The sequence below is a fragment of the Thermobia domestica genome, chromosome 11, assembly GCF_964235325.1.
Source record: "Thermobia domestica chromosome 11, izTheDome1.hap1.1, whole genome shotgun sequence".
Classification (NCBI taxonomy): domain Eukaryota; kingdom Metazoa; phylum Arthropoda; class Insecta; order Zygentoma; family Lepismatidae; genus Thermobia; species Thermobia domestica.
The window spans coordinates 226135405-226401563 of NC_137464.1; the positions used below are offsets into that span (position 1 = coordinate 226135405).

At 36.1% G+C, this 266159-nt stretch overlaps 4 protein-coding genes and 1 long non-coding RNA gene across 8 annotated transcripts; 2 read left to right on the forward strand and 3 right to left on the reverse strand.

The window, feature by feature from the left end:
- Positions 1-496: 496 nt before the first annotated feature.
- On the reverse strand, positions 497-51795 carry LOC145664776 (uncharacterized). The gene is made up of 8 exons (XM_081731731.1): positions 51172-51795; positions 38621-38877; positions 35186-36033; positions 31003-31215; positions 28064-28317; positions 22578-22864; positions 14867-15133; positions 497-729 (listed from the first exon to the last, which is right to left on the reverse strand). Exons 2-8 carry the CDS (start codon positions 38814-38816, stop codon positions 512-514), a joined length of 2283 nt encoding a protein of 760 aa, XP_081587857.1. The 5' UTR covers positions 38817-38877; positions 51172-51795; the 3' UTR covers positions 497-511.
- Positions 51796-64448: 12653 nt separating this feature from the next.
- LOC145664777 (uncharacterized) lies at positions 64449-95345 on the forward strand. 2 transcript variants are annotated; one of them, XM_081731732.1, is made up of 5 exons: positions 64449-64605; positions 67221-67404; positions 76316-76538; positions 87959-88307; positions 94783-95345. In XM_081731732.1, exons 1-5 carry the CDS (start codon positions 64545-64547, stop codon positions 94923-94925), a joined length of 960 nt encoding a protein of 319 aa, XP_081587858.1. In that variant the 5' UTR covers positions 64449-64544; the 3' UTR covers positions 94926-95345. The 2 variants fall into 2 exon arrangements, with proteins under 2 accessions (XP_081587858.1, XP_081587859.1); XM_081731733.1 differs by lacking the exon at positions 64449-64605 and adding an exon at positions 64613-64744.
- A 9028-nt stretch (positions 95346-104373) lies between these two features.
- LOC145664778 (uncharacterized) lies at positions 104374-160186 on the reverse strand. 2 transcript variants are annotated; one of them, XR_014127517.1, is made up of 8 exons: positions 159719-160186; positions 141342-141494; positions 135012-135964; positions 129257-129431; positions 123975-124067; positions 118815-119001; positions 105272-114461; positions 104374-105239 (listed from the first exon to the last, which is right to left on the reverse strand). XR_014127517.1 is itself a non-coding variant. In XM_081731734.1 (7 exons), the coding sequence occupies exons 1-7, from the start codon at positions 159878-159880 to the stop codon at positions 114022-114024; spliced, it is 2163 nt and encodes a 720-aa protein (XP_081587860.1). In that variant the 5' UTR covers positions 159881-160186; the 3' UTR covers positions 104374-114021. The 2 variants fall into 2 exon arrangements, 1 of the variants encoding a protein (XP_081587860.1); XM_081731734.1 differs by having other exon boundaries at positions 104374-114461.
- A 310-nt stretch (positions 160187-160496) lies between these two features.
- On the forward strand, positions 160497-166829 carry LOC145663759 (uncharacterized). The gene is made up of 3 exons (XR_014127265.1): positions 160497-160652; positions 164353-164492; positions 166621-166829. It is a non-coding gene; the product is annotated as an uncharacterized LOC145663759 (long non-coding RNA).
- An 18648-nt stretch (positions 166830-185477) lies between these two features.
- On the reverse strand, positions 185478-228559 carry LOC145663758 (uncharacterized). 2 transcript variants are annotated; one of them, XM_081729846.1, is made up of 5 exons: positions 228454-228559; positions 224448-224508; positions 216336-216528; positions 192187-192258; positions 185478-185658 (listed from the first exon to the last, which is right to left on the reverse strand). In XM_081729846.1, exons 2-5 carry the CDS (start codon positions 224476-224478, stop codon positions 185508-185510), a joined length of 447 nt encoding a protein of 148 aa, XP_081585972.1. In that variant the 5' UTR covers positions 224479-224508; positions 228454-228559; the 3' UTR covers positions 185478-185507. The 2 variants fall into 2 exon arrangements, with proteins under 2 accessions (XP_081585972.1, XP_081585973.1); XM_081729847.1 differs by lacking the exon at positions 228454-228559 and adding an exon at positions 228350-228445.
- Between the last annotated feature and the right edge of the window lie 37600 nt (positions 228560-266159).

Here is a 266159-nt window from a genome sequence, read left to right on the forward strand (position 1 = left end):
CTGCAGTTTTATCACTCAGGAACCAGATATACTTTTAAGAAAAAGTCTTGCATAGGAAATGGAAGAATGCGAAACTTAACTCAGGAACCCCCGCCTATCCACGTGCTCACAAGATGCGACTCCCCCCTCAACGGTAGATTTTTTGTACTTTTTTCTCAAACTAGTGAGGAAAAATTTGTATTTTCCTATTGACCTCATAACTAATTTCCTGTCTTTTCCTAACAAACCATGAAATTTCTGACATTTCCTGCCAATGGGCACCCTGAACCGATATTAAAAATTTAACGTATTACGATGTTTGTTAGATGATCCATGCATAGTCAAGAACTCGACTTCAATGATACTTATTTCTACTTCTATAAAGTAGTTGCTATTTCATAATTCAAGAAGATTCCTTTATAATTCTTTCATAATTCATTCTGCCGCATCCTATACATACAAAGATGCATCTATATGACATTTACTGACAAAAAGAAATGTATCGAGAGACAATTATCGATTTGCCACGCTTTTAGAATGGAAAAGAAATAAAAATCGAAGGCCACTTTTCGAAACGTTTATTCCTGTTCTTTAATGTCATGCTACCAACATTTCTTTTGAACGGTTTTTTCTTGCGACGTATATTTTGGAGTCTGGCACGTAGAATCAACTTCAGTTGCGTGCGAACTTCTGGAAACTTTCTCTCGATATCATCCAAATCTCTTTTCTCTGTGAAAAACTGCCATCCTTCTGAAATGACAATGAAAACAATTATCACTTAACAAAAATGTAAACTGTCTCACTATCTTTGAACGCGTGCAATTTATAACACTATATGGTACAGTCCGCAGTAAGAAACTTGCAACATGAGCATGTAAGTTTATTGCGAAACGACGAAGTCTTTTGCTCCAAAATAAGACTGCGGTGGAGGACGCCGAGGTTTCTCCTGGCGTGATTCGTGCCACTTAGACGTTATATTGATTCCCTGCTCTGTTAGGCGTAGTTTCACAATAAACTTACATCCTCATGTTGCAGGTTTTCTGCTGCGGACTGTACAACTATTTTAGACTTCCAATTTTCAAGTTACTGAAGGGGATCAACACTACAACTACTATTCCCACATTTTTCTAAAGAAATCAACATGCTCTCAATATTTTAAATGTTATTCATCGTATTTGACATAACATCATGTTCAATGTCAGCCATATTTGTTTACTATTAAACCAAAACTACTGAGCAGCAAGATAGTGCCTTTACAGCCAATGAGAAAGAGGCTTGCATTCTAGTTAAGTCGATGAGGGATAGGTCCTAGTTCCACCCTGAAATGTAACGATGCATGATTTTACAAATTTCAGATAGAAAATTAGATCAGGATCGGCACATCCCACTGCAAAGCAGCTCAAATCATAGATAATAGATGTTGCCAGCCTTCATATAATGCATGAAAATCAATTTCTGTGGAGGAGTGGGATAAGCCATTCATTTCTTGTTTGTCGCATTTCGGTTTTCTCTTGATCTAGTGTGAAAAGTACGTTTTACCTTGCCCTCGATACCGCTGCGAATATCTTGTGATCAAAAAGTTTTCCAAATCACTTTTGAGAATATCCTCATACTTATCTATGGATAACTGATTGACAAACTTTGCTTATTTAATATCATGCTTCGTATTTTTATTGTATTTATTTCATAATAATCAAATTATAGACGCTGTTCAACCTTTCCCTTTGATTCTTCTTCCCAAGTAACAAGGTTACTGGAATGTGGCGACAGCGTAGTCGCACCTTATTCTCCAAAATATACCTGTCATATGTGAAAACAGAACATTCACTTCCCATATTACTAATACTAGATTCCTCACCGTAAAAAAATTATTAGGAGTAAACGTATGTAATGCTGTGCAAAATTCCAGTACTATACGGTCATTTTCAGATCCTGATTTTCTAGCGCGAAAAAAGTTGTGTCTTAGCATCTTATGTGCACAGCTTGTTCAATATTTGCTGGCTAGAAACAAGGTATAGCAGTATTGCTAGTAACTTTATTCAACTACATGTAATTGTTATTCGGAATGCAGAAGTTGCTATATCATTCTGCCTTTTTTTTTTTTTTAACTGTGCAACATTAAGAACAGTGTCTGTACGTGGATGGTGTCAAGTGTAAAATTTGAGATATCTTTTAATAGTAACTGAATTGCATACTATCTTTATAATTATTTAGCACTAAATACTGTTCTAGGATGCAATACATATTTCATTATAACTAACGATTTCTGAAAAGCCCAAGATAAATGAAATGAAATTGAGTTTTACGTCTCGCGGTTATGCCGGTTAGGCTAAAGGAGACGGTGATTATGAGTAATGAGTGAAATGGTGGAATGAAGAAAGTGGAAGAAAACGGGAGAACCCCGAGAAAACCCACGCACACGGTGTTTGTCCACCACAAAATTCACTTGGCGGGGGCTGGGATCGAACCCGGGACCCCGAGCACCGGAGGTGAACGCTCTACCACTGAGCCACCGCGGCCCCTGAAAGGCCCAAGATAAGTCACGATAAAGTAAACACTTTCTGATCTCATTTTCTGTACATTTGTACAGAGTTCAGTGTGAATAGTATGCATATTGTTTCTCTATATTGAATTAATTAAAACAAGCAATAAAGAAATATGGACTTTTTTTTTAACCTGAAAAACATTAATTGGGCATTTTATGGATTAAGCATTCGCGATAATTATCAATTAAAAGCTACAGTGTCAGAAATTTTAGTTTTCCGGCCACCACTAGCACTCACTTCTAACTTGCAAAAAATATACAAGGTGCAGACAAAAGATGTACGATGAATTAATCGAAGAAATGGGAAATGATTCTCTCCTCATACTTCATAAACAATGAAAACAGACCGAATATATTCATGGAAGAAGTATTAAAGGTCTATACCAAATCAATTACACAAATGAACCGCGCTGAATATATCGTTTACTTGAATATTACCTAATGATCGTATCATTCAATAATTGTTGATAGTTCTTCTATTATAAGAGACAGATAAGATCGCAAAAATCTACAATATCATTAGCGTTTGCAGATGATATGGCGCTTGTTGCGGAATCTGAAGAGAAAATCAATAGGATGTTAGAAAATTTGAGGAAGAGCTGTGAAGAATATAGGATGAAAATAAATGTTAAAAAGACAAAAGCGACGATGACTGGAACGAAGAAGTCAGTGTCAAATATAGAAGTAGGAGGGGAGAAAATAGAACAAGTGAATAGTTTCTAACACTTGGGCAGTATTATTAGTGATGATACGAAGTGTGAACGTGAAATAAAAACAAGGGTAGAAATGGCGAAAGAAGCTTTTAGGACGAAGAAAAGTCTAGTTTGTGAATCTTGAATAAAGAGTTGAGAAAAAGAATCATAAAATGCTTCGTGTGGAGTATTGTGCTCTATAGGTCAGAAACATGAATATTACACAAAAATGATGAAAAACGACTGGAAGCTTTCGAAACGTGGGTGTGGAGAAGAACAGAGAGAATCAGCTGGGTCGAGCGTAAAACGAATGAGAGAGAGTTAGAAATGGTGAGGGAAGAAAGAAGATTTTTAGATATTATTAAAAGGAAGAGAAACTAGCTGGAACATTGGCTAAGAAGGAACTGGGTGAAAGCAAATAAGTCAGGACACTGAAGGGCAAAAACCATAATGCTTCCACCATAACATGTTATACATCAATAGAAAGAGAATGAAGTGTAGTTACTTGTTTTGCAGAATTTGTTGTGAAATTGTAGTCTATTGTAAAGTAATAAGCTTCTTTGTAACAGAAAGTGCTTTAATGTGCTGTTTTGAAATGGACGGCAAGTGCATTGTTTAGTTTTTTTTTCCACTGAGCATGTGTGCAATACTTTCACTATTCTTCATAGAAATGTCATCTATGGGATGTTACCTTCGAGGCCAAAATGGAAATTATCAGCTCTATGTGGGTAGGTATCGCTAGTAGCAGCGAAAACGAGAAGACCCGTGTTGTTATGTTACGTACGTCACGGAAAAGGTGGTTAAGTTTATCCTGTACAATAAAAAGCGAGTGGATAACTGTCATTCGTTAAATTATTCAAATAGATTATGCCTTCTAACAGTAGGAATTTACAGCAAACTTTTGTAACATCTGGTTAACCAATAAAGTGCGTGACCAACGAACTAAATGCGTGACGTACGTAACATAACGGTATTTGTTACGTACGTCACGGCGAATAATAATATCTACTGCATATCCAGTATCGTCTTACTATATGTAATGTAATGTAAATCAATTTACATCGATGGTAAAAGTGGATCTGAAAAGGTGGGAGGGCGGTAGGTAGCGGCAAGACGCCACGCCGTTCCCTTTGCATATCTTTGCTCATTGTATTTTTTTAGAAACGGGGGGACGCCGTACATATTTTATCGAGGTGGGAGGGGGCGTTCCCCCACACTTTTACCCCTGTTTACATCCAAGGTCTGTTATGTGAACCAAAAGATCCTGAGGAACTGATTGAAGTTTATCAATGGAAGAGAGGTACCCTAGAAACTGTTCATTGTGACTTTCAATCATATGTGACAGAAATGTAGAAACAGTTACTAGTGTATCGGCGTCACACATACAACGTAAGAAGACAAAATTGGGAACTGAGCACCTTCAAACAAGAAATGAAAAGGGTCTCCATGTGAATTAAGTGGTTCTGCAGACAGACTTCGCAGAAAATTACGCAATTAAGCATCAAAGTTATGGCGGACCATTGATCAAACGCAGCGATCCTACTGTCACCATTTACACCGCAGTAGCATACTTCAACAATGAAAAGCGAAGTAATGGACTTATATCTGACACGATAAGCCATGATACTTTCGAAGTAGCCATCTTCAATGATTTAACCATCAATAACCTTTTGCTGAATGTCCATTAAGAAAAGCCACTTATGAACAGACGAAGCGAGCCAACATTTTCAGAACCGGAAATCCATGTCCTATCTAATGCTGTTAAATGAAATTATACCAAAAGACTGGAACGAAAGTATCACGGAAAGGGAGCACATGATGAAGTTGAAGCAAAGGTGAAAAGAGTAGTTGGTTCCGAGTTTGTCAAGGAAAAACAGTAGTGAAAGACGCTAATGATTTCCATTTCATCGCTGTCAAAAATATCCAGCAAATTGAATGCCTTTTTATATCGCATCAAGACATAGCCAAGTACGACCTTCCGTTTGTTACACACTTCACAGCAACTAAAAGAAATCAAGTCCGCAAGATACGTTGTTCTTATTGAAAGGGTAGTTGCTGTGATATATGAGAACACAAGTGCCAATCCTGAAAAACTCATACCAATTGCACATTGCCAGGTGAACAGTTGCTCAGCAGCAGTGGGAGTGACATATGTTCAGATCCAGATGAATCTCAAGGAAAATATTTCGCAAAGTATTAGTGACAAATTGCTTCCCTCCTAAAATGTTGACATCGAGATCGGAAGTTATCTTCCAGTGACGTATGCAGTCGGGCGGACACAAAACACACGTGGGACACATAACTACTGTCGAAAGTGATGGAATGTACCGAGTAAAATACATGTGTAAAAGTGACCAGGGCAAAGACACATTCTTTTTTTTTTTTTTTTTTTTTTCATTTACGTGTAGACGACTATGATCTGGGGAACGAAATCACATCCAGAAAGTTCTTCCAAAACCCCGTGAGAAACGAGGTCGCTTCACTTTTGCCCACGAGCACCTGAAAGATTTGAACATTACTAATTAGTACAGTGGTTCTCAAACTTGTTACCGCGACCAACATTAAATATTAAAAAGTACTTTCTGGCCCACCTACTTTTATGGTGTTACTTCAAACCAATTAAATTTTGTAAATCATATTTCTAATTTTTTCATATAAAGGTAACACAGAGCTAACACTATTTTCAACGCAATGCCCTACCCTGTGACAGATTTTGACTTAGCTATTATCTTTCTATCTTAATCCAGCATCTCTACTGAAATGAAATCTTTTAGTTTTACGTCCCACGTTTACGCCGGTTAGGCTAAAGGAGACGGTGATGATGAGTGATGAATGAAGGGGTGGAATGAAGAAAGTGGGAGGAAACGGGAGAACCCCAAGGAAACCCACGCACACGGTGTTTGTCTACCACAAAGTTCACTTGGCGGGGGGCTGGGATCGAACCCGTGACCCTAAGCACCAGAGGTGAACGCTCTACCACTGAGCCACCGCGGCCCCCTACATCTCTACTGACTGTACAGCAGGGCAGGGTTCTGAGTAACCACTTACTCTTCACCCCATTAACAAACGCTTTCAATTTTCATTTCCTGAACGGCGCTTACTTTACAACATATTTTTATCCATCAAAATAAAATTTTCACAATTAAAAGAAAAAACTCGCGACCCACACTTTGAGAAACACTGAATTAGTAAAATGACACACTGTATGTTTGTAAGCACATTTTTCTATTTTTCGTACTATGTTGAATTTTGTAATCTGCCACTTACACACGACTGTGCGTTATCATCAATAAATGTCAGTAACTTATATTGGTTTACATTTCTTGTATGGCTTTCCAATCGATCTCTATTCGCATTCTCTAAAGTATTTTTGCCTTATATTCTCAATATTTCAATAAGTTTTACGACTTTCAGTTCAGAGTCTTCACTCCTCCACAATTATTTTTTCTTGTCAAAGTGCACGCTGTTACGTACGTCACGAAACATGTGCGTACGTCACGCTAATTGCGATCTTTTTGCTAAAATACCGATGCATCGAAAACCTCGGTTCCAATGCAGAAATAACACAATTGTAGTCAATTATAAACGTAATTTTCTTCGAGCATACACATGCAAAAGCAGAGCAGAATTTACCGTTTTCTTCTCGATGTCTGACTTTCATGTCCATTTCACTGTGCGTAGGTCACGACGTTTTACATATTCATGCAATTTTTATTGGTAATTGATAGATGATGTATTTTATACCAATTTAATGCTGAATTTTCCATCTTTCTAATAAAAAAAGAAGTAAAGGAATATCTTCATTATGAAGGCCGCTACACTCGAAGAAAGTAAGAAAAGGAAGTCAACATGTTACGTACGTCACATTGCTTTCACCCAACTGTATCAAGGAGGACATGCTAGAGGGTATGGTGGCCTAAAAGAGACGGAGGGGTCGAAAGAGACTACAATTAATGGACGATATCAAAACAGAATAATCGTATGTGAAGACGAAGAGGTTAGCGGAAGACCGTGCAGCACGGAAGTTTCTCAGCTGCAGTAAGTGACCTGCCAATAATGGCAGAATAAATATGATGAAGATGATTAGGGTTTAATGAAAAGAAAAAATGTCCAAAGATGGGACATACGAATCTATAGATCTCACTGAGTAGAACAAAATAATATGAGCCTGTATAAAAACTCATGCGTAGTTTTCGAGAAAATTAAGAAAAGCTTAATTATTTTGTAAACTTAAAAACTGATGTTGAACCAGAACCAGGCCACTTATTACGAGCCTGACTTACTAAAAATAATACACAATTTACCATTTTTCTTTTACTTGTTTATTCTTAAGTGAAAGAAGATAATGAAATGCAAGTCACCACAATCATAGAGAATGTTATTCTACAACAGAAAATATGAACCTGAAGAATGTTCAGTGTTGCCATCCACAGAAAATAGTGTTGCCAGAAAAAAACGCTCCTAAAATCTAAGTTAAGACCGCGACTAGAGGAACGATCTCAACTGCATTTGGTTACGTATCATGTTGTTTTGGTTTCTCGTGCACTACTTTTTAAACAACAACATTATTTAATTTTAATAACTGTATATTAAAACTATTCTGTTTATTACAAACTAAATAGAACCATTATTTAAAATGTAATTCACAGGATACCAAAACATAATACGTAATCAAATGCAGTTGAGTTCGTTCTTCTAGTCACTGTCTGAACTTAAGATTTCGGGGAAATGTTATTCTGGCAACACTAATTTCTATGGATGGCAACACTGAAAAATCTTCAGGTTCATATTTTCTGTTGTAGAATAACATTCTCTATGATTGTGGTAACTTGCATTTCATTATCTCCTTTCTCTTATGAATAAACAAGCAAAAGAAAAATGGTAAATTTCGTATTATTTTTAATAAGGCAGACTTAAGGTGAAACAGATACTGAAGTATGCCTTTATAAAGCTTTTTATTGTGACATTAGCATGACGACAGTACGTAGTATGCTTAATGAGATATAACCCAAAGTTATTAACTTTTAAGGTTTAACTTCTGTTTAACTAAACTGTTATCCAAAGATAAGACATAAATCAACTTCAAGCTGAACAACATGACACACTTAAGGGTAAATTCTGATGCGCAGTTCCCAAGAAAATTAACGAAAACTAAATTTTCTGCTAAAATGTACCATTGTTCATTGCCAATAACGACTAACAATTCTGCTGGAACAGACTTTATATATTTATGTAGTGTATACGAGGGGCAGTCAAAAAGTTCCCAGAATTCTGTGGTAGCTCTTTATTGCCACAATATAAGCACACATTTACTTAATTGCCTTCAAAGCTGGCTCCTTCGGAACACACACACACACTTGTTCCACTGCTGCTGCGATTGGTGGAAACACCGACGAAAGGCCTCTTTAGTATCTTCCGAAGTTCAGCCGTCGTGTTAGTTTTGATCTCTTCTACGTTGGCGAAACGAAAAAGGTCAATTTTTTAGCTTTGGAAAGAGCCAAATATCCGATGGTGCTAAACTGCTTTTTAAGATCATCAAACTCTCTAAATCAGATTTTCCCCAATTTGCACATGAACTTGATGTTCGCGCGTTTCGATTTCTGAAATTGCGCCGACTGATCATTTACAACGATATTGTATGTCTATGCGATAAATTACTTCCATTTTTCTTGTAGTTATTTTGGACAACGGTGCTTAAAAGTGCACAACTGTTTTGATAAGAAGAAGAAATGTAGAATATATGTTGATTTTATATTGATAATCAGTGAATGTGAGTTGTTAAAAAGAAAATAGCTATTTTGCTTCGTTGCTATGACAACATAATAATAATTTTCATAAAAAGTTTTGAGAATAAAAAGTTAATGGAGTTCTGCATTTGATATGTCTAATTCTCAATGCATGCAATCAGTAGTTTTTATAATTACAGGTAAATAAAATTTATGAGCCTTATGCAGAGTCGTTCTAACTTGTGATTAGTGCCGTACTAACATACGTTTCCTGCAGTAGTCAGGCTTTTAGTATGAAAGTTAATCATACGTCAAAATGGCTCTGCATAAGGCCCAAGGTATTTAGCCGTGTTGACTTATATTGCAATTCGGACTGTGAGCTGAATGTAACGTGTAAAATATAAGAAGTTAATCGTTACACATTACACACACTTCCGTTTAGCTACACTACTCGCACACTTCCTGCAATGAAATGTTTACACTTGCTGTATCGTACAAGATTCATTGTGATCATATCAGAAATGCCAAAACTACAGCAGCATTCCGGGAACTTTTTGACCGCCCCTCACATGTGAAGAAAATATACATTATAAACTATCAGATCGTGTCTTCTAACAGTGACATACGCATACTCCTAGCAGTGACACAATACAAACTCCTAACAATTATGAACATACCACGTACGTATACAAGAGACACTATTGAGGATTCGAAAACATGAAATTCATTCATTATTTCATCATATTTTGCTCAGCTCTTTCAATATATATTTACTTATTCCACTATTTTCAAGGGCTTTGAAAATGAAAAATAAATCCTAGAATTTTTCGTAATTTTCAAGAAGTGAGGACAAAATAATCACCTATTGTTATCTTCACATTTTGAAGCTTATTTCAGGTTTAAATTTCGGCTATATAAAGTAACATTTGTTACTGGTAAATATTGTAACTAGCCTAAAATGTGCTTAAAGCTTTAAATTATGATACAAAGTTCAAATCATGTCGTGTGACAAATGGTGTCATGCATCAATTGACCAAGCGCCAAAACATGGCTCTGAGACATTGAAGGAAATACACAATGTTACCATTACGATCCAGTTCTTGGCGCTTAGTCTGATAGCTTTTCCTGAACGTTTAAGCAAATAGTAGGGTTTCAAAACATTTCTTTTTACATTATTTACATTGTCTCCTATTCATTGATGTAAAAATCTCGAAAATCGAAAAATGGCGCTTGGTCAATTGATGCATAGTACCGTCCAATTACAAATCCCAAAAGTGTTAATGCTCGTAACGTAATCATTATCCCCATTTTTAAGAGCGGAAAACAGAGATCAAATAATTGCCTTTAAACTTTTATCAAAAGCGGTCACAATAGAAAAATGATTGTAAATTTGTGTGATGGTGACTTAGTAACCATTAACTTAATACTAGGGTCACTTGAAGTGGATTGACCCTTTGCTATTTTATATGTTAACAACGAAAAGTGATAAATTTAAGGCAGTTAATAATCACTGCACTGTAGCCAGCAAAATATCTCCATAGTCTTCTGACCAGTAAGTTCAGAACAAGAGGACCAATTTGAGTAACCCTTATCTGAAGTAGAGAGAATATAAATCACTGCATACGATTGAAAACTGTCCAAATTGATCAACCCATCCCAAAACATACGAAGCGAAATGAAATCTTTAGTTTCGTGTCTACTGGTTATATAATAGAACAAACGGATAACTGCAAGTGAATGTTAATGGAAAAATTAGTTCAATTAAAGAAGTGGGAGGACACGGGAGAACTTCGAGAAAACCCATGGACATGACGTCGTCCACCAAACCTTCACAATCTACCATCGAAACAGAGAGTGCCAGTGATTATTTTACTATTAAGCCTACCTGCAGTCCTGAAGTTACTGACAAGAGAACATATAGCGGAAGGCATGTACTTCTGCTGATGACTGTACAATATTCAACTGACATCATAAAATAATTATTCCATATAAGATCAACACAAGATTTCCACTACGCCTTCGTTATGTGCACTTAGGATAACAACAATCTCCCTTTATTGAATAACCGCGATCACGCAATCAAACACAATGGTTGGAAGTATTAAATGTCGAATATCGGCCACCCAGATTGAATATATTTTTACAGCGTAGTGTGTAAAATATCTTCATTTCGCACTTCTAAACTACGTTATGCATATGCATTACAAGTCTTACAGAATTACTCTATCCGTCCGTCTATCCACCGATATCAGCACAAAAAGTGTAACACAACATTTTCTTGGGATATAGTATACATGAAGCTGCATCAGTTCCCGAAGGAGCAGGACGCTCATACTTTTAGGGATTATTCATTGAGTATGTACGAACTTACAAAGGGGTAACAAAGCGACTTTTATTTACTTATCAACTGATACGAAAATAAAAAAGAACGTACCTGTACTTTATATCTGCATGTGTAGTGCCCTTGTACTTATCTATGACTGTGTGTGTGTGGGGGGGGGGATTTAACGTATATCGCATGTCTTGTGCACATGGATACTTCTTACTATTGCACTACGTAGAAAATTTATGGTATTTCATGTAGAAGTGGTAATAGAACACAGAAGAAACGCAGATCAAGGGGTTCTCATGTATACTATTACCTTTTCTTGATACAGATTCAGCATCCTAAGATAGGTCCTATCTCCGTCCTTAGATTTAATTTTCCGGTTTAAGTATTCTATTGCCATAAAGCAAAATCGATAAAAGAAAGGGGGAAATCTTTATGTGAACTGATATAAAATTTCTAGTTTTACATCCTACATTATGCTCATTATGCTAAAACAGATGAATGATTACTGAAAGCGATTGATTAGAAAATAACTGGTGGAATGATAACGTGGAAGGAAACGGAAAAATGAAATGAAATCTTTGAGTTTTACGTCCCGCGGTTATGCCAATGGAGACGGTGATGATGAGTGATGAATGAAATGGTGGAATGAAGAGTGGGAGGAAACGGGAGAACCCCGAGAAAACCCACACACACTGTGTTTGTCCACCATAAAGTTCACTTGGCGGGGGCTGGGAAGGAAGGAAACGGAAGAGCCTCGAGAAAACCTAACAGATCGACTCATTTAGCCTAAGATCTAACCCGGGATCCCTCGTACCAGAGGTGAAAGCTGTATCAATGAGTCACCTTGTTTACGAGGAATGTTCCGAAAGTAAGTTTCGTCATTTTTTCACAAGGAAACTATTGCCAAATACAAATACATCATGAATTATATACCTTGCAATACTTTTCGACATAGTCGCCACTGACATTGATACATTTGTCGTAGCATGCAATCAATTTGAAGAAACCACTCTGGTAACACGCGGTGCCCTGCGATGAAAGGAATTGTCACACAACCTACTCCACCCCAGCATTGTTTTCGAGGTGACGTCCCTCGCACCTTTCAATGCAGGAAACAGGTGAAGTTCGATACCCTGGTAATGTTGTTTTCATTCATGGATATGGAGGGACGCCCACTTGGACTTTCATCCACCACACCCTGCCTTCTTTTACTGAATATGCAACACTAGCGACCAACCATTTAAAGAGATGACCTCTTCACCATACACGGTCTGTAGGTGTTCGTGGATGACGCACACACTATTCCCTAGTGCTCATTCATACCGGATAACATCACGCACTTCCATTGGCCACCACGTTGTCACTACACATCTGTCTGCCATCGTGATTTGTACTCAAATAACCTCGGACACGCCGGTCGGCTGCTACTCTCTCTTCTTCGCGCTCTGTGCATGTATCATTCCACCCCCATTGACACTCCTTTCGTCGCTGAACCAGCAACGGATGTGGTTTCTTATGGCGACTGTTTGTTTCACCTAGTGTACTATCTTCTTCTTCAAAACAAATGACGAAACTTACTTTCGGAACGATCCTGGTATGTCCCAACAATAGATTCAGTTTCCGCCCTTATCTCTGTGTCCAAAATGAAAACGAATTTAGTAATTTTAGTTTCAATATTGGATCCCTCAAGTTTCGAAGGCTACCTGGTTTAACAATGTTTCACTTCTTTTCTCTACACGCACTTACGAAGCCTACTTATTTCTGTGTTCAAGCTGATGACTTTCGACCGGAACACTGACTGAGACACTTACACATTTATATGCAGATCATATAATGAGGTAACGGAAGATTTTTAACGTTCACCATTTACGGATGGTAATAAAATTTTATATACTAAAATGATGAGATTATTATTTTAAGCCCATTCCGATCCAATTTTTCAACCACCCGCAAATATCCCGGCAGTAATTTATTTTGGATGAGAAGAAGTTGGCAGATTAATTAAGCAAATATGAACTCACTCACCTGATGCTATTATTATCTAAGGTTACATAAAGTAATCCAAATCTTTTTGTTTACAACTTTGTAATATCATTATCACTTAAATATATTTTCCTTGCTACATCCAAAACAGCTAATTTAACGCACTTCCAAGTATTTACGTCAAAGCAAATAGCAAAGCGGAGGAAGAAAGAGAATACAATCTACATTATGTGTTGGCTAGAATCTGTACCACGTAAGAAAACACATCTGGTGAAAGAACAAACGAAAACAAGTAGTGTCAGACGCCTTTCAACAGCAAAGTAAAAAAAAAAAAGTAAGAAAAGGTTTGATAAAGGATCGGAAGTTTATTTAGGTTGGTTACACAAATTTCCTTGCCTTTTTACACCTGTGGTTACGACTGTCACCAAAATAAATGAAGGGCTCGGGAGGAAATCATGATAAGTGACAACCGCAAGTTTAATGATACTGAAAGTTTGTATATATATATATATATATATATATATATATATATATATATATATATATATATATATATATATATATATATATATATATATAAAACTCTCAATTTAACAATTTAATTTTTAATAGGAAATATAATTCCTATAGATGTTTACTATTATAATAAAACTGCATTTTATGAGATATATTTTTTCCTGGCAGCGCGGCAAACTATCCAACTCAAAAATAGCACAATTATCACTTACCATGTTTTCCTTCCGAGCTCTTTAAATATTAGGTTTGCAATATGAACTTGCAGTTTCGAAAGCAAACAAAGTACAATTTTTATTTTCATTTGATGTGTAACGACATTTTATTATTATTATTATTATTATTATTATTATTATTATTATTATTATTATTATTATTATTATTATTATTATTATTATTAAATAAGAATTTGATTTCTTGGCCTACTCCGGACGCTGAAAAAGTCTTATTGCATAAACTGATTTCAAAATTTTAATTACGGTATGCCACAACATAAAACATAGAATTTTTTTTATTAAAAACTAGGTAAATAAATCAAAATTTTCAAAACTTGGGCTTTCGAGAGAATTTCAAAATTTTTACTTGACAAGAAAAATTGTCCAAAGTCTATACACAAAGGGCTTATTAATACTAATAAAAAATGTACGATTACCTTTGGGCCTACACTCACTGGTTCCAAAGCCTGGAAAATTTGACGAATAATGTCAAATTCAAGAAGAATGTTGAAGAAATGTCTGCTATTACACATTAGTTACAGCCACTTCAAAATGTATATAAAGCGAAATAAAAAATAAAAAGCTTATCCAGCACTCAGTCTCATCAGAAAATTAATAAAAGTAATTTTTAACATTAATTTCACGCTTTCATCTTTTTACTTTTATTTATTTATTAGATTCGTTACCATGCCAGCAAGTTCCCAACAAATAGCCAACGCGATATGACAAACACGAAAATCCTGGTAGTGTCTGATCGAGATGCAAACCTGGTATCTTTGGTTTATTTATTTGTTTATTGATTAGTTAGCATACTTTGTCCGATATAGTTTTCCTTGCTGGAATACGTGGAAGTTTAACTTTAGTGTATTCTCCAAACTTACCTTTGAAACGCTCATCTTCTTGTTTGAAGAAAAAGGGTTCGTGAGTCCAGCTTTCATTTATATTATTTTGTTCTGTCTCCTTTTCATTTATATTACTTTCTTCTGTCTCCATAGATGGTTGTTGTTCTTTCAATCTGTTCTTTTTGTTGTTACTCGAGTCCTCGTCTTCCGTGTCGCTTGAATCGTATTTAAATGGATTTTTTAGCCAATCGGTGTTCTGTTTCTTCAACGCTTTTGTTTCGTAAGTTCCATCCGAATCCTCTTTTTCTGCAAAGGTAAAAAAGAATTAATAAAATTTATTGTATCAGAAACCATACATTGAAGACACATCTAAGTGAAAGTTCTGTCCTTACAGTTTTCTTTAAAACAAAATGAAATCTTATGCCTGTCCCACGATTTGCCTGTTAGGCTAGGGGAGATGACGATTAAAGCAACTGAATGATGATGGAAGCTTACTTCGTTGGGATCGAACCAGGGACCCCATGCATCAGAGATAAGCGCTCTACCACTGAGCCAACGTGCCCTCTACCTTTAAGACAAAGAAAAGTTTCACTCACTAATACCAAAATTTCACGAGGCTGTAACTATCGATAGTAAAAGAGTAAGAAAATTCATATTTGAAAATAAGCTGTTCACGACCATAATCTTCAAACATAAAGTTACAATATAATTATAATCAGAAATATTTCCACTCACCCGTCGTAATCACTGATTGCAATTTTGTACTGTGCTGTAATTATTATCTATAATTTTGACACTTTTACTGGTTCTTTACATTACTGTAATTAACAGATTTGTTTTTGTCCTTTTACCCTTGATATTAATGGGTGCGAAACACCATCGAAATGGATACCTGAGGCTTCTATCTGCTTTCAATGTATCGGTATACATACAATATTTTATCTTGATGTTCAGTTAATTCTAAAATACAAAAGCTACTCTTACTATACAGAAGAGACAGAGAAGCGTTATGCTAAAGCGATTATTGTATGGATGTGGAAGTTGCTCGCTGATGTGCATAGAAAGTTTTCAAAAATAAGATTTTGCAGGAAAATATTTGGCACGAAAAGACACTAATAAACAAGTAAATTTAAGGAACTGCGCAGAGTTCCCTATTACGTCGACAGGACAGCATTATTAATCTTCACATGTACAACCAGTAATCCATGCTAATGCTCGTAGTGCATATAAAAACAAAGAACATTTTACCGAGCTGATGATACTGCGTTACGTAAGACAGAGACGGACAAATTATAATGCATTGCGGCCAGGATAAGAGAACTATATTTTGGGGCCATTTTTCAATTTCCTTGCCTCCATGAGAAGATGGTTCGCTAAATGTGCGTAAGTTATACATTTTCTACATTTTTATTTTACTCAGTGTATTCTGTTTCTTGTTCCATGTCTGTATGCCAATTACAGCCTGAACGAAGAACAATATTAGTAAAACAAAACTGATCAAAGTACCAAATGTATATTAATAATACTTGTGTAACAGTTTCGGCAAAGTAACATCATCTTTATCATAATAGCATAACGTGTCTGATGTTTTCAGACACGTTATGCTATTATGATGAAGGTGATGTTACTTTGCCGAAACTGTTATACAAGTATTATTAATATACATTTGGTACTTTGGTTAGTTTTGTTTAGTAATATTGTGAATATTTTCAAAGTTATAACAAATATGATACATGAATTAACAACAATTGAAAATAGCTCCCTTGCAGAATTGACTTGGTAACCAAAAGGTCATGAAAATATTTAACTTTTAAAAGAAGAATTTGAAGGTTAAGTCTTGATTGAGGTTTATGATAGCCACCTACATTCTTCCTGTTATGCATGGTATTAAAAAAAATAGTCAACATTACCATTATACGTATTCTGCCATTATTGGAAGGTCACTTGTCGCACCTGAGAAGCTTCCATGCTCCACGGTCTTCAGCTAACCTCTTCGTCTTCGCGTACGATTTTTCTATTTTGATACAAACACCGTATGCGTGGGTTTTCTCGGGGTTCTCCCGTTTTCTCCCACTTTCTTCATTCCACCATTTCATTCATTTCTCATTATCACCGTCACCTTTAGCCTAACCGGCATAACCGTAGGACGTAAAACTCAAAGATTTCATTTCATTTCTATTTTGATACAGTCCATCAATTGTAGCCTTCTTTGTCCCTCCCTCACTTTCCTGCCACCATACCCTCTAGCACGAGCCTCATGATACAGTTCTTTCTCAGCCAATGTTCCAACCAGTTTATCTTTCTGTTTTCAATTACATCGAAAAGCGTTCTTTTCTCCTCCACCATTTCTAACACCCTCTCTTTCAATTCCCGCTCGACCCAACAAAGTCTCTCCATTCTTCTCCACATCGACATTTCAAAAGACAGCCTTATATTACCGCTTTTGCGTAGTGTCCATGTTTCTAATTCGTACAGTACAATACTCTATACGAAGCATTTTATGAGTCTTTTTCTCAACTATTTATTCAAGGATTCCCAAAAATACTTTTATTCCTCCTAAATGCTTCTTTCGTCATTGCTAACTATCCTTTCTTTTATTTCACGTTCGCACTTCATACCTTCACTAATAATACTACCCAACTATCGAAAAACAGTCACTTGTTCTATTTTATCCCCTCCTACCTTTAGGTTTGACACTGACTGCTTTGTTACCATCACCATGGCTTTATTTTATTTATTTATTTAACAATCACCAGATACAGCTCACAGCTCATTTTATACTGGATATCCAACAACAACAACAATGGAAAGGATTTGGGAAGGTATAAGCCAGGGCCTGTTTAGTAGGTACCATCCCGGCATTTGCCTGGTAGGACTGAGGAAAATCCTGGAAAACCCCAGTCAGGATGGTCGGTAGCGGGAATCGAACCTGCGACCTCCCAAGTGCGAAGTCAACGCTCTACCACTTAAGCTACTTCGCTCGGCTTTTGTCTATCATCAATTATTTTCATCACACATTGTTTCGCTTTTATTCCCGGGCCGCCATTTGTCCTTACTAACTTAAGACATTGGCGATAATACTTGTGGATAGCCTATACAGTATACGAACTGACTAGAAAGAAAAAAGAAATCGAAGAGTGTAAATATTCAAATTTTCTTGTATCGTTAAAAAAGAAAAAACGCACAATTTATTAATTAATCATGCTTAAATGAACACAAAGACAGAAACTTAAATGATTCATATAATGGTAAACAGGACAGAAATTCCAGTATACAATTCAGATTTAAGTAAACTCCGACTTTCTCTCAGATTTTTGATGAATCCTATCATAGGAAACATTCGGCGACTACTGCGTTCCAGTCACCCATGATGATTAAATTGTCCTAGTCTTCAACTTTCATCAATACTACTTCTATTTGCTCATAGGTTTCTTCTACTTCCTCATCTGTGTAGCTTGATGTGGCCATATGTACTTGGATTATCGTCATATTTCTCGGTTCGGTTGCTATCTTCAACATTTTTATCCTTTCATTGTATTTCCAACTGCCTATAACTTTCTGTCTTATCCTGCTGTACCGTTTACAGCTCCTGAGTAGATCATTCTGAAGTCTCCACTCTACATGTCTCCTTCATCAGGCCATCTAACTTCGCTGATTCTCAAGATATCTATCTTTATGCGTTCCATTTCTTTCTTCAGGTTTTCCAGTTTTTCCCACTGTATCAGCGATCGCACATTCTAGGTTTCTATCCTGCAGGGCTTTCGTTTGATGATGAGCGAGGAGGCTCTGCTGTGTTTCCCTCCACTGCCGGGGACGACCCTCTGTGAAACAGTAGTGTCGTATTCCCTAATATTACATTCTCTTATTTCTCTTTCATGTTGTTTTCTAGGGACTGAATAAAGTGGTGGTGTCCCAGGTCCTTGCACCTCGCAGTGAAATAGCCATAGAGGACATCCTCCCTGTCCCTGCTTGTTTTTGTCCACATCTGAGCCTTGCCGATGTCAATCATCTTCAGCCTCAGTGTGGTAATGGTAGAGTTGCTGCCCACTACCATAATATCTCTCTTCGTCTGACTTCTAGCCCTAAAGACCTGTTCGGCATGGAAAGCCCTCTGATAGCGAAGCTATATCCGGCATAGCTCTTGGGATCATTAAAGTACGCCCTCCCCCCCCCCCTTCCCCGCGGCAAGGTGGAGTTGGTTGAATTTAGCGTCCCTTTTCTGCACCCTTTTCTTTTTAAAAATCTCGGTGTCTTCTTCTAGCCCTACAATGTTTTTCCATACCCCCTCATTTTCCTCCCCACTTTCACCTTTCCCAGAGACCACAGATGCTTTAACGATATCCCTTTTACTATAACCATTCTCATACCGTTGTTCTTTAAAGATTTCCACATTCTCTTCTACATTTTTGTTACAAATTTTAGTAATTCTTTCTAACATACTTCTTATGAAATTAACTTTTGTGCTTCTATCTACATTACTTTTCTTATTACAATAAATACCAGCATTACATTCTTTTTGATACCATTGAGTCTTAATGCTCTTCTCTTCCTTACTCATTGGAGAAGAACTGTGTATATATACTTGAGTAGTTTTTGTATCACTCAGTGTACGTCTGATGAGGATCTTGACTAGACCGAAACGTTACATGTAAGTGTTGTTTATATTAAATAAGTGCAGTCTTGTTCAGCAGTGTGTTTATTTTTCTAGGTTTAGTATCTTCATCGTTTCAAGTACTAGGGGCACTGAGAAAGAAAGCAGCTGCGACTTTCGAAAATATTTTCGCTGGTAAATATGTATTTTGGCATTGTAAAGTTACGCATGTCACATTATAAGTATAGGTCCTTTTATTGTCTAGTTTCTACGCCTAGTAAATCGTCTTTTCTTTTCGTTTCGTTTGTGTATTTACGAATTCAACAAATACAGGATTCACCAAAAAAAGAATAAAAAGTAAGAATTTTGAAATCCTATTCGGGCAACACCGACCGACACTGTGAGATTGAACTGTGACAATTGTATGTAGTAGTATCGTGTGAGGCAAATTAGCATGGCTAGATGCACAATTCATCAACGTATAGACATTATTCGAATTTATCATCAAACTGAGTGTTCAACTTGACAGATACTTCGCAGAATATGTGGTCAACATAATCGACATACTGAACGACGTTCGATTCACCGATTTGGGAAGATGAAAATCTGCATTCGATTTATGAACTATCCTTCCATCGTCAGAAAGTGCTACTGGTGTGGTCGGCGGAGAATGAATATGGCAATTACATTACTGTCAATGGCGAGCGATAATGCACCTTTTGTATCGTCAACTGGCAAATCATGATATAAATTATATATATATATTTAACAAAACGGTGCAACTTGCCACACAGCTCACCAGATTCTTGAGTCATTGCACAAAATGTTCCTCGGAAGGGTTCTGTCGAGAAATGCTAATGTGAACTGGCCATACATATCATGTGATCTCTTCTACATAGATGCTTCAGAGAGATCCTACCAGCTGGAAACTAGCTTACGTGACCCCAATATATATATCACGACTTAAAGAACAAGTATCCTCCTATAGGCCAATATCTCTTCTTTCTTTAATATCTATTATCTGCGAAAAAATAATATCAAAGACAGGATTCTCAAATTCACGTCGCCTTACATTCACACTTCTCAGTACGGCTTTTTACCTAAAAGGTCAAGTTTTACACACGTAAGTACTCTTCTTTCCTGTGCAATTCAATGTATAAATAACAATAATCAATTAGATGTCATTTATTTTGATCTCTCCAAGGCCTTTGATTCTGTCAATCACATTCTTCTTCTCCACAAGCTTTTCAATAGGTTTAACGTACATGGTAAATTTCTCTCTTTAATAACCAGCTATCTGAAGGGCCGTAAACAGAAAGTTATTCTTTCAGGGCGACTTCTAACCCCCAACCTTGATCTAGGGGGTGCCTCAGAGAAGTGTACTAGGGCCCCTGCTATTTGTACTGTATATGGACGATCTCTACTCTCACTTACCAGCTAATCCTAGTGGCCTTTTACTTTTTGCTGACGATTGCAGAGAAATATAATGTTTTCATGACACAATTGCTCTACAGGACGACATAAATTATCTTGTAGACTGGTGTGAAATGTGACAATTGAAACTTAACAGGAAGAAATGTGACAGTATTACAATTACTCTGAAAAAGTGTCCTGTTCCCTACAAATACCATCTGCCAGTCATAATGATCTTGGTGTCATCTTTGATTCGAAACTCTCGTTCTCTGACCACATCTCCTCAATAGTTAAGAAATCAATGCGTATGCTGGGGCTTCTTTACCGATTCACTGAACTATAAGCACTGTGGCATCATTAACAACATTTTATAAAACTCTAATAGCACCCAAGATCGAATACTGCTCTCCCATATGGGCCATGGCCGCACTTACACATCCCTCTAGACTTGAGTCTGTTCTCAAATTCTTTATTGCAATAGTACGTTTTCGTGTTCCCGCACTTCGAATATTACCCAAGGAGGAAATTTTGGGATATCTTAATATCCAAACGCCAGAAGTACGCAGAAATAACTCTGATTTGAAGTTTCTTCATACGATAGTTAATGGGAACCTAAGATCAGAAACCCTAATTCAACAACTATCCTTACGTGTCCCTTCCCGCAAAACCCGGAATGCCCATCTATTCCATCTTGCACGCCCTAGGTTGACAATTATGCAGAGGTATCTTTTTCACCGAGTACCGAACTATTATAATAATCTAATTAGTGAGGTGGACATTTTTTTCGAGCTATCCAGTGTCTGAAAGAGCGATAAAACGCATGCTAGCCAAATAATATTACTTGTGCACTCTTTGTTGATATTATTTACGTTACTGTTGTTGTTATTTATTTTTATTGCTTTTATCCTTTTTCTTTTTTTTTCTTTTTTTTCTGCTTGTTAACATTTTCCTATATAAAATGGCACATTTATGCTGTATCTAGGAATTTGTTCAATAAATATAAATATATAAATTATTTTCTACTGGTTTACTTCAAGTCTCAGGTCTGTGAGAATAGGTCGGGAACAATTCATGAACTGAAAGGGAATAATGAATGTATCATTGTAAATTTACCCTACAATGTGTAAAAACGTAAAAATGGTGCAAATTAAACTTCAAAATTCATTCCACCACCAAAGCATAAGACATTTTAACTGCATTATCTTCGAAACGTAATGCCATTGACTGCTATTCGCAATAACAACAAGAAAATTAGGAAAACCAAAAATGGATCAAAAGATTGCGATCTTGGCCAATTAGTTTTTGGATCAGGGGCCACAAAATTCTTGAACGGCTCCTAAATCTAGTTTCCGTATTTTCTATGGAATAAGCACATCATATTGAGTTAAGTGATAGTTTGGGTTTGGCTATATTATATGTAGTTCTCCAGATATAAGGCCTACAAGAAAATTTTGATTGAGATATACTGGATCTTTTGATCCAAATAATAATAATATTAATAATAAATATTTAGTTATCACTAGTAATTTTCACTCTCTCATTTTAAAATTCTGTTGTTCTTCTTGGTTAACCCTATACGTACCAGTATTATGTGTCAAAATAGAGCAAAATTAAAAAAAAAAACTTCCATAGAAAATAGATTATAAAGGATGATGTAAATTATTATAATAAGAAAAAATAATTACAACCTAGGAATACAAAACCAAATAAAATTGATGGAGAAATGACAACAGTAACCATTAATACCTTCTTCCGCTGTACCAAACATCTTCAACAAGCTGAATCCTTCTGTAGTTTCACCTTCCGCTTTGTTCTTCATAGTGGATAACAAGTCTTCAGATACATCATAAAAACGCTCTCGGGTAGCTGTCGGCGTTCGAGTTTCCTCCACATGACTTTCTTCTTCTGACTTCTTTCGCTTTTTCTCCTTTTTCAATGGTTTTTCAACTGATGATTGCTCAGTAGTCTCTGGCTTAATTTCATATTTTGCATGCTCTGGTATTGATGGATCAAATCTTAACATTGGTGGTGCTCTACAAATGCAAAAGGACAAAATATAAAAGCTGTTATTTTTACTCAAAATATCAGTTTATTAGAAAAGTACTTACCTTATTTTCCCGGTGTACTATTTCTGAATCAAACTGTTAAGATTTTCGATGAACTGTGCTACTCTTTCAGCATAGAAAAAGAAAGAAGGAAACGCTGACGTAATTACGGTAGTATGAAGTTAATTTATGAAATGAAAATGAAATAAAATCTTTGAGTTTCATGTCCCACGATTACGCCGTGTGGGCTAAAGGAGACGGTGATGATGAAAAATGTATGCAATGGTGGAATAAATAAAATAGGAGGAAGCGGGAGAACCCCGGAAAACACACACATAGTGTGCTTGTTCACTGCAAAGTCCACTTGGCCCTGCTGGGATCGAACAACGGACCCCACACACCAAAGGTGAACGCTCTACAACAACCATTGCGGCCTCTAAGTTAATTTATGTTTAAAATCGTATTAAAAAGTAGAAAAGAGGGAAGAGGTATACTCATTACTGAACGTTTAAAAAAAAAAAATATGTGTACCTATCTCAGAGTTTATAGCATTTCTTTTACAGTAAAAATGTGTCTTTTGTGCTATATTCCAAGAGTAGATTGCTTACATTAATATGAGTACCTTTTTCTATTACATATTTTTTTTAATACACCAATAATTGACGCATATTTTAACCGTGTGTACATGTTTAGACGTTTTACAAAAGGAAAAGCTTATATCCATTTTATACTATACATTAATACCATTTAGTATGGTTCTCCAGATTCAATTCAAATTCGCACTAGTTTAAAGCCAAGATAAGTAGTATGTTAGTCAATCAGAGAGCACTGCTGTACTATAAAACAAGATAAAAGGAGAAGTTTCATGTTTGATATCTTAATTTGTTGTTCCATGTAGCAAAATAAATATTGCATGTGTTTACTTAATGTCGGCCATTAAACAAACACTTAATTGTCGGTCTGAGTTCAACAGTTCCTTCACTCGCGTCACACTGTCAGCTGTTGTGGTTATGGATGGCCGTCCGGCGCAGTCATCGTCGTCGACCCCTTCCCGGCCTTCCAAAAAGGCCTTGTGCCACCGAAACACTTGCCGATCTGACGGGGCACGTTCTTTGTAAGCAGTCTTGATCACACTAACAGTTTCCGTAGCGGTCTTGCCAAGTTTCACACAAAACTTGATCGCAAATCTTCGCTCTAACGAGCGCTGCACTTTTACTTGCACAAGATCAAGAAACAACCCTCACAGACAGGCCTGTCCTCATTCTCCGGATGCTCGGAGTACACTGAGCGAGGGAGCGCTGCTTAGCTGGATCCCCCACTACTAGCTTCAGCCGATTAGACCGCGCTCCGACGTACAGTCGCGTCACAATAAATTCACTGTCATTAATTTCAGGACAGACCTTGTATATCCCACACTTGTACGGGAATTTTGTAATTCTATTATTTGCAATAGATGCCTGTATTGATTACATTGACCAACTTCGTTAGTAGAGTCAATCCGTTAACATTTTAAAGGGTAATGGAGATTTCAACGATGGCTATCTATATCCTATATCTAGGGCCGGCCCTAGGCTATTTGCCGCCCCGTCCGTTAATATTTTAAAGGGTAATGGAGATTTCAACGATGGCTATCTATATCCTATATCTAGGGCCGGCCCTAGGTAATTTGCCGCCCCGTCCGTTAATATTTTAAAGGGTAATGGAGATTTCAACGATGGCTATCTATATCCCATATCTAGGTCCGGCCCTAGGCAATTTGCCGCTCCGTGCAATGGTATCATTTGCCCCTCTCCTCTTTCGCTAGAAAGAACAAATCTTAAAAGCCACGAATTTAAGTATGCTATCCTATCAACAAACAACAAAGGAGAAAGAAAGTGTACTTGCACTCAAAAAAGTTTAAGCACTAAAAAAAAAAAGATGAACTTGTTTGTGACAGAAACAAGACTAGTTCTCATATCAAAACTGTGAGAACTAACTAAATGGAACAGGTGTTTACTACTGTTCGAGAAGTGAGTTCTTGTATTTAATAACAATCAAGCAATTCATGGTGGGATTTGTTTGACCATTTGCTTTAACACTGTCCATGTTAACTAAGGCGACCTAAACATGAATTATGAAGGTAGTATTCAAATAGAAGGTCAGCTTAATAAATTTGACTACAATCATCATGAAGTCTGTTTCAACAAGAAATATTTATTTTACATAATATAGTTATGACAGATTTTGCCACCTTCTGCAAATGCACGTTTTGCGCATATTGTAGAGCCGGCCCTGCCTCTATCCCATATACGTAAGCGGATTTTTTCAATAGATAGCTGAAACGATTATCTAGGCCGAGTTCATTGGAGTCAATTCGTTAACATCTTCGAATAACGGTAATTTTAACGGTGCATATGCATATCCAATACATGGAATTATTTTGCGTGATCCTCTTTACAGTCTCTACAGATCCTCAAAGGGTTAATCGATCTGAAGTGGTCCCAAGATTTCGAAAATGGTTGCTCGAATATCTCTAAAAATTAAAAATTGAGTGTGATGAACTTTGTGTATGAGAAGACCAATAATACCATTCACGTTGTCTATGTACAAGTGTTCATGAATGGTGGCCATCTGTGTTGTCGATGGTGTGCCATTTTTTTGCATTTGCAAGCGTTTACGAAAACTACAGTTGCTCAGGACGCACGAATCAGACGAACACCAAACAAACACGAATGTTTAGAAGAGAGACTGAGGTACACGGAGAATATATACTCTTGCTTCTAAATAAATATGCAGGGTTGCAAACCAATACATGAAATCACTAGAAAAAAATACAGAAAATTACACTTTTAAAGGGGCTGTAATTTGGAACGGCATAAAGTGGGGGGTTCATAAGTTTTGTGCTGAACATTATTGCATATAAAGTGTCTGCAGAAACATCCACACCTATAATACTACTGGCACCCTAGATTTATTGGGGTCCGAAAAGTTGAAGTTTGTGATTTTGATACCATGTTTGTGGCGTAATATCTCAGGAGGGTAAGTGCTAAAAATTGCTGCTTAGGACACAAAGTAATTCTGTATGTGAATAAACTATTGGAAAAAAAAATACTGATATTACATGGAGAAAAAAGTGAGGACAAAGTAAAAACGCGAAGAAAGCAGGTGCGTGACGATGGTCATAGCCTGGAAAAATTAAATGTTTGGTATATTTCATGCTAGATCTCAAAAACTACGTATGATTCAGTAATTAGGTCCGCTTTTATTTGTGTTCAGTTGTGCGAAAGCTTGCGAGTGGCCTTTGTTAAGTCTTTCTAGCTCCATGATCATTGCCACGTCTGTCTGGTAAGGGGGGTTAGCTCGCTCTTGCACCCACGACACCCATCGTCAAACTGGACCGCGGTATTAAGACACAATGTATCAGCAAAGTATCACTGAAATCTAATTCCAGTTACGGAAGTTAATGTGTTCACAAGATTGCGTTACACCTATCTATCCTATCCTACCGAAAATGGCGTATTTGTGGAAAACATTTAAAATGATTGTTTTCCCTTCTCTTCTACAGCATTACAGCAATAACTTTTAGTAGGTGTATTTACAACAAGTTCTCGCAATTACACGATTTAAGAAGTGTTGGAAACTTCAGATGTTTTTCCATATCTCCGGAATGGTTTGAGATATCAAAGTGCTGTACACGGCAAAACAATTTACACATCTATTACAAATCATACAAGTAACTAGTAGATATGATACTTATCTCAGCATTTTTTCGAAATAAAGGCTTTCAAAAAATAAATAAATAAATAAAATAAAATAAAACAATAAAATAAAAGTTTCAAGCCCGGTTGACTTCGTCCCTATTCATTCAAAACAAGTCTTACCATGACCATTGTATCTAACAGTAAAGTACTTTTGATGTGCATTATCCAGTGCATCTCCGGTACGCTGTATTTGCGTTAGAGGCTTCCGAACTTTGGATGTTTGTGATACTATAACATCCTTAGTTTGCAACACTGAATAATAATAATGAAAGTGACATTTTAAGTTTACGTTTGACACATTGATTTGAAATATGTAATAATCTGACGTAGGCCATTTAAAAAATATAACTTTATATTGGGTTGGCAACACTGTTTGTTGGGTCTTTTTGTTTAATACATACAAAGATACCCTCCCCCCCCCCCCTTATATATCCCTCGTGCAAAAGCTTCGCTTTTCTCTCTTTTGGTTCGTCCGTTATAGTGGATAATCAAGATAAATGTCCAACCTGTAGACGTGGCAATGATCATGGAGCTAGAAAGACTTAACAAAGGCCACTCGCAAGCTTTTGCACAACTGAACACAAACAAAAGCGGACCTAATTGCTGAACTATGCGTAGTTTTTGAGATCTAGCATGAAACATTCCAAAACATTTAAACTTTTCAGGCTACGACCATTGTCACGCGCGTGCCTTCTTCGCGTGTTCACCTAGTCCTCACTTTTTCCGCCATGTATTATGTCATGATTTTTTTTTTTTTTTCAATAGTTAATTTACATACAAAATTACTTTGTGTCCTAAGCAGCAATTTTTACCGCTTTGCCCTCCTGAGATATTACGACTCAAATATGGTATCAAAATTAAAAACTTCAACTTTCGGATTCCCCTAAATCTACGATGCCAATAGTATCATAGGTTTAGATATTTCTGCAGACTCTTTACACGCAATAGTATTCAGCACAAAATTTATGAACCCCCCCCCCCCCCACTTTATGCCATTCCAAAATACAGCCCCTTCAAAAGTGTAATTTTCTGTACTTTTTCTACTGATTTCATGTATTGGTTTGCAACCCTGCATATTTATTTAGAAGCAAGAGTATATGTTCTCCGTGTTCTCAGTCTCTCTTCTAAACATTCGTTTTTGTTTGGTGTTCGTCTGATACGTACGTCCTGAGCAACTGTAGTTTTCGTAAACGCTTGCAAAAAAAAAAAAAAAACCTTCGACAACATAGATGGCTGCCATTCAGGAACACTTGTACATACGACAACGTGAATAATGTTATTGACCTTCTCCTACACACGGTTCATCACACTCAATTTTTTATAATTTTCGGAGATGGTCGAACAACCACCTCTGGACCACTTCGTATAGATTGACCCTCAAGTATTTTTTCTGTTTAATTTGCTAAATTATTGCCAGAAAAAAAGAAAGAGTAAATATAATAATTACCTGTTTTTTGTTGGTTTCTCCCGCTGCAACGGTGTTGTTAATTCTTGGCCTAAAATATTCTGCAAAATGTCTAACTGCATTTTCTTCTCTTCCTCAATCCCTGCTGGCTGTGAAACAGGTTCACTACTCGTTCGTTTGCGATCATGCTTCTGATGATTATCATTATCATCATCATCATTATCATCACTTTCCATGAATCGTTCATCCAAGAGGAACCGCTTATCACTTGCATAACGAGATTGGAGTTCTAACAGCTGAAAACAAGTACGATTCATTTTCCATCATGCTTACCCACGTTTAACATAAAATGAAATAAATAAAAAATGTTAACAATGTACATAAATATTAACACCTCCATACAGTTACAGAAAATGTTTACATTTCTTTTTTCTTTTCTTTTTTGTTTGTTCCTTTTGATTGCACAGTGGTCCAGACACCCTCGAAACCTGGCCAAAACCTCAAAATTCGAATTATGAGAAATATGAAAGACCTTAGGAATTTAATAAGGAAAGACGTAAGCTATGCAGAAATAGGTAGGTTTTCGAGCAGCTAGTAAAGAGTTTGGCCTACAGTTAGTACTAATGTGTAAGATTAAAGTCGTGTATCCACCCCGGTAGCGAACGCGAAGTTCATGATGTGAAAACAAAATAATATTTCGTTGTTAGGCGTCAATAATGATTATGCAGAACACCGTTAAACGTTCGTCGTTCATGACACATAAGTAGAATTCTAATATGCCAGTCAATATGTGGATAAATTCATGTACCAGTCAATATGTGGATAAATAAAATTAGATCGAAAACGAAAATTGATATACTAGATATTGAATTTCATGTAGTTTCATTTTGAGTCCAGTTCTATGGTGTGCTGGATGGATAGTAGATGTTATCTGTTAAAAAGTAAAAAATAAACGAGTATTACCCGTTTTCGCCCGATCTGATTTGAAAGGCGAGTATGAGTAGGGTAATATTAGGCGAGTAGTATTTAGGCTAATGACTGTTCTCCCTTGTCATTATAGAAATGTCATATGAAACAACACGAAGGAGGCTTCTACAAGTCCTGCAGAATGTAGAAGGAAACAAAGAGAGCAAAAGGCAACACCTGGTTAGTTTCCTTGACAAAGAAATGTCCACCGAATTGACTAGTACACGCAACAATTCGAATCTGGAGACTGCTTGTGTGGATTGCTTTAAATCGTGCTACTTGTTGTGTCATAATGGACAAATCAGGAGTGTTGTTGCGCGATTGTAATTTAAAGGTGTTATGCATGACATGCACCAATTGATATAACCTTTTGAGACTCTATCCATCACGACTCTGGAACTTACTAAAGGAATAATTAACACTTCTGACCATAGTATTTACACTTATTTATTAAAGTATAGCGTAACAGTTTCGACAACTTAACGTTAACTTCATCAGACACTAATTCCGATGAAGATAGTGTCTGATGATGATAACGTTAAGTTGTCGAAACCGTTACACTGTATTTTAGTTTTAATAAATAAGTGTATATGCTATGGTCAGAAGTGTAAATTATAAGTTCATGACTAGCTTTCAGGAAAAAAAATCTACTTTGTAAAAACATGCTGTATGAGAAACGTGGCATTCACGGAGGTGGAACTGATATTGAAATATACTCTTATCAAGATATCAATTATAACACTAGCACAACAACAATACCCAGAACGGTTAGTGAGGTATAGCTTAAAACTATAATTAACGCATACATTTTAATTTCTATTACACTAAAGTACTGTCCAAAGATCACATATCCTGTGCATGTCAGTTGTTAGATCACATCAAACTGAATAAAGTAATATGCTTGTGGGTAAATTCTCATGCGTAGTTTTCGAAAAAAAAAAAATCATTTTTTGGGTGCTAAAAGTATCTCCTGCGTTACCAATAATAACTGACAGTTTTTATTTTGCTGAAGAAACTGTTATTTATGTATTGTATATATATAGCAAATTATAGTAACAAATTGTATATATATTGTATGTGTATAGTCTTTGAGTAATCTACTCAGAATTTCTGGATTATTTCTCACTTAGGCACGCACAGCGTTGGTACTGACATTAATACCGTCTAAGTTAATATCACCATTTCGAAATCTGCCTAACTACTATTTCACTGTTCTAAGAGCACGAATACAGTCCAAATACTGGTCTGAATATCTTTCGTTTCCGTTCCAAAACACGTTTAGTACAACGCGTTTAGAAATTTTTCTGGGCCTTCCCTTGAATTCATTATTATGCACATCCCGTGGATCTTAGCATATTATGTAGAACTAACATGTAGATATATCTTTCCAAATTTGAAATGTAATTCATCTTGACTTGCATATATGAGTAAGGTAGTTTATAACAAATAGAACAAGAGAACTCGTGGGGACTTCAGTGACTGTAATAGATTCATTATTAGTTAACAGGTTTATAATATTGTTACGCAATATGTGCTACTAATGATGTTAATAACAATATTAATTGTGCAGTGCTAACGTCTTACTATAGTCCGCGTCACCCGAATTGGCGTGTGGCATCAGCCAATAAGCTTGCAGTGCGCTGTTACTAAACCTTCAGGAAGGAATCTAATCATTCATAATTTATTTTTTTTTTTTTTTTTTTTTTTTTTTTGTATTTGTGGACAATTATGAATGATTAGATTCCTTCCTGAAGGTTTAGTAACAGCGCACTGCGAGCTTATTGGCTGATGCCACACGCCAATTTGGGTGACGAGGACTATAATACAGTAATATATTAGTACTGTGACGTTAGTCTTACAATTTTGTCAAGAAAAATGTGTCAGATGGTTTGTGTATTTCATTCTATGCAAGAAGTCTAACGTAACATGCCAGACTTTGATTCAAAAATACCAAAAACAGTCACATTACATAAGTAAAATATACTAACAAAAACGTAAATGCAATCTTTACTTACCTTCTGTCCTTTCTTCCCTTCAAACTGATCTTTTATCCTAAAATCATTTTCGGAAGCCTCATCACTTAATTCGTCTTCAAATAACGGCTTTCTATGTTTTTTGCTAACCGTACTTTCTGGTTCATCCACCTCAGCAATCTTAGAATGATTATCTGCATCATCATCATTCCAATCAAAAATTATCTTCTTATTTTTAGCAGTTTTGTTGGTGTCCTACAAAAACAAGCAATTTTTGCCGTTGTCAATCAAAGATAACCGGACTAGAATTAGAAACGATGGTAACTTACAAATGTATACAGTAACTAGCAGAAAGCCCAATTTTCGAGCGCGAAGAATAAAGGTTTCAGTAAATGTAAATGATGTATGTAGAACTTGACCCCTTTTTCTCCTTTCAAAACCGAATTTTCGAAAACGATGAAAGGAGTGTTCAGTTATTTTTAATCAAGTGTTTGTAAGCAGAATTTTATCTCCCTAACTTCAGGTATTTAGGAAACACACTATTCTTGAAGAAAAAAAAAAGGGGGGGACGTAGGATACGTATTTAAAAAAAAAAAATCTTTTCTTGTTCCTTGCTTCTGTGAGGAAAGAAGTATTGTGTCTAAATTTCACGTTTCTAGCAATAGTAGTATGACCTGGAGCTGATGAGTAAATCAGGTTTACTCTTCTATATATTAGTATAGATTTTATCATTACTGAAATGACAACTTCTGTGCAAGATATATATATGTACGTATACACAAACACACACAACAATAATAATCATAATAATTCTCAGCACTAAAAAGGAGGAAAATGAAAAGAGTATGAATAGTAAGATAGAGTTCATGATGTTATCGCTCACGAAGGACTACGGTTGGATTCAAACCTTTCAGTTTAGTAGTGTGTGGTCAACATGATCTAGATCGAAGTTTACTACTTTCACAATTCAAGCAGCAGTGAAAATTTACCCTCATCGGGAATCCAGATATAAGGGAACATTAAGTGCGAGTACAGACAAAAAAAAAAAAAAAAAAAAAAAAAAAAAAAAAAAAAAAAAAAAAAAAAACCTGCACACGCAACAGAAGATAAATAACAATTCGTTACCTCGTTACGTTTTCACTTTTACTGAACTTTCAGGTAATAAATTTCAAGTCGTCAAATACATTGAACACATGTGTGTCTTTTCAGTGAGGTGTCAGTGAGGTGTAAAAGTAAAGAAGACATGTCCCTTTGGGAGTAACTTTTAGGAATGGAAGCTAAATAGTAAAATACTTAACTTCACAAACTCAACGAATAATTCCTTATTGCAAAATAAGAATCTTTTGGTTTATTATTATTATTTTGGTATTTACCCTTGATGTGAAGCATAAATATTATTTATCACATCTTTTCCCATAACTTCATTGAACAACGCACAAAATGCGACTTCCTTGCCCTGTGTTAATAATCCAATTGGTCTTCTACTAAGGACAATTACTAGCAGGTGCAAGACATGACAGCTCAATGGTAGTGTGCTCACCTCTAGTTCGATTCCAGCCTACGGCAGACATGGTGTCCGTGGTTTTTGTCGGAGTTCTCCAGTTTCCTTCCATGTTCAGATTGCACAATTTCACTCATAATTATTGATTTTCATTAATCATTTATCCCCTTTAGCTTACATGTCATAACTTACTTATGAAAAACTATATATTCAAGCTCACTTCAACTACCGAATAAATAAACAGAGTAACTTTTGGAATAATAGTTATAGTTCCTCTAACAAGAGAACTTTTAAGCGAGTCCCACTATCTGAACTTCACAATGTTCTCAATGTACTCAATTTTTAATATTATTCACGGAACTTAGATTTCATTTCGCTGTTTACCTTAATATCGTTTCTTAAGTCGTTTCTCAACAACCAACTCGGGACACAAAATCGGCTCGCGACAATAGAAAATAAAATATATGTTTCGCGTTAAATCAGAAACTATGTGTTAAAATTATGAAGAAGTTCAGAAAGTTGATTTGTATCCATATGATGATTTTTACGTGCGTTACAATTCGGTTGGCAGTGTTGCCAACTTGGTAGAACTTTTACTTGTTTCCAAATGACACTACGTGGATTTTATTTAATATTTGGTATTCATTAATGATTGTGAACATCACATGAAGCACAATTTTCTTCACATCACCACAGTTTTCGAAAACACATGTATTTCATTAAAAGATTTTACCTCGTGCATTATTGATAGTGTAGTTTGCAACATTAAGTATGAATTTCACTTTATGTTTACCATCATTAGTAAAACCAAAATGTCGAATAAAAACTACGTTTGTATAAGTTGTCATATTATTATTATTATTATTATTAATAATAATAATAATATATATATATATATATATATATATATATATATATATATAATTATTGCAGAACCTCTCGTAACTCGACGCATTATGTTTGAACTTGTTCAAGAAGTTCTGTTGCAGCCACTAAACAGTTTGTTACGTGAATCGGTGTCGTGAATATCGTCCTTGCGTTCTCTGGAACCATGTGAATTGTTTTTACTGGTAAAATGACATTGTAGTGCACTAGTTACAGTGTTTGTGTGAATAACAATGGAGAAGTCCTATTACAGTAAGGACTTTATTAAATGTGTAAATGACAACTTACACAAACGTAGTTTTTATTCGACATTTTGGTAATTTTACTAATGATGGTAAACAAAGTGAAATTCACACTCAATGTTACAAACTACACTATCAATAACACACGAGATAAAACCTTTTAATGAAATACATGTAAGTTTTCGAAAACTGTGGTGATGTGGGAAAAATTGTGCTTCATGTGATGTTCACAATCATTAATGAATACCAAATATCAAATAAAATCCACGTAGTGTCATTTGGAAACAAAAGTTCTACCAAGTTGGCAACACTGCCAACCGAATTGCAACGCACGTAAAAATCATCATATAGATACAAATTAACTTTTTGAACTTCATCATAACTTTAACATATAGTTTCTGATTTAACGCGAAATACATTTTTTATTTTCTATTGTCGCGAGCCGATTTTGTGTCCCGAGTTGGAAACTCTATAACTCGAAAACGAAGCGGAATTCGACTCATGTTTATAGGAACTTTTCTACTTGATTTGATGCCAGGATTCATCTCTCCAAATTTTCATACTCCCTTTCAATTCGCCTCGTGTACAGAACCTAAATGCCCATAGGAAATATAGGAAATATTTACATTTTAAGTACAAAAATCGAAATTTCAATAATTAATTGCGAATGTTAGAGGCCGCAGCCACATGAACGGTTAACGGATATTAAATACTTAGGTACTTCTCCAATAGGAAATTTTCAGCTTTTCATCATACTATAACGTGGGTGTAACAATCAGAAACGTAAGTCCTTTACATTTTCAAGAAACCTTATGGAGTAGATTTCGATGCTAGAAGCAGATATTGGTCGTGACAAATATTGATATTGGTCGTGACAGAAAAAAAAAATGTTAGAAATTAGAAAAATCTCACCAAAGTTGGCAATATTGCGAGTGAATTGCGCGATTCCTATTGGACCAACAGACGAATTCTGGCCCTCCACCGAAACATACAACTTTATACTCTTCCTGCTATTGCGATTATGTTACTAAGTACACTCGTTTCTCTACAACAGAACTTTTAATTTGACATGTTTTTCAGTTTTTCGAACAATCTGAGAGGAGGGCAGCCATTTTGGAAGGCTGTATATCGAAGGAAGAATTTTTTCAGCAAGAAAAAATATGGTTCTCATAATATTGCATGTAGATCCCATATGAAAAAAATAAATGAAATCTGAGACAGTTGTGTGGACCACCCTGGACGATTTAAAATGGAATCACTCATTAAAATATATTACCCTATGTCGGTACAAAATGCATTAAAATATATTACCCTATGTCGGTACAAAATGCATTAAAATACACTACCCTCTGTCGGTACAAACTGCATTAAAATATATTACCCTCTGTCGGTACAAAATACTTTAAAATATATTACCCTATGTCGGTACAAAATGCATTAAAATACACTACCCTCTGTCGGTACAAACTGCATTAAAATATATTACCCTATGTCGGTACAAACTGCATTAAAATATATTACCCTATGTCGGTACAAAATGCATTAAAATATATTACCCTATGTCGGTACAAAATGCATTAAAATATATCGTACATACCAAAGACGACAGTGCCGATTTAATAACAGCATGCTTCTCTTCTAAAGCTCGTCTTCTCTCCTCTAATGATTTTAAACGTTTCTCTTCACCTTTCTTATTATTGTCAAACAATCTATCATCATTCTCCACTAATAAAGACTTTCTCTTTACTTCTTTTTCGCCAAACTTGCCTTCATGCTCTTTTAAGTCCAGCAATCTATCGTTTTTTCGTGTTAACAACGAATTTCTATTCACCTTTTCTAGTCTCGAGTTAGCTTTCGAATCTTCCCTATTTTCCGAGAAGAAATTACGGTTCATACGCACTGAAGAATCTTTCCATACGTCACTAAACGATTCAAACTTTCGAAGTAAAGAGTGTTCAATATCTCTCACAGCAGAATTGACACTATAATCACTATGAAAGCTATGCGCCTCCGTTTGCGTTTCCCTTTTCCCCCTTGGAGAAAAGTCTGACGTATCAACTTTAGTTTTGTTTTCACTTAACATCCTCAATCTCTTTTGTATTCGACTTTCACCCTCCTCTGAATCTGAAACGAAGCTTACAGTTCCCTTGTACTTATCTTGATTGTTAACTTTATCGTCTTCATCATCATCATCACTACTTTCATACTTTTTCTTGGAAGTATTCCTCTTATTGTTAAAATGCAATTTGTCATTGTTTTGAACCAATGAAGTAGCACTACGATCACTGATCCTTGTACTATCATGTTGTATTGTTGACGTGTCATGTTGTTTGGTTTCATTTAAACTTTGCCTTTCCTTCTGAAGCCTAAACAAGAAACTTTCCTTAGCAATTTCTAACTTCACTTGGTGACCCTTCCAACTCTTGGTAGGTACTGTATCTAAGCCTGAAAGATTGAAAAAAAATAATAATAATAAATAAAAAAATTATCTTTACACTCACTCAATGTTATATTTTCAATCAAATCTGTCAATACATTTTTACCATAAAAAATTAAGAAAGTCTACGATAAAACAACTACAAAGGTTAGTTGTTTGGACAAAAGTCTTAATTATATTAACAACACAGCGCCAGGGTTGTTGCTTTTTTTTTTAAAAAAAAGAAGCCTTAGAACCAATGAAAAATAGCCTGAAATCTTCCATCTTTACGCCCACGGTTATTTCCTGTATGCTAAGACGGATGATTAAAGAAAGAGAGTGACTAAAAAAAGGAACTGAGGATGTAAAAAGAAATGCGAAAAGCAAAGGATAAAATGTTATCTACGAACCACTAACTGACACGCCTAGGATCGAACCAAAAACTCCTCGCAACAGAGGTCAGTGCTCATCTACTAAGGCACCATGCTCTGTTTTCGAGCCAGTACTCGAAACTTTTAGTATACTTTAATTTAAATAATTAAGTATCATTTGTGCATACGTATTTTCTCAGAAGTTACAAAAATGTTCAAATTTGCACAAAATGAATCACTATTGAAATTAGGCTCACTGTCTAATAAAATGTTTCAGGTAAAATGTGCTTGTTTCGACCAAAAGTAGCAGAAACAAGCTGGCAAATTACAACGACGACAAACACTTCCACCAAATCAAAAGGGAATTTCTTTGAATGGGATGTAATTAACTAAACTTGGTCTGAAAGAGAAATATTGATAACAACCAATATATAGAATACATCTGAACTAGTATTGTGAAACTTGACGATATCTTGATAGTATTACTTTACGAAGTACACTGAATTCTGGATATTTCTCCCATTCTAATTGGACATAGAAGATTGCACACAAAAAAGCTTCTTTGGGCGAAAACCAAACTGGTTTAATGGGTAAAAACAACTGACGTGTAATCTGCAGGGTATATTCATTATGACACTTTTTGCTGGCTGTAAACTCATATTTTGTTCTAAAAGTGTACCCCATTGATCAGAAATTACAAGCGACTCTGGATTGTATAGCAAAGCTTAAGCTAAAATTTGTATTTTCATGAGGAATAATGCCTTAGATAACACTGAAAATTCAATATTCGTTAACATTTCCTGGAACTGACACTGATTTCTGTAGTGTTGCCACTCACGCTTATTATACCTTTGTTGCATACAAACCTTATCACGATATCTCTAGAAATTTTGAGAAAACACAAACCTTCCACAGTACCATCATTAAAAAGGTGTATATTTCAATTGATGAACCATTCGTCAGCTATGTATAGAACTGTAATTACTTTTCAAGTATCAATACGTACAAAACAATGCAGAAATAACAAAGAAAAAAAATTAATGGATGCCGAATTGGCAAAGAACCGAACTTTGATCCGTTATATACACATATATTGCAAGAATACGTTCCATAATGCAGTTTTATAAAACGCTGTTTTCATTACGTACCTCACATATTTATTGGCAACAGATTTTTCCACTTATTTCACTCATTCGTCCCATTTAGCCTACAGGGCTAGGTGATCACTGCTTCAAACATTACAGTACTTTTGATTGTGAGTTTTGGTTATTGGTATATGTTCTTATTCAAATTAAATTAAAACTTAAGTTAACGTCCAGCATCCATATCCTGTACGCTATAAAACGATGGACAATTTCTTTCCTTTAATTAAAAAAAAAAAAAAAAAAAGGTAAAATGAGAATGTGGGAAGAAACGTGCGAGAAACCTAACCAACACGACACTGTTGACCACAAACTCACATTGCTACGCCCTTAAGCAATAGCGGTTATAAAAGCGGGATTCGGAGGAAGTGTTGTAAAAGACATTGTACTAACAGAATGCTTTAACCGTGCAACCACATGAACCAAAACCGTGCGCATCAGTCATAAGGCTAAGAAAGATCCCAAAGTACAACTTACTCAAAGCGTAAAAGGTTCGTAGTTCGAAGCAAAACGCAACGTAAACAATCTGACTAATACAAGATTACGAATTCTGGATATACTATTGTGCTGCCAAAATGTCTTGAGCCGTGGCAAAAATGCGAACTAAAGCTCACACCCTCACACACCCACACGTTGAGCCAATAAGGGTTCAGCTGTTGCTAAGCGAGAGAAAGGGAGTGGAATTCCGTCAGCCGATAGCAGCGCTTGCAACGGAAGTTTAGGGATCAAGTCAATGTGGTATATCTTTACACAAGTTTGTTTTTAATATATTTACTTTGAGATCTTTAATTTTGTTTTACTTATTTTACGACCTTTTCAAATGTTTCCAAGGCAGTCTTGTAACACCTTCTTCTAGTTAAGAACAAGATACAAGAAATTCAGACGTCTTATCATTCAAAGTACATTGAACTCTGCTGGGTGCATGCATTTACCCGAAATATTTAGGCATCAGTATTATCCTTTTTTTTAAAAAAATACTGTCTACATTTACTTTATTTTTCTTTAAATAGCTTAAGTTTGCAAAATTAAGCAAGAACTTGAAATAATAAATAAAAAACTTGAAACTTAAAAACAGAAATGAATAAAATAAAGCATAAACTTACAATCCCTTAATTTCTTCTTATCTGTCTCCACGTCAATAAAAGCGAAAGTTGACACAACTTGTCCCTCATTATCTTTCCGTTGCCTCAGATCTACTCCTCTCACCTGCCCATACTTGCCTAGTTTCTTCCGAATATCCTTTTCGGTTATTTCAGAAGGCAGATTACCAAAAAATAAACGAGTGCTTTCCAATTTCATTTTAAGGCCGCTACAACCAAACTATATTACTTTATCAGTTCTCTGTCACTCTTTATTGCACCTGAAAATAAAAAGAAACCGATTAATATCATTTCATAGCGTAACTCATATTAATGCAAAACCACACTCAGGAATTCTGATATAACCAATTGAATTCAAGTCGCTGTTCGGGCGGCCATTTATTTATAACCGTCCTGAGTTCGTGGTCCATGTTCGGGCTGTCATTTATTTGTAACCAGTCTCAAGTTCGTGGTCCATGTTCGGGCAGCTATTTATTTATAACCATCTAGAGGTCGTGGTCCATGTTCGGGCGAACATTTATTTGTAACCGCCTGTAGTTCTGATCTGATCGCTGTCCTCGGCTCGTGGTATTACCAATAAGTATACTCCTGATACTTTAACTTACCTGGACAGGACGACGAAGACCTCTCCAAGAAAGGTTACAAATTGTTTCCCAAAAAGCTCGTCGGTCTCAATAATGAGATGAGCATTAGGCGCCGAGAGGTTCGGGTGTCTCGTCTCGAAAACCTCACGGACGATCAGACGGTCATCCAGACCATAACGCACACAAATATCACTCATACAAACAACGAAAACACTCTGGATTAATTGACACTATACTTATTTATTAGAACACTATTTTGAAAAAAAAAATAACGAAGAGAAATGAATACAACACTGGACACTAATAAATTTTGCCGCTGAAATTACGTTTTGCCCTATTCAGGAAATATAGCCCTTTCTATGTATATATGATTATAATTTAGGTATCACTATAAATACTTTGCTCACACCATTAACACACTTGGGGGATTCGCACTGGGGAAAAGTTGTCTGGATCGTCCCACGATGAACCCAATTGTTACGCTGAACAGTCCTGCAGCGTAAAAGTAAATCTTGAGTAAATAAACGAAAAGAAGGTCTTCACAGTTGAATTCTGATATTGGAGGGCGCGAATATAACTTTTGAAACGCACAAGGTCTGAGGACCTGGGATTTCACTGATTGGGGCTAGCCGTAAGTAATCGTCCTTCATCGGCTAAATAGCTTGTGCCCCTTAACACAACTTATGTTTGAAGTTCAACGCGAGATGCGTGGTTGCATCTTCCAGACCTGGAGTCAAACTCCCTGAGCGTCCAAGCTCAAGCTACGGATTGCAATGGTCAACAGAAAAGTGTTGGCAGTTCATTTCAAAAATTACTCAGTTAACTCACCTGTATGCACATACAAACAGAATATAGAAAACAATTTCTGTTAATTTTAGTCAACTGCCTATAATGCACTAGACACGGCGATAACACTGGCGTGAGAAAGTACAGATAACGGGCTGGAATACAACGCAGTTGGTGCCACTTTGGTTACTGAAACATCTGGTCAGTCCGTATTTCTCCAATCTATTATAATGTTTCCATAAGCGATTAAAGAAAACACTTAATTCAGTTCCCATTGACTATAGAATATATACTATGCATATAATGAGTCAGGGAGAAACACTGAAATGGTTAGTCACTAACTGAAAGGTTCTCAGCAAAATCAATGTTTTAAATATATATATGAAAAAACGATGAAAGACTTCTTTGTCCAATTGTGTGGGAAAGAAGCAATTCCCACCAAAGAAAGAACTTATATGCGTTGCAGAATAAAGTACAAATCGAAAATAATAATCACTGTCTTCACGAAATATACAGGGCGTCCACAAAAAAATACTTCTATAACCTGGTGGCGGTTATAGATTGGTGTCCGAAAGTGGAACGACCTGTCAAGTGCACACGTAGACAGGTTGAGAACCCTTGGCCGTCTGACGAAGTATGAATAAAATTAGGTTTTTCACCTGAAAATTTAAAATAAGTTAGTTGGCAACACTGTCATATGGTGTGAGACTTACGTGCATAAACGATGAATGGTTTTTCACCTGAAAAAAGGCTATTTAAAATAGTTAAATAACTTGTCCACTCACTACAACATGATGAGGTTCCTGCATGAGCAATGTCCAATCCAAATGTTCCATGAAGTAATAAGATCCTCTTGAACAATTGGTGCAGTTGGGTTTCCTTATCTTCCGTTACTTCACATGTTGAAACCATGCTGTCTTCCTGTGTGAGTATCCTCCATGATTCTCCAACGATGAGTTGATGAGGGGAGAAGGGGTGATTTTTTTTTTTTTTTGTTTTTAACACTGGTGTGAGAAACGAAGTACGGTTACAACACCTGTATGATAATTTTTTTTTTTTTTTTTTTTTTTTTTTTAAGTTCGCAGAAAGCGTTTATAGGGCTATTAATTTTTTTTTTTTTTTTTTTTTTTTAAACACAAATACTTTTCGTAAAATGTTTAAGTGTTCCGTTTCGATCACTTTATTTGATATAATATGAAGTAAATACGTTATAGGGCTATTTAAATGCTTCTTTTTTTTTTAACACTAATAAATTCTTTTCGTAAAATGTTTAAGTGTTCCGTTTCGATCACTTCATTTGTATAATATGAGATAAATATACACACACGATAACTATTCATGAAAACATCGACTTGAAGAATTATAAAATATCTGAATAAAAATTAGTAAATATACTGATATCTGTATTTAAAATATCAAAATGTGAATGAATAAGCAAATAGCAAAACTAAAAGGTACTAAAATATTAAAATTATTGTTAAAGTTTCGATATCACTATAATATATTTGAAATTATTGAAAAAGTAAAATGAATGAAAATGTAAACACATGATAGATTGACAATATGTAAACAAAATAAGATTTTCACCTGTATGTCCCTTTTTTTTTTTTTTTTTTTTTTTTTTTTTTAACTGTGCCTCGTGTTGTTTGGCAGAAAAGAACGAAAAATCGTTTTTCAAAATAAAAAGAAATAAACTTAAGTGTCAAAATTGACGTTCATAGTAATTCCAAGAAATAAGCATGATTCTGCATATCAAAGAAAAGATCGTGACTTCGTTGACATGTATGAAGAAAATTCGGCACGCCATAAGATCAAATGCCATCTGCTCGTCGTGAAAATCGAGACTTTAATTCAGTAATGCTCAATACAACAAATGGTTTCATTCTGAAACAAAGTTATTATTAGCTTAGGCCTAGAATAATGGTCGTTGTTCACTTCCATAAACGTAAACATTGTAGGGTTACCAAAATAGATGGGTATTATCTGCAAAAAATTTATTAATTAAAATGTTGAAAACTATCCAATATTGATCCAAGTTTTTCGAAGGTCTAAGTCAAGGAAGTTGACTCACTAGTCCAAACATTCCTGAAAATAAATGGTCATTACGCCATGAATTGACCAAAACCATAGGTGGGAAAAATGTGTAATACTACACGTACTTACACACAAAATATGCCATCGACACCTGCGAGGCAAGACTAGAAACGTGGAACGGCCTGCAACCATAGGCACTTACAAAATGTTTCTATACATAACTGAAATATCAACACTAATATTCAGTAAAATACACGTATGTTCCCTGGAACATAACGTACATCATCCACCTGGAAAAAGATGTGTAAACACACAAAATACAAATGCTCTCCTAGCATCGTAAAATATGTCTCTAAAAGACAAAATACATGAGACCGGTGAAAAGAAAAACATGGGATACAAACAAGAGTATAGTCAACGACATTACAACTTTCTGGTCAATCTAAAACATTCAATTAAATTCCCTACAAAACAGTTATGTCACTCCATGACAGTTAAACTTTCTTAGGCATCTTCGCTACAAAATATTTAAAATGGTCTTATTAACGCATTAAAATTCAGTCATCGAGCATACAAAATAATTGACAAATTAATTTTCATAAAACGTTATGGCTTCATGCTGTTGGAAAGAAAGAAAATAAGTTTAATTTTCGGGATCTATATCGAATTCGAATAGTTTCTAGGACATACTAGAACTAAAATACAATTTTCTCAAAATTAACATGAAAAATAAACATTACAACTCATTAGCATACAAGTACACAATATAGTTACGATTCATAAACGTTAAAATATTCGCTGAAATGTTACTAGACAATAACATACACTAAAAAAAATCTAACCTAAGAATACACATGGTTAGTTACGGGTACCATAAAGGAAGAAGGGAAATGAAAACTATATTTTGCGATTGATGGCGAAAATACAGTTAGCTATGGAATATCCAATGGATTAGCCACATCCATTTTTGCAACAGATCTGCAATTCCAGGAAAAATTGCCTCCCTAAAAAAAATATTTATATTTATCCCCATAAAATATCCTACCCGAAGAAGTTTCCCTACGGTCGTTCAGTGGTCTAGAGAAGACGAAAAAAAAATGTTAATTAGAAATTACAAGAAAATATAGAAGTTAAACATATTTCCGCATATATATTAATATGAGGGGAAAAACGACCGTTCACCATCAGAATATCTGTTCATATAGTTCCTTCTACAATAAAAAGATTACTGCTTTCGTTCGGAGAATTATACTATTCACACGACATTCCTGCACACCCTATTAGCTAACAAGGAAATGTCTGTTATCACTTGTTTAAGGCTTAGCCTACTTTCCGTTCTAAACTTTTCTCTTCGAACAAAATATATCATGTCACATCCTGGAAATTCAAATAAGTCAAAATCGGGTAAATGACGTAAATGAGGTTCAATAAAATTACAGTAAACAGTTCAAAATGAAAACTAAAATCTAAGATTAACACTGAAAAATAAATTTAACATTGATTATAAGTGAAAAGTTTCATATTCTACGCATGAGATTACATTGTAAGTTTCATTTACAAATACAGAAATATATACATAACTAACAACTAAAAATTTTCTCATTCTGGGCATCTCGATACATTTTTTTTTTTTTTTAAAAAAAAGAAAATCAAACATTAATTCTAAATAACATGTAATAACATATTTAAGAATTTCGAAAGTGGGAAGGGATCCTAAAAAGGGATTTAAAATTTAAAACATTTAATAAAAATATGTTATAAGGCCAAAATATCTTCCCACTGGCTGAAGGTACGGATATCTCGCCAAGATATCAAACCGTTTTTGGATAAGTACGGTCCCTCTACGTATGTGATACGTTAATTATTTACTAAAAGATCCAAATTCAAACATCTGAAATGAAAACAAGAAAAAAAAATAATGACATTAAACTAATAATAAGTCAATGATAAAGTTTGCAACACTCATACACAGCTGACTGAGGTGTGAACTGCTACACGGAGCAAAGACAGAAAAAGAAAAGAATGAATCAGCTGTATACCGTCCGTCATTCATAACCATAAGCACAGGTGGTCGAGAATGCAGCGACTATCTTATCAAAATAAAGAAAGAAAAACGTGTTATCTGCTCATTGCCGAACAGTTAAAAGCTGGAAGCAAAAAGGAGTTTTAAAAGAAATGCGTAATTCTTCTTTTCGTATCCAGGTGTTCTATCAAAAACTAAAAGCAAAAAGAAAGAAAAATGAATACATATTTATCGCTTAGAAATGCGTCGCTTTTCTGAAAGAAAAATTTGTATCAACACACAAAGTCTTGGTTGCCCCTCTTTTTTTTTTTTTTTTTTTTTTCTTCTTTTCCTATGATTACTGTTTCTGCCTTGGTAACTGCAGTCTGTTCGTTTATTTCTACGATGGTTACCTCTATGTACAAAAATACTGTTAATGTTCTCACTCAAGTTGCGTTTCCAATCTCGTTTGTGATAACTCATATTTCGTGGCCGTGATTTACGACTCCTTCTGTTTCTGTTACTACCTTTTCGAGTGCGGTCTTGGTTCTGATTCCCTTTAAATTTCGTATTGTTTACGATCTGAACTTGGTATCTTTGTTTATTACAATAACTGTAACTTCGTTTACGCTTTTTCTCTCTGTAGTTTGTGGTAGTTTGTTTTGTGCGCTTACGACCTCTGTCGTCTACAATCATATGTTCGTGGATTTCACTACTTCTGATACTACAAGTGGTGTTGCTAGATACTGAATGAATAAAATCATTGTCAGATTTCTTACGAGGTTGGTTTAGACTACCTGTCTCTGGTTGGAGTTCAGATTCCTGCGTTTCCTTTTCGTTAGGAGTATTAGTTTCTAGCTCAGATTTCAATTCCAATATTTTGTTTTCACTAGGAATATCAGTCACTAACTGAGGCTCAAATTCCGGTGTTTCGTATCCAGTAGGAACATCTGACTGTAACTGGGGTTCACATTCCGGTATTTTGTTTTCAGTATTTACTATTTGCTGACTATTTTCACGAAACACGTCCCGTAAAGCGTCTATCTTTTGACCTAATCCACTCTTTGACTCAACGAGATTCTCTTTCAAGCGAGCACAATTCTCTTTAAACTCAACTTTACTTTCCTTTATGTATCTCTCAATTTTTTCATTATTTTTATCTAGTTTTCGTTCTAACCTAGCAAAATTCTCTTTCATTTCTTTCCTATATTCCTCGAAAAGTGAATTCATCCTAGTTATAATATCTACTTCCTGGTGTGCCATCTTGGACAAGAATATACTTAAAACATATGATTAGGATAAAATATACTATCACAAAACAATATGATTAGAATCACCTGAAAGAGATTTTTTTTTTTTTCGGATTCCCGGTACTAAGCTGAAAGAGAAATGATATATTAAAATATTAATCTTATATGTATATTCGAGCACCAACGGACTCGATTCGGGTCGGTAGTTCGGGCGTCATTTATTTGTAACCGCCAGGAGTTCAAGTCGCTGTTCGGGCGTCATTTATTTGTAACCAACTTGAGGTCGAGTCGCTGTTCGGGCGGCCATTTATTTATAACCAATTGAATTCAAGTCGCTGTTCGGGCGGCCATTTATTTATAACCGTCCTGAGTTCGTGGTCCATGTTCGGGCTGTCATTTATTTGTAACCAGTCTCAAGTTCGTGGTCCATGTTCGGGCAGCTATTTATTTATAACCATCTAGAGGTCGTGGTCCATGTTCGGGCGAACATTTATTTGTAACCGCCTGTAGTTCTGATCTGATCGCTGTCCTCGGCTCGTGGTATTACCAATAAGTATACTCCTGATACTTTAACTTACCTGGACAGGACGACGAAGACCTCTCCAAGAAAGGTTACAAATTGTTTCCCAAAAAGCTCGTCGGTCTCAATAATGAGATGAGCATTAGGCGCCGAGAGGTTCGGGTGTCTCGTCTCGAAAACCTCACGGACGATCAGACGGTCATCCAGACCATAACGCACACAAATATCACTCATACAAACAACGAAAACACTCTGGATTAATTGACACTATACTTATTTATTAGAACACTATTTTGAAAAAAAAAATAACGAAGAGAAATGAATACAACACTGGACACTAATAAATTTTGCCGCTGAAATTACGTTTTGCCCTATTCAGGAAATATAGCCCTTTCTATGTATATATGATTATAATTTAGGTATCACTATAAATACTTTGCTCACACCATTAACACACTTGGGGGATTCGCACTGGGGAAAAGTTGTCTGGATCGTCCCACGATGAACCCAATTGTTACGCTGAACAGTCCTGCAGCGTAAAAGTAAATCTTGAGTAAATAAACGAAAAGAAGGTCTTCACAGTTGAATTCTGATATTGGAGGGCGCGAATATAACTTTTGAAACGCACAAGGTCTGAGGACCTGGGATTTCACTGATTGGGGCTAGCCGTAAGTAATCGTCCTTCATCGGCTAAATAGCTTGTGCCCCTTAACACAACTTATGTTTGAAGTTCAACGCGAGATGCGTGGTTGCATCTTCCAGACCTGGAGTCAAACTCCCTGAGCGTCCAAGCTCAAGCTACGGATTGCAATGGTCAACAGAAAAGTGTTGGCAGTTCATTTCAAAAATTACTCAGTTAACTCACCTGTATGCACATACAAACAGAATATAGAAAACAATTTCTGTTAATTTTAGTCAACTGCCTATAATGCACTAGACACGGCGATAACACTGGCGTGAGAAAGTACAGATAACGGGCTGGAATACAACGCAGTTGGTGCCACTTTGGTTACTGAAACATCTGGTCAGTCCGTATTTCTCCAATCTATTATAATGTTTCCATAAGCGATTAAAGAAAACACTTAATTCAGTTCCCATTGACTATAGAATATATACTATGCATATAATGAGTCAGGGAGAAACACTGAAATGGTTAGTCACTAACTGAAAGGTTCTCAGCAAAATCAATGTTTTAAATATATATATGAAAAAACGATGAAAGACTTCTTTGTCCAATTGTGTGGGAAAGAAGCAATTCCCACCAAAGAAAGAACTTATATGCGTTGCAGAATAAAGTACAAATCGAAAATAATAATCACTGTCTTCACGAAATATACAGGGCGTCCACAAAAAAATACTTCTATAACCTGGTGGCGGTTATACTGACTATCATTCCACTTACATATTCCTGTACCTAGGTAATTTCAGAATTTTCATTAAACTACCAAGCTTTCGATTCTACCCTGGAGTCTTGCTCACGGAGGTTAAAAACAGGAAGAAGAAGAACAGAAACATCAAGGAATAAAAATAGAAGGGACTTACCAAGGGAAGAGTTGTGTTGTATGGAAACACGTTGTCAAGTACGTCAGTAATCTCCACGTGACCATAATGCAAACCAAAATATGGCGGATTACTCTGCATCATCGTCACCTGAAGATTATTTACTTGACAACATGTTTCCATACAATATATCTCTTCCCTTCCTGTTTTTAACCTCCGTGGCCAAGACTCCAGGGGAGAGTCAAAAGCTTGAAAGTTTAATGAAAATTTAGGAATTACAGGAATTTGTAAGTACAATTATAACATATTAATCAATATTTTATGTAAACGAACAAGGAGTATCTTTAAACAGGTTGGGTAAAGTTCTTTATGGAGAAAACAAACAAACAAAAAAATCATTTTCACAGCAGGTGACCCCACGAACCATACATCAAAAGGTACGAAACTGGTAATATCACCTAACTAGCCAGACAAAAATCTCAGTTACATAAATAAATAAATAAACATATATACAGGGTAGCCCAACAGTAGGTATACACCCCTGCATTAATCAAGTATAACATTCTAGTTCATAGGTTTATTTGCTTCAGCTCTTCCGAGCTTAACATATGAGTAAAAAGACATTAAGAACAAATGATAAAGAAACTAAGTCTATTTGATGGATAACAATAAGAAATGATATAAAATGCAATGAGCTGATCAGTATGGTACTGTACATCTACTTTTGGGCCACCCTATATATATATATATACAAATATATTTTAAGAAATTATACCACTTATTTTTTTTATAACTACCAAGTAGGGAAATTGACAGACACCTAATGACATCGTAGATGAATTTCGAGACCAAACACAGCATATTCAACAGGAATGTTTATGAAATAGTTGCACTACTACTATAATCACAGACACTGAAGTCTACTAGTAAAATGTACAAATCATTACAATGATGAATACCGGTATAATAAGCCGTCGATGAAGGTGTAGGTTCTCATTGAAAGTTTTGGCATCAAAAAATATTTTCGCATTAGTAAGTATATTTTAATTGTCTTATACTTACTTTGTAAATGTATTAAATCAGTCTCTAACTAAACATTATTTTAACGTGTTCAATATTTATGAACAATATGAACGAAGTATTTGCACACGATTGCCTTGATGCAGTCAAAAGGTCTAAAATCATCAGTAAATATGTTTTGTTGGTGTTGCCAGGTGGCGGATCAGAAAAGAAGAATAACAAAAGACAAAATCATTAAGCTTCGAAATTTTATGATGTTTTTTTTTTTTTTTTATTTTAGAAATACACATTCAAACTGAGTTTAATTTTAAAATTGAATTAATATTTCAAATCTACATTCATTATTGTTCAAATAACATAGAAATGAAAGCTATATGATAGTGAGCGAAAGCCACTCCCAGATGAAAATCCTGCCAACTAAACCTTTTCTCACAAAACTACATGTTCTCGATTACTTATTTAATATTTGTTGGTGTATGTGTCTAAAGTGTCAAATATCTAAAGGTCGGTTACATATATATATGCCTGCCTTGACTCAGTTAAGACATCATTCGTGCTTTTTAGTTGCCATATAGCACAAGTTTTGTTCGTGCTTAATCCACTGTAGTCGTTGTCATACCGGTACATCCACACACTGTTTATTGTCAGCCCTCGTGAAAACAATCTGCACCTATTAATGGAGTTCTTCCTTTAAAAAAAAAACACTTTCTAAGGCAGTAAGAGGGGTTAACTGCTGTATCGGCGGACCAATTTTAGATAATTTCCCAGATGAATTGGAGAATTTATACTTATTAGGAAGAGTGAGCGAAAGTTAGCTAACAGGAATAGTTGAAATTAAGAAAACACTTGTTATTGTTAGTTGTTTTTGATGATACAAGCGGCACTATATGTGCAAGGGGAAGGACTATTTAGCGACGGTACATTTGTTATGATTCATGGGAAAGGCAATGTGGAAATGGTGCGTAAATGACAAGTGTGGAAACGAATTGAGATTGCAACAAACAAAAGGAACACCTAACCAAATCTAATCTGGTACATTTTGATACTTTTTTGAATGGCATTTAATATTTGCCCCAAGCTGTTCAACACATAAGCCGTGCATAGTAAAGTGTTTTCCTACTATCCTCATTTATGCGCATACCCACCACCGCTGACGCGCCTACTTCCTACGGAGGCACACCCTCGCTAACGTTTGAGCGTCCATGCTGTGGTCCTGCGCTCACTGGATTGGACAGCATTCGTGTCTTTTAGTGGTCACCTAACGCAAGTTGATTCGTGTTTTACGCACTCACGTTAGACAAGATTCGTGCCTTTTAGTGGTCACCTATCGCAAGTTGATTCGTGTTTTATGCACCAATTTTTATGCCATACGTCCACACTGTATTTCAAACAATAATCACTACCAAGTGAGCCAAAGTCACAACCTAGTACATTGGGGAAAGAAACTAAATAATATTCCTTTTTGTTTTCTTTCTATTTTCGTGTGATCCGGCGATACAGCAGTAATGTCCAGCAGGAGTACATGTAATACTGAAAGACATTCATTTTTCATGGATGTAAATATTCCTCCATCGAATGGTTAGCACTCAGGAAAGAAGTATTTTCGTATGCATTTTGAAACTTGAACTCCTAGGAACATCTTTGTTACGAGACTGCACCCAAAAACACTCCTGAAATACAAAACCGATGGACGATATCATTTACGAATTTTTAGTAGCAATTTTGAAGCTATATCTCCTATCGCAGTGAGAAGGTAAGGATGAATTGTTTTAGTAATTTCTAAGTAGTACATAATTTCCAATACTTACCAGTTTGAAGCAACTAATTTTGCGCAGCAATATTATATAGACGCATACGGATATACGGAATGATAAAAGAAGCATGTAAATCAGAAATATTTGTGATTAAAAGTGAAAGCCTCAAATTAGACAGGGGGGATATTATTTCGTAATGGGGGGCCAGCTTTTTCACCTATTTTTTACGATATTCTCTTCAGACTTGGTCATTTTATGGTTTCATAGTTAAATTAGGTAACCAATATTTAATTCACACTGTATTGCCGAGTAAGCGTAGCGGGTTAGAGCCCCGCAGGGCACGTTTTCTGTATTCATTACAAATAGTATACTTTCTTTTCCCACATAAGTCACCTCCACTTAACTTTACGGTTTGCACCAGTTCTCTACGATATTTTCTTGTGTAACCGAACATTGGAACAAGAATACCAACTAACTTCTAGTGTAAATCATCATGTTTTTTTAAAAATAATTTTAGCACCCATCTTGAATGTGTTACCAGCAAGAGCTATTGTAGGTAAGTTATATGAAAGAAAGAACAGATTAATAATACAACGTTGAAGACACGTTCATGTAAGCCTTATCCGGGGCGCTATCTACGGTAGTTTATCCGTGTAAAACTAATACAAGTGCTATTGGTACTCTAGCATTGGCAAAACTAGTACTCTCGCATATACCCACCGTCGTTGCCACGCCTGTTCCAATCGGCACTCACGTTTGGACCAACCAGCTTTTTCCTGCCCAGACTCGGCTAGATAGCATTTGTACGGTACATTTAGTGGCCACGTAGCGTTTTACAAAGTACTAATATGCCACCTATCCGGACCGTGTATCTATGTGCGAATAATCGTAAAAGATGTGTAATTTTTCAACAATTATTTCTGATGGCCTCCTAGAACACCATTTATGCTAAGCGGGGTAATGTAATGTCGCATAGTGTACTCATTTGGAGATCAAAAGAAAATTAGTGGACAACCACACCAGCGTTGTAAAGTATTACCTGTTGTAAAGTATTACCTATTGTAAATCATCACCAATAATGACTAAAATAACTTAATTACACACCTCGTTTTATAAGACAGAATTTAAGAATGTGCAAATTAATTTCTGTCCCTCCATCCTTGTTACACGTTCTTCGATATTCCTTGTAATCAGCGCCAACATACAAGTAATCCCAAAAATTCTACAAATGCTGCACAGCACATGGATGGGCGAGAAACTTCATCAAGATACAGCCTTGGGCTAGAAACACCTGACAGTTACAAGTTTATAATATAAATGAATAAAAGCGTTTTACATGTTAAAGTGGTAAAAGCATATAAAGGATAAGATATGTTACAACCTCCCATGCCGTAACACGAAAATGGTATTGAATTGAATATGTTAACTTAAAACATGTGTTCTCTCTCTCTCTCTCTCAATGTTTTGATGCTCCACGAACTCGTCAACTGAGCAATCCAGTAAACAAAAAGGCGATCTATACTTGTAGAGATGATCACTGCATGTTGAACGCTATGTCGAAGACACTAAATGCAACAAGCTGTTATGAATAATAAGAACACTGCACTGTTGTTCACTTTGACAACATTACAAGTCGTAGTTGTTCACTATGTAATATTGTAGCAGATGATAAAGAACGAGGTGGTTTTTGTTAGCTAGTAAGAAAGACAGTGTTACGGGACTAGTGAAGTAAACAGAATGAATGACTATTGGGTATCGGACGCTAACCTGGCGTTAGAGAGCACTGAAAGGTCAAGTGGTAAATAGACCCTTCATTTTCTCCACAATAACACAAACGTGAGGAACACTGCTGCTGTTTATATTGTTGAATGAGAGTCTGAGTAGTATGAAGACGAAGGCGAGATTACAAAAAATGATGTTTTCTTGTCCAATTATGAGGGGTCTCCCATTTTCTCGTGGTGGCAATCGGTTCTATTTGCCAGTAATAAATCCCTGGTCCTGATCGTTATTGTTGTTGGTAGGTTCGCCATTCGGTTTGCTGTTTCTGTAGCAGCATATCGGAGAAAGAAGATGCTGGAAGCCGGAGATCAATCGGTGTGCCATGTTGGTTTGCATATATGCTCAGCATATCACTGACTTCGATCCCGGGAATGTCGCAGTGTGATGGCGTATGAATTAACGTAACCACTTGATGATTGTTGTTTAATATTCGAAGCTGTTGACGAATATTGATGTGTAACCATGTATTGGCAGATGTCCATGGGGTTCTACATATTCTTTTAACGCACTAATGCTATCACTACAAATGCCTACGATAGGTAGTTTCCATTGTAGGGCGACTTTCAATGCCGTGCGAATTGCCCAGGTTTCTGCTTAATAAATTGATGTATTCGGTGGAATTGTGTGAGTTTCTGCATACTTAAATGCTGGTAAATAAATTCCTGCTCCAAAAACAGATCCATGTTCAGTATGCTGTTTAGAAGCTTCCCTGTAAATTAAAATGGTATTTGAGTGATGAGATTAAATGTAGTGTTCCCAGAGATGGCGCACTATCTGAGGCTGATTGGAGCGAAGACGTTTGAAACAGACCAAAGGTTGCTCTTGTGTAGGAGAATGTAGAAGAGTTACATATTGTGCAGTATAACATGGTAGTTTTGATTGAGCCAGTTTTGAATACTAACGAATGCTCGATAAATCCAAGGTAGCTGTTTATAATATGAGAGTCGGGTATGGAGGTTGCTATTGTATAGGAATTGTAATTTCGATAATAATAGGGAGGAAGTGCAGCATATGCGTTGAAGGAGGAATTTTTTAGCCACAAAATATGTTTTCACTGGGAAAGGAATTATTCCAGCTTCTTCTAAAAGTGCTGAGGAAGGTGCCGTCTTTGGTTGTCGGAATATAATTCGCTGTGTTGTGGCTTGAAGACGGATGTGTTGTTCGCTGATCCGTTTGGGTAGTGGAGAGAGTAATATTCCTCCATCATGAAGTTTTGCATCCACACATTGAGTACTGACCTGTTGCAGGAAGGGTATACCTCTTCCCCCACCCCTTGTGGCTGATACAGGACAGCAACTTGAAATAAGGTTGAGCTTTAAGTGCTATTGTTTTGAGATGATGCTTCCAATTTAGTTTAGAATCGAGATGAAAACCAAGATATTGTAAAGTGGGTGTAACTGGTAAAGGGATGTTATTTACCGTGAGATGGATTGGAGGTTGAAAACGTTTTCGGGTGAAGAGAGTGCAAAAACGGGTGAAGAGAGTGTAGTTGAAAACGTTTTCGCCCAGTTGACTGACATGCCGTTTTCAGAGGTCCAGGAATGAAGTTCTAGGAGAGCGTCGTGCAAAATGCGTAGCCCTACTACTATGTTAGAAGTTATAACGTATAACAACATGTCATCACAGTATTGTTGAATACGAACCAGTTTTCTAAGTCGTTGATGAAGAGAGAGTGTGTATATGTTAAATAGAGTTGGACAGAGACTAGAGCCTTGAGGAATTCCCAAGGATGTTGAACGGTAAGAAGAATATCTGTAATGGTATTTGATGTAGAGGTGACGCTGTACCAACCAATTATGAGTATTGCGGAGAAAAGGAGTAGGAAGTTGGAGTTGTGCCATATCAGTGATGAGGCGATCGAGAATGATGGAGTAATGTGCATGTTCCAGATCCAGTTTAACAGCAATCAAATACTGACGATGTTGAAATGTGTTCCATATATGGAGAAGAAGAGCAGCAACCGAGTCCAAAAATGACATACCATTTCGGAAACAGGGAAGATTGAAAAATATTCCAAGTGCCAGTTCAATTTAGAGAGGATGATCTTCTCAAAAAAATTCACTACGCATGAAATAAGTGTAATCGGACGATAGCTCTGAGCCAACCCGATAGGATTGTGTGGTTTTAAGTATAGGGACTACCACTAAGCCTTTCTTTGAAGGTGGAAAGTGTCCTGTTCTCCATATCTGAGAGTAGATTTGAAGAAATATGGATCGACCATATGGAGATAGGTCGTACAAGTGTTGATATTTAATCTGATCTCTCCCAAGAGCTGTGGATCGCCGAGCACTTATCATCAAGGTCAGTTCTTGGATGGTGATATTCTTGTAGGTTGGTGAAACACACTCCGGATCGAGAAGAGGTTGGATGATTCGTCTGTCATTCAGTGGTTCAGGAGGCGTGAGAAGGCGATGAAATTCGTCAATTCAAGGCGGCAGACTTTCAGTTTGTAATGCTCGTGGAGGAGACCCTGTAATTTGGTTCCGTATAAATTTCCAGATAGAAGACGAAGTAGCCTGTGGGTGGAGCATGACACAAAATTGTTGCCAGTGTTGTTTGAGACATTGCTGGATGTATCGTTTATACATCGCCTGGGACTGGCGATAAAGTACATATGTTTGTTGACTTTTCTGTTTAAAAAACGCCCTTTGCTTCTGTTTACTATCATTGAGGAGTTGCTGGCAACGCCTGTTCCACCAAGGAAAATGGGAACGGGATGCTTGAATTCGAGTCTGGCCAGGAATTTGAAAAGGAGAGGTGGAGGCTTCTGAGGATGCTGCTTCTATAATATGTATGAAATAAGAGGTATTAGTGGGAGTGTCTTGTGAAGAAAAATACCGGAAAAGTTCGTCGGTCGCACTCTGGTATGTTGTACGATTGTATGATCGAGGAATGCGAGAAGCGTTTGGGTCAGATGACGAGAGGTAAGTCTTGGGCGTTCTCGGAAAAGTAACTGTTTAAGTGTAGTTATGATAGGAAAATGATCGCTGATACACTGCAACCATGGTTTGCATACAGAGCAGAACTGAGGATGGTGATGTCAGGCGCACTGGGATAACCATTGAGGTTTGGGAGGCGAGTAGCAGTCCCATCATTTGCAATGAGGTGAGTTGTATGGTCCATTGCAGCGAGAAGGTTCCGGGCAGCTTCGTTGGTGTAACGATTGCCCCATTTTACACTTTTACAGTTCGGATCTCCCCCCAATAACACAGGGACCTTGGATTGAAGTGAATAATTGTTGCCAGTAATTCGTTGTAGGAGGGCTGTCTGGTGGGGCGTAGATGTTGATAAAAGTGAGTCCAGCACTTCGAGAACTTGTATTTTTGTTGAACCGGTTGGTGAAAGTGTTGAGATGACACGAGCCGGTAAAGAGGTGCGGATACCCAAGGCGTTCCCATCGTAGCGGTCATACCAAGGACGGTGATAAACTCGGTATCCAGGAATTCTTAAGTTGTCTTCAAGAAGAGTCCAGGTTTCTTGTAGCAGTATGATAGCCGGAGTAAAGAAGCGGCATAGTTGCGATGAAAACACCTCCTTGCCACGAAAATGTTGGATATTTCACTGAAGTATTTTTATCTGCTGCAACTGAGTCATTCTTGTATATGTTCCAGAAAGCGAATAATTCGTAGTAGTAGCGCCTGTAAATCTAATGCGGTGAGTGGCTGGGTGTCAGACTGAAGTTTGGGAGTTAACTGATGCAATTCCTGTAGTAGTTCCTGTTTCTTGACATGACTAGTATCAAGTTCTTTGTTCCAGACTGTCTTAGAAGAGCCGGTATACAAGTTATCTCCTCTGAACGTGCGAGTCCGTCTAACCGGAGAGGATCCTGGAGAACCCATTAATGCACGTTCTTCTGAGGAAGAGTAATTAGTCGAGGTTGGAATAAACGAAGGTTTCTGTGGAGCCGATTGAATAGAATCATGTCCAGTTAAGCGTCGTCGTTTTGGAGGTATAACGTGGGGATGTTCATCGTGAATCTCTATTTCTTTACGAGATGGAGGTCGTTGGGGTTTGGGAGAGAAAGAAAGCTTGTTCACTTTTGTGGAAGAGGAAGTAATAGGATGGCGCTCGGGCGTGAGCTGCTGAGGTAGTGCAAGGAGTAGGGAGTAGAAATTAGAGGTAGGTACAGCCGAGTAACTATTAGGAGATGAGCGCTGCAAAGGAGGCAATCGTTTTTGCGCTTCTTTATAAGATAATTTTTCGAATACCATGAGTTGATTAATTCGCTCATGTCGTTTCCGGACCGAGCAGGTGTGTTCAGTGGCTGCGTGAGGTCCGTGACAATTGATGCAGCGAAGTGGCTTGATGCAATTGTCAGTATCATGTGAATCTCCGCATTTAGCAAATATTGATTGTTTGGAGCGGCACCCAGCTTTTCGGTGTCCCAGGCGGAAACAACCTCCTGGTACTGTTTGACTGAGAGGATATACGTTGCTATTCGGAATTTCGCATAGTAGAGCGTGCATTCCTCTGGCAAATTTTGAGAGGCGAAAGTAAGTACCACTGTGGTGGTGGGGCTGAACTCATTATTTTGCCGGCAATGAATGCGGTGGATATGCGTTATTTCTGCCCTACTTTTTAGATCTGTTTTGAGTTCGGCATCCGTTATGTCTGTATCCACCCCTGTGATCAATGGAATGGGTGGCGTAGGTTGGAATGTATGCTTTGCATCCGTTTTCTCGTAGAATTGGGTTAGTCAGAAAGTCATTAGCTTGCTTTCCGGTATAAAAAGCACTTTAATAAGATTTCGTCCCGTAGGTTGAAAAGATTTAATTCCTGGAACCTTATTGTGAAATAGTAGTCTACCAAGACTGAATGGGTGTTTTCGCCCAATATTTGGATTGGTATTACAAGGATCAGGTGTCACATGCACCACGAAATCAGGAAAATGATGGTCGTGGTAAAGATTCACCGGTGGTATAGTTTCAATGGTAACCTCTGGCGCTATAGGGATTGCAGAATCAGCAAATGTATTGTCTATGGGAGGGTCCGTGACCATGTAATGTGCAGGAGAAGGGTCTCCTCCCGATTCTTCAGCCATGATTAACACTTCCCTACATCATGTAAAGCGTAATATGAAATATATGAATCACTGTCACAAGTAAAACAAATTAAGGAAACACGTCATTTAATAGCACTCAACACTTCACTCGCGATTATGTAATCACTCAAGTACACAGTGCCACGCGTGAAACCGAACTAGTATTATTTCCTCCAAAGCATGTGTTATACGCAATGCTGCCAGATCCAAATATCAAAAAGTAGCAAGGTTGTGCTCTAAAAGAAGCGTATTTGAACTATTTGTAGCCCAAACATAAAAATGAATTTTGCAGTTATACACTTTCACTAATCACATACATCGAGTTACTAGAAACACCTGCAATTGGAAATACTTCAGATGTCTTTGTTGACAACAGCCAGGCGGCGAAGACAGTTTTAGACTTGACGGTGGTGTGTAACGGCGAACTACATACTACATTAGAAGCAGTAGAACTGGAGTGTGCAATAGACTGGGTAGACGGTGGTACTATATAATGGACAACCTTTCAGATTTTCAAGGAGACGTGATTGCTTAAGTCGGTTTTGTAGGTTCGTAAATACACTTACAACGTTTGTAGTATGATTCCTCACTTCTTTAATTCATTACTAAACTTTATCTGGGACAGTGGCGGCTAATGTTAGTGTTGCAGCGTTGCGCAACGACCAAAGTGAAATAAAATGAAATCTTTGTTTTACGTCCCACGATTATGCCGGTTAGGCTAAAGGAGACGGTGATGATGAGAGATGAGTGAAAAGGTGGAATGAAGAAAGTGGGAGGAAACGGGAGAACCCCGAGAAAACCCACGAGCACGGTGTTTGTCCACCACAAAGTCCACGCGGCGCGAGCTGGGATCGAACCAGGGACCCCAAGCACCGGAGGTGAACGCTCTACCACTGAGCCACCGCGCCCCCAACGACCAAAGTATTTCAAGAAAAAAAATATTATTAGCAATAGTAGTAAAGAACAGAAAAAATACTTTCTAATACTCGCATATATAATTTAAATAACATATTTTTTACTTCTGTAACTGTCCGTTCCGTTAATCCATTTTAAAAGGCGAAAAATAATCAGTCACAGAGTCTCTAATTTACATTGTGTTGCAGCGAGCATGCAACGACCAGATTCCTTCAGCGCGGGAATTGGGGCAAATGTTAAGTCTCCTTTCCCCTATCTCAGAAGTTAAAGGGACTGGTCGTTGCAGTGCTTCTGCAACACAGCACGGTTTCCAGTGAACGAGAAGCTTTTCGCGCTAAATAAGATTTCTAAATTTTATTTCGCTAGCAGTTAACAAATGGAATTTGTTTTTTTTTTTTTGCATTCATATTTTTATATTACGGTACTAATACTGAAGCAAATCAATATAATGACAATTAAAAAAAGTGATAGCAGAATTACAAAATAAAAAAGAAAATATATAGTAGAGTAGAAATCAAATGAAAGTAGATCCGCATTTACAAGTTAATTCTTAGCTTATATAGATATTGAAAAATTCTTCTACAGTAATTTGTGAACCAAATATTACTAAGTCAATATGCAGAATCCCCCCCCCCCTCTGTGGATAGTATTTAAGTATATACATATTTCTTTTATAAAATAAGTATATTTTATACTCTTGATAGAACTGTATGGTTGGGAACGCCACATTGAATTTGGGGCTAGTTAGCAATGTTCAGAGGCGTAGCCACGAGGGGGGTCCACCGGGTCCGGACCTCCCCAAAATTTCGAAACTCGACTATCGTTTGTAGACTTTCTTAACGAACTATACTTGTTTAACAGAGAAATGATTGATGTAAGCTAAATATTTTATTTTACGCCTCATCATGTACTCTTTCTTTTCTTATAGAAATAATCGTTCTATCATTTTTTCTAAAAATATAGGTGACAATAATTAAGAATTACTTATCTTTTCGGGTACAGTAAAAGACAGGTTCGTTATTACGTAGACGTATTGGACCTTCCTCAAATACATTGGACCCCTCCCAGCTAACATGCTGTTCCTATATCTGGCGGGTTTCAAGGTTGCTTTCCAGAACGTTGATAAACATTGTTTCGCCTCATGTGGAAGTATATTTTCATCGTGCATTGCGTAACAACCAAGACGGATGATTTGGAATGTAGTTCGTTTTTCTTTTACGCACAAGTGTGTGTGTGTGTGTATGTGTGTTGATATATGAATAGAGTTGTTAACTCTGTAAAATAAAAAGAACCGACACTTCCTCAAAATTCTCCGTGATAGGTCTCAGCGTGAAGTATCTCTGTTCGGACCTATCCATGGAAAGGAAATGTACTATCGTGAACCAAAGTGCATTAACACATATATTCTGTATGTCCTTAGAACATTCACTAATAACCTTAGTAGATACATTGTGCTATACATGAGAAACTGAAATTGATCAATCGGCATTGATCAATTTATTGTATTTACCAGTAACTACCATTCCTTTAAAATTATCGAAACAGATGAACAAAAGTATAATAATCTTTACGTGACAATTTTGGATTTGGAAAATGAAATTCACTCTTTAAACATATAGTCTCTACTTCAACTATAGAAAATTGCTTTAAGAAGTCCTTTTCCACTCTTAATAAATGTATAAAATTCCTTGAAAGTAAATTTATATGAAATGTATAAAATTCCTGATACAGTCCCTGTCATCTCTCTAAAATTTTCTAAACAGGTGAACAAAATATATTAATCGTTGATACATGGTGAAAGGTAACAGTTTTGAGTTTACAGAATGACAGCTACTTTTCAATATCTATACTTCGAACTAGATACAAATTTTAAAAAACGGTTATAAAGGGGCTGGTGAGAAGTTTGTACCCGTCGCCGTCTTTAATCAAAATAACATCAATTTTTCCGGCCAGGCCTATGAAAAGCCGGTCAGTTTACAGCCCTATGTATGAATATGTGACATTTGCAATTCATATACTAGTATCCCTTTTGTATCAGCTGTTTTGGTTATTAGTTATTAGACTTAATTTTATTGTGTGTGCTTTAATTCTGAACATAACCTACAAATTCTGAATGAATTGCATATCATGACTTCTGTAAATACCTTACAAAAAAAATCCCAGCTTTCAACTGAGGAAAAAGTTAGAATTAAGGCTTAGACAAAACAAGCAAAGTGCAACTCAGGAGAGTGTTCGAAAAAAAAAAAAACGGTTTAAGTTTACAGGACGCCTTATGGCAGTAATGTTGTATGCACTAGGTACATTTCCACAATTTATTTGAAATTTTCCTAGATAAATTGTGAATAAAGAGTGTTCAATGTACATTTTTTATAACATTAATCTCTGCTACGAACTCTCTTCAGTCTACACTGAAGAGAAATTCGGATCACTGTCAGGGACTGAGTTTGCTAGAATGAATTGTTCACAAAAATCTAGAAAAAATATTTAGTGAATCTACAAAGCTTCTGCAATTAATATTAACTGTACCTATGGCGTCAGTAAAACAAGAAAAGTTCTTTTTCACATCAAAAAGAATTGACACTTTCAAGAAATTGAATGTCCCAAGAAAGGTTATCAGCATTGGTTATGCTTTCCATCGAAAAAGACCTGACAATAAGAATACTAAAGTTCAACCAGCATGTATTAGGTAGATTTGTTCCAAACAAAGAGAGAAGAGTGAACTTACTAATTAAATAAGGCGATTAATCGGATTAAATGTTCTGCATTTTTTTTATTTTTAAAACAGATTTTTATTTAATTTAACATGTCACATAGCATTTGCATTTAAATTTATGCTGATTAGTCAATGAGTCCACTTTATATTTTCTGTCTCCGATCGTTCGTACTGCAACACCCGAAACCACAAACAACCGGCCGCCACTGATCTGGGAACCGAGAATTTTGGAAGTTTTTATTGTAGTTCCACTTCCTCATTATGCTATATGGATAATACAGCAACACAATTAATTTTGCGATGTTCATGTATTTACACAGCTCCGTAAATTGAGACATCAACACGGTCAGTGATACTGCAACAAAACAAACTCAACGAAAGTCTAGTGTTATCAAATCTGTGGCCTTATCAGAGCCGCTCTGCTGCCTGATTAGTGACGTTCTAAAGAGTTGGACTAACGTGTGTTCCTTGCAGTAATCAAGTGTTAGTACGACGCAAATCATACTTCAAAACGACTCTGTATAAGGCCCCGGGATATTAAAAAGTACTATCGTACTAGTTTTCACTATTGTTCGTTGTGAATATTCAGCAAACACAAATTTTATTGTAATATATAAAACTAATAATTTTGATTTCATAAATGGAAATAAGAAAGTAGCGTATTCTTAAAAGTTATAAGCTTCAGATAATTAAAAGTAGCGTGTCACCCAATTTGAAATTTTGGTAGCGAGTGCACTTAAAAAGACGCCCAATCCGCTACTAGTAGCCCATTCCGCGAACACTGGCTGTCGGTAACACTTCATTCTTTCTTTTTATCAGTATGGTCATTCAATAAAAATATTTCGTACTAATCTATGCAGATAAAAAGCACTAGGTCTGGGGAAAAAGTACTAAAAATTTTATCTTCTCCAGTTGCACCCTCTTTGTGATTTTACGATATTAATATCTTATTACAATGTTTCCAGCAGCTCCCCTCCCCTGTAGGTGGGGAAGTGACCCCCACATTCTTGAAAGTATCCCTACTTTAAATTTTTACAGTCAAAATTCTAAACAAACCGTGCAAACCACTTACACCTTTCTCAAGTTTGACTTTATATCCCAAACTAAAAATCCTGGCATATGCCGCGATCCATAAAGAAGCACTTGGTACATCTCCCACTTCCCGATCCCTATGAATTATCATGGGAGAAACAAGTGACCACTGCTAGAATTCCTTCTCGTTGGAGTTGTAGGAGACGACCGGACGGCACCTATATGTCTAGGATTGCCATATGTCCGTATTTTGTACGGACTGTTTGTATTTTTCGGTCCATATCGTACAAAGCGTGAAATAGGAAAATTTCCGTATTTGACAGGCTGGTAACCAGCCCAAAAATGTAGGGGAGCCGGTAGAAGTTAGGGGGCCCGATCCAAACATATTATAGTTCATCACTAGAGACACGATTGTTTTGGTGACACACGAAAACGCGAAATGTATCAGTTTTGTATGAAAATGTGTACCTAAAATATATTTTTTCACTATTTGTTAAACCATATAACGCTCGCGATTAAACGCGAAATTCTGTCGAATTGGCGAAATTTGCAACAAGTCTCGCTTTTCCACGAAATTTACGCAAAAGTGACAATTTTTCGACGGTTGTACGATTTATTCATTACCATTATTTGGCAATTGCTAGCAGCGTGGTGAAAATTCCCATTTTTGAGAAAGTAGATCACCATAATTTTTGAAATTTTACATGCAGTTACAAAATGAGATCCAAACGGTATCTATTGATGAAGTGGATAATGTGAAAAGAGTGTTGCAGGGTATGTTAGATGCAGGGGGAAAAGTGGATCTGAAAAAGTAGGGGACGAATGATGACACGTCGTCCCCCGTGCCTATCTTTGCCCATTGTATTTTAGGAAGTGGAAGTACGCCATAGATATTTTGTGGAAGTGGAGGAGCGACGTCCTCCAGCGACTTCCTCACTTTCACCCCTCGTTAGATCAGCATTCAGAAATCGCTGGAAAGTGTCTCCAACTAATGTACATATCAGTTTCGAATGTTGATGTGGAGAGGGCTCTCTCTTCTTACAATGACATACTTACGAAAAAAAAAGAACAAATTTAACACCAGAAAACACTGAAACAATGCTTAAGTGATATTTGCATAAAGAAACTGTGAACACTGAAGTTATTTTTTTTTAAAATTAATGTTTTCTGTATGTGTTTATTTTTTTTCTTTAAATGATACTTTTATTCAATGACGATGCTTAGTGTTATTTTTAAAAAAAACCTCAAATATTGTTTAATATCGTCATGCATAAGCTCATGTTATGATGATTGATGAGTGGAAATTAAGGTGAAACAACATGCAATTAATTGTAGTTTCCAGGGAAAATGTTCTTAGATTGAATTTTTATTCACCGATTTTATCCTGCTTTACGCATATTTTTATAACGAAATTACGAATTCTTATTTACCACAAAATCGTGTCTCTATAGTCATTGCAAGCCTACCGCGAAAAGTTTAGGGGGTCGGTAAAAATTTAGGGAGGCCTGCTCCCTAGATCCTCCTTGGACATGGACCTGATTTGACAGCTTTGAGAGTTTCCCGAAAATTTCTGAGTCAGGAATCACTAACATTTCGGGCGAAAATAATTGTGTTTTATCATATAACTTATATTTAAGTTACTATTAATAGAGTAGATTATTTTTTAAAAGTGTCTCATTTTTCCATTCCAGGGTTCTTTTGGTTGGATTGAATATAGGTAATTTAATGGCGTGATTTATTACATTTGTGTTAATAAAAAAAGATAATAAAACATGTTAGTTTCCAATAACATTTTAGGTATTACAGTAAACAATTGTGGGATGACCTAAAAAAGGCGATTTTTAAGTAAGAAATTTCAAAATATTTGTTCTGAGTTTGGACACCGTATCGTGATTTTAAAGCTTGTCTGTATTTTGGATCAAAAAAATTATGGCAACCCTACATATGTCCGACTTCTGTTCTTGTAAATACAAATGTTAAAAAGAAAGTTCAGAGAAATTTTCGTACATTGTTAGATTTACATGAGATTTCTTTTACTCTTTTTTTTTTTCTTTCAGTCACCTCCCTTACGGGAGATTTATAAAGGAAGTCCCAGCCATTAGGGCCTTGTGGACTATGTCACTATATTTGTTTTAATTATAATTTTTTTCAAATAAGTAAATGTACTAAAATGGCACTAGCCAAGATGGCCGAATTTGTCTGTTTTAAATAAAATTGTTTATCACACTATTAATGTAATAATACAGAAGGATAAGCGGCGCATGAACATATTGAAAATGCATATAATATATTAAAATTGTAACAAATAATAAAATTGTCCAAAGCAATGAATTGTAAAGAGTTAAAATTGAATAAAAAATCAGAGCAAAGCTCTCCAATACATAGTGTTTACAGCGCCATCCCCTCCTTTACTCTCCCAAATGTATTTATGATTAAAAAAAAAAAGAGAAGGAGAAAAATACTATTAGATTTGTTACTAAACGTACTAGAACACTAAAATATTATAAAGGGTACTAGATCTAGTACGAATGTACTGTTGGTAGTCACACTGCTTTTTCTTTCAAATATAACAGCAATACTATTTTGCAACTGATTGTATTTCCTGTCATAATTTGAAAATAATGATCACTAACCAGAATCTTAAAACAGTGCATTTTTTCTTTACAGTTCTCATACGAATAATCATGCACACATTCACTTTTGATTAAAAAAAAAAAAAAGTGTTTTCAGAAAATATATAATATTAAGACTTGTAATAAGAATCACTCTCAACTTAAAGCAGCACTGAAGCATTAGTCTGGAGTCATATTGGGCCTAATGGAGAATCGTTTTGAAGTACGGTTAGCGTAATACTAAGGAATGACTACTGCAGGAAACATATGTTAGTTGCACTCTTTAGTATTAATCTAATCACATTAGAGAAGGACCCTGCATAAGGCTAATCATATCTTAAATGGTTTAGTGTTGATTATTGGAGAATTAAGAAGAAGAAGAAAAATGGAAGGCAAGAAAAGTGACATAGTTAAGGACAGGCAAAATTCAAGGAAACGCAATAAAGGTAGGGTCTAACGAACGAAAGCAAATACAGTCCTTTAATAGCCGATGTTTCGAATACATGAACTCGATATTGAGAAATTTACGGGACAAATTCTCATACAGATACTTGAGGGTCAGTGGCGGCTCATGAGGGAAGTCAGGTAGTGCAAAGATGCATGTTTTTTTTTTTTTTATCTCGTTCAGGTTAAATTCAAGCATGCCATTCCGGCTGCTTGATGAAAAGTGTGGTCAATGTTCCGTTAAGGGGGTTCAGTATCTTTGACACCACTTCTTCTATTGATTTTCGTTTGATTACATAATATAACGTTGTATTAGGTTAGCTTAAGAAGGCCCAGTGTAGTTTTGGACCCCCTTAACGGAACATGGACCAAAAGTGTTAATTCTTTCGCAGATTCCCTTCTTATTGTCCTCCAAAATATTTACGCTGGGCGACACAACAATATCTCACTAAGCATAGATTAAATTCAGCGGGACCACCAGAAGTAATACCGGTACAAAGTTTGTACACTCTGCAGAAATATTCCGCTGGTGGCTTATAGTATCTAATACAGTCATCTTTCATCTGTACTCACACACTGTAACCGTAGTAGGGCACATGTAATAATTTTACACTAATAAACCAACATTTGTAAAATAAAGTACAGCCTTATTACTTATTCTTTAATTTTGCCGCCCGCTAAAATTTGTTCCTTATAAACATGTCTAGTACTTAATTTTACCTGTAAATTTTCCAAGCCTGGCTAGTACCTTTTAAGCTATGGTAAAATTCATGCAAATTTACATTACCCGTCAAATTAGAAAAAGAGATTTGTCTCACTTATTAGAAAAAAGAAATGTATTCCCTAAGACATTCTCTACCCTTATTGCCTTAGCGTTTGCCCAAATAGTTCCGTACAGATTGATGATATGCGTGCAAACTGATGTAACCTCTTATAATTACACACGTCTGGATGGATGCCATAAAAGCTATTGTGCAAAATCATTAATTAACCTGTGATAGGTGCGTACTAAAAATCACGATGGTATCTAATCGAGGCAAGTTCATAGCATGAGGGCCCGCCTGGGAATGCATCCATTGTGAAGGCGCGTCGGCGACGGAGGGTGTGCACATACACAGATAGTAAGATCGTGTGCAGATCTTTATATCGCATCGTATATAGGATAGAACACTTGTGATGGTTTCACACTACTAACTCTATAGTTGTAAACATGGAATACCTGTTTCCTACACTGTACAGAAACACTCAGCCACGAAATAAGTATGTTACACAGTCGTCTTTAAAACACACTTCCTAGTTTTAACTGTAGTATAGCACTTATAATGGTCTGATACTTGTAAACATAAAATACTGCTTCTTTTTTAACGTTGTGGAGAAATAATCCGCCAATGGAAATTAATGTTTTAGTTCACTTTCATATGTCTCACTCATTTTAACCGTAAAATTGTAATTTTTATGACTCTGTATTTTTTATCTGCGCCGTTAAAACTAAATTCTGTCGCTATGAGCTAAGAAAGCTTATCTTATATACTATTACATGTATACTGTTTTCTGAAGGTGTATGATACGTTTTAGGTACATGCTAATAATATTTCATTAAAGTAGCATAAAATATTGTGCTTCACTTTTTGTGCTATAAAAGATTCTCAAAGAAATTTTGGACGATTGTTTTCCTGGCCAGAATCAATTGCGTAAGCATTGATAATATGCGCGTACCATTGTGTAAAGTAGTTTGGTATGTGCAAACAAATTCAAAGACAAAATTACATAGCAGTTTTTACAGATAAAGAATTCATAACTTAATCACAATTGTGTTTTAAAATATCCAAAGTTTTCTTTCACTGTCCTTTGTAAGTTAGTTTGAAGAGTAATGAACTTAAAAGTACAATCACGGACGAAATTCTAATAAATTAGATTAACGTAGTCCGTGACAGAAAGTAGGAATGCTTTCAAAATTTTAGCTGGAAACCTAATTCAGGCCCGTATCCACGGGGAGTCTGGGAGAGGCGGCCACGTAAAATTTTCACGATAGGCTTGCAAATGAACTATAATATAGTGATAAACTCAGCCCCCGTAACTTCTACCGGGCTCCCCTACATTTTTGGGCTGGCTACTGGCCTGACCCAATCGGATAAACACATAGGGGCAAATGGATTTCGCAGAAGTAGGAATATAAAGTAAAAGCTGAATCTAGTTGGCTAAGGACAGGAATGAGTGAAAAACTTTTATGGGTGCAGCAGTCAAGCTTCAAACGGCATTGAATAATAATAATAATAATAATATAGCAATAAGGATGGAGAATGTCTTCGGGAATACATTTCTTTTTTCTAAAAAGAGAGATAAATTTCTTTTTCTAATATGACGGGTAATGTAAATTTGCATGAGTTTTACCATAGTTTAAAGGATACTATTCAAATTTGAAAAATTTACAGGTAAAATTAAGTTCTTTGGAAAGACATGTTTCTAAGGAGCAAGTTTTAGGAGTCAGCAGAATTAAAGAGTTATTATTATTGTTATTATTATTATTATTATTATTATTATTATTTAGTTTAGATATGCATCCGTCGTATAAATTTGTAATTATGTTTTAATGTTATCTTTTTTTTTTTTTTTTTAGTTTTTACAGGTCCAAAACATAGCAAAATGGAAAAGGCGCTGGAGTACTTGAAGAATCGTGAGATTAAGTTGACGATGAAGAAAGATCGTTTAAAAGAAGATATTGCCCAGTTGGAGAAACTGCTGCGAGATTCTGATTTTGAAAATACTTTTAAAACGCCTGCCCACTTAATCCCATCATTAAGGTAAAGTTCTAATTACTTAAGAAAAATATTGCCAAGTGCTACAATGAGAATCATATTTAACTATAGAAGAAAGAACTCACCGTATGCATCCATTAACTGAAATATTTTTAGCAGATGGTTTCAGAGGCTCTTTGCTTCCTTCCTCAGTGCTGTAAAAAGAGACGCTGTTAGATGTATTACATTCTGAGTAGAAACGTGGCGAGAAAATGCAAAGGGAAGGTGATCATTCCTACTACGGTGGAAAAATATCACGATTTTTTTAAACAATAATTTTTGTTGATTATTTTGATTTAAATAGATTTTTTAAAATTTAAATCAAATTTTTCTCCTCGTATAATACAAGTCGCAGACAAGAAAAAACATTAGGAATTAGTATTAAATGTTAATTATACCATTTAAGTGAAAGTATTGGGGTGAATTTTAAGTTAATCCTCAATCATTAACCTATTTCAATCTCAATGTTCCTTAAGCATTAAGAAAAAAAGTACGGCAACGTTTATCAACATGACACTTGGAATAGTTAACGATTTAAAAACCCTATGTTACAAAGAGAAGAAAGCAGGATTCCCCTTTTACCCATTCAAAACGTGATTTTTTCCTAATTATCCTCTACATGAAACACTCCTTTTCATACTGCTCTGTACATACGTTTGAGCCTCGTTGTATTATGATTATTATCTTCCATAATCGAAATAACAGAAGAAAAACTTGATTTCATTTATCTTCACTTTAAGTTAAGTTATTTCGGAATTTGGTTTAAATCAATGATTTTTATTTAAAAAAAAAATCAAGTGATTTAAATCAGTCCACCTTTTTTTTTTCTTTCTTCCAACTTTCTGTGCGTTGTATGAAACGTACATCATAAACTCAAATCATTTGTCAGAGGGCGTTTGAAGATTTTTATCGAAAGTATTTCAGTTAACCGATGCATAAGGTGAGTTATTTCTTTTGTTACCCAATTATTTATTTCATAGGTATTGTGTATCAGTAGAGAGAGAAGAATGGTAGAATGACAAGAAAACTAATTCCCAGCATTCGAACCCAGGTCGCCTGGTAGCCAGATGATCTCTTTACCAATTAAACTCCAGCGATATGGCTAGTTTGTGTGTGTGAGAGAAAGTAGGTTAGTTTCTTCCTTCATGTAATTGTTTTGAGTTGGACGTCCCACTATTATGCGCCGAGGATAAACGGTAGACGGTGAAGGTGGAATGAAGAAAATGGAAAGAAACGGGAGAAAACCCACGCATCTGGTGTTTGTCCATGCCCACTTGGCACGAGCTGGGATCGAACTAGGGATTTCACGCACCGGAGCTGAGCGCTATATCAGTAAGCCACCGCGGCTTCCAATAATGTAATTGTGCTGTCTTCTACCTATTGCAGTATAGAATCGCTAATCTATATTATAAAATTGAAAGCGACTATGTTTGTGATTCTTAATCTGTTGAACAGCCCGACCGATCTCGATCAAATTTTTGTGGTAGATGCGGGTTTTTTGCCTGGGAGTGTTTTTTAGCTATTCACTTTGACGGTAGAACTTACGGAGGGGACAGGAAGGGGAGATAGAAAAAATAAATAAAACTGAACAACTGTTTGATCCACCAGACCGATCTCCATCAAATTTTCAACATAGATGAGGTTCGAGACTGGGATACACTTTATCATTTCACTTTGACGGAACAACGTAGGGTTAAAAAAGGAGGGGGATATATATATATATAAAAGTCAATATAAATAAAAATAGGTTTGTGAATTAATAACTCGTGTATCACCCGACCGATCTTGGCCAAATTTTCCACATAGATGAGGTTCGCACCTGGGGTGGCTTTTATCGTATCATTTGACGGTAGAACTTCGGGGAGGGGAGCGGAGGGGAGATACGTAAAACCTAATAACTCTTGAACAACCCGACCAATCTCAATCAAATTTTCAACATACATGAGATTGAAGACTGAAAAGGTTTTAATATTTTCTCTTTGACGGTAGAACCTAGGGCCGGATGAGGGGAGGGAAATATATCTAAAAATAAATAAAGCTTAATAACTTGAAACACCCAACCGGTCTCGATTAAATTTTCATCATAGATGATGTTCATGCCTGGGAGATTTTTATCATTTTACTTTGACGGCAACTTAGGGGAGGGAGGAAGACGTAAGTAAAAAAAAAAAAAGTAAAAATGAAAGTGACTCTCTTTGTGACTCAGTTACTCTTGAACCAACCGACCGGTCTCAATCAAATTTTCCACATAGATGAGGTTCGGTCCTGGGATGGATTTGTCACATCACTTTGATGGTAGAACTTAGGGGAGGGGAGGGGGAGATATATAAAAATAAATAAAACTTAACTCTTGAACCACATGACCGATCTCGATCAAGTTTTCGGCATAGATGAGGTTCGGGCCTGTGATGGGTTTTATTATTTTACTTTGACGGTGCAACGTAAGGAAGGGGGAGGAGGGAGATATATATACAGTGTGGTACAAAAGTAGGTATAGAGTACCTTACTGATCAGCTCATTGCCTTTTATATCATTTCTTATTGTTATCCTTCAGGTAGTTTCTTTATTATTTGTTCTTAATGTGTTTTTACTCGGAAGAGCTGAAGCAAATAAACCCATAAACTAGAATGTTATACTTGATCTATGTAGGGGTGTATACCTACTTTTGGGCCATCCTGTATCTAAAAAATAAAAATGAAAGTAACTGTCTTTCTGACTTCATCACTCTTTAACCACCTGACCGATCTCGATGACATTTTCATAATAGATGAGGTTCAGAACTGAGATGGTTTTGTCATATCACTTTGACGGTGCAACTTAGGGGTGGAAGGAGGGGGAGGAACATTTACAAATGATCGAAAATGACCGATATTAGTGTCGAATCTATAGTTTTCGAGGTTGCTGAGATGCACAGTGACACTTCTGATGCTGATTTAATCCAAATTCAGCACCGCAACTTGGGGGAGGGGAGGAAGGAGATCAGGGTTTGCCCAAGTGGGCCCAGCCCGAAAAAAACCCACCGGGTTTTTTCGGGTTGGACCCACCTGAAAAAAACCACCTTAAAACCCACCTGGGTTTTTGAGCTTTTTGTTAATATATTATTGATACAACCAAGGTGATCACATTGAAAGTGATTTTTATCAGATTTTGGACTTTCCTTGGGCGAATTGAATGCTTTCTCGTTAAGGTATACAACATTCAACATAAGACCTTTATAAAGTTCTTAATGCACTGAATGAATAAAAAAGCCTTACCTTAGCTTGAGATAATTAAGTAACAAATTAATGTATGGATTATGCTTATAGCCTGTTTGAAGGGAAAAAATGCAGTTTTATATTTTAGAAAATACTTTCCGTGAATAGTGTGCTTGCCAACTCGGCGACGCCTAGGGACGTTGTCCCTCATACGTTTGACGCGTTTAAAGCCATAGATGCCGGTACTACCAGTAAACATGTAGTGCATTAGTAAAACTATTAGTATTATTACCTCTGATGGTAACACAAGTACTCTTCAGTAAAATTTAGTTTTCCAACAACAGTAGTTTAGTGCAGTTATTTGTAGGTACTCTTCAAATAAGCATTCTGTAGAATCAACACCAACAAAAGCGTAAAAATTCGTCAAATTTAAGAAACTCGATGCTCAGAGTTCCGAACTACGTACCGCTTACTATTTCAAATGCTGAATTCGAACTTTCGTACTAGTGGAAGTTTCGATGTACAGTAAAGGGATGAGGAAAAAAAAACACGTCCCGAAAGAAGTTTTCGGGAAATTCCCCCAATTGAACGCACAAAGCATCGGAACTGAATAATTCAACAATAAAACTATTTCATTTAAGACATTCTGAAACATCCTAACTATATATAAAACTACATGAGCTGACATAAATTATTGAGCACTTCCTGTAGGGCCACAATAATTAAATTTGGCATGATTATAGCATTCCAGGACTAACCGACAGGAAAGTAGCCAAAAGTGAATATTTTTAATTTTTTTAGGGGTCTGAAGGGTGATGAAGAAATTCCCTTGTTATTTAAATGGGCCTTTTTTGGACCTATAATCTCATGTTTTAGGTACTTGGAATAAAAATTTGAAATTCGGTATGCTTGTACGTTTTCTTAGCAGTATCTAAGTAAATCAGTAAAAATTTTTAAAAAATCCAACTTTAGAGTGGTTTTATAGGGAACTGAAAAAACTTTCCCATGTTATTTATATGAAACACCTTTTATACCCCCAAATTATTGAGCACTTCCTGTAGGGCTACAATGGTTAAATTTGACATCATTGTAGCTTTTCGGGACAAACCCACAGGAAAATTGCCAAAAGTAAATATTTTTAATTTTTAGAGGGGGTCTAAAGATTGGATGAATTTCCCCATGTTATTTAAATGGGCTTTTTTAAAACTTATAATCTCATGTTTTAGGTACTTAGAATTGGAATAAAATCTTCAAATTCGGTATGCTTGTACGTTTTCGTAAGCGTTACCTAAGTGAAACATCAGAAATAAAAATTTCCAACCGTAGAGTGGTTTTATGGGGAACTGAAAAATCTTTCCCATGTTATTTGTATGGGACGTCTTCTACACCCCAAAATGTTTAGGCCCTTCCGGCATGATTAGAATGATGAAATTTGGCATGATTATACAATTCCAGGACTAACCGAAAGGAAAATAGCCAAAAGTGAATATTTTTAATATTTTTAGGGATCTAAAGGGTGATGAAGAAATTCCCTTGTTATTTAAATGGGCGTTTTCTTGGGATACAAAATCTTATCTTTTAAATAGTTGAAATGATAGAATTGTGGGTTCAAGAGATGCGAGGCCGTAGGCCGAGCAAAGACAGTGTGTGTGTGTGTGGGGTGGGGGCGATGCCCCCGGGTGGTCAGATTCAGGAAATATGAAGAGCAAGTTCACGAAATTCACTGTTGATGCAAAGTGCGATAGATAAGAAATGCGAGGCCGTAGGCCGAGCAAACTCGGAGGACTGGGGGGAAGAGCCCCCAGCTGGCCAAAAGCTAGTTTATTTTATAAAATATGAATTATATCTTTGTTAATGATCTTAAATTAATTTTCTGAAAAGATCCCTCTTGCAACAAGTGCTCGGGAAATTCCCGTAATTTAACGCACAAGGTATCGAAAGTGAACTTCAACAATAAAAACCATTTATTTTACGCTGTTAAATTAATATATTTGGTCTTCATATTTGGCAAACGTCACTGACGCTTCTGGGATGATACAATCTGCATTTGTTCGTTCGTCTGCTTGTGCCACACATACTACAGGGAATCACTTCCTGTCTTTTAAGTGTAAATTTTCAGAGTACAAGCACGAGACACACTAAATTTCCTGCATAGATTTTGGCGGCATACCAACGTAAAATTTCAAAATGGTGACAATTTTTTTTTAAAAAAATAGCAGGTATGCACGCTACAAAGCGCAATTTTCGGTCTTTTAAGTCTAAATTTTTAGAGTAGAAGCACGAGATACTCTAAATAAGCTGTATATATTTAGGCGATGATCCAACGTAAAATTTCAAAATGGCGGCCATTTTTTCAAAACAGCAGTGAATAGAAAATTGTTGCAAGTTGTGACAATGATAATCTTGAAATATAAATCACATTTTAACACTTTTACCCCAAAGACATTGAAATATTTTGATAAAACCCAATTAAACCCGAAAAAACCCAATAAAACCCGAAAATACCCGAAAAACCCATATGGGCCCAGGTGGGTTGGGCTTTTTCAGAAAAACCCGGGTTTTTTCAAACCCTGAAGGAGATACATATATAGAAATGATTGAAAATAACCAATATCGGTGTAGAATCCATGGTTTTCGGGGTCGCTGAGATGGACAGTGATGCTTTCGATCCCGTTTACATTCAAATTCGGCTCCGCAGCTTGGGGAGGGAAGAAGGAAGTACATTAAACATAAAAAATGACCCATATTAATGTCGAATACATAGTTTTCGGGGTCGCTGATTTGAACGGTGACACTTCTAATGCCGTGCCCCACAACATGGAGGAGGGAGAGGGGGAATATATACAGTGTGTTAATGAGCTAAACTGAGAAACTGTAAGAGGTAATTCCTCACATCAAAATAAGAGAAAAAGTTCAAATTCATATTTACCTATAGCTAAAAGTGTATAGTTTCAGAGCTATGGCTGTCCAAAATCGCGAAAAAGCTAAATTTCAATAGGCCCTATTTCGAATTCCAGAAAATGTAAATGGTGGTTCTTATCAGCGTAAAGGAAGCCATGTGTACTCAACCCAAAAATAAGGTATAAACGGTATTCCCTACAGGTTATAATTCTCAGATATATATTTTCAATAGAGTTTTCAGATATACCATAATTTCAAGAAGGGTCCAAAGTAGGGATGAGGTATACGTTGACAACAATGGACTCCAATTCTTCGGAGGAAAGGCGGAAGTGTTAGGAACAGGCAGCTCCATGTTTCTTTGTGTTCGGAATAACGTGTGATGATATGTATTTCGTCACGGTATATTTCACGTTTTCTTTACTTATAAGCGTGAAAGAAACCATCGCACCATGCTTTTTCCCGAATACGAGAGACCGTGCTGCTGACGATCCTTATCACTTCCGACATCACGCCAAAGGATTCCGTGTTTCCTGCTATCAAGGCTTATCGCGTGCCTGCTTTGGACCAATCATAATGTCAGAGCATATCTCAAAATTCGGTTGATGGCATGTCTGGGAATTTCACTCTGCAGGGAATAATCTGTACACCCATTGAACACGAATGAAATATGCATTTTTGGATTGCGTATGCGTGACTTGTTTTACGCTGGTAAGGACAATCACCCACACTCTCTCGAATTAGAAATAGGACCTCTCGAAATTTGGCTTTTTCGCGATTTTGACAGCCCTAGCTCTGAAACTATGTACTTTTCGCCATAGGTCCATATGAACTTTTTCTCTTATTTTCATGTGAGGAATCAGCTCTTAAAGTTTGTTGGTATAGTTCGTTAATACCCTGTATATAAAAATGGTCGAAAATGACCAATATTAGTGTCTAATCCACAGTTTTTGGGGTCGCTGAGGTGAACAGTTACACTCTTCCGATCCTGTTTAAAACCAAATTCAGCCCCGCAGCTTGAGGGGTATATATATATATATATATTTATATATAGGGTGTTTCAAACAAACACGGACAACGTTTGGAATGTGATTCCTGACACTAAGATAAGACAAAAGGTATAGACCAACTTGGGTGCACAAATGCTTCCTTTCGGAGTTATGGGCTGCCAAAAACATGAAAAAATGAACTTTAAAGGTCCATAGCTCCAAAACTATAGGACCTACCATAGTCGGGTCAAGACTTTACTTAGGAATTAATATGCGTGCTATCCAAAAATATATGTTTCAGAATCCTAAGTACTCACGCAACAATTTTTATAGAGGGAGTTTGGCTACGGGCATCTAGTTTGAAGTACTATAGTATCTACCAGGTCCGGGTCTTCTGATGACAGATACGTAATTTAGAATGCATATCCGCAATCTAGATAATACTTAAAACGACCTTTCCCTTTATAGAATAAAGAAAGGTTCTTTTCTGTCCGTAATCAGGATTTATAGAGATCGGATGTGGAAGTTTTCAGATTAGATACTTGTTTTAAACATGAAATTAGCGAACTTAACGTATTTGCGTGAATATAGGCCGCACCTAAACTTTTGACACGAGATTATAGAAAAAGTGAATCTCAAATATAGGCTGCACTACTAAATTTACGATAAAGTTGTGTGTTGCAGCTTTAGATGCGTGTCTCAGTCATCCATTCAAACCTAATGTAAGACAATTCTATAGAAATTACATCATGAACAAAGCAACTTCGACGCCAGGAGGCAGTTTGCAACTTGCATCTGTGTCAGCAGTGCACTGTTGGATTTTGGCTGCTTAGCGTCAATATTGGAAGAACTTGTCATGAAAAGTTTCAAAATAATTGGAATTTCCAATAATCTTGATGGAACTAAGAATGACTTCTTTGTGATAGTGACACTGAGCAGCGTTCTGGATCGTCTAGCGAGGGTGAAGAGTCAAACGTTGGTGATGCTGAGATGATGGGAAGCGATTGTGCTTGATTTGGGTGGGTACAAACAAGCGGACGCAGTTTTGCTAAACAAAGTTGTTTTTCTGTTTTCAAGAACAGGTTCTGTGTATATATAAATATACCGTATATATATTGTATATACTGTATAACAAAGATACGTATTCCTGTTAATGAAAGTAGTAATTTTTGCGAACAAGGTAAGTTTTTGTGCTATTTTCTTAAGTCTTTGATGATTTACAAAAGTAACTGTAGTAACTTATAATGATATTAATTTCAACCCAGAAGATATGTGTACATATCATTTTGAAATTGACGATTTATTATCTGAGATGAAAAATCTCGCTTATGGGCTGCAAACTGATTTTTCAAGCCAAAATGTAAGGAAAAGGTGCGGGCTATGTTCGCGCAAATACGGTATGTAGTTCGGATTCCACGTTAAGCTGTAGGTCCATATGTTATATAGCCTTGGTGCTGAATGGGGCACTAAACTGCAATTAACAAACCCATGAGATAAGCAATCTAGTATCTTCGTATACTATTTCATCTTTTTCCTTAAACATAAGGTATGTTTCGGGGTGATTACTTAAAGGTACGATAGTCTGGTTTAGGATATCTGATAAATAATGTCGCGTCAATTCAGTAATAGGCGTGCATTGGCTCTTGGCATTTGAATGAGGATTTATACAAATAAAGTGAAACTCCTTTTACGAGGAATTGAGATAACTCATATGCCACTTACCATTGTTTGTGAGGTCTATCATCGTTATTGCTAATAAATGATTTAAGCACTAGCACTATGTTGAATGCCCAATGTGATGTAGAATGATATCTGAATATCTTATTTTTTTTTTAGTGAAATTCCTACAGAAGATGTGCCGTTGGAAGAAAACATAGAAATCTTAAAGAGGAAGATACAGTCGTCCCAAGAAATCAATGGCATTAAATTTACCACTTGCGGGAAGGATATCGTGTCTACAGAGGAAGAGATGAAGAATGGAGTTTGCGTGGAGCATTACAAGGCGTCAGGAAAAATTGGCTCGTTAGATTTCGATATTAAATTCAAAATAATTACAAAGGTCAGTATATTAACTCTATTTTTCTTTATGAAAGACACTTAAATGAGGTTGCGAAGATGTCTTGAAAATATTTTGGGAGATAATTGTTATAATAAGTGGCCCCGCATAGCGTAGTCGCTAACACTCTCGTCTTTGGTGCGAGCTACCCTGGGTTCGATTTCCATTGCGGATATTCGGTCGAAAAAGTATAAAAGCTTTTTCCGGCCAGCCATCCTGAGTGAGATTTTTCCTGGATTTTCTTCATTCACACCAGGGAAATGTCGGAATGGTACCTAACATGTAGGTCCCAGGCCGCTTCCTTCTTTCCCTTTCCTCGGATAGAGTGATCGCCTAGAGACGTCATTCTTCATAAGTTACTGGCTAACGTGGCCATAGATGCCGAAAGCCCAGAAATCTAATTTATAATTCTTACAATAAAGGAAAGGGGAAAAAAAAAGTTGTAGCAAACTGGTACAGAAGTTTCGTTTAAAATCTAGAAGCAATTCTAACTGTTGACATATTTTTATAAAGCTGTATTAATGGTGCTGCAGTTACACATCAAAAGAATTCCAGACATTCAAGTCATGGCAAATAATTTGATGGATTTGCTGAACTAAGCTATTCCCAAAGGCAGGGGAAACTATCGTTCCTTCTTCCGTAAAACTAGGGGGCGGGGCTGCGGTGGCTCAATGGTTGAGCGTTCACCTCTGGTGCATGGGGTCCTTGGTTCGATCTCAGCTTGCATTAAATGAGCTTTGTGATAGACAAACACCGTGTGCGTGGATTTTCTCGGGGTTCTTCCATTTCCTCCCACTTTCTTCATTTTACCATTTCATTCATTACTCAGAATCATCATCATCTTTAGCCTAGCCAGCATAACCGTGGGACGTGAAACTTAAAGATTAAAGATTTCATTTAATTTCATTTCTTCCGTAAGACTATTCTTATGTTCAAAATTAGTTTTCACAGTGCTTATTGATAAAATACTAACTGAAATGGCTCTTATTTGCACGGGGAGGATAGATGTATGGAAGTATATGAGCCCCTACCCTTGTAGGATACGCGTTTCTATGAAAAGTATAATGACAAAAATCAGTGGTCACCCCAGCCCTTCTCACTTCCATGCCGATGGGGCCTGAACTCTGATTTAAACCCATCGGGAGTGTGTCAATATTAATTTCTGCGACCCCGAAAACTATGGATTGAACATTAATATCGGTTGTTTTTGATTATTTTTACATGTCGCCACAGAATAACAACGGGGGGGGGGGGGGGGCACGGTGGCTCAGTGGTAGAGCGCTTACCTCTGGTGCGTGGGGTTCCTGGTTCCATCCCCGGCCAAGTAAGTTGGTGGTGGACAACATCGTGCTCGTGGGTTTTCTCGGGGTATTCCCATTTTCTCCCATCGTCTTATTACACTAATTCTTCCACAATAATTTACTTACTTTAATCATCGTCTCGCGAGGAATAGAAAGAAAAAAAAAAACACAGCTGATCGATGATTTGAGAAATAGAAGAAAATAAGTTAAAAGAGGAAGCTGAAGATTGAGAAACGTGGAAGAAACATTTTCAAGCCCAAATCTTAAAAAATAAAATAAAATAAAAGTCCAGGACCTGCAGAAAGACAGAATATTTAATAATAATCATCATCATCGTCTCGCTTAGCCTACATGCATATTTGTGGGACGTTAAACTCAAAGATTTCATTTCATTTCAAAGAATAACAGTGGTAAGAGATAGCCGCAAGCTGTGTTCTGCAATCGATTCAGCTCCTTAAGGGAACTTATCATCAGCACCTACAACATTCTACCAAAACCGGAAGTGGTTGAATTTACTAGTACTTCCAATGTCAATATTGATTTCCATGGAGCAAAAACAGTAAGAGAAAGCGACAAGTGGTTTTTGCAGTTGACTCACCGTTGCAAAAATATATATTTCAGCTCCTATTTTAGCGAACAAAACCATTAATATATATATATATATATATATATATATATATATATATATATATATATATATATGACAAGTGTTTTTTTTTTGTTTTTTTGTTTTTGTTTTTTCAGTCAACTCAACATCTCAAGATATCATCATCACCCGCAAAACTGTACCAAAACCTGAAGTAGTTAAAAGTCACTAGTACATCCGGTTTAAATATTGATTTCCATAAGGCAGCAACGGTAATACATATTGAGAAGCGGTTTCATGCAATTGATTCAGCTTCTCAAGAATAGATTCCATGTCCTCGATTAACTCTCTATTCAAACCGAAAGCAATAGAAATAAACCATTTCCGGTTTCAACGCTTATCGTCTTAGAGCAAAAAGGGTCACAGATAGCGGCAAGTAGTTTTTTTTTTCTTTCTTTTTCGATCGAGTCAGCGTCTCAAGAGAACATATCATCACCATTCGCAACACTACCGGAAGTGGTTGAAATTTACTAGTACTTCCGGTTTCGATACTTATTTCAGTAGAGCAAAAACTTTTTAAAGACAGATTTAGTGTCCAAGAATGAGTTATCTCTTCTTTTATCTATCTGTTCAAACCGGAAGTGATGAAAATCTATGACTTCCGGTTCAACACTGATCGCATAATGGAGATAGATAGCGAGAGTGTGTTTATACGAATTCAGTACGGCAAGAATGTGTTTCGCCTTTGATTTTATTCTTCTGTTGCAAGCGGAAGCAGTAGACGTCAATTAGCACTTTGTGTTTCAATATTAATATCCATAGAGCAAAAACACTTAAGAGATAACGAATAATGGCTTTTTAATATGGATTCAGAATCTGAGGAATAAATACTACTTCCGATGTTATTTCTCTAGTGCAACCACAAATTATAGATTTACTACTTCAAGTTTGAGTATTAATTCGCATAGTTCGGAAGCCTACTGTAGTTTCACATTGCGAAAGGAAATTCATTTGCTTATATATACAGGGTGTTTCAAAACAACACCGAGAACGTTTGGGAGGTGATTCCTGACACAAAGATAAGACAAACAGTATAGACCAACCTGGGTGCGCAAATGCTTCGTTTCGGAGTTATAGACTGCCGAAAACATAAAAAAGTCAACTTTAAACGTCCATAGCTCCAAAACTATGGAACATACCGTAGTCAGGTCAAGACTCCACTTAGGAACTAATATGTGCTCTATCCAAAAATCCACGTTTCAGAATCCTAAGGTACTCACGCGACATTTTTTATATAGTGAGTTTGGCTACGGCATATAATTTGAAGTAGTCACCAACTACCTCTATAAAAATTGTTGCGGAAGTACCACAGAGTATATATACACGCTGCTGATCTCATGGTCTCATTACACACACGCTGCTTACCTCTAATATTCTGAAAGCAAAATATATAGATCATGCTGTTATAGATGGTTTGTAGCAAATATAATAGCTTCAGCTGCACTAATGTTTCTGTTATACAACTGATAGTTCGAAATAATAGGTGTGACTGGCTGTTATCGAAGATCACCTGAGTTGTTTGTCCTCGTGAAACGATGATCCCCGCGACACATGTTGAACTCATTTTAATCCATGTAAATATACCAGTGCACCCTTAATTTACTAGTTGTGATCATGCAGCAAGTTAGCTTCTTCGGTAGTTACTTGTTCTCATTCTTTAGGAAAAGATGTTAATTCTATAAAGACGGAAAAACAAAGTGATCTTTCTAGAGTGACGCTTTGTATAATGCTAAGAAAGTACTAAAAATAATTGATATAGAATTCTTCTGTTTTTAAATAGTTATCTTCTCGACTTGGTGTGGAAGATTTCGATCTCCAGTGAGGATTTACATTGTTCGGATGTCACACTTAAATGTGGGATTATGCCTCATGGAATCTAAGTGTTGCTAAGAACTAGCATTGATAGACCCACGAGCTACGAGGAGCTTGTACGAGAATTTTATTAAATACAAAAAATTTCAACAGTTTTCTTCAAATTTCAGCTTTGTTTTTCCCTCAGAGTGAATCAATAGTTCAGAATTCAATAAAGGAGCCACGGAGGGTCAGTGGTAGAGCGTTCACCTCTGGTGCATAGGGTCTCTGGTTCGATCCCAGCTCGCGCCAAGTGTACTTTGTGATGATCAAACACCGTGTGGGTGTTTTTTTCTCGTGGTTCTCCCGTTTCCTCCCACTTTCTTCATTCCACTATTTTCATTCATTTCTCGTCATCACCGTCTGCTCTAGCCGGCCTAACTGTGGGACGTAAAACTCAAAGATTTCATTTCATTTTCAAAATTCAATTGAAGTGTATACATGTAATATATTTTGCATTTGCATTTCGTTCTTAATAAACAAGTTCCCCGATCAATATTTCAAAGGTTTCTGGCAATATATAATTTGCATAATGAACTAATAATTAGAGCAACCGGCATTATGCTTTAATTATTTCTAATTATGCTGTATTTTAAATTTGTTATTAACATAAACAATGGAACGCAAATATTATTCTAAATATAATATTTTCTGTATATTTATTAATAATGTTTTATAAGTAATAGTTTCTTTCATTTTAAAAAACTGAAATCAAATACTGATTATCAATATCATATTTTCTACGTTTGTATGTGTATGTGACAATAATGTGTAAATTTGTAAGATAGTAAGTATAAAATTGTGCTAGCAAACTGTGATAATAATAAAACAGTGCTGAAGAATGCCGGTCTACTTATCTATGCCCCTCTCTCTGTATCTGCACCACCTTCAAGGGATTGATTAATTGAAGTTTTTAGCTGAACCTCGATTTTCTTCTGTCAGTCACGACATTTTAGAATTCAAAATCCAGTTAAGCGTAGACAAGGTTCTCTCAACTGAAACAGAATGAATTGCTCTGATTCAAAGAGTGTACTGATCGTGAAATCATTAAACTTTACGTACAGTAATGTGATTTTAATTGTTGTTCTGTTCCTCACAGTACTGCAGTTACTTTTATAAATTCTGAAGTTTGAGATTTCAATATATGCATGTAAATATAATAATACTCTGTAAAATACTCATTGTTGACTCTTTTCATGTTGTTGAAAATAATTCTAATTCTTGGTTATAATAATTAGACGGACAATTAAACAGGTAATTAATTTTCCAAGAATTATGCTCTATTTTACATTAACTGTTGCTCTCAAACCTTTGGCCCTCTGTACATTATAATTTAAAATAGTGCTTCAGTAAAAGATTTTTACTTAGTAATAAACAGCAAAACATGTTCAATATCATCATTATCTATTTCCAAATAAGTTGGAATAATACAGTGAAAGTTGCAATTAAATCATCATACAATGTTCTTTCTTTACACTTCACACTTTTATAGGTATATTTACATTCTATAGTGCAGATTAGCTTGTCTATATCACCAATTACAGTGAAAAAGAGTACACTTGACAGACACTTGATTCAGAGTATGTGTCATTTCGAAGAATATACAAGATATGATCGAAAAGTACGGTGAATGTAGTTGCACAGCGCCATCTATCGATGTTGTATCTAGTAAACTGGTAGCCTAAATCTTTGGTGCAGTCAGTGTTGAGTTTGTCGAGTTTAAACGAGTTGTGACATGTTAGTTGGCTTCCAGAGGCAGAAGAGTGAGGACGTGTTAAGAGTGTATGTCGCGCGCCAACATTAACTTTTGTTTTAGGTTGCAAAAAAAAAGTGCCAAAGAAGCTCTTGATAATGACGGAGTTATTCAGACCTAAAATTAAAAACGAGTGTCAAAAAATATTTTTTTCAAGTTTGCTTTAATATATATATATATATATATATATCAAACATGACAACATATACAGATACTGCAACTAATTGTGTATAATTTGCAGGTAATTTACTTTATTTTGGGACAAAAGCGACAGTTTTACCTCTATTCTGTGGGAAATTATACGCGTTTAAAAATTCTATTGGAAATTTCACGGGCAGCCATGTTGATGACGTCATAACTTGATCTACTGGAACGCCAGTTTGGCCTCCCTTCTATTGTTTGTGTATATGACCCAAAGAATGAATCTGCAGTGGTGGCCAAACTTTTACATTCACGGTAACTCTCACTTCATACCTAGTATCTCTGTTGCAATTGGGAAAAGAGAAACACACTAAAAATGCGTAATATACAACTAAAATATTCAGTATTTCTGGAAGGACTAAAAAACTGATTCAGAGGTAGAATTTTATTTGGGCAGTCACATTTGGGCTTTCTTTACTTCTTTACAGATGTCAGAAAATCAAAATTCAGTAATTACCACAATTCAAAACAAGTAAGATCAGTTAACAAATGAAATTCTTTCCTAGTACATTCAGAACTGATGCTGAATAGTTCAAAAATAGTATAGCACCTGTACTTTTCTTTGCTGTTATATCAGAAATGCCTAAAATTCATTTAGAAATCAATTACACAAGAAGTATGTGTGTATCAAATATTATATTCTGTACTAATCCTAAGTACTGGTATACTTTGCAGCAGCCATTTCTTAAACATATTATTTTATATATATTTCGACGAATACAGGATCATATACTGAATTTATACGTAATTCAGCTATTCAATAAACACTCAATGCGTCCACAATCACATGGAAATCAGATATATCTTCGTTACAACGAAGAAATCAATTATTTATTTTCGTTGTTTAAATAAATATTTCTACATAAATAAAATAAACATAGTTCACCATCACTGCGAAGACAATGTATTGCTGCTACTCAGAAATCGAACTGTAAAGAAATAATACGCTGTTTAGTAATTATCAAAAGAAGGTGCCGAACGAGAAGGAAATTTCACTAGGTTCTCGTAGAGAATTACTATTCACTATTAACTTACGGCTTTTCAGATAATCTAGAATATGAATTTGTATTTCAAATATAACGGCACGAAATATTTTATCTAGAGGTGCACTTTTCTGCAAAATTCGTTAATGGTAAATTTTGACATTTCCAATACCATTTTGTTTCATTTACATATTTCAGATCAAATTATGTAACTAATGACACAAATTGCGTTATAGCATTCACTATTTTAAACATATTGTTAACCATTTAAAGAATTTCAAATTGAACAGATACTCGATATTGACCATGAAAAGTGGCAGGTTGTGGAACTACTTTTGCTGTTCATGAGAATAATTGAAGAACTGAAAAAAAAAAAAAAAAAAACCTGTAAATCCAATAGATGTGTTTAAATTCGGTAATGTATTCCAAACTGTATAATAATTGTGAAATATAGTTGAAACGGTAATCAAACTATTTTCATTATGGATTTGGTCATTGGTTTAGAGTGTGAAAACTTACCTTCCAACAAGAAATTCCAGCCACTATATTTATGTTTTTTTATTATTATTATTATTTCTTGAACAAATAGCCAAATAACTTTAAAAAATAAACAAATAAATAAATAAATAAGAATAACTGTCAAAGAATCACCGAGAACTTATTCCCTTATTTTAGACAGTGGATAGTTAAGTGGCTGAATATATATATATATAACACTGAATTTTTGCGTTACTCCTACAAACTTAACGTCTTTATTCACCTAATATCGTCCAAGCAGCACGTAATCCTACACAAAAATTGCTCCCTCTCGCTCGTTAGAGGTGGTTACATGTATAAACAGGGCAACGTACACTTAAACATTAAACATATGGGATTTGGGAAAGAAAAAAACACGTTCGATTTTGCTAAGCTAATTTAACTGTCATAAATGAAAACGATTGAAACGCAGTAGAAATACTTTTTCTGAAACTTAGCCAACGACTTGACTTACTACAATTTGGCAAATTAAATCTATATAGTGTTTAACTAAATTATATTTCTACTCCTTTCACTTTGCGTAGGTATAACATGCCATCTTGACGTGATCGCAACCATAAACTACTATTATTTCAACTAACACTCAACTAAATATTAAAGAAATTTTGTTAGTAACCGAACTAAATGTAAGGGTAATTACAAATTCTTATAGTGTGTGTGTGTTTCTTTAAACAACTATTTGACATAAATTTATAGCAATAATTTATAATGAAAATATTTTAAAAATTGAAAAATTATGAGTTTTAAAAGCACTTACCTTTAGTGCGTCATGAGAACGTAACATTAGAAAACATATGAACTGAATTGATGTGCTTGTGAGTAACTATAGTAACAACAACTACCGAAACATTTGCAGGTAAATGCTATAGGGTACGTGATTCAAATAAGAAGTCTTAATCTTCTGTCTCGAAATTTTGTGATTCACTTATACTGTTTCAGTGTGTTCTGACAGTTTCTTTCTTGACGTTGAAAATTGTGAAAGCATCTCCTTCCCGTGAAACTATCCTGAAGAAGAAAATAAAAACTCCACTCAAACTATATAACTTTTTTTCTTCTTTTCGGAAAGAATTGCGTTGTATAGTTAATAATGTTTATTATTAATCTTAGATTAATTAGACTTGCCATTGTACCTCAGAGATTTTTATTTTTAATTTATTATATCGATCAGCGTTGTGATCTTGATCACGTTAATCTGCTTCACTGGTTACTTGATCTCATCATATTAGTTTATAATTATTTTGATATTATGTACTCTAAAATAAATGTAAGAACAAGATGTTCTGAAAACGAAACAAAACAAAACAGTGATTTTCAGTACTTTTTTAACAATATTCATAACTTAAAAGGATGCGGTTGTCATTTTGTAGTGAATATTTGAATATCCATACTTTAAATCCTTCGTATTTTGATTTGAATTAATAACTATTCCAATAAAAAAAATCCTTTATAACGACTGGAAAACACTTGGTGTTTACGTAACTAACGTTAAGAACAGTGTTAAACGTATACAAGTTGTGTACATCCAAAGGCTTTAAAGTGTGTACATTCAAATATCTGTTGGAAAATGACTACCACGTTTTTCTAAGTTGTGAAAATTATTAAGAAAGTGTTAAAAGTGATACGCGTTCTTACGTCGTTCATTTTATAGAGTGAGTTGATCAGGTATCCAATGAAAAAGATGGACTTGATGGCAATGAAGATCACAACGCTGATTGAAATGATATATGAACAAAGAGAAATTTCTGAGGTATTCTGGTAGGCCTGATGTACTTAATTACATTTACCGTATAGCTTTAAGCAGTGAATATTAGTCTTAGATGTTCAACCTTCCTGTAAATAAAATAGTAGCGAAAATCTAGATAACTGTTGATAAATAAAACAGGTTTCTTAGAAAACGTAGTATCAGTTCTTTGCACAAATTAAATGATAACCACTAAATTTAAATAAAAGAAGATATAAATGTAATATAAACGTACTTGTCGATATAACTAAATATATTAAATAACATGTTTCATGTGTCTGTGTTTGTCATCAGATTTTCGCATAAAAAGGAGTCACCTAGAAATTGTCATCAGATTTTCGCATAGAAAGGAGTCACCTAGAAATTGTCATCAGATTTTCGCATAGAAAGGAGTCACCTAGAAATTGTCATTAGATTTTTATATAGAAAGGAGTCACCTAGAGATTGTCACCAGATTTTCATAGAGAAAGGAGTCACCAAGAGGTTGTCACCAGATTTTCACATAGAAAGGAGTCACATAGAGATTGTCATCAGATTTTTACATAGAAAGGAATCATCTAGAGATTGTCATCAGATTTTCACGTAGAAAGGAATCACCTAGAGATTGTCATCAGGTTTTTACATAGAAAGGAGTCACCTAGAGACTGTCACGAGATTTTTTTTTACATAGAAAGGAGTCACCTAGAGATTGTCACCAGATTTTTACATAGAAAGGAGTTACCTAGAGCACTAAATTTTGTATACAGATAGATCTTCAGTAGATCCAATCGAATATAAAGCCGTTTCCGTTTATCGATTTTTGACTCGAAAAGGAGTTGAGAGGGTTACGCTTTATGTAGTTGAAAAAAGTATAAAGCATTTAATAAGCGTCTCAAATTAGACAACCCACATTATGCTACTGTGTTCAGTCCGTGCGAAGAACTGGCACTTCTGCTACTATATATAATTACATCAACTACGTTCTTTTCACAGATGTAATACCCAGGGGTTTGGACGCTGGCACTTCACAATATTTACTGGAGGAGGCTTCGGCGGAGAGTATGGAGAGGAACAGCCTGTCAAATCGCGTTGGAGACTTTCCCAAGACCTTTAATGGTACGGGAAAACAAGGAGCTAGAGTCTGTTTTAATAATCCAAAGTCATAGGAATCCATGAGCGATGCTTCCGGGAACTTGACAGAAACACCCAAGAGTGACACCATCTTGATACCCAATTTGGCCTGTTTCTGTGTGTAGTAGCCAGTGAAGACGGGACAGTGTGGCTGGAAGCCTTATCTATATAGATAGAGGCTTTCCACCTCTGGTCGAGGGTGGGTCGCATAGAGGAGGGGCACAACATGCTCTCTGAAGTAGGCCGCATTGATCCTCACTTTAAATGGCACCCGCACAAGAGGAAGTGCATCTCGACTGCACTACTCGGCCGCCACCATGAAACCGCGTGGTAAGTTCTTGTATTGGCAGACCCACTGTGATATGGTCACACTGCCCTTGCTTCGTTAGAAAACAGCCTATGCCTTATGGTTGTTGTTCAGGTAGAGACACCGTTCCTCCAGGGTGAAACCCACTTCTACTTATCACCTGCGAGGTATCGTTCATACAGTTTCTTGGCGTTGGTGAACTTTTTCTAAATGTGCCGATCTGTCAGAGCATGTCCACGGGGTTCGTGTCGCACCTGCAGTCCCAGGGTACGGTGAATGACAATATGGTCAATGTTGATAGAGATGTTGTGTTGCCTGACTACGTTGTGTTGGAGAAGGGATGTTGTCCATCACTTCACAGCGAATAGCACGCACTGTGCCAGCGAGGCACGTGTTCACATATCAGACGGTGGCTTTACTCATGTCCAAACCAAGCTCCTTGCTGTCTTTAGCTATCGCTGACAGTTCCACTACGCTTTGGAAAGTCCACACATGTAGTCCTTCCAGTAATCCGTGAGCTGCACATACCTGTACCGATTGCACTCTCCTGCTTACTGTTCGTTCGCCAGGCCTCGCCTCACCTCACACATAACCCAAGAGATTCAGCCCTGCATGCACTTGACTCATGATAATAAATTTGTTTCATCAGCCTTCTGTAGTGATAAAGATTATTAACTGTACAACACACGTTTTTCCAAAAAGAAAGAAAATAATAGTATAGTTTTAGCGGTGTGAGGTTATCTGTTATTTTTTAAGGATAATTTCACAGTAAGGATTCAACTTACAAATGCCCGAATTTAACATTTTTTAGACATTATTGAAGAAAGTGTTAGAGAGCACTGAAACAATGTGTGTAAATCACAAAAAATTTGAGATACATGGTAAGGCTGTTTCTAATTACCGAAACAGTTCAAAAATTAACTTCTCGTGACGCAACCAAGGTAGCTGCTTAATCGTATTTGGTATAAACTATAATATCTGTTATAATTTCAGGGTACTGAGAAGGAAGTTTCCCTTCAAGATTTTCATTTGAAGGATATGTATTATGTTGAGGATCTGAAACGTTTTGTACAAATATGTAAGGAAAGTGATGATGTACAGTTGTTATTTCGAGGCTTACGTGAGTATTCGCTCATTCTAGACGAGCGAAAGAAACTGTCTCGAATAATACTAGATGACTACGGTGCCTGTATGTTCATGCATCCCACATCGGATGGCGCAGAAGTCATCGAAGCATTTAATACCCAGGTGAAGAAGTATTTCACTGCCACCTGGAACATACAATATGAACCAGTCTATCATAGGATCATAAGCGTGTTTGTCTTCAAGATATCAAAGCATGGTAAGTAGACAAATTAAATTATTGTTGATGTGTCCCTGCGGCTCCGTTTTGGGAATCTATTTTAATCTTATTGGAAGATTGTACCATAAAGACACTCAAATGTTACCAGTCTGGTATTGGCTATTACCATTATTATCGATCAGAGAGAAGATAAAAAAAATCAAGTTTTAGTTTTGAGAATAGACTTTTAATGTATGCATTCGACTAACATGATGATGTTCGTATATTCTGTTTTAAACATAATGTTAAAGTTTACACATGGACATAATTCTCTCTCTCTCATTAACCTAGCCTTTATGAATAGATGAGTTTGAACCTGGAAATGGTTCCTTCCTAGTTTTCTTGGTTGGATGATTATTGTAACGGATCGTTTCTACCGATCCGTTTACAGAATAATGTGTCATGAATTAATTTCTTAATTATCATTTTTATTTCAGCTTTTCAATGTTGGCTGATTTAATTTTACTTGTTATTTGCCGACATTATATCAATCTGTACGTGTTTGTTAATTATCTTATGTTTATGTACAATGAAGTTCATATTCCATTTTGTTTATTAAGTCTCTCGTGATATGCGATGGTATTCTTTATCTGCACGTAAAATGCTATAAATTGATTTTCTGGGAGATTTAAATAATCTTTGAAAGTTTTATAACTAAGATGAAAAAATGTAGAGTGATATACATTGTGTCGTCAACGCCAAATTACATTGGAGTTAATTTTGTTTATTTTTGGTATAAGGAATCTATCAAGATAATGTATCTGTAAAATAACTGTCTTCTGGAATCCTAAAGGTAACATTTGTTGTATCAAAAGTGTATCGGATGTAAATTTATTTTGCTGTCATTAAACCAAGCAAGTTGCCCATTAATATGTATTGCATGACATGAGTCCTGAAGATAGCTTCACCATCTGATTTTCTTGCTTTAATATCTTGAATTTGAGCAAAATATGAATTGGTCATACATAATATTTAGCCTGCAATTTTGATTAGTAAATGGAACTGGAATTTAACTAGTACAAATATAGATGCATGTGTATATTCTACGATATTTATTATAAATGCTTTTAAGATATTTTTATTGCTACGATATTGCTTATCACGAAGTCTACATGTTATTATTTAATGGTATATTGAGTTACTACTGCGACGATTAATGGAAGTAGTTATTTCACCGTCCATTTATGAAATTTTCTCAAATGTCTAAGTAAAGGGTAATAATTGCAGAGCTGGGTAACATGGTTTACAACTCTAGAAATAATATATGCATTTGTAATGCATCGTTAATTGCATCAATTTCCAGGTCTCATTGAGTATTTTAAGCATGCTCTGTACAGTATATATAAATTGCTTGCGATAAATGGGTAATGAAGCTGTATCTACACCTGGAGATATAAGTTGTTCTTTTATTTGTATTTAGGACAACTTACCTATTTTTTCAGTATACATCAGATTTACAATCTACATCCGACTATTCACCTTCTTCCGAGGGTCATACCATCGTAGTTCCGAGCTTGCAATCTCGATACAGTCCTGAATTTAAAGGAATTTCGTTTTGTCAAAAGTAGAACAGGACAGAATAACTAAATTAGTTACACCTTTCAGCTTTCGTCTACATGAGAAAGGGAAGGGTGTACCACATTATAATCTAGTTTGATTGACGCACTATTTGCCCACTTGAACTTGGTCGAGTATTAAGTTAAAGCTCTATTGTTCGTGACAGCATACAATTGTGTCAGAAATTCGTTCTTTGGTAGATGGCTGGAGTACTGGCTAATCGCGACTATCAATCAGTTTCAAAGAAAAGAAGAAAAACAGTTTTTGTACTACAGGAAGTAGCTCATGTGGTACCAAAGTAAACGTGGAAAAGTACTAATTGCTGTAGCCTTACGAAATGTTTTTTTTAAACATTCAGTTTGCTGGAAACTGTAGTATTGAGAGAGAATTTGTCCATGCGCGTTATATAATAGAAAGTAACAGTTGTTCCTCACATAATTGATGCGTAAACAAAATCACATATACGCGTGTTGACATAAATTATACAACAGAAAACAAATTTTTATATGACATTCTCAAACTACGAAATATGTTTACCGCCTTAACCAGATATGATGGTAAGAGGCTAGAAAGTACGCGCCTTTGGCGTAGGAGACCCGGGTTCGATTCCCGGCGTGAGCTCATGTAGTTCGGATTCCACGTTAATGAGTAGATCCACGTCTCATATAGCCTTGCTGCTGAACGGAACGTTAAACTCAAAAAATCAGATCAGAGGCTAGAAAAAATAAAATAAAAATAGAATTTGAGGTGAATAATCTCTGAAATTGACTTATTAAATTTATCTCAACCTGGTTCCTCTTCATTATTAGAGGAAACAAAAATTCGATCGCTAGACTCGGGAGAAATTTCTCTGATACTCTAGCACTGAGACTGCAATAATGTGCACAGTTTTCTGTGTTGTTGATTCCTCCCGTGTTCAGAATTAACCAGGCAGTTTTTTGATGTACATATAATCAAGATTAAAGTTAGAATAAACGAAAAATTGGTTAGTTACCTATATATATCCTCCCGTGGGAAAACAAAATATTCTCCAGTCGTATCAGAACAACAAGCTAATTCCGTCTTCAGGTGAGCTCCTCCGTGGCTAAGCGGTTAGCGTATGCCCCTTTGGGATGGGAGACCCGGGGTCGATTCCCGGCGGGAGCCCATGTGGTTCGGATTCTACGTTAATCAATAGGTCCACGTCTCATATAGCCTCGCTGCTGAACGGGACGTTAAACTCAACTCAACTCCGTCTTAAGTGGTAAGGTAACAAGGGTAAAACGGATAAGAGAAATATGGTATGGAAATAGGAATACATACCACCGAATGAATGTAACGTAAAAGACGGGTACTAAAAACAACCACCTGAGCACAGTGGAAGAAAGAGAATTGAGTTTAGAAGAAGCGCGGTATCTATGCTACGTCACGTACCAGATACAAAATATACATCAGAGACATATAGCCAGAATTTATCTTCCACTGTGCTTTGCTCGTTGTTTTTAGTACCCGTCTTTTGCGTTACATTCAATTGGTAGTATGTATTCGTGTTCTCATACCATATTTCTCTCATCCATTTTTATTATTGTTGCCGTACCATTGAAGACGGAACTACTTGTTCTCTTACGACTGGAGAATATTTACTTTTATCATGGAAGGATATATTGGTAAAAATGAAATGAAATCTCTTAAGTTTTACGTCCCACAGTTATACCGGCCAGGCTAAAGGAGACGGTGATGATGAGAAATGAATGAAATGGTGGAATGAAGAAAGTGGAAGGAAATGGGAGAACCCCGAGGAAACCCGCGCACACGGTGTTGATCCACCAGAAAGCTCACTTGATGCGAGCTGCGATCGAACCAAGGATCCCATGCATGAGAGATGAACGCTCTACCACTGAGCCACCGCGGAACGACAATATATTGGTAAGTAACAATTTTTTGTTAATTCGAATCACCCTGTCATGCGTCTACATAATTTTAAAGCTAGAATGTTTACAGTACAGTACGGTACAGTACAGTAGGAAGTCGAAAATTCGAAGTAACTGGGACCACAAGTAGTTCGGATTTTCAAAAATGACCAAGAAAATGCCATTTAGGCTTAAATATACTGTACGGTATGCTCTTTTATCGATACAGTAGTTATACAGTACATACAGTAATTACAATACTGTACGTAAGCCTACTTACATTTAATGTTTCTGAAGGGCCTACTCGTACACTAAATTACACTGTTCCTGTAACTCATACTTAAAACTTAACTTGTATAGGCGTAAGGGAAAATAAAAGTAAAAATATGTATGACAAACAATTACATATGAATGAGCTTTTGTAAAAACACTGACTTCACACAACACCGACGGACAACCCTATTGTTTGTTTATCGCTAACGCTAAGACAAAATGTGAAAAGCTTCTAGGGACCGCGTTCGGATTTTAGTCGTCCTACTGTATTTTAAAATCACTTATGCGCATGATACCATTTAAAAGCTTATTTCATTCTGAAGAGAATAACGTATCAGCCATGATACTCGGATGAATAGTACTGAAGCAGTATCTACTAACTGGAATTCAACATTTTCCTCAAAAAATGCAAGAATCTTCGGAAATATATATATATATATATAAAATATTGATTTTGGAATTTGCTTTCTTACAATATCTTGTACGATTGAAAGATCTTTGTAACATGCGGTAATCGTACTATACCTCACATATTCCACCAGATACGCAAGAAGAATTCAAGAGTTTCCCGATCTTCTCCTATTTGCAATTATTTTTCATTGTTATATGTGTAATTATCCAGGTGTAGTAGTTGAGAAAATAGACGTAGATCTTTGGTAATTTTATTTTTTTAAGTAAAGCTTCTGTAGTGTCTTTGATTCAAATTGTGGTATTACGTAAAGAAAAAGTGCATTTGTAGTTATCATAAGAGGAGATTTTGTCTCTTCTATAATTCAACTCTTATTCGTTTATATGTGTGTAATTATCCAAATGTAGTGTTGAGAAATCATTTTTTAAGTAAAGCATTTTCGATGTGTAATTAACTGACACAATGTAGAAAAATCATTTTATTACTAATATGTACTACAAAAACAAAGGGAACGTAGTCGCATTGGTTTTTGTCCCAGATTACAGTTGAACACCGTTACAGCGAATTTGATGGAGCGCGAACTAAATTCGTTATGGATAATTCCCAAACACTTTTTTTTTCAATGAATTTTGTTCTGGAGATCTCCTTTTGATAAATACACATTTAAAGCCAGTTGTGAAAGTAGGGGTATACTGAGAAACGCGATTGAAAGAAACTAATCATGATAACATTAAAAGTTATTTCAATCCAGGTTCTGAAGTTGGGTTTTTCGGGATTTATTGTGGGTTTTACCCCTTTTTTGGGGAAAATTCCAACCACCCTGTATAGAGCTGAACGAAGAACGAATAAATTCTCATACATAATTTTTCGAGCAAATAAAAAAAAATTGCTAAAAAGTATGTCATTTGTTAATAATAGTTACAGTTTTTGTTATGCTAGGTTTTTTTTTTTTTTTTTAATTATTATTTATATACAAAGGCCTTTAGGAAAGTTTTACAATACGGCCTTATTTCTTACACTTTTTCAAAGTACTTTCCACCAAACATTACACACTTTTCCATTCTTCAAAACCAGTCGTCGAAGAAACTCTACCATCTTCCCGCAGAGATTTGGGCACACTCATCGTTTCAAGCCCTTAGTAAGGCGTTATTGCTTGTAAAACGCCTTCCTTTCTGTCTGGTCTTCACATGGGAGAACAGCGCGAAGTCACAGAGAGCGAGATCTGAACTGTACGGAGGGTGCTCTAACAGTTTTAGTCCAGTGCTGGCAAAAATACTCTGAGCAAGCTTTTGAACGGTGTGCTGGATCGTTATCGTGGCGAAGAAACCATATGTTTATCCTTGAGTTTGGGCGCAACTGTTTGAGAGCTGTAAGAACTTTAGGCAGACATTTCTCGGTATACCACTTTCCTGTGACTGTCTTCTGTGTTTCTAAGACAACTCGCTCAACAGTTCCTTGCACACTAAAAAATACCGCCACCATTCTCTTCTTCACTGATGTGGACTTTCGAACGGCCACGGGGGTCTCCTCATCTTCGAACACCCAAACTTTTTTTTGAGCCTTGGTCGGGACGTTATAGTAATAGAACCAAGTTTCGTCACCTGTCACAATACTGTTCACAGGAGAAAATTTTTATTTTTAAATTTTTTCAACATTTCACGGCACCATGGAACACGGTGTGCCTGCCATCTGCTCGTCGGTCAAGTCATGTGGTACCCAAAGGTTACAAAGCTTTCTAACTCGAAGGTGATCGCGGATCTAATACGAACTGTTGGTGCATTAATGACCAAGCATACCTCTATTTGATGGTATGTAACGCGTCTATCTGTCTCAAGCATTTTCCTTACTGCAGCAATGCTTTGTTCAAGCTCAGATGAAGATGGCCGACCTGACCTTGGAGCGCCCTCAAGGCTGAAATTTCCCTTTTTGAAACTGGGTACCACCTAAATATCGTTGTACGATTAGGACAATCCTTTCCAAACACAGGAGCCATTCCTTCTAAACACCGATCAGCGCTTAAACCACGTGCAAAATTGTAGCGCAAAATTGCCCAGTATTCAGTTTTTGACCACGACATCTTCACCTCATTTCACTAACACAGCTGAAAATCAACTGGCACTGAAACAATGACTAGAGCTTCTATAGTGCAGGTTTGGACATGTCTAAACACGCACTAAGTTGCAAACTCATGTGATGATCTGTTCTCTTCTATTGCAAAACTTTCCTAGTGCTCTTTGTACTCTATATGTACCGAAATACATTGTTAACTAGTAGATTAAATTTATTGTTGTTTGTTTTTTGCTAACGTTCGTAGTATTTCTAATTCTTCTTGCTATATTTTGTACAGGTCGAGCTTTCTATGAGAGCAAGAAGAGTTTATTTGAGCCTTTGTTCCTAGGAAACGGTGGACCTGTTGTTCCTTTGTGGAGGACATTGGCAGAGGCTGTAAAAAATGAATCAGTGATGGATCATATTGTTCGAGATGAGTAATGGCATGTATTTCAAGAAATATTTCAACTTCCACATACATACGAACTTTGAAAGAAACAAAATACTTGTAATAAACAGAACTTAAGCAGTGGTAAAAAATGATTTATTCAGAGGAACGAACCTTTTTTTATTTTTTTTTTATACTGGAATAATTGAATGTGTTGTGTCAGTACGAATTGCAGTGGAAGGCGTTGAATATCAATGTATAATTATTATATGAAACTATTAATAAAGAACTTTTTCCGCGTGTTTGATATGGATAATATTGGAACTAGAACTGAAGTAAAGTGATCCGATGTCGTAAGGTTCCTGATATTTCAGTTTACGTAACGTGTAAACCACAATTAGCTGATGGTGTGATGCGTATGTACCTGTAACTCGAAATAAAATACTTTGTTTTTTTAAGAATTGCATTTATTATTATAAGACTTTTATTTCTGGACCCGTTGCTATCACATTTTCAGTCACACCGAAGTACAGTAACTTCATCTTAAGGAAACATTTAGTTTTCAATAAGAAATATGGTAATGCTTCCTTTGTTGAACTGTTGAGTTGAGTTTGAGTTTTATCGTCCCTTTAAGCAGCGGGGCTATATGAGACGGGACCCACTGATTAACGTGGAATCCGAACCACATGAGCTCCCCCCGGGAATCGAACCCGGATCTTCCACGCCGAAGGCACGTACGCCAACGAGGGTGTTGCATATTAATGACCTTTAGTTATAGTTGTGTAAGATGCCAACTTGGTATGTAGTTGTTAGACTTCTTCAGAGTGTTTAGATATATTTCACTTGTATAATAAAGCAACATTTCCTTAAGTTTTTTTTTTTAAACTTCATTGTTTTAACTTTTTCTATGCTCCTCAAAATATTTTTTTTTTTTTTTTAGTAGTCCTGATTTAGATCGTGAGCACGTGAGGTTCTTTTCTTCTTGTTTTTATTTTTATGTTAGATTTTTTTTAAATTGATTCCAGTTGATATCAAGAATTGAATAGTAAGCTTTATAGATGTCCAGGTGCATATCCCTGAATTATATACAATTGTTTCATTAGGTTGTCTCTTTTTGATATAATTCGCATTCAAACAGTAAATATTTGATGATACCAATTCCTTTATCACACCAGCAGTAATACATTTCCTTTTTGAACAGATAATGTTGAAAATATTGCTGTATTTGATGTCATATATTTTGATAAAGTTGATTTTGAAGTTAACCAAATTTACAGAATATTTTCATGCATAGCAAGGGAGACGGTAGTTTATGAATATATTGATAGTTAGCAGCGAATATGCGAAATTAACAATGCTTAATTAAATGTCAAATCACATGTGGATCTGGGAATGTGTGTAGCGTGTATACGTTCATAGAAGAGCAATACCTCTATGAAAGTGATATGATACCAAATAAAGTGATTCTAAATGAAAACGAAAACTTCAATTTTACATCTCACTTAATCACGTGTAGGCAGTGATAATGAAAATAAATGAAAAGGTGGAGTGAAGAATGTGGGAGGAAACCAAAAAAACTCATACACACAGCGTTCGTTCACTACAAAGCCCACCTGCCGCAAACGCCCCACCATTGAGCCACCGCGGCCTATAAAGCACTTGTATTCAAACTGTAGTAAGTGTTACTGAACTATACAAAAAGTAGAATGCTATTACACACTATAAGGAAACCAGGAAGACATCAAACAACACAGAATTCGAAGTACTTACTGAAATTGAAAAAATAAAAAATCTACTTGGGGCGTTCAGAAATGATTGACACTACAATTAATTTGTTTTCACAGGAACCATTTATTGAACAAACGATTACAGTTTATTTTAGAGGTATTCTCCGGCAATGTCTATGCACCTTTGGCACCGTTCTGGAAGCTTCCTTATTTGTGTAGCAAACCATTCTTTGGGGGTCTCTCTCTGCCACTGGCGGACAAATGCGTGGAGTTCATCATTTGTGTTGAACTTTTTACCTCTCATGCCCTCTTTCATTGTGTCGAATAAAGCATAGTCGCTAGGAACCAGATCCGGCGAATATGGAGGATGCGGCAGTACACTAAACCCTAATTCATGCACTGTGGCAATTGTCTGGCTACTGACATGTGGCCGTGCATTGTCGTGTTGAAGAAGAACGCCACGGCCCCATTTTCCTTGTCGGCGTTGTTGGATGCGTCGGCGGAGTATGTGCAGTAGCTCGCACTATCGATGGACGTATTGGGAGGAAGTCATTCCATCAGCAGTATCCCTTCCTGATCCCAGAAAACGGTCGCCATTTGTTTCCGCACGAATAATCCCATCCGTGCCTTCTTGGGAAGAGGGCTTTCAGTATGCAGTAGTGCCTCCATTCCATGGACTGGCGTTTCTTTTCTGGAGCCTCGTAGAGGAACCAAGTTTCGTCGACGGTGACCAAACGCTCAAAGAACTCGGTCGGATTTTCACTGCACTGTTGCATCAACTACTGGCAAATCTCCACACGCTTTTGTTTCTGTGCAACGGTGAGATCATGAGGCACCCATTGTGCACACTCTCTGTGCAGCTCCAAATCCTTATGAATGATAGTGTAGAGGGAACCCCGAGCCCCGTTATAGACCTGTTTCTTTCTCTAGTTCACCAAACGTGATTCTCCTGTGCTCCATTATCAAATCATTCACTCGCGCAGCATTGCTTGGTCTGCGAGCAGTTGCAGGACGCCCAATGCTTTGGTTTTTTGCAGCACTGTCTTTGCCTCCTTTGAATTCGGATACCCAACGAAACACGGATCTGCGACTTGGTGCTGTGTCCCCATATACGGCTAATAATATTTTGTGGATGTCTGAAGTATTCACTCCTTCCCTTCAGAGAAACCACACTGTCCACCGTTCCCCATGTGTGTCTGCTTCCATGCTGTCTTTTCGCTGTCCACCAGCGTCCTGGCAAGTTGAAACAACTGCTCCTATAATGTGCTACCTACGGAAAGAAACAAAACCATTTAGTGGGGTTTGATAGTACTATAGTCTATCTTAATGCATACATCAACAAACATTTCCAACTGCTATTTGGCACCAGTTATAGGGGGAAGTGCCAATCATTATTGAAGGAACTGAATATATATTGACGTATAGGGTGCATTATATTTTTGGACTTAATGAAAAAAAAAAAAAGTGTTACATGTGAGGAAATATGGTCACTGGATTTCAAGTTAGAAGTATCAGCGATTGGACTAAAATAAACGATCAATAAGAGAGTGGCGATACAAACAGGTAATTCAGTTCCAACATCATATACAAGCTGGACAAAAACAATAATATATTTGGCATAGAAATGTCTCCACTGCAAGTATCACAAATATCCCATGTGGTTTTTACGTATCACTCCTGGGCATGCTATTCAATATTACCATTTAATAGATATTGTACAATTTGTTGAGAAGGGACCATTAAATTCCTTTCGGGCTATAGTTTAGGAACATGGTTCGTAATTCCTGTACGTTTACCATGGCAACGAATAAGGTGTGTGTTTGAACATAAAATTTAATATAAACGCGAAATAGAAAAACGTACGCAAAAGGCTAATACTCACCACAAACAATACACCACTCCTCTGGAAAATACTTTCGGAGAACATTATCTCCATATTCAGCCTAATCACAAATCGAAAGGGATTTAAAACAAGAAAAAATGTGGATGAGTAAAAAAAAAAGTTAGAAAGGATTTAAAACAAAGATTTACGTTTTGCATATTGTAAGTTCTTTTTAACCATTTTTACCCATCCACATTTCTTCCCACGTTTTAAATCCCTGCCAATCAATAGTTCTACACTAACAAGATCTTTTAATATCTCGGCATTCCGAATATATTCATAAAGAATATATAGATCATAATTTGATTAATTAAGGCTAACAAACCTAGTTTATCGTTTTTCTTCTGTAGTATTTGAATTTTTTTTTTTTTTTTTTTTAATTTCTTCTTTTAAAGCTTAAAGTTTTAACACCTTAATTTTCTTATTTCTGAATCTGTCTTGATTCTTTCAGATGTTTTCATATCTTCTGTGGGAATCTATATAATTAAATAATAATTTATATTATAAAATTGAAAATGACTATATTTGTGACTCTTAATCTCTTGAACAACTCGATCAATTTTTAACATAGATGAGGTTCGGGCCTGGGATGGTTTTCATTTCACTTTGACGGTGTAACGTAGAAGAAGGCGAGGGGGAAGATATTTAAAAATTATTGAAAATGACCGATATTAGTGTCAAATCCAGTTTTCGAGGTCACTGAGATGAACAGTGATAGTTCCGATGCCGTTTAAATCGATATCACTAAAAACAAAAACAGCATATTTCACGGGTACCAAACACATGAGATAAGGAGTTGGGCATTTAAATTTTAATATTAACCCAACGATGTGGGTAATCAATGCCAGTAAATAATAATAAAATAAAAATAAAACCTCCCTGACTTTTATGAAATACAGGGTAGTCCAAAAGTGAGTATACACCCCTGCATTGATCAAGTATAACATTCTAGCTTACAGGCTTATTTTCTTCGGCTGTTTCGAGCTTAAGATATAAGTAAAAAGACATTAAGAGCAAACAATAAAGAAACTGAGTCTACCTGATGGATAACAATAAGAAATGATATAAAAAACAATAAGCTGATCAGTACGGGACTCTGGGCCACCCTGTATACCAATCTTCTCTGACTTCTTTTTTAAGGTTAGTGTGAATTCTGTGTAGCTCATCCCTCTCAAATATAGCTAGAACATTATATAATGTGCTAGACTCGTATCCCCGTTATTTCTTCCAAATGATCCATTCATTTGTACACATTTATTCATTTCACAAACCATCGAATATGGAATCAAAACAGAAAAAATAAATAACCAATATATATTTTTAAGAAAAAAACTCAAAAGTTTTATTTATGAAGTGAAGCAATAAAAAAATATATAAATATGAACCAGTCATGCCGAGTCCAACAATATGAATTAACTACAACACAAAATACAGAGAAAAATTAAGTAGTAATTTGTTCATTTTGGAGACTTGATAAAACAAGCACACAATTAAAAAAAAATACCAATTCGAGTGTCACAGACAGATCAGGTCACAAAACAACTTAAGATAAACTGTTAATATCATTATGCTATGATTTTTTAAAGAAAATCACAAGTTCTGCACACAATTAAATATACTGAAATCAAAGTACTTAAAAATTCTTTTTTTAATATTATTATTATTACGAATGACTACGTATTTTGCAACATCTTATCTTGCAGACCAAATTCGTCTATAAATAATAAATAATCTACGGGAAAAAAAAGTTCCACAACAAAAAAAGGACATCAAATATCAATAGTGACACTAATCTAAATGTCAAGTAGCAGTAAATATTTTCTTACTATTTACAATATATTAAAAAATCTTCATATAAAAAGTAACTACGTGGCATTCCAATATTAACACACTCTAATTATTATGGCCGTCTACAAACATGTAACTCCTTGAAATACAAACACAAAAATAAGAGATTATTAAAAAGTATACTTCCCATAAATTGTTAGTACTAATAATACTCTATCAACGATGAGCAACATTCCCTTATTTATTTAAGTCCAATATTGTACGTTCGAAAGAAACGATAATAAATAATATGTTAATAAACCATGTACAGAAAGTAAATGCAAATTCCGATAACTGTAATTTCCTTTTACTCCCAATAAAAAAAAATGTATAGTATAAACTATGTTACAGGAGTCGAAGAGCAACAAAGGTCATAATCACAATAAAGTAAAATCTTACCTTAATAAAAACTTTTGAACAACAGCATGTTACTAGTCGATATATTTCGTACAAAGATCAATGTGTCTGAGGAAGGCTGTTACATAGCCGAAACTGTAACACAGATATATATATATATATAATCTTATATATATACACAGTGGCGTATTTAAGGGGGTGGCTTCCGGGCTTAAGCCCCTCCCGAAATCTTACTTAGTATAGTAAAGTAAATGAAATATCTTGCAGAATTTTCACATTTCCAGGCAAAGCCCCCCCCGAAAGTTAGCAAAGCCCCTCCCGAAACAAAATCGTAAATACGCCACTGTATATATATATATATATATATATATATATATATATATACTGCTTTGGTCAGTTGGAGTTTTATTACAAAGATCAATTTTTAACTTCGCAATACGCGGTAAATACATTGTATATCCATTCAATAAAAGAACTATCTAGATATTAAAAACTTATAGAAACGTAAATTTTAGCAAGAACATATAGTACGTTTTTCCATACGATGAGTGGCTGAATATTTACAGCATGGTTTTAAACCGAGGTAAGTTTCTGATAAAGAACTGTGGTAGCGAAGCCGGTAAGGCGTGTTTCCCGTTGGGCAGCCCTGGTTCGGTTCCCGATGGAAGCAGGAAATATTTGTCGTTCTAATGCAACTCTGAGATTCATTCGGCCCCTTTTAAAACGGGTACGTGCGAAAGTAAAGGGGCTAGAGTGTAACAAGTACTTCATCTCCGCAAAGTCAAGAATGAGGAGAGCCTTTACTTTCATTTTGGACCTTCCGAACGCGGATGGGTGGGAGATCTTTACTAAATTCCTAATAATTCCTCTGTATTCTAGCTAATAACGTATAATTTAAATTTCCTTTTTTTTTTTTTTTTTATTAATCGATGCTAAGGACACTTGATTTTTGTTCGAAATATATCAAATGTCAGTGTTTCGGTTCTTTTATTATTATTTTTGTTGTTGCTGTTCATAAGCAGAGGTTTTGAAACTACAGGAACACCAGTTTTTTCCTATTTCAGCTTTATATTTACAGTCAATTCCGTACCTGGCCACTTCGTAAGTACAGACCGAATAACGTCAAATGTATAGTTTTGCGTTTATTGTGGGGCACATGAAACAGAACCACAACTGTTTCCAATACAAGAGGTTTATCAAATAATACAGAACAATACTTATTCGCACCTATAAAAGATATAGTGGAAGAAAATAGGTTGTTCTATTAATATATGGGTTATCCACGCGTAATAGTAGTTGTGATTAATTCATGAAGCTTCAATGGCTGAGCACCGACTTTAAGAAATAAAACATGGTGCAGCCTGGATAGCGTAGTGGTTAGCGCATCGGCATCGTAAACTGGAAACTTGAGTTCAATCCTCACCCCAGTCACTTTTTCCTACACGGAAGTTCAGACGGGAGACCCGGGTTCGATTCCCGGCGGGAGCTCATGTGGTTTGGATTCCATGTTAATTAGTAGGTCCAAGTCTGATATAGCCTCGCTGCTAAAAGGGACGTTAAACTCAAAATCATAGAAAGCTCTGACAAGCGTATACTTCTGTGTTTGGAGCACCAAACAGGATGAATATGGGTGATCATTTTTCAAAGAATACATGAACAAAAATAATTTTTAAAAAATCCCGCTGTTGTTGGACAATCTCTTCAGCATCACGCTTTATATGCTAACGGAATCAGTCTTACCGGTAATCTAGTATCAAACAGCAAATTTGTTAACTAGATGGCTGAAACGCAACAGTCACAAGTTAGTTTTAAAGTCACAGAAATCCATCAACACAGAATTACGTTGTTATAGCACAATCAAATTTCGCATTAAAACTTCACTCACGAATATGTACTGTCAATTACTCTCCGAAAATCGTCATAAAACACAGATTTTTTAAAAAGTAAAATATCATTAAAAAATCTTTGAATTAAAATTGATGATACAGTGGTGCCCATTTTCCCTTTGTCCATGACGCAGCCTCAAAAATTTACCATGATATTTCCCCCAAAATTGTTTCCTACTTTTAAGCTTATTCAATGGTTCTAAGATTCGATACCTTGGATCCCACCATTCATTAAAATGTGCTATTGTTTACGTCCTTTTCATGATTCTCTAAGTGGTTTGAACTGATTTCTTTTCGATCCCCTAAAATTTGAAACACGCAAAGTGCGTTACCCTTTTTCCCTAGTAGACACCCCTGACAAATGATCAAATCATTCATAGAATGATAGAACAAAATAAATGTCTGTGAGCCTGTAAATCAAAGTAAATTGTGTTACCAATCAACAGAAAATCGAACCTTTAAAAGATCTCATACACAGCATACTTAATTGCTGTGAAAATTAAAAAAATTTTTACATACAAAAAGATACATAACACTGGAAATATCATACCATTCCTGAAGAAATATTCAAGAATAACTTTAAAATAATAGGTAGAATTGAGTTTCCTTCTTTTGTATACCCACATAATAACATAATACGATGAAACCAAGATTACTGAATACAAAATTACTAATACAAGATGTGATCAAAAAGTACGGTGAATGTAGTTACACAGTGCCATCTATCGATGTTGTATTCATTTCAACTAGTAAGCCCGGTAGCCTAAACATTTAGTACAGTCAGTGTCGAGTTTGAACGAGTTGTGACATGTTAGTTGGCTTCTACAGGAAGAAGAGTGAGGACGTGTTAAGTGTGTCTGTCGCGCGCGAATATTGTTTTCTTCTAAGTTGCAAAACAGTGCCAAAGAAGCTCACGAAATGTCAAAATCAGTGTATGGCGACGAAGCGGTGGCATTGAAGACTGTTTATAAATTGGTATGAGTGATTCGAAAGCGGTAAGGAGTCGGTTGAGAACGAGCAACGATCGAGACATCGTCTGACGTCAAAAACAGATGAAAACGTGTAAAAAGTCGCACAAATGACTTGTTCGAACATGCGAATGACTATTCAAGAATTTTCCGAAGAACTAAACATCTCGTATGTGTCCGTGGAAAGCATTTTAACCACTAATTAAATGGGAAAATGGCTTTTTCACCACGAAACGCGCCTCGCTTTTTTTTTTGGCTGAAAAAGTACTCCTGTCTGTATATGTTCACTGTGCTCTCCAGGTATAGCCATTCGACTTCTGGTTATTCCCAAAAATTTAAACGGTGCTTAAGAAAAAACGTTTTGACAGCATTTCTGGCATTGCGAGGGCCACGATAGAGCAGCTGGACGCTCTTCCAATAGAAGCCTTCCAGAAATGCTTCCAGTCATGGATTCAACGTTAGGATAAATGCATTGCTACCCAAGGACATTGAAGAAGATTAAATCAAATTCCATGTAAGCTTTGTTTCTAATAAAATTATTCATCCTTTCTTTTTTCTTTTTTTTTTTTAATCACATCTTGTATTACATTTTCTACTGAACCGAAAGAATTTCTGACCACAAACAAGAAACTTTAAGAACAGAAAAATTTAAGAACACAGATGATTCAAATGTTAATACTGTTTCACATAATAAATTGTTTTACTAAAATCACTAACCTTACTATTAAAAAAAATGATAAATAAATACTAGTCTTTTACAATTCACTGGTAAAATTAGTGTCTTAAAATTACAATTTATTAAAAAGGCAGCATTGCTCATCGCCGGTCTCTTCAGTTCCTAGCTGGATTGACTATTCTTTTTTTTTTAAACTCTCAATGAGAACAAAATACTGTTACTGAAGCTCTAATCTAAATACTGCGACATATTTTGTATACTTCCCAGTATGTTTACATGATTTGTATGTTATTAAAAAAAAATATTTTATTATGCAGACACTGGGGTGCTTTTAGCACAAGTTTTTTTTTTTAAATTACACATGAAAAAAACACAAAATATTCACTGAATTTATGACTAATACTCTTATTTAATATTGTCGTTAAATACAACACAGTTTTAAAAATAAAGTCTGATCAATACATATTGTTTCAGGAACAAACTGGACCTTCATCCCTGATTTTTGCTATCAACTATTATCTTTGTAACACAAAACGATAGGACTTATTTGCATTTTCCATTTTGTTTTTCAATACAAAATCACCACAAAACTTATATAAATACAAAATATGCTTAATTTAAGTACCTCCTTTTATTGTAATATACAAACAGAGCGCCTATTTTATTCTGCTTTCTTTGAAGTCGAGACACATGTTTAAAGTGACAATAAAGGAACACATACACACACCTGGATGAACCCTCGGTTTTTCTACTTTTTCGCTAAGTTAAACTCGCTGCATCATCATGAGTTACGCGTTACTGCAAATTTAATAAGATGTGAAATGAGTAAAAATACACGATTATTCGTAAATTTATGAGAAAAAAAAAAAAAAAAATCCAATGGATCATGATACTCCTTAAGTGGGTTGAGAAATATCCATTTTTTTAAGTCCGCTCGATTGTTGTGCTGTGCCACTAGGAGGTAGCATCAGTAGCACCAAATAATAGCCTAAATGTTATTTTGTTTCGAAATACGCAAAAAATTCTGCGTATTTCGGATTTTACCTTCGACAACCGCAAAAATTTCCGGATTTTACCTCCTGTGATTTGGTCTTGTGTAAGTTTTTGAGCTACACTACTATGTTACTCTACTCCCCGCCAATCTTTAGGATTTTTGCAACTATATCACTGAGTACTACTGTAGCTCTGCGGCAACTATGATTTGCTGACATCCGTGTAGGACGAAATGAGAGATGTTAGACTGCTCATTCTAACTTCGGAATTATGTACATGTTAAATAAAAATAAAATTTGACTACAGCAAGTATTTAATATTACTAATCTATGAGTTACTGTCTCAGCAGTAACCACTGTTTTCTTCAGAAACAGTTTTAATAATATTAGACCAGATAGCAAGGCAATGCCGAAACTGTTAACACAGATTAGCATAATAACCGTTTTTCTCCCTCTCTTTTTAATGCATAGATATGAGTCATATCTCCAAAGATGAACACACTGACAAGGAAAGGACATGAACCTGTTATCCGGACATCCGAATCAAATTTAGTCCATTCGATAAACATAACAAAGATACGTTCATGCACAAAAAATTAGGTGCCACGGGCAACGAAATAAGTCCCTGGGGCCCATTAACCCTGTTAGTATAAAGAAAATTGTAGGCTTGCAGTGAAATACTTATTGCATCAATACTGTTGATTGGAAAGTCATTGTTTATAGTTCATTCTCTTTAGCATGAAACAAACTTTTCAGAGGTGATATGTACTGGAGCCCATAACATACTTGAGCAGAGAAAACTGGGAGAATGTCGGGAAAATTCCCTCCAGAAATCCCTACCATCAACTTTGGACCCCTCTGGAGTAATATCGGGTAAAAGTACACAATCCAAATGTATCTCAAAACATACTACAGGGGATAAGAAATGTGTGTACCAAGTTTTGTATAGATAGACAGAATATGAAATGAGGTGAAAGGGTGTATTGGTATACAAGCTTTTCCCTCATATCTATTCCCTGTATCAATACAAAACTTGGTACACATATTTCTTCTCCTATAGTATTTTTTTCGAGATACATTTGGATTGTGTGCTTTTACCCGGGGCCTCCCCAGAAGGGTCCAAAGTTGATGGGAGGGATTTCTAAACCGAATTTTCCCGACATTCTCCCAATTTTAACTGTTCAAGTACGTTATGGTCCCCAATACATAGCACCTCTCGAAAGTTTGTTTCATTCTGAAGAGAATGAACTACAAACCATGACTTTCCAATGAATAGTGTTAATGCGATAGCTATTTCACTGCGAGTCTACGATTTTCTTTACACTAACAGGGTTAATGGGCCTCAGACTTACTCCGTTGTCAATGGCACCTAATTTTTTGTGCATGAACATATCTTTATTATGTTTATCGAATGGACTAGGTTTGATTCGGATGTTCGATGACAGGTTCATATCCTTTCCTTGTGAGCATCTGTGAAATATATAATAGTAACTTGGTGAACGTGCTTATTATTTCTGTACGAAACAATCTGGTATCTGCTGTGTAGTTTATTTGATGTTACTGTTTTTGAAGCCTCTTCCAGACTTGAGAAAACTTGATATATAAAATAATAAATATAATAATACAGAAGAAAAGATATAGCATGAATTCTCAGGTACGCTTGAGGGAGATAGGATCAAGGGAAAGCTCACTGCACGGACTGTTTTACATAGAATTAAACAGCGAATAGCAGGGCGAAGTTTATTGCTATTTCACTCCAATGAAGCTAAAACCCTGACATCTGAATGGGAGCCGGAACATAAGGATTACCAGTTCGTACATTAATTAGTGAACATAGAAACTATATATAATTACGTCAGAAAAATAAATTACTTAATTTTGTATATTTGATATTCTATAGGTGACTGAATTCTACAGCTAAAAGAACCAAAAGTGGGAACAAAGGCTCTTCAATAGACATTATTGTAAACTAATTCGTCGACTCAACACTACTGTTACCCATTTCTAAAAACAAAAAGTACAACTCTCACATCTTGTGGAATACACGGAACATAAAATCATGTTAATTTTAACACGTGAAACTTGTACATAGAAACTTCTTCATTTTTTTTATTTACTTATTTATTTTAATTCCAGTTTCCAGTATACTGTTTGTAATGAAAACTCTTTGCATTGTACAGAAATTATCAAATAAGAGAGGAGTCAAAGAGAATGGGAACAAGTCAAAGATTTCCTATAACGCTAGGTGGAAAAAGAGAAGGGAAAGGAGAGTCCGCAATCCGGCAACGCTGCGCTTAAAACTGCGTACCATTGGCTATTGCTTATGTTGCTTCTTATCTGAAAAAAAAAAAAAAACTAGGGAAATCCCAATTACTCCTCTTACGATCGAATCGTAGTCATATATACTACTGCATTTTAGTGGCATTCTCTTGGCAGAAATGAGTTTGGGAATGGCATCATTTTGGACCACACAGGAAAATAAATTCCTCTATCTCCAAATGCTAAGTTTTGACTCAACTTTACAGTGCATTTCTAAGTTTTAGCTCATCCTCAAACTTCTTCTATACTTGCCATATACAAACAAAAATGATTCTACCTCTCCTTACGTAATTTTTCTATATTACCCACAGCTGTTGATGATACTAAAGAGTTTAGTTTAACGATAGAAAAACCAATGAAGAAAACAGATTTATTCATGTCGATTTCGCGATTTTCATCCAGTTATGCACGTTTTTACTGTGATTTGACTGATTTTCAGTTTTTCCATCACAATAACAGAAATTAATGAATTGGGAAAATGTCACATCGCGTCAGTTCCAACATACATTAATTACAGCCTTAAAACAACTTTTAACAAGCAAGAACTGTAAAAATAAGTGAACATGTAAAAAAAAAAACAAGAAAGTTACGAAGCATGCAATAAAAACAAATTGTCTGCCAGAAATGGAACGCGAACACTTTAACACGGCTACAAATAAACATCAAAAATTCATTCGCGATTTCGTTGTCGCTTTATCTGATAGATAGATATTAAAAAAAAAAAAAAAAAAAAAAAAATCAAACGAAATAACTGAAAACCTTTATATCTGGTGCTATATTAGATTCCCAAGTCACCATTGCGGCACAAGACCACTCGTTTCCTAATAGTAGTATATCTTCTATAATATTCGTTTTCTTCCCCCTTCTCTGTCTGATAAAGCGTCAGCGAAATTGCTTACAACATACTTTTCTTGTATTTGTGTTTTGTGATATTGTTACCTCATTTCTGGTAAGTAAATTATATAACTTTACAATCGTCACGATAAATATGGATTACACTATAATAATTCATTGCTACCATTGTTCAGGAAGAAGAAAATAAAGGACAAAAAATGATTATGCCTTAGACTCTTACTCAGGGAAAAAAAAAGCAAATAATCATGGCAATCTTAGAATCTTATATCACTTTCCCAGTCTATTTCCACATTTTAAAATAACTTATGCGTCTAAAAGAGATAATGCCTTTTATACATAGTGTATACTACTGAATTGCTAAAAATGCTTTAAAATCATTAACATTACAGTTATCTGTATGTAGAGCTTTTCTATTTCAACTGTGCCCCCTTCTGGCGCTGCTGTCGATGTGTGTTTTCCCGTACCTCCCTCAAAAGACGAGGGACAAGTTGCTGTGGCCGAGATCCTTCAATAATTGGACATGGACAGGATTGCCAAATTGAAACATTTCCAATTATTTCAAGGGCTTCGCTGTGCACTGTCTTCTTAGCCATTCTAGTAGCGTGCGATCTCCACTCGCCAAGACCAAACGACTGAATGAAAAATTGGCCGAAAAACACAGCCGAGGTCATTCATTTCTTTCCCCAAAGCAAAGGGAAGGTATCTTCCGTAAGAGAATGGTGGGAATGGGACCGAAGTATGTTTTACATATTTTCCGAGGGCACACTTGAAACAGAAAAGCTCTAGTAATGTACAAATTATGCATACTTATGGCTCAATTCATTTTTTCTTTTTTAAATGGCTAATCTTTGCACTTCAAACGTACGATAGTTTGTGATTTATGTTACACATGATTTTCAATATTTTTTTTTTCTATTAAAAAAACAAAAAAAAAGTTGATTACATTTCTGAGTTTATTTGGAGTACTTTTTCAAGTTCAACATATATCACAATCTCTAAATTTGTTGCTTCTTGAATTCAAGCTGCATCAGAAACCATTATTCTATTACCAATTACGCATCATTCATGGAAAGTACACATTGTAATGAGTAATGCATTAAAAAAAAAAAAAGTGTAACATTTCTAACGTAACATACAATTTTGCTACTACTGAGTACCTAATTCTATCTCCTATCATATATTCAAGGCAGTTCATCACATAGTCAACAGAAATACATAGTTATGTTTTGGGCTTTTATTCTCGTCCCACGGAGAACCTATCACGATAATCTCTCTTTAGTCTAATTATGCTTTAACATTTTATACAGAATATTGGTGCAATACAAATATAAATACTGCATCAGTACATTAAAATGAGAAAAAAAAAAAGTATCTTATTTAACACTTTATGTATTGTCTTCAAAAACCAGAGCGAGTTAACTCTCCCATAAACCGTTATCTTAAAAATAAATATGATAAGCACTTTCCGAGCTCATTACAATTATAGGGTTATTCATCATTTAAGAATCTAACTTCGAGACAGAGGACGCTCTCGTGGAAAGTTATATCGGTAAAAAGTTAACATATTATCGCTACCCGCTAAGGGAAGGAAACCTGAAGTATGTACTGCTTGTTGTGCATAACTTATAGAGATAAAATGCACGCTAATTCCTTTAGTTTATGGAGATAAAAAGTGTAAATTTTTTACCGATATGATTTTCCTTCACGAGCCGCCACTGGTTCCAGACATCATTCCTGACACTAAATGGAACAAATAAAAGTTCTAATACGTAAGGGTATTTGTTTAGGAGCTAAAGGTGGGATGATATCAGACAGACAGAATTTTGCAAAGCTATAATTTTAAAAATGGAAATACACAAGGCGTGCACAGTTCGCTAAAAGAAATGGGAGGAATAGTACTACAGATAATCTTGATATGTAACTTCAATTCAACAGTAGTATGCAGTTTCCAACGTACTTAATAGAATTGTACTACAGATGGCACTAGTGTGAATAGTATTATGATCAGAAACTGTTATAACTTTCGATTTTGTAAATATATTTCTAAAAAGATTGTAAAATTGAATTTTTAAGAATAAATATATTTTTTTTCAGACCACAGCCCCAATTAGTAGCCGTCATGGCCTTATTTTATAACAATGTCACTGTGTGACAATTCTATGAACTATATGAAATATGTACCTCGTTGTATCAATAGCTGTTGTTTATCTGAGTTTCTTGTGGTAACAGAAACTGAGTAATTGTGCCTCGATTGAATCAGACAGGACAGGAAGACACTATGGAACTCTTGCTTCTGCGGCGATGAACCAGTAACTTTTCTGCGTCATTAACGTAGTATAATCTCAAAATGAATATGAAAGTTAAGCTAAAAAAGCAAACGGCAGTGGGATGTCCAATCACATCTTCTTTCATTAAAAAAAAAAAAATAAAAATAATAAAAAAAAATCAATTATGTAGTGCCTTTCTTCGAATATTTTTAAAAGCTCAACTATCGTCAATGGATGGCAGCATATTTCTCCTGTTTCTAATGTATTTTGTAAGGAGCAACAGAATTCACAATAATTCAATTGAATTCAAGATATATATTCTCAAACTTTATACAAAGACAAGTTGAATGAATAAATATTCTCTATTGTCAATAGATGGCAGCACGTTTTAATTATGTTTCTAATGCATTTTGTAAGGAGCGACAGTATTCACAATAATTCAATTGAATTCAAGAGATGAATATTCGAACTTTATACAAAGACAAGTTGAATTCATGAGCTTCATCCCTTCACCGACGAAACTTGGACAGTTTCTGTATATTTTCATGTATCATTCGTTATTGTATGTGATATACATTTTTTTAATATAGTCCTTTCCTATCATATATATATAGGATGATTATATATATATATATATATATATATATATATATATATATATGCATTATTCTTTGACTATTTATGTTTAAATTTTCTTTAGATTGAAAAGATAAGAGAGACGTGCTCCTACACCCTCCATTCCGAAAGAAACCGAACTTTTGAAAACAAATAGTACCACTAGTGCCATCTGTTGTAATATTTTACCGGTAGATGGCGTAGTCCCTCATTGACAACTGGTATAAATGTCATGACATTTGGATGCACGGCAACAAAGTTATTGCGTTTCAACTGTCAGTGTGTTGTGTACATCGGTCGGCAAATGAGTTTTAAACAACGAGCTGCAATTGAGTTTTGTGTTAAACTGGGTAAAACTTTTAGTGAAACGCACCAAATGCTACAAAATGCATATGGTGATGAGTGTCTATCCCGTACGCAAGTTTACGAGTGGTTCAGGCGATTCAAATCGGGTAGAGAGACGCTGGATGATGACGAAAGATCAGGCCGTCCCAGAACCGGATTATCGGAAGAAAACATCGAAAAAGTGCGTGAATTCATCAAACATAACAAAAAATCGTCGGTGAAAGTTATTGAAATAGAATTAGACATTCCTCAAACAACCGCATACCGCATTTTGACCGAAGTTTTGGGCCTTAAGAAGGTTAATTCGCGGTTTGTACCACACAAACTCACCGAAGACCAAAAAGTTGATCGAATTGCGCATTGCAAAGAGATCGTTAAAAGTGCTCGGCAGGATCGAAACTTCTTGAAATCGATTGTAACTGGTGACGAGACGCGGTGTTTTGAATATGAGCCCGAAACAAAGCGGCAAAGTGCTGAATAGAGAGCGCCGGATGAAGGAACACCCAAAAAAAATCGCTTGGTGAAGTCAAAAGTTAAGGTGATGCTGATTTGTTTTTACGATTCAAAAGGAATTATCCACAAAGAATTTGTTCCGCCCGGCCAGACAGTCACTGGAGAGTTTTACTTGGGCGTCATGAAGCGTTTGCTGGCAAGAATTCGTCGTATTCGGCCCGAATAACGCGAAATCGGCAGTTGGACTCTTTTGGACGATAATGCACCATCACATCGTTTGCGACTTGTAACTGAATTTTTGGTCAAAAATCACATTATTCGGTTGCATCATCCGCCCTATTCACCAGATCTCGCTCCTGCGATTTCCATCTGTTCCCGAAACTGCATTTGGCGATGAAAGGAAAGTGGCACGCATCGATTGATGCCATTGAGAAGGCGACGACCGCCGTCCTAAAGACCATTCCAATAAAGGACATGGAGAAGTCGTTTGACAACTTGTTGGAGCGTGCAAATATGTGTATTGATGCAGAAGGGGAATACATTGATTAATAAAAATGATTTGTTCCAAAATGTACATTGCTTTTTTGTTTTTTTAAAACGTTCGGTTTCTTTTGGAATGGAGGGTGTATTTTGGTCATTAGTGCTCCTTTAAGGTCACCTTATCATCAATTGATTTTTTCCCGTTTGTTTAACTGCCATTATTAAAATGATGTCTTAAAACGAAATATCTCTCACTTCCAGATTGTAACCGAGAGCAAATTGATACAAATATGGATAACATATCGGGACTAAAGGAAAGACATTGTAGTGTTCCCCATTTGAACTGTTGCAGCTCTTTGTGTTAACTTGGATCTATCTATGCGCAAGTATTATTTGACTTTACGCGTTTCTTTTCTTAGCATACAAGGAAACTGAATAACTAGCAAATTACTACGACAATACGCGAACTTGTACAACGATGTCAAAATTTCCCCAATAGCCAGAATTGTCAAACTTGTGTATATTTCATGTGAAGGAAGTACATACACACCTTAATTTGGATATTACAGCTTCTTTTGACAAAATTTCTCACTTTCTGGACCTTAAAATAGAACTGTTTTTGACTAATGTTTACTAGAACTGTTGCTCCATTTAAGTCAGGAATTATCTATCGAAAAGACTACCGCATTTTAAATCATTTTATACGTAGCAAAATTCAATGACTGTTCGTTCATAAATAGTTTGGTTTTGTATATTCGCCTTTTATTTTTTTCTCTACTTTTAACTGAAATACAGTTTACCGCAACATTGTGAAGACTGTTAACATGCGACCGGACTGTAATTTTACATCTACGTAATACCTAAGAAGTAATTAATTTCAAGCAATGAGGTAGCCAGTAACTGCAAATTTCCTCTTTTTTTTTTAACGTAAAAAAAGTAATATAAGGTATTACCGCGCAACTACTAAAATCCATTTTATTTTTTGCATCGAAATTTCGTCTACATAAGAAATTAAATACTTTGTAGTTTAGTAATACTTACAGAACATCCACAATGCAGTATTATGTTGAAATTATATGCAAAATGGCACTCACTCATACTAATTTAAGTTAGAAAACACCACAACTTATATCTATATATAGTCGGAGGACATATTACACCATCAGATATAACTCTATATCTTTTCCACCATTCTGAAAGAAATTAAGTACTTACGAAAAAAATGCCCACGCATAGTACAGCCTGGATATTTATGTATATATATACAAACATACAACATTTTCATTTCCCTTCATCAAAATTAAAAAAAAAAAAAAACTATAAAATATATATATACACAAGTGCAATTACATTTGGCTTTGATCATGCGGCCCTCATTATACTGGGAATTATACAATGAATCAATGAATGAAATAAAAACAAAGCATTCGAGCTGTCTAAATAATAAATACTGATCGTTGTGATACTATGTCAAAACTTGCCAAGAATAAAGAGAGTACATCACAAGCCTTCAGCTGCTTTCTCTGACTCTTCTTTGCAAATATCAGTACCATTACTACTGCTGTTATTATTATTATTATTACCACTATTGTTATTATTATTATTATTACTACTACTACTATTATTATTAGTATTAGCACTACTACTAGTAGTTGTATTAGCACTATTACTATTATTACTATTAGTACTACTATTTTTAGCTGCTTTGGATGCTGATTTCTTTGCCGAGATCATCGGCCTCGTTAACGCTCCTGACAAAAGAGAAGCTAAATTCAAATTCAAAGTGGCCGACTCAAAGGTTGATGACGGTGTTGTATGAACAGAGGATGATGAGGGAAGCGGAGGCGATGAAGATGATGAAGGCGATGTTGATGATGGAACTACCGACCCTGAAAGCGATGCTGAAGATGGCTCTTTTGATGGTTTACTATCCGAAGTATCTGAAAGAAAAAAAAATATTACGTTAAAAAGAGGGATTTTTTTTTTAAAAAAAAGGATGAATATTGCATTAAATAATACAAGTATGGATAAACAATAAATATACGGAGGGTAGACAAAGAAATCTAAAAACACTTCATACAGGACACGTAAGTTTGGCTCTCCACTGTACAACACGTGTTGCGGTTGTCGATTTTTTTTTTTTTTTTCAATGTGTCATGTGAACCTTCCTCTTTCGTCAGCAGTAACTAGTTCACCTGTGAGTGTCGTGGTGTGAAAGTGATGCGGTAAAATGGACGACCTGACAGACTTCCAAAGAGGCATGATCGTTGGTGCCCGTCTGGTTGGAGCTTCAGTAGCAACAGTGGCGAACATTGTGGGGGTATCGAAAGGCACTGTGTCCAATGTCACAAGGGCATACACAATTCATGGGCAAACGACGTCTGCAAAGCCCAACAGTGGTCGAAAGACAATCCTGTCAGATTGGTACCGGAGGGCATTAAAACGGATTGTAGCAGCTAAAAAGAAGACCACTGCATTGAAAATTACGTCTGAACTCAATTCCGGCCTACAGAACCCGATTTCATCAATAACAGTGCGACGGGAATTTCATAAAATGAAAATTCATGGCAGGGCGGCTATCGCCAAACCCCTGGTCACAGCAGTAAATGCGAAGAGGTGTATCCAGTGGTGCAAGCACCACAAGGCGTGGGCTCATGAGCAATGGAAACACGTAATGTGGTCCGATGAAACGACCTTCACCTTGTTTCCAACAACCGGTCGTGTTTACGTATGGAAAACACCGTCGCAGGCCTATGATAGACTGTCTGCTCCCAACTGTAAAGCATGGGGATGGTTCTGTTACACTATGGGCAGTAATATCGTGGTTTTCTGCAGGTCCCATCATAGCCCTGCATGGAATGATGAATGCTAAGGCGTATGTGGCCATTTTGGGGGACCAGGTTCTACCCATGGCCCAAATATTGTTCCCTGATGGTAATGGCATCTACCAAGACGATTTGGCACCCTGTCACGCTGCAAAAACGGTGAAATCGTGGTTTTAGGAGCATGACCAGGAGCTATCACACTTCACCTGGGTTCCACAATCATCAGATCTGAACATCATTGAGCCATTGTGGTCTGAGTTAGAAAGGCGTGTTCAGTCTCATTAGCCTCCACCAGCATTCCTTAAGGAACTGGAGCATGTTTTGGAGGAACAATGGTACAAAATTCCACATACCACGATTCAGGAGCTGTATACGTCCATTCCACGTCGGATCCAAGCTGTTTTGGACGCAAAAGGAGGCCCCACACCATACTAGGTATGATTTTCATACTTTTGCAAACGTTTTAGATTTTTTTGTCCTACTCCTGTATACTGATCTGTAACGTACCATGGGGAACAAAAAGAAAGTTATAAGTAGCTTAATTCAAAATGTACACTTCTGTGACTTTAAATTGCTTCAGTAATGCAATATTTCATGTTTGTACACAGGGAATTCGCACAGTTGATGCAATTTTTCTATGAGTTGAAGAAGGAAAAGGAAAAAGTAACTGAAGTAAAGTAAAACACTTCAAATGGTTTGAAACACATGTACAGAGCAACATCGTACATGGCTTTTATACTATTGCCGCTAAGTTGTGAAGTGGTTGGTATGTGCAGTGGCCACTAAAACTCTGATAACTTAGTGCTGAATTTAGTGCTTTATGTGGAGAAACGACTGAGTTGATAAAATGTACATAAATAATCATAAACTAACAAAAAATAAGAAACCGTGAAGCCGAAGCTCTTCACTATTATCTAGCCGTCGAAGGAAACAGGACTGGTTGCCGAAACTACACACGAAATATAACAATCTTTTTAGGATTTCCAGGACACGTTATAGATGAGTTTTGTTAAACTTAACAAAAGGGCTACATTGTATCTGTGTTAAAATACATGTATCTTTTGAGAGACAGAAAACAGCTGTAGTTTCTTTGTTATAATTCACTTTAGAAAACTCGACACTGAAATAAAGGACAAGAGTTTGTAGTTCCCGGTCACATTATATGGAGCTGGTGGTGGCTGTGACTGAATTATATCTCTCTACTACCTGCTGCTCTTGTTTTTGAGATTTTATAGCAGACAGTGAAATCGACAGAGAAAGAGCTATAGAATATTGGAACAATGACAATGCTCAAATAGTGCTAAGAGGAGCCCATACTTTCCATTATTACACTTTCACTTCTCTGCTATACCGTTATGTACACTCATGTCCAAAATTATTGTCGCATGTCTATAAATGTGTTGTTGTAGGAATATAATTTGATAGCGAATTCGCCCGGTATTTCTTATAATGTTAGTACGTGTATAATCGGCAAAGACATGTATGTGGCAAATTTCATATCAGAAGAGCAGTAAATAAGAAGAATAAAACGAAAATACAATTTTTCTTGTCCATTTAGCAACATTCTGTTTTATTCATTCTAATTTTCGTATTTTTATTCTTTTCGTGAGAAATTTATCACAAATATACATTTCCCGATTATACACATAATATTAATATTAAAAGTACTCTGCAGAATCATTATCAAATTATATTCTTACAAGAAGACAGTTATAGATATGAGACAATCATTTTGGACATGGGTGTACATTATATCTTCCACTATATTACTGAATACGGTAAATATGAATTTCCTCGTAGTCATATTGTTAGCAAACGCACCTTTGGTGCGGGAGACCAGGGTTTGATTTCCGGGTGAAATCTCACGTGGTTTGGATTCCACGTTGGGCCGTAGGTCCAAGTCTCATATAGCCTCAGTGCTGAAAAGAAGGGCATACTTCAAACCAATTAACTAATCAAGAAAGAAAATCAAAATAAAATCCGAAGAAAAATTAACATGCAGTTCATTAATGTACGTTCTTAAACTCCACTGTATATTGAAGTACTAAAAAGCAGCCATTTTACCATTAACTTGAGCAATGCGTAATATGAAGGAAAGTATTACTTAATAAACACACCGCAATTGATTCTATTTAATCAGTTTCTGAGAATTCGTTTTTCTTTGTTAAGACTTGTTTTTAAGGGTGAGAAGTCCAAGTATCTAACGTCGTATCTTGTAAATACTAATAGGTGAGTAAACTAGCAATATTAACAACACATACTAGAGTTATACCGTCATTCAAGTAATTAATAGCCAGAAGAAGCCTTAGGAATATACATATATCTATGCGAACAACCATACAATGCAACATAAACTTGTATTACTCTTAATCTACTTATATTCTGCCTCAGTCAATCCACGTATAGCATTTACAAAACGTAACCTTTACATATTTCCAAAACTCATTTGATGTGCAAAACTTGCCACTAAATTATACCAAACTCTTTTCGGTATCTACCATTTATCTTAATAAATGGTAGATTAAAAGTAACATCTAAATCAAATCCAAAATGTATCCTAACTTTCAAAAGAACATCATGTCCGATTATTTTGTCCACTTTAATCTTCCCCAACATTTTCTTTCTTTCTACGTTGATTCACTTTATTTTGCCATAAAAGGATTTCCCAATCAAAGCAGGGTTGGTGCTTGTCTTGAAGTAGAAGCATTGCATCGGAACACAAGCCTCTTCTTCAAACCCCACGCGACACTAAGTATTTTTATGATTTACTAGAGTTCACTCACTTGCTACATCAATCCATGTCATTAACATTACACTTGGCTATTGTGTGCTAACACTACAAATACTTTACTTGACGAAAATGTTCGTTGTATACTAGTCGCTTCAAAGACGGTATTTTTTTTTAAAGAAAGAAAAAAAAATCTTTGATAGTCGTTCGGTATGAAGGGGGATGGGCATTCCTTTAAAAATTACGAAGATAGTGGAGACTGATAATGATGAAAATTCAACTATAGTGCGGGTTAGGCTTAACTTGTACAATGGACAATTACTAAATTGTATATCTGTAATTACAACTCAATCTTTGATCATATAACACATTTAATTATTACCAAATAACACTTCTACAAGCACTAAATTCTCTCTTAAATTGAGAATCACTTATTCCGTCATCTTATCATAAATTACTCAGCTTCTAACACCAAAACTTATTAGCCATTACATTCTTAATTATCCATAAACAACATGCTAACATAGTTGTTCTTCTTTTAAACATCACATACTTGGCGTTAAAAACTTAAGTTTCTCGTTGCCAACCATTTCATTTCCCTACAGAGACGGTGGTATGTCTTACCTTTGGACATTTTTTTCTTCATTAAATACTAACAATATTGTAGAATTTGATTTGTATGTGTTATTTCTGGGTTTTCGTTATTATAATCTATATTGATTACGAAACAAACTACTTACCCGATTTCTCTCTCGGCTTTCTTGTTCGAGTACAGATCACGTCCTTCCTTAACGTGATTGGTCTAGATCTACCATGGAGTTTAAAATACAGGCCACAAGCGTTACACACTGGTTCCCCAACATGATTTCTTCGCCATAAAGAAGTAGTAGTTGTACCACAATTGGAGCAGCTAAAGCGTTTCTTAAGCTAGAAAGAAAGGGGAAAAAAAGTTTCATATACTGATATTTCATTTGTCACATTTTTTAATTGATATTCGCACATGAAAACCTTTAGTTTGGGATTACTTGGAAACACAACGTAAACATGTGTTTGTTAATAATGTTGCAACAAATGAACTAACTCGAATGTAGTAAATAATGAATTTGGAAAATGATGCGGATTTATATTACCAAAACGAATGTACATTTTCATGTCAAATTTTGCTTTCATTCTGAAAGTACTGTCAAAATGATATAAAACAGGTAACTGTGGGAATATGGAAAACACGTAAGGATATCTTCTCGAGTATGTGTGTCAAAATATAGATCCGAAGGTTCTTATTACTAGGTTCAACCTGTAACGTGGACGAAGATAATGTACTTCGCATGGTGAAAATGTCGACGATGATTAACCAATTACTGTCAAGTAAGCTCATCTTTAAATTCACTTTATTTTTAGAGCACCAAACTACAAAAGTCTCAAGAATTTCCCGTTTTATTTTCGAATCATTTTTTTCTTTCTTTCTTTTCTTTTTTTTTCTTTTTCTTTTTTTTTTTTAATACAAACGATGATTTATCTAATAACAGTGTTGTTTCTTTCCGGCGTTAAGACAAACTTGATGTCTGCGTATCGTTTTATTGTGTACTAGCAGCGTTCACCCCGCTTCGCTGGGGTCACCCCGGAACGCAATAAACTTTGTTACTTAGATAATTTTTACTTTTTCGCTTTCAAGTGATATGATAAAAACCATAGAAGATTGCAGTAAATGTTAACATTATATCGCCTGTCATTTATGTTAACCCGCCGAGTGACACGGTCATGTGGGTTGCATATAAATACGGTTAGATTTAGCTATGATGAGCTAACAAAGGATTTCTACGTTATGGACACTTGAATGGTCAATTATCTCAAGACACTGGTAATTGAAAATTAAAGTGATATGATAAAAACCATCTAGGGTCCAAATCTTAATAACCCCCCAAAAATGAAAGAAATTGGTTCAGCCGTATTAGCGTGATGAGCTAACAAAGGATTTGTACGTTCTCTTTTATATATATAGATAGATCTGATGTTTCTTTAGTCTACTGTGTGTATTTTTCTTCACCATCAGTATGTATGTATGACACACGCTACGAAATTAAATTCGATAATCTATATAGATAAAATCAAGTGAAACTTTTATGGAACAATTATCATGAGTTATGATAGTTCGCACCTCCAGAATAAAACTGTAGCAACTCTTAAATATAAAATCTTACAGGTAACGACCCTCCCCCAAAACAAAGTTGTATTTAAAGAAACTTTATGATAATTTTTCTTTCCGAGAACTGTAGCGTTATTTCAATATGTATAATATTAATTACTGTAGAGAAGATCTTTGTTAAACACACATATTACAACTATTACACACTAAAATTTGATAATTTAAAATTTTGAAATTTGACAGTCTTATTCTGCGGGGGTGCTAATTGATCATCAAATAGCCACAGAATTCCTATTCAAATATTCAAAAACTGATAACAGGCAATTCGCGATGCAAAAGTGAGCAGCTGCTTGCATAAAATTCTAACTAAAATCACAATTCGACCGAGATATCACTGAACCCAGCACGCTACCTAACCTAAACATAAGCAGGAAGTCAGGCACTCAGTCACTATTTCTTTTTCTAAATTCATTTTATTTCTATTATATAAACTGTTTTTAGTTTATTTTTATTTCTTAAACATTTTTTTAGCTTGTACTTTTCATTATTGTTTATTCAGTATACTTCTTAATTTTTAATTGTTACAATACTTTCATTCAATCACTTTTCTGCTTGTTCGTTAGAGTGAAATCTTGCAACTTAAATTTGAAACATTTCCCTCCGAACTACAGCAGTGAAATTTGTACGGACAAAATAGTTTTATATACTTTTCGCTGTGGCTTACCATTTTACTGTAAAATTAATTGAACAACTACAAATTTATTTGGATTACATATATGGGTAGGCAACGTCAGTTAATTATTATTTCAGCAGAGTGCTTCAGTGCTGGTTCGAGACTTTTAAGTAAGCTAGGAGTAAATAATTGATTGCAAGATATTGAATAAAGACTAAAGGAAGTATATAATAATCATTAAAGAAAGCTTTTAGATACAATAGTTTCATTAAAATACATTAAAAGGATACCATTTCTGATGTGATAAAATGAAATGAAACTAAGACTAAAAGCATTGAGTGTGACTTAATGTTTATTTTTAACTGTTTCTTCAACCATTATTTATATTTATGAGGGTGGCTTAATAAGTAACTAGGTTTGATATTAAAGAGCACAATTTGGGTTTATTAACCTCCTTATTTCACGAAAAATGCCCTTGAAGTTCAACGCACTTGCCACAACATTTCTCCAGCCTTGCGGAAATAAGTTACTTCGAGGCTTTCAAAATATTCGTTTATTTCCTATTCAAATTTTCATCCTGCCAGAAAAGTTTAGGTTCGGGAAGGGAGATGATAGTCCAAGGGAGTTAGATCTGGTGAATATGCAGGATGCGGAAGCAGGTCAAGTCGCAGCTCGAGCAATTTTTGCTCAGCGACGCGGCTTTTCCTCTGATCCGCACAAGTAAATGCGGCCCTATCTTGCGCTTTTTTTTAATTTTAAATCTGCAATTCATTATGCAAAATGAAGAGAATCCGTTCAGTTGAGATGCTTGTGACCAGTTATCTCGCATACTTTTACTCTTCTGTCGGCTAAAATCAAATCATGGACTTATCGACGATTTCGGGCGTCACAGCCGATTTCAGAGCTTTAAGACGTGGTGCAGCTTCAATTCTTCTGCCACGCTTAAATCCATTTACCGCTTAAATTCATGTAAGTAAAAATCCTCTCATGAATTTCCTTCGCTGTTTTCCCTTCTAGAAAAAAGAATTGGGATCACATCACTAATTCCAATTTGATCCATTTTTCATTGTTATTCGAAACATTTCTGTTTAAGCAACTCTAAAATAACCAACTACTGTCAGAATGACTTGCGACCACAGGCTATTTATTCATAGAAAGAAAACTTTATAATTACATATACAGATAATATTAGATCCATCTTATTAGTATCTGAACCAAGTTACTTATCAAACAGCCTTCGTACTTTTATTTGTTATATTCTTTTTAACTTATTTGATTGCGTATTTTATTATTTATCATTCAGTGTACTTTCTGATGTTTATTTTCTGCTTTTAATTATTTTTGTCATTTTCTTAAGTGTTTATTTCTGCTTACCTTTAGATCCTTTACACATTAAGTTAGATTTTGAAAGTGCCTGGTCTAATGCACAGGGTGGGTCGCCTATGCAAAATATATACAGTAAAACCTGTGAACTTGGCCACCTCTCTAAGTTGGCCACCTGCTTATCTTCGCCTGGTTCGTTGAACCTGCATTTTCCACGCATTTTGAACACATTCGTTACTTATTACTCTGTAAGCTGGCCACCTGTCTATCTTGGAAGTTGGCCACATTGAAGCAATGAAATGAAATGAAATCTTTGAGTTTTACGTCCCACGGTTATGCCGGTTAGGCTAAAGGAGACGATGATGATGAGTATTGAATGAAATGGTGGAATGAAGAAAGTGGGAGGAAACGGGAGAACCCCGAGAAAACCCACGCACACGGTGTTTGTCTACCACAAAGTTCACTTGGCGGGGGCTGGGATCACATTGAAGCAATGTTTGCCCTATGATGATAATGATAAATTTATCTGCGTATCTTGGCCACGCAAAATACCGTTTTGTTACTTTTCTTAAACTCTTTCTTATTCCCATATGAGAGGCAGATGTTCTGTATTTGTGACTGGACACAAAGGAACATGGATTCGCACGATTTGTTCTTGGAGGTCAATGGCCAGAACACTACCGTCATAAAGGGTTGGTGAAGGAAATGTGAATATGAAAAAGCACATACAGGAATTCAGGAAATGGTTATACGTATTTGTTTACTTTGTCTGTTTTGGAAAAAACATTAGCTATATCAGCTCCTTACATCAGTGGGGAACTTTAGTAATTCCGGAAAATTCTCAAGGTTAAAGCTAACCATGTCAATTATCAACTAGTTCACTACAAAATTAGAACGTGTATATGTGCCAAAAAGAATAAAAGAAGTACGTTTAGAATGAACCACGATGAATAAATGTGTATAATAACTGATTTGCTATTTTTTCAAAAGGTATCTACAGAAAATATTTGTCATTGCGAAAAAAAAAGACATATAAACTGGACATAGATTATTCAATTTATAATTTTGCTTTTCTTGTTCTCAATCTGAAATGAAATCTTTACGCCCCACGTTTATGCCAGGTAGGCTAAAGGAGACGGTGATAATGAGAAATGAGTAAAATGGTGGAATGAAGAAAGTCCGAGGAAACGGGAGAACCTGAGGAAACCAACGCACACGGTATCTGTCCACCACAATGTTCACTTGACGCGAACTGGGATCGAATCAGAGACCCCATACACCAGAAGTGAACGCTCTACCACTGAACCACTGCGGTCCCTGTTTTCAATCTAAATAACTCAGTATGCTACAATATCAATTTCAATAAACTGCGTAAATATTTTTCTATTATATGGTTGTTTGTATTATTGCGCTTTCAATCCGAATAACTAAGTGTACTAGACTAGTTTTCAGGAAGATAAAGGTACATCTATTAAACATACTGTAGTATTTTTTTTTTCTAGTACTGTACATTGTTATGATTACTCTATATACATTGTTTAAAAGTAACTACGCTGCCATTGCTTATTAAAATTTTACAATCAAGTAATACTAGAAATCCTATCTTAAAAATACACCAATCACACTTATTTTCTGTAAGTTGGCCACTTTTCAATGGAACCGATGGTGGCTAACATAGACACGTTTCACTGTATATATCCACGCAATTCCCACAAATACATAAAGAATTCTGAAGTAAACAATATCAAGACAGATACTTACTGGATGGGGTTTCTTTTGTAACGACGGCGTCTGTGCGGTCGATTCTTCCGTGGATGTAGTCCAAATATACGATGGGTTCCAATAGAATTGATACTGAAAAAAGTACATCATTTAATTCTTTTAAATTTAATAGATTGTTTCCAAAGATATTACCTTACAAAAGCACAGGAATGTGTTTATAACTGTAATGAGAGAACCAATTCTTAATATATTTCGATTACACATGTAGAAGTCATCAAGAATAAAAGGACCTGAAAATTAAGTACAAATACATGATTCGTACAGTTTACGGTGGGTAGTTGGTAGTTTATGGAGATGGTCAGAGCTCAAGGTGGAATCCGAATATGCATTCTATTGGCAATTCAACCCGGATTTTTCGCGTAAAAGGCATTAACATTATTTTGCCACGAAGAGGCCAACTACGTTGCTTTTTTCGTCGTTGTTTTTCTTCTAAATTCTACATTGCTATAATTGTTTTATAATTAAATCGAAGTCTTAGGAAAACATGTATTACACAACAATCATTTCCTTCACAGTAAGCATCCTGAGTATCGACACATTTCTTCCAGCTTCCGTTATCAGTTATAACAAAATTTCTGGAGGCTATTTTTGATTACTTTCTTTTGATTGGTTAGTTTATTTGAATAAACTTCAGCACACCACAGAGACTACATGAAACGTGAAATGGGATCTTACATGAAAGCTTAACTTGGGATCCGAACCCATGAGCTTTCACAGTGAAGTCCCGCGCCTTCTAAGCATATAGCCACAAGGGTGCTCATGACCTTTTGCAGTAGACACTGCATATATTCTTGTCTCTTCTGACTTAGAGATCAATGTCATTCTCCACAGACATTACATGATGTATTGAAAAGATTTTATAACAACGTATTCTCCATTACTACCCGATTTTCTAGATCAAGATCTTGATAACGAAGTGGAGATTCATCTCAGCAGATATGCATGACGTACATTCTGAAAAAGTTGACAAAAATGGCTTCCACACATGTTTTGACAAACTATACAAAAACTTGCAGAGGTGTGTAGCTGCAGATATGTGTTTTGAACTAAGTGTTTTGTGAAAGACACACAGAGTGAAGAAGTAGATGACTGGATCGGGACTCGAACCCAAGATCTTTTGATGTGTTAAAATCTAGCTGTTTTCCTTCTTTCATTAATATATGATGTTTTGTAAAAGCTTGAATTTCTTATGAAATAAAAGTACAACACACGTCGAGAAACTTCCTTGCATTCATGAAATTGTATTTTATTTTTAACTCTCATAAGTTTTCCGTAACCATCTTCTCAAATATTATTTATTTTAGAATTGCCTTTGATTAATAGTACTCTTATACTAGCAAAATACGTATGTGAGCAGAATACGGGAAAAAAAAACCCACTACGAAACCTCTATTTTCCACTACAAATTATATTTATACGCGTAACATATAACGCTTTTGTGTAAGTGAATAAATAACAGGCGTGGCTTTGGTGCTTGCGATCCAGGACTCGACTTTTGGAAGCACTTTTTTTTTTCTTTCTTTCTTTTTTTTCATTTATAGGACTCCTTTCCTAAATGATAAAAAATACTGGACTAGTAGGCTAAGAAACTCTGATTCAATTCCAGATCTGTAAGCTTGTGGTGAATAATGTTATCTTCGTTGGTTTTCTGGAGTTACTCTGTTTTCTTTAATATTTTCGTTTCATTAATTCTTCCATTTTTTTACAGTCACCATTCGTAACAGAGTGTAACTATGGAACGCAGTTTCATTTCACTTTTTCAAGCATCCAGTATTTTATATAACTGTACGACCAAAATTAATAAAACGATCACATTAACACTTCCATTGCAATTTATTTGTATTTTTAATGTTCAATATCTTAATACTAGACAAACACATCATACAGTTATGTTTTTTTACACATGAACACGTAAGTTGGTATGTGAATGCGTCAAATGAGTTACACAAGTCGCACAAACATTAACCATTAAATTCAATAAGCTTAACGAGGAAGGGTATAGCATTTTGTGGATCAATGTAGGCGGGCGTCCAACTGAGTTCTGTGCGTTTATTTTTTTATATTTCTTAATACAAAAAAATATCCTATAATTACAAAAGTAGCAATAAAATAAAAATTAACTTTAACCTACACAAGTCGTGAAAAGTTTTCGGAATGACTCATTATAAAATAAAAATAGTTCACAAATTAATATTTTCGAGAATAAAAAGTAAGAAAAGATTTATAATAATAATAATAATAATAATAATAATAATAATAATAATAATAATAATAATAATAATAATAATAATAAAGAAAAAGAAAGCAATTACCACTAGTAAATACTTTCAAAGAAAATTGCAGTGTGTGCGACTCTCTAAGAAAGTTCTGTACAGATTCACAATGCAATATTACATTATACACACTCACCAGCCAAAACATTGTGACTGCCCGCTAGTTTTTGAACGAAGTCATCGGGCTGACACAAGAGATATGGGGTGCAGTAAAACAGCTCATCAGACGGTGACGAGGATCTCATTCGACCAATCAGTGTGATCCTTATGCGTAGAATGGGGAAGACCGGCGATATTATCAGAGTTTGATTGGAGTCAGATTGTGATGACCTCACGGCTGGGAACGAGTATCTTGGAAACAGCACAACTTGTTGGATGTTCACGTGCTGCCGTGTTTAGTGACTTCCAAAGGCAAGGAAAAGACTGAAACCAGCAACAAACTACAAGAAGTGGAGCGGCCACACTTCATTAAAAATGTCCGACGTTATTGACTGTCAAGGTTGGTAAACAGAATAGGGAGCAACTGCAACGCAATTAACACCAGACTTTAACAGTGGGCAAAGCATGAGTATGCGTGACCACACATTTCACCGTGCACTGTTAGACATGGGCCTCTTCAGCCTATGTTTCACACGTACACTAATGTTAACCACATTGGATCATCGATTACGACTCGGATGGGCACGTGTCCATCGTCACTGGACCGCAGAGCAATGGCACAATGTTGCGTGGTCCGATAATCACTTTACTGCCTTCATCACATCGATGGCCAGGTTAACTTCTGATCTGTCGTCTTCCAGGGGAAAAGCTGCACGAGATGTAGATAGGACGACGAGGGGCCGGTTGTGGCTTCATTATGATTTGAGGAACCTTCTCACGCTCATCCACGGGCCCTGTAGTAGGCATAGTTAGCACCATAACGGCTCCTAGCTATTGGCAGGTCATTCCTGATCATGCACACCCAGTTATGAGGGCCATATTGCCAGCTGTAAAAATCCGATGTTACTGACCACCAAAATATATGCAAAACTTCTTAGTACAAACCTTACAGATGATAAAACCTTAAAAATTATGTTTTTACTTGCAACTCCTGTAGTGAACAATAATCTATGATCTATAGAACTGATGTCAGAAAATGATTTTTTTTTTTTTTTTTTAATACGTATTTGTTCGCATTAATACGTATTTGTTCGCATTATCTTCATCTACGGCCTTTAGCCCGTCACGTGTGAGAGATGACGTTCCTCGGTGAGCACACTATCCGGGGAAGAGGGGAAAGAAGGAAGCGGTCTGGAACCTGTATGTAAGGTACACTCATGTCCAAAATTGTTGTCGCATGTCTATAAATGTGTTGAAGAAATATAATTTGATAACGAATTCGCCCGGTATTTCTTATAATGTTCGTATGTGTATAATCGGCAAAGACATATATGTGAAAAATTTCATGTCAAAAGAGCAGTAAATAAGAACAATAAAACGAAAATAAAATTTTCCTGTTCATTTATGCTGCATTTTGTTTTACTCACTCTAATTTTCGTATTTATAATTCTTTTCCTATGAAATTTATCACAAATATATTATTTCCCGATTATACACATAGTATAAGTACCCTGCAAAATCATTATCAAATTATATTCTTACAAGAAGACAGTTATAGATACGCGACAATCATTTTGGACATGAGTGTACCATTCTGGTCCGGTCTGGTGTGAATGAGGAAAACCCAGGAAAAACCTCGTTCAGGAGGGCTGGCCTGAAAAGACTTTAACACCTGTTCGACCGAGTGTTCCCAACGGGAATCGAACCCGGAACTGCTTTTACCAAAAGCAAGAGACTATGCTATGCGGGACCACCTGTAATAAAATGGAGACATGTGACGTCTTGTTACAGAAGTTGAACATTATTCATCTAAAGTAAGCATCTCGTGTAGTTTACTCAGGACTTCTACGTATACGTGTTTCAAACGGTCGAAATTGGCAAGTAATGGAAATAGTACGCTACTGATCTCTAAACCATAATTTTGGTTTGAAAATTTGTTACTAGCAACAGAAAAGCCTTACATTTTCCTTAGAAACAAATTCATTCGCACTCTCGCATTTAATACAATATTATGCTACACTGTTATTTCCAAAATTGCAAGCCTAGGAGGAATGAAGGATATGCAACCAAACTCTCAAGATTTGTATGACAAGGTATGAGGTACGAACGATCACGATTTCAGCCGGATGGCATATTGCACACGAGGGTACAATATTGCCCTCGGTTCGGTGTACGGAGTTACACACAAGAGGGCGGTTTATACAGCATTTACGTAGTAAAAGTATGGACAAGAAACGTGAGCAAGTGCCATTGTGCCTCGTTAACATCAAAGGGCTCATTATAAATACAACTGAACATGGGTTTGAACATGGCCACATGGTCAGTCTACGGGAAAGCGACTTCTATCACGAAACTCGTGTAGAGGACATGTCGCCATGACAGTAAGGGAAAGAAAACTGTACACAGGAAGTTTAGTGGATGAAGAAAGCATCTGAAGACTGCTTTAGTAGAAATTTCACTAGGTGCATCCAGACAATTTTCTAATAAAATATATTTATTAATTTTCATTCCGATAACTTCTCAAGACTATAAGCAAACTGAAATTATAATATTAAAAGAAATGATAGCTGAAAATACAATAATAGTAGACAAACTACGTACTAACTCTACAATGCAAGAGGAGAACATACGCTCTGTGCCACGGTACCATCACCTCCATGCGTCCATGTCAAGTCAGGTGCTCCAATGCAATATAAAAACCACAATATTAGTTGGCATTCGCTGATTTAAAATGTAATCCAACCACTCTTTTCTCTTGTCTACACTTTGATTTAAAATCCATATTCAGTCTCTTACGTTACGAAAGAAAAGACACCAAAAGCTATGTTCATGCAAATCACAAAGCCTTCATGCAGGTGAAACAAAACAGGCATGAATCTGATCAATTACCAGAGATTTCTCTTCTTGTACTGGTTTCGCTGACGCCGTATCTTCAGGATTACAACTATCAGGTTTCTCTTTTTTTATTTCCTTCTGTAATGCATTATCTCGTTTCGGTGATACTGGGAACTCACTGGCATTTTCAGTTTCACTTTTACTGTTAGTATCAACTTCTTCGTGAAATCTGTAAGAAAAAAGTACATTAGATACACCTTACCAAAAAGTACAGTGAAACCTCTCTAAAGCGGACAACCGTGGGGAATCAAAAATTGTCCGCTATAGAGAGGTTTCAATATTTTGTTACGTAAATTAGTAAACAAGGTAATATGCAATTAGAAAAAATATTTTTGCATGAATCTTGTATCTATTTACGAATATTACAAAAATGTTACTGTACCTGCAGGTTCTGCGCCATCCAATAATCTATCCATTCACGCGCAACATAGAAATAAGATATTATAGTTTTCTACACTTTACACTTATCACTACTTACTACGTTTTCAGTATGTCGCTTTAATTTATGTGTTAATTGCAGTCCAGTAGTGTCTTTTTTTTTTTTTTTTTTTAAGACAATATGCATATCCACGGGCAAAAAATACCAAACTTGTCTTCTGCTTGGTTAGAGATTCCAGCAGGACAGTAGAATAACGTGTCATCCCAAACGGCGGGCAACTGTCAATCACTTTTGTGTCTAAATCAGGTTTGGCGGGAGTGGAATACAAGCAAAGGACATCAGAGTGTTGTTAAACAGAAACACTTCGTCTAGATCGCTGAGCAGACAGTTGAGGAGGCAAATGTTGTCTACTTTTCAACTTGTTTCTAGAGAAAGTGTCCGTACTAGAGAGTGTCCGCTTTAGAGAGGTTTGCAAATATGTTTTTTCTTATTACAGTGTTTGGGGATTACAAAATATCCGTTACGGGAGGTGTCCGGTTTATAGAGGTGTCCGTTAGTAGAGGTTTCACTGTACTTTAGATATACAAGTGGCAGTCACAAAGTTTCCGGCATGCTGTTCTAGTTTTGGCATTTGTGATGCAATTACAGTGAACCTTGTACAGTGCAGTCCTTAAGTTGCCTAGTTATGAAATGACAAGTATGAACAGGTCATAACAGTCACTTTACGAGTAGTATAGCTAAACGGATGAGTATGTGGTGATTAGTTGGTGCAATGTCGCGATTCAAACAATGCACAGACATTATAAAGCCTTAAGGTTAGTGTAAAAGGACAGGTTTTGCCGATAGATGTCACTACAGTCTTCGTATCTCTCCCATGTATTTTTTACCTTTCACGAAAATTTACAATTTCTTTTACAAATTTCAACGTAGAGACTTCAAATTTTTAGAGAAGGAACTTCATAACCTATTAAAGGGAACAATCCGTGCCGATTTTTTATTTAGAATATTTTTCATTGTTGAAACAGTTCCATTGTTAAAGGTTTGGATATCCATTTCAACAATCAAACCATTTCAACAATGAAGAAAATTCTAAATAAAAAATCGGCACGGATTATTGCCTTCGATAGATTATGAAGTTACTTTTCTAAAAATTTGAAGTCTGTAGGTTGAAATTTGTAACAGAAATCGTGAATTTTCGTGAAAGGTAAAAAATACATTAAAGAGATACGAAGATTGTACTGCCATCTATCGACAAAACTTGTCCCTTTAAACCAACCTTAAAATCAGTTTACGGTGTCAGTGCTTTAAAGAAAGCAGCATCGATACCCGTTTCGCCATTATAGAAGACATCAAAATCAACGCGACGGCTGAACTTCAGAAGATACCAAAAGAAGACTTTCGCCGATGTTTTCAGCAATGGCATAAGCGGTGGAGAAAGTTCAGTGCCTACTTTCACCCCAAGGCGATTAAGTAAAGGGTACTTATATTGTGGTAATAAAGAGTCACAATTATATTCCGGGAACTTTTGGACTGGCCCTCGCATCTTATTTTTGTTAAGTTCTGTTTCGTGTTTTATGCATCAAGTATTTTCGAGCTCCACCTGAGTTCTTTTTAGGGTTGCAAGATTTTTTTGACTTAAAAAGTAGATTTCTGATATTCAGAATTTACATATAACACATGGTACTGTGGAATACCTTTAATTTGGAAAAAACTGGGCCAGTTTCATTAAAACTAACTGCAACATAGGGGTAAAAGTGCGGGGAACGCCGCCCCCCACCTTGAAAAAAATATGTACGGCGTCTCCCCAGTTCCTAAAAAATTACAATGGGCAAAGATAGGCAGGGATAACGGCGTGGCGTCATGCCCCTACCTGCCGTCTCTCCACCTTTACAGATCCACTTTTACCCCTGCTGCAACACACAATATTATATATATATATTAAATTCCTGGGTGGGAGCACATGTAGTTTGGATTCCAAGATCCTCGTCTTACATACCCAAGGTGCTGAAAGCAACGCTAAACTTAAATCCAACCAACCAAGTATATTACACAAATCTTTGTTACCTCGAACATTTTGCATGTCTTAACAATCCCAAATTTGTTTATATTCAAAAACCGGTACGTGACGTTTGGGCGCCGCCGTTTGGGCGCGGACCTTTGGGCCCCGCCGTTTGGGCACTGGACGTTTGGGCGCGAAGCCATTTGGGCGCCAGACGTTTTGGCGCGAGTTAAATTAAAAAATCATTATGTTAGGCGCTGAGTACTAAGTTCGAATCAAGATATCACAAGGTGTCTACTGTAGCGGAAGCCTTGAATGATACTGTATTTTGTTTTACATACTAGAAATACTGTAATTTCAAAATTCTAAAAACTGAATTAACAATTACATTTTGTAAATTTAAGTTTCAACCAAAGTTAAGTGTGCTTTTTATTTGGTAACTTTTCAAGCCAAAGGTAAGTAGACCAGACTAGATGTGATTGACTGCATTACGTACATAGTGAGCCGATTCCATTAAAAAACTTAAAGCAGGCCTTCTACTGTAGTTATGCACAATAAGTCTGAATGTCAAACACATTTCTAGTGGCTAAATGACCAATATATGTACACTTAACTATTATTTTTCACTTTGAAATTGTTCTTTTTTTTTCCTTTCGTCACTTTCTTTAATGGAGATTAAATGCTTACAATGGAACGAAAAAAAATGTGTTAAGTTTTGATTTTTATATTAGAATGTTAATAAAAAAAAAGTGATACCAGAAGTATGGCATACTGCAGTTCCTAAACTCAATGTCTTAGACACCCTGTATGCGAAATATCTTTCCTTCAACTCGATTAGGATTTAGGATTTTTAGATTTCTGGACTCTAGGCATCTAAGGCCATTTAGCCCGTCACGTTTGAGAGAGAGCACACTATCCGGGGAAAGGGAAGGAAGGAAGCGGTTTGGACCTATAAATTAGGTACCACCCCGGCATTTGCCTGGTGTGAATGAGGAAAACCTCATTCAGGGTGGCTGGCCTGAAAGAGCGTGTTACACTTTTTCGACCGAGTGCCTCCACCGGGAATCGAATCCGGGACCGCTCGCACCGAAGGCGAGAGCGTTAGCGACTACGCTACGCGGGGCCACTTCCCTCAACTCGAGTGCGCGGAAATCTTTTATTGGTAGTTCTTTATTTGACTTAAGGAAAAGAAGAGTTTGGCAAACGTAATACGAAAGAAAATAAATTTTAATATTCATAAGTACGGTATGTAATTATCAACTTTTTTTAAAAAAATACAGAAATTAAATCAATACGTTTTAATTAACATTAAGAAAATTATTAACACCGTCTGATTCCTTCATTTCCTAGCTTTCTTATATAATATAATAATTAGATCAGAAGTACAAGAATCGTGAACAAGCGAAAAATCAATCCATGACGAGGTTAGGCAACAAATGCCACAAACGCAATAAACTATTTAATTTAGATGAATAAATAAGGTAGAGTTAGAAAATATACAGATAAATGAGGTGAGATAAAAATAGAAGTGTGGGAAATTTATATATCTTGATTCGCGCTTAGTTTTCAGTGCCTAGCATACTTTATGTTGTAAATTGTGATTTTTACTATGTATCTCGCGCCCAAACGTCTGGCGCCTAAACGGCTTTGCGCCCAAACGGCAGCGTCGAAACGTCCGCGCCCAAACGTCCTGTCCCGTCAAAAACCTCCTTGTAGGACATAACAAATTCACAACCAATTGAAGTTCTGTTTTTACTCGTATTAGTTCAAAGTGGCTTTTGTACCAAACAGCAGTATACCGTGATCTATCGAAAATGCGATATTGATATACTCGAGACGGAGTTAAAGACTAAGACGAAGGCTAAGGTGCTAAAACCAAACTATTCTTAGGAACAACAGGAATGAGGGGAAAGCGTGTATTGGTATACAAGTTTTCCCTTATACATATTCCGTCTATCAATACAAAAATTTTTACACACATTTCTTACCATCTATAGTATTTTTCGAGATATATTTGGATTGTGTGCTTTTACCCCGGGCCACTCCAGAGGGATCCAAAGTTGATGGGAGGAATTTCTGGAGGGAATTTTAGCGACATTCTCCCAATTTTCCCTGTTGAAATACATTATTGGCCCCAATACATAGCACCTCCGAAAAGCTTGTTTCACGCTGAAGAGAATGAACTATAAACCATGACTTTCCAATGAACAGTGTTGATGCAATAGCTATTTCACTGCGAGTCTACGATTTTCTTTATAATAACAGGGTTAATGGGCCCCAGGGACTTACTCCATTGTCCATGGATCTAATTTTTTGTGTACGAACATATCTTTGTTGTGTTTATCGAATGGACCAGGTTTGATTCGGATGTCCGGATGACACGTTCATGATATATTTGCACTAACATAAAAACATCTTTAAAGTCTCCGAGGCTATCATTTATTTTATGTATTAAAAAACAGAAGAAATCGTTTCACGGGGAAAATTGAAACGTATAACGCAAAGCTTAAAAGGAAAATGCAAGATCTGGCAACTCTAGTTTTTCTAGTAGACGATTAATGGAAGCATAGTTCACGAAAATATGTTAATTGAATACGAAAGTAAGTTGCCGAAAGTATATTTCGATGTCAATGATGTCGATCAACAAAAAATACGATTAACTTGCGGGATTTTATTTCTGCGCCGTTGAACCTCTGGGTTCCTTATGAGAGATTAACCACCACTATCCTCTTTATATGCCTGTAACTCCTATTCTGATGATTAATTCACTGGAATCATTTCAGCAAGCAATCTTGTTGCTTTAGCCGGCCAGACACTTAATTGAAAAATGTTGGCTTCTTGAGATCTTTACATGACGTTCACTTTTGCTTCTTTTCAAAGAAAACAATAACAAAGCCACTGTTCTAAATATTGGTGATCACTAGAGACGAATTGATTCTGAGTGTAGTGTCTCCTTCAGCCGCGAAGCTATATAAGACGTTGGCCTACAGATTAGCGTGGGATCCGAATTATATGGGTTCCCGCCGGGACCTGAACTGGGGTCTTCCATGCTACAGGCATGTACGCTAACTGTTTAGCAAGAGAGAGCTCTCTGAAGATCACTATAGAGAATTAATGTTAGCCAAAGTATCTATTTCTGAATGCTAGAGATATATATGGTGAAGTTCAGTTTTCGCATGTCATTCTTTACGTTCACTACCGATATTTTAGTGAATAACTGTTCATTTATCGTCCACATACAATAGATCAAAACCTGAAAATGACAAGTTATAAACATATAAAACAACATAAACCGCAACTATGTACACACATACAGAAATCTTTATGGTAAAGTTATTCATTAAACATTATGAATAAATTAACTTGCTTACCTTGATTTTTTAAAATTATCTGCTGCTTCCAGTTCAGCTTCTAATTCGGCCTGTCTTTTCCTCTCATGAAGAACCAGCGTTCGCAAGAGTAGAGATGCACTTCCACTGCTGTTAGAACTACTAGCATTTTTTCTACGCTCTTCACTTAACTCCCCGTCCGAGTTCGGCACTTTATTAGCACTAGTTTCATTGTCTACTTCCCGATCACTACTATTAGAATCATTTAAGCGAACAGTTTTCAAATCAATTGGTTTGTTCTCTTCCTCATCAATTTCATCGTCCACATCTTCAGAGTCCCTTAAACCTTGATACTCCTCCACGAGTCCGGACTCATTGTCGTACTCTACTGTATTACTTTCATCGGCGTTATCCTCGACGATTCGTAACGACGGTGAATCAGCGTCATTGCGCTGAGCCTCGTCACTCTCCGATACATGATTGTCATCATTGCTCACTACGCTATCCGAGGCCACGTGTTTGTCATTCGTTGTATTCTCAGCTCCTGTTAATGACAATGGAGAGCCTTCGACTCCCGGTGAAATAGATCGTTCCTCAGATCTATCCTGAATTACCACGTAACGTCTTTTCTTATCGGACACCAACAAACTTGATTTGTACGATACATCCGGGATCTTTAACTTACACTTCCTGAACCTATCGGATAAGCGCCTGATATCAGTTCCGATTAAATCTGGCACTATCAATTCCGGTTCACTTGTTTGTGTGGTCCCGTCTTCCTCTGAATCAGACACTCCATCCCTTTTCGACGCCCTTGATTCACGATCTCCTGTGGCGTACGTTCGGCTACTCGCTTCCTGTGACCCACTGTCTGTAGCATCTTCATCAGGTGGCTCTTGTTTCACCACTACTGTGTCCGAACCATCTACACCTCGAAACGCTGAAGGCTTTCTCAAGTCCGTTCCCTGATATAGTGACTCATTAACAGCAGAGGGCTAGAGGAAAAAAATATAATTATCTTAAGAACCAACCACTAGTCCCGGTTTCTTGATTTACTATAAACTAGCTCAATACATTACATAGAAAGACGACGTTTTAATATACCTTGCATTGTTTTAATTGATTCTTGATTCAATAATTATTTTCCTTAACTTTTTTTTTTTCAACTCAAGGTTAAAACCAGAAGCATCTTTTAAATAAGGAAGAATCTTGACATTTTTTCACAGGTCTAACTTCAAATGATGCTTCCAGTGTTAAGGAAGGGAAATATTGGATCAAAAAACAAATAAAACAACGCACGGTATGTTAAAAACCTATCTTCTATATGATATTCGATTGCGTAAACAAAATGAAAACATCAACATAGACAATATAGGTTTAACAACTCAAATATTGATTAAGAAGATTTATTTTCTTAAGTTTTGGTGAACTTCTAATACATATGAAGTTGTATATTTAGCTAGCTGTCGTTTCTCTGCGTACCGCATTTGCTGGCACATTGGATACACTTTTTTCTTTAAGAGTAAGGCCAAAAAATGACGGGTATCTTATCCAACGATACAGAGATTTTAATTCAATTGCAATAAGTTTTCCCGATTCTGAAGTGTTTGATATCTTTCTTGCTTCTTTACGGTATACAAGAGCATGCCGGTTACATGCATTTTGGACACGATTACTCTTATTATTTTAGAGTAGTCGTACGTATGTTTTTCTCTGGATACGCATACGCTATAGACGTTTCCAAACGCGTATGCGATTCTACATTTAGTTAAGCTCCTTCATATATATATATATATATATATATATATATATATATATATATATATATATATAAAAAGTCGTTTTATATTAAATATGTATCCAGTGGCAGATGCAGGATACGATCAAGGGAGGGGCTAAACCATAGTTTGCCGCTTTATCCAGTGTAAAGCAGTTTGAAGCCCATTTTATCCAGTGTATACCTGAGCGTCAAGGGGGAGGGGAGCTATAGCCCCTACAACCCCCCCCCCCTGGATCCGCGCCTGTATGTATCTACAGGATGTCTACTAAAATTCCAAAATGAAATTTCGCGTGACTTTTCCGTGACCTTTTCTTTACCAAATAATAAAATTTCGTAACACTGTCAAGAGCGAATTTGGGTGCGAATTAGGCCGAATTTTCACCAATGCGATAGAAACGTGGCTTGCTTGCGATTTGATAGTGTCTAAAGCCCACCATAGAGTTTTTGGTGATGAATTTTGACGTTTTATAGAACAAAATTTTCCAATTTGTTCTTACATTTGTTCAGATAAAGAAATTCGTGACCCTAAAAGCCAAATTTCTTGACTTTCATGACCGTTTTCTGATTTCGTGACATTCGTGACCGATAGACACCCTGATTTATATCTATCTATCTATTTATATACGTTGTCCGCCAGAAAAATGTATACACTCCTTGTCATCCTGTACCAGGACACTGACAATTGTTCTGAAATTTAAGTATGTTGCAGTATGGTGTTTCGCCCAACAGATGTCGGTATTGTCAATTGTCTTCAGTTAAAATTATGTTGTAGTACTTTTTTTTGCTCAACAGATGTCGACACTGTCAGTATCGTTAGTGAGATAAGAAAATGGCAGGAGCACGCTTGACGTTCGAGCAGCGTAAGTACGTTTCGAAGTGTTGGGAATGCCATCGAAGTACAGCGTCAATGGAGAGGGGAGTTTGGTGCTGAACCACCAACCCGCCTAAGAATCAAACGCACTGTTAATACGTTTGAGGTGCATGAAACGATTTGCGATATCCACAAAGGAAGATGAGGAAGAGCGCCTACGGCAATAAGTCCTGCTTCATAGGCTCTCGTGTTGAAAAAGTCTGAAACGTCATCACAGAAGTCTGCTATGCAATGTACATGGGAGGTGGGGGTTACCACTAAAAGTGTACGATGAATTTTGAAAAACGCTAAGCGAAAATGTTACATTCCGCGATTACTGCATGCCATTAATAATGACGAACTTGATCGTCGAATGCAATTTTGTAAATGGTATCAGCAAATGGCAACCAACGATAAACAGTATGTGACGAACTAGTGTGGTCTGATGAGGCCCGCTTTAAACTAAATGGAACAGTCAATTGACATAACTGTGTCTACTGGGCACCGAAAAATCCGTACGTCCATGTTGATAAGGCAGTCAATCTACCAGGGGTTACTGTCTGATGTTGACTTACAGCTCGGGGTTAGGTGTTTGGCTGCCAACGGCCAACACTCTGAACATCTAATGTAAACATATGCTTACTTGAAGGTTTGTAACACATGTTGAAATAATAATTAAATGTAATTAAGAAATATGACATATAGTTTTTTGTTTTTTCTTAAACGATGTATACATTTTTCTGGTGGATTATGTATATATAACACACTGAGATGTCGGCAAACACGGTCATCACATTTGTCATAATGGGACACGAGTTTTTGTACACACTTCACACGAAGTTGTTGCCTAAGTGGTACGCAAACTTATAACAGCTGTTTCAGTTTTCGTGTGCTCATTTCGTCAGATCTACCATCAATTACAAAATTGATTTAATAGATGCTTTTTTTCATATATGTGAATAGATGGAATTATTCGGAGTCAAAATCCAGATTGGGAGGCGAGTGACCCGTTCGAACTTCTGAAAGAATACGATTGGGGTTTTATAGCATGAAAACATCAAAGAAAACGAGCCGCGTATGGAGTACACAGGTTTCCTGGTCCACTGGAGAATACCCTTAATCTTCACAACAAGTAAAAAACATAAGCTTTAAAACATAAAATAATTTATCTACTTAAGTATTATTTTCATGACTTGAACGACTCAAGATCAATCGCTTTCCACAAGTCAATGACGAAGGATGAGTTTGTGATTTCGGTTAGTGAAAAATAAATATAAATGCTGGAGCAAAATATGAAGAAGAACGCTGTATAAGGACTATTTCTCTTCTTATTTAGGGAAGGGAACCATTTCCCGTATTTACCTTCTGCTAACCCAAAATACAAAGCCTTGTTTTTATTGTAATCTCGAAGGTGATATATTACGAGTAGCCATAGTTATTATCAAATAAATTAAAGAAATATAGTAATATCAAATTATTCAAATGATGAGTGGAAACACTAAGTATGTGGAGTACGTCTGTAAAATTTTCACTGAACGGTTTGGGCCACTTAGTTAATCACATTAAGATTGAATCACTTTACGTACCCAATTTGCACTTTTACTGCAAAGGTTTGCAGCTGCAAAGAGACCTCTTGTTGAACTGTTGTTTACGTAGAAAAAAAAAATCTTTATGGGCAATTTCTTTGTGAAAGAAATTACAGGGCTCATAGTGGGTCTGGTCTCTTCTAAATAGTTGAAAAGTGACCAAAATTTCATCGAAAAGTAACTTTAAATCTTAATGCCAAACTTGGGCATAAATTGAATTTTACATTATTTTTTTTCAATCAACATAGGGCCGACCGGATCATAGCTAAAATACGCAATGTTTTTACATGTTAAGATTAAAAATTATTTTACTTCAGTTTGTCAGCTAATAAATAAAAAAAAATGAATTACTTATGTTTTGAGGTTCATTATTAATTGCATATTTGCACGGTTCTAGAAGAAAGAATAGACACAGAAGGGCTCTCAAACCCACATTGAGAGCTTAAGCACCCACCAACCAAACACTGTGCTTTAGAAGGAATAAAAGGCTGACGTGAGAATAAAGATGACTTGGTTCACATGTGGTAGCAAGTACTTAAGTTTTCAGAAGAATAATAAGTAACAAGTTTCTGCCTTTTTTCATTTATTTTTATATTTTAATTAGAAAACATAAATCACACGAAAAAAAAAAGACCCTCTTCCCCCCCAAAAAAGTAACTTTTAGTGACTAACTTGAAAAAAAAAAGTAATTTTTAGTTAAAAAAGTGACTTACTATGAGCCCTGAAATTATAGTTTAATACTAACACCGTAAGAGATCTGTAGATACTAACAAAATACGAGAATCTCTCTTAGGCTATGCTTGTTCTTTCATGTAAACAAATTCAAGTGTCACTTCCCTCACGAAGAGACTGCCGTAGGAAATTTTTCTACATAAATTATCCAGTTCAATAAGAGATCCTGTCCAACTATGAACCTTTGCACTAAAGTGTAAACTGTGTTTATGAAGTGATTCGATCTTAATGTGAATAACTTTCCTGGTGAACAAGGCCACATATTAAGTGGCTGCAATAGTCCAGTAAAAATCTTATAGACGCATTCAACGGAATTAAAGAGTTATCACTCATTATTTTCATAATTTGATTAAAAATGCGTAAATTTCAATCTTTCAGTAAACAAAGAAATAATATTTGAAGATGGTATATTGTACTTGCATGGAAGCAGTACACTAAGCTACCTTTACGTACGAATAGAATGATACTGCTTACAATGTCCTGCAAAATTCTTTCAGTACAGTTTGTCGATTATTAATTTATCTGCGCAATTCACTTAAAGGACTAAGTCTAACACATTCAATAAATACTGTGTTTAACATATAATTTGTAACTCTCTTACAGTTATATGCAATCCATTAAGTTCAAAATCCTTACGAAATAAATAAATAAAAGATTTTCCTGTTTAGTATTAAAGAAATAATAACAAATATGAAAAAAAATAATTGAATTATAGCATAAAATTAAAATAAATAGCATAAATAAGCATAAATATACTTCTTGGTAATTTGTTACAAGAACTAGGATGGTAACAATATTGACTTGCACCTCATACTTTGTTCTTATTTAGAATTTCATTTTTATCATATTTCAGTCATTGCTGTGGTCATGATACCGCGCACATGCGATGTATGCAGTAATTTTACTTCCATCCCGTTCCAATTCCATTGATATTCCTAGTCCTGTGAAAGAAAAGCAGCCGCAGTATTCCATAAACCACACTTCTTGTTAACGAATTCAACACTTGTAGGTATTAAATCGATCATTTTCATGAACTTTAAGGTTGTTTTTTTTTCCTCCAGAGAACAAGAAAATAGTTTATCAATGTAATTAAAGTAATAATTTCCAGTTATATCGCATTTGCAAGGAATCATGGTCACAAAGATCACTCAAATATAGTGAACATGAAGTTCTAAATAGGAACAAAATTCGAGGTGCAAGGAAAGAATCTATTTTCCGAAATAGTTCCTAGAGTATATATATCAGTAATCATAGGCTTTAATAAATAAATGCACAATAAAATTAACATAAAAAATACAGTAAATCCAACTCCGTTGTATACTATTTAACTTGCAACAAAGAGAAGAATTATATAATCACACGATTCAACTCCAAACGAAAGAAGTGGGAATGATCAATTAAGACGAGATATATTTTGCTTTTACCTGTGGCTGGCAATTACGTGCTGCAGAATGCCAAATGTAACTTTTAAGTACAGCTTCTGACTTGGCACAATTTTCTCGGAACTTGTAGAAAGAATCAATTTTGAAAAAACAATGATAGCATAACAGCTTTGGCAATGGATCCATCTCAGAGACCTGTAAAACAAATAGAAACATTATCATATTAGTTTCTATCCAAAGTATATTATACACATTAACAACCTCTACTACGATTTTTTTATTTATACTGACATAGTTGTAATTATTACTATTAAAAACTTCGAGAGTAGTTTTTAGTAATAATGTTACATACCACTTTCATCGAATTAAAGTCGTTTACAGAATATAGTATTTATTATTCGGTTTTACAAGATAAAACGGAAGAAAATGGCCCTCACTTGACACATGATTGGTTCTCTCACATTAAACTGTAGCTTCGCGTCTTACACAGCCTCGGTGCTGACGCTGAACCCTTACAGAAAGTAGAGTTGTTAGCAGTTAAACAAAAAGTAGTAAAAGAAATACTTAACAATTTTTTTCCAAGCTTTTTGCCTGGGATTTGTTTTCTCAAAAATTTGAATTTAAATGAAGAAACAGTAATTTCTTTCACAAAGATGTTCAATTTATAATGTAAAATGTACTAAAAGTGTACAATGATCATAATTATTTCTTCGGGATTAATTTACAATTAACTATGAATTAAAACTTCTTAGTAATTTTATGTCAAAACTAGATAAAAAGAACCATACCCCGTATGTAGAGATTTTTCAAAATCTGAAAACGAGCTATCTTTTGTTATTACCAAGATTTTAATTGATCGATTACATTGCAACTGAGCATTCTTATTTATCACTATATGAGAAGAGATCTATGCTTTAATGGTGGCTCACGACAACTTGACCAAAGACCACGTTAGTATTTCAAAAATATTGGCACAAAACAACTTCTTTTATAATAGTACAGAAAAAAGTTTTGTGAATAAAGAAATTTTTACTATCGTGCTAGACATAATCTCAAAATTAATGGTATTTTGGTTAATTCTGTAAACAGCTCATATTAGTCTTCCAATTTCAAAACTGAAATTTGAGAGCTCGTAGAAAGGAGTATTTGAACTGAAAACATGATGTAAGCATATTTATAGTAACAGATTTTTTAAAAAGGCAAAAAAAAAAAAAAAAAAAAAAAAAAAAAAAAAATTCTTTATGCTTTCATGCCCATCTTTTGGATTAAAGTAATACTTTTTTCTTGCATGAAAGTTTACAATTATGCAATACATGAAACCGAAATGACAAAGTATATAACATAAAGGTACTGATAAAATTAAAGTTAGGAAACTCAAACAGTACAAATGTCAAGTTGGGTTCATAGCTTAATCTTGCACGTGAAAACTCAATAGCTTTTTCTAAAATATAATCAAGCTGATACTATGTCTACAGTACTGCACTCTATATACTTCGTTAATTGTAATCTACTGTACAAAACCGAAGATTGCAGTTGAATTTAAACACTCCCCTAAACTGTAAAGAAGATTTACAAAGTATTCTTCTTCGTATCACATTATTGAATAAGGAAGATGCAACACACGAAAAGTTATTAAGGTAAGATGCTTGTTTTCTTCTCGACAGGAATCAAAGAGGAATAGGGAGTGATTAGCAACATTTTGTATGGATCGAGATTTGAAACTTTCGCTTTAAAATTTTTAAACGTCATTTACAATATAAACGCCGCTGACTAGGGGACATTAGGTAATAGTAAGATACTTAACATTCTCAAAGTGTTCTACTAACTCAGCAGTTCAGAATTTAACTTTTCTGACCACCTTCGTAAGATTTCCTTCAAATTTAACTAAAGAAACTCAAGAATGAAAATATAAGACAAAATCACAGCTTAAATTGATTTGAAGATTTTGTGGTATGCAAACTGTTCTCATTGGGGGGCGAAGGAGAGTGTTTTAGCATCGAGACTATATTACATACAGATCAGATACTACTTGAGTCCCTACTGGATACCGAATTCCAGTTAACCACGCCAAAAATGAGAATGTTAGGCAAAAAATAATTATGCTGGTATACACACGAATCAGAACAAAAATATACATACATCTGATAAGTATCAAACAACACTTCATAATTATAATGCAGTTAGAGAACGTAATTACTAACATATAGAGATCGCCTGAGATAGAATTATATGAATGAATCGAACCAAGATACCAGCTCCAAATCAGAACGATTTTCAACTTTCTGCGGCGACTTCCGAAAAATCCAAAAACTTTCTGCAATCATTTGTCATGGCGTAGATAAATAACATAAAATTTTCAAAAACATAAAAGAAAAGAAAAAAAGCTTTTATTGTTTTTCTGTTCCTGTTTTCCTAAACTTCTTTCACTTGTAGGCTTTTTTATTCATGGAGAAATATACAGGGAGCTTAAAGAGCTGTATAATAATTTAATAAGTAACCAATCAAGAAATCACCACATATATTCACTAAAAAAGAATTACAGTTACTTCTTAATCACCTTAAAATATGGAATGCATCATTTAAGTATCCTTGATTCCTCGTACAATTTTGAATGTCACCTCTTTAGACATTAATTTGTCTCTAGAAATAGGCTTGAAATTATTGTGGGTGACTACCATATTTCTTTACATAAAGCCATTAAAAAAAAAAAATGTTTTTCTTGTAACCAGCAGGTGGTCCATTTATTTGCATGTAAGCCAACATACCACTTGTGCCAATCTCTTCAAACGAAAAATTACTGGCTGCAGGGCGGTTACTCATAAGAAACCCAGCTTTTACAAATCGTCCTTAGGTAGCCATTTTCTAAGTATCACAAGCACATTATAACCACGACCAAGCACTACCAAGCAATGTGCAATGGCCCAGTAAGCATCCCGCTACCTGACAGTTGTCTGCTAGGGCCTCGGCTCGGCTGCATGCATTAGCACTGGCAACTGTACGTACCGCTTACTTTCCCCTTTGGCGTCTCTCAAGTTTGTCGGTATATTATCATGACTATCAAACGTTGAATTGTTCTGAATCGTGTTTTATGTACGGAGAAAGAAAATCCTTTTGCAACAGTAACTTTTATTCACAGAATAATCTGTCAGAGGCAATAATTTTCGTCTACAGGTTAGCCAATCTTTCTGCAAGCTGTATTCTCTTTCTGCGACATTGTCGCACTGTCGCCTGTTGGAAGATACCAGTGATTAGTGATGCTGTGTATTCTAGTTGCGACCATTTATTTATTTATTTATTTATTTTCTAATAGTTGAATTTTTCATCGTCTTACCCCTCACCAATTTGGGTTCCAACTAACGTGAATAAATCTTAATCCTGAAAATGAGACTTTTTAAAAACAAAACTTAGTGTGGAACGTATTTTTAAAATCGAATTGGAGATTGGAAGGGGACGTGCAAAGACACTCTATATTCTTGGTCATTACATCAAAATCGAATATATTTTACGAAAGTTATCGTGGAATACAAACACATATATAAAGATGTATATTTTAAATGGGGAGGGGGTATTCGTTTTACATTATGGGGCTAAATTCACTGTTACTTCATGACTGTTTCAACATCAAGCACTAAGGACTGTGGGACAGGCACGAATAAAATACACATAATACTATCAAAATAAAATATTTTTTACGAAAGTTACCCATTTATTGAACCTTTTATTTTTCATTAATTTTAGCTCCATCCAAAGAGGGATTCCGAAGCCTCAAATAAAACATAAGCCATTGAATTAAAAACAAGGCTTTATTTAGCGAATTATTGTATTTGCTGTTCATTGAGAAGAGAGGAAGAGAGAGATTCATCTTTTCACCCTTGGCAGATATAGCCACACCTGAAGGGATCACTGGAGTCTTGGAATCCCCCAACGAAACTATATATATATATATATATATATTATGTTTTGTTGGAATGATTATTTTTTTATGCAGTTTATCCTGCAAAATTATTTTGTATCCATATGTTGAAACTTGCATTATATGGGGGTTTGACTCTTATTCTTCATGGGTTGTTAACTCTAAATAACAGATAAGTCTTCGGAGCTAGACTATAAACAAGGTTTCTACAGATTTTTGTAAACTGTTTTCCCTAACAAACATTCATCCATCATAATAAAAGTTTGTGTAATTTTTCCACTTTTTCGTAACTTTATCAGTTTAGTTAGATACCTTAACTAAAGCTAGAGCACTACTTCATTTAAAATGGGTCAGCCTACGAAACACATGTGACCAATATATATATATATATATATATATATATATATATATATATATATATATATATATAAATTAGTCTACGCGATACGGAATTATACGTGAATATACACACGGTATTACAGACTATCAGTTTCAAGATCCAACTTTCCAAGGACTGTCATTAGATCTTAATAACATTTATATAGAACCTGCAAGAAAGTATCATTAAAACTGAAAGAATCATTAAAATCGGTACATCTGTATTGAAGTTATACGTGAATATGCACACAATGAAGTCGGTTAACTACGATATTAACACTATCAACTATTGAGAAGTTTCATGGTTATCGAGAACGGCTCCTTTGTTTCCCTGACATTAAAAAACTTTTCTATAATTTTCCTGACAAAAATCAAATTCCTTGACAATCCCTGATTTTCCAGGTCTATGAGAACCTTGATGAAACATCTCAACCGGTACAGTGTAAAAAAACATATTACTCGACTTCTAATGTGCTCATTTTCACTCATAACTTCGACACAGATTTACCGACTTTTATTGTTTCTATTTTGTTTGAAAGAGTATTCTTTCTTGTTGGTCCCGTATAGACTTCGTGACGATCTAATAGTAGCTTGGGAGCTAGACTATGCAAGTTTTCAACGGCTGACAGTGTTCATACCATAATTGTATGCAGGCGCGCACCCAGAAACTTTTGTTGGGGGTCCAATATTACAAGCCACTACGTCTACGTAGTATTGTACGGGTATTATTCTGCATTAGAAAAGACGATAATTGATTGTAAAATACTTCCACCTATATTTTCACAAACAAACAAACAAATAAAATGATAGAACAAGTATGTTTTTTATAAGAGAAAGAGTACAGATGAAGTGTAAGATCAAATTTTCATGCTATATCAATCATTTCCCTGTTAAACAAGTGGAGTTTTATTGAAGAAGTGTACAAATGTTTGGGGAGAAGAGGTCTAGGCCCGATGGACCTTTCCCCGTGGGTGCGTTCCTGATTGCATGTATGATTACGTATAACTTTGAAAAAATGCACAAATTTTATTCACTTACTTTTTGCAGTGGATTCAAATAACTTTCATTGGTTCTTAGAATAGTCTTCGGAGCTAACTGTGAAACTCTTCAGCGACTCAAGTGTTAATACCGTAATTAACCGGTTTCATTAAGTGCATGTTCACACGTATCTTCAACGTAACTTTTCGCAGGTTCCATACGATTATTTTCAAGATCTGATGACAGTGTTAATAACGTGTATGGAGTTCACGTATAATTGAGTGGAGTTGATTTTAAGTTTAACGTCCCGTTCAGCATCGAGGCTATATAAGACGTGGAATCCGAACCACATGAGCTACCGTCGGGAATCGAACTCGAGTCTCCCATGCCAAAGGCGCGTACGCTGACCGCTTAGCCACGGAGGAGCTCACGTATAATTCCGTTAAACAAGTAGACCGATTAATACACCTACATATATTAGGTACCTAATAGGTATATATACTTATATTTGGTCACGTATGTTTCGTACGGCTACCCATTTTACAGGAAGTTAGGGTCCCACTTTTAGTTATCTAACTAAACTACTGAATAACAGAAAATAACAACTTTTTTATGAAAAATATTAACCGACTTGAACAAAAGCGCTGAAAAGTAGAAAATAATAAAAGTGCTAAAAAAAAAAAAAAAAACAACATAAAATTCATTAATATTACCTTTAAGCATTTTTTGAAGTTTATGCCAAAGCAAACACATTAATGCCTTATAAAATCGCCATCCAAACTAATTTTATATTAGCAGGGATGCAAACTATTTTTGAGGTCAAAATTACTGACTTTAAATCTGAAAATACTGACCAAACACTGAAAATACTAATTGGTCACCCTACTCCCCACTGAACAGCTGTAAGCAAATGTTAACTCAGTTATTAACAAATCTTGCAATATGATATGATAATAAGTATATTAAATTCAAGAGATGAAAAAATACCAAGATTGACTTTGTAAAACTGTCTAAGCAAAACCAAGTACATAGAAAATTAAATTGCACTAATAACTGCAGCTGCTCAGGTCAATTTCCCTTGCCTCCTTTTACTCATACAAACTTAAGAATCTTATTATTATGTTCACTCCTTTTAGGGACTTTTCTTGAAAAAAGGTAGTAATTAATGAAGACTCGTTTTTCTACACTTTTCTGAATTTTATCAGTCTTTTGTTTCTTTTCGTCAGCTTCTTTCTTCAACTTTGTGGCACTGACAAGCATTACTTGTGCTACATCGCCTCCAACAATTTCCTTGTTCTTAATGGCCTTTCTCAACAGTTCATCTGCTTTCTTCAGTAACCTATCAGATGGTTGTCTCTTCTCTTCTTCTTTTTCTTCATCCCTTAGACGTTGTTAGGTACATTCTTTTTCTTCAGCTGCCCGCTGTTTTTCCTTTGCTTCTCTTTCTTGTTGTTGTTCCTTCAATTTCCTCTGCTGCTCACAGAACTCTCTCTAACTCTTCTATGCAGTATATGCCAGATCAAAAAGCTCTTTAGATACATATATAAGATGTGCCTTCCCATCAGTAGCGTAGCCAGGATGTGTGTTTGGGGGGGGGGGGGGAGGCCCAAGTGCTGTTATAGGTACATATAGAAAAATTACAAACATCAAAGTACCACAGTACATTGTCGGACCTCTTTGGGGGGGGGGCTCTTCCCTCCCTCTCTACGCCACTGCTTCCCAACATATATCTCATGTAGAGCTCTCTTAATGTGTAAATAGGCATTGAGAACCCTTTCTGATATGTTCGCACTATCAGGGATCATAATGCATAGAGAGCCTGAAAACTCTCAACTTCAGCTGAGCCATGTGAAAGTAAGAGGGGCTGCTTTCACAATTTTTAACACCGTTGGAAATTTATGCTCTCCTAAAATGTTCGTCTTTTGGAAAAATTGGTTCCAATAAACATCTATTCTTTTTTCACTAGTTGTGATCTCATCGTCTTCTAACCTAAGTGTGCCTTCTTTGTAAGGAATAGGCAAGGCTTCGGCTATTTTGACAATTGTTTAACCTTCCAAAGAGCCTAAAATACTAACTTTACTGACCAGTTTGCATCCCTGTTATGCACTAATTTGTTAGGCTTGACACAAACAGACTTCAAATATTTTTTATACATAATAATATTTTCAACAATAGAAAGAAATGCAGGGTCTTATTAAACGCTTGCAGTGACTTGGGTTTAGAAGAAAATGCAGAGAAAACTAAATGCATGGAAGTGCGTCGGGACCAGGGTTTGAAAAAAACCGGGTATTTTTGAAAAAACCCAACCCACCTGGGCCCATAAGGTTTTTTCGGGTATTTTCGGGTTTTATTGGTTTTATCGGGTTTAATTGGGTTTTTTCGAAATATTTCAATGTCTTTGGGGTAAAAGTGTTAAAATGTGATTTATATTTTAAGATTGTCATTGTCGCAACTTGCAACAATTCTCTGTTCACTACTGTTTTGAAAAAATGGCCGACATTTTGAAATTTTATATTGAATCGCCGAGAAAATCTATACAGCAAATTTAGAATGTCTTTTGCTTCTACCCTCAAAATTTCAACTTAAAAGTCCGAAAACTGCACCCAGTAGCGTGGATACACGCTAGTTGAAAAATGGCCGCCATTTTGAAATTTTACGCTGGATCGCCACCAAAATACATACACAGCTAATTTAGTGTCTGGTGCTTCTCTCTGAAAATGTGTTTTTAAAAGATCGAAAATTGCGCTTTGTAGCGTGGATACCCGCTATTTTGAAAAAAAAAAAAAATGCTGCCATTTTGAAATTTTACGTTGGTATGTCGCCAAAATCTATGCAGGAAATTTAGTGTATCTCGTGCTTATACCCAGAAAATTTAAACTTAAAAGACCAAAAGTTGTACCCTGTAATGTGTGTGTGGTAGTGGCAGACAAACGAACAAATGTAGATCGAATCATTCCAGGAGTATCAGTAACGTTCGCCAAATACAGTATGAGTACCAAATATATTAATTTAAAACAAAGATATAATTCACGTATTATAAAATAAATGTTTCAAAATATCTTATATGGCAAATATTTTCCATCGTAAAGTAAATGGTTTTATTGTTGAAGTTCACTTCCGATACCTGGCACGTTCAATTACGGGAATTTCCCTAGCACTAACAAGACGGTTCTTTCTCGAAAATGAATTTAAAACAATTAACAAAGAAATAATTCCTATTTTATAAGGTAAATGTGTTAAATGAAATTAAATATCTTCCAGATTAAAATAAATAGTTTTATTGTTGAAGTATTCACTTCCAATGCTTTGTGCATTCAATTGCGGGAATTTCCCGAGCACTTTTCTCATAACGGGTTTTCCCCGAAAATGCAACTTCCATTACTGTACATCGACACTTCCACTAGTACGGAAGTTTAAATTCAGCACCTGAAATAGTAGGGTTACATAGCCTTCGGAACTCCGAGTGTTAAGCTTCTTAAATCTGACAATTTTTACGCTGTTGCTGATGTTTATTCTCCAGAATGCTTATTTAAAGAGTAGCAACTGATGACTGAACTAAACTGCTGTTGTTGGAAAACAAAATTTTAGTGAAGATTACTTGTGCTACCATCTAATATATGAAATAATACTATTAGCTTGTAATGTATTTACATATTTACTGGTGGTACAGGCACCTATGCCCTTAAACTCGTCAAATGTATGAGGGATAACGCCTCACGGCGTCGCCGAGCACACTATTCACGGAAAGTATTTTCTAAAATATGAAATTGCGTATTTTACTTCAAATAGGCTATAAACACAATCCATACATTAATTTTTCTTATAATTATCTCAAGCTAAGATAAGCTTTTTTATTCATTCAGTGCATTCAGAACTTTATATAGGTCTAACATTGAATGTTGTTGTATACTCTAACATGAAAGCATCTAATTCGCCCAAGGGAAGTCCAAAATCTGATAAAAGTCACTTTCAATGTGATCACCTTAGTTGTACCGATAATATACTACCAAAAAGCTCAAAAACCCAAGTGGGTTTCAAAGTGGGTTTTTTCAGGTTGGTCACTAATATGAAATTTATATGTTCCTCCTATTTCTTTACTTCTTCCATGTAAGTACTTTCAACCTTTCTCCATGTCCTTTTCTACATTTTCTTTCTTTTTTCTTTTTCTTTATTTTGAGAGGAGGAGTGACGTGTCCCTTTCCCAAAAGATCCACGTCTTCAAATAGAATATATCAAAGCGCGACATGTTAGAAGGAAATAGTATACAGTATGATAGCCTGAGATCATAACGTTTTAATCACACGCCTTTTTTTTCTGATGGAGGTAAGGTGCAAACAAGAAAAGAATAACCGTTGTGGGTCTGTATAAGGCAAGTAAGACCGCGCCGATGAGATACTATTAAACTTCCTGGAGCGACTTGTGATTACCTGTGTGTTCGTCTATCGAACCATAAAGAGATACTAACTGGCATCCAGTCACAAATTCACAGGTCATCAGATATGGCCTCATCTGACTCCTAGCATAAGCCGATGCAGAAGCAAAGTGTCAAGGCGAAAAATGAAACCGCACCTAGATGATCAATATTGTGCGAGGGTCTAGGGGTTCGAGCCTACAGACGTCGCAAATAACATTTAATAATTGCAGCTAAGAGGATCATACGAGCACAGCAGCTTCTTCAGCGGTTCATAGGTAACTCGCACAACCTCTTTACCACCAAAGAGTAGTCCCTGAATGGCCAAAATGACCGGGTGTACGCAACACAATTTAAGGTGGGGCCACATTGGCTCAGATGTAGAGCGCTCACCTCTTGTGCGTGGGGTCCCTAGTTCGGTACCAGGTCTCGCAAAGTGAATTCTGTGATGGACACACATCGTGTAGATTTTCTTGGGGTTTTCCTGTTTCTTCTCACCTTCTTCTTTCCAACATTATTATCACCGTATGCCTTAGCCTCGGTTCATAATCGTGATACGTTACTGTGATTGCTCCTAGGGTGCAACATCGCGTAGAGGGGACTTTCATACCATGACGTGACACTCTTCCACTTATGCGAAGCTGGAATAAAAACGCGCTGTGAACTTCGGCATCTGTAGTTCAATCTCTCAGTATCCACTAGTTCTTCGGTTTCGGGCCATACCGAGCTACCAAGCGAAGTAGCTCAAGTGGTAGAGCGTTGGTTTCGCATTCGGGAGGTCGTGGGCTCGATTCCCACTGCCGACCATCCTGACTGGGGTTTTCCTGTCCTACCAGGCAAATGCCGGCATCGTACCTACTAAACAGGCCCTGGTCGATACCTTCCCAAATCCTTTCCATTGTTATTACTGTTGCTTGATATCCAGTGTAAAATGGCCTCTGAGCTGTATCTGGTGATTGTTAAATAAATATATAAATAAGGTAAAGCTGATACAGACGTGGGTGTGAACAGCATTTTGAAGTAGCTGGATTCTTACTTAAACAAAAGAGACTAGTAGTTATTTCATCGCGTCGGACACCGACTTCAGATATAAATATTTATCTTATTGCCTGGGAGAAGGTAAATAGTTATTTTAATAAGTACAAAAATCACAAAATATTTTATAGTGGCGATATAATTAAGTCCCATGAATTTTATTACACTAATGATCAGCCCACAGAAAAAAAAAAGTTTGGATAATGTTTATACTAACGAAGAAAAAAGTAGCTTATTATGCGGCACTGTACGTCGTTTTTAGTTGACCACAAAAGAGTATAGCATTTGTTTCCTGTAACACCAAACAAAAAGTGTTTAATTATTGTGTTAACTAAAAGGTTCAGATTATTAAGTGAAATTCACATCAAAATTAAACATCTAGATTAAGGAACTTAAATTGGGAAAATAAATAAACTGTACCAGAAATTCGAGAGCTTATAATAATTTTATGCGCATTTTGATTACATATCTGAATGAATACTGTTCGGAAAAGGTTAAGAGAAGTATTATACGTGGAAGTAAATATATGGAAACAGATTTAAATCACAACGGGACAGACTAATCATACTGCATAATATTACCAATACTACAGGATTAATTACCGACTGCTAAAAAGAAAAATATAAAACTACTGAAAAGATACACAGAAAAAGAGATAAAAACAGCAAAAATTACTGCGAATTAAAACTTCATAAATAGTTCAAAGAATGAGTGTACAGCAACTTGATCTATAGTTAGTAAGAAAATTGGAAAACGCGCCGTTTGAGGCCCAATACAAACATCTGTAAAGGAGTTCAATGAATACTTTCAAAAGATGAAAACTCTTTCTCCGAAAAATCAAGATTTTGACTTTAGAAGTTAATTAGCAAAATGTAAGTGATATTGTGTCAAATTTTTCATGGACTGCAATAAATAGGCTACAAGAACAGTTTTATCAATCGTTAGTAAACTGAAACTTTCGAACAGTGAGATTTTTATGAATTTTCTAAGAACTTGTTAAAAAAAATAGCTGATGCTATAACTGAACCTTTAGTTTACCTTTCTTGGATGCTTCTAGAGGAAATCTTCCTCTGACTGCCTTAAATTGACAATCACAGTACCCATACATAAGAAAAACGATAAAAGTAAACATAATAACTATCATTGTGTCTCCAAAGTGCAAATTATAACCAAAGTTTTTGAGCAATATATTAAAAATCAATTATCAAACTTCCTTGAAATGAATAAACTGCTCTACACTATGCATTTTAGATTCAGATTGGAGTTTTCCACGGCTACGAGTGTGTAAAATATCTTCTCCTTGTTTACCTCAACCATAGGTTGGTGGGCAACATGGAAATTTTAAAACTTTTCTCTCCTTTGGGAGAGCTGTTTTATACTTTGATAAGGTCTCTTCTTCGTAATTCTATCCTTTTGCCTTTCCTAGATTTTCTATCCTTGGTCTTTCTCTTCTTGATTATCCTTCTCCCTTTCCCTCTGTCAGCACGGTGATTCAATCGGAGTGCCAAATAAGATGGCCAAGCACCCTGTTTTTTTTTTCCCCTATTATCTTCATGATCTCTCGTCCTTCATTAGCTTCCTTTAGTACGTCTTCATTCCTTTTCCCTTCGGTCCATGATATGCACACCATTCTGCGCCAACACCACATTTTTCAAACACGTATATTAGAAAATTTTGAAAATAATTTATATACGTGTGTAGCATTGCTAGATCTGAGTAAAGCTTTCGATGCAGTGTCACACGATTCATTGGCTGAAAATCATATTTTCATAATGTTAGGTAAATTGTCATTAATGAAGTTCTATGTCAGTAATAGACTGTTCATATTGCAAACGAAAGTTGAGTTTTTTGAACGTAACATCAGGCTGTCGCAGGGAAGTGTGTTTACCTTTACTCTTTCTTATGTATGTAAATGACTTCTCAAGTTTTCTGGCATATAAATCTGTTTTATACGTTGATGACACAACACTTCTAAGTACCGATAAAACTTTAATGGGAGTTAAAATTAAAAACGACAAAATGCTAGAAATGTCATTAACATTGTTAAAGTATAACAAAGTTTATCTCAATGAATCTGAGACTTAAACCATTCATTTTTATCTTGGTAATTATATGAATGATTTAGATGCATGCCATTCTATAAAACTTCTGGGAATCTAGATTTCAAGCTAAATTGGAATGTATATACTGAGTGGAATGTATACACTGAAAATCTATGAAAAAAAAATCTATTTGCAACATCTGAAAATCTATGAAAAAAAAACCTATCTAGAACATTTGAAAATCTATCTAGAATATTTTTTTTAATTCGCAAACTAAGGACAATAGTTACTGAAACTCTGCTTATTACAGCATATTATACTTTTGTCATTGACATTTACAATACGGTATATTATTGTGGGGTAATTCATCGGAAAAATGAAATCTTACGTTCCACGGTTATGCCGATTAGGCTAAAGGAGACGATGATGAGAAATGAATGAAACGGTGGAATAAAGAAAGTGGGAGGAAACGGGAAAACCCCGAGAAAACCCCCGAGCACGGTGTTTGGTAATTCATCGGGAGGTCAAATTATCTTCAAATGTTAAAAGAAAGCTATAAGAGCAATGAAAGGTTTGCCAGATACTGCATCATGTAGACCATTCTTTAAGGAAATTCAGATCATGACAGTTCCTTCATTGTACATTTTTAGATGTCTTATGCACGTTAGAGAAAATCAAGATGGTATTGGTTATCGCAATAATATTCACTCATATAATACAAGACGTAAAGGTGATTTAGACACTCTACATATTAAGCTAAACACAACCCAAAGAAGATATAAATATATTGGCATGAAACTGTATAATGTATTACTAGTCTTCTCGACGGATGTGTAACGTCGATTTGAAACCCGATTACAATAACCATTTTTCGTAAATAATTCTATTTATACTATTAATGAATTTGAAGAAAAGTGTAAATTATAACAAATAATCTGATTTTTGCATATTATTGACACTCTCTATTGCAGCATTCGTTCTTTAATGACAACAAAAATTATTTTATTGTATTTTATTCTTCTAATTTATTGTAACAACTACCATGATTATTTTTTGATCCTGCTTTGGAACATGATAAAATCACCCATATTACTAGGAACAGTTTTTTTAAAAAAAGGGTAGCTTAAAAATTAACGCCATACAAAATGTTTATGAAATACCTATGTGGCGGATAGAAGCAGTTCTTTTTTTTATTGCTCATAACAACTACTAAAACCAATTATTTTAAACAATTATGCCTGCTGTTTGTAGGTTATGCAAAATAACACATGTTACACTGAATTGAGCTATAAAATTGTAATACATTGAAATTATAGGAACTTGCTGAAATTGCCCCACGTTACTCTATTCTGTTTGTGATAGAAAACATCTATTACATGTAAAAAGTGTCAAAATTTAAGAAAATTTATTGTTAACAGTTCTATATGAAAATTTCTAGCGTACGTTACAATATTCTCACAACTTTAGCCGCCAGTTTCTGCTGTTATGTGAAAGTGGACATAGTTCATATTGACTTTCTACCAATCGTATTCGTTCATTCATTTACTATAGAACCTGGTTAACTGAATCGTCTTTCTGATCTCGTGAACAAACTAGCAGTGATAAAAAAAAGAGCCATCTGCTATCGTCCCTGTGGCTCCAGAGGTCATTCTGACTGGGCAGGCGAATATGCAAGAAGATTCTCTGATATAAGTAGTTTCACGCTTGTTATTAATATGATACTATTAGGGCCTATAGTATTGAGTTGTCCAGTTCGAAAACGGCTCTCGCCCATTTACAGCAAATCCCAGATTTTTTTTTTTTAAATGCAGGATCTGTATGTTTTGTAGAACTGGAAATACTTTAGTGTGTTCACGGGAAAAACTTGAACATCCTCAAGTATTTTCAGTTTTACAAAACGCATCGATCCTACAGTTTTCGTCGGTTTTCTGAGATTTGATATAAATGGACAAGAGCCTTTTTGGAACTGGATGAATCAATTGAAAAACAACGATGTCTTTGTTTTTGGTTGTTTTTGGTCATAGTTTACAATTTTTAAGAGCATCAGTGAATGCATATTTTCAAACAGATCCGAGCCATAGTCATTACACTAAGGTGTGGCTGGTACACGCTTGCTTATTTCTCTACATCTGCTCTCAAAAATAATATATAAGCTTTTTTTTTATTAACTGATTACTTAATTAGTTGCAAGAACTAAGATTGGTGTGAAACCGCATTTAATTCGTGCATGAACGAGAAAAACTGGAATACCAGGGAGGTTAAGAATCTCCATAAATATACTACTCTTTCTATTTTTTTAAAGAAAAATCTCTTTCTTAATGAATTCAGAAGTTATATTATATCGTGCATTTAGGAATTCATCATGCCGCACCTTCCTATGTGGACAAACAGTAACGACAGATAATGACTACAAATATACTGTTTTTCTTCAAATAAAGCAGACCCTCTGGCACCGTAAACACCCTCATGCTATTGTCTGCACTAAGATGCTTGCATGTGAGGATTTGTTAGCCTACCGAACAGGGTTGGAGATTGAGAGAACGAAAATAGGCGAATAGTACACAGGGTTAGGGTGCCAAAGGCGCTTGCACGAGCGCCATACTACGTCATTGCAGACAACTTGAGGAACTGCAGATAATGCGTTAGAAAGTTTATACTATATCCTCGTATATGGGAAGTTATATGGTAATGAATGTGTTTCTTTACACCTCATTATTTTAATGAGAAGCATAGCACTTACAGAAATAAGTTCTTTAGGTAGCCTAGGTACTTCTAAAAATAAACTGTTGGTTCACCTATCAATTACTACTTACCCTTTTCTTGTGAACTAGTACATTTATGTCTCATTTGTCAAATTCTTAATTTGCATCTGAAATACTTATTCTAAGGGAGTTCTGTGACAATTTACTGCGATCAAAATATGCACCTTTACATCAAAGGTGAACGCTTAAATACTGAAACACGATGCAACTAATTGAAAGATACGAATTGGATAAAAATGAGAAAAGAACACTCTACAAACAGCAAAAAACTACTCGATATTTCTGATACATAGACGAATATTCATTTACAAGGAACAAAGACTTTTAATACTTGTTATATAAAAGAACAGAATAGTTCTCGGGCCACAAAGAAAAGAACATACACTACTTTACCCAACCGTATTCTACCACGCTTTTTGTTTTTTCCCCAAAGAGTGAAAAATCTGACATTGTATGCAGATGACCCCCTTCTGTAACACGTTACCGCATTATAGTCTTGGTGCTGTCCCATTTAGGTAAACACAGATTTGTAAAATTTACGGAAGAAATGTGACGTTATTTTGAAAGTTCAATTTGTTAATTCTCGAAATATAAGAACTTATCGGGATCTTACTTTCAGATTTATAACACGGTAGAAATATGAAGTGCAAAGCATACTCTTTACCATGTCATACTTCATAAGGAAGACATGATGAAGACAAGTATTATGTGAAGGGAGTGTACAAAGTGATTATAAAAATGTCGCAAAGCTGTGCCACATACAAGGCATGTTTTTGTCATATGAAGAGTTTTTCGTGAATCCGTATACCTACCATCGCTGAAGCGCCTACTCCCTACAGACGCGCATGCCCCTGTGTTGCCGCCTGCTCCGTCTCGGTTAGATAGAATTCTAGCTTTTAAGTGGGTCCCTACTACTTGGTTACTACTTCTTGCACTGTAGTTTTTATGATATAAGTAACCTATAATGGGTTAGCCCTCCAAAAATGAATCTGCACCAAGTAATACGCAACTCATTTAACCCTTAATTACTAAGCCAGGGTGAAAAAACACCTAAGAGCATTATTTTCGTTTACCGCCAAAAGAGGTTAGCACCTTCAAAACTGTCTTTCGGTGTATTTTAATTTTTTCTTATCACTCAGTGTGCTAGTGTCAGTGGAAGTGTACATATATCTGGAGTTTAACCTACTGCATTGAACATATGCTAAAAATATACCAGAAGTTGGTACTAGTGTGATCATACAAATGGTTAGTAAGTAAGGCATATATTCCAAAGTTGGGCGTCCGCTTTCGTCAAGTTTTTTCGCTGTTATCTTCTTTCCACACTTTCTGCAATTTGTTATTAGGTTCATTAATCCGTGCTCTTCACAAACTTTTAAAAGATTTTGCTCGTAATCAACGTATTGCTTCACAAATGTTAAAACTGCTAGTTCATTGCCCTTGTACATTCGCCATGTTGATAACATAAATGCTCGTTCTTTCCCACAATGCAACTGTTCGGTTACCTTGCGCCAAGTAGTTCCCTCCGCTCGCCGTATAGTCCCATGTTTATAACCGCTTATATATAACAAATAAACAGGTTTTTCGAGACTCTTATATGTTATCAAGCACACAAATGATCAAATTATCCATATCTTTCCTGTAAATTTTAAAAATTTCGCTGGAAACGGACGCCCAACTTTGGAATTTAACCCGTAAGTAAAGTTAAGAAACATTTCCTAAAGTAGTATTTAGTTAAATTCCTAACGAAAGAAGGACATTTGTGCTGTATCGCCGGACCACTTTGAAAACTGTAAAAAGCACCGAAATGTATTGCATTCGGTTATATTTTGTTGGACTACATTAAGTTACGTTAGATCACGTTACATTAGGCGTGCAGTATTACTTTAATATGGATCCATAGTATAAGTATTAATAGTAGTAAAAGCAGGAGTAAGAGTAGTAACAGTAGTAGTAGGAACGGGTTAGAAGCCCGACAGAGTTGGTTGGGTTCTGTTCTCGACATGAAATGGGCAAATTAAAGATTCGCCAAAATTGTTCGTACATTTTACAATTTCTGAATCCGTATAGTAAAACAAGTGTACCTCTCCGCGAAATAGTCCATCCGCCTCCACATACAGCCGCTAACATCATCAAGAACAATCACTTTCTTAACTTTTACTATTCCCCGTATCTGCCTTGTACTCATTCTTTCTCACAAACAAATAACTTCTCCAATTGACCCGGGAAATTTCCTAAAATTGGTCCGTCGTTAAGGCGCTTAACCCGAAAGAATGAATTTAGGTATGTTTATCTAAACTAGAACTATACGTGAGTTGTTCTATATATGAAAGGTTGACACTTTTAATTAAACTATCCTTCTCTTGATAAAATTTTGATCATATTTGTACTCATTCCTGCGAGAACTTACAAATATTCCTGCTTAAAATCCAGACAGCAGCAATGATCTATGAAGGTGAAACATAGATGTTTGCTGAAATTCACGTCCAGCGTACTCCCACATTTGTATTAAATTATCTTTGTACTAGCCATTAGCAATAATAGGAACACCACTACAGAGATCCGAAAAAGCTTGTTCAAACAGATATCATAAAGCTTAAGTTTATCGTCTTTAGTACAGCGCCTAACATTATTCGCGCTGATGTCAGTTTTTCAACATCAATACAGTGTGTTTGACCTTTCAGGTGTACATTAACATTGTGAATTAACAGCAAGCATAAAAGCATTATTTATGTCTATGGTTATATTTTCTCTTTAATATTGTTCGGTTACAAACAAAGAACTAAGCTCATTAGTTTTCCAACATTCAATTTAAGCTATCCCAGACATTCAGGCTAAAAATATCAACGTGATTACTATCATCACAAAAGATTTGACAGTCGCAGACTCTGAAGTCAACTTACCAGTAATGATACACATGTTCGTATTTTGAAAGAAAGATTATGCCTCCGGCCTTCTTCTTCAAATATAGCTAATTTTGCACCTTCAGGTGACAAGCACAATCGGCACCATTCGTAATAATTCGCAGGCATTGAATGCATGGCTATATTTGTTACTTGAGCCATGTGTTCTTTCCAAAACAAAAATCATAATACCACACAATGACTCACTAATCTACACAAGAACTTGCACCCCTGAATGTACATTTTTCATGAGCAGGTTGTTTTTATGAAGGCAACATATGTATCTGTCTTCTAACCATTTAAATAACATCACACAATTCCCTTCCGGGGACAATAACAAAATTATGACACATAAAATAAAAATATTTACATGCCCATCACAACACAAGGACAACGGTAGCATTGTTGCCAAGACCTTTCTACTATATTCCCGATCACTAACCCAAAATGTCCCAATACCTAAAATACTTAAAATATATTCCAAAATGTTAAACATGATTTGGAAATGATTGTGCATGTTTGTACTGGATTGTGCCGTTCAAATTTTCGTTTATGTTATGAAACGGAATAAATAATAATGCAAATAAAATGGCGACGCCGATTTGACAGTCAAGTGAAAATCATCACCAATCAAAATTATTCCAACTAATTTCAAATTAGGCTGAAACAATCATACTACGTTTATGCTGGATTGTGCCATTTTGAACATTTAATTTGTGCTATTAACCGTAATAAATAATAAGCGAGAAAAAGTGGCAATGCTGTTTTGACTATCAAGTAAAAATGGCCACCATTGAAAATATTCTAAAACAAACTTATTATTTTTATTCATATTTATTTGCCTGTTCATAGCTTACAATATGAGGATATTCCCGAATTAAGTTTTACAGTTGTAATACGTATATGGAATAGTTCTCTATATGTTATCAGTAAGGTAAGTTTCAACAGAGTAATAACTTTTTTTCGAACAGTAATTGTAACAGAGCATTTCTGAATACCCGTTATCTGTTAATGTCCTTATACTTGGTCGGTAATTTGTTATACAATTTTACACAATTCATATAAACAGTTTTGCTAAAATTTGCATAGTTCTGCTGGATGATATAGGCTGCATATTACAATTCTGCCTAGTATTGTATGAGTGAATCGTATTAGCTAATGCAAACAAACCCTTGTGTCCGCTTACATAGATGATTGTGCGATATATACCATCCTATATATATATATATATATATATATATATATATATATATATATATATATATATATATATAGGGTGTTAATGAACTATACCGACAAACTGTAAGAGGTGATTCCTCACATCAAAATAAGAGAAAAAGCTTACATGGACCTATGGCGAAAAGTGCATAGTTTCAGAGCTAGGGCTGTCCAAAATTGCGAAAAAGCCAAATTTCAACAGGCCCTATTTCGAATTCCGGAAACTTTGGATGGTGGTCCTTATCAGTGTAAAAGAAGCCACGCATACACAATCCAAAACTGCATACTTCGTCAATTTTCAATAGGTATACAGGATATTTTCTACAGGGTGTCATTCTCAGATATGCTCTCAATAGAATTTCCAGATATACCCTGATTTCGAGGAGGGTCCAAAGTAGGCAGGAGGTAAGCCTTGACAACAACGGACATCCAGTGCTTCAGAGGGAGGTCGGAAGTGTTAGGAACCGGCAGCTCCATGTTTTTTTGTATTCGAAATAATGTATGATGCATTGTATTTCGTCACGGTATGTTTCACGTTTTCTTCACTTATGAGCGTGAAAGAAATCATCACAGCATGCGTTTTCCCGAGTACGAGAAACCGTGTTTCTAACGATTCTTTACACTTCCGACATGCTCCAAAGAGTTCTGTGTTCACTGCTATCAAGTCTTATCGTTTGCCTACTTTGGACCAATCATAAAGTCAGAACATATCTCAAAATTCGGTTCACGGCATGTCTGGAAATTTAACCCTGTATGGAATACTATGTACAGCCACTGAAAATTAATGAAATATGCATTCCTGGATTCTGTATGCGTGGCTTCCTTTACACTGATAAGAACCATCATCCAAAGTTTCTGGAATTCAAATAGAGCCTGTTAAAATTTGGCTTTTTCGCAATTTTGGACAGCCCTAGCTCTGAAACTATGTGCTTTTCGCCATAGGTCCATATAAACTTTTTTCTTATTTTGATGTGAGGAATCACCTCTTTCCAGTTTGTCGGTATAGTTCATTAACACCTTGTATATATAAACTAGGTAATGTCAATAATTTATATTTAAGAAAAAACATTTTTACATGAGAATTGTTTAGTTGATTTTGAGTTTTACGTCCCGTACAGCAGCGAGGCTATATGAGAAGTGGACCTACTGATTAACGTGGAATCCAAACCACATGAGTTCCCGCTGGGAATCGAACCCAGGTCTCGCGCGCCAAAGGCACGCACGCTAACCGCTTAGCCACGAAAGAGTTGTATGAGGATCATTTGGGCATATTAAACATTATTCTATTTTTTTCTGTATTTAGAATGTAGTAGTACTTTTTCTCGAATGCCCCCAAAATATAACACCATAGTTTATTATTAAAAAAAAAAAATACTATAGTATCTATGAGAACATGACAACTTCCTTACACATACTGCCTTGCAATCTACGGAATGCGAAGCGTAGTGAACTAAGTTTACTATTAATGTATTCAACATGAGTATTTCACGTTAAATCTTCGTTAACATATACCCGTAGAACAGATTTTGATTGACATAATTCTGTTGAATTTAGAGTTATTTTTACAACTTCATTTCTTTGGTCCGGGAATCGAAATTTGACAATTCTAGTTTGATTTGACACAGCCCAAATTGTTAACTAGATCATTAATGTACATAACAAACAAAAGAGGACCTAATATTGACACTGTTGTTCTCCTTTTGATCATTTTCAATATAGATGATTTAAACATTTCTCTTCTGCCATTTACCTCTTTACAGATGTTAACAGTTTGACTACCTTCAGATAAATACGACTTTCCCAATTGTATGTCACACCTCTGATACCATTAGAATACAATTTTTCTAGCATAATCCCATGGCCTATAGAATCGAACGCCTTATAAATAAATCAACAAAAATACTAATTACGAGGATGGTTCAATAATTATTGTCCCTGACCTATAAGGAGTATTATTTTTCCAAAAAGTGTCCTTTCATAGTAATGCACTTCTTCCACCTATGCTGTAAAGCTACTATGCCAGCTTCAAAGAAAGTCTCTGGCTGAGCCGTGAGCCATTCCTTCACAGCTTCAATGACAGCTGCATTTGAGTGAAACTTCTTCCCCTTGAGGTGCTCTTTCAACTTTGGGAACAAATGAAAGTCACTAGGGGCGAGGTCGGGTGATTAGGGAGGATGTTCCAAGACATCAAAACCAGCAGCATGGATTGCGGCACCAGTAAGATGGCTTTTGTGGGCCGGAGCATTATCTTGGTGGAACGGCACTATTCGCTGCAACATCCCGCGCCGTTTTTCCTTGATTGCTTCGCGTAACTTAGGGATTAGGGCTGCATAATAGGCCCCCTTGATAGTGTGTCCAACCTCCAAGTAGTCAATAAGGAGCACACCCTTCGCATCCAAAAAAATTGTGGCCATAACCTTGCGTGCTGATGCTTGCACCTTGAACTTGCGTGGGGGAGGCGAACTGCTGTGCCGCCACTCCATGCTCTGTCGTTTAGACTCGGGATCATAGTGATGGAGTCACGTCTCATCCACTGTCACAAATCTATCGCAGAGCTGTTTCAGATCTGCCCCCATAACCTCCAAACCAGCCTTTGAACATCGAACTCTGTCTTTCTGATGTTCACGAGATAACATTTTGGGTACCTATCGTGCTGACATCTTTCTGAATCCCAAGTGTTCATGCACAATGGTTTCCACTGAGCCTACAGAGATGTGCATGATGTCTGCCAACTGTTGCACCGCGATTCGTCTGTCTGCTATAATCGCCTCATGCACAGCATCAATGTTTTCTGGCATGCATGCTGTTGTTGGAGGACCAGCACCAGGGGCCTGTTGACAGCTTTCCCTGCCACAACGGAAGTCGCTGCACCAGTTCTTTACCACCTGGTAGAAAGGAGCCCCATTACCCAACACACTGATCATGTCCTCGTGAATCTCCTTTGGACTTAACCCCTTTTTCTCGAGGTACTTGATGACAGCTCGTTGTTCGTTTTTCTCCATTTTTCAAGTTAGGTGACACCTCTCACACCTGAAACGACAAAAAAGAATATTAATATAGCAACTATGGTTCTGAAATTTAGCATACAGACATCTAAGACATTAGGCTACAACATCCCCCATCATCCATCCCAGCTCAACTATTTTAAATATGCCGGGGACAATAATTATTGAACCTCCCTCGTACATGCTTTCTTTTATTTATATCCATGGCTACATCAGAAATGAAATTAAATATTGCAGGGTTGGTTGACTTCTGGCTTTGAAACTCGTGTGTTGACTTTTTGATATTATATTATTAAAAGCAAAAAAGTTACTTAGTCGCGCTCTCAATGCTAACTCAAATATTTTAGAAAAGCACGACAAAACGAAATAGGACGATAGTTAACTCCAACTTATTTCTCTTTTTGTACACAGGTGAACTCTAACTAACTTAAACCGCGTAGGAAAAATTAGTCAAAAATGAATGATTTATTATATGACAGAGATGATGTGCAATAAGAAGAGAACATTCCTTTACAATCACGAATGGCACTTTGTCCTATCCTGAAGAGCAGGTACTTTTTGAGCTTTTTACTATTTGCAAGATTTCATACGGTGTAGTTGGCTTCAGAAAAAGCAATTTAGATATTCCGTTCTGTAACTTATAGTCATTTTCATGATGAGCTGCTTTGATAGGGTTAAATGTTTCTAAAGTTAAGAAGTATTTATTTAAACGATTTGAAATCTTATTTGAGTCATATTAATTTGTATTTCATAAAATCCTGTAGCTTTTACTTTACGCATCATACCGTTTATTGACTTCCACATAGCTTTACTTTTATTCCTCGCTGCTAAGATGTAATTAGTACTGTATAACAGCTTTGCCGTTTTTATGGCTCTTTTATACGTCTTTTTATAGTATCTTACATATTCACTAAATTGAGGCGTTAGGACTATTTATTTATTTATTTGATATCTCAAGTAGTTTGAATTTAGAAGTCCTAATCCCAGTAGTAACCCATCATTTCCTCACCTAACTTTATTGTAGTTGTCTTTGGGAAAGACAATATTAAAGAAAAAGAAAAATGTATCTAGAAAACAGTTAAATTTACCGTCCGTGCCACAAATTTCATATATTTTGTGCCATGTTTCTTGTAGTCAGCAAGACTCGGAACAAATAACCTACATATTTTGGTTAGATTCTTTTTGAAATATTCATCTTCCGATCCATTAGTAAATATCTTTTCGCTCTAGAAATGTCTGTCCTCAGTTTCAAATTTTCATTGCTGCAACCCCTACTCCCATTGAAACCATGCCCCAATTCGTAAACTATACATTAACAGATCAGGCTTGACATGTTCTGAAGTTTTTTCCAGTTCCAGTTCCAGTTATCTCCGTTACGAGTGATTTTTTTTGAAAGGCAGTCGGAGCCTTAAGGCCCAGTCGACTGTTTCACTAGTTTTGTTTGAATTATTTTTTGATAAAATTATCAATGAAAAGATGGCCCGTTCCAACATGGATGAATTGGCTTGTTCTAAATAGATTTGTTTCTAAACTAAAATTGAAAAAAAGTAGTGGGGGTAGAGGCGCCAGACACACATAAATTATGTAGCATAATACAAAGATTGTAAGTTGAATTTAACGTCTCTTTCAGCAGCTAGGCTATGTGAGATGGGACCTACTGATTAATGTGGAATCCGAACATGAGCTCCCGCCGGGAAACGAACCCGGGTCTCTCACGGCATAGGCGCGTACGTTAACCGCTTAGCCATGAAGGAGCTCATAAAGATTGAAAGAAACTAATTTTTGTCTAAAAGTAAAATTGATTTGTAATTAAAAACGAAATAAAAAAAGAAAATGAATAAAAGACGCTCGAATACTTAACAGCCCGGCCATCTTGATCCCGTCCAAATATTTTCTTTGTTTAGGTAGGCCCTACAAGCAAAAATCTCCAGGGGATATGGGAGAATCTAGTGTCTGTTTATGCTTTCTTGGTTAAAAAATGAAATATTTGTAAAATATACTAAACAACTACGAATTAGTTGTACAGAAATCTTGAATTATCATCTTCCTGTTCTTCCACGTGCTTTCTAGTATATCATTTCAAAATACAATTTGTTTTGTTTTTGATTTTCTTATCAATTTGTTAAATTGACAATTATATTAGTTTCTTAGTCTAGCTTTTCAGATATATTCGTTTTCATTGTACTGCATTTCTCTTCTACCAACTAGCTTTCCCTATTTTCCGTGTCTATATCTTGAAGTCATTTCCAGTTCCATACTACAAGATTTATTTAACGTCTCACAATTGTGTTCCGAAGCTATAAAATATTGTCAAATATTCTTATAGCACAGTAAAATATTCTTGTAGAATGATCAACTTTGGTTTGCAATACGCAGTTAGGAAATTTATATATCATGAAGTAGATTGAAACATTTACTTATAAGCGGGTGATGTAAATTTGATGGTTTATTAAGTGTAAGTCCTCAAAAACGTGAATACATTCTGACAACCTGCATGGAAATACGTAGTAAATTTACTTAAAGTAGTAAAGTATGACCGTTAGGTCGGCTACACAACTCACTTATTGGATAGACTGTATATTTTCGCCGGCTTTAAACCATCATGCAAAATTAGTATTTTATCCAAGTGAAAAAGTTATTTTCTTTCTTCGTTCTGGACTTTTCTTGTTTTGCATGCAGGTATGCTCCAAAGAAGAAGCACGCAATAGCCTCACTTACTCACCTCAAGCCTCCCAGTATCCACTACCTCGTTAACAGTGAAAACTACTTATCCAGGTGAATAGTGTTTTAGTGTGTGTGACACTAACTGCAGCTAGTGTCTGATGAAGATAACCTTAAATTGTGGAAACCGTTACACTGTATTTTAGTTTTTAATAAATAAATGTATTTACTCTGGTCAGAAGTGTTAATTATTCTTTTAATAAATAGGAATTCGTTTACGGTATTTTTTCTTTTTCATTTATCTGTGTACGAACAGGGGTAAACGTGAGGGGGAACGTGGGGTATGGCGTTACCTCACTTCCAAAAATATATATGGCGTCCCCCCGTTTCCTAAAAAAACAATGGGCAAAAAAAGGTATTGGGGACAGCGTGACGTCATGCATCCCCTTACCATTTCAGATCCACTTTTACCTCTGTGTACGAATGCTTATAGAACTGTCAGCTCGACAGTCGTATATATGCTTACATATGCGTAGAGATAAAATACAGTCCAACCTTGATTTTCGAACCACTGAGGCTATCCATGTTGTAGTATCTATTTCCTATTTTTATGAATTTTCGCTTGAACGGGACATGAGCTCTGAACCAAGTTGTTGTCAATTGCTTCTTTAGGAACTATTCCAGGAGCCAGTACCCAAGGGAGACGGTTGGTAGTAAAAGATTATCCAATACAAAGAGTACTCAGAAGTGTACACACTTGCATTACCAGTCCATGATATTGATAATTTGATACAATCAAATCAAAAGTTAACGGAGTTTTCAAGAACTTGTGTCAGGTAATCATATAAAAATAGAATTAATAACATAAAGAAAACATGAAAAAAGTTTGCGTAACAATAATGATTTTCATCATACGTAGTCTGCAAACTCCCTGCAAAATCCAGACTTTATTGTAAATTTAGTCATATTTTAGGTGTAATTTTAAAGAAAAATTAATATAATTTATCCTTATAATGAATTTGGACCCCTTCCGAAATAAATTCCTCCGTACGTGCCTGTATTCTGCCATCTCTGGCAGGTCAATTCCTGGAAATTATGAAGCTTCAATAAACCAAACTAATGCTCAGCTTAACATGTTATATTTACTTACTGTATATGAAATTATCTTATGTTCATAGCTTTCATCAGTTGGTGTTTTCTCTCCTTGTTCTTGTGCTTCCATCATACCTTCTATCAGGTATTTTAGGATCTTTTGTTTTAAACAATATCCTCCTCACCAGTTTCTATTTTTTCAAATCTACATTCAACATTAGTTGTCGCTCCTTTAGCCTAACATTTTCTCACTGATTAGTTAGGGCACGGTGGCTCAACGGTAGATGCTTACCTTTGGTGTGTTTGGGGAGGGGAGGCTTGTTCTCACGACCAAGTAAGTTTGTGGTTAAAATTATCGTATCCGTAGGGTTTTCGGAATATTCCTGTTCCTTTCCAAGCAACCTCCCATCATCATTCACACACCTCAATCATTCATCTTCGTGCTTATCTAATCATTCCTGGACGATGTGAGCTGTATGAACAGATGCTTTGTCATCTTTGAAACATTGCATTACCATCTGGAAACAAAGTTTGCATCATGGGTTGCAGCTTGTCACTCGAAATGGTTACGTAGTCCTTGACAGTGACATGACTAAGCAGGGTGGTGATGATGGTTTCAGCAGAATACCAGGATATTGCTGCCCAAATAATCATTGAACCACAGCCATGCTTCACTCTTGGTAATAGACAGTTTGTATCGTACGCTTGTGCTGGCGTTCTCCACACATAAACTCAGCCAGCAGTTGGAAACAACCTAATAGTCGGGTCAATTTATTGAAAAAGAAACATTAATCTAAAACAAATTCCAACAAAAGGTCTGTGAGCGGTTTTTGTCTCTACCAAGTGCAATGATTGGCGGAATTTCATTTTTACCAAAATCTGGCAACCGGAAGTGGCCTTTTCAAGATGTCCGCCAATAACTTCAAAAATCACCAAAAATCCTATAACTTTCATAAATTTTATCGTATAACAGTTATTTTTCCCACCAAACTTATTACATTTTTCATCTCCATCATGTGCACTGATTAATAGAAAAGGAAATCTACCATGATTTTGAAACCGGAAGAGACTTTTTCAAGATGGTCTCCGCTAATCTAAAAAGAAATCGAATAAAACTATAACTTTCTTATTTTTAAGAACAATTATTTGCCAACAAACTTGCAGTTTTAGTACTGAATAAATGTATTTCTACTAATTTAGTTAATCTCAACCTTTTTTGAATTATATATTTTTTAATTTGTTGTTTCAGACTACTCATTTGATGGTATTAAGAATGTTTTCTTTTGTTTCAAGTTGGTATAATGAATGTTAATTCTAGCGAAAACTGTCCTACCTGCAAAAACAGTTTGACAAACGGTGCCGTAACTCAAATTCTTGAAAAGGGTGCAATGATATAAATGCAGGAAGTGTTCTGAGGGGTGATAATGTTTTTGTCATTGCTGGTTGCAAGGTACACGTGCGATGTCGGGAACCTTATGTGAATAAAAAGGACATTGAATCGAAGAAACGCGAATCCAGTAAATCCGAACCTAGGAAAAGTCAACGTGTATCTGCTGGGCCTTTCACGAGTAAGAGTGATTGTCTTTTTTGTGGGACACGTGTTTCTCTTGGAAGTTCCGACTATAGCTATGTAAGGACAGATGCATTTTCTAGAACCATCAAGGAATGCTGTGAAAGTCGTACAGATGAGTGGTCACTGAAAGTAAAAGCGAGGATTGAATACTATGGTGGAGACCTTTATGCAGCTGACTGCATATATCATCATGTGTGTAGTATGAATTTTCGCACCGGATATGATCTACGGTACCACATCAATTTCGGGATGATTCGTCTACCTGTGTAGAAAAGCGCAAGAAATGTGGACGCCCTAAAGATGCTACCCAAGAACAGGCTTTCTTACAAATGTGTGTTTATTTTGAAGAAAATGATGAGAAGCAATTAACCATATTAACCTTCAAGAAAAAACGAAGGAGTTTTTGAATAGTGACAATTTATCTCCTTATAGTAGAATATATCTTAAGAAGAAGCTGGTTGAACATTACGGGGACACAATCTTCATTGCTGAGGGTGATGGCTTGAACAACATTGTCACCTTTAAAGAGAAGACTACTGCGTTCTTTCTATCAAGATTCACAAGTACAAAGTGATTACGATGCAAAACAGAGAGCCATAATTGATACGGCAGCAAGGCTGATATCAAAGAAAATGTATCGTCTTCTACTGATTATTACCCAAAAATTGAGGGTCTAACACTCGACTCGACTCTCAAATTCATTATTCCAGAAACCTTACGAAACATGTTGTATAAAATATTTGTGGGGAAACAAATTCAACAGAAAACTGCTAGTATCGGACAAGCAACTGTACAAGTAGCAAGACCCAGAGCTGTCATTGCACTATTGCAGATTGGATTAGCAATACAGATGCACCATCATTATCGATCTAAATTCCTCCTAGATACGCTTAGTAAGATGGGGTATAGCTCATTGTATAATGAATTGCTCAGATTTCAGAAGAATGCCGTTAGCTGTGGCCAGTGTTGGGTAAGTTACTTGTAAAAATGTAACGCGTTACAAGTTACTTTACTTTCTTTTAAAATGTAACGCGTTAGTAACGCGTTACTTGCCCCAAAAAGTAACAGTTACTTTACTTCGAAAGTAACGCTTTACTAACGCGTTACTTTTAGGTCCAAAACTTTAAAAATGTGAAAAAATATGACTTCAATTTTCCGTACTACTATTACTACCGCTATTATTATTATTATTATTATTATTATTATTATTATTATTATTATTATTATTATTATTATTATTATTATTATTATTATTATTATTATTGCACGTTCTGAGTCGCTTTATGTAAATGTAAGTACAAATTTTTACTTGATATATGAACACTTCAATATAATGTAACATTGATAAAATGCCATACTGCGTTACTTGTAGGGATGGACACGTGCGAGTTTTCTTTGAAACTCGATTCGACTAGAAACAGATACCTTTGAGATCGAACCGAGAACAAGGCTCGAAAAATTTCCTCCAACTCGACTCGAATTGGGGTCGAGTTTCGAGTCGACTCGAGCCAAATCCGGTGTGTAGTTTCGAGTACTTCTTCAAGTATATTACATAGACAGTATAATTATTACCAATGACACTACTACTACTACAACTTTTATTATTATTATTATTATTATTATTATTATTATTATTATTATTATTATTAATTATAACAACACTATATATAAAAATGAAAGATGGGCGGTTTGTATTTGAATACTAAAAAACTAGTTGATTACCAACCTCGGTAGTCGTGAAGTCTAGAAGTCAGGGACATTGTTTACGAGCTTCTGAATTTGGGTTGAGAGTCTAGGTTGAGTATTCGGGCTCGAGCCAAACACTGTTAAGTGTTATAGGGCACTGGCCAAATATCTTCAAAACTGCTCGGCCCGAATTGTCAACGACTCGTAACTCGGCTCACAGTTCATTCACTATCGACCCGAACCATGAAGTGAGCCGAGCCAACAGCTCACTCAACCGACTCGGCTAGAGCCCTCGGCTCAGTTGAGCCGAACCGAGCAAATGGCTCATCCCTACCAAGCCAGCTCGAGCCGATGGTTCACCCCAAGTGAGCCGGCTCGAGTCATCTTCTCAGTTGAGTCGAGCCGAGCTGAATTTGTTAAAAAAATAGCTCTTGTGGTATCGCTATCGAGACGAGACCAGATGCGAGCAGTGTCCCTTCTCGTGAGCAGCACTAAGAGTATTCCATATTACTGTTTAGCTTACATTTCTCATGGCTTTCGTTTTCCAGTGTAATCAGGCCATGATTTCAAGACGACTTAAAACGAACAAGCCATTTATCAAACTCGACTGGACTCGAAACTCGACGGGAAAAACTGAATCGGCTCGGAACTCGACTCGAGGATATTACCCTTGATTTGACTCGAAACTCGACTTGACTCGACTCGACTTGAAACTGATCTGAAAGAACTCCAATATTACATACCATCAGCAAACTATTTTCTAGTAATAAAGTAGGCCTGCTCATCAGAACACAGTTTATTCATATTAACCCCTGTATGTAAATCGTTAATTATGGCACCCTAGTTGTTGATAAATATTTTCCGCCGGGGCACTTCAGACTACTTTTAAATTCTGTCCACCATCATCCTCAGCTCTTTAGAAAAAGTATTCTTTCAAATGTTCGAACAGTAAAATATTTTCGTTCTCCATCTTTATAAAAACAACACCAATCAAAGTAAAATAGACTACCAGTATCATTGCAATCCTATTTCACTCATTGAATGTATTGATTTGGAGCTGTCAAAATCTACGACAAAATCTTCCAGGTGCTTGCAATCAGTACACGTGATTTCCCTAAGGCTGTCCTCATCTTCAAAAAACAGCAAGTGGCACTACGAACTTATCTGTTCTCTGTGTGTCTGTGACTGTCGGTCACTGACATACGTAGTTCATGCTCGATTGTTTCATTCTGAGAAATTCACTTACAGGAAAGAAACATTTGTTTCCGAAAAAAATATACATATATTGTAGTTACTCATCCGAAATGTAACGCGGAAAAAGTAACGCAAACTAGGTACGTTACTTAAAAATTTGTAACGCGTTACCATTACAGTTACTTTGGAAAAGATGTAACGCGTTACTAGGAAACGTTACTTAAAAAGTAACGCGTTACAAGTAACGCGTTACTTGCGTTACTTTACTTCCCAACACTGGCTGTGGCACACCAGAGTCTCTTTTTGAAGGTAATAAGTTATTTAACTCTTCCTGGTTGTTTCTTTGTGACAATGTAGATTATAATGCTATGGCAATAGACGATAAAGAAACATTTCATGGGATGGGCATGATTGCTGCATTGACACCAGGAGTGAAGCGGACATAGCTTGTGAATAGGATGAAAATGTCGAAAATCCATATAAAACAGACGTCAAATATTAATATAGTAAAGCACAACTTTGCGAAAAGTGCCTTACAAGAAATAAAGTTTAAAGATCTTGAATGTTATCAAGACTGTAACATTTCAGCTGATATTGATATTTCGTGGGAACTTTCTTTCCTTTTCAAGCAGCCAGCACCAAATTGACAGGGAATGATGCATGCAATTCCTAAGGGAAATCCTAATCCTGGCCAGTCCTCACTTTTATTTTTGCCCATGCCGGTAACAAAACATGCATTCTATCAACATTAGAATTTATCAGCAAATTAGCCAGCAAACATCATGTACCTCCTATAATAACCTTTGATCAGCCCCTCTACTGGAAAGCTAGTGAAAGAATCAAAGCTGAACCACAAGACTCCCACTTAAGAAATATCGTACTTATCCTTGGCAGTTTTCAACCTGGGGGCGCGTTGGCTCAGTGGTAGAGCGTTCACCTCCAGTGCTTGGGATCCCTGGTTCGATCCCAGCTTGCGCCGTGTGGACTTTGTGGTGGACAAACACCGTGCAAACACCAACACAAACTCAAAGATTTCATTTCTTTTTTTTCAGTTTTCACACGTTCATGAATTTGCTTGGAGCTATAGGTACACTAATGGAAGGGACAGATCTGAAAAACCTTTTAGAAGTGGTGTATGGTGAAAACGCTTTTGTGCAGATGTTAAACGGTAAAGCAGTTGCAAGAGCTTTAAGAGGCCATCTTCTAGTAGGTAGGTGCCTTCATCAACTACTTGTGCAGTCTACTCTTGGCGAAAATCCTGAATTCACTTTGCTGATAGATGTAACTGAGAATATGTATTTGTGTATCTTAAGGGATGAAACAGTTCTTGAAACTTTTGGGACATCTAGTTCAGTAACGAAAATAAAAGAGATACTTCAAAAGAAGAAAACTGAAGTTAGTGCTCAATCTAAAAAGAGCAAGCTGTGAATAGCATATCAGCAAACGAGAAATACTGCACGAGCACTGATAAGAGCAGATCGCACTGGCTCTTGGATCGATCATCTGCATGCAATTTACAATGCATTGCCAATATTTGCAGCAGAAGGACATTACAATTATCTGAATACCTGTACCTTCAAGCAATGAGTGAATTGGAGATCAATAACCCCGTGGTCTACAGGCTATTTCAAAATGGGTTGTTTCTCATCCGTCGAACAAGTCAGTTTAGGGGTGGTCTAGGTTGCAATCTCGTCATTGAACAAACACTTATGAGGTAACTTAAAACTTCGGGTGGTTTAACTCATGGAAGCAAGATGACAGAGGAGCAACGAGCGTTGTGGACTATGTCAGCCCCCATGCATTTCTTTAATGGACTCTCTTACACCACTAGTGAGCAACACAAAGAGTCTAGTGCCTCAAGAATTGAAAGAGATACTTTAGACGTTTCAAAAATGTATGAAAAGATGTGTCACGTTCACCTTTCTCTAGTGACTCCTCATTGAGAAATATTATCAATGGTATTGTGGCAAAGGAAGACATCAATGTGCATGAGTACGAGTCAGTGGGGAGGAGCGTTGTGCACAGTACGATTGGACAAAATGTATTTTCCTTCGCTTTTAAGAGGACCAACAAAGTAGAAACTCTGAGTAGTTCATCTGCAGTCACAGTTGCTCAGGGCAAAAGCATTGATCCTGGCTTACTCTTCCAGCGATTTCTTATAGTCTCTAAGACAGGACAACTAGATCTAGAGCAGCTGATGAGATATGAACTTAGTGCATACCCAACACCACTTTTTCAAGACCTCTACATTCTGAGAAAGGCCGATAAATCACATACCATTGATGAGCATTGTAACAATCGAGCATTGAATGATTGTGATCTATGTACAGATAGGTACGTTATTGACGGAGGCTACTTGTTACACAAGCTGGAGTGGAAAAAGAAAGACACCTACCATAAAATAGCGAGAGTATATACAGACTTTACGATTAAGCACTATGGTATGGCAACGAATGTGTTTGATGGGTATGTCACAGGTCCATTAATAAAGGACAATGCACATAAGGGAACACGTCGATACATCCATAACCCAACAGCTCATTTTAGCGGTGATACTGAATTCGGTGATAAAATGCAGTTTGTAAAATAGATGTTTTATAGAAAATTGTAATGCGTAGTAGTGAAAGCTTGGAATGTAGTCAGGTCAATTTAAGAAAAAAAAACTAACCTAAAACAAATTCCAGCAACATGTATGTAAACGGTTTTTGTCTCTACCTGGCGTACGGTAGAGACTTGCACGGGCCGAACGTTTCGGCCCGAGCCCAATCCAGCCCGAATGTACCTAGGCCCGGCCCAGCCCGGGCCCGAAACATTTAGGAGATTTTCGGTCCGACCCCAGTGCGGCCCGATAAGTTTTTTAAAAGTATTGGCTCAAGCCAGGCCGGGGCCTGATAAATTTTAAAACTTTTGGCCCGACCCCGGCTCGATAATTTTTTTAAAAAATTAGCTCTAGCCCCAATCTTTCTCAAAATTTAGTATTAAACTTTACCTAACCCTCAGAAACATTTTCTAAGCTCTGGTTCACAACCTGACGCTTGCCTTTCAAATGGTACCATTGCCTTCTAGAACTTTGCCTGTCATCGAGAGAATAAAAATTCCATTTCCCGTAACAAAAAACTAACTTAATTGATTTTTAGCATAAAGTGAAGATGGAAATATCGTTTTACGACAGGCAAAACTTTTCCAACCCTTGTCATATTTTGGGTTCAGAGAAGGTCAAGGTCAGAGCTCAATTTACCGCGCAATGCCTTCAATCCTCTATAGCGAAAGTAAAGCCGGTAAGCAACACATACTGTAAATAGCTATTGCATTCTATATAACATTTTTCACGGGCACACTTCAACGTTTGGCTTTATTCCAATTATCGTTTAACTAAAGTCAACAATTATTAAAGAATTGCAATTAATCGGCTCCAGCCCGGCCCGACTTAAAGAGAAATCAGTGTCGGCCCGCCCAAGCCGGCCCGGCCCAAAGAAATAACAGAGTCGGCCCGCCCAAGCCCGGCCCGTGCAAGTCTCTAGTGTACGGTAATGTATAGCGTATAGTCAAATTGTGTTATGACAATAAAACATATATTTAGTATTGTGTATGTACGAGACCTAATAACTGGTATTTACTTATATTAATCACTGTTGGTATCCGTTTTTTATCCCATAGATATAATTTATTGATAGAAATGAATTCTTTGAATATTAAAACAGTACGTTTGTTGTTGAAAAATAATTGTTCTGCTATTAAAAATAACAAAGTAGAAATTTCTCTGATTTTCAAGGCTAGCGGCAGCCATCTTGAAAAATCCACCTCGGGCCTCTAGATTATGGTAGACTTTTTTAGTCGATCAGTTGATCTGTTAGAGATAAAAACCGTAATTTTAATAGAGAAGCAACTGTTCTAAAATTAAAAATAAGAAACTTTAGGAATTTAACTGATTTTCAAGGATAGCGGCGTCCATCTTGAAAAAGCCACTTCCGATGTCCAGATTATGGTAGATTTTTCTTCTGTAGATCAGAGCACCTGGTGGAAATAGAAATAGCAAGCTTGATTGAAAAATAATTGCTCTAAGATTATAAATGAAGAAAGTCATTTGAATTTCGCTTATTGTTTTAGGTTATCGGCGGCCATCTTGAAAGAACCCACTTCTGGTTGTCAGATTTTGGTAAACATTTTTTTTCTGTTAATCAGTACACCTAGTAGAAACAAAAACCGTTCACACACCTTTTGTTGGAATTTGTTTTAGGTCTGACGTTATATTGCCCCGTCTATAAAGGAAGACTTATCCGTCCAGATGACATTCTTCCACTGCTTCATTGTCCAGTTTTTATGGGCGCTGCACCCCTGGGTCCGTATAGCAGCATGGTCAACAGTCACGAGTGGTTTGGGAATTGCAGATTTGCCTTAAATGCCCTGCTTATGGAGTAAGCACTGTATTCAGCTCAGCTGTGACTTTAAAGCCGAGATAATCTGCTTGGTCACAATCCTACCCACTGTGCGTCTGTCTCTGTCAGGCAACACATACTTGTGTCCACACTGGTGTTTCGCTGATGCGGTTTTTTCGGAACACTCGTAGGTAATCATAATCTTCGATACGGTGCATCTTAGTACATCACATTTCCGATACTTTCGTAATACCATACGCTCACTCACAATTTGCTCTCTTTGAAACCCTGTCACCCAGACATTATTTACGATAACCTGCACTAAACTGTAACTGGCTCATCTGTTCAATTGGATAGGTTGTATACTGGACAAAATGTGCCGGTGACCAGAGCGACACCTACCATTAAGACACAAATCGTGTTTCAAATGGCTACATCTTTTATACCATGTGTTTCCATAGTTTTGTCCATCCCCTGTATATACCGAATTTTATCCTCCTAAAATGACGCGCTCATGAGAAATGGCATAGTTTTTGAACCCCCTCTCTCTCTCCCTTAGGTTACACCCTCCGGGAAAACGAATGTAATAGAAATCTAAATTTTGACATGATTCACTAATGTACCGAGAATCATCAAAATAAGTCCAGCGGTCTAGATGAAGTTAGCTGTCAAACATTTTTACATTTCATAGATTAAGTTTGATAGATAGGACCTGGCCGAATATGCACAGTGCTTGTGAACAGCATTTACGATCAGAGGTGTGTTTCTTCCATTCGTCCATTTTTCCTTTTGCTACCAAAACACTAGGACATCTTTCTGCAATTAGAACATTAGCAGGGTTTTCTTTCTTAGCTTCAGGGACGGCAACCAGGTCAGAAATGTGCTTAGAAAATATCTTCCTCTCAAAAAGGAAACATCCTCAAAAGTACGCTAAACTAAGATTTGTGGACTTTTGTAATGACAGATGGCTATCATATATTAGGGTTATTTCTGAAACATTTGTTAAACCGTATCCTAATCCTATATATTTATGAAATCGAATAATTTGATCATTAGGTTATTGTATGAAAGTGCTCAAAAGTGCAACATTGGGTGGCCTTTACATCAAACTCTGGGCATTGAAGTCCAAATAATAGGTTATTTCTGCAATTTGAAGGAATACACATTACAAGCTTCATTAAAATTAGAGAAGGTTTATGGGAGTTATCGTGACACAGACGGGCGCAAAATCGGACAGACACAAATGAATCGAATGATAGAAGCTTGCTAACGATTGCTTCAATAAACACAGCACAGCAAGCTTTGCTATATATCATTGTATCGATGTTTCTCCAGGAAAGTAAACTTTAAAGAACAAATAAGTCATTCCTGAACCAAGTCTCAAACCTGTATTAGAAAATTAATTCATTCCAGTATAGAAATGCTGTAACTGATTTTTTTTTTACTGTCGGTTTGTCATTCGAGTTAGTATATACCTGCTGTTTGTTACTACTTTGCGGAGCTTCCATTTATTTGATTTTTAGTTCCTGGAACGCCCCTTCTTCTATTTGTGTCTATTCAAATTTCTTACCTTTTCTAGTCAATTACTGAAGCGGTTCCACTAATTTCGTGTAGTCTTTACACTATTTTTGGACATAATTTGTCAATCCCAGAAATGATTTTAATATTTAAGCATTTTCAAAGCCTCAAATTCTTTTATTGCTATAAATATTTTATCACTAATTTGAAATCCTACATTTGAAACCATGTGTCACAACGCCAAATTTTCAGTTTGCATGAATTTACATTTTTCAATTGATAACTTCATCCCTGTATTACATAATCTTTCAAACACTATCTCTAAAACCTCGACCATTTTCTAATGAGAATCCTCATAAAGGAATATATCGTCCATATAAAAGTTCAATGCCGACGGTTCTATATTTGCTAACGTCATACTCGTTATTCTGGTATAAACTGCTGGTGCTGATAAATATCCCATTGGTAGGCATTTCATTCTAAAACTACCTTCTCCAGGTATATTGAAGCCTGTGCAGTTTCTAGACTCTTCTGTAATTGGAATTGTGTAATATGCAGACTTTACATCTAACGTAGAATAACAGCAGTGTCCTCCCATCTCTGCTAACAAATTATTTATGGGCGGTAAAGACGTTGAATGAAACACAGCATGCTTATTGAATACCCTGGCATCCAGTACTGCACGGTGTGAATTATCCGGTTTTTTGAAGAACAACATGGGCGAATTATACTGTGAATTAAACGGTGTTTTCGTTTTTAATTCTATGTGTTTAGCGTAGTTCTTAACTCGTCCCATCGAATTTTCATTCCATGCAATAGCATGTACATACTTTTTGCATGTTTCCACTACTTTCACTCGAATATGTGGCTGTGTTTTATCTCCAATAACCAACCTCGATTCATCAAATTCTTCTTTCGCCTTTCTAATTGCTGCTGCTTTTTTTTCTTTCTGCTCACAATTTTTCTGCTTATTTTCCCGTTTGTATGGTTCTCCATTTCCTAACACCCCAGACAGCACAATGCACGTACAGTATCCGTATAGTACATGTACAATTGCACGGATGCAACATGTGCATCATCTGTATAAATGCACGCCTGTACATGTAATGCACATATACATGCCAGGTCCTATTCAACATCTTCACGTGCACAGCACATGTGCAATGCACACGTACACGTCCTGCACAAGTGGTTTACACCTACCGCGCAGGTGATTTACAAGTAGCACGTATTCGATTTACATGTAGTTCACAGGTGATTTACATGTAGTACAGCGGTGATTTACACGTAGCACACAGGTGATTTACATGTAGCACACAGGTGATTTACACGCAGTACCCAGGTGATTTACATGTAGGACAGAGATGATTTACAGGTAACACACAGGTGATTTACACGCAGTACCCAGGTGATTCACATGTAGGACAGAGATGATTTACACGTAACACACAGGCGATTTACACGCTGTACCCAGATGATTTGCATGTACGATAGAGATGATTTGAAGCAGTACCCAGATGACTTACATGTACTGCACAGGTGATTTCCTCATAGTACAAAGGTGATGTAAAAGCAAATTTGAGATGCAACGAAAAAAGGATTTTATATATTTGGTGTCTTACGCAGTAACACCATCTATAACTGCAAAGACATCACCTTCAAAGTATATAACAAGTAACTAATAATTGTCAGTGAGAATTTAATTTTGGAGTTTATTATTTGCAACGAGCAAAGCTTTAGGTAGTATCTTTGACATGTTTGCCAAGTAACAAATAACGCAACTTATTCTGCTGTAATAGGTCACGAAAATAATTTTGTAAAGCTATGAACTGTCTGACAGTAGTTACATCAGTACAATGCTGCCACCTGTTGATCTTGTATCCTAGTTCAGTGGACGTTATGGAGTTTTTACAATCATTCAGCTGTTATTCGTCGAAAAGTATCTATAACACCACCTGGAGAAAAAACGACCCCTACCAAAAATGGAGGTTACTTTCTGTTGATGAGAATGAGAGTAAAAGAATGAAAGTAAAACTATATGTTTGCACGATATTATGGACGTCTCATACACACGTGTAGTAGCCGTGCAAATACCCATGTGCACACAACGGCTTAAGCACCGGTAATTTAAATGTGCTTCATCCACGCAAATGCACATGTGTACATGCACGGCTCAAGCATGGTATATGTACATGCGCTGCATCAACGCAAAAGCACATGTGTACATAACGGCTACAGTACGGGTTATATAAATGTGTGCTTCATCCATGCAAATGCACATGCGCACATAACGGCTAAAGTACGGGTTCTGTACGTGCGCTGCATCCACGCAAATGCACATGTGTACATAACGGCTTAAGCACGAGTTACGTGCGTGCGCTGCATCCACACAAATGCACATGTGTATATAACGGCTACAGCACGGGTTATATAAATGTGTACTTCATCCATGCAAATGCACATGTGCACATAGCGGCTTTAAGCACGGGTTCTGTACTTGTGCTTCATCCACGCAAATGCGCATGTGTACGGCTTATGCACGGGTTATGTATGTGTTCATCATCCACACAAATGCACATGTGCAAATGTACGGCTTATGCATGGATAGTGCACATGTGTCGTACACGTACGTGTTGTCTGGGACAGTGCCTGTTCCTAACGTAATTTTCCTTTCTAATTGATTTACTACTTCCACTAAATTCTGTTCTTTCGATAGTAGAACTCTTGGAATTAAAATATGCATTTCTTCCTGGATTTCCTTATCTGGTTCCAATAAATATTCGTCATGTCAAGTGCCTATTAATTTTACCGGAACCATTACTTTAGTTCTAGGCGGTGAAAATACTTTTCTTCTTAACACAAACTTCGGTGTTACACATGATTGCAATATATTATATGCTACATTTGAAATTGGCAATGTTTGTGCATTTACTACCTCTCTTAAAGGAGGTTTACCAAAAATATGTAAAACTATCGTTTTATTACCATAGTCAATCCTAGCTTCTCAGGGTTGCAAAAAATCATTTCCAATTAACATATATTGAAAATCTTGAATTATTCTAAAACAATGATGGAATGTTTTCCCGGCAATTTCTATTTTCACAATCGCGACCTTATCAATTTGTAATGAATTTTCGTGATCCCTTGAATTTTTGTTTCTTTCCTTAACACCTTAGCCCTTAATTGTATTAAATTCTGGTTTATAATAGATAATTGAGAAGCTGAATCTACAACTGCCTTTATGCGTTTTCCTTCAACCTGAATTTCTTTCTCATATATGATTGAGGCCTTTAATTCTCTTTTCCGTACAATTTTACTACTTGTAAATGAACCTCTGCCATTTACATATTTTTTAGTTTAAATTTTGTCCATTAGTCGAACACTGCCGCATGCTAGCCTGACCATCAGAATTATTGCATGTTTGCATCTTCGGTACCCATGGTTGAGCTTTATAGTTTAACGAACTCGGTCCACTTTGCATCGGTAATGAATATGTTACGTTTGGCTGAAATTGTTGATATGAATTAAACTGTTGTTGCTGATGTACATATGAATTCTCGTAATTCCTATTTTGAAACATCCTTGAACTACCACCTCTATTTCTACCTCGAAATCCTCCATTTCCTCTCGAATTACCTCTATTTAGATAACGTCCGTTTTGATACGTAATACTAAAATTTCTCTGTTGGTACTGATGTCTATTGACATTACTCCTAAAATTCTTATTCCTCCCTCTAACCGGATTCTGCTGAAACTGATCCTGCTTTTTCCTATCTCCCGTCTGATTTCTTGTCATTGAAACTCAGTTCTTGCAACGTTTTTTCTATTCTAGACATTTGCTCCGTCGAGTTTGTTTTTCTTTTTGTTTCCAGTTTGTTACTAGATTCATTACTCTCTTGTCCTTTCACCACTGTTTTTGACTGTTTATTTATGACTGACTTTTCAGCTTCATTATCACTATCTGACAAATATATATTCACTACAATCGGATTTCTAACTTTATTAATAAGATTTTGCACTGACTCTGCCTTTCCATTCTTTTCTCTTTTCTTTCTTCTCTCTATCTTACACCTGTTTTTCTCTATTTTCAGCAATTCTTCTATAAATTCCTCCAAAGTCTCAAATGACTTTGTTCCTATTCTATCCAAGTAATATGGTAATAATCCTGAAGCTATGAGTCCTACTTTCTTCCTATCTGTCATCTCACTATGAAATTTATCCGCCAACGCTAACATATAATACACGAAACTAACGACTGGCTCTTCTTTTTGTAACCTGTCCCGTAACTTTTCTTCTGTGTCTAAATGAAAATATGAATTTCGAAACTCTTCTATTATTTCATTCTTGATTTCGTCATATTCCATTTCCTCTACATTTCTCCTTTTCGAAAATATTTTAATCCGTTGCCTACTAACACCTTCAAATACTGCTGGCAAAAGGACTTTCTTTCGATTTTCGTCATATTCATTAATCTTACATGCATTATCAAATTCTTCGAAAAATGTAACTATGTACCTACCTGACTTAAAATCAAATTTTGGTAATTTGCAAATCTCTGATTTAATTTGCACCTGATGTTTTTGACCTGCCTGTACCTCATGTTGTCCATTCTGTCGATTCTCATTCCTATTTCCTGCTACATCTGAATTTAATCTCATTCCTAGTTTGTTCATCCTCCATTGTACTAAATCTAAGCCTTGTATCTGTTACTTGAGAAATTTCGTGTTTCTTTCTAACTACAGGAGATGTAAATATTTGTACAATACTATCTAATGCTTTACCTGATATCTCCTTATCTTCATTACTAGTAGCTTCTCAAAATGATATTGTGGGACTTTCCAAATTTTCTCCTGTTTCAACTTGATTTTCTGTATTTAAAGACATTAAATCTAAATATTCTTAATCTATTTAAACCAATACACTTTTACAGAAATTTATTAATAATATTCACTAAGAATTTGTCCCTCTCAATTAATTCCAAACTTTTCATTATTTTATAACACCGTTAATATTGTTACAATGGCAAAATTCGCAATTGCAATGGCAATGATTTTTTTATCCTTTCATCTCGGCAATTAGAAACACTTTTAGAGTCGAACTACGAATACCTCCATTTCGCTTTTTGGGAAATGGTATTAGAAATACTTCGGATCGACCTCGGCGTGTTCACCATTCCGTTGCTTACGAAATTGTATTAAATTACTTTTAACCTAATGCTTAGACTCGAACTCCGGACGCCTCCACCATTTTGTCCCATCTCTCTTTGGTATGATTTAGGGGCGAGATAAACTACTTATTTTCAATATATATGAGAGCGAACGATTTCCACCCACACTAAGTTGTGAGTAGTAACTCCAAACCAGCCTAACCCGTTGTGGGTCGCTGTATAATGTGTAAATGAAAGCATGAGTGCATTTGGGTTCTAAGAAATTTAATGTGATTCTTAATTCTTTAGAAACGTTTGGAAAGTGTGTTTTTCAAGTGTCTGTGTAGATTACACGGTTTGCCAAGGAATGCATCTGTACACATGAACAAGACTAATCTTGAACTTCCAACTGGTCCTGGAGCACCTCTGCCGTCTTCTTCTTTGTCTTCGGATAGATGGACCTGGTGACTCCAAATCTGTGGAGATGAACCTGAAGGTGATGGTTTCTATCTTCCTCTTTATGTCGACTCGATGATATTAAGAAGGACTAGTGATATCAGATTACAGCTTTGAGCGTAGAATAACTAACATTCAGTATCTGGATCTGACTGAGTGTCAAGACAAGAAACTGAGTTGTACTGTCTGAGTGGCGACCAACAGCCAACGCCTAATTATTAGAATGTTGCATCTGAAACTCTAAAGACAAAGACCACTTTTAACAGACTCCTAGGAAGATAGAGTAAAAAGCCCGAAATCTCTCAATCATAAAGTTTTATACGACTAAACATTTCTGTGTTTTCATTGTTCCTTTTCGTCCTGAATTGGGTTGCTTTATTATTATTTTAACATCAGACGTTTGTCACCTCATGGCTTGCTCAATATGAGTACGTAAGAAGATTTTCTTGATAAATTGTGATTCTACCAAGCATTCCTTGAAAACACACAAGAAATGAATGCATTTACATTCTGTAATTCCCCAGTCTTTTGTTTGAGCTACATTCCCCAGTCACTGAACACTCACTCACTGTCAACATTGACTGGGGAATGTAGCTCAAACGAAAGAACAACAGTCTCCTGCATGAGTTGACAGTTAAAACAAGAATAAACATGATTGAATATCATTGATATAGTAAGCAGCAAGAGCAGTAAGTACTTTTGGACTTCTTGTTAAGTGTACATTTTGACTTTTCTTGCCTTCTGCTGATAGCGGCATTTTTTACTAGTACTGCTGGGGATGTGATAAGACAGTGTGCCTAGATAAAGTGAAAACGACTCAACTATGTCTCAATTTAATTTATGTAAACTCAATTTATATAAATACTTTTGACCTATATTAGAAATACAAAATAATGGCATAAAATTCCAAGTTTTTGTCAATGTCATGAAAATGTCATTTCGACATTAATTTTATGAGCACACATTAACAATTTCCAACAGATGCTTAAACCTCGGAGTCAAGGCCATACCCATGTAGTCGACGTCTATGGTGTACGGAATTACCGATGTTCAATACTACTTTTCTCTTTAGTTTTGGAAGAAGAACACCATTAATATGTTTTGAAATAAAATGAAATATCTAGTTTAACGTCCTACGTTTTTGCACCGAGGCTAAGGGAGATGGTGACGTTGAGAAATGAATGAAATGCTGGAATCAAGAAAGTAGGAGGAAACGGGAAAATCCCGAGAAAACCCCCACACACGGCGTTTGTCCACCAAAAAAGTTCACATGGCGCAGGATGACACCTGTGTGGCTTGAAAACTAGAATAAGTACGGAAAACGCGAACCGATTCACAAAACGACATACTGTAGCTATATATTACAGGGGCAAATCGACTCACATGGATTACATAAACTACTGGGAACGCATTCACTCCAGCGGCATTTTTACTGAAGCCAAGAAATTCAAGTGAAAGATCTAATGATTTTTTCCCTTCCTTTTTACATTCTATAAAAAATTCAAGTAGTACCGGTACTTATGCAGGACTCTTGGTCTTGGTCTTGGTCTTGCAGATATGGTCTTGGTCTTGATGGTCTTGCATCGGGATTCTTGTCCCGGTCTTGGTGTTGGTCTTGCATACAAGACTCTTGCACAAACTGCAAGACCAAGACACTTGCGCTCATCACTATACAAATGCAGGCTTATTATAATACAAATGTCATTCCTTCTATTAATTAAAATACAGAAATAATCCAACATTAAGTTTGAAAAACGAAATTCAAAATTTGTAATTTGTATTGAAAATGCACACCTCAAATTTATTATTTCTTTTAATGAATTACTAGATTATGTGTTAAAACATCTATTTGTAGAAAACTATCCTAAACTCCATGACTTTGACTATAATTCACTGGAAGGCAACATTTAAGTCCATGAGATGCTCGACAAATTCCCCAGAGTGCTACAGGAGCTACTGCAGTTGTTGTACCAAATATAATTATCCATGGTGTTAATGCTTGAGCAAAATTCGACCTGAAACAGATTATTATTATTATTATTATTATTATTATTATTATTATTATTATTATTATTATTATTATTATTATACTGTTTGTAAAAATAAACATACCAAGAAAGTACGAAATATCACAATTTCAACAAGATGGCGCATGCGAGGGTCCAACAAAGCCTTCAATTTGGTGTCAAAGTATTACTTCAAGAGACTTGCTTACATAGCATTCATGTAATGGAATGTGGACAAATGTACAGTAAACGTATGGCTATGTGGGCACGTTTTTCTACTTCGCGTTGACCTCAAAGGACACAATTAAAGCAGACTACTGGGCTTGAAGGGAGCTCATGATAGTCCTACGTGAACGCTGTTTCTCGTACTATGAAATTTGTGCGCATGCAGGTTATAACACGTAACAGTGGTGAATATATCCAAACAATGAACAAAAGAGAACTGTACGTAGTCACAACCGAGCAATAGATCATACAATGTGACTACATCATAATATGACAGATATTTTCTTCGCATAGCCACAAAGATCAGTGTTGTGTATCGTTCAATAATGTTAACTCAGCGTTGGACTATGGTAACACACGTATATCGACTGCTCAACGACATTCGCTGAGCGACGGATTGCGCCACACATGCTTTGCCGTAAAGTTAGTTGATCCAGAACTACAAGCACTTCAAGATACTATAGACGAGTGAAATACGTAGATGGTATGTTGTGGGAAATGATGGTTTTGTCAGAGATAAGTCTTGATTCAACTTCTGAGACAACTATCGTGGTGAGAGCAACTGTCGAACCGTAACGGGTGAGAGTTGATAACATAAGACACCTTAACAGCACCTGATCTCGCTTCCTCGGAACGACGGGTACGGCTGCTTTCTTGGCGTACGCGGTCTCCTGGTATGCAGCCCATTAAATATGTCTATGAGGGACATGGTTAGGCGGCATTTTGTTCGTCACAGTTGTCCACTAGATGGCATAGTTGTGTTGTAAACTAGCATACAAACTGTGAATCTTCTTAGAGACATAGAATCTCTGAATCGACGTCATGATTCATAATAACTCCGATTGCTCTCTGAATCGACGCCATGACTCATAATAAATCCGATTGCTGCAAGTGGGAAATTCATGCTATACTATGTTATGTGCAATTCTGAAATGTTAATAGTTCGTATATAGTCCTGTAACGAATCTGGGGTAAAAATTTAATCACGTTCACACATATCTTTCTTGATATGGTAATTTGCATAAACAGTATTATTTTATTATTATTATTTAGCTTTAGGAAGGTGTCATCACCATCTTCAGAAAAGTATTTTTATACTGAGTCATATTCAGTCTCCTTTAAGAGTCTCAGTTATTACTATGAAGGATTCTTACATTCTTGATTGTAATGCGAAGTGAGCTTTATGAAATGAAATTTTCGTTATGAGCTGTGAAACAAAACCACTGAATAAACACCTAAATTTTAGCAGTAGAGATAATAAAAAGCCGGTTTTTGGGGGTGGAATTTTCTCCCATACAAACATATTAAGAAAACGGAGGAGGACCGGAGGGTGTTAACTTCAGGCATCACTATTCAAATTGCGAGTTACTAGTTTGCGAAATGTTAGCCTACCAGCTAATAATGTTGCTCGGCAACAAATCCTACTAGCAAACCCGCATATCCTGCGCTTGCGCAAGACACTATTGTTGTCTGAATGATTGAATATGATACAAAATTTGAAATACTTATGGCTAGCAAAGTAGTTTTAATAACACGTTAATAATATCTTTAATTAAGAATTTCTCGATAATTATTCGAATGTAAGACGTCCTCGAATCTAAGACGCAACCCGATTTCGCTGGGTTAAATTAAGGAAAAATAGTAATATGTGCCGTTTTCACTATTACTAAAGTGCTCTTTGATATTGGTCATTTTCAGTGATTTTTAAATATCCCTCTCCCCTCCCTATGTTGCGGAGCACGGCATGATAAAAATTATCCCAGTCCCGAATGTCATGTATGTTGAAAGTTTGATCGAGATCGGTTGGGTGGTTCAAGAGTTCTTAAGTTTTATATATATATATATATATATATATATATATATATATATATATATATATATATATATATATATATATATATATATATATATATATATACAGGGTGTTTAATAAGTAATGGTCATAAATTAAACCGTAGATAGTACATGCCAAAACTAACAAAAAAGTCTTAGTAAACATGTGTCCGCAAACGCTTCGTAAAGGAGATAGGGGCTGTCAAAAGTTTGGGAAAATGAAGTTTAGAGACGAATATCTCAAAAAGTATGAATCGGACAGAGGGCGGTCCAATGAATGACTATCGAAGTCAGACATGCGCTATGCAGAAATGCATGGTTGATAACTCTGCAATGCGCGCGCAAGGGATTCGCCAAAGAAACGGAAGGAATCCCGGAAAATTGTCTAAGGAAAGGGGGCTCGAGATGAACATCGAGGGCGAGTCTATCCACCAGTAATTCATACGTCGTGGTACCAGGTCGAAAGCTCGGAAAGATACAAAATGACGGACAATGTTTACGTGCCGTGTGTGGTTGCATAACCAGCAGGAAATGACAGAGGTAATCGAAGTGTGGTGATGTACGTTGAAAATTGCTCCAGGAAGAATTCCGACAACTAATGCATACGTACAAGTGTGGCAGCACTTAGGTAAATCAAACGGTATGCAAGGCACTGATGAAGCATTATGTGCTAAGCAGTTGACGTAACGAATATCCGCAAACTGGATTGCAATGGGAAAAGCATGACAACATTCGAGTATGTGGGAGGCGAATCTGAAACATTCCGCATGTTGAACGCGTAAATGTATTACAACAAGCAAAAAATGATGGACATGTAGTGTTTCTCCATATCAACAAACAGAAATCGTCATGTTGGTAATGTGTACAGCATTAATCATAAGGTAAACAGTAAATACCCAGATGTGTAACCACAGAAGAGATGCATGAGAAATTAACGTACCTCTATCATTAAAGTAAATGTTGGAAGTGTCGTCCATTCATGCGAATGCATGCTCGTACTCGTTTTCGCAAAGATCCACGTACTCGTGATAACATGTCGGCATCCTGTTGAATATGTCCGCATCATTGTTCCACCCTTTCTCGAAAATCTGAGATCAGAACCACTGCATTCAGTGGGCACTTCAGCGGATTTGAAGCCGTAACATCATGCACCCAAGGTGAGCTCAACGTCTGTTGCAACCCCGATTCAGTATTTCCAGCTGGCTTCCATGTTCTACCAGTGTTCCTTTCGGCCATTCCATTCATTTTCGCGCATCGTTTGTTTTACCTTGGTATTGGTACAGTAAATAACTACTCTGTACATGTGCATTCGTCTTAGGAATGTACTCTGATATAGTTTAGAACATGCACCACCACCTTTCTTCGATTGCCTCTCTCATTTCCTGTTGGTTATGCAACCACACACGGCACGTAAACATTGTCCGCCATTTTGTATCTTTTCGAGCTTTCGAACTGGTACCACGACGTATGAATTACTGGTGGATAGACTCGCCCTCGATGTTCATCTCGAGCCCCCTTTCCTTAGACAATTTTCCGGGAATCCCTCCGTTTCTTTGGGGAAACCCTTGCGCGCGCATTGCAGAGTTATCAACCATGCATTTCTGCATAGCGCATGTCTGACTTCGATAGTCATTCATTGGACCGCTCTCTGTCCGATTCATACGTTTTGAGATATTCGTCTCTAAACTTCATTTTCCCAAACTTTTGACAGCCCCTATCTCCGTTACGAAGCGTTTGCGGACACATGTTTACTAGGACTTTTTTGTTAGTTTTGGCATGTACTATCTACGGTTTAATTTATGACCATTACTTATTAAACACCCTATATATATATATATATATATATATATATATATATATATATATCACTCTCCCCTCCTCCTACCCTAAGTTCTATCGTCAAAGGGATATGATAAAAACCACCCCAGGTCCGAACCTTATCTATGTTGATAATTTGATTAAGATCGGTTAGGTGGTTTAAGCGTGATGAAGTCACAAAGACAATCACTTTTATTTTTATTTTCTTTACATATATGTACCCCTTCCTCTCCCCTAGATTGTGCCGTCAAAACAAAATGATGAAAACATCCCAGGTCCGAACCTTATCTATGTTGAAAGTTTGATCGAGATCGGTCGGGTGGTTCAAGAATTATTAAGTTTTATTCATTTTCATATATTTACCCTCCTCCCCTCTCCAACCTAAGCTCTACCATCAAAATGAAATAATAAGAAAACTTCCCAGGTTCGAACTTCGTCTATGTTGAAAATTTGATTGAGATTGATCGGGTGTTTCAAGAGTTATTAACACATGAACATGGTCACTTTTATCTTTATATTTATTGATTTTTGTATATCTCCCCATCCCTTGCGTTGTTTCGTCAAAGTGAAATGGTAAAATCCATCCCAGGCATGAATATAATCTGTGTTGAAAATTTGATCGAGATTGGTCGTTTGGTCCAAGAGTTATTAAGTTTTTTTTTTTTTTTTTTTATAATTCCTCTCCTCCTCCTCCTCTAAGCTCTCCCGTCAAAGTGAATAGCTAAAAATACTCCCAGGCCAGAACTGCATCTACGTCAAAAATTTGATCGAGATTGGTCGGGTAATTCAGCAGATTAGAGTCACAAACATAGTGACTTTCAATTTCGATCTGAATTTTTTTTTTTTTTTTTTTTTTTTTGTTCACAGAAACCGCTATTAATATATACTAGCTGAACCTGTGCTCTTTACACAGCGCATCATTCACATATGTGTATGAATCTAATTGTCTAGGGTTACTAGACGTACTGATTTTCTCAGAACAGTACTATTTTTTTTTAAAGAGCAGTCCTGCGCGTTGCGAAGACGCCTAGAAAATCGAGAAATGTCCTTCTTTTTAAAATGTTCTGCGAAATGTCCTGACTTACAGTAATTTATTTGCAATATTTTAATATTTTATTCTGTATTTACAACATTTTGAATCAGATGCACTCATTTCCTGAATGATGAATCGCTGTTTTCATATCACTCCTCAAAAGATTAGGAAAGGACAACAATCAACAAACGTTGGTTTGCAATACATTGTTTTTACTGAGAAGAGCTTGTTGAGGTACTGATAGGGTAGGAAAGGTTTCTTTCTATTATTTTTTCAATATCTCGTACCGTTTGCAAGATTGAACATACTTCCGGTTGGAGTTTCTAATTTATGTATGATCAGTGTTTTCTTTCTTATCGCATTCTGTATGTAATAAGCAAGTGTTCATTGGGCAAAACAGTTCAAATAATAGAGATTCATCTTAGATTGCAGAAGTGGTAATTCTTCGTTTTTCATTATTGAGTTGAGTTGATTTTAGTTTAGCGTCCCTTTCAGCAGCGAGGCTATATGAGACGTGGACCTACTGATTAACGTGGAATCCGAACCACATGAGCTCCCGCCGGGAATCGAACCCGGGTCTCCCGCGCGAAAGGCGCGTACGCTAACCGCTTAGCCACGAGGGAGCTCTCGTTTTTCATTATTATTTAGCCATGAAACAAAACGCCTGAGAGATATACAACTCCTATGTTGTTTTGGAATTCATAACTCATAGGGTATCATTCATTACTTTTTAAAAAAAATAATACATCCAGTGTAACCCTAAAAAATGTGATAAAGAAATGACGGCCACGTTTTCTAAATGTTCAATGAGAACCGGACTCTCTACACAAAATTTGGAATCGATCAGCGAAAATGGCACGTTTCTAGCACTTGTGCTTTTCGAGATCTCATTATCGATAGGATTGGAGACAAAAATATGAACTTAGCATTTTAATATATAGACTAGATTGTTTAAGGAATTGATATTGCTATGTACTAACCATTCTATGTACTTTTGAATGGACACCGCACGCATAGCATAGTGCTAAAATGTTTACAACGATGAGGACTATGCTTTAATGGCCATCAACTCATTTCCACTAGTAAGGTATTCACATTTTAAATTTAGAACTTGAAACCTAATAAAAGATAATTAAATCAATTGATATACAACAATAAACCTTTGAATTGGTATACAAGAATAAAATGTGCATGTTCTTTTCATGCTTTTTATATGACTTCTGTTTTGCACACTTCTGTACGTTTTGCGCTATTGCTTTTCATTTTCCATCTCTGTTTTATGATTTTCATTTTGCTTTCTAAACATTATTATGATTATTCACATCTTTTTTTGAATACGGATCATTATGAATTTTTTGAAATTTCCCTATCATGTACGTTCAGAGTATCACCATTCGAAAGGTCACTTTCTTACTTTTCTTACGTGCTAATGCACATCCCAGAACAGTAGGGTAAAAAATACTTTTCTGAAGGGAAGTGTTTAAAATGATTACCAAACTAACTATTAATTACTTCTACTATTTTTGTTAATAAGTAGAAGTTTCAAAGAATCTAATATGTCTCTACTATTAATGATCTTGGTTTTTTAAATAATAAAGAAAGTTTAGAAAAATTAATACGTCACATACCTGTGATGTTTCCTTTCGAAATGAATATATACTTTTAACCAAATGACTACGAGGAGTAACCTAAGGAATTCCCTGTAAGATAAAAATGATGAAATTAAAGGATTTCTTACAGGTAGAACCATAGCTATGCATATGAAGGGTTCCTACTAGTCAGGGAAGTCAGAGAAAACTCAGGAAAAATGATACAGGTCCGGGAAACTCAGGGAAAAAGACTAGAAATCAGGAAAGTCAGGTAAATTTTATAAAATATAGTTTTTCTAACATTAGTTATACACCAATTTCAGCTTAGGCAACCATTAATGATCACAGTATGGAACGTTGCTCAGATTTTTATGGGTGGTAAGTGGAATGCGTATGAGCAATTTATTATCTCTATAGATTAAATGTTCTCATATATAAATATTCACCGTTATTTATTCCTTATTTATATGTCAACGTCATTCGACACCTGTCATGAAAGTCAGGGAATTTTCAGCCAAACCTCAGGGAAGGTCAAGTAGAAGGCATATAATAGATTTCTCCAGATCAGTAGGAACCCTGTATGAAAAACAAATTACGGCAGTGATATTTAAACCATCAGTTTATTGTCCTTCTTAAGTAACTGATTCTTGATCTTCGGAGGCTGATGGAGAAAACACATGATAATAACGAATTTTATTTGGAAATAAAATGTTAATGTAATTATGTAGTTTAGGAGTGTAAATAGAGGTTTGGAGGCTTCAGGTAAACTTTTACAGTGATCTCCGCTTCTGGTTTCTATAATTGACAATTAGCATCCTTACAAATTTTATAATATTTGCATTTCTTTTTATACTCCACATTTATAGAAATACGCAAACTCGTTAGATGTATGTAGATTAGTGTCACTTAGATATTACAGGATTTAGGTTCCAGCACATTAAAATTCGATATTACTTAAACTATTGAGTTGATTTCGAGTTTAACGTCCCTTTCAGCAGCGAGGCTATATGAGATGGGACGTAAGTGGAATTCGAATCACATGAGCTTCCGCCGGTAATCGAACCAGGGTCTCCCACACCAAAGGCGCGTACGATAACCGCTTAGCCACGAAGGAGCTCGATATTAAACTATTGAAAAGACATTGTATTGTACCTAGGTAGGTATTGTACCTAGGTATTGTACCTCGGTATCATGCCTAGTACCCGAAAGAAAGAAAGAAAAAATAAAAATATATGAAAGAAATTTACAGTATCTCATTCATCTTGAGAAATTTTGTCGTAGTGATGTCGAGTATGAATAGATTTAGGCTGAATAGATTAGCTATTTGCTAATTTGCCTCCTTCAAGTCTTCAAATTCATTTCGATATTATTATTATTATTATTATTATTATTATTATTATTAATAATAGTAAGTATGAAGGTAACAAGGATGAAGGTCTCCCTCAGTCCTCTCAAATTGGACTCTGGTAATTGTAAGAAATAAAAAACGTATACAAAGTGAATCAACTAAAAATGTACAAGATAAATCCAATTTAAGAAAGGAGCAGAGAAAACTAAAAATAGGTAGTGGATCAAATAATTCCAATTTAGTTTCTAACTTAAGAAAAAGATTATTTGTAAGTAGGTTCAATCCCTCAGTTGAGGTAGAAGTTGAGAGTATTGTAAAACAACTTAATGTAACTGAAGTGACTTGTACCAAATTGAAAGCAAAGTATGATCCTTACTCTTCCTTCCATGTTGAGGTAAACGAACTAGACTTTTCTATTATAAGTGATCCTGAGGTGTGGCCTAGAGGTCTTTTAATTGGTCATTTCTTTGGAAAATTACGGAATTAGGATGAACTACCTAGGAATACTGGTTCTCATGCTAAGCATGGAGAATCTTAAAATTTGGTACCAGAATGTTCGTGGATTGCGTACTAAAAGTAACGAGTTCTTTTCCTCAATTTCTAGTTGTGACTATGATATTGTGGCTGTAACCGAAACTTCGTTATCTGAAACTCATGATGATCGGGATTATTTCCCAGATACTTATGCTTGTTTCAGAGCGGACAGGTGTTATAATGAAGAAAGTGGTAATAGAGGAGGTGGTTCTTTGATTGCTGTCAGAAATAACTTTCAGGTGTTTCGAAGATATGATTTGGAAAGTGTAAATGAATGTGCCCGGGTTGAACTTAGGTGTAAATCAACTAAAAATCTTCTGATCTCTTGTGTTTATTTTCATTCAACATTTCCTCTTAAAGTATTTAAAACTATCTAAATTGTATCTCCAGTAATATAACCTGTTAAAAAATGATGTATTAGTCTTCGGAGATTTTAATATATCTAAAATAGATTGGTTAAATAAAGAGCCCTTACCAGGAATACACTATTACTCTAAAGTCAGGTTTCAGTTATTGTCAACTTTCTTGGATAATACGAATCTAAGTGTTGAACCAGCTATCAGATTTAGACTTAGTTCTAAGAAATGCATTTATAGTGTTGGAAAGACATTATGAGTATATGGTGGCTCCTGATGTACACAATCATTCAGTTGTAACTAAAGTATTTTTATCCAGTGTTTGTAAAGTATATGAATCCACTGAAAAATTTTTATATGCTAAAGGTGACTATTTATCCTTGTATTTTCAAATTGCTAATGCTGATTGGTCTAATATATTGTTAGCTAATGATCTCAATTTAGTATGATAGCTTGCAAACTAGAGGAAGTTATTAAATCTGCGATGAAGTGTAATAATCCTAAATCTAGGCCTAAAAAATCTCAATTTCCCTTATGGTATTCAAAAAAATTGATTTCTTTATGGAAAGTAAAGAATCAGGCTCATAAAAAATACAAAACTTCTCAATGTGAAAATGATTACATAGTCTTTTCTAATTGTAGAAAAGCTTTCAAAACTCAATTAATGTGGACAGGCCAATTTATTTTAGTAAAATAGAAAATTATCTTACAACTGCCCCTGAAAAATTTTGGAAATATGTAAATGGTTCAAAAAATAAGGTAATATCTGGTATTATTGACAATGATGTTTTGTCGACTGATGACAGTATGTTGGCTAAAAAGTTTGCTATTTTTCGTCAGTCTTTCAAACCTTCTCGGTTAGTGCTATAAAAATAAATTTTTATCTGTAGAATTTGGTCACGTGGATTCTTGTCACCACGACATGGCGCGTCCTCAGGTTGCGGATCTAGGAGAAGGCCTCTAGATATAGAGGTTAGTTGCGAATATACTGAATAAGCAGTCGCGGACAGACGACTAGGAGTGCTCCTCCAGCTTGGGGGTTTGGGTAAGGCTAACAATCTCATCCTGTAAAAAAAAGACACTTGTTCAGAAACCTCTGCGAAGAAAGTCGTTTCCACTCTAACTTGTAAGACCGCAAGAAATTGAGTATTTTAATTTCATTACACATCAGAAATATGAATATTATAGTTTGGTAAAAACAACTTACAGCAGCGGGAATTGAACCCAGGACCCCGGCATTACAAAACGACTGATCACACCACTAAGCTAAGACTGCTCTGCTAAGTAAGAGTCAAAAAACCTTCATGTATGTAGCAAATTGCACATGTTTACGATAACGACGAAACACACAGATTTCGGTCATGATAAAATACTATAGTCGAGAGACTAAATTTAAATTAGAAAACAAAAATAGACATACAAACACGCAAGGACATGAAGGAGAAATTGGTTTTAAGAGTAATTCGACCCCTTAACTGGAATCTGATGCCTCAGACCATTTTCTTTTCTGATTAACCGAAAGTATCTCCGTAACTTGTCTCTATTATACTTAGTGATACTTGTTTCACAGTTATTTTCAGTAAACTTGAACGACAGGGACACGAACACAGATACATCGAGGACATAAAATTTCAAAGGATCACCCACCGGGAATCGAACACGGGACCGCGAGCACTGAACTGAGGCAGTGATGACGTGGGTCATTGAACAACTTGACCCACGACCCACCACCCACCCATCGTGACCCACGAACCACCATGACCCTCCACTTACCGTGACCCACTCTAACCCACCACCCAACATGACCGACTCTTACCCATCACGACCCACCAACAACCGTGACCCACTCTGACCCACCACCACCATGACCCACTCTAACCCACAACCCATCGATCCACCACCTACCAAAACACATGTCATCAACTCTGACATATGATCCACGCCCTTTTCTTGACTGACTAAAGAGTTTATACTTGTAATAAAATCATTTTGTTAAATTCTAACTTATCAGAGTTTGAATTTGAGTTTGAATTGAGTTATTTTTACAAACCAACCCACTATCAATTTTGCATATATACCAACCCACTATCAATTTTGCCACCCCTATCATAAAGAAGAATTTTAAAAGATGCTATGTGACGTTCTTGCTAACGTAACGTGGTTAGCAAACAATTCATGAATACATAAGTATCATGCTTAGAGCCTAGTATGGGTCATAAATGTTTCCTAGCAATTGTTCTGAACGTCTTCCATTATTACTCCTACTGCTAGAAATAATAATATTTTCGTTCGCCATTTCTAACACGTTTCATATATCCGTTTAACCAAAAATTGTAAATAGGAACTATTCTTTTTTATATTCGTATGTATATTTTATTAAAATATGAATATAACGCATACATAATCCAAAGTCTTTTATTCAAAGAAAGCGTCTTACTATGTATTTGTATTAACATTTTTAAAGTTGCCCTAAAATTAGACAAAACTTAGAGATAAGTCGGGATTTCGGGAGTTTGTCCGGACTTTCGGGACACACCTATGCAACTACGAAAATTTTGAACGGAAGCGTTCCACTTTAGTTTCATGTAGAATGTATTCTACTGTACGTTGTAAGGAAAATAACTGCAATAAAAGTAACTCAATATTACTGAACAGTAAACTAACTTTTAATATATGCAGAAGTAATTATAATAGGTTTGCTACAAAAATACCTACATAGAACATAATAAAGTCTATGAGCTCCGAAATACAAAGTAACAAAATAGCATATAAGATTCAATCTAAAAAGCAATTTTTACTTAAAGAATGGACATACACTATTCCGAGAATCAAGATAAAACGAGAAATGTTTACGATACTCTTCGTCTCGTCTCAATTCTCATCTCCAAAGCGAGACGATAATTTGAGTTAGCCTTGTTCCGTCTCAAATGTAAAATGTTAATTCTCGTCTTAATTTTCTTTGTTTTGTTTTAGAAACGAGATGAGAAATTCCTCTTCTCGTGGGCAACACTAAACAAAACCGAAATATTCTTGCCAAATATCACGTTTCTGGTTGTAATGTTATGTCTTGAGTGATAATAAATTATTATTATTATTATTATTATTATTATTATTATTATTATTATTCCTAAAGATTTGATAGTTCAAGTATTGAAACATCCGAGTATTCAAATATCTGAAGATAATAGAATATGTGTCATCGTTGATCAATCGCCACCGAAAATTCTAAAGTAAAAAATTGTACAGGTCGTTCGTGGATCCGAGTTGATTACCTTCAGATTACTGGTCAAGTGCCTTGACCACTGAACCACGATTACTACGCAGTAATTGATTCGTCTTTAGTTTGTTTACGAGTATAATATACGCGCCGTATTTCATTCAAAATAAAGGAGTTTTGTATTTTTTTTTTAAAAAAAATCTGAAATGTTAATAGTTTAGTGAATACAGTGATATTCGAGTTCTCTATTACATATTCCTGTGTTTTGAATTTGACTATTAACAAGCTACTGTTTTGAGCGAACAGAAAAGGCTTTTTATTTAATCGTGCCAAAATAAGTAACGCTTTAGGTGAGTGGTTAGCATTGTGGTTTTCTAAACTGGTGATTCTAAACTATATTATTTGATACGTATATATCCATAGTCATTTGAAGTAAGTTAATTTGTTTATAGTCCTTCATTTGAGTTAATTATAAGATTATTTAAGTTCCCCAAATGTTATATTCTCATCAGTGCCTCTGTTGTCCGTATATTTTTTTTCTGGTATTGTGCTGTTTACTGTGAGTACAAGTATCCAAAAAACCCCTTCTGTCATTTCGTCAGCCAGAGTTTCTCCTCACTCCTGCACAAAAACACACTTTACGATTTATTCTTTTAACAGGTGTGTTCTAGCTACTCTATCAGGCGTAATTAATCTTGGAGTAGATGTTAGTTGGGTTGTCTATCTCGCGGACTTTGCACATCAAGAATTTTTGTGGCCCACTGTACAACATTGACACAATGTGTTACGAAAATGAGTGAAAAGCGTGGTAAGAAGCAGGAAGAAAGAAGAAACGAAAACAGAAAATACGTGTTTTTGCTTTGGGCGCATACGTCGCCCGTATGCGAAAGAGACGCAGATTCTTCTTAATGCACGAAGATGGGATAACACGCAGAAATGATGCAAACGCCGCTCGTATAGGCAGCTAGCGAGACAGTACGGCGCAGTGGGTTCCATATATTGCGTAATGGAAACAACGATAAGATGGATGTTGGAAACGAAAATGTATGTAAGCAGTAGTAACACAAAAACAAAATGTTACTATTACTATTATGTTGTACAGTACGCGTATTTCCGTAGTGATGTAATGTTGATACTTTGGTACTAATATTACTGTTGCTGTTTATCTTACGTACGTGGAACTATTACATTCTACTGTGCTATGTAGTTTTGCTCCCATTACGCGATATATACAACCCATTTAACCTTTTCCGATATCTCTTCTCGTTCTCGCTATATTCCATACAATCTCATTTTGACCCCTTTTTACGCCCCTATTTGACCCTTTGAATGCACTTGTTGACCGATATAAAAAATACTTGTCGCTTCTTTTTGATGTTCTCTATGTCTGTGCAATCTTATCACAATCGGCATGTTACACCGGGGTACCCTGCCTTGTTAGTTATAAATGTTTCTAAAAAAATTGGTTGCATAAATTTGTTCAAAATTAGTGATACTTCAAAGTGGAATTGTTTCAGTTTTTCTCTGATAAATAATCTTGCCAGAAAATGCATGTCTCTTATTGCCCCATTTTTTTTTTTTTGTTTCGTTTTGTCGGGGTAACAAGACAGTCATTTGGTCTTTCCAGGTTCACTAACTGAAGATTAAAATTTCACTGGCCTCCTCATGATGATATTCAGGAAATGGATATAATGTTTATCTTTTATGGTCCTGTAATTTTATTAGGAAATGATCCGTTCATTGTTAAAAAAGCAGAACTCGTAAATATTAAGAGGCTTTATTCTGTTAAAAGAAGAGAGTGTTTGGTTTAAAAAGGTTTGCTCTAGGCCTATATTCTGTTTTAGGGCTTAAAGTTTCATTCTATTATTGTTAAAAGTATTCACGCAGGCTATTTTTCATTTTGGTATAGCCAATTTAATTTTGTATAGCCTACTGTGTAAGAAGTCACTGTAGCATAAACAGAGATGGAGTGGGTCAGTGGATCGGTGGGTCAGTGGGTCAAGTGGGTCGAGTTTTCTGAGTGGGTCAGTGGGTCGTGGGTCAACAGCATGTGACCCACTGTGACCCACCACCCACCATGACCCACTGCGACCCACTGCGACCCACCACCCACCATGACCCACTTTGACCCACCACCCATCATGACCCACTGCGACCCACCATCCACCATGACCCACTGCGACCCACCACCCACCGTGACCCACTGCGACCCACCAACTCAGTATGATCTACCGACCCTCTCTGCTCACTGCATTGTAGACAGTATCTTCTGAAGACTAGTAAATTTGTCTCCGTTTTACTTTCAAGACCTTCATTTCCCTTCCTTTTCCACTTGTTTCTGTCTACTTACCTGAGGTGAGTATATCTAACCAAGTGAAAAAAGAACTTCAGGCACTTTTGATATTTTTAATTGTAATAATAGCAATAGGACTTACACTACAACTTCGCTTTCGAGACCTGTGAGTTTTTAGAGCTAACTACTGGAAAAAATACATTTTTGAATCACTGTAATATATAAAAAATTGCATGTAACTACGTGTGCCTGATCATCACGGTCAAATTGCAAAGTCAAATGAAATTACTTTTGGTATATAGTTCGGCCTTAATCCAAATTGGGATGTTATATTGCTTTTATCATAATGCATAATATCCTAAGGAGGTAGTGAGGATCCAAATTTTTGCGAAAAAAAATGAGTATCTCGCAAGTCGTTAAACTTACGGAGCTGAAATTCAGTGTATTAACTCTTTATTGAAAATAAACAGAATGTGTCCTAGCAATTTTAAAATTCTCCTTTATGTGGGAAAGGGGCACGGAAAATTGGTAGTGAGTTGGTTTGTAAAAATTAGGGATGGGCACGAGCGAGTTCGAGCGATTTTTCTTTGAAACTCGACTCGAAAAATTTCCTCCAACTCGACTCGAAACTCGACTCGAATTTGACTCGAGTTTCAAGTCGAGCCAAAACGAGCCAAATCGAGCCTAATCGTGTGTGTAGTTCAAGTACTCTCTTCAAGTATTATACATACACAATACAATTATTATCAATGACACTTCTTCTTCTTCTTCTTCTTCTTCTTCTTCTTATTATTATTATTATTATTATTATTATTATTATTATTATTATTATTATTATTATTATTATTATTATTATTATAAGGACCGCCGTGGCTCATTGGTAGAGCGTTCATCTCTGGTGAATGGGGTCCCGGGTTCCATCTCTGCTCCCGCCAAGTGAACCTTGTGGTGGACGAACACCGTCTGCATGGGTTCTCTCGGGGCCCGCCCATTTCCTCCCACTTTCTTCATTCCACCATTTCACTCATTTCTCATCATCACCATCTCCTTTAGCCTAGCCGACATAAGGCTGGAACGTAAAACTCAAAGATTTATTATTATTACAGCGTTTTTGCTTCTCAATCGGAAGGTCCCATGCTCGAATCCAGAGTTCAGTATCCTGACTGAGGTTTTCCAGGGTTTTCCTCAGTTACACCAGGTCAATGTTGAGATGGTACCTTAAAATACAGACCCTGGCTGCCATTCTTTCACTTCATTTCCCAATGTTGTTATTATTGTTGATTTGAGTGCTCCAGTGTAAAATGGCCTCTGAGATTGTATCTGGTAGCTTAGTAATAAATAAATAAATATATATCTCTCGTTCACTTAATTCTGCAAAAGATGACTGATGGTGGGCATGAAGTCATACGTTTCCAGGTACATATACAATTCCTAAGAGACCACCACTTTTACGATACTTTTTCGATACGAGACAGACACAAACTTTGTCTCCTAGACTATTGTCGTGGTCTGTATATGAGTAACTTTAAGACACAATCTATGCTACATTCGCGAAGTGTTCTCTCGGTATTCGTGTAAAATTGATTCAAATTCGAAGTTCTCCGCGGCCCAATGCATATTGCACTAATTTTAACGGCCCATATGTCATTTGCATATTTATCAGTAGCGGCTCGTAGTCTGTACAAGCACCGGTTGCAATGTTGCAATATCAAAGGTATGTAGGTACGCGCAAGTGTTCCCCTCCCCCAGCATTCTTGAGTCCTATCCAAGAAATATTCAGGAAATATGAAGAGGAAAGTCTTTTAAGCTCTATTTGTATATTATTGATTAAATTATTTCTCGAATATTAATTTAATATATAAGCTATTTCCTTTTTTTCAAACAACCACTATCAATGTACGTTTATACCCTATTTATATACAAAACCTCTACACTCATGTTATTGGACACGAGATAAATCGAATATATAGTATGTGCTGTAAGCCATGAATGATGGCGTTAATCCGAAAAGAAGAAAAAAAGCAAGAAAATTGCATGCACGCAGTTAAACAAAATTATTTAATTATATAAACTATGCATTATTTTAGAATGGAAGGTCTTTCTTCGATCTTTCGGGCTTCAAATTTTTCTATGACTTTATTAAAATCTGAAATGCTGCTCGCCAAGTTTCTCTGAATAGAAAGCATCGCTACCGCAAATATTTTCCGCTTTATTTTCTTTGGGGTCCAGAAACACCTCTCTCCTCCGACAATACGCATTTTGTTAGCATTTCTTTGTATAAATATACGGAACAAAAAGTCCATTTTCAGGAACCACGTATTTTTTTTGTCTGTAAAGAAGCATGAAATCTAAGATGTTTTCCTTTGAAAATTAAAAAAAAAAAAAAATAGTTTAACATTCCAGCAAATTAGGCTAAAGAAGACAGATGAGTATTGGAAGTGAATGATTTTATATTAATTTATGCTCTCCGCCGGAAATCGAACACGGAATCATGTGCACGAAGGACACAGAGCTAGGAATTAGACCCGTAGTAAGACATTTTCTTCTTGGAGACTCGATTGTCCCCCCTTCCCCCCCAGAATAGGATTTTTTTAAAAAATAAATCTTATCCCAAGAATTTTCACCTTTGTATTATAAATGTTAAATAAAATCTATTGACTTCGAACGACCGCCCCCCAAACTTTCAGCCTGGATCCGTCTCTGCTACCACCAGACTTATATTTGTTCTTTGCGAGTTTGTTTTGTGAATAACTTCTTTCTTCCACGCGTCTGTATCTTCCTCACCCTATCAACTGAGTCAAGCGCTGCTAAGCGGAGGAATTCGTAACTATTACAGAAGCTGACCAGTTGCGGAAAAAATGCAACCGTAAGGGACCAATACGGGAAGATAGGAGCGTTGCAAGAATAAATCCACTTCCCCATGTTAAGAGATAGGAGCTCGCTGCCATATGCTCAATGTTACTGCTTCCAGTGGCAACGTTCGCTGCCACTGGAAAGGTAAATCTCTCTCTTTCTTTTCGTTTTTTAATTGACTTTTTTCAGAAATGCATCAATACTGTTTTGCGCTCAAGAGCAAAGGTTTATTTTTTACTGATACACTACTTTAACACTTAAAAATATTTTTAGTATTTAAAAAAATATCCGGTTGCACAACCATGCAACATATAGTACCAGCCGCCACTGATATTTATGGGCCTTCATATATCCGGAATTCAATCATACACTACTATAACGCTCGGGAACAAATATTTTTTACACTAGTTTCTTTAGATGGAACTGGACATGAATGTGGGTATATACAACAAAAAATTGGATCAAGTATTGGATCAAAGAATTGTTTTGAATGAATATTAGTCTAGTAGTACTTTACTAAGTAAATAAGCAGAACGATATGGAGGAGAGATTTGAATCGGATAAGCACAACAGTGGCATGTGATTGAAGAAGACAAAATTATGTATGTAACACTGCTGTCAGAAATAAGATAAAGTATGAATAATGATAATATATTGTAGATATTCACTATTATTATTATTATTATTATTATTATTATTATTATTATTATTATTATTATTATTATTATTATTATTATTATTATTATTATTATTAATTTCAGCACGCAAAGTGTCACACATGTAAATATTTCGTGAAAGCAGAGAAATGAACTTGTTTTTCCGATTGCCTTTGTAAATAGCTGTGGGATTCTTCCTGTTATTTGAGGAGTGTCTGCAAATTTTGACTACCATAGCTTTGCTCAAATAAATGACACACTGCCGCAGAAAAGTAATATTGTTCTTCTCCTATTTTTATTGCCTACTATAAAAAAGGAAAGAGCTTAAAACTATTCAGTAAAGAAAAGTCTGAACCCCTGTAGGGAGGGACCACTGATTACAGATTCCGTTTGGTGGTAACTTGTTTACTTGCAGAGTTGCAGGGCTGTTGAACAATAAACCACACGTGTTCAGTTGCAGTCCAGTCTAATCTGTAAGAACGTTTGCCTCCAATGAATAAGATAAAAGAGAATTTCCGGCCATACAAAATATGAAGAAGCGAAGTCATCACTTTATTTACCATATGTGGGGGAAGGTGCGGTAGCTCAGTAGTAAAGCGTTCACCCCCGGTGCTTGGAGTCTATGGTTCGATCCCAGCTCGCGCCGTGTGGACTTTGTGGTGGACAAACACCGTGCTCGTGGGTTTTCTCTGGATTCTCCCGTTTCCTCACACTTTCTTCATTCCACCATTTCATTCATCTCTCATCATCACCGTCTCCTTTAGCCTAACCGGCAAAACCGCGGGACATAAAACTTAAAGATTTCAATTCGTTTTTACCATGATACGAGAGGATTTAGCGAACATCATGATAATTGTCACTTCTGGTAAAATTAAGTTATTAGGTGGACTGGATTGGTATTAAACCACAAGGGAAACTTGTTTGGTATGTGTCATTGTATCGAATTGCATAGGAATGATGAACTTTCTTTTCATACTTACTCGAAATTCAGAAAATGTGGCATACAATTGTTTCCACGAGTTGCCCATATTATACAAATAGCAACATTGTTATCCGGAGTAGGCTTTTTATAATATTGGTAATAATACTACTACTACTACTACTACTACTACTACTACTACTACTACTACTACTACTACTACTACTACTACTACTAATAATAATAATAATAATAATAATAATAATAATAAAGTAATATGTAGAAACTAGATGACGATTATTCTTCTCGCAAGAAGTTCTAAATATGAGGAATTTAAAAATACCATAGGAAAATTATAAAGCTAAAGACAATATAGGAATATTACTAAAGAGTATTATGAAGATAATTTAAAGTTAAGTATGATTTCTTTTGTCACTAGAATTCTTTATAATGATTGATACTAACAGAAAAACAGACTAATAAAGCAATATGTTAATACTGAAAAATTAGTAATTTCTCCATATAGCCTATGATAAGATATTCAGAAAAGTGATCAATTTTGAATTATCCCTTTTATTAATCATTCATAATGGGATCCATTTCAACACAGCTATACACAGTCGCATATATAAAGACAAGGAGATGTAAAATATTGGAAAATATTGGAAAATATGGTAAATTTTACGTATTAATTAATTAATTACGAGTATTCATAATGTGAGAACTGCTTCAACACGGCTATAGCATTAAGGTGTATACGAGGAGATAAATTGATGCCCACATCAATTTGATTAAAGAGGGGTTACATGAGACACATCATGTATAGGCCTATATCCATCTTAGAATACCCAGGCAACCCTGTTACTTTTCTGTTCTGGAGTTAGCAGTTATCTGAATCACCGCGGTGCTCCGCCCGGGTTTAGGGTTGTCAACAGATCGAGTGGCTCGGCTCACAGCTCATCTACTATCGAGCCGAACCGAGAAATGAACCGAGTCAACACCTCACTTAACCGAGACGGCAAAAACCGATGGATCACCTGAGCCGAACCGAACCGATTCGGTGGCTCATCCCGAACGAGTCGGCTCAGGCCATCGGCTCAATTGAGCCGAGCCGATGGCTCATCCCAACTGAGCCGGCTCGAGCTGTTTGCTCAGTTGAACCGAGCCGAGCCCGTTGACATCACTACCTGGGTTGGGCTTCTGCTTAGGTTTAGAAATACGACCGTGCAGGTCTCATCCTTGATGGTAACAACTACAGTATATACATATATTGGTGCTCACGACATTTGAGGCTGTCCTTTTATTTTTTAAAAAATATATTGTGGTCTCGTTATCGAGACGAGATGAGATGCAAGCAGTGTTCCCTCTCGTGAGCAACACTAAAACTATTCCACAGTACGGCTTACATTTCTAATGGCTTTCGCTTTACAGTTTAATCAGGCCATGATTTCAAATCGAGCTAAAACGAGCTAAACGAGCGAGCCATGTACCAAACTCGACTCGACTCGAAACTCGATCTCAAAAGCAGTAACTCGGCTCGAAACTTGACTCGAGAAAACAACCTTTGACACGGCTCGAAACTCGACTCGTGCCCATCTCTAGTAAAAATGATCGAAAACGATCGATGTTATTTAAGAAAAAAAATCAGAAACAAAAAAATACAGTGCTTGGCTTCATATATCCATTGCTTTCTGTTATAATAATTGCTGAAGCTTATGTTTACGGTATTATATGGAGCGCTTACAGCACAGGGCAATCAACCCTAAAGTTGTGAGAAAAATAGGCATAAAATTTGTACTGTAAGCTTAATTACACGAAACTTTTAAGTTTGGATTGTACGCATAATTGTATGGAAAATTTTACACTTTCTTTTTTCCTTTACGTTGGTCTACTTACTTTGATTTGGAACTTTGAAATTTCATCCTTTTTTCCACTGAAAAGTATTGATAATTCAACAAGGAAATAATTATACTATGATAATTTACTTGAAATTCATCGTAATTTGGCACATGGCAAACAGCAGTGTGGTAATTGAAGGGGAAGGAGGGAAATTCCCATTCACCTCTGAACACTTTCCAAGAACCTCGTTCCCTTTCGCTTTCTAGATGGGGGAGGAAACTTGGTAATGGTATCAAACCTTCATGTGTAACTACAAAAATTAAATTTATAAACAAATAAGAAATCATCAGTTTATCAGGTTTTAATTGATAATTTATTCACAAGATTTCTTATCAAAGGCGTGGTAGATGAAGTTTCTGTTCTACATGGGTCGACATTGCCAACTGACATGGTCGATATGGAAAAGATGTTGTATGGTGATGGAGAGATGATACTTCTTGCTGAGTATTTCAAACCTGACCAAGAAAAATCGTTATCAGACTTAAGTCTAACAAGTAGATTGTCGATGAGAAGTTGCAGAAATCAGGTAGAAGTATTATCAATTTCCACGACAGAGTGCGAACAGGGATTTCCCCTTATGAATTTACAGATGACTGATATTAGAAATAGACTAAGTGCTCAAACATTGTCTAACTTGTTGCTCATCAATGTTAATGACCCACCGCTAGACAAGCTCGAAATAGACGAGCTAGTTATTTCTTGGTTGAAGGATGGACATCATTCCGCTGCGGACGATTTACCACGAAAAAGTTACCAACAGGAAATAAATCCGATTTCAGATTTGTTTTAAGGTGGAAAATTACGAGTTACGGAAAATGTATACTTGTATTACTAATGGCTTATTTATGTTATTCAACTTTGTACCTAATTTTTAGTAGGTCTCTTCTTTGCTTTAGGTAAACTACTTTGAATAAATATTCATAATAATTGAAATTATGCCTATTTGTAACTTAAATTTAACGTGGTGTTTTAGTGATTAGACAAATTACAATTATGAGCATGCTTTATGGAAATGCTCTCACATAGGGTACCAGAGCAGCTTTATACACTATGAAAAACTGATTTTTCAAGTTTTTGGTGAGAAAAATACTGTGAACTGAGAAACCATAACCTTTTCCATATTCTACAGGGATATTTTCCTGTGAATAGAAGTTTCTTGTGGAATGCGTTCAGAAATTAACACTTGCAAGAATACTCTCTTAGTATATACAAGTATATTTTAGGCCCACACTAATTTCCCCCCACCTCGAACTGTTTCAATTTCCTTACTGACAAACACTTTACCATTTTATATCGTAAAGGTCAGATCCACCGTTATTGTATCAGAGTGGTGCTTGAGCGATTGACTAGAAATTCAAACTCCGATTAGTGACAATTTCACACTCTTGTTTTATTACAAGTGTAAACTCTTTAGTCAGTTCAGAAGAGGCCGTGGATCGTGTTCAGAGTTGATGACGATGGATTTTGGTGAGTCAGAGTAGGTCAAAGTGGATGAGAGTGGTTCATGGTGGGTCACCGTGGGTGGTGGGTCAGAGTGGGTCACCGTGGGTGGTGGGTCATGGTGGGTCACAGTGGGTCATGGTGGGTGGTGGGTCAGTGGGTCGTGGGTCACGTTGAGTGGTGTTTCAGTGGGTCGTGGGTCAAGTTTTCATTGACCCACGCCAACTCTGAGCATAAAGAGTTGTTTTACGATGTAGACCCTACCTTTTTAATAAAAAATGGTTTATGTAACTACAATGTGTAATTTTGTCATTCCAAAATGTTCAGAATGTGTGAAAAACTTCACAAATTGTGAAAGGCTGTAATTTGTATAGTTTGTGATTAAAAGCATTCAACTTTGAAGCACGACTTTCACTAACGTTAATTTTCACATGACAATTGACAGAAAAGTAGCAAGAATAAAAACGTAAAAAGGAAGGGAAACAGAATACATCTTTGGCAAATCCCTTGTAACCCCAGTTTAATAAAAAGGCACAGCATGAAAGAAATCTGGTAGTGTCTCTTATTGCCCCAAACGGGGTAATAAGAGACAACAACTGGAATTTAAAAACAAATCTTTTTTCGCATTCTTTCTGTACATTGGAGGAAATAAAATAATTTTCTACTGTATTGCTCAATAACAAACTATATATACACAAAGAATCAGAAATATGACTTGAAAACTGTTAACATTTTAAATTACTTTTGTCTCTTATTATCCTGAGTGTTTCTTATTACCCCATCTTCCCCTAATACATTTCGCTTGATAGGACCATGTTCGAATCATGCATTTGGTTTTAGTATGCGGCTGGTCCTACTAATCGGCGTATTCTGCAGATTGCTTTCGTTTTATACAGGTTTTTTATACAGAGAAATATATAGCCTATTACTACGTATGCCGTTAGAACCTCCAATGGATGTCAAAGACTCAAAAGTCGCAAATATGTACATACGAGAGGTGCATTTCGCCAGCCCCCCCACCTTGGAGTTTCGAAAAAAAACCTATGCCAATCGTTTGTGCCGGAATGTACCGCAAAAATTTTCGTTTGTACAACTTCCGGTACGAACTTATAATAGTTTTAAAGTGGGGGGGCTGGGGAAACGGCAGCCCCCCCACCTTGGAATTTCGAAACGAAACCTATGGCAATCGTTTGTGCTACGTTTGTGCCGGAATGTACCGCAAAAATTTTCGTTTGTACCACTTCCGGTACGAAGTTATAAGGGTTTTAAAGTGGGGGGCTGGGGAAACGGCAGCCCCCCCACCTTGGAATTTCGAAACGAAACCTATGGCAATCGTTTGTGCTACGTTTGTGCCGGAATGTACCGCAAAAATTTTCGTTTGTACCACTTCCGGTACGAAGTTATAAGGGTTTCAAAGTGGGGGGGCTGGAGAAACGGAAGCCTCCAACCTTAGAATTTCGAAACAAAAGGTATGCCAATCGTTTGTGCTACGTTTGTGCCGGAATGTACCGCAAAAATTTTCGTTTGTAGCACTTCCGGTACGAAGTTAAAAGGGTTTTAAAGTGGGGGGCTGGAGAAACGGCAGCCTCCAAACTTGGAATTTCGAAACAAAACCTATGGCAATCGTTTGTGCTACGTTTGTGCCGGAATGTACCGTAAACATTTTCGTTTGTACCACTTCCGGTACGAAGTTATAAGGGTTTTAAAGTGGGGAGGCTGGAGAAACGGCAGCCTCCAAACTTGGAATTTCGAAACAAAAATTATGCCAATCGTTTGTGCTACGTTTGTGCCGGAATGTACCGCAAAAATTTTCGTTTGTACCACTTCCGGTACGAAGTTATAAGGGTTTTGAAGTGGAGGGGCTGCAGAAACAGAAGCCTGCAACCTTGGAATTTCGAAACAAAAACTATGCTAATTGTTTTTGCTACGTTTGTGCCGTAATGTACCGCAAAAATTTTCGGTTGTACCACTTCCGGTAGAAGTTATAAGGTTTTAAAATGGGGGGCTGGAGAAGCGGCAGTCTCCAAACTTCGAATTTCGAAACAAAACCTATGGCAATCGTTTGTGCCGGAATGTACCGCAAAAATTTTCGTTTGTACCACTTCCGGTACGCAGTTGTAAGGGTTTTGAAGTGGGGGGCTGGGGAAACGGCAGCCCCCCACCTAGGAATTTCAAAACAAAACCTATGCCAATCGTTTGTGCTACGTTTGTGCCGGAATGTACCGCAAAAATTTTCGTTTGTACCACTTCCGGTACGAAGTTATAAGGGTTTTGAAGTGGGGGCTGAAAAAACGGCAGCTCCCCACCTAAAAATTTCAAAACAAAACCTATGACAATCGTTTGTGCTACGTTTGTGCCGGAATGTACCGCAAAAATTTTCGTTTGTACCACTTCCGGTATGAAGTTATAAGGGTTTTGAAGTGGGGGGCTGGGGAAACGGCAGCCCCCCACCTAGGAATTTCAAAACAAAACCTATGCCAATCGTTTGTGCTACGTTTGTGCCGGAATGTACCGCAAAAATTTTCGTTTGTACCACTTCCGGTACGAAGTTATAAGGGTTTGAAGTGGAGGGGCTGCAGAAACGGAAGCCTGCAACCTTAGAATTTCGAAACAAAATTTATGGCAATCGTTTATGCTACGTTTGTGCCGGAATGTACCGCAAAAATTTTCGTTTGTACCACTTCCGGTACGAAGTTATAAGGGTTTTAAAGTGGGGGGGCTGGAGAAACGGAAGCCTCCAACCTTGGAATTTCGAAACAAAAACTATGCCAATCGTTTGTGCCGGAATGTACCGCAAAAATTTTCGTTTGTACCACTTCCGGTACGAAGTTATAAGGGTTTTAAAGTGGGGGGGGCTGGAGAAACGGCAGCCTCCAAACTTGGAATTTCGAAACAAAACCTTTTCCAATCGTTTGTGCTACGTTTGTGCCGGAATGTACCGTAAACATTTTCGTTTGTACCACTTCCGGTAGGAAGTTATAAGGGTTTTAAAGTGGGGGTGGAGAAACGGCAGCCTCCAAACTTGGAATTTCGAAACGAAAACTATGGCAATCGTTTGTGCTACGTTTGTGCCGGAATGTACCGCAAAAATTTTCGTTTGTTCCACTTCCGGTGCAAAGTTATATGAGTTTTCAAGAGGGGCTGTGGTAACGGCAGCCCCGCACCCAGTAATTTCGAAATGAAACCTATGCCCACTCTTTGCACCACTTTTGAACAGGAACGTTTCGCTAAACTCTTTTCTGTACCACTTCCGGTACAAAGATACAAGAGTTTCAAGCTACGGGGCTGCCGTTTTGATGCCCCCTCGGAATTTCGAAACGAGACCTATGCAAATCGTTTAACAACATTTGTGTCGGAATGTATCGCAAACATTTTTGTATGTATCACTTCCAGTACAAAAGTATGACAGTTTTAACTAGGGGGCTGCCGTTTCCAGAACCCCCCATCTTGGAATTTCGAGATAAGACTATGTCAATCGTTTGTGGTACGTTTTTACCGGAATGTACCGCAAAAAAAAAAAAAAAAAAAAAATTACGTGCCTGAAGTTGGCCCCCCACCTCTCCCAAATCACACCAAACGTTGCACATCGTTAATGCATCGTTAGTGCACGTTAGTGCGTTTAGAACTAACGTTAGTGCTATCAGCGTTTACGAGATATTGAAGATTTTGGTTTGGGACCTACTTCATATGAAGTTACCCCCCCACCCATCTTTATGCAGACAGATTTTCACTAAACTTAGCGCATCGTTAGTGCACTTAAACACACTAAGCACTACCGTAAGTGCTACCATATTTGGGGATTATTCAAGATTTTCGGTGGGGGGGCCAACTTCAGAAATATCAAATTCTATACAAATAGAGGTAGAAACATGGGGTTGACGGTAATCGTTAGTGCATTGTTAGTGCACTTAAACGCAATAAGCACTAACATTAGTGCTACCATATTTTGGGATTTATTCAAGATCTTTGGTGGGGGGCCAACTTCAAAAATATCAATTTTTATACAAATAGAGGTAGAAACATGGAGTTAATGGCAATCTTTAGAGCGTGATTAGTGCACTTAAATGCACTAAGCACTAACGTTAGTGTTACCACATTTTGAAATTTATTCAAAATTTTTGGTGGGGGCAACTTCAGAAATATCAAATTCCGTACAAAGTGTCAGTATTTTCAGGAATCAGTAACGAATGCACTAATTACTTTGTTAGTGCTTGAAGAGGGCGCAAATTCACGCTGACCACCAAAGATATTTTACTTGTAGCACCTACACTAATTAAGCACTAACGTTAGGGGTTGGTGCACGAAGAAGCACTAACGATGCACTAAGGATTGTACTGGAAATGATCATTAGTGCTTTTTAATTTGGCAGAAATTTGACACAGTGAAAAACTCCCCTTAAATTTCTTATGTGAGTTTCCTGAGATGTAACTGGCCATAACTACACTAATAGTGAAGCACTAACAAAAACAGCTCTAATTTTTTCGTTATTGGTTGAAGTGGGGCGCCAAGTTCATGAAAGCTTCCAAAGGTTTTTTTACTTGTAGGACCTACATTAATGAAGAACTAACGTTAGGTGTTAATGCACTAAGAAACACTAACGATTTCAGTAGAAGAGGTCATTAGTGCTTTTGATTTTGGCGGAAATTTGACGCAATGAAAAATTCCACATGAATCTCTTATGGGATTTTTGTGGCATATAATTGGCCATATCTACATCAATAGTTAAGCATTAACGGAACTATGAGTGTTTTGCAGAAGCGCTAACGATACATTAACGAATGGACTTATTTTTCGTTACTGCTTGAAGTGGGAACCAAGTTCACGCTGGCCCGCAAAGGTTTCTTACTTGTAGCACCTACACTAATGAAGCATGAAACTTAGGTGTTGGTGCACTAGGAAGCACTAATATTACAAGGAAAGAAAACTTTCGAATTTATCGTGAACTTAGCCCCCATTACAAGCACTAACGAAAAAATTAGTTTTATACGTTAGTGCATTGTTAGTACTTCTAGAAGATACAAGTAGTTTCGTTAGTGTTTCACCATTAGTGTAGAAATGGCCAATTATAAGTCTCAAAACTCCCATAAGAAACACATGGGGAATTATTCATTGTATCAAATTCCCATCTCATTCAAAAGCACTAATTACCTCTGTTAGTGCAATTGTTAGTGCATCGTAATTGCTTCTTAGAGCACAAACACCTAACGTTAGTGCTTCATTAGTGTAGGTGTTACAAGTAAAAAAACCTATGGAGAAGTCAGCGTGAATTTCGCACCGACACTTTAAGCACTAACGGAAAAAATAGTCCAATTCGTTAGTGCTTCTATAAAGCACTAACAATTTCGTTAGTGCTTCACTATTAGTGTAGTTATGGCCAATTACATATCACGAGACTCACAAGAAATTTAGGCAAATTTTTCATTGAATCAAATTTCCGCCAAATTCAAAATCACTAATGATCTCTTCTAGAGCGATCGTTAGTGCATTGTTAGTGCTTCTTAGCGCATCTACACCTAAGGTTAGTGCTTCATTAGTAAATGTGCTACAATTAAAATACCTTTTGAGGCCAGAGTGAACTTAGCGCCCCCACTTCAAGCACTAACTAAAACTTAGTGCCATTCGTTAGTGCATTGGTAGTGCTTCTGGAAAACACTAACAATTTAGTTAGAACTTCAATATTAGTTTACTTATGGCCAATTACATGTAACGAAACACATAATAAATTTATGGGAAAATTTTCATTGCGTCAAATTTCCGTCAAATTCAAGAGTACTAATGATCTATTCTAGTGCAATCGTTAGTGCATCGTTAGTGCTTCTAGAAAACACTAACAGTTTCGTTTGTCCTTCAATATTAGTGTAGTTATGGACAATTACATGTCACTAAACTCCTATAAGACATTTATTGGGAATTTTTAATTGCATCAAATTTCCGCCATATTCAAAAGCACTAATGATATCTTCTAGTGCAATTGTTAGTGGTTCTTAGTGCACCAACCCCTAACGTTAGTACTTCATTAGTGCAGGTGCTACAGGTACCGGTACAATATCTTTGGAGGGCACGGTGAACTTGCGTCAACTTCAAGCACTAACAAAAAATTAATGCCATTCATTAGTGTATCGTTAGTGCTTCTAGAAAGCACTAAATGTTTGTATGAAATTTGATATTTCTTAAGTTGGTCCCACCAGAAATCTTGAATAAATCCCAAAATATGGTAATGCTAACCTTAATGCTTAGTGCATTTAAGTGCACTAACGATGCAATAACGATTGTCTTTAACTGCATGTTTCTACCTCTATTTGTATAGAATTTGATATTTCTGAAGTTGGCCCCCATCTAAAATCTTGAATAAATCCCAAAATATTGTAGCACTAATGTCAGTGTTTAGTATTTTAAGTGCACTAACGATGCACTAACGATTGCCGTTAACTCTATGTTCCTATCTCTATTTGTATAGAATTTGAAATTACTGAAGTTGCCCATCCCACCGAAAATCTTGAATGAATTCCAAAATATGGTAGCACCAACGATAGTGTTTAGTACGTTTAAGTGCACTAACGATGCACTAACGTTTGCCATTAACCCCATGTTTCTATCCCTATTTGTATAGAATTTGATATTTCTGAAGTTGACCACCCCACCAAATTTTTTGAATAAATCTCAAAATATAGTAGTGCTAACGTTAGTGCTTAGTGCGTTTAAGTGCACTAATGATGCACTAATGATTGCTGTTAACACTATGTTTCTACCTTTATTTGTATACAATTTGATATTTCTGAAGTTGGCCCCCCCACCAAAAATCTTGAATACATCCCAAAATATGATAGCACTAACGTTAGTGCTTAGTGTTTATAAGAGCACTAACGATTCCCGTTAACTCAATGTTTCTATCTCTATTTGTATTGAATTTGATGTTTCTGAAGTTTGCCCCCCACTTTAAAACTATTATAACTTCGTACCGGAAGTGGTACAAACGAAAATTTTTGCGGTAGATTCCGGCACAAACTTAGCACAAACGATTGGCATAGGTTTTGTTTCGAAATTCCAAGGTTGGAGGCTGCCGTCTCTCCAGCCCCCCCCCACCTCCACTTTAAATGACTTATAACTTCGTACCGGAAGTGGTACAAACGAAAATTTTTGCGGTATATTCCGGCACAAACGTAGCACAAACGATTGGCATAGGTTTTGTTTTGAAATTCCAAGGTACGGGGTTGCCGTTTCTCCAGTCCCCCACTTTAAAACCCTTATAACTTCGTACCGGAAGTGGTACAAACGAAAATTTTTGCGGTACATTCCAGCACAAACGTAGCACAAACGAATGCCATAGTTTTTGTTTCGAAATTCCAAGTTTGGAGGCTGCCGTTTCTCCAGGCACCCACATTAAAACCCTTATAACTTCGTACTGGAAGTGGTACAAACGAAAATTTTTGCGGTACATTCAGGCACAAACCTAGCACAAACGATTGACATAAATTTTGCTTTGAAATTTTTAGGTGGGTGGGCTGCCGTTTCCCCAGCCCGCCACTTCAAAACCCTTACAATTTCGTACCGGAAGTGGTACAAACGAAAATTTTTGCGGTACAATCCGGCACAAATGTAGCACAAACGATTACCATAGTTTTTGTTTCGAAATTCCAAGTTTGGAGGCTGCCGTTTCTCCAGCCCCCCACTTTAAAATCCTTATAACTTTGTACCGGAAGTGGTACAAACGAAAATGTTTACGGTACATTCCGGCACAAACGTAGCACAAACGATTGGAAAAGGTTTTGTTTCGAAATTCCAAGTTTGGAGGCTGCCGCTTCTCCAGCCCCCCACTTTAAAACCGTTATAACTTCGTACCGGAAGTGGTACAAACGAAAATTTTTGCGGTACATTCCGGCACAAACGTAGCACAAACGATTGGCATAGTTTTTGTTTCGAAATTTCAAGGTTGGAGGCTTCCGTTTCTCCAGCCCCCCCACTTTGAAACCCTTATAACTTCTTACCGGAAGTGGTACAAACGAAAATTTTTGCGGTACATTCCGGCACAAACGTAGCACAAACAATTTGCATAGTTTTTGTTTCGAAATTCCAAGGTAGGAGTTTCCGTTTCTCCAGCCCCCCCACTTTAAAACCCTTATAACTTCGTACCGGAAGTGGTACAAACGAAAATTTTTGCAGTACATTCCGGCACAAACGTAGCACAAACGATTGCCATAGGTTTCGTTTCGAAATTTCAAGGTGGGGGGGCTGCCGTTTCCCCAGCCCCCCACTTTAAAACTATTATAACTTCGTACCGGAAGTGGTACAAACGAAAATTTTTGCGGTACATTCCGGCACAAACGTAGCACAAACGATTGGCATAGGTTTTGTTTCGAAACTCCAAGGTGGGGGGGCTGGCGAAATGCACCTACATACGAGCTAGTAGCTGTAATTATCGAGATTTCTTGTGTAACTGCGTCAGTATATTACTTAAGTCAATGAGTACCGCTATTCAATTTCTTTATTCCAAGAATTGCCAGAGTGTGTGTATGTATCAAGATTGTCAACCTTGTAAGAGTTCCGAATTTTTTATTGTTGACCTATTAGTACTATACAATTGATTAGAAAACAGTGTTTCTCAAATTCAGAGAGGGGCAATTGGTCCCCTGCCTTACCCAAATGTTTCTCCTGCCAAACTCACCTACCACTTACCAGCTTTCAGAATATTGCAACAGATTAAAATGCTGCTTTCTCATTACAGAAACTTGGTCCACAAATCCTTCCTCATTTTGAAAGGCTGAACTACGATCTGCAGAGGACCGAAGCATTTGAATTGCCATAATTGTTGCAAATCCATAACAATTAGCAAGATGTGTAATTGTCATTATTTTGCATCCAAGGGTCTCTGAAATGTAAAAAACGTAAGTAAACTTCAGAGTATTATTTATAATATCGCACACCCGGTGGAAGAGTGTTATAACTCAAAAAATGGCAATTTTGAGTTATTATGGCTCAAAAGAGAATAAAGAGGGAGAAGCGAGCTCTACTTTGGGTATTTTCGCATAAATGTAACTAAATAAGTTAACCTCTAGATGGCAGAAATACCAGTATTCCAGGGAGCGATTTTGATAGGATAAACTTTAAAAGTCACTGTCCCAAAAATGTGTATTTTTGACTTGAAACTGTCTTCTACTGGGTGTGCAATATGTCCAGAGGAGAAGGTGTTTTATTATTTTAGAAAAATCACAAGGCTGGAATAGTATTAACACTTTAACTGCCACCATATCTGCTGACCGCTATCACCTGTGCTCCACGGGCAACATTCCGCGAATAATACTTTGTTTTGCCTTTGTTTTAGCTCCATAAATGTATAATTCTCTTTGTGTATGGCTTTGCAATATGGTTTTGGAGCTTGGCGTGGACATTAAATTTTGACTTCTACGCCATATGTATGTAATTGCATACACACCTATAGAACAAACGCGACAAAAGTCCAATATATTGTTTGTGCACTGAAAAGTCATACACATGGTGCTGCACGGGAGAGTCGTGTGTATGGATTTGCATGCACATTGCAGTCAACATATTAAGGAAAACAGATCTGGAAAATAATTTCCGAAAGAAGAGAGTAAGCCTTCCTACAAATTATAGACTAATTATAGAAAATAATAGAAATACGGTAGACTTTTTGTTAACTGACCACTACGAAACCAACTATGGTCGAATAACGTAATAATCGGTTAAAACGAAAATTTTTACTTCATAGCCATTAAATTGCATAGCATATCTGTAATGGTTCAAAAAGCTTACAATTGTACTTCAATAAATTTAAGTTACCAAAATCTTGACCACAAGCTGCTCAAGTGACATTCAGATAAACGAAATACTGTACATAGAATAAATGAGAGTAAATTGACACACACTTATTTACTGTGTATTGATGTATTGATGGAAGATAAAACACAAAACTGAATATAATATACAATTGAGCCTACAATACTGAATGACATAGGCCTATAGTACAGGTATATTATTTTCGGAACAGCTGTATGCATTTATACCTGCACCTCTGAATCGAGTCGCACAGCGTGACGTTTCTGCAACGGCGCGAAAACAAGTGGCTAACAGCTTATACATACTGACCACAGCGCTTTCACAGTGCGCAGCTCATCACGTGACAGAATTTCCCCTATACTATATTTTAAAATCAGATTTCCTAAACAAAGGAAAGCACAGTTGGACTTAAGAATATAAAAATCTATTTTAAAGGGAGTCTGATTTGTGGAGTTATATATTATGGTGGAGTATCGACGTAACTAATAACGAAAATGACTTATTTTTTTGGAATATGAGCGGTTAAGCCAATGGCAGTTAAGGAGAAGTCAGTTAAGTGATAGTCAACTGTACCTACAAAACAACAAGCTAAGTGTAATTCGATTATAGTGTGTAACTATTCTAAAGCAGATTGCTTTTTAAAGTTTGTATCATGATCTAAGGGGAAGTTAGTTAGGATGGAGGATATAATTCTAAAAATCCAAATGAAGCATTGGATCACTTTTATAGGGTGATTAACAGCATTATCGAGAAAAATGTCCCTAAAAGAAAGTTATGTAAGAAAAGATCATTTCCCAGTTGGTTTTCTTTTGACATAATTACAACTTTCAAACAAAAGAAATATTACAGAAAGAGAAAAAATATTTCGAGTATAATTAAACTATGTTTATTGAATTGTGTAAGAAGTTGAAGAAAATGATAAAAAAGGCATAACTTACAATTAATATTTACATAATCTTAAAAATAATCTTAATAATAATAATAATAATAGTTTTTTGAATTACATTCAAAGTAAAAAAGGTAACAATCGAAATATCAATACACTGACATATCGTCGTATACTTTTATTATCTACACGGCAAGTAGCAGAGAGTTTTGCACAATTTTTTAAAATTGTGTATGGTGCAAAACCACCATCATACGAAATTCCAAGTACAGAGTAGTTAGGAGTATCTAATTGTTTAAATATTGACATGATACATGAAGACGAATGCAAAATATCAATAAAGAGATCAAAATCAAGTAAATCTAATGAATCCTTATATATATATATATATATATATATATATATATATATATATATATATATATATATATATATATATATCAAGGATTCTTATATATATCCTTGATATATATAAGAAGTCGTGATATCATATTAAAGCCTCTGTGATAAATGGAAACTAAGTGAAGCTTATCCCATTCACAAGTCACGAAATCCTGATGTGATTGAGAACTACAGACCAATATGATTAATTTCAATATCCTCTAAAATATTTGAACATATTTCCTACAAAAGAATATACAATTATGTAAAATCATATATTTCTGAATTCCAGCATATGTTTTGTCCTAGAAGATCGACAGTGACAAATTTAGTAACGTCCACACAATTTGTATCTAATGCAATTAATAGTGGTAACTCAGTTGATGTAATTTATACAGATTTTACTAAAGCTTTTGACAAACTGGGTCACTCTATCTTGATTTAAAAATTGGCTATGTATGGTTTCTCTGATAGTTGGTTGAAATTGATAATATCCTATGTATCAAATCGAAAACAGTTTGTTTCCTATTACCAGGTTAATTCAATGTTACAAAGTTCTATCAGATAGTCCACAAGGTTCTAATTTAGGGCCATTATTTTTTATGTTATTGTAGTTAATAAATAATAAATTTCCTACGCCTAAACATAAAGAAATAATTTATATATTGATCTGTATTATCATCTACCAGTTAAACGTTTTGATTAGGTAGCTGAGTCAAGCTACATATGTTCAAGATTAGAGATACTAGAAATAATAGTTTGTAATGTAGTTCGTTATGTATTGATAGTATTTTTTTACGTTCAATAAATTCCATTTTAGTACAGGTTTACGGAATCCTTTTTATTTTACTCTTTCTAAAAGTACTGGAAAGGCTTGAATAATGCCTTCAGATCTCATTTTAAACGAAGATAAAATCTTAACCTACACCTCCTCATGAAAGAAAGCAGGCCATGCTTTACGCGCTCAAAGTAGGTGGGGACCGACTGTCTCCCAGGATAAGGAGTCAACCTCTACCAGGTGTCACTGGTCTCCTCGGAGGGGGATGAGCGGGTAGAGATCAGGGCATCTTGTTCTTAGGAGGGGAAACTATCCTATCCAAAAGTAGGGATGAACCACAAGGCGGTCAACTGGCATGGAGATGCTGAAAGAAAATGAAAATAATGCAACTTTTTTTCTCAGGAGGGACGAAGGAGGAGGATAGACACATTGATGGTTTTTCCTACTGTAAAATATTCCGGGGTAAAATAATCCCCTTTCGGATCTCAGTGTGGGGACTGCTCCGAAAAGAATAATCAAAGGAAACAATAATAATAATTTTCATTTCCCTATTGGAACCTGGATCGTACGAACTTTACGACGTGAGGGTAAACTTGAAATTTTACATTTTTTTTAAATGAATAAATGTAGATTCAACATAGTGCTAGACTGAAGTGCGATGGTTAAGAAAAAGTGAAATTGTGTCAGAAAATTTTACAATATTTCATTCGGGTGGCGTTAAGGCGAATGGTGCTGCAATAGCAATGAGAAACGAAATAGCAAAAACGCGTGACCAAAGTGGAATGCTATAGTGATCACGTGATAATGTAAATGTATATATCAACATTCTCCATGATGGCAATGGATTAGAAAAAATATATGACAAGATTAATGACATTTTGCATCAGAAGGGAAAAGATAAAGTCAACGCTATAATAATGGAGTACTTCAACAGCGTAGTTTGAGAAGGAATTGCGAATAAGGTAATGGGATAATTTGGACTAAGCAGTAGAAGCGCATGGGGTCAGATGCTTATCTACATGCTATGGTGATGACAAATACGTGATTTAAGAAAAGAAAACCCAAGCTGTACAAGTGGAAAAGTCCAGGAGGTAAGAAACGTTACCAAATCTATTATGTTCTTGTCAAGCAATAGGAATAATGTACGAGACACTACCGGCAGCAGACATTGATTCGGACCCCAATCTACTAGTCGCGGAACTATAAACCTGGTTTAGGTCAGTAAAGAAAGATGACAAAAGAAGTCGAAAATAGAAATTCCAACGATTAAGAGTATTGAGAGTGACGTGAAAGAAGCAATGGACGATATGGTAGCGTAGAGAAAGTTAAGCAGATTATGCTAGATGCACTCAATAACAACATTGGCAAGGTGGAAAAAGCATCCAGAGAACCATGGATAACCGGAGCAATGCTTAAGAAGATAGAGTATTGCAGAATAGCGAAGATCACTGACATTAAAGAATACAGAAGGCTGAATAATGAATTGAGAGGGAAAACTGTCAGAGAGACGTACATTGAAGAAGTATGTGATGAAATAATGGAACTTCAACGGAACTACAGATATGATCTAATGTATCTGAAAGCACAAGGATTGGGAACGAAAGCTAACAAAAGTGTACGAGCTTTTGGAATCGAAGATGGACGAGGCCACATAGTCACTGAAAAAGCATCCTTAGGATCTGCAAAGATCAGATAAGGGATCTATATGACCAGAAAAAAAAATGTTGTGATTGAAGCAAGAGAAGAAGTGAATGAAGGAGAAAAATTACCCAGTAAATTGAAAAGTGAAGTAGTACAAGCCTCAAAGAAGTGCGAAGGAGGAAGGCCATTGGAAACAATGACATATCAGCGTATTTGCTCAAGAGATTAGGAGCAAATACAATGAAAACACTGACTTTGTTTATTAACAAGATTTTTACCCGAGTAAAGAATAGCCAAAGTTTGTTAGAATGGTTGCATTACCTAAGGAAAAGCAGGCAAGGAAATGCAGTAAGCACATAACCATTTGTCCTATTTCCCATATTGAAAATATTGTTACCTGGATACTGAATAGACGTCTAGAAAGATGTTGGAGAAAGAAGAGATTTTGGAGAAATATCAATTTGGATTCTGGAAAGAAGGACACACTAAAAATGGTATTGGGTTGATGAGAATTACATCCAAACGAGATTTTGACGTAAGGGAAGAGTTGTGTTTCTGTTTCATCAACTGGAAAAAAAGCTTTAGACTGAGTCAATTGGATCAAACTTCTGAAAATACTTAAAGAAATCAGGGTCAACTGGAGGAATCATCGATTCATTCACAACCTGTCCAAAGCACAAAGAGTGAATGTGTGCTTTATTCAAGAAGAAACCAATAGTGTGGAAATTGGAAGAAAAGTCAGACAGTATGTCACCAAAATTATTCAATGTTTACCCGTGAACGCTTAATGAAGAAAGTATTAATAGAAGTTGGAGATTTCAAGATTGGAGGACAGATCATTAACAAGGTCAGGTATGCAGATGATATGGTTATTATAGCTAGAACCGAAGAAGGACTACAGCAGATGATGGATAAAATAGTTGATACTGGGAAACAATATGGAATGAAAATCAACATCAAAAAAGTTGAAAGTCCTGAGATATGCAAACATTCCCTTATGGATCAGAATAAAACAAGTGCTTGAAGAGGTGCATCATTTCAAATATTTGGGAAGTATTTTGACGAGAGACGTTTAATGCACCAAAGGAATCAGGTCGAGAATTGCCGTAGCTAAAGAAACACTCAACAAAAATTATCGCTCCTAAATAAGGAAGCTTAACAATTAAACTAATGAAGAAACTGGTCAAGTGATATACTGTATATGAAGCATTGGACTGTATGGTTCACAGATTTGGACGTTACGGAAGTTAGAGAATAAATATTTAGAGAGCTTAAAATATAGTGTTAGAGAGAAGATGGAGAAGATAAAATGGACAGAAGGAGTAACAAACGAAGATGTTTTAAATCGGATAGGAGAGAAGAGGACACTTCCAGCCAGCATCCTTCGTAAGAAGGCCAATTTAATTGGACACATCTGGCAAAGAAATGATCTTCATAACGCCATATAAGGAAAGATGGAAGGAAAGTGAGAAATAGAAAGAACAACATAACTTATCGATGATTTGAAAAACAAGAAAACATTGGGATCTACCAGGGCCAGCCGGAAAGTGGTACTCGTTTGCGCCGCATGAAGGGCTGACGACTCGGGGAGCCGCTGGGCAAGGTCAGACCGCGTCAGTGGCTTGTATGCCTGCTCTGTGCGAGGTTGCGTGACGCTAGCAGTGCCTGTGTTGTGTCTGTGCTCGTTTACAATGATTAAACGAATTGAGAACCCCGCCAGTTGTGAAGTGAGGGCCGTGATTAAATTTCTTAATGCACGAAACGTTCGACCTTGTGAAATTCATCGCCAATTAAAGGAGGTGTATGGAGACAATGTGATGGACGAGTCGTCTGTTCGGCGCTGGTGTACCTGGAGAGGGGGAGTACAGACGACGAGGAGCGTTCAGGGAGACCATCTGTCATTACAGACGAACTGCTGAGGTCAGTAGACGAATGCGTGAGGAACGATCGGCGCGTCACAATTGATGAACTCTGTGAACATTTTTCTAATGTGTCTCGAACAATTGTTCATGAGATTGTCAAAGACCATCTGCATTATTAAAAAATCTGTGCAAGGTGGGTCCCTCGCATTCTCACAGATGAGCACAAAACCAAGCGTATGGCTGCAGCACTGACGTTTCTGGGACGTTATTCCGATGAAGGGGACTCTTTCCTGAATCGCATCATTACAGCGGACGAAACATGGGTTTGTTATGCATCACTTTACGAAGCTTAAAGACTTTCTGGCGGGAAAAAGATTTGATAGCGATTAAGAACTTAAACGAGGCGTTACTATGTATCTCAATACGCTGGCGGCAGAGGACTATAACGCTGGAATACAAAAACTCGTCACACGGTATGACAAATGCCTCAATTTGCTTGGTGATTATGTGGAGAAGTAGTGTAAAGTATGCTCTTTCCAATAGAAATCTGTATATTTGTTAATATGTACTACTGTGTTTTTATTGCACAAACGGGTACCACTTTCTGGATGGCCCTCGTAGAAGATGAAGCTGAAGATCGAAAAACGTTGAAGAAACATTTCCATATCAGAATTTAAAAAAGAAAAGGCACACAAATGCGCAAATACACAAAAAGAAAGCCTCATTAGTCTCAGAGCCTCTCGACAGGAAAAACACTTAATAATAATAATAATAATAATAATAATAATAATAATAATAATAATAATAATAATAATAATAATAATAATAAAATTTTCATTTCACACTCTCCAGATAGTCTCCATTTGCATTTAAGGGTAGGACTGGTTTAGAAGTATTTTGTGACGGCTGACATTATTGAAGCTTTCCTGATAAGCCATGCTCTGTATAATTGGTCATGAAATGCGAGAAAACCGAACCAACTCGGACTAGGTAGTCATTACTAGATTGTAATGATCACCTAGTCCTGGTTCGTGCTATTTTGTCGCTCTTAATGACCATATCTTATCAGTAAAGACATGTCAAAATTAGGCGAAACATAAGAGCCGTGCGAGAATATATTCCTAGGGGATAGACGCGTCAGCGAAGGTGAGTATGTGCATAAAGTAAGGTTTATTTGTTTAACCATGTCGTAAGAGGATTCTGTACTCATTGTTGAAAGTAGTGCCTTTGTTCGTGTATGCGGATAGAATCGAAGGCGGCCGATATCAAGTTGACTCCAGGTTATATTATATGAATTTCAATTGAAAATTCACGATTCGTAATTAGGTTTTAGTTTACATTTATTCTGTAGTAGACATATTTTATTGTATATACTTTTATGTTGAATGTTCGCTTTCTCTTGGCTTCCCATCTTAAGTGTTATTATAAAGTCTTATACTAACCTGTTAAAGAAGGTTTGACAACTACACCCATGCTCAAACATCCAGGCACAATGTAAATTGCCTAAAAAGAAATATAAATTACCATATTGTTGAGCCTATAAACACGTTAAATATAAAATAACATAATAAATAGGTATAATGTGTAGATAAAATCTTTTCTTGATAATAATAAAATTAATATTACATTACAGGGGACCACTCATTTATTCCAAGTTGTTGTTTTTGATATTTGAAAGAATCATAGTTTACAAGAATCTATGTCTATGTAATAACTACTATGTTTCTCTAAGTTTTGCTACGGTTAATTAGACCTGTATTTACTCACGGACCACAAGGGCCCAGGCACATAGGGCAGCAAATTTCAAGGAACATACTTTTTTTTAAAAAAATTGAGATTGAAGTATGATTAGTGTTGCTCGTCGTCTCGTCCCAGAACCTCCTCGTAAATTTTACAGAAGTTAGTCGTTCTTTCAGAAAAAAAATGTTCCAAGGGGGCACTCTATTCTGGGGGACACTGTTGGTATTATTCTATTTATTATTATATTTTAGACGTATTATTTTAGTCTCCTCCGGGGAGGCACTCTCAGATCTCCAGGAGGCCAGTGCCCCCAAAAAACATGTCTGGAAGATACACTGGTTACGTCTCGTCCCGATTTTCGAAGAATTCTTTCCCATCTGTCGTTGCGTAAATTTATGTACAAACTTTTTTCTTTAATTTCATGCAGAAGTTACCAAAAACTCTTTCACGTCACAAGATCTACGAACAGTATGATATAACAACATTTAACTCATTTTTATTATTGGAGTATATTGTGCAGTGGTGTATACTGATTTGATGGCTTGGGCTACCACTAACCTTTATAGCACCTGTATATTATTATTATTATTATTATTATTATTATTATTATTATTATTATTATTATTATTATTATTATTATTATTATTATTATTGGAATTTAGTTTTCCCGTTATTATACAATCTTCAAAATAAGAATACAACTTACGACACACTTTCCTTTTATCAAGTAGATAAATATGATTTTTTCTTTACTAGCAAAACTTATAGGGCCTTATGCAGAGTCATTTTGACGTATGACTAGCGTCATACTAAAGACTTGACTACTGCAGGAAACATATGTTAGTCGAACTCTTTAGTATGGCACCAATCACGCGTCAGAACAACTCTGCATAAGGCCCATATTATCTTATTAATATTACGGAAAAACGATCGTACATTTCTATCTTCGTTTGTTTCATGAAGTAACCCTACATTTTGCTTTGGATAGATCGTAACCCTACTCACCAGAGTGAACCGAAGCTGTCGGAGAAATAAAAAAATAAATAAATAAATAAAAATAAAAATAAAAATAAAACGCTGAAACAGGCGATTAGCTAACGAAGGAGTCTCAGTCTGTAAGAGCCTTCGCAACGAAACGCAAATAATGAAACAAGTATTCATAGCAGCTATACCAATTGTCGCAAAATACTATAAAACACAAAATTTTGGTTGCGTTGACGCAAACCACTACGGAACGAAGCTCAAGGTGTCTGACACAATTCCCAGAGACCCCAAAAATGCCTTGCCATTACTCGTATAATTTTCCTTTATTCTTTGCTCACGCCCAATGTTGCCACACTTGGTACAATTGTACCAAATTCAGCCTTTTTTGTCATTCATCGGCCCGTTGGTACCACGCAGGCATTTTCAGCCCCTTTTGTGAAAAACTTGGTACAATTCTATCCAATTCAGCACCATTTAACAAACACTTGTCACATTTTCAAAAGTGTCAGTAAGACTTTTCCTACATCTCACGTTACTCATACGGTGTATTGGACTCTTAAAAAATGCTATTGAACATTCATTTCTGTGACGTTACACCGCATAACGCTACGAGCTTTGTGTAGAAAATTCGTAATTCGAACTATACCAGAAAACAAATGACGCTAGATGAGCGCATCCGCGCCGCGCATGAAGGAAACGAGATAGAAACTGTGGGGTGGAAATTTTAGTCGTTCAAGTTGGATGTTTTTGAAACTTAATTAAAAAAAATAACTTTCTTGATTTAAACTCTTGGAAAAGTGGGGGAGTGTCGTTACTTTCATGTTATAGAGCCATGTATTACGCTCAGAGGTAAAAATGGATCTGAAAAAGTAGGGGGATGCATGACGTCACGCCATCCCCCGTGCCTATCTTTGCCAATTGTAATTTTTTAGAACTGGGGGACGCCACAGATATTTTGTGAAAGTGGGGATTGGCGTTCCCCGCGTTCCCCGACACTTTTACCCCCGATGGTATAAAATAATGAATTCAGCCCTTTTTGTTTCAATTTGGTACTATTTTTCATCCCACTCCAGAGCTAGGACTGTGGCAACATTGCTCACACTCGAGAAACCAATCTCCTTTAACATTAATGTTTCGTGCTTTGTGACTATGTTCCATCGATTTTAGGACAATTTGTTTTTGGAATATAGAATCCACATAGTTACTTCTACATTTGAGCGGAATTTCAGCCATCTGCCCCAAAATTTGTTTAGATCATTGCAACCAGATAGACCTTTTCTCATCTAAGCAAGGTAACTGCAAAAGGAGGTTAGGTTATCGATGAGAGAGAAATTTAAGGAAGTAGCTATATACTGCAAACAATGTTGGTACCACAGCACGATAGAGTTTTCTCGTTACTTTTGGTCTTGTATCCTAGATATATACTATAATGTTTTGTCCTTTGTCAGTTTTTGTGTTGTTTTTGTTTACACATAATTGAATACGAACAAACAAGAATGGGAAAGCAAATTTTCTTGGGTTCAGAGGTGTAAAAATACTTAAATACGGGTCTACGGTAACTGAACAAGATAGTCCACATATTTCTCCAGCAAACCACAGAAATTCAGTTGAACAAATCTCCATTACTATTGCCAAGAGATAAATAGTGTTTACCTGGGTATTATTATTATTATTATTATTATTATTATTATTATTATTATTATTATTATTATTATTATTATTATTATTATTATTATTATTATTGTAACAATTGCAATTTATCAAGAGACAAAAAAATCAGCGAATTAGAATAAAATATACGAAAACTAACAAGATGCCTAAAGTAAATATTTATACAGAACATGTCAAAATGATGGACCTGATTTCAGAAATTTATTCTGTAAAATCTAATAACCATATACGTATTATTGTGACTAAGAAAGGTAACCTGTCAAAGTTTTCTTCAAACATAGTCTATCACAAGCAGAGGCGTATTTAAGGGGGGAGCTTCCGGGCTTACGCCCCCCCGAAATCTTACTATAGTAAAGTAAATGAAATATTTTGCAGAATTTTCACATTTCCAGGCAAAGCCCCCCGAAAGTTAGCAAAGCCCCCTCGAAAGAAAATCGTAAATACGCCACTGATCACAAGTGTTTTAAGTGAGCACCTCGCTTAACACGGCACATATCAAGCCTACGTGTCTTCTCCAGTCGACGGACGCCAGTCGATTTTCGTTTAGAGATTCAGTCCGAATCCCTGTCATGTTCATAGCACTTAGAAATGGGCCCCTTTCCCGTAGGTGGGTTTCTCCAATATTTAGTACGGAAATGACGTTGCACACTAATTACAGACTTGCCTACATGATAATCAAGTACACAGAAAGACATTTCTGAAATCATGTACATCATTATGACTTGCCCTGTAGTATGGATTGTATTTATTCAAATTCTTGAAATATGAATACCGAAAGCAACCTACTCCCATCTCAACCGTATTAAAATGATTACTAATTAATTCTTCGCTATTAACTCAATTTAATTCTAAAATAAGCTTTAGAATTGTATTTACACATAATAAGAAAGCTATACACCAGTAATTTTACGAACATTTTAGGTATAAAGGATACAAATGGTCTACTTACAAATGAAGCACAGAAATTGGTAAGCTGTAAGGGAGAAAAAAAATAATAAGTTATGTTGCTAAACTATTGTAAACAAATTCATATATGCTAATATAATTAGATACTTTTTAAACGAACTGCTTCTAAATTTAAACACCCGTTAATGCCATTGATAAGCGTTATGACCTTATTTGTCGGAACAAACATTTTATGACATTGTTGAATTTGAGGACACAGATACGAATGATCTTGTACGTATAGTAAGACCAGAGTTAGATAGGCTATTTACGTATTAATAGGGAACAGTTTCTAGTGGTTCTAAATTATCTCTTAGCTCTTGAGTTTTGGAAACATGTTGAGTATTCATATGGATAATCATGATCACAGCTGGCCATTAACATTAAAACTAGTCCTAGGAAGAAGATAACGGATCGCAGCGACATTTGCAGAATGTGTAGAACGTGAGGACAATGATGTTACCAGAGACACAAGTCCACTGCCCATCACCTGTTAATAGTAACCGACCGACTCGCTAACCACTAACTGAAAGAATTACAAACAAAGCACTTGCCTAGTGAATTGTTGAAATATCTCGTTAGCATACGCATTATCTATAGCAATGGATTTCTACCTTTATAGCGTAAGATTTATCCTGCAGGAAATGGTGCTTGTGTCCAAAGGAATGGCATTTACTATGATAAGAATCGGTCAATCGAAGAAGGAACGTGAACTGCGTATCATGAATTTAGCATTGCAGTGAATTGCAAATTACTTCGAGTAGAAGTTTCAGGTCATGGAATGCAACCTCCTGCGAGGACAGACAACTTAAGAGCGATAGCTGTTATGGATCATATAGCCACAACACAAGCATTCAGGCACAAATTTGAGTGTTTGTCAGGTTTACGTGTCTTACATATTCTGCATAGACCACTGAATTCTATCATTTATATAAATTGTTTCGATTAAACTTATCTTTAAAAACTAGTTTATAACCAGTATTGTAATTTTGTACTTTACCTGCAGAACGGCAAAAATAATAAACGTTGCACCAAATATAAAATTAGCCAATCTCCAAATAGGTTGCTCTATTTTTAACGCAATTATTTTCATAGACAATCTGAAAAGAAATAAATTAACGTAAAACAATAAAGATGAGATATAGTCAAGTCCTCAAAACCGGATCACTTTCAAGAAAAATAGCTGCAACTAGGGGCGGATCCAGGGGGGCGATCGGGACGATTGCCCCCCCCCCCCAGAAGAGGAAACTTTCTTATTTTATATATATAAATAAAACTCATCCCAAAGTTTGGAGCCCTTAAAAGTAGCAGTATGACTACCCACCGCCCCCCCAGAAGTCGGTCCTGGATCCGCCCCTGGCTGCGACTCGGAAAGAAACAATACAAATAAGGAAATTTCGCACTGATGTGTTAGAAAGGTACATTATTTATTTAAAAAAGACGTTTTGTTTGTTTCTAATGAAACATAAATGTATAATAAACAAATGGAATATGTACGAAAACTAGATATTAAGCAATGTGTCTTCTATAGTGGATCATATGTCCTGCTAAATGGATCATAACCCATTTTCTAACAGCACAAATACACGAATGAATCTAAATGAATAATACATGGAAAGCAAAGTGTAATAAGTAGCTCAATCTATAATGACATAATTCCCTAGTATCTACAATCATTTTCTTCTTAAGTTTTTCTGAAACAAAGCACTTTCCACAAAGGAATATCTTGTTTCCTCGGGCACCAACACAGTCTTCCTTGGGCACCATGAACTTTTCACCATCGATATTCCTAGCCTGCACACCTCCGGTGCTTGGGGTTCCTGGTTCGATCCCAGCTCGCGCCGTATGGACTTTGTGGTGGACAAACACCGTACTCGTGGATCTTCTCGGGGGTTCTTCCGTTTTCTCCCACTTTCTTCATTCCATCATTTCCTTCATTTCTCATAATCACCGTCTCCTTTAGCCTAACCGGCATAATCGTGGGACGTAAAACTTAAAGATTTCATTTCATTTTTTTCCTAGCCTGCACCCAGACTATTAGTTGGGAAAGAGGGAAATATGAAATTAAATTCGTTATCCATTTGTTATCTAGTATGTAGTGCGAAAATGTTTTTATGTATGATGAAATTGATTCACGTTTTATCACCTAATGTTATTTTTAACCTCTCAAACCATAAAGGCGAGTTTTCATGTGTCCTTTACCTCCGCGAGTTGCGAGCGATTGTGCTAAACAGCCAATGAAATCACGCATCGGAGATGGCGCGCTACACTCGCGTCAGAGTAGAAATTTGTTCAATTCTGACGGAAGTAGCGCGCGTACACTGCGTAAAATTTATCCGGATCGGATTTTAATTCAAAGAAAAGGTTCCTATATATTCCGTATTCTCGTCGAAGCTGGAAAATGGGGTGAACCCACCACATTTTAATAACATACTTTCGACGGCGGCGTTTTGAAATACTCCAGCTAAAACGATAGCTCTCCTTCGGGAATCCATTATCACAAACTGAAGTCGCAAACTTTCTATTTTACGCATGCGCATTACCTAGCGAGTAGTAATTTGGCGCAATACACGCACGGATGTATGAAAACGAAAATAATTTACGGTGAATACGCTACATGTGATGCTTCCGTTCTAACGCGGGTATGAAAATCCGCCTTTATGCATACGTATGATATTGATACAAAGAAACCTAAAATTTACAATTACCCCCCTAGCATATTTATGCCCCTCAAACTTCAGTGGCTGTTTGCGGGCCTGGTCAACAAGGTTTTCACAGGTATTACAAATAATAAAACGTATTAAGAAAAGAAGGGTGGTTTTTCTACTAAAAATAGCACCAAGTCCCGGCGTATTTAATTATAAAACTGATCAAAATTGTGACAAATAAATTATATTTTTAAAATTAAAATATTTCTGTTTCACAAGAGACACAAATGCTTTCTACTGATCCACTTTCTGGGATCTTTCTGTCAATGATCCTATTTACAAGACAATTCAAGATTCGGTTTACAAGACATAACCTTTCGCATGACGTTCAGCTGTGAGCAGCTAACGAAAAAGACGAGGCATTTCTGAATTTCATCAATTGTTGCACAATGGTTATCTTAATGAACAATCAAAATATGGTTCAATTTGAGCTAAAAATAAATAAATAAATAAATACTTACCGCAGAATTTTACTGCCCTATCGGAAGCAACTTTTGTTCTAACAATGGACGCCGAAACTTTCTTTCCGATTCTCTACGCGACAGATGCCACCGCACACACACTTCCAACAGAGGTATTCATCCAAATGGACTTAAACGCTTCAATACGGCTAGATACGGGAACGCAGGAGTGCCAACTATTGGTCACACATCTCGTTTTTCTTACCGTGATCATCTTTATAAGCCGATCCGATTTTGAGGACATGAGTCTAAATCACATATCGGTGGATTGATTTCACCGAGGTGAAAACATATGGGCAAGTATAAATTCTTATGTCTGTTTGTTTAGGATATCGAAAAAGCTTTTTTTTTTTTTTTTGGCTAATAATAAGAAGTAGCAGTGTCACGTATAAACCACATGAAGGAGTTTGGTTTAGTGTGACGTAAAATTTTCTCACTTAAAATTGAAGCCGGAAGAGATAGTTACTTTCCACCATTTACGGTTTCAGTGGAGAGATTAGAGAAAAAGAGACAAATTAAAATTTATTGTTGGGACGCCTAATAGATTCCAGGAAATCACTTCGCTATCTATTACCGTTTGTTGCTCTATAGTAATCAACATTCAAAAATGATATAAGAGTGTTTGGGGAAAAACGCATTGTTATGGCGCTAAAAATTATTCGTAACCAATAATAATTGTTAATTTTATTCAGTTGAGTCAGATTATCTATTTATTTATGTACTGTTCTGTAAAAAAAAAAAAGTACAGTTAAGAAGCAGAATCTATGAATTGAAGCATTTCACCGAATAACGCAGTATGGCACATTTTGGAATGTGCTGAATTACTTAATTTGAATACGTATCCTTCCATGCGGGTACATGTTACAAACTAACCAATCAAAGCTAAGATATTGCTCAATCTGTGTTTGTATATTTTCCCCCAATGTAGTTCAGTAACATACCATAGGTTTCTTCGTTTTCCTCGAACTGCTCGACGGATAACCTGTATAACAATTACCCGAAAACTTATATTTTCCTTAAAACCATAAAAGTAATTTTGCATTCAATGTTCAGTATGTGTGGAAAGCCACACATTGTTTTCTTTATATTTCGAAAAGAAAGTACAACTAGCATTACATTGGAACTATGAAACTTTTCATTCTTTACGTCAGTAGATGTTCTCAAACGATTATCTCTTTAAATTTAAACATTCCGCTCAATTTGGAAGGAAAAAATGAATCTTTATTTTCATTTTCTCTCATAAACTATAACAAAGAAAAACCCCTGTTGTTCAATGGACACGTGGTAAGAAGACCTACTACTATATTATATTCACTACAACAATTTTTAAGTTTATCTGGAAGGTCGTTATACGTTTTGAGTAGACTGTATTTGACACCCTTTGTGCCATAGTTGAGTTCATTCTTCTTATATGTAGTGCATTTCTACGTCTAGTATTGTATTCATGAATATCGTTATTTTTTTGAAGTTTGAGATTAATATGTGTCTGGGAATTTATAATTTTGTAGATTAAAATACTTGTTTGATCTTTTGTAATTAAATTTAGTGGTAGACTAATATTCCTGAGTTCATGTGCAAACTATTGCTGGAATATCTGGGAGGTAATCCATACATTGACTTTATTGTTTTCTTTCGGAGAATTGCTAATCTCTTTATATCTGATTGCCTACCATTCTGCCAGATTACCGATAAGTAAGATAGGTGGGATTGTATGAGTGAATAGTATACTGCTCTAACACTTGAATTTGATACGATATTACGTAAACGACTGAGAACTCCTACAACTGGTGATATCTTCTGTGTTAACATTAATATATGTTTATCCCATTTCATATTTTCATCCAGTACCAGGCCTAAATATTTTACAGTAGGTGCTCTGAGTATAGTCAATTCATCTACCTGTAGTTTGCCAGGGATCCGTGTTTTAAATGAAGGCTTATGAAACACTAGAAACACTGTTTTGGAGGGATTCAGCACCAATTTGTTTTCACAAAGCCACCGACTTAAAATGTTTAAATCGTATTTTACATTACACAATAGTTCTTGGACAGAGTTTTCAACATAAAGTATTGTTTTGTCATCTGCAAATAAAGCAACTTTACCTTTGAGGTTTAACTCTTTTATGTCATTTATATAAATCAAAAATAATAGTGGACCTAAAACTGACCCTTGTAGTACACCATGAAGAACCGGTAATGCAATGCTCTCTTGACCATTAACATACACATATTATGTTCTATTGTTCAGGTAACTTTTAAACCATTTCAGAGTCACTCCTCTTATTCCAGTTTTTTTTTTTCAATTTTTTTAAGCAAGATTGCATGGTCAACTGTATCGAAGGCCTTTTTTAAGTCAATAAATAACCCTGCTGATAGTTTATTGTTGTCTAAAGCCTCTTCTACGTCAATTACTAAATCAACAGTTGCATTTAATGTACTGCACTTTTTCCTGAATCCATATTGGTGTTCGTAAAAGAAGTTAAATGACTCCAGATACCTAATTACCTTATTGTATACACACTTTTCTATTATTTTTGACATAAAGTTTAGAATGGAAATAGGTATGTAGTTACCTGGTTGTAATTTATCACCCCCTTTAAAAACTGGTACAACTTTTGCTACTTTACACAAAGCCGGAAATGAACCAAGCTCAAAAGAAAGATTAATGAAATCAGCTAAACAGTACTTTAATGTACTTTTACATTTTTAAAGAAATTTCGTTGGTAAGATTATCTTTTACCGTATTTCTTTTCATCTTTAGTGAGTTAATAACAGCTAAAACTTCATCAGCAGTCACAGGCTCGAAGTAAAACGAATTAACTCTGCTTTGATTACCGTACTCTTGGTCATGTACTTTAGAGATTTGAGATACCAAGTCTAGTCCTACATTTGTGAAATATTTATTAAGTGCGTGAGGTACTTTTTGGTCAACTATTTCTATTTCACCAACACGTAATTTAGCAACTTCTGATTTTTTATGCTGAGTTGTGTTTGTTAAAATCTCATTAACTACTAACCAAAATTTTCGAGGGTCATTTATATTATTCATAATTCGTTCGTGATAGAACGCATTTTTTAGATTTCGTTTCTCTTTCGTAACTAAATTTCTCACGTTCTTGTACTCTTCACGTATGAAAGTATTTCCAGGGTATTTTTTTTGTAAGAACAAAATATTTATCTCTTCTACGTATTAGTGGTAATAAATGTTCAGTCATCCAACTATTTTTGTAGTATTTACGAGTTTTAACTATACTTTTGCGATTAATTGTAGCTTTTTGAATTCCAACATTTATATACGAAATTAATTGATTATAGCATTCATCGATGTTATTCCCATCAAAAGTTAACTCATTTCTTAAAAAAATAATAATTTGCTTTCTTAAAATCAATTTTAGCACAACTGTTTTGAATCTCTAGCTTAGTCGCTGAAGACTGGACCTGAGTTAAGCTAGTGTTCATAATTAAGATATTATGATCGCTAAGATCTATTGCTATATTATTAATTTGCACCTCATGTTCCAATTTGTTAATAATGACATGGTCATGTAAAGATTCACTTGTATCAGTAACCCTTGTTGGGCATTTTACATTAGCTTGACATAAACCATTTGAATTAATAAACAAATTATAATATATAGTTTCGTTCTCTTTTGGTTTTAATGTATCAACATTGAAATCACCTAATATGTACATTATACTGTTACTAAAACAATGAGTTATTTCTTCAAGGTCTCCTAAAAGGTTTTCAATATTACTTCTGTGTGGATTATAAACGCCTACCAATGCAATGGATATCTAAATAGAAACAAGGGCCAATTACAAGCAGGGCTGGGAAACGAGGGCTCCATTATAAGCGGGTCTGATCTGAATAACAATGGTCTCATTACAAGTAGGGCTGAGAAATAGAGCCCAATTACTTGCTGCATAAACACTTAGTACACAACAATACAAAACACCATTGTTTAATGTTTTCTTATCTTGTTTTGTTTTGTTGTTTGGAAATTACATTACAATAAGTTTTTTATTTCAATTTTTTGGGCCCCCAAGCGACTGGGGCCCTAAGTTATAGCTTGTTTAGCTTATACGTGAATCCGGTACTGGACGGAACAGCTTGGTAAACTATGTAAAAGAAATTTTAGTCCACCTTTAGCAACTGAAGGACTTATACTACATCAAAGAATACGTGGATATAAAGTTTATAATTCACATAGAACAGGTTACCAAAAGAAATATATAAATGGTAGGGCGCGGTGCAGAAGATAACGTTAAAAAATTACAGATCTTTCCCTCTCTCACCGCTAGTAGACCATTGGAATTATGTGAATCAATAAATACAAGTGAGAAATCAATGAAAATTATTTTTACTTGTTTGAATCATATAAGGCGATAGTGTATTTAAAAGTGTTTAATATATATTTTGAGAGTCATATCTATTATATCACATAGAGAATTCATATATCACACACTCACAGACATAGAAAATTCAGTAATGAACTTTTTACGTTTGTTGACGAAAACGAACTTATAAATAATTATTTGTTTAAATACCAATACCACTTATTGATTCAATAATTATTGCGTCATTAGTTATTGAGTTAATAATTGTTGAATCAATAACTAGAATCAATTAACTCATGACGCATACTGTAATCATTGAATCAATAGCTGGTACAATCAATTAACTCATGACGCATACTGTAATTATTGAATCAATAGCTGGTAGAATCAATTAACTCATGACGCATACTGTAATTATTGAATCAATAGCTGGTACAATCAATTAACTCATGACGCATACTGTAATTATTGTATCAATAGCTGGTAGAATCAATTAACTCATGACGCATACTGTAATTATTGAATCAATAGCTGGTAGAATCAATTAACTTATGACGCATACTGTAATCATTGAATCAATAGCTGGTATTACACAGGGCGCCAAGTTAGCCAAGAGGATAATATAGGATGACTTCGCTAGTAAAGGAAGTCGGGTAGAATGATAGCAAGGATTTACCAGGAGTCAAGCTCGAAGCTCTGGATCCTAAGATATTGCGGACTCCGTTTATATTAGTACAACCTTGATGGATCCAAGAGCAGGATATGACCGACTTTTCTGGGTTTATCGTAAATAAGACTATACATTATCTCTCTCTTTTTTGTTTCACTTGCTCCAAACTTTGGTTTCGTGGCTTCCAGCGCCCACAAAAGATCGTCATAAACCATACAAGCAATCCCCGTCTCCACCGACCGCTGGAAAGATATCGGGGGAGAGAAGAGTGCTTGCTGTAAAGATTAATGAATAAAGCAAATAATCTATAAACTATTACAACGCCCTGTAAGGCTACAAGCGATTACGACTAAGAATTAAACGTGAGATTAAAATTGTGAGTACTATGTATTATGATTAAACAAACAATATACAATGAACAAACTACAAGCTAACAACTTGAGCGCTCAAAAGCAATTATTTTACTTTTTATTTTCTTAAAATCATTTACTTTGATCAGGTGGCTTTTTCGATTTATAAGAATGATTCTTTCTCAATTCTACTTACAGTTTGCGCTAGCGGCATGGAATGAGAGTAGGGGATAATTTATAACACTTGTGTTTCACTATGAACTGTCCAAGGAGGGTAGGGATTAAGTCAGCCGCAGTTTCCTCTTCTGGGCCGTCCTCTCCACAGAAATCTGGTTCTCAAATCCAATCCAGTAGTTCATGTGTCATGCGAAAGAAAGCATCCAATAGTTATGCTGTTCACAATAGGATTATTGTTTGGAAGTACTCCTGCCAAGGTCCACTGGCTGCATCGAAGTACGTTTAAAACTAGCTTGCTAGCCCTTTTTCTTTTCGGCTACAACAACTCATAAAATCACAAAATGAATTTAGATTCAAGGCTCGTTATATAATTATACAGCACCGACACTTGGTTCCTTTTACTTCAACTTCTTAGGAACAACAACGAGCACAAAGCTCTGGAAACTTAAAGTCAGGTCGACGGGCTGGATGCGAGCCCGTGTAAAAGGCTACTTTACGTGCAGGACGCACGACAGGTGCGAGGGCTTCCCCTGCCTAACCGAGTCTCTTCAATAGACTGACTTGCTTTTTTCGCCAAACTCATGTGTTGCTTCTCCAAAGGGAAAATCCCGGTTTTGACTTGAAACGCAACCAACTGATGCAATGGCTAAACTTAGCGATGAGACTTCTTTCTGGAATGTTCTGTGAAGCGATTCTTGTTTCTTTTCAGCCATAAAAGGACTGCTGGGCGATTTGATCGAAGTTAGTTGCAGACACACACATTCAAACATATATGTATATGCTTGGGGAGAGAGTGTTCTTGGAAATTTTCCATACGAGGCCTGTTCATTAATTTTGAAGTTTACAGTGCATAGACTGTCTGTCTTCTCTTGATTAACACAATTAATGAGCGCCAAAAAATCCGTAACAACCTCCAATTGGGTCAGTCGTGCCTAGGTGGTTAGGTACTCCCATGTGCACGATTTCCAAGAGTAACCCCTTGGGCACAAGGTGCCGATAAAGCCCAAAACAGCAGCTTATAAAGGGCTCGGAAAGGTTTGCCCTGGAAACAAATCTAGGCGACCGGTGGAAAACCTAACGGGCGCAAAAGTTGCACCAGACTCTTAAGCTTAAATGTTGGGCATGACTGGTAACCAAGAAATTTCCTGAGAAGGAACGAAATAGTTGTTCCCATCCTGAAAAGAAAGTTGATTGGACTGCGCACAGCACATGGGCCAAAGTCAAGTTGAGAAAAGTTCATTTTAGGGCAACCAAAGACGTTGGGAATATCTGGGGAATGGTCGCCACCTGGCCAGTGGCCACCGGTTACTATTTGGTACTTAAAACGTTCAAAACCCTCTTAGTTATTGATCAACACCAATATCATCTTTATATGACTTACGGTTTCCCAGATATGGCTTCTTAAATCTTCCAAAATCGGATTTTTTTGGCCAATATCTCGGTAACGGTAAGAGTGACGCGAAAAATTCCATCACTTACTTAGATAGTTTCTGATGCTTTATCGAATGGACGGCTCAAAAGTTTAAAAAAAATCACAAAAAACAGACAGACAGATACACACACAAACATAGAGGATTCAGTAACGGACTTTTTAAGTTCGTTGAAAACGGAAAATATACCACAAGCTTAGTTGTCATATACATGGGCGCCCGCAGGATATTTTCCAAGGGGGGACAACACACACACACACACACACATACACACATACACAATTGCTAGAATGAAACCCAACAAAACAAAACTTCATTGCTATCAGCACCACGTCAGCAAAAGAAACAACAAAGAGCGAAATTATCTTTTCAACTCAACTGACGGATACCATCATTCAAAATACTTAGCATTGCATGCAGCATTAGGCTGAATATAATTATTACTAAAAAAATATGAAACATCACATAGGGCAGAGAAGTAGATTAAAATCTTAGGGATGTATTTGACTAAATTTTGTTACTCTAATCATTTAGTGAATGTTGATTTTAAAAATATACTATTGTCACCAAAAGAGCCTATAACTTAAATGTTAACATTTTTCGAAAATCCAGGGAGGGGCAATTGCCCCCTCTTGCCCCCTCTGTGGGCACCCATGGTCATATAGCATATTAAGGTAATTCCTTAATAGCAAATATAACATCTAAAGGAAACAAACAAATAAAAAGAAGTAACTGTTAAAACTAAAGGTCAAATGCCTATCGCCAAACGATAATATCGCCAATGGTAATATGGCGATCAGAAATTTCGCTTCCTAGTTTAAGATATCTGAAAAAGATCAGGGAAAATGGAGTGGAGTCATCAGTATATATATATAAAGATTCGAAGTTTAGGACAAAGAAGGAGAAATACCAAAGATAAATTCAGCAGAAGGGAAAATATTGTGAAAGGGAATATGAAGGGGTGGATTCCAAACGAGCCTAAGTTTCCTAAGTCGTAGTCAATTTTGAGATATTAGTTCTATTAAATTCAACTTCGGCATCTCCATATATTGAACAGGGTTTCATGATAAAACTCCATGGCTCTTACGCAGAGTCGTTCTGATGTGTGATTAGTGCCATACTAAAGAGTTCAACTAACATATGTTTCCTGCAGTAGTCAGGCGTTTAGTAAGACGCTAATCATATGTCAAAACGACTCTGCATAAGACGGAATAAATCAAATTAATTCTAAGGAAAAGAAAACAGCATTGTTTTCCAAAATGTCCTTAGTCAACAGTATTCTCCGAAGCTAATTTCTGACTCATGCCTAAAACACCTATAAAAGTCTTGCTATAAATGATAATTTTGCAGTTATGTAACGAAAAGTAGCCAATTACAATTTTCTTTTATGTAGATTACTTCTCTTTAACAGAAATAAATTAATGGAAACACACATAAAAATGTCTCCTGAAAAACTTACTTTTTTGACTTAAGCTGTTTTGTAACTAAGCTCCCATCCAGAAAGAAAGCAATGTTTCAACTAGGAAATAAGATTGGTCTGTAAAGCACAAATGAATGACAAGTGGAATAAAATTACTTCGATTAGTCAAAGTTTTTCCCTCTTTATCTATATGCAGCTTTGTAGGATCCAGTAAGTCATGGAATTATTTTGGAAGCTCTGGACTGTAATGGTGTCCAAAGTCTTCGTCACTGGTTTCTAGGCGGTAGAAACAAACAAAAAAAATCCTTCAGTGACGCTTATTATTTGTTGGAAAGTTCATCACAGGGAGGTAGGTCTGGCGAGTACGCGGTGTAAGATAATACGAAATCACTTTATTGGGCCAAAGGCTCATGGATTGTGTTGTGTGCTGGTACATTGTCACACAATAGATTCCAGTAGAGACAATTTCTATACTTCGGTCTCACAGTGTGATTTCTCGCAGTAGACGTTTTAGAACTTTCACATAAAAGGTTCCTGTAATAGTTTGGTCACTGGATAGAAATGCGCGGTGAACAATTCTTCCTGCTGTCATAAAGAGAAATGATGATTGTCTTTATTAATTATTTTTATTTTTGAGGGGAAGGGTACACTGGGGTATATCAGAACTTAAAATTCACTCGGTTTGATTCTATACTTGGCAGTGTTATGCGCCACATTACCGACCAGCAAAGGTATTAATTTCTGCGTGTGATTCCAAGGTCTCACGCAAGATTCACTACCATAAAATACTTCCATACCAAAATTAACGCCGCAGCAGAAAAAAATAGACTCATTTCCTAATTTCCACACTGTGTACATGCGCGCTGACTACGTCGGTGCTCCGGGACTTTAGCATCCACACAAATAATCTTGTGGGTGCACTGCACCCACAAGGTTTTTAGTTTGGACCCGGGTTTGAATCAGTTTCTCTTGCGTTTAAGTCAGCCGTGTTACCGACTGAGCTAGGGCAGCTCCAATTTATCCTTATAGTACCGGTATATTTTACTTTATCACAGCACAGGCTTTTATGACAGTGTTCATAAAAGATTTGAACTAAAAATAAATCAAACATTGAGACTTCCCTGAAAACACATAGGCTAACACGTCCCGCTATTAATATGCACCCACATAAATTTTGGAAAGTCGGCACCGTTGACTGTGTATATACAGCAAGAAAGGAACCAGGAGATGGTAACACATACGAAATAAATTACAACTTAACAGAAATTACATGCAAGCAGATATGGGTGCAGATTATAAATTAATGGAAATTAAAAGTCAAATTACGATCTGGAACGTTCAAGTTGTACAGAAAATTCTTGTTTTGATGCCGAGGGAAAACAACAGAGGGAAATGAAACAGATTGACGTTTTAGATTGCAATAATTGCAATCTAAATATGAAATCAAAGTATCCAAGTTAGCAAAGGTCTAATATACACAAGACAAACATAACGTGTACAACCCCACACATACACAATCCATTGTGAGATGACGCTGACAATGGCAATTGAGCGGAAGAAACAAGCAGTTGTTTTCAGTGCTCCATGTCGTTAATGTCACCTCAGGAGAGGAATCAAGGTTAGCCAACCGGAGCGTTAAGGGCCCGCCTAATACAAAATTTACCATTTTTCTTTTGCTTGATTATTCGTCAGTGAAAGCAGATAATGAAATGCAAGTCACCACAATCATAGATAATGCTATTCTACAAGAGAAAAATATGAACCTGAAGAATGTTCAGTATTGCCATCCATAGAAATTACAGTGTTGCCAGAAAAAAACAATTTCCCTAAAATCTAAGTTAATGCAGCGAGTAGAGGAACGAACTCAACTGCATTTGATTACGTATCATGTCATTTTGGTTTCTTGTGAACTACTTTTTAATTAACATTATTTTTTAGTTTTAATAACTGTATGTTAGAACTATTTTGTTTATTACAAACTAAATACAACTATTATTTAAAAAGTAGTTCACAGGAAACCAAAACAATTTGATACGTTACCAAATGCAGTTTAGTTCGTTCCTCTACTCGCTGCCTTAACTTAGATTTTAGGGAAATTGTTTTTCTGGCAACACTGTAATTTCTATGGATGGCAACACTGAACATTCTTCAGGTTCATATTTTCTGTTGTAGAATAGCATTATCTATGATTGTGGTGACTTACATTTCATTATCTCCTTTTACTGATGAATAAACAAGCAAAAGAAAAATGGTAAATTTAGTACTATTTTTAGTAAGGGAGGCTCATAACGCGATCTATCGAAAATATCCCCATGAGCTACTATTAGCTCGCGATCGACGGTTTGGCTTTCACTGTCCTACAGCATGCTTCAGATACGAGATGAAGTGCATCCTAGTCAGATAGGATTGCTTAACAAAATTGCATGTTTGCAATACGGAACATGTTTGAAACCAGCATGCAAACAAGATGATACAAAACATCGGGGAAGGTTGTTAACAAGATCTCTTATTGCTAGGCTTACTAAAAAGAAAAAAAAATTGAAGTGACTGTTATAGAGTTAATATCTTGAATCAATTAGAAGTAGCAAAACGCTAAATTTAACTTGGTTATGATTAATTATAAATATCCGGAATAAAAGTAACGATTAATATAGTTAAAGATCATAGGGCACTCTACGTACCTTGATCCATAACAATAAGTGCATGTCCTGACCTGTCTTCAAGCGTGTTTCACACAAACACTGCTTCAAATCGCCCAATCTGCATGGGAACAATTACGATATTACTTTTTTCAAAGTGAAAATGTCAACGTACAACGTAAGCACAAAACAAGAGGAGTCAGACAAACAGTTTGTTTTAGTTAGTTGCCTGGCTACGAATAACGCGTTTTCACGCCATTCTATAAATACGTGTTTAGTTCTTATCGCTGGATCTAAAACATTAGTTCACGTACTTTATTGCCTTAAAAAAAAGCGATAGAGAAAAATAACGATCACAGTCTATTTTTCTTTCAAGGATTAATGGGTCATTCTAGTTTTGTGCTATAATAGCAATTAATGGATCATTTTAGCTTTGTACTATAATAACAATAGAGTTTATTCGCTTCTGCTGTTAAGCATAAAATGAAATGCAGTCTTTTACAGAATGTTAGAAAACGATGTTTGAAATAAACATTCTGAAGTAACTTTGATGTACGATTGGTTTAAATTTATAGTTGGCATCGAGGCTATATCAGCCTTTGATCTGCAGCTTGGCTGAAACCCGAACCGCGGCAGCTCCCAAAAGGAATGGAACCCAGACCTTCCGTGCAGAGGGTGTTTACGCTAAACACATAGCCACGAGGGTGTTCTTTAATACACAAGCTCACTACTAGTGTGCACTGTTTTTTGTAATGCTTTTGGGTGGTTACTCTATCAGGTGCGCCGAGTTCCTGGTTCAATCCTCTTCCATTTAAGTTTGTGGTGAGAAACTTTGTGTCCGTGGGTTTTCTCGGGGTAGTTCCGTTTCCTTTCAGATTCTCATTCCACCAAATCTTCCATTATTATTCACTTGCCTTAATCATTAGTCTCCATTAGCCTCAAGGTCATAAACTTGGGATATTAAGATAAAAGATTTTATTTCATTTCGTTCTTACTAATACAGAAATTCTCTAACAAGTGGTGGATCATATACGTATTGGTAAGAGCAAATGGATATTGTACGAATAATGCCAACCTATTTTAAAATGAAGAACGCCAGAAGAGTCGATTAGCCAATCAAGACGTCCGAAACAATTCCCAGATATCCCCAAAATGTCTGCTCTGTCATTACTCGTATAACTTCCATTTAGCCTGGTAAAGATTACTATATGTACGCATCCGTATGCATATTTATTTATGTAAAAATCCTGCGTAAAGAAACTAGCATTTATTTTTCTTTAAGACCAGTTAAAGAAACATATTTTCTACAGTATGTTGCATACTAGGGATACGCACGAGTCGAGTCGAGTGGAGATTTAATCTTGACTCGAGACTCGTCTCGAGAAAATGTTATTTCGACTCATGTATCGACTCGGAAGTATGTTTCTGTCTCGACTCAACAGTTTCTGCTTCGACTCGACGTCTCGAAATTCGAGTCGAGACAAAATATACGCACACATCAGCCAGGAATGAAGTTCAACATCTCATGAACAATTCATTTTTCTTTTATGTTGGGAACCAAGCCATAACTACTGTATGTAGTTTATTGAAGTGAAAGTTCTATCTATCTGTACTAGTTCTTGGCGTCCAAGCAGTCCATTTATTGTAATATACTATGTAAAATAGTCTCGTATCATAATATGTGATTGTACAACAAATGTTACATTATATATTATCCTTAACTTGTGATATGCTGCAACATATTAAAGCCTCAAAATAAATGGTTAAGTGAATAATCCAGAAGTTATGTAGCCCTATTGCGTTCATGGGAACGAAAACACAATAATTATAACTTTGCTAAATTACTATAGACTGCCAATTGCTCATTCAGAGAATTATAAAGTTCACTTTATTACAATAGTTTTATACAAACTAGATAAACTATTATTATTATTATTATTATTATTATTATTATTATTATTATTATTATTATTATTATTATTATTATTATTATTATTATTATTATTATTATTATTATATTTGAAGTACAATCAAATATCATGACATTAATTATTAGTTTTAACTGAATTGAGCTGAAAATCAAAGCTTGATCTCGAAAGATTAACTATTAAGTTTATGCGTTCTGTACCTTTCTAAAGCAATAAATGCTGGAATTGGCATCAAGGCTGTTTCTGAGTAAATACTTTCTTCAAAATAATATTAAAAAATATAGATTTTCGAGACATTCGAGTCGAGTAGAGATCTTTACGAGCAGTCTCGACTCGAAAATTCGACTCAAGAAATTCATTTGTCTCAACTCGTATCGAATTTTACAAAGTGTGTCTCGACTCCCTATTGCATCCCTATTGCATACAATATGGATATTCATGCACTGTGCTCACTCAATATAAACAGTTTACATAGGTGTAGCAAGAAATTTTCATATTGATTTGGGCAAAATTATAATGATTAAAACAGAACTTTTCATATGGTTATTTAAGAAGGTAATTAAAGCCCTTCCGCCGTCTCACTAGAATATTCTCACGTGCTCAGTTCATTGGATTTTAAGTGTATTAAAAATAAGATAAAATGTTATTTTAGTGAATTAAAAAATTACAGATAGTAAAAATTTAGAATACATAACAAATGGATAATAAAAGTAAGAATAAACCTATTTTACTAAGGTCTTCGCAGGTATGTCCGGCACACACCGAACCTATGCTAATGATATCTTAGGAAATCATATTAGTCGGGGCAGCACAGAATAATATTGGGATTCACTGCATGCAATCGTTACCTCGAACCTAACTGTCTTAAACGTTCTATCACAAATTGGTTTAAGTAAAGATTTAAACACTCCAAGGTAACTAATGGAGATAACTAATGGATAAAATCAAGTCCACTTTCTTTTTTATCATTTTAGAGATATTTCATCTTTAACATTATTTTAAGCTTCCATTAATGCTTAAAAGATTCATGTCCATATGTTGTTAATAACTGTTGTAATGTAAAAAGAATGATATTTTTAACCCATGCCGCATATGGTGTCGCTAAAGGGAGGGGCAAACGACACTTCGCCCTGTGCTGACGCAGAGATTTCTTTGAATTTAGTAGGGATTTCTTCTTCATCACCTTAGTAAAAATAGAAACTAACTTCTACACACAAAAGTAACATTAAAAAATGGGTCAATGGCTCTTGCGCATAAGAAATGCTGTATATACCCCATATTACGAAGGGTGTTATTGCTGGAATTGTAAACGAAATTCACCAAACTAATTTCGTGCAAGTAACTAACTCAATCTTTTATGTAAATCTTATATATTTCCTTATATGTTAATAATTATAAGAAACAATATATTGAAAATAACACTTTTAAAACCTCATCACCCTTATCACTTATAATTTACACTATGAAACAAGACGAGAATTTTTTCGAGACTCGTGAGCACCACTAGTTCATCCAAGTCTTAGGTCTCAAACACTATTTTAGTGCTAAATGATCCGTATGTAATACCTATAAATTGATAAAAGTGATTGTACGATCACAATGAAGAGCAGTTATGAACATTTAAAGATACTCAAATCACAATATATTCCAATAATAAATATGGTTTAAATGTTTTAGATACACCCTTGTTAGACCTCTCGTGACGCAGAAGGAGTCTAAGAACTTCTAGATAAGGGAATACAGTTTGTACGTAAATTTACAGAACGAGACGAGAAGTGAGTTGTCGAGAATCGAGACAATAAAGAAGTTTCAGAGAATTGAGACGAGACGATACTTCTATAAAATTTACGAGACGAGACGATAAACCTCATTTCTGGTCTCGTCTCTTCTCATGGGCAACACTAGTTTGCACCATAAGATGTAAAGGTAACTTAATTCAAATTTTATCTGAACATATTCATGGTAATATTAAGCGTGGAGTAGTCAATGATTTGTTCCATTTTGGTGATCCGGAGTAAGTTATACGATGGTATGTTTCGTTTTCTTTGTTTAGGAGGTAAGTTAAGGAAATAATTCAGCAAATAGGCTGGAAAATTGAGAATCAGATCCTCGCGAGGATCAGATTCTCAATTTTCCAACCTATTTGCTGAATTATTTCCTTCCTCGCGAGGGCTTCCTCACCCTAAAATAAGCTCGCACTCAATGATATGAGGACGAGGGCGAGCTAGGGCGATGGACAACTTCCTTCGCGAGGGTGAGGGTGAACGAGGGCAAGGGACAACTGCCACTGCCAGGGTGAGGGTGAGCGAGGGCAAGGAGAAGTTTCCAGTACGAGAGCGAGGGCGAGCGAGGGCTATGGTCAACCATCCAGGCGAGGCGAGGGTGAACGAGGGCGAGGGCCAACTTTCACTGCGAGGGCGTGGGTGCGCAAGGGTGATGAACAACTCCCTTCGCGAGGCCAAGAACAAGTTTCCAGCACGAGGGCGAGGGTGCACGAGGGTGATGGATAACTCTCTTCGCGAGAGCGAGGGTGCACGAGGGCGATGGACAACTTCCATCACGACGGCGAGGGACAACTTTCACTGCGTGGGTGATGAACAACTCCTTTCGCGAGGGCGAGGGTGCACGAGGGTGATGGACAACTCTCTTCGCGAGAGCGAGGGTGCACGAGGGCGAGGGCCAACTGCCACTAGTATGGGGGGCGAGGGTGAGTGAGGTCGGAGCAAAATGAACATCTATGGTTCCAAATTCTTTCTTTCTTTCTTTATTGTTTAGGTTCTTAACGCATAGTCCATCACTTCCGTTGTGCAGGTCCATCTAACCCATAGTACTATGGTATAGATGATCAGCCAACCATCTTTCAAGCTTCAATTTTGGGTAGAAATGTATCCTTTTTATCCTAAAAACCTTTAGTTATGTTTACAGAAATTCCTTTCTTAGATTTCGTGCAGTAGAACTTACTCTACATACACAATTGTTTGAGTTATTGGAGGGAGAAAAAAGGGGTCCATCCCTACTGGACTTACTATATACATTACAGAAATTAGTGAAAAATTCATTTGAGAGAGATGTTTCATGAATTTTGTCTAATATTTGGTATGAAATCTACCGATTTCAAGTGCGATCAAAAGTTGACTATCTAAACCTTTGACTTTAAGAAGAAACGTTTAAGAGTGATTTTGGAAGGAAAACTTACGGAATTTTAATAAATTCGAACTTGTGTTAATAAGGATTCTGACCTAAACGTCACAACGCTGTATATGTTTCAAATGTTTTACTATCACCTTTATCTGTCACTGAAAAGAAAAGATAAGAAAAGAAAAAGACACATTTCTGTTCATATCATCAGAGATTAGCAAGCAGTAGACGGCAATGCCTTCTCAATACCCAATAGTATAGGAATTAACGTGTTTGAAGTTGTCCCCCACCTCTCCCAAATTACACCAAACGTCGCACATTGTTGGTGCATCGTTAGTGCACTAAGAACTAACGTTAGTACTATCAGAGTTTACGAGTTATTGAAGATTAATGGTAGGGCGCTAACTTCATATGATGCTAGCCCCCTACCCATGTTTATGCAGACAGATTTTCACCAAACTTATCACATCGTCAGTGCATCATTAGCGCACTAAAACGCACTAAGCACTAACGTTAGTGTTACAATATTTTGGGATTTAATCAAGACTTTTGGTATGGGCCAACTTCAGAAATATCAAATTCCGTACGAACTGTTGGTGTTTTCTAGAAGAACTAACGAATGGTACTATTTTTTTCGTTAGTGCTTGAAGTGTGGGGCGAAGTTCACGCTGGACCCAAAAAGCTTTTTTTCACTTGTAGCACCTACACTAGTGAAGCACTAACGTTAGGTGTTTATGCACTAAGAAGCACTAACGATCCACTAACCAATGACACTAATTTTTTCGTCAGTGCTTGAAGTGTGGGGCAAAATTAGTGCCATCCAGTGGCGTATTTAAGGTGGGCTTCCGGGTTTAAGACTTCCCGGAATTTTATTTACTATTTTAAAGTAAATAAAATATCTTGCAGAATTTTCACATTTCCAGGATTATAGTTAGTAAAGTCCTCTTGAATCAAAATTGTAACGACACCACTGGTGCCATTCGTTAGAGCATCGTTAGTGCTTCTAGAAAACACTAATAGTTTCGTTAGTGCTTCACTATTTGTGTAGTTACAGCCAATTACATGTCACGAAACTCCCATAAGAAATACATGGGCAATTTCAGATTGCGTCAAATTTCCGCCGAATTTAAAAGCACTAATGATCTCTCCCAGTGTAATCGTTAGTGTTAGTGCTGTCCAGTGCAATCCCCATGTTTCTACGTCAATTTATATAGAATTTGATATTTCTGAAGTTGCCCCCCACCAAAAATCTTGAATAAATCCGAAAAATATTTTAACACTAACGTTAGTTCTTAGTACACTAACGTGCACTAACGATGTGCGACGTTTGGTGTAATTTGGGAGCGAGGGGGCAACTTCAGGCACGTTAGGAATTAGGTTATTTAAAAGGGAAATTAAATTTGAAAGATGGAGGACAATTTTCGTGTTCAAACATCGTAGGGGACACTACAGTTTGTCAAAAGGAAATTATAACATTCCCCATAATAAATTATAACAGTATATAAGACTTCAAACAATAACGCTTAATAGGGCGTTTATTTCGAAGTTGGTCGTCCGCCTGATTTTTGACAGAAAAAAGAGAAAAAAACTAATAACAGCTATAAAAATTTAGAAAGCATTAATTTTTAGGATCACTTTAAAAGATTATAATAGAGTAGAGTAGGGTAGAGTAAAGTAAAACAGGAATAAGTAGGGTGGGGAGAACCGGGTTAATTTAGGGTAAGGGAAGTCTGAATCCACTTTGTTAAAATTAGTAGACGGTAATTTTTCGTCTCTGCGTAAGGATACCAACTGGAGCGTCTCTGTACCCCTGCAGCCATATTCAGAATACAAATGCTCGTTACTTTCCCCACAATCCAACCATGCGGTAACCTTGCGCGAAGTAGTCCTCTCCGGTAGCCAAATAGTTCCATGTGTATAATCGCGTATGGAAAATAAATAAACACATCTTCCGCTCTCCTTACATATAATTAAACACACAAACGAGTAAAATTTCCATTTCTTCCGGGTAAATTTTCAAAATTTTCCTAGAAACGGATGACCAACTTCAGAACTTAACCCTTAAAAGAACAATGGGGTATCCACTTTCATAAGACAATAGTTCAAATGGTTTATCCAAAGAATTTCTTAAGATTAGTCTTCAGAAGAATCCGAAAGTTGCCGAATTTGTAACATCTATATAATAGCTATTCTGAGTGAATACAAAGTTTGTTCCACGGATGTTTCTGTATGCAAAAAAGGGACTTTAGTATCTACGAAGACGTTCTATCTCCAAATGGAAATATCCGTACATTTAACAACGTAAGAGATTCTAAATTAGGGTATACGGAAGTATACAGCGTATATCGACATAATATTTTTATACCGTAGTTCGGCGTATGCTCTTATTAATACTACGAAAGAAGTACCGTATACCGAAATAAGTGTGTGTTGTATTTTTGAAATGGTCGAGCGTATGCCTACCAAAGCTTCTAGTGTTACATCACTGATTCTATTGTTGTTAAGTATAACAGCATTCTTTGCTCTTTCTGAGGTAACAACAAATATGAGTATATAGTCTATTCAATAAATTATAAAGATATATCCAATTTACCGTATTTACTCGCGTAATTTTTGCACTTTTTTAGAGGAAAAAAGTTGTTTTGAAACAAGGGTGCGTAAATTATGCGGGGAAAAATTAGCCACACCAGTGAACATCATCTAATTTTTTTCCCCAGTCAAAATAACATGAAAATACCGGTACACATTTTCTTTGTAGCAAGAATTGACAACAAACAACTAATTCTAAATTTGTAGAAAAATAACGTTAAAAAATTGATTAAGAAGTCTTGTGATTTCTTACAAATCACTGTCAAATCCTCGCGTGCGCAAATTACGCTAGGAAAATAAAATATACAGAAAATGCCCTTCAAAATTGGGATGCGAAAATTATGCGAGGGCGAAAATTACGCGCGTATTTACGGTATTTTAAGTTGCGTTTACTTAGACAAAATAGTTTAGGTAAATAGCATTTTCCTGTCCCTTTTAGGGTTATTTTAGTACTTTTCCCATAATTTTTTCGTTATGAATATTGTACCTAAAAATTCTAACCCTGATCACTGTACGAAGTGTATACCAAAAATAGCAATTAATATGGTCTTATCAATATTTTGCGTTGGACATTTTATTCTAGCGTTTATAGATATGCTGCACTCTGTTGAGTCATGTTGCAACTGCTGAAGAATAATTACAGAATATTCTGTTTACATTAAATGCTCAAATTTCTCGTGGGTAAGCCTTGAACTTTATTACCTATCTGATGAATTCGTTCGTTTGTTTTGTGGAGTAGCTGTTGTTATCTTTATATGCTGTTACTGGTCAAAGGAGTTGTCGGGAGATGAGGTATGAGTACTTTTCTCTGTTACCTTATAGGATGACGAGAATATAAGAACACTAAAAGATAATTAAGTCTATTTCTTGGTTTGTTTTATTATAATATTGTTAAAGTGATTGTAATTTCAAGTGAAAATGGAAACTGAAGAAATGAATTGCTACACAAAGTGATGCATAAGGAATATATATAAAATATTAAAACTTCGTATAAAATAAAAATAAAAGTCAACTCGTGTTGCATTTAGTAAAATAATAGAAAGAGCTGCTTGTGCGGTAGGCGGAAGTGTGAGAACTGTTATTAACATTGGTATATTTTATTCAACCCTATTATTCAAAATGTATGCATAAACCCACTTTGTAGATCAGTGGCGTAGATAAGGAGTTGACCTGTTCAAGCCCATTCGTCTTACGTTAGAAATAGTGATATCAAAAATTTATGCTGCTAATATACAGTAGGCTATATTCCATTTGGGATATCCGAAGATAAAACTTTTCCTATAATTTATCACAAATACAGAACAATCACATTAAAAAAACTTTCTTTCAGAAGCTCCCTTTAACCCCACGTAAGTTGTCAACAAATTCGTTATATACTGTATTCTTCTTCATTTAAAGGGAGGGGCACTTTCTCGTCAGCATATGCATCAAAAATTACCGTCTGCGGGTGCATACAAGTACTTAGGCTTCTTTCTTTTTTCAGTATTCAGATCTTGCTTGGCTGCATTGTTAGCGCACGAGGCTTTTTATTCATAGTCTGTGCTCCCTAGTTCTACTCCCAATTGGATCAATTACATGTTCCGGTTCAGGTGTTGACCCGCGATTATGAAGGCCCGCAGTGTTTCAAGGGTAAAGCGCTCACTTTTAAAACGTAGGATCCCTGAGTCAATCCCAGCTCGCGCCAAATGGATCTTGGGATAGACAAATAGCATTGCATTGGTTTGCTCTGATCTTCATGTTTTCTCCCACTTTCTTCATTCCACCCTTCGTTTATTAACATCCTTCCTGCCAGGCATGATTATAGGATTATAGAACGTAAAACAAAGATTTTTATCATTATGAGGCAACTTAAAAAGTACGAGAATTAAGAAGTAGCAAACTCAGGTCCAGAAAGTCAGAAATAATGACATCTGAAGATTGATGCACTGACCATGCATCATCTGGTTGAACGTGTTACATCTTGGTGGCTATAGTTCTTCATGGCTTCACAGTATGATGTCATAGGAGCACATAAAAATCTGCCCGTCCATGTGCGAACATTTCAGACGGTGACGCGTCATCACGTATGTGTGTGTGAGTGTATGCATTGTATGTATGTACAGTATTAAGCGCAAAACAGCTTGAAGTATGTACACAACTCCTTTCATTAAATTTGATTCGGTTCAATGCATCCTTTTGATTTTCTTGAAAAACTGCATATGAAAGAAATCTCAAGTAAAATCAGTACCTCTGGTAACCATGTCATATGGCTGACGTCACTTGTAAACAATAGTTCGGAACTTTGCCGCATGCACATATACATCAAATGAGCAATATTTTATATATCCCCGTTAACGATCTTTTCCTAACATGGTTACACTCTAGGTTTGTTTATCGTAACTAACTTGAGCAATGAAATAAATAAATAAATGAAAATAAAAATAACAACAACCCCAAACTCTTAATACTTTTCAGGCGGTAACAAAATAAGCTTAAAAAGGAAAGAGAAATATAGTCTAAATATATGAAGTATTCTTTGACATTCAAAGTGAAAGATAATTGTATTTCCAGTGGTACAGTGCAAAATTGTAGACATACACACGCCACTGCTGTTTTCTATGTAATTAGTGTTCAAAAAAAGTATTATTTCACGTACCTTGACATTAGTGACACAATTCTTCTACAAAATTTACCTTTATTCCACATTGTCATTGACAGCACATAACAGAATGAACTGTTTTCTAGCCTTATCACAGTATTTTAACGAGCGCTTCTTTTTTTACATCGATTCGAAATAAACGTACAAAACCAAAGAAAGTTCCGTTTCCTGTTGGAAACCATAAGTTATTATTAATGATAATTTAGTTCATGATGTTGATGTTATCTGCTTTTTAGGAGTCTGTTTTATAGTTCATTATGTTTGTCGTGACAAAAGTTGACATTGTCGATATCAGATCAAAAATAAAACACGAAAAATTGTAGACATAAACAAAACAAATTGTTGCTGTTATTTTCGGAAGAATATACAAATAGAAGGAAGTTTCATTTATCTGAAATTCGTATCATTAATATTATATTGAGTGAAAATAGCAGGGACAAATGTTCTTGTGAATTATTAAGAGTCCTTCGTCTGAACTGCTAACAAACTATCAGATTGGAATAACAGATAGTGGAATTGCACCTTGGAATGGCAATGTTTGTATTTTAACTTGTTAAGAAAATACTTGTATTACACGTTTGATATATATGTGCAGACGGCAAAATTGCGAACTAATTTCGTTGTTTGCAGATGATGTCAGATGTATAGCAGAGCTGCCAGAGATACTGCTTTTATGTGAAATTTCTTGTATGTGCACAAGTTTTTCAAGAAAATAAAAAGTTCAATCTAGTCATTTTTTTTGTGAGAGTAATCTTGTACATAAAGTCTTTCCACGGGGAATGTTAAATTACTTAACCCTTTTGGGATTTTTAAGGTAAAAATATAGACTTTCAGTCAAGCAGCCACTGCATCATAACTATTTACTCTGGGATTTTGGTTCGTACTCATTCTCTTCAGAATAAAGCAACATTCCAAATGTTACCATTCGCATGTCCGTATCGTATACCTGAAAAGTGGAATTCGATGAAAATGGAGATTTTTCTGTAAAAATACCTTTTTCAAAAGTTTAGCCCCATCTGGACTAGTCCTGCATTAATGTACAGATCTCAAAATCACTTGAAAAATACTAAGTGGTGCACGAAATGCGTGTGCAAAATATCAATCTGATATCTTGAAAACTAATGAGGGGGAAATATTTACAAATGTGCGATGAATCTCGCAAAAAGAATACAGAAGTCTGCTAAAAATAGAACGTAATGAAAAAATGTCCTAACACATCACTATTTATCCTGGGATTTAGTTTCGTATTTCTTCTCTTCTGAATAAATCAACCTTCCAAACGGTACCATTCTCATCAGTTGAACCTTCTTTCTTTCTGTAAGTTTATGTTTATATAGAGAGTGGAGTTGAAACTGAAAAGCCGTGCTTTTTAGCTCAAAGTAAGCAATGAGAAGGAAATTGTAGAGGAAAGGGAGAGAAGGAGGAAAGAAGCCATAACACGTGTGACGGTCATGTCGACGACCAGTTTAGACAACACTTTTGAGAGATCAAAATAAGCATTTGCGTTGTACTCTTGAAGACAAACAGATGACGTTATGACCCCCATCAACTTGACGAGATCCTTCTCAAAACACATGTGATCTGTTTCGCAAATGCATGGACGACTGAACAATAAAAATGTACATCAGCAATAGCTGTTAAGTGAGCGTTTTAAAACAATGTACTCGTATGGTATGGTTACTATATTCACAAACTGTGTAATTAAATTGAGCCCATTGTGGACGTACTGACAAGGAATTGCTTCATGAAAATGCAATCCAGTCTAAGCCAACGGAACACGTATTGATCACATGCTAGTCAATCCTAGTTCACATACAGGATCGCAGCAATTAATGCAGATAACAATTTAGTTTGCATCTACGTATATGCAAGGCTTAATTTTGATCTTGTATTAACTTTTTCGGGAGTTATGGCAGAGTTGCCATACCAACTGCATTTATGGTATTGGTGTAATTCCTTTATGACAGTAATGATATAAATGCCGATGGTGAGAGTTTGATTCAGATAGGTTCTATGTGTATTGGGGAAGGGAGTGATGTTTCATGTTATTTTCATTGTAAAATGCGTCGTTGAATGAAATGAATTACGTCTTTGAAGTAAGTGCAAGTAACATATAGAAATTTTAATGTCTTGACTCATAAGTTAATTATTACGAAAATCGAAGAGTACCCTGATGCATGTTTACCAAACCAAATCAGTTTTTTTAGCATCTGGTCTGTCATCAGAAAATAAAACTGAGTCGGAGTTCATGAACAAAGGACCCTTCTGGTTTGATTAAGTAATAACAAATATAATTAGGAAATATGGAAGAGCCTTAGCTACACATTTTGCTTAATGAATATACGTGATTTTCAGGAAACTATTAAGTGTATGGTCATTGAGAGTACAAAAGTAGAACTGTTGATGTTTCTTCAAAACATTAATTAGAATTTTTGTGTTTAAATTCCTGATTTGAGGAGAATTATGAAATAATTTGGTTATTTTTTTATTTCTTTAGCACAATGCATCAGGGATGATTTCAGAAGGTTTCAATCGGAGGATAACTCGAAATAAGCAGTGGATGAAGCTAGTACTGCAAAAATACTAGTGACCCTGGTTGATCTCTAACTGAGGAATACCCCGAGAAATTTCTTTGCTCTGGGGGTAAAATTTGTCTCCAGGGTTATACCCTGAAATCATTACTCGCATTTTGGAATTATTCCTTTACACGATATAGTTTTAATAAATGAGTGATTCGTAATTGGTACATTAGGTTCCAAGGTTACATTTTCACTTCAAAGAAATTAATATCGACATCATTATTGTTAAGAGACATCAAATCAATCTATAAATACATTTTGACGCAAGCGACGTGTTACTTTAGTAAAATCAAGGGTTAATACACTGAAAACATTTGACAACAACAATGCATTAAAGCACCCATGGCGCTTGATATATATATATTCAACTTTGAGGTCAAGTGGCTCTGGCAATTTTTGGTTACGATTGAACTTGAGTTTGGCGTTCTTGTTAGTAGCAAGCCTTTATCAGACATGGACCTATAGCTGAAAGTGGGATCCGAAACACATAAGCTTTTACATGGAATCGAACCCGGCTCTTCTGCGCCAAAGATACATGTGTTAACCATATAGCCACAAGGGAGCTCTGAGTTTGGTTACAACTTTGATCCAGGGGAATTCTTGTCTCTAATACAAATCCATGCGGTTCAGATTTCACTGTAGTAAAGTCCAATCAATCAATCAATTAAAAATGGACATATCAAAGACTCTGTTTGGTGCAGATATTTTAGTGTGTATTATTTTATGCAGCATGATTAAGATATTTTGATGATATACATATTTTACTTATGTATTACACTTTAATAAAACCTTGTGCTACTTCTTTGTTTTGTCTAGATCATCTGAAGTAAAATAGAAAATGACAGCAAAGATTAAACTATATCACATCAATGCGTCATATGATGGTTTCAATCACTCTGTAATGTGCGATTATTTAAAAACCATTAAGTGCTTTAATTAATAATAAACAATGATCACTGTATTAATCATATTTATTCATTTTTGGAACCATACATTCAACTTGTGGTCTTTCTTACACTTCCTGTCAACTTAATGTGACTACTGTCAGCAGGGATATACATAGGAATTTATTGCAGAAGGTCGAAAGGTTTTCGGCTGCGGGGATAGGGTCAAATTCAATTTGAGGATCGTACATTGACATTTTAAAATTACTGCTGAAACTAGACTTAATTTACAGAAAAGTCAGGATTTCGGGGGTTCCAAACCCCATGATCCACCATCTTCGTACGTTCCTGACTGTCAGTAATCTTCAGTAGATAAGTTATCAATTGCTTTGAAGTTTTCTAGAGAATTATAAGCCTCAAATTAAAATAATACGATTAAGATAATAATATGATTATTTTAATCATATATGATTAAAATAATCATCATATGATTAAATGATATGATTAAAACAATATTAACTTTTGCTTTTAAGGCAATTCAGCAAGGTTGCTGCAATTCGATTTTGCATTTATTTTCAATTTTAATTACAAATTTACTTATAGTTAGGTCCTCTTAAGATTTCCTTGGTATTGCTGTTAAAAACTCAATATAAGAAAACAAATGACAAAAGTAGCTCTTCAGCAGCTTCGCTGAGGAATTTGTTACTCTAAGGTTCCGCCACCGTACCTGCAGCAAAGTATCAACTTAAGGAGTTCCTTCAATTTTTTGTTTTGTATACAGGGTGGGCCATTTTAATCAATCCACGGTAATATCTGAAAAATGATAAAACATAGAAGAAATGTTTGAAGTACACGTTATATATTGCTAAGGGGGAAAACCAATTTCGCCAAAAGTACCCCTCCCCGCCCTCCGTAAATGGGGGTAACGAGAGGCAACTTTGAAATGTCAAATGGGATCAGGTTGAGTAATACCTCGTTCGACAGGTCTTGGAAAACTAAGTAACGCTGTACCAAAAGATGTTCCATATGGAGCACCAGTTTCAAAATGGTTCGGAAACTCCAGTACCCGTAGTATGAAAGGAAGGTAAATGAATGGAACAAAAATTGAAATACGTAAATATCATAGGGCATATCGAATGTTGTGATCTCTGTGATCCCAGTGGCCTCTCTGAAGGGATGTTGGGGGCTAATTTCAAAATGTCAATGTCCGACCGGACAACGGTTCGGGCGTACGTTTGACCTACCCAATGCTGTTTGCAAGGCAAACTTCATGGATAGAGAATTGATGCACTGAGTTAATGCGGGGGGCCACATTTACATTTTGATTAACTATTAGCACTCATGTCATATTGTGAGCTTCAGGGATGAAACGGTGCGTGCTTATATCCCCGAAGTGCTTTCCGAATAACCAGCACGCATTGCATAAAAGTTTCTGTGTCGACGGAGATGAGCAAATTCACACGTTTGTAAGTTCCAGCAACTCCATTACTTGACAACTTCTTTCGTATAACGTTCCTTCTGTTTTCGTATCAAATCATACTCAGCCATACAGATATGAGTTACCATTCAAATAAAATTTCACCTTTTTTTTAGTCACTACAGCGTCATCCTTACAAACAGATGTTTCAAAACACCATACCTATTTGTAGCGTAGCCTTAATTTGCGAATTAAAGTAGAGTTCTCATTTGAACATTCACAGTTACTTTCCACCCCACTCACATACAGAGCGCAGGGAGAGATTATTTTGCAGGACTTGGATTTCTCTTTATTCATTATGGCAATTTTACTCTAACATTTTTTCTCTGCTGTATCATTCTCGAGCCATGGAATGCAGTCCGTGGTTTTCCTATTTAATTTTCGTTATTTTCATTTATCTCTAACCGTATTCATACTATGGGCACTAGACGTTTTCTTAGACACAGTCACCATGTCTTGGCGATCATTTTGAAAACGGTGTATCATGTCGAAAATATACTTACAGAAGCTGTTTAATATTCATTTGTCTATCTAACGTGATGTTACTCGATTCAAGTTGCTATTTGAAATTTTCAAGTTGGCCCCGAATACCCTTCAGTTGACCCTTGGAGTCACCCCGACATCTCGATGTAACTTACGTCAGTTACCTACTCCAGTTTTTCTTCTGTTGATTTATCTCCAATCGCTTTCATATTACAGCTACTAAACCTTTTCTCTGACACGGATACTATGTTTCGGCGGCCTTTCGAGAACAGTGCCATTTCACCTCAAGCGTTTTCTCCTGCAAGATGTTTGATTTTGCAAGATTTATCGAACGAGGTACCGCTCGACTCATGTTACTATTGGAAATTTTGAAGTTAGCTACCAACACCCCTTCAGGGAGGCCACTGGAATCACAGGGACCACACCATTCGATATGTCCTATGATATTTTGTATTTCAATTTTGTTCCATTCATTTACCTTCCTTTCATACTACGGGTACTGGAGTTTCCGAACCATTTTGAAACTGGTGCTCCATATGGAACATCTTTTGATACAGCGTTACTTAGTTTTCCAAGACCTTTCGAACGAGGTATACTCGACCCATGTTCCCATTTGACATTTCAAAGTTGCCTACCGTTACCCCCATTTACGGGGGGCGGGAGGGGTACTTTTGACGTAATTGGTTTTCCCCCTTAGCAATATATAACGTGTACTTCAAACATTTCTTCTATGTTTTATTTTTTTCAGATATTTCCGTGGATTGATTAAAATGGCTCACCCTGTATATTATATTATATTATAGCATAAGGACAGAAGGTGTCGATGTTACCAGAAAACAGAAGAATGTTTTTAGACGTTTTTGATTGTTGCTTGCTAATTTTGGCGAACTTTTGATCCATTGCTCCATTGATTTGATTCCAAGAAAAGTCATCAGAGAAGGTTATGTCATGGGAACACTTGAATCGGAAGTGGACCAATAAATCAATACATGTAAAACAGGTGATTAGTTATCGATCTAATATTGTCCTTGCTTTCACCTGTCTTTTAATTTAAGAAACATCATTCTAGAATTAAAAATATGAGACTTAAAAATTTGTTTCCTTGTACGTTAGTCATGTTTTGACTGTATATTACCATGAGACAACGGTAATAACCGTACAATTTTCATCTCTGCTCTCGCCTCGTATTGTCGAAAAATGGTTGAAGTCACTTGACAACAAGCTAACTCAGCAACCCACTTTCACGGTAGCTCCGAATGTCTTCTGTTAGCAGTGCTTAACTATTTTTTTTAATTTCTAGTGAGTAAGTGACGGATGAGTCGGAAGAAAGAGGAAAAACAAATATAACTATGGTAGTGTTGTATACTACTGAATTTGAAATGAGGGAAGTCTTGAGCGTATTTTCAATCCTTCTACGAGAAAGTATTATGCATTGTTATTTTGTTGCCAATGTACTAGGAAAATTTGATAATGCCTTTGTTTCTAATTCTGTAAATAAAACAGGAAGTACGTAACTATTAAAATATTCTCCATAAATTACGGTATATACTATATTTTATTTAGCTAGTATCTAGTAAGATAGAAGTTTTGTATGGAAATAACTTTTAAACTTAAGTTAAGCAGTAAATGTACATTAATGTTGAAAGTGAATAGTAACTTAATATATACGGTTAAATCAATTAATATGGTAATAGATATTATATATTTTCTTGTCTTTATTTTTTAAGTGTTTAAGTTACACTCGGGAACAACACGACTGCCCGGCATGTCTTTGATATTGCAACCGCTGGTTTTACAGACTATCTTTCAATACTGCTATCTGGAGCTGAGTTCTCTGAACTCGTAGCATGCAGTCTTTTCTTGTATCACCCGTTGGCAAATTCGTTTAGGTTCATCTTTTCTATCGCGTTTCTTATGAGAAAGTTTTGATTTAAAAAAATCAGTGTTTTACTTCAACGTACCCATTGACTATATAAATACAAAGGTTGATTTTAATATATAATTAGAGAATTTATGTACTGAACATTTATACATAAACACAAATATAAGAATATATATAAAATGCAATTAAAAATCTTTAATAAATTTTAAGTAATTTGAATGTAGCAAGTATAGGGTAACGTGAATTCTCCTACAGAAATAAATTTCTTCTCTTAATACAGTAACTTTTATTTTCGACAAGCTTGCTGAATTTGAGTTATAGAGAGACCATACAGTTTAAATAATAGAAAATTCAGAAATAAATGTTTAAAAGGATAACTAACATTGTAAAGTAACGTAGGTCGTTAACACTTTGACAAATTTATTGTAAATCTGCTTAAAACACATGACACTTATGGTAAATAAGGAAACATAAATTCATTCACATTAATGTGTTTAGAAGGGTGAATTCGTGTTTTACGCTTGAAGAAAGTCGGCTTCTCAACATTGCTGAGATTGCGAACTGTTAAAAAGTAAGCGATTTCAACCAGGCTGAGTAAACTGAATCCAAGAAAGAGGCTCAAAAACCCTCCACAGTTTGCTAAAAAGAGAAACAGAAATACGCTTTAAAATTATTCTCTAATTTCGTGATTATCTGAAATGCTAAAAATCGAGATTTCTAAGATGATACGGAGACCTCATTCCGCACCAGTCCTTGCAAACATTGCGGATTGTAACGCAACCAACGCAAAAGATACAACAACGAATTGTTAGCGCGATGTCGGTTATGCATATAACCTAAAACGCAAATTTTGCGCTGTATTGACATAAACCGCTACTGAATGAGACTCCAGGTTAAAGCTTCTTTATCTATCACGACTGAATCATGACAAGGACAGTAAGCAATGGTATTTGCGTGTAGTATTTTATTAGTATTTTAGTGGAAGCGAAGAAGTGATTTGTGGGTTGGTTTATTTGGGGGGTGGAGGAAAGCTGGGTATGGTGAAATGTAAGGAAATAAGTAATTAGAACATATTGGAACCTTTCGGTGCTAAGTATATTGAATACCGGTTGAGGTACTGTGAAAGGGTCTCTCATTGACGTAAAAATATTAGGCCCAATTTCAACTATGAAGCAAACTTGCAAGACTTATGTTACGTTGACATTATGAAAATAATGCTGTAAGATGCATACTTATGAAAAAAAATCTTTTCAGAGACTTTGTATTTCTCGTGCTGAGATGTTTGCTGTACTAAAAACAACTGAAACTACAATATCTAAAAATACACGTCTAAACAATTTATCTGTTTTGTTCAGTTTGAATTGCTACTGGAAATTGGTCACTTATGGAGTTTTTAAGACTTGTGAACAGTAAGCAAGTATGCCAATGGATGTGTCAAGTAATTGCATCACTTCCCATGGTAACGAACATGCATAAGTTGCATTTCGATTTCATACAGTATGGCTGCTCGGTAGAGAAATTATAGACACACGTATAGTTTACATTTATTTTCCTACATCTTACGTTATAATTAGTGCTGTTGAATTTTTGTGACATTTGCGGTTTTCGGTTTTTGAGAAAACCGGTTTTCTGAAAACCGAAAACCGCAAATACGTTTTTCGAAACAGAAACCGCAAAAGCTGTTTTCAAAACCGAAACCGCAAATGCGGTCTTCAAAACCAAAACCGCAAAAGCACTTTTCGAAGCTGAAACCACAAAAGCTCTTTTCGAAAGCGAAATCCGCCCGAAACTGTGTTTGCGGTTTTACCAGGGATTGTCCTTTTCAAAGCAGAAACAATGTTTGCTGTTTTTAATTACACCTTTTAACAATTGTGAAAGCATCTATCGATCGAGACAAATGTATTGGTTTATATATGTGTGTTTTAACTTTTTTTATTTGCTCCAAGGCTATTATGGTAATATGTGCAGCACAGTGCGAAAGGGATAGTTCGATGGTTGTACAAGTCACAGCTAAATTAGAGTTGCCATATTTTAAAATCAGAAAAGTGAGGGGTTCTAAACAGTAAGTATTGATGTGAACTTCTGTGTTACAAATACTGACCTGCGATCCTTAGCACTTCTTTTTTTAGTTATTTCTTTGATGACACTTCCAATGTACTTTTCGATTACAGGGAAGCAAACTGGACCTCACCTGATTTTCATATATGTTGTAAATTAGACCACAAGGAACACGAATCTGGACTTTTGACATTTCGAATTTCGGAATTCGAGATATTCGAACATAAAGTGAACATGCAAGCAAACTAGGCCCTAACTGATTTGTATATACTTTGTAAACTAATCCATGAGGAACACGAATCTGAAGGAATTTTGACATTCCGAATTTCGGAACTCGAGATATTCGATCATAAACTGACCAGGAAGCAAAAAGGACTCCATTTGATTTTTATATATTTTGTAAGCTGGACCAAAATGAGCAATAATCTGAACGAATTTTGACATTCCGACTTCCCGAACTCGAGATACTAGAACTTATACAGCAGTTTTATGTAATATGTATAAAAGTAACGAAGAAAGTTCTGTCGCTTTTTGACCTATCACTTAGAGCATCGATATGTCACCTAAGACGTACCTGGAAGATCAAAAATAGTACCCATCAGTATCAATGACCTTCTGCCAACATTCGGGATGGGCATGGATTCCTTCGCGGTAGAACTTGGTTTGCCGTGAAGCGAAGAAGGTATCAAGTGCATTTAGCACCTCTACTACGGAGTTGAACTGGAGTCCTCTAAAGTGAGTGTCCAAGGAAAGGAACAGGTGATAACAGGACGGTAGAATGTCCGGATAGTATTTCGGATGCAATAGTGTTTCCCATCCAAAGCGTAGGATGGTGTCCCGGCTCATTCTAGCTATGTGGGGCATAGCGTTGTTTCGTAACGGGGAAACCCCTTAGCGATTGAGAAGTGTTGGCTCCAGGGTTTTGAGTTTTTCTTGAACACGGCTCAACTGCTGACAGTAGACAGTTGCATTGATGTTCTGCTCTGACCACCCGGTAGCAGTTCCCGATGCACGGTGTCGTGAGCAGTCCACCAAACACGCAGGAGGACTTTTTGCTGTATTGCTGATTTCAGCTGTTTTGGAACCGGTTCATGGGATTTTAACCAATGATGACGACGCCGTGGAGCTTCGTACAGGACCCACTTCTCATCACATGTCAACATCCTGTCCAGAAATGGTTCCTTCCTCAGACGAGACAGCAAAGAATCACAGGTGTCTTCACGCGTAGCCTTCTGGTCCGGAGACAAATAATCTGGGACACATAGACCCAACTTGTAGTGCTTCCCAAATTGATGGAGGTGCTGTCGAATGGTTTCTCCACTAACATTGAATGTTAGCCCCAGTTCCTCACATGTCTGTCAACTGTTTGGCTCAGTTGCTACTTGAAGATCCTCATTTTGTACATGTGTTGGTCTTCCGGCACGTGGTGTGTCTTTCGTGAGTGTTTCGTCACCGTCTTTAAACTTGCTAAACAACCCTTGCACTGTCTGCGTAATCACGACACCCTCACAAAAGACCTGAGATATCTTCCGCCCCGCTGCATTGGCGTTTGATCCAAGTTTGAACTCGTACAGCATACCCGCCCTTATAACGCTCTGTGGAGGTTCCATATTCACTCCGTCCTTACACAAGTTTACGTTGTAACTTAACTGCCACAACCATTTAGTATGTTGGATATACCCACACCAACAACTGACCTTCGCCTTATCTCCATTCGCATTCAACTCACGGTATGAGGGTCAATTGAACACAGACCTCCACAAAAAGCGACAGAACTTTCTTGGTTACCTTTATATATCTCACAGGACATAATATGTTTCGTATAGAGAATATTGTTTTTTTTTTTCATATAGATAGATAGCGTCTATATTAAACTTTAAGTTTTAATATCTCGAGTTCCGGAGGTCGGAATGTCAAAACTCCTTCAGATACGTGTTCCTCGTCATCTAGTTTACAAAATATATAAAAATCAGGTGGAGTCCGGTTTACTTCCGTGGTCACTTTATGTTCAAATATCTCGAGTTCCGAAACTCGGAATGTCAAATTTCCTTCAGATTCGTGTTCCTCGTGGTTTAATTTACAAAATATATAAAAATCAGGGGAGGTCTAATTCGCTTCCCTGCATCCTACTTTTCAAACGAAACAGTTTTCCAGAGTGTACATTTTGCTTCAAACTGAGTTCTGCCCTGGCTAAGAAACGTAAATTCGCTTCTATAAGAGTATTTAAAGTTACACTTGAAATTGTCGTTCAGCATTCTTTGTAGCTTGTGAAGGCATGAATAATTCAAGTATGTTTGTCACATCTACAAACGAATATTCATTCGTATAGAACCTCCAATACATTACATTAAAAACACATGAACTACACAAAGGAAACCATTCTGCATTAGAGCAGATCGCTTATTAGCAAATTATTCTGCACAAGCGCACTGCTCAGATAGCCCAGAGCCTGAGCCTGAGCCTGAACCAGAGCGCAAGTCCAAATTTAACTCAATCGCGATTGAGATTGTCAGAGGTGTAGCGGTTTACGTTGAATATACCATACCAACACTTTATCAACTAAGTCCTCTTAGATTTTTCTCCAATCCCAAAAAGCGGGTGTTTTTTCGTGATTAAGATATGTTTAAGCGGGGCACGAATATAGAACCTGAAAATCGGGTGGTACCCGCTAAAATAGGGTAATAAGCCAACACTAAGCTCAATAGAAATAAGGTATATCCCTATTTAAGATCACTACACATGCAACTCATGAAATTCAATTTGAAATATCATCCACTTAGACTGACATCTTTTATATTATTATTAATCTTTTCCCTTGTTTTTAAAAATAGTACTAGCACTCTTTCTTTTGTTAACAAAAAAAGCACCACCTCCCTTTCTTTTTTAAAAAAAAGAAAAGAAAAGAAAGAAACAAAATCTAGATCGCAATACACAATTTTATTGTTGATTTGTTGCAACTCCGATAAATGTGAATGTTGTGGTTTTGCATGTGTTGACTGGTTTCTTATCGCAAGTCCCAGACACCTGTAATACTTTATACGTGAAGGAAACACCGATCATGTTTAATTCTGTATCTTTTTACAACCCAATAACGATAGCCGTGCCTCTTTGAGAAATTGCAACTCTTTTTTTATATATTCTGCCAATTGTAAAAGTATATTCACCAAGAATTTTCCTACACTTTAAGCAGGAGCAGATCCAGGACCGACTTCTGGGAGGCAGTGGGTTGTCATACTGCTACTTTTAAGGGCTCCAAACTTTGGGATGGATTTTATTTATATATATAAAATAAGAAAGCTTCCTCTTCCGATCGCCCCCCCCCCTTAGATCCGCCCCTGACTTTAAGACATTTTAAGGAAAAAATACCTTCTTTTCCTTCTGCAAATTTTGATCATTTTTTCCCTATGCCGAAGGAAATTTCCCTCCATCTGGCAACTATGAGGGGAAAGATTCTTTGCTGTTTTCTCGCCGTTACTTGATATTAGTGCTGTCGAATTTTTGTGACATTTGCGGTTTTCGGTTTTTCAGAAAACCGATTTTCCGAAAACCGAAAACCGCAAATGCGGTTTTCAAAACCGAAGCAGCAAATACGGTTTTCAAAACCGAAACCGCAAAAGCGGTTTTGAAAACCGACATTTCGGTTTTATGAAATTTCACTTTTTTCAAAAACCGGTTTTCGGTTTTTTCAAAAACCGATTTCGACAGCACTAGTTACAATAGCTTTGATCTACTTATTCTTTAAAGTTTCTTGTCTCAGAAACTTAGATATCAATTGAATTTCTATCTTCCATTGAATTATAATATATTACCGCTGCGAGTTCCGTATGTAATGTCTTGGTTTGGAACCTACCGAAAACAAAGTACTGGTCGAAACTACTGGTTGAAGTACATAATCCTGATCAGTGTTTCTTTCAGACATAATTTTCCGGAGGGCACACATAGTATTCCGGGGGAACACTCCTGGTA

Coding starts and splice junctions, on each gene's coding strand:
- LOC145664777 (XM_081731732.1), top strand. CDS start 64,545: ATGGAAGGCAAGAAAAGTGACATAGTTAAGGACAGGCAAAATTCAAGG. Junction 64,606..67,220: donor TTCAAGGAAACGCAATAAAG/GTAGGGTCTAAC, acceptor TTTTTTTTTTAG/TTTTTACAGGTCCAAAACAT. Junction 76,539..87,958: donor AATTCAAAATAATTACAAAG/GTCAGTATATTA, acceptor TTATAATTTCAG/GGTACTGAGAAGGAAGTTTC.
- LOC145664776 (XM_081731731.1), bottom strand. CDS start 38,816: ATGAAATTGGAAAGCACTCGTTTATTTTTTGGTAATCTGCCTTCTGAA. Junction 28,318..31,002: donor AAGGGAAGAAAGGACAGAAG/GTAAGTAAAGAT, acceptor ACTTGTTTTCAG/CTGTTAGAACTCCAATCTCG. Junction 22,865..28,063: donor GAGAAACCAACAAAAAACAG/GTAATTATTATA, acceptor TTGCATTTGTAG/AGCACCACCAATGTTAAGAT.
- LOC145664778 (XM_081731734.1), bottom strand. CDS start 159,880: ATGGCTCAAGTAACAAATATAGCCATGCATTCAATGCCTGCGAATTAT. Junction 135,965..141,341: donor CACGTAATTGCCAGCCACAG/GTAAAAGCAAAA, acceptor TTTTTCCTCTAG/CCCTCTGCTGTTAATGAGTC. Junction 119,002..123,974: donor TACAAAAGAAACCCCATCCA/GTAAGTATCTGT, acceptor CTTTCTTTCTAG/CTTAAGAAACGCTTTAGCTG.
- LOC145663758 (XM_081729846.1), bottom strand. CDS start 224,478: ATGGGTGTAGTTGTCAAACCTTCTTTAACAG. Junction 216,529..224,447: donor TGTCAAACCTTCTTTAACAG/GTTAGTATAAGA, acceptor TTTACATTTCAG/AGACCCTTGGATGCAAAATA. Junction 192,259..216,335: donor TTGCAATATTCTGAAAGCTG/GTAAGTGGTAGG, acceptor TTTATCTTACAG/GGAATTCCTTAGGTTACTCC.